Raw genomic sequence first — 288,358 nt, forward strand, 5'->3', positions numbered from 1 at the left:
ATCTTAGAGGACTTTTCCAACCTGAACCATTCTATGATTATGTGAAATAAATAGTAGAATTAAAAAACAGAGGAGTTTTACCTTTGTCAGTCTGAGTCTGTAGGTACTACTTGCAGTAATAAAAGCTGGATTTTTTTTTTTTTTATCAGGGTGATATTTAAATTGGAAGACACCTCTTAAAGTTAACCCTTTTAGAATGCAGTTTTACACATTTGAAGGACTATTAAACCCCACAGAAAACCTCAGAAATCTTCAGGGATTGTTGCCAGTGGGAAAGGCCATGGATGTTCAGCTTCTAGGAACAGGTATTTTCATTGAAAATGCATCTAGACAGATAAAGTTTGGATCAATGTTGCCTTTTATTAGATCACCTGGTAAATTTACTTTGTTTAATGGGGTTGTATATATTTAAATAATTTACAAACTCCACTGTTGCCTGGTGAATCATTGCGAAGTAAGGAGACAAATAACAGCAGTTACTTCTTTCAGAGGAAAAGATATGTAGGAAGAGACTGGTTAAAATCTGACCTTCATAATATTGGTATGGTGTAAGAATAACTTGGTTACTACCAGATGGCAGGACAGGTTAATATTTTTACTTTAAACTCATTAGATTTATGGACAAGTAGTGTATCTTTAGCACTGGGTCTGAATCATCATTGCTTTAATCTTACTTTGTTTGGACTTTGGACAACTATAGGGAAACAACACTACCCAAAATTTGAATAGTACTAGATAGAAAAGTGAGGTTTCAGTTAAAATGAAACCTCATTTCACAGAAAATACCCAGCCTCTTGCAATTTTAATTTTTTTTCATTGTCAAAATACTGAATGTTTTGACAGCACCAAAACAGTCTCAATTAATCTCTGAAAACTATTCTTTCCCCTTCTCTCCTCTCACAGGCAGAAAAATCTCATTTTTTGCTTGCATGGAACCTAGTTCCCTAGCCAGTCCCAGTAGTAAATAAGATTTTTTTACTACTTTTATGTGTACATAAATGACTATTTAAAGGAATGAAGATGGGGGCTGCAGGAATTCTGTGTACTCTGTTTTTTTCAAACCCATTATCCTCCACAGCTACAGCATTTTTCTTCTCTACAGTCTTTATACCTTTTTGCTGCACTGTAAATGTAACAAAAAAAAAAAAATTGAAGGCAAAATTCATTACAACAACAGTTTGGAACTACTGCCAGATTTTTAAAAAACATTGTTTAATTGAAAAGTTTTAAAGTAAAAGCAAGTACATGAATTGTTGAAATTGTCTGTATGAAACATTTACAGTGAAAAACTCCATTGCATAAAGATAGATGCAAGGACATCTTTTTATGCAAAAATGGAAGTATTTATTTGCCTGCAAAGCTGACATCTTGTAAGCATCCCTCTGGAGAACAAACTGGAGCACAGTGCTGCAGAAAAATGCAAACTCTACTTGCTGAAACATTCCTGCATCCACATGAGTGACCTAAGGGAGGGGACGGGAAGCCAAAGGTGGCACTGAGATGTGATGAATTAACCTGCCTCCTCCCATGTGAAGAAGTGTAAATCAAAATCAAAGGGATCTCTATCCCACTGACAATATGGTATGCAAGGTCACATGGCCTAATATTTTAAGAGGATTACAGCTAAATCTCTGCAAACTTTGAAATGGCCCAACCAAGCCTATGAGCTTTTCAATTTAAATGGGTGCACAGCATGACTTCTACAATCAGCTGGAATTTGGCAGGATGAGGTGTAGTGAAGTGGACTCTGAAACAATTCAGTCCTATAGTGATTGGTTTTACAGGGTAACTGTTAATTTGGAGCTATGCAGGAGGTGGAAACAAAGTGGGTCATGGAAGGAGCTAAACACTTAATTTTAAACAAAGTTTGTCCAAAAAGGAAAAATCCTTGAATTTATTATTCATCAAATTAGGAACAGCATTTCTGTAGTTTAGATATATTTCTAGCAGAACTCACAAGCACCAGGGTCTAACTGGAGCATCACAAACCAATTAAACAGCACTTCAATCACTCTCAAAAGCCACAGTTCTCTGATAACATGCAAAGCATACAGGAGAAAGCCCTGCTCTAAACAGTGAAGAACAGCCTTTTACCAAAATGTCTCTATTTGAACCTCAGATGTTATCACATACAAGATGCATGCAGAATAAATCTATTCACCAGATGGGGAAAATTACTAACTGTCCAGCAGAATCTAGCCACCAGCTGGCAGGCAACTACCATCACGGGAACAAGAAGCAATGCCAGAAACCACACACAAAAATAGCCTAGCAACATGCATTAGACCTGAACAACCAGTTATCATTTGTTAAGGACACAGCAGCTCAAAAAAAAAAAAAAAAAAAAACCAAACACAAAAAAAAGCATCTGCTTTGAAAGCAAAGTGTGCAAATTCATGTGCTTGTGTTTAAGTATTGCAAAATGTTTCCACACTAAAAGCAGTGGTAGTATAGCAGCTGGGAAGATACATTCTTCCTAATGCTGATGACTGCCCTTTGGACTTGATTTTCCACATATGGAGAGACACTTGAACATTTGCTTCCCAGAGCAGTGTCCCAGACAAGTACTTTTCAAACATTGAGCCAGTATGGTACCTGCAGTTACCTGGGAATTGAAACTGCTGCTGGTCTACCAGAAAGTTTGGAAGGATTCAAAATTTTAGCATGAGTGCAGAACCCTTCTACATCTTAAGAAAATGTCTGTTTTCTGGGGAAAAAAAAAAAATAAAAAGAGAACATCTTAAATTATTTATTGAAAAGAAGCAGCTGATGAATTCTGGTTAGCTCTGTACCTTTTATCCTTTCATGTGGAAGTGCTGAGATGGAGCCGCAGCATTTCCTTTCCTTTGCCACAGACAATGCTTTTTTTACAGCTCTGTCATGTCCACTTTTGTCCAACCTTCCTGTTGTTTCTACGAAATGAATTCATGAGTTAGCCAAGAGGCCCTTGGGTGAAATGGAAAACTGCAGGAGAGACAGTAAATTTTTCAGGAGAATGTGTAAGGAGTTTTTAACCAACCACAAGAGCTTCTCAGAAGGCCATGTTCAGCATGCATGGACTGATACACTGTCAGTAACCTTTAAGACAACAAAAAAAAAGTGCTGCTTCAAAAGCTGTAGTGTTTTTTTTTTTCCTTTTCAATGTTACTCAGTGCCAGTGTGTTCCCAAAGGCTTCCTCAGAAAAACATGCCAGAGGCAGCAGGACCAAGAAACTTCGGGGTGGGCTCAGTATTCTGCAGCTGCAGGTCATTAGATCAGACTCTCCCGTCTACACCTGAGTGTCCCTGAGAAGTCAAAACAGAACTGTTGAGGGGGGATTAAGTTGAAAAACAAGAACACCAAAAAACACTGAAGAAAACAGCATTTTTAGAAGTCACAGGAAAGTAAGCAACATTCTGCATAATAACCCAGTTTCAAGCACCTATCTGTAGATCTTAATTGGCCCATTCTACTGTTAATTTCACATATGCCCTCTTTGCAGTCAGTATCTTTATAGAACAATTTGCAGGAGACTGCATCTATGTTTAAACCCATATCCATCTAGGCAGGATATGATTATGATTATTTATGATTAGTCCTCCAAGCATTCCCACTTGATCAGCATAAGAACACTGATAAATTAGTCCTCTGCACTCCTGTCCCTAAGTAACCCCCTGCATCCCACTAAAATAATAAACTGTTTTTCCCAAAAACCTTTTATGGGTTATTTTTCTTTTTCTGATGTACTTCTTAGTTTTACAGAACATTCTCAACTATGTTTTCACTTGAAAGAACATTAATATATTTTTATTCTGAGGAATTCTTGGGAAAAAACACCAGTCTGCGGTGCCAGATCAGAGATTTTATCTGTTCCTGTCCCAGATGATCCCCGTGATCATGCCTGTCAATGCTAGAAGTGGCAGCAGGTGCCAGCCCCCTCAAGACTGGAATGGGCAGGAACACTGTGACAATGGGATGCTCCACCGGTTCACATGGACATCCCCTTCTGGGCCCAGGAGATCACCTGGTCCCCTGCTCCAGACATCCTGGTCACAGCTTAGACCCCTGTGGTATGGTCAGAAGAAGAGGTATGGTTTATTTGAGCAGGGCTCAAATCAGTTGCCACCCTGGGCAGCACTGCTCCCAGGATTTGTGCACCTTATTATCCCCTGTCCCAGTTTTAATCCTCCTTTCTCTCACCCTCATACCTCCCTTTGCCTGCCACATCCTCTTCCCAAATAAACAGCAGCCCTTTTTTTCCCATGGGTGCCAGTTTTGCTACACTGATGCCCAAATAAAGTATTACTGATATGGTTATGTAGGTGCTCGTAGTCTTACAGCACCACAGCCAGGAAGGTCTTCAGAAGTCCTCAGCTAAGGTTTATGTGAAGCCTGGCCATTTCTCATGTAACTGCCTCTTAGCCACTTGTGAAATCCAGTCATCCTTCATGGGGCTATATCTAACTTCTGTCAGCTCTTCACAGAGTTATCTGTCACATATAGCAATTTCTGTGCCCAGCAAGATCATAGAGCAGATTCTCATGGAAACTGTCCTAAGACATGGAAAATAAGGAGGTGGTTGATGATGGCCAACATGGCTATGCTAAAGGCAAATAGTACCTGACAAGATTGGTGGCTTTCTATGATGGGGTTAGAGTGCTGACCGATAAGGGGAGAGCAACTAATGTAATCTACCTGGATTTTTGCAAAGCACTGGTCACTGTCCCACATGACACCCAGGTCTCTAAACTGGAGAGTCATAGACTTGACAGATGGATAAAAAATTGATGGAGGGCCACACCTAAGGAGTGGTTCAATGTCCAAATGGAGAACAGTGATGAGTGGTATTCCTCAGGGGTCATTACTCGGACTGATGTTGTTTAACATCTTTGTTGGTGACACGGACAGTGAGATTGAGTGTATCCTCAGCAAGTTTGCTGATGACACCAAGCTGTGTAGTGTGGCCAACACACTGGAGGGAAGGGAGGCCATCCAGAGGGACCTTGACAGGCTGGAGAGGTGGGCCCGTGCAAACTGCATGAAGTTCAATAAGGACAAGTGCAAGGTCCTGCACCTGGGTTGGGGCCATCCCAAGCACAACTCAAGATTAGGTGGAGAACGTATTGAAAACAGCCCTGAGGAGAAGGACTTGGGTGTGTTGGTTGATGAAAAGCCCAACATGAACTGGCAATGTGATCTTTCTGCAGCCCAGAAAGGCAACTATATCCTGGGCTGCAGGAAAGGAAACATGACCAGCAGGTCAAGGGAGGTGACTCCCTCTACTTCTCTCTTATGAGACCCCATCTGGAGTACTGTGTCCAGTTCTGGAGTCATTTGACCAGGTTGTGGATGTCCCCCTCCCTGGAGGTGTACAAGACCAGGTTGGATGGGGCTTTGAGCAACCTGGTCTAGTGGGAGGTGTCCCTGCCTATGCAGGAGAGTTGGAACTAGTTGATCTTTAAAGTCCCTTCCAACCCAAACCATTCTATGATGCTATGTTTCTCATGTCATGTCCCATCCTTTTCTGCTGAACATCCTGCTCAATTGGTTTAAAGGCAGGACAACACTCAGCCAGATTTGTGGACATTTGCCAATAGCCTTAAAAATCATGTGAGGAGACCCAGCATCTGTGTCACTTCTCTTTTCCAAAGTGAAATTTCTTTTTTTGTACAAAAGGTGCTGTAAACTCATGTCCATCACTTCCTGACCAATCCTTCCCCAAAGGCCATTCTGAAGATGTGCTGCAGCACAGGATGGTACATTTGGCAATCTATTTTCAAGCCTGAATATTTTCCCATAGCTAGTGTTTGAGTTTTCTTCTGGCTTCTGATTCATTGCTACTTTTTCCAGGCTGTAACTGAAACGATGCAGTGCACCCTTTGGAAGAGTCACTTTCTGCTAACAAACTTAACAGCAGTAGAATCATAGAAATATTTTGGTTGAAAAAGACCTAAAAGATCATCAAGTCCAACTGTTAACTTAGCATTGCCAAGTCCACCACTAAACCGTGCCCCAAAATACCCATCTACACATTTTTTACGTATCTCCAGGGATGGTGACTCAGACACTGCCCTGGACAGCCTGTTCCAGTGCCCAACAACGCTTTCAGCAAAAAAATGTACTTGATTGTAATGGGACGTGTGAAAATAGGAGACCTTTCAGATCTTGAACATAACATACCTATGCAGTACTTTAGCTGAAGTTTAGCTGCTCAGAGAGATGGGTATGAAATCAAGCTTCATGTTACAAGTAAGCTGCTTGAATAGATACTGAAAATGCAGCCTCTGGTTTTCCCTAACCTTCTGCAATTCCTGGCCCTTGCATCAGCTCTGGTTGTTCATCTCACCTCACAGCAGGCTGTCACGAGAGGGAAAATATGGCAGGAAGCTCTTCAACAGCACAGACAACAACTGACTAATGCAAGGTTATTTTAGGCTGCAGGCTTAATTCATTTTTGACTCAAATCATAGTCAGAGACGCCTCTTTTGAGTAAATGCAATCTGGAATGCTCAGACTCCTGTACCCACACTAAGAGCTGTGTGTGAAGCCAGTGGAGAAGCCGACTGTCCTGGACGTGAAAGACCTCTCTTACCATGTGGAACACTGGGGTGTTACTTCCATATACTCCAGTTCTTCAGGCATTGCTCCTGCTACTAGATAACTTATTTTCTGTGGAAAGTAAATATGACATTATGTTTTCCAGTTTATTTTTCCTTTTCCATAAGAAAGGACAAGAGTTCCACTTTTCTAAAAAACTGGTTTCCTTCCAGATTTCTCTGCATATTTACCTCAAAAATGAAAGCATTAGGCAGGGGGGAAACAAGCACTTTTGAAAGGTCCTGAGATATATATTTGACTTAGAACTATAAATATGTTTGTTGGACAGCACAACACAATAGCATCTGAAAGAAGCCAATATATTTCCCACTTCGAAGAGGCAGAATATTTTATACTAGTCTTACAATATATTGACTTTGCTCCCATTGCCTCCTTTCATGTATAAGTATTTGAAGCCCTTTCCTCTGCTGTGGATGTCCAGATAGTACCTTTATAGAGCAGAATAGTTTTTATTCTGTAAATTTACATGCTATATAAATAATCCTATCTAAAAAAAAATGCAAGAGTGGGAGGAGGGGGGATAAACCCTGCAAAATTAACTTCTCAGGGGTTAAAAGTGCATTATGGGTAGCAAATAGAAAATGCCTGCACTAACCATCAACCAAGTGAGCAGATTTAGCACATCACAGAAATTAATGAGTCTGTATGTAAAAGATGATACCAGTTCTTTTCTCAAAAGTACCTCCTTGCTTGCAACACAGCAAATGCAATTTAACTTCTTGAGGCAACAGAAACTCCTCACTGAAATTTAAAGAGAGGTAAATGCAGATGTCGTTGTCCCTAATGCAAGGAATGCAATAGGACCCTGTGCCCTAAGTTGTGCTACCTTCCCTCAGCTTGACCTCTCTAACCAGGGGGCTCCTAGCTGCACCCCTGCATGTTTTATATACCATGTTCCTAGCAAGATGTCTATTTTCTGAAAAAATTTAATCATTTCATGCTGTAGTTCTCCTTCCACATCCTCCTAGTGTCATTGCTAGGTAAAGTCTTTCTTTAATTAAAAAAATGAAAAACAAAATAAATAAAAAAAAATTAAAATGCTGGGGGAGAAGTCGCAAAGGAAATGAAAAGAGAAAACTGAAAAATATGACAAAGCACAGCCTGGCCTTGTGTCCTGATTCACATGCTGAAGCATCCTCACCTCTTTGAAAGGAACCTGAAGGAAGAGGGCTAGCAGCTTCCAAGGGAACAGTTTCTGTTTGGATGCTCAGCACAGGCTGGGACTTGAGGTAGGTCCTTGACACAAAGCAACTGCATTTCAAGCTGCTTTCCTCTAATCAGGCAGTTAGTCATCATTCTCGGTACAAAGAACCTAAAAAGTGGCAATAAAGATTTATACAGAGAAAATGAGGACAGAAATTAAACACCTACAAAACTGTGATTTGCTGTACTGCTAAACACGCACACTTGTTTCTTGCTTCTTACCTCCCTTGAATGAGACAACTGTCCAGGGAATAAGATAATTTCATCATAATAGTACACTGGTCTTAACTGAGGAGTTACAAGGTCAAGCATTTACCTTAAGAATGATTAGTGGAGAACTTATCTGTATAGAAAAATTTAAGTATGTTTAAGAATTAAGATTTGTTAAAGGATATTCCTCCTCTGCTTTCTCATTCCATTACCTACAGCTCCACTGTAATTCTGCCATGAGAAGACATATTTCTAAGGGTCTTTTTCCACAGGGAATCACTTTCTTTTCCAATGTGGTCTTTTCTCCTCAGTCACTCCCAACCTCTCCTCTCTGTCCCCTAAATGCCTTGCCCTGACTGATTGGCTTCACTCTTCCTGGACAGTGGCTCCCTCAGCTCACACTGCCTTCACACCTTTCCCCATCACCTGGCAGCTTGCACAACTACGCCCTGCTGCTCCATTCACTCAAATGCTTCAAGCTCACAGCTGTCACCTTTCTGGAGAGCAACACCCAACTGCAGCATGCAAAACCATGAAATCCAGGAATTAAACATGATGTTCTGTGGGAGAGTAATTAGAAGGGGACTGCATGTTTATCCAATATAGAACTGATCACAGTAATGTACCATTCCAGCAAGGAGAGGTGATGGCAGAGCTATGCACACCAAACATACTGTCTTGGGGACTGGAGACCCCGCTTGTTAGAAGTCCTACAACTCAATTTAAAGAACAGTTGAGTACCTTTCTTCACCTCTGACAAAGTCTGCTGCTTGTCTGCTAGCTGTCATACTGTCCCTTTCTGCAGGAGCTTTTATACATAGAGCTCATAAAATACAATTCTAATGAGCTCTCTTTGCCTTTATAACGAGATAGATTATGCTATGCTGGAGATATTTTCAGACATGTTCTCAAGGAAAAAATAAATCCAATACTCCAGAGAGAAGCTTCATCTTAAAACTGAAGCTGCATAAAACAGAGCATATATTTTCCCTAAAACTGTATAGGACAGTTCTGCAGCAGAGTTCATTGTGGTAAGTCTTTACCAGTTGATTTTGCCTCCATGATTATGAGAGGGTTTTGCTTAAGATAACAAAAAGCATTAGGCTTTTCCCCTGTCTGTAGTACATAAATGCTTTATGCAGAACATATACCTCTACTGGAGTAGGAAAGTTTGTGAGTCCCCAGTGTACTAGAACCTCACCACCAAAACACAGTCTGTGTGTTTTACAAGCCATGAAGCACATCATGCATTAAAAAGGTGTGATTTTACAAAAAAAAAAAAACAGTGGAGGGATGCTCTTCTACTCATAGCTATGGTGGGTAATTGTACCTGTTTTTAATAACTCCACATTTGGATGATACTCAAGGGGAAAAAAAAAAAAAAAAAGATATTCCAGCATAAACAAGGACAAATGTTTAAGTTTGGAAACCCACACAAACAATAGCACCCACTTCAGCTATATCTTGCATAAAGGGGGAACTCATTCAAAAGTTGGCCAAGAAGCACTTACAAAGCTATTGAGGTTTTTGGAGGAAAGCTACATCAAATCATGCATCTATACATTTCTCCAAGCAACACCATGGGCAAAGCCTGAGCACAGTTGTATTAACTCACCCTCAAAAAAAACAGGAAGAGCATAACTACACACCAGGAGAAGAGGAATAAGAGTATGATGGTTGGATTTGATGATCTTAGAGGTCTTTTCCAACCTTAATGATGCTATGGTTCTATAACTGTTAGACTGTTCCGGGTCAATCAGAAAACCAAAAACCAGAGCAAGGAGCTCTTCTATCAGAGCACTCCCCAAGCAAGGTAATACTTGGAGCTCTTACTCTGTTTTTTGTACGCTTGACAAGTTGGACTGAAGCTATCTGAAAAGGAGTCTGTGACACAGGTGAATCTTAGGAATGTTGACTGACAGCCATGTTTTGGGCTTAGCAACTATTTAGACCTTCAAGGGTTTTGAGAATAATCTTCACAGGTTGAGATTGGGAATAATACTTTTTGTGGCCATGAACCTTTTTTTATTACACCAGTTACATGTTTTTGCCACCTGGCAGCCAGTGGAGAGTGGTTTTCTCAACCCTTGGGGGATCTTAGCTTCATTGTGGCACACATTGTTTCACCACTAGCTCTTGAAAGTCTTGCAGAACACCATAGAGAACCAAAATTCATGGATATTGAGTGAAACATGAGAGAGGGAGTGGAAATATCAGATAAGATATAGTGCTACTGTATTTTTCACCAAGAGTGACACAGTCTTTCTCTCCAGATAACCCAATCTCCACATAAAAAGATGCGTATGGGGCAAACAAGAGTCAGAGCTTGCTCCAGAAGGCAATAAAGAAACAACCATTGTATTTTGTTTTTTTCACCAAATCAAGTTTTAGAAGACTGTTCTGAATCAGTTTATTCACATAAGTGTCTGTTTCCTCACTCAGATTCCAGCCATCTGTGGTACAATTAAATGCATGAAACAAGAGAGCTTTCCCTGGACAATGCTAAATTACCGTCTAATGGAAAAGAAAGTTGCTTTGAAGAAATTCGTAATAAAGGCAAGGCTGTTGATCTACATAGGCAGAAAGACATACCATGCCAAGTTTTATTTATGTATTTTTTTGGGTTTTCACTGTTTTGTCAAGCACCCTGCAGCACAGTTCGGTGATAGCGGGTAGTGTTTGACTGAGTGGGTAAAGGATGTCAAACTGAGTGTACAAGAATGAAAACATTGGCCTCAACTATGGAAGGTCTGGTTGATTTAAAAGCTAATTCAATGATACAAGCCTTCACTCAGCTGGTTTGTTGAAAGTATGCAAGCAGACTTTTTTCTCTTCTTTTTCCTTCCTGTCTTTTGAATGTATGTTGCAGGCTTCGGGCATCTGTTCTCAGGCTTTCTCTTTCTTAACACAGAGAAGAAGCTTCTCACCTGCCTGAAAGATGGAATTAGGACACCACGCCATTCTAATTAGCTGTGAAAGAGTTTTCTTGCTTCCCTTTGGTTCTGGGCATGCCTTTTTTTGTGTCGCTCATGCCTCCTAGACCTCCCTCAGCTACATTGCCTGAGGACACTCACAGCCTGGTACAAGAAGTTGTGAGATATTCAGCATTTGCCTCTGATCAGTGCTGCTCTTCTGTGAGCTGGCTGCTGTGCGGTGAGGAGAATGAACAGGCAGGAGGCAGGGGTGGGAGCTCTGCTTGCTCAGAGGTGGAGCTGATCACCTCCTCATTAGCCTCGTTTCCAGCCCACTGGTCTGCAGAATGACAGTCTGGAGGTCACTTGCTGATGTGCATCTCCAGCTGGACTCGTCATGACACCTAGTTGGGAGCTGGAGCTGTCTCATCCTGTTATAATTGGATCAGCCTTCTGGCTTGTCTGGGCAATGGAGGAGTTCTGTAAAATTTTCATGTATATTTCAATACCATATGTACTTACCTAGTCTCAACTAAAGCGACTGAAGTCCCATAAGAAGAAAGCAAAAGAATAAATACTACAGATCTTGCAGGATAAAAATGGCCTTCTTGAATCAATCTTCCTCTGATGGAAGTGTAATTATGGATTATTTACCAAGGCCCAGTCTCCTACTCAGAGTACAAAAATTGCCAAGGTGCCTGGCGCTAGTAAATTAAATAACACGCAGGGTGATTTGTCATTATTACAGATCATTAGTTCTTTTCATGTTTAAACTTGCCCTTTCCAAAGACAGATTTTTGTGGGTGTGTGGAAGATGCAATATGCTTCAATCAACTGGTATGTTAATCATTGCAGTGGATTGATTCTGCCCTCTCCCAGAAAATGGCATTAAAGGCTTTATAAAGTGACAGCAATAAGAAAGCAAACTGTAAATGGACAAATAAGCCTTTGCCAATAGAGAGAGTGTGAGTTTAGGAACTGTATCAGCAGCCTCAGTGTGAAAGTTACTGCTCTTTCACCTGTTACTGTGACCAACACTGTCCCCATCTTTTATTCTCTTTAAGCCCTCTAAGACCAGAGGTGTCTTAAAGGGAGATATGTGAAACTCCTGGAGGTCTGACACTGGACCAACTTGGAAGTGATGGCATCCTAAAAGCCTTTTCCTTGCAGATGGGAAAGCGTTGTTGTGCTGCCCTCTAATGCTCACAGCCTTGTTTTCACTCGAGGACGGGGAGGTTTAAGGTTAGTGCCGCCGAATAGGCAAAACACTGCTTTTTATCTGCTCTCATCATATAAAATTGGAAAAGCAAGGTTTTATGCTAAATACAAACAGATTTGTTGCTGTTCCCATGCAAGCACACTTGTTATTACACAGTGAAAGAATGAATTACTGAGTGTTTTGGAGCTGGAATCCAAGTTGTGGATATTTCATTTAAAGTGTGCTGTAAGTGAATGGTCCCAAAGTGATGTATTGACAGGCCCTAGGCTGATACTGTCACTGAGAGGTAAAATAAGGCAACTCAGCACAACTGGAAAAGACAGGGGAACTTTTCTTTAATAAAATCGTGCTAGATGTGTTAGGGTCCTGTTCCTTTAAATTTTAGACAGTATAAAATTTATGCTCCCTGGTCTATTATATCTTGCAGAACCATTTCACAGGATCACTTAATCTTTTTCAGGAGCTTTTCTACCTTGAGTTTCTTATTGTTCTCCTTCTGCATCACCTAAAACCCTGTCAGAACTTAAACCCACTATCCTAATCCAAGAATGACCCTCTGAGCTTTGTGCTTTCATATATCCTGATTTGCACATAAATAGATGCCAGCAGATCCCCCTCCTCTTCTTCCTTGCAAAGAGGTGCATAAAACGGGGGGGTGGGCAGGAGCTCCAGTTTAAGGCTCAGCAGCATTCAGCCCCCTTCTATCTTCGAAACTTGACCTTGGAGCCCAAGAGCTATGGCAGCAGCAGTTGCTGCCACAGGTTTACTACCAGGGCAGGGGAAGGAGGAGGAGGAGGAAGAGGAGGGAGGGAAGGAGTGCAAGCAGGGAAACGTGTCTACAGAAACCCAGGGAGAGCCAGGATCTAAACTAGCTTATCAAGCTGCATAAATATTAATTGTATCATTTAAGCTGATATTCTGCCCCATTCGCAGTTTCACTGTAAGAGGTTTCTCTAATAGGGCATGATGTCTCCAAGCGCCTTTTATTAATAATTAAAATGTTGTATCTTGAGTTACCACCCGGTTCATGGAAGATAACACTGCATTGGCAGTGTCAGTCAGGGGAAACCCTAGTGGATAGTGCTGAGGTGAAAGGGTTAGGTATGTAACCTCCTGCCTTTCTCTTCATTATTTACATTTCACTGCTTCCTAAAAGCTGTGAGATCATGCCCTCCTGCTGCCAGGCTCCTGCTTCACACCTCACCAATGTATCATTTGTCAAGCACTTTGAGGCCTACCAATAAGAACCATCATGTATGAGCTGGCCTGAAAAAGAACTTGTCTGCCCAAGAGCTTGTTTGTTAGAATATACCAGTAGGGTTATTAAATGCTAGTACCAACAAATCTTGCCTTGACTGTCCTTGGACTGTCATGGGCAAGCCCTCTCCAGGCATGTAGTAGGAGATGGTTCTGGAAAAAGATAATACACATTAAGTAAAGAAAATAAACATACTGAAATGCCTTTCTGCTGAGGAGGTGCAGGAGACTAATGCAGCACAGTGGTTCTGCAGTGCTTCAGGGAAGAGTGCTGAAGGGCACTAACAAGCCTCAGATGGTGATGGTGGAGGAGTGTCAGTGGCCAGAAAGGTGGAGATATTAAACAATGACTTACGGCTTGTAGCATTTGGGAATGCATGTGTGACCAGCAACAACTCCCCTTCAGGAATCTTAGCCACAGGGAGCAGGAGAAGAGTAGTAATTAAGGGAGAAGATGCAATCAATTCAGATACAAAATATTTTAATTGTGGGTTTGTTCTTTTTTTCCTTTGGAGATGAATTTATATCTGGCAACAGGCATAAAGGTCTGGACAAAGGCAAGTCTGCGGTTGCTGGTTTGCCATGATGATACAGTGCAGGAAATGAATTAGAAATGGCACAGACAGGGCTGAGCCCACACAATACAAAACAGACCCTGGCACAAAAATGTCTAAGGAAATGATGATCCAAGCATTATGGCTAACGTGGTGTAATACATACTGTAACAAGATTGTGTGTTTAGCTCTGGATGTGGTGAAGCTGGAGCAAACAGGACTCGGCTGGAGTGCACCATTAGAGTACATCCAAGCTCAGAGTGATTTTTCTCTGGCCAGCTGGAATGTCCCTGGATCACCCTCTGCTCTGCTTTTGATCTGAAGTAAGCACAGCAACTGAATTTGTGAGCACCTGCAGCTGGATCTGTACTTAGAGGTCTCAGCATTTACATCAGTGTAAGCAAGTCTTACATCTAGTTGTTTTTAAAAGAAATTGTTTCAGAAATCTCTTTTTGTGTTAAGAATGGTGTAAAAGGGTTTAAGAACTGGGCTCACATCATTTGCAAAACAAGGTTTTCCACAATTTTACTTACTATACAGATTTACTTTTCATGTGGAGGGGAAAAAAAAATTACTTACAGGAGTTGAAGTTGCCAACACAGCTTTGAGTGAGCTACCAGATTTTTCCAGACATGGAAAGCTGCTTGTTCTCATCTGCTCTAGCCATAAGATTACATTAATTCTAAAAGGAACCTAGATGCCAGATTTATTAGTCAACAGATGTGGAAGCAGAAAAAGAAGTCCCTAAGAAGCAGATGCTGAGAAGATTGTTTAGAAAAAAGTTTGTTTAGTATGAAAGAGCAGACAGTGCAACAAGGCATTCACATGAATGGAAATGAACCTTTTTATTTTCTTTCTGGTAGCTATTTTAGCACCATTACCTTCTTCATTTTCCTTTTGTGCTCCTTTTGTCATTGTTTTCTAATTTGTGTTCTCAGGATAGCTGGTTCACAGGAGGCTCTTAATCTTTTGGCTAAGTGTTGTAATTGTCTGAAAACAAATTAGATAGCTAAACTGAGGGACAAAAGAATTAAGAGATATGTCTGAGGTCACACGATAGGTTAATGGCTAATCACAGTGTGAATCCAGGAACTTCTGTTATTAGACTTTTGCTACAATCAACTGTGTTGTCTCCTGCAACTCTGGAGTGCTATAATATCACTTGAAAATTAATGTAAGGATTGCATAGGTGAAAATTAAAAATGTAGTGAGGAGAGAAAAATTGAGTTACTTGGAATCAGTAACAAGCATCCAACACTGATCACTTCTTACACAAAGAGACTGGACTCTGCTGAGATAGATTTGATATCCCCACAACAACTAATCATCTCTCAGAAGTGGCAAGTGTCAGTAATAATATCTTACGTGTATGTCATTGAATACCCAGTGAAGACTGTGCTTGGGATAAAATCTTACTTTCTTTGGTGTTCTTGGTGGAATATGCTGACTCTTACTACTCTGCTGGGAATGTTATGTGGGAGAAATTCTGGAAGAAGAGAGAGCACTGCTCTCCTTCACCTGTCTCCTTCCAATTAAATCTCCATGGATTTATGTCTTACTAAAACGGCAGTTACACTTCCTTCTTTTCAGTTCATCTTTGCAGTTAAAAGTCACTACTCCACACATAATAGGCATTGTCTGCAATTGCTTAAATTGGGCATAAACATTTATTGTTTCCCTAGCTAACAAATACAACCTTGCTGTTCATAGGAACGAGGAAAATTCCACTCAAGGTCAAGTGACCTGATGTTTTGAGGCAGCCTCATTACCCACATTAGCACTGTAGAAGATGAGGCAGAACATCTGGTAGTGCCATAAAAATGATAGAAATGTATGCATATTTGCTTTAGCTCTTCATGCCAACATTAAGCCTGCACTCCCATTTTGGGTCAATGTTCTGAAGATCTACTAGAGACTCAGTGTTTAAGGTTTAGCTCAAAAGGTTTCATGGTCTCTGAAATTCCCTACATCTTAAACAAAATCCTGGAGATACTGAAATTGGCATGTCTTGCTGCTTGCCAGCACTATCGGATTTCAGGTTGAGATGGCTTAGACAATCTGATATGCATTTTGTCTCGTGTCTGACACCTGGGAGGTGGCTGTTTATTGGAGACCTCTCAGTATTCCTCTGTCGTCATGTCTACCAATGAAGTTTGCTCAACACAATGAAAATTAGTTACAAAACTGGAAGAAGAGGATGCTTAGCAGCATGACAATTTCTGTGCTCCTTTACTGCACCCTCTCAGGAGTTTCTGGCTCAGTGGCTTTGCAGCATGACTTTCAGACTCTTTGGAATTCATAGGAGCAGCATCTCACCAACCTCTGCAGGAGGAACCCCTCTAGCTAATTCAAGGTGCACAAGCGGAATTTACTCAGCTCCTTGTTTTTTTGCCTGATTCCAACCCCACTAAGAGTAATTCTGGGTTTATTTTGCATCAGTGGGTATGATCACACACTGGCAGCTGGAAGACATTGCTTTCTGGCTTTGCATTCCTCCTGAAGTCTGACACATTTGAGGTGTTGAAGGAGGGAAGTGCAAGATCTGGCTCACCAGCTCCTTGTCATATGGAAAGCTGCTGTTCAGAGTATCTTTAGTACAGAATTTAGAGGAGCTTCCCCTCCCTTTAAGGCAGGGGAGCACTGCAGAAAGGTGGTGCTGGGCTGAAAAGGTGCCTGAAACACATGTACAACATTGTCCATCTACACACTGTGACTGCTTTTTAACCCATTAGCACTCCTGTTCATTTCAGTACAGTGCAAATGTCTCTGTTCAGAATTTGAGAACTCCTACAGGTGCTATGGACCTCAAAAGCTGGACCTTTTGTGACCAAAAGATCCTAGACATCCAGTCCCTTCCAGAAGCTGCAGAATTAAGGAAATGAAAACAGAAATATATCTGCCAAAGGGTTGCTGTGATATTATGCTGTGTTGGTCTGGACCTGTGATGTAGAAGGTAGCCAGGAAAACAGGGAAGAACCTGGTGGGGAAGTGTCAGACTCCTCCATGAAAATGTTCCTCTTCTACTCCTAGCTGTTCCTTCCTGACCCGCATGTGTGGAAGGGGTAGCAACGTTGCACTCCAGTGAAAATATTTCAGCCTCTGTCATCATATTGCTGAGGTCAGGGCTAATAAACACAAGCCCTACACACTGCTGGTGACTGGTTGGAAAATAATGCAGACGAGTGAGTGTGGGAATGACACAGTGATTAACAGTGAGCAATGCTGCCCTTTCCCAGGTGGCCTTAGTGGAGTTCCATGCAGAGATGTGAAACCAAGATAATCTAAACCTGCTACTTCACTCCGTATGCTGTATTGCCTTAGCACACTTCCTCGCCTGTATTTTAAAGTGCTTGCAATTCAGTGTAATTTAAAACCTCATCAGTACTCACTAGAGGTTTGGGATTTAGAATCTCAGTCAATTAAGTCCATGTAGATGAGTAATAGGAGTAAAACTCACAGTTTTCAGCGCAGAAAAAGAAAGAAAAAAGAAGAAAAAAGATTCTACAGCCTAGCTATTCAAAAAGCAATTATATTTTTAGTTACACAGAGAGATATTTTCAGACTTCTAATTGCTCCAAATCTATCTGTTAAAGAGTCATTATATTCAGTTTTAACCCTCTCTGACACCAGGAACTAATGCTGTAATTGAACTGTGTCACCAGTGATCTCAGTTCAAAATAATTTGTAGACTTGCTCTTTTTCATATTTGCTCTAACAGTAGCGCTCATTGCCTACAGGCATGGGGCCAAATTTGCTGCCAGCATATGTGGGTACAACACAACTGAGATTGGTGCTGTTTTGTCCAGTTAGGCCTGTGATGAGTCTGGTCCCACGTGCTACGAGCCTTCATCAACAAATATATTCCCTTTACAGACTGTGTTTTGTTCACCCAACTTCAACCTCTTAAACATGTCGAAACGCAGTAGAATAAAACTCAGTAACATCATGCTTTTGAATTCTCACTATTTGTTTTTATGTCTTAACCCCACTTTGGGGTAATTTCATATCCCCACACATGACTCGGATTTCACGTGCAGACAATAAAGAAAAAAATACACATAAATAGTTGTGGCTGTAGTGTGGTCTTAAAATTGTCATACATTGTTGATATTACTGTGTGTATGTAAAATATCCTGGGACCATCTCCTTCCTCTCCACAGACCTTACTTGAAGAATGAACGACTGAATCAGAACAGTAAGAGTAAAATGACAATAAAGTTACATGCAGTTCTCATAACAAATTAAAGTACAGAGTGTTTCTGACCTATAAAAAAAAGAAATATTAAATTCTAAATGCAGGCCTAGAAAGTGATATTTAACTGTATACAGTATGATAGTTTTCGGCAACCAATAATGTGAGTCCATAGCAATCCTTTAATTAAGATTCTACCCACACTTCTACTTTAAACCCTGTCACAAAAATATGTTCTGTACTATAATTTGGAATACAGATCTTAGCACAGGAATGATTTTCTTGTTTTGTTTTTAGTTTTAGTTCCAAAGAATCAGTCAGCATTTTATAGCAGAGAAAGATAAAGAGCAAACTGGAAGTTTCCAAGCCCTCAGTTATGATCTTAAACAACTCATCTGAGCCCAACAGTAACGCCTGCAAATGCAATAACTTGGTGTCATTCCCATGTCACTAGACAGCTGAGAGCCCAGCATTTAGTCAGCAGATACTCAAAGAGTTTACTTGTGCCAGTGTCTATCAAGCCAGTAGATTCATAACCTGCCTCACTATTCTGAGCACATGTTGACCAGATAGATGTAATTATTGATGGCCTAACTCTGCTTCTGTCCCCCCTTGATGGAGTGTACACTGTTTAGCTGTGTTAGCACATACTGCAAAGCTCTTGTCAGTACAACTTACTTGAGCACAGCCGTGCAACTAACCTTTGCAGGGCCAGAGGTGGCTCACATCCCATTAATGCAAGGGACAGGAGAAGATGGTTTGTGACCATCTATATATGATTGCCTGGACAGTGCCTGAGGAAAAATTGCTTTCTAGGCCAGACTGTGGCCCAGAACCACAGGGAAGTGTTACACTGAGACAAGCAATCCTCATTTCCATTTTTACCCACCTCCTCCTGAAACCAGTCTCCCTAGGGACAGAAAACTGAGCTCATATCTGGGCCAAGAACCTGGCTTAACTAGGTCACCACTGTGGCTGTGCCACCTGCAGTCAGTTCAGCTCCCAGGGGAAGAGCTAAATGCTGTGTGGTGTCAGCCACAGTGTCATACGTGCATGAACACTGCTGGTGAAGGGAACAGCCCTGCTCTCCCCCCGACTCTGGCAGCTGGTGGCTGAGCAGCTCTTTCCTCTCAGTGGAGAGAGCATCAGCACTAGTGGTATGGAGCAGGGAACGATCCTGGGAAAAACTTGGGGTGGGGGGTGGAAAAGAGAGAAACTGGTTAGTTGTAACCTGATTGGGTTCCCATTCTTATTCCCCTCCAGCCACATAAGCACTTTACAGCACCATACACAAGCAAAATCTGATGGCAGCGCAACAGGGGGGTGAGCAGAGCATGGGAGCTGTGGGGAGCGCAGGGTGGCTTGTAACAGCACTGCTGGCTGATGGCAATTTAAGGAGCACAGGGAATCACAGCTTGAAAATTCAGGCACGGCTGTTCAGTGATGACCAGCATCACTCCCCAAGGTGCTCTGCCTGTTTTGAGAACCCAGTTTTTAACTCAGTCTACGATCAATACATAACAGCTTTTGTAATTCTGAGGAAGTAACAGCATTAGAAATTACTAACAACATCCTGAACATTTGAACTAGCTCAAAGTGCATGCACATGCTTCTTTCTTTGAAACTTAAGAGGTTTTATGTCATTATTACCTGGTTTTATCTACATTTATGTCCTTTTTATCATTATATTACTACCAAATCCATTATATGATCTATATTCAGTATTTACTTAGCATAATAAAAACTGATAAAAATAAATGAAAACAGTTTGCAAAAAATTTCCCAAGCCCAAATGGAATTAATAAAGACTTGGTACTCTCAGCTCCTTTCACTTTTGGTAGACATTAGCCTGAGCTTTTCTAAAGCAGTCAGTACCACTTTAGCTTAGCTCCCCAACTCAGAACCCGCCCCCATAAACATCCCTGACCTTTTCATGGCAACTGGAGGGAGGCTGTGTGGCACGCTCCTACCCACACTCTCTACAGAATGCCACAGACCTCCTTTTTCCCCACTTTCCTCCTTCACTCAAGAAGTAGCTTCACTTCAGCAGTACCAAATGCATCCAGATCATCCAGCAGGCAAGATGCTAGTATATATGCCAATTATTCGTATTAGCTGTTGGAGAATAATCATTATCATTACATTTCCAAAATTAGGTTCCACATTAATGTCTTCCTGTGGTGCTCCTTATATTAAACCATAGAGGTTTAATCTGCAACTACAGTTCCTCTTGCCTCTGTGGGATTATTTTATTGCCTTAACTGTTCCTCTAATAGGTGGTATTTTTGACATGTGAAATGATGAGTATGTATTGTAAACCAATTAGGTTTTATTTAAAGAATAATTGTGATAGGCAATGGAAAAAGATCATGAAGCATGGAGAAATGCTTGGATTTCTTGACAGTTCCTGCCTTCAGAAACTGTGCTGTTTAGCCAATCTGCTAAACCATTGGAACAGTTTTATTTTTAGATTATAAGACACCCGTTCTAACATTTTTCCTGCTTTATAGAATTAATTACCATTCTATACACTATTGTACATCCCTTCAGCTTAAATCAGAAGTTGGATTTATACAGTGATTCTTTCAGAAGGAACAAAAGACAAAGAGATGCATGCCCTCAGACTAATTTTATCCTGTGGAAAAGTTAATTTTACTTACCTTCATATTTTAAAGAGTTAATTTCACTTTTGACTGTTTTATTAATAGGCCACTGGAAGCTTATAAACACTTCAAGGCTTTCAAGATTGTGTTTTTGTGAAAAGATTAATTATGCAGTGTTATGGATTATTATGCCCTCTTTTCTACGGTTTCCAGACTTCTTGCTTGTTTTCATGTAGCCCCAACTGTTTAATGAACATTTTTTCCCCTGTTTGTTCTAAAAGAAAGTGTGATTCTTTGTAAAGGAAATATTGCAAATTGAAAATCTGCCACTCACACAGTCAGGTTGTCCTGTGGTGCGTATCATATACAACTGCGAGACACGTTTCTAAAGACTAGTTTAATACTTGTGCAAAACCCCAGACTATCAGCTGCAGAGATTGACAAGCTTAAAGCCAGCTGGGACAGTGGCAGTGATCAAGACTGATTTCCCACGCAATACAGACTATATGTGTTCCCTCACTAATTCTTCCAAAGAAGAGAATTTTTCTTCCTGGAGAGCTGTTCTTCCATGAGAGCTACTTTATCTATGAGACAGCAAAGGGACAGTGTCACCTTTTACCATGCTGCCTCATCTTTGGTGAAAAAAATGTCTGAATGGTTTATTTACAAAAGTAAATCTTAGATTCTTTATGAATCATGTGAACTGGAGCTGAGTAAGTCCTGAAACAGGGATGTCTACAGGAGGGTATCAGTTTCAGTTCTTAATTAATATAGGCAGTGTGTCCCAGCCCTCATAACACAGACGTACCTTTTCTACTGTCTTCCTGAGAATATCACAGTGAGTGACTTTATTCCCAGGAATATTAGTGCTTTTCTCAATACGCAGACACTCAGAGAAATTGCACTTTTAACTTAATTGCAAATTCCCACATCAGAAACCTGATCCAGCAAGCCTACTTTACTCTGCTCAGAGGACACCCACTCATTGCAATGAAATGGTTTTTCAAATGCAGGCAGGAAAAAACTGCTATGCCATGAGTTTTTCACTGACATTGTCTGTCTGTAGGACAGTCTGATGGCCAACTGCATTCAGGAGCCCTGGGGCTGCTTCACTGATGAGGCACCAACAGAAGGATGTGCTGATGATAAGGAATCACATTCTGACCTGCCCTGTCCATCCATGTAGAGAAGCACGGTGAGGAGGAAGAGAAATCTCTTGTTCCCTCAGGGGCTTTTCTTGTTACAGGAGAGCAGCAATCTATATCTTATACAGTAAACAGGCAGACACGGGTGCCCATTCCTCTTGTCCCTAATACAGTAGCAAGTCCAACTGAGCTTGCACAGACAGGAAAATAGATGAGATAGGAAGGCAAAAATTACCCATGTCCTCTCTAGTCTGGCAGTGGGGATGAAGCAGGTTGCTGTGACCTACAGCTTTGCATGCAGTTTGCACAGCCACATGGGACCTTTGTTTCCTTCAGGTACACTGGAAGATGAAATTCTCATCTGCCATAAAAAGTTAGCATGCAAACAAGCCATTTACTTAGTTTCTTGGCTAAAATGTGGTAGCTCTGCCTACCATCACTTCTCTGTTAGGATGTGACATATCAATTAATAATCATGTTTTGACTTTTCTTTGTGCTATCCACCCTTCCTCCTGGGTAATTTGTGCACACTGATGAACTCTACCTTGCATGAAATGCAGGAAACAGTATCAATCCCATGTTGCAGAAGGGAGAGGCAAAGTATGCTGCCCAAAAGAGTGTGGACTTTTACCTACACCTAAACTGTCAGAAGGAGGTACCACAGCTTAGCAAATGCCCAAGGCTATTCACTGCTCTCCCAGCAGAAGCTACCTGCTCCTCCAGGCTACCTCAGCTGCTCGTGACAAAGCTCCTCAACCGATTTCAGCCTAAACAAACGGGCCTTGCTTAAGAGGGTGGTGAGTATATCTCTGCCAACCCAGCTGGATTCAAGCACATTCCTGAAGGCTGCTCAAGCTGGATTGCCTCTGGCAGGGATGGGTAGCTGGGAGACAGGTCCAGGATGGAAAAGTTTTCAGCTGGCACTGCTGCATCTGGAAAAAAAGATGTGTGCTCACATGGTGACTTGCCCAGGGTCAGACTGTGGCATAAACAGACTTACAGTTGCTTTAGTTAATAAGCAGAAGAAAAGGCAGGGGAAAGTTCAATGCAGACATTCGACAGTGTAGTAAAAAGAGATTATATAATAGAAGCAAAGGGGAATAACAGTTTTCTTTGTTAGAATAAAGTCCCTTATTCAATACTAGAAGAAAGCACCTTTTCTCTGATTCTTCACTTTTTGCAACAATGTCTGTACACAAACAACTCCCAGCTTTATGAGGCAGCAACCAAACAAACTTTCTCCAAAACTGTCAGACAGTGATAATTAGAGCTGCTATTGAGGAAACCGGTTTTCAACCACTGCTTGTCAGGGGAGAGCATTATGCAGTACCTTGTGCTCCCTCTGCATCATACAGGCTTTCCATTGCAGTGAATTCACTAAAAATGAAAGTTAAATCACATCAGACAAACACATAATGAGCTTGTGTTGCAATGTTTAATAAGTTCATCAAGTATGTTAATGATACTTATTTACAAGAAAGGAATTTGACTCAAAATCAAGTCAGGAAACAACAAAGACCACTAATAAGAACAGCTTTGCATTGACAAAGTCCAGATGAATATGAGATAATTTGGATATCAGAAAGAGAACAGAGAAGCTGGTAATAGATGGAGCAATGAACAAGAGCTAAATTTTACAGCATACCCAACTACAAAATTCATTCTTACATCAAAACAACTTGTCTATACCGGATATGAGTAGAATTCCGTGAATTAAATTGTCTAAATATGTACCACATTTCCTCTTCCTTTTTAAAAGTGACTTCATACTGTGCAATTGGTATCTGAATCCCAAAGTCTTAGAACATCTGGAATGTCCCAGGCTTTTGGTTAGTTCATTAAAAACTGAGGCAGTTGTGAGGTTAGGGTTTCAAACTTTGTTTCCCCTCTACAAGTTAAAAAAATCTTGTAGTTGTTCAGGTTAAGGATTAAGTTCTTCTGGTAAATTCTCATGTCTTCAAAAATAAAATGACTGGAGGAGAACCATCCCACTATAAAAGTCTCAGCTTTAGATGAGAAATAGCACCCTCTCTTGATCTCCACAAAACTGTGAGACTCATTCAGATGGCTGAAAATAAAAGAAAACCAAAATGCATCCCTGCTGGGACTTAGAGACTTGATTTTTACTGAAGAGATTTTTTTAATGAATAGAAATCTATTTATTTTTGTATTTTCTTTCCTTTTAAGAGGAAAATTATTGGTCCTCTCTATGCTTAGACTTTATAGTTCCTAATTTCAAAAGGCAGGGTCAAAAGAACATTTTGTCTCATTGTAAGTCCCATTGCAAGTCTCATTGTCTCATTGCAAGTATTGCAAGTCTCATTGCAATACCGTGGAAATGAAAAAAAATAAAAGCATCTTTTTCAGTGACATCAGTGTGCTGAGCAGATGAAGAGTGAACCCAGAGCTGCTGCAAGGCATAGTGGCCTCCCTTGTTATTGTCCTGCTGTGCTGCACCTCTACAACTTCAAAAGTTGTTGATTCAAGGTGGCACAATCACAGGGTGCAGCGTCACGCTGTGTGAAGACACTAACTGGGACACTAGCTAGGGTTGGAAGGCTGTATGGCTATGTCAGTCCACAGCATCTATTTCTCTGCATTTAGTGACATATTGATGCAGGCATATTGCTTCCAGTTCTGGTGCTAGCTTGAGCTAAGCCTGAATAAAATGTCTCTGAGCTAAGTCATAGACCTATTATGCTGTGTAACCCCTTCATTTGGGTGCATTAGGTTCGTTTTCTCCCCATGCCCGAATCAACAGTGTGCAATGTTTATTACTGATTAACGCCCATTTGGCTAACCATGGTTGCACTCTCTTTGCTCAAAGGCATGCTCTCTAGGGTCAGCTAGAACTGGGTTTTAAATGTTTATTTAAAGAATCTTCACTCTCTATAAAATTCTTTGCCTTCTCAAATTATTTTAGATTGGTTCTCAAGGGTAGTAATTCAAACTCAGAATTTGGTAACTGTCAACTATTTTGAATTTTTGCATATATGTATATTTTCTTGAAGAAATGCATGCTTTTTCATTTAGTAACCTGGCTTTGTTTTGTCCCATTTGTTGCCCATAAATATCCATTGAGCATCTTGCATGAGTAATTCCCAGAATGTGGGCTGTTCTCAAGCAATGTGGTCTCAGTTGCTTGAGCTTTGCAACTGGTTAACATGGCAGAGCTTGTTTCTTCTCCCTCATCAGAGGGCAGTTTTGTTGCAATCTGAACAGTAAAAAGTAGAAGGGCTCTTTTGATACCCAACATTATATATGCTTGAGTCCTTAACACTCCAAAGGACCAATCTCTTTTTCAAAGTTCACAATTTTTAACAAACTATGAGTGCTGCTTAACATTTTATTTCTGAAATTCAACTTCACCTGTATTAAGGGCTGCAGTAAAAGCTACTAGCCCTTCATCAGGAGGCTAAACATCTCACAGAAGGACAAAAGACAGGGTGAGAGTGCTTGAATGGTTAATAATGTTTTTCTCTAGTAAACTTCATAACCCAGGTGTTAAAACCACTTGGAGCTCTAAATGATGACTCTTGTTAACTCATCACATCTCATAATCACTGGCTTTCAAATGACAGCTTTCTAAAATCCCACCTAAGCCCAGCAGCCAGCAGGATAGATCATCTGGTGTCTCTGAAAGGTTTTGGTTAGGCTGCTTTTGACGGCCAGAATTCAGCATGCCTCAGACCCTGGCAGAAAGGGAGACTGCAAGAGACTGTTGCATAAAAGAGCAGAAGGTTTCCTAGAGCTGCTTCTCTCTTCCTTTGTTTCTTTCCCATTCTCATCTCAAGGGCTACTTTCACTTGGTCTTTCTGACAGTTGCACTTTTGCCTCCCAGTTCCTCTCTCATCAGTTGTTCTGCTTTTTGGAGTAAAACACATAGACTAGGTGGCAAGGAGAAGTTTTTTTGGACTTCAGTGAACATCTTCTTCCTTCAGGGTTAACATCACTGTGCACATTCAGGTTTTCCTGTACTGTCCTTGGCTCCTTTTTTTTTAACTTTGCTACACTGAAAAGCTTAGCCTCAAAGAGCATTTTTCTCTCAGCTCTTGCAGCAGGAAAAAAGCAGCTGTACCATAACTTTGTTTTTTAAATTTCTTCCAACTGTCAGAGAGACTATTTCTTTGACTGACTGTGTCTAGCTAAGAATTAACTGAAAATAATAATAAAGCAGTTTAACACATTGAATGTCTGTGCAAGGCATGCACTTCATCCTGAGTCTTTTCTCCTCTTCATATGCTCCTGTTTAGTTCCTGTTATTGTTCATTCAGCATTTTATAATGACAGGCATATAAACCTTATAAAACTGTGCAGCTGGAGCATTCCTGAATGCAAATTACCTCATACAGGAAATTGTGTAATGCACTCAGTACCTGAAAATAAAGATCCATATAATGAATATTGAGATAGTTTTCTGGATGCAAGTGGAATTACGCTAATTTACAGCAGCTAAGGATTTGCCTATGCAAATGCCTCAAAAAGCAGGTGAAAAACAGCTTGCCCTGTTCATAATTGACATCTTTCTTTGCACCAGTCTTCCCACCTCCCCCAAAATTAGATGTAAATTGCCCCTTTTCCATCAGGACTGAAATACTGGGACTTGGGAGATTTGAACCATACCCGGTTTAGGTATAAGATGGTTTGAAGCGCACAGACGTGTCAATCCAGCACAAAGGTTAAGTTTCTTCAGGGATAGAAAGCTCTGCAGTCCTGTCCCTTGCCTTGAACTGATATGTCCTCCAGATAAAATGCCAGAGAGTTCAGGAGGTAAGGAGCAAATTTAGAAAACTGTAGTGAGGGGAAGACAGGCTTTTTGGCAAGCAGCTGATGCTGCATAGCTGCCGGAGAAAGCAAGTCGATTGAGCTATGATGACAGAAATCGAGTCCTTCTCAGTAAATCCTTTCTCTGCCTGTCCTTCACAAAACATAAAAGGGATTATTGTGTCTCCTGGACAACTAATAAAAGCAGATCTAAAATTAATTAATTTTACAGTGTCCTTTCACAAAGCGAATGAGTTTTGCATGAAAGACCCCCAAACAGTTTCAGGTTTGGCTGCGGCAAATAGACGTAATAAATACCATAGACAGAACAGGTTGAACTAAAGTTTAAATACAGAGATTTTGCTTATACTGAGTATGTGCTTAATTTTCATCAATGCTTTATGAAAAACTCTAGTTGCCTCACATACCATACAAGCCTTAAGGAGGCATTTGTAGCGTTTCTTGTCTATCTGCCTGAAGAGCCATTGAGGTTCTGAATCAATGTGAGGAAGGAATAACAAATAACCCATGCCCTACAACTTGAGTGGCTATTTACACCTCAACAGAAGCAGCCTAAATAAAAATTACACTTTTTGATATTTTTCATTATGCAAATTGTTCTACAAGGGGAATTACCAGCATAGAATGAGATCCAGAGACCCACAGGAAAAGACTTGCACAGTAATTAAATGCTCGCTGAATGAAAGACTACTAGTAATTCACAAGGTGAAGGGCTAAATGTCTTAATTTTGCAGCATGTGGAGGAACACACAGGAACAAGGAAGTCACTTACAGGCATACACAGCTTTCACATAAATTTTTTAAGACGTTGGACAGTCACTTGCAATTAAACAAGTACATGACAGAAGAAGATACCGTTCTACCGCCACACATAAAAACTTTCACACCTTTAATATCATATGCATGGAAGTATCTTCAATTGATAGACATTAATTCCTCTGTACCTATCTGCCCAGAGCATTATCACCCTTGGCTCATTTTGACAATAATAAGAAGCATGTTGTACACAAACTAACACACACAGCACGTTCCATTGCATGGTGGGAAACATGATAGCTGTCAACATAACACCCCCCTATGATGTCCCTTCTCTTGTTTTATTTTCATTACTTTTGTCAAAAAACATTAATTCATCCACAGTGTGAGAAACAGTTTGCATGTAAAGAAAACATCATTAAGTTCAGAAGCTACATCATACTACAGACAACCTGTATCCAAGTAATACCTCATCTATCCCAAAATGTAGTAGAAGACTAATAAGAAAAATACTTCAAAGAAATAGTGCACTTCAAAACCTAATCTTCAGCACTGTGTAAATAATATTCAGTCATGGCATCTCTCACTCTGACCTGAAAAATAACTGCCTGAAGGTTCAGCTGGGCTTGTCTCTTCATTATTCAATGCCATTGTTATTCCTTCCCCAAACAGACTTGAGATAAAAGTGAACTAGAGAAAAAAGAAAAGGAAAAGCCTATGCAATTGTACTCTTGAATGTGTGTCTGGGTTTCTTGGTAACATGACATCAGTGGTGTGATAATGTTGGTTTAGAATTCTTTCAGTGGTCAGTGAGCGAAAAGTACAGAAAGGTCAGGGTAGCACAAAGCTAATATGAGTTCTATCATTATTTTTGTCCTTATTAGCTCCCTAACAGGAAGAAACTGCTACTTCAGACTCAATGAAAAGCAAGAGAGGAGCAAGGCATTTTTCTGAGCTTGTGCTCCCTGCCACATTCATCACTTTGGTTTATTTCAGAAGACTCCTTTAGTTATATGCTACACTAGACACCAAGATACTTCAGCTGGCTTTTGGGACAAACTTTGTATTATATTGTACTGTACCATAGTGTATTGAAAAGTGCATCTATTTCAAGCTTCATGGAGGTCAGCAGAGGAAGAAGATTTGAAGTATGGTAAGAAAAGCATGTCATATTTCAGGGTTCTTCTGCAATCCTGAATCTTTTAACATTTGTGCACAAATTGGCTGTGATAAACAAGATCAGTCACAGGGGGCCCTCACTGGGGTAGGCAGCAAGGCCCATTGAAAGCTCAAACTTATTGTCCCACAGTCTGTGGGGAACTTTGAGGAATATGATGTCAGAAATTTGAATATGGGATTTTTCTCCAGGGTGTCATCAAATTCCTGTTCTGTTTCACTTGACCAAATGGGATCTGCATCAGGGATTTCCTATATTCCTGCCTAATCAGGTGAAAACACAGTGAAGGATGTGACCAGCCAGCTGTAGGGAACAATTTCTGGGCAACAGACAGGAGCACACATTTGCCTTGCTATAAACTGATTCAGCCCAGGATTCATCTCCCATGCTGAGGCCTTACTCCAAAATTCGCTGTGATGGATTATATATGCTATTACCAGAAACGCCTGAGAACATGTCTCTGTGGGCTGCATTTTTCAGCACAAATACAAATATCCTGTGATACAATGGATCTCATGCCTCGTTGAGGCTAGAAGTAAGGGTGATAGCAGCAACATCATGTTTTTTCAGAGGTTTTCATTGAGGGAATGCAAAGAAGGTCAGAAGTGAAAGCTTTATTGGTTATTTTTTGTTTGGTTTGCTGTTGTTGTTTGTTTGGGGTTTTTTTGTGGTTTTATTTTTGTTTGGTTTGGTTTGGCTTTTTTTAGTTGTTGGTTGGTTGGTTTGTATTTTTTCAGTTTTTTTAGTGTTTACTAGAGAAAAAAGGAATAAGCCAGTGAAAATAGATGTCCCATGAGCCCAACTCAATCAGTCACAGAATAGTCCTTCCAGATAGTGGGAAGAACAGGAGGAAATGATCTACCAGCTATTGTGGAGCAATATAGAAGGAGAAAAGAGAGAAAAGAAGCCAAATAGTTGCAAAGAATAGGAATGAATTTGAGGGGAAGGAGGTCTGACTGTAACTTAGCTGAGTAAAAGAGAAAATTTTGATTGACTGGAAGATTAAATGATGTGAAGAAGTTCTCAAGCAGCAACCTTCCACATAAAGGACAGGTTTTGTTTTCTCCTGTTCTTTGTTCTGGGGATACAGCTGGTTCTTCTGTCACCTGTGAAATAATACCACAAGAGAGCAAGCAATGTGACTGAGCAAAAATTTCAAGACATGGTTCCAACAGGAAATAACTACTTTTTTACCTTCTATTCAAAATATGTATTGTCTTTGCTAACAGCAACAACTTCTGGTGTGGCACGTGTGACCAGTTTCCACAAAAGAAGACTGTGCAGTCATCTCTTTTCTTTTTAAGTCCCTGCAATAGGGACTTGTAGAATCCCAGCAGTGAGTTTATGAATGATGCATGAAACAAGATCTCTCTCTGCCTGATGCACAAAGGGAGTATCAGAGAGGGTTGTGAGTTCACTGCTGGGCTGGGCTGCTTGATGCAGTGTTCAGCTTAGACACAGCCAGAAAAGTCCACCAAGAACGCTATTTTCAAAGTAAATACATAAAATCCCGATGAGAAAAAACAAAGACATAATGATATTGAGTGGTTTGGCACAGTGGCTTTTTTCCCCTCCTCCTCCCTCTCCCTTGCTACCATTCGCTTTCTCAAAGCAGCTGCCTTCACAGATTGGACGAGTGTTTTCATCACTCCTTAAATACACTCTTTAGAAAAATATCTTAGTGAGATATGCCTAGTACATGTCCACGGGAGGTCTTTCACTTAAAAACAGTGATCTATGACTTTTTAAATAATGACGTATCTCCTCATATTTTCCACACTGGTAGAGGGATCTAAGAAACATTGGGAGTTATTTCTACAGAGTAAAAATAAGCCTTTCTTTACCCCAGTCCATTTTGCTTTTTCAGATGTAAGACCAAAACAGTGGCTATATAAAGACTCAGTTCATATATGCATATATCTAAAAGATGGGGTTTTCTTAATTGACCACAAAACATAACCCAAAGCCTAGTGAAGCGAAAAGGTCAGAAGGCAACTTTCCACTTCTGCATGAAGATTTTATTTGCACTATTTTATACATCACTTGAAGTTCTAAATTCTAAGTCACAGAAAACTTACCTACAAAATATAGCACAGGAGGTGGAAAATACACCATAAAATAATTTATTTTCTGCTGTATATTTCAGCAATTTTTAGTTACCAAAACCTGTTCCTGGTTAGCAGGCATTTGTAATAGCCTTTAACTGGGTTGCTTGTGCCAATGGAGAGATGTGTACAAGAATCTGTGCACCTGGCAGTCCCAGCAAAGATGATAAATCAGCAGGCAGAATAAATCATCTTCCTACTTGCGTGAAAAAGCCAAACATGGAAATGCATTTTCTTGATGCTGATGCATCCTTAAAAATTCCACATTAATGTAATATGAAAAAAACCCTTTTTATTCCCCACTTCCTGCATCTCCACACTGACAATCCTAAAAATGTAAGTGCTAAAGACTGGCTACCTTCTCCAGTTTTCTGTAAAACTGTAAGGCTGCAGGATTTTTTATCTTTCATTAGATTTACAAAAAAAAAAATATTAAAAAAATATAAGTACAGACTTTAAAGTTCTTTCTCTATGTCTTATAAGAAGCATTAAATCAAAAAGAAAGCTAAAAACAAGTGAGATATATTTGCTCATAGCTTAATCTAATTTTACTAATTGATTAGATCACTTGAGAGGAAAGCATTGACAGAGATGTGACACACATTAGCAAGGAGGGAGTTGACAGATTCTGTGGAACAGGCAGAATAAAGAAACCATTCATGTCCATGAAAATAGGGTTGGATGGCAAGTTGTAATGGCACCTTATGTCATATATTAATTATTTGCCTTTTTAATATCTAGAGGAGTTACAAATTTTAATTCTAGACATTATTTGAAGGGATTTGTAGGTCTCCCTTGAGGTTTGCTTCTGAGAGTTTGGAAAGGCTTTGTGATAGATACTAGAGCTGAAGATTTCTACCCTTTATTCATTATCTGCAAAGTTCTTGCTTCTGCACAATGATTATTCAGTTTCACAATGACAGCACTGGCTGCATAGGATATAAATTTCAAGAAGAATATGTGCAACTTCAAAGTATTTTGATGGGTGTATTTGTGGAGACATTCCAGACTTACACATTACATCAGCTTGGAAGATCCGGGTCCATTATATTAAGTATTAGTGTGTGGTAAGTTTTCATGAGTTTGGTGAGGTTGGTATTTCTTGAGAAGCAGAAATGAAGGTTGTGGAAAGTGGTATTTACATGTGTTATTTCTAAAGACTTAACGCATGATGTCTTTCAGTGCCTGGAGATGCAACAAGTACACAGAGGTTCCACAATCCATTTGGCAGAAACTGAGGGACCATTGCTTAAGCTACACTGTGGACACTCTTCCACCAGTCTTTTAAGGATACTCGTATGTACTTAAGAAGTGAGACTGAGGAACTCTAGGTGGCAAATCAGATATATGGATCAGTTACATCAGTCAGGAATATTTAGAGAGGAAAAAGTGGAAAAAGCCTGTGTTATCTCAGAAGATGAGAACTTTGACACCAACCTTGAAGGGTTAACCTTGAAGGGTTAGCCCTTCAAGGGAGTCTAAGCGAGGGGGTGGGTAGTGAGCTGTTCCCTTTAGATCTGTCAGTAAAAAATGTAGTGTCAGTGTTGTTTAGGGAGCACACCAAAGCCTAACCACTACCTAGAATCCATTCCCTCCTATCCTACTCCTTAACTTCCACAGCTGTTGAATCAGCTGTCAGAGGGTGCATTCCTGTCTGGTCTCTTAGTATCTGTTTGTGGACCTGTGGTCCATGAATCAGTCTCATCCCTTTTTGAACCTATTGAAAATATCTGCCTCTACAGTCTCAGTGGCAACAAATTCCAGGTCATTATTGCTATATAAAAAGTACTTTCATTTATCTGTCTTAAGCTGATCTCCTACTAACATTCTATGAGTGCTCCTTAGTTCAAATATTGCAGGTTTGGTCAGTAACAATTCTGCATTCATCTTATCCACAGCCTCTGTACTTTTGTAAACCTTCATTTATCCATTCATTATGCCCCTGTCCCATTTCTGCTGTACGGTGCAGAATACAATGAGTGTATCTAAAAGTGGTCAGGTAGAGCTGTGGCTGGAAATAAATTACAGTGGCAGATTAAAAATGGTACATTCCTTGCTTTCATATGTCAATGCACAATTATATTTGAAGTGCATCCTTACAATGGGTGCTCGATACCCACCTGTTTTTTTTTTAAGTTTTTCCAGGTAACAGCTGCTCATTCCTTTGGCTTTTGAATGTCTATCATATTTGAAGCACTGAAGCATCACCCGTTTAATTCAGAGGTGTGAGTGCAGACCAAAAGGCAATCTGAGGGCAGGAAACTTGGAGACAACTCCTATACTATAAAGTTCACAGGATGCCCCTCTAAGTTTGCTGTTACTTGCATGGAGAATTAAGAAAAAAGCAAAGCTAGATGCTACACAGCATGGAGGTCGAGGGGCCAAAACCAGTTTCTGGGTATTCAGCATAGAGAGAAGTGAGCTACTACCTTCTGCAACCCAGCATTTAACACATCGGACCCACGATAGCAAACTAGCCAGTTCCCTCCAACCCATGTTGTTATGGGCAAGGAGAAAAGAAAGAAGAAGGTGATGAACAAGAGCACCTGCTGAAATGAAGATAAAACTGGCAAGAACAAATAAGCTTTGACACACAATATAACGTATTATGGTCATCACCAGCTTAATTGGCCATAGTGGCTACATCAGGAATATGCTCCTACATCTGCCTAAGTCTTGCAAGGTTCATTTGCAAAATGCCGTGTATTTGTGTTGTATGGGAGCAATTTGCATTTCAGTTCCCCAAGCATTTTCAGACAGGTAAATGTTAATGAAGCTACTCACATAACAAAATATTAAGAAGATTTAGAGTTTAAAACAAACAAACAAACAAAGCAAACTAACAAGAAAACCCACAAAAAATTAAAGCCTCTTAATCACATTTAAGTGCAAGGCATAGAAAAGTTTAAAGGATGTGATTCTCATCAGGTCTCAGGAAAACTTTACTCATGAGACATTCGAGTGGCTTGCACAGGCCAGCACAACGTATGCTATCTTGGAGTCTGGAGACCTAAACCCTCTTTCTAGATCCATTGTTTCACCTTGGGCAGATCATTTTGCCATTTATCCTGCTGGTAGGGAGGAAAGCTGCACACTAGACTGATCCTGCATCTCAGCACACACAAGCTCTGCAAAGCCCCTCGCTGACAGACACTGAACATACTTCAGCAAGCAAGAAAGAATGAGTGGTTTGGTGCAAGCACACAGAAGCTGGAAGAAAATTGGTACCATCTGATTAGGTCTATTTGCAGATTACTCACCCCTACAGTGGAGCCATTGGTACTTCATTGTAATACAGTTTCAGTGCATAGGAGTAAAAGCACAACAAAATGTTTGGGATCATTCTCCATATTATTAGACTGACCTGCCATCTGCTTCTCTGCCCCTGCCTTTGAGCTGTTGCTCCATACTTAAGCACCCATTCACAAGAGAGTAATGTCTGTCTGGCCCACAGTTAGCACTCTATTGTGTAGGTCTTTATAAACATTGCAGTGTGTTTTCCTAGACATTTTTAAATCTCTCTCCAAACACACCAGTTAGCCTGTGTGGTTTTATTTTGTTTTCTCAAGGAAAACAAGTCTCACATCTTAATGAGACACCTTATTTGCAGAGATGCACACACACACACACACAATATCTTTTTATATATATTTACCTATATATGTACACGTATATAAAAAAGTGTGATGACAGAGAGATGGGATTAATAACAATTTTGGAATTAAATTCTGCAGTAACTCTTATTCTAGAAAGATACTTTTTGGCAATTAATTGTCATTTTTGCTGATAAAACTGTCTGAAGTTTCTCTGCACTGCCCTGACCCAGCTGCTGCCCCACCACAGCAGTTTGCTGTCTCCTTGAGGGAGGCAATGCAATTGTTTCTGGAATATTCAGTCTCAGACCCTTGATACAGTCCAAGGCAAAAAAGAAAACCTCCAGAAAAAAAAAAAAAAAGCAAAAAAAAAAAGCAAAAAAAAAAAAGCATTTTATTTGTCCTTGTTTTTATTTGCTTGTTTGCTCTTTAACTCATATCTCTCTAATCTGGTCCACAAAACGATCTCACAAGCAGATATGCTGGTACATCTAAACTAGTGTGGGAGCAGGCATAAAAGGCTGAAGGGCAGTGGAAGGAGGGCTATTCATTTCTCCACCAAGGAACACATACCATGTCACTAATGCTCACAGCTCTCTACAACAACGAACCAGAAATTCAAGTCTTCTAAACTATTTACTGTTCTTTGGTTCATGTATTTCACTCTCTAAATATTCTAGGTGTGGGTGTATTTTTCAAAAAATGCTTCTCCTTTTTTTTTTTTCCACTAAGGCATACTGACAAGAAGCTATTCATTTCTTCCAAAACAGAGTGTCAGACAGTGCAGTGCAGCTTTCAGCTAAAAAAGATATTTTTTTTTAATGTAACGTCTTTCTTGTCAGTGGAATAAACAACCAGCATGTATTTCCAGCTGGTGCTCAAATCTTCCCCATACATGAGTCAGCCCTTGTACATTATTATATGAGTGCAATTGTTGCTGTTTAAAGTACAAAGAATGTTAGGTATTTCTTTCCTCAATGAAGCTTCTTTTTTTTTTTTTTTTTTTTCTTCCCTGGGATAAATAATTGTGGGTATTTTATTTATAGAAAGCTCAGTACTAAACATGCTCATGCCAGTCTAGCAAAGAGTGTGTGCGCTCAACTTGAGGAATATAATTTCTGTTGCACTCATCAGGGACCCTACTTACCTGCTGAGAGCAAAGCATATGTCTTGCTGGATTACAGCAGGTATGTTCAGAAGCTCCTAAAATTGAGCTGATAGCTAATTGAAGTTACTACCTGCACTTCAGGTACTCCTAAATACCATTGGAGTTCTGGTCTTAAATTCTCCTTGAAATCCTACTAATCCCTTTCTTTCAGTCATGTTTTACAGCAGTTCATACACAACTGCATGCTATTTGTGCTTCTAAAAACATCCTTTTAACAGTTTTAAATTGGTTTCTTTTTCACCTTATGGTGTCTCTATTTTTCTATTACAGAAGCAAACAGGTGCCTCTGTCTGACCTTCCCTGTTCTAGTCAGTATTGGATATATTTCTGCTATCTCATAATTTATTTGTTTGTCTCTGAAGCATTCACTTTTATAATCACCATGCACACAAGCAGACATCTTGCTGTTCCTCTGATTATTTTTTTTTTCTTGTCTTTCTCTGGACCCATTTGCTTTCTAGTGTTACCCTTCTGGAAGTGCTGTGCCCAGAATTATGAACAGTATTGAAGGTGAAGGTACATTCTCAGTTTACATTACAATACATTCTTAGTGCATTTTTTTCTTTCTTAATACAGGCTCTTGTTTATTTAACTTGAACCACAGCTTACATCAGCAGGTGGTTTTTATCATGGAGACTCCAAGGAAGCCTTCTGGTTTTTTTCTGCAGGCCCACCAATTTCGAACTGATTGGCTTACAGGTAGTTCAGTATTTTGCTGTCAAGTTTGCCTCCCTTCAAATTCATTGGCTAACAGCATTTTGTTTTGAGTTTAAATGTTTCCTCAGGCACTTCCCAATCCAAAGGTTCAAACCTGGAGAAACACCACACATTGAATGTATCCTTTCTTCACCTGTTTTCCAGTAGAGGTTAGGTCACTCTCCACACACACAAAGTCAGCTGAGGTGACATTCCGTTTAAAATATAGGTAGGTAACTCCGCTTCCCCTTCCACCCTCTACACGAGGTATGTGTATAAGCAAGAAAAAAAAACAAACCAGAGGTCCTACAGATACAGATCTCCACATCCCCAGGGTGCAATTTCTTGTTGCTGCACCAGCAAGTTTCCCTACCCAGGAGTAAAGTGATCCCTTGTCCAGACACATAGCACAGTCTATATCCTAAAACAGTTTTTCCCTTTTTTTTTTGTTTGCTGTAACAATGCTACTTTGTACTGTTTGCAAGCTTTGCTGTGTCCTTCTTCACACAAACATTGATAAATATGCTGGACCCTTCCTTACTTACTTGCACTTACTTGCTTGAAATCAACCACTCCTCAGGCTGAAAACAAACTGCTTACTATAGCCAGTGCTGCTGACAACTTAGCAGTTTCTAATTAATTATATGACCCTTCTTTCTCATCCCACAACTACATAGCTGTCTTTATGGTCTCCTAAGAGACAGGAAATCTACAGCAGGTGGGAGAGCTCATGTGTCATCCCCTACAAACGAAGGCTGAGTGACTACTTACCCAAGCTCAAGCCTAAATAAGTACCCTAAAATTAGCTGGACATTTGGTGGCAGCAGCTGTATGTAGCAATGCACTGCAAGACATAGAAACAGATGGCACAGCAGAAAGTACAGGTGTAGTGTTTGCTGTCTGACTGGAGGCCTCTTGGCTTCCAACGTCTTTGTAGGGCTTATTGTGGATAAAATGGGATTCCCTTTCTGCCCCTCTTCTTGTTGCTTCTGCCTTCAGCCTTTCTGGAACTTCCCTCTATTCATAGCTTGTCATTCCTACTGCTTCTTTTTGGGTTTTGACTTCTTTCTACTAGAGCCTTCTTTTACCTGTACTCTTGTATTTCTTACCCATCACCATGACACACTTGAAATAGCAGTAAATACAAAGATGTTGTTCCTAGAGAATGTTGACATTTATGAGGGAGGTGTACACAACAGGAGTTACCTCAAAGCAGTCATTGGAAAAAATGTAAAGGTTTACACCAAATGTTGTGCATGAAAGTATGTTCTCCCACAAAAAAATGCCAGAATACATAGGGCAAAGCTCTTTCATTTTTTTACAGAAAAGAAACAGCTGGCCCAGGGGAGACCAGTACAGTTTTGGCAAAGTTCTGAAAAAGTTTCTTTAAAATCAAGTAGTCTTTTTGCAGTTTAGTTGAATTTTAGGGCAATTCAGCTCAAAGAGATTTCCTCAGCACAAGTTCCCAAGCTCTATCATGTAGAGATAGCTCTAGGCCTCGGACACCCACTGACTTTCTGCAGCAGTAGCTTTACACAGCACTTTTTCATGCAGGGAGGGGAATGAAAAGCAGAAAACTGGGCTAATTGAAACTACAATTTTAAGGGCAGATTATGTGTCTCAAGGTGCAAGAGAGTGTGCTATACATCAGCGTAAATGCTTAACGGCCTCCAGGACACATGGAAACAGATCACAGTTTCAAATGCCCCAGGGCAGCAGCTCCATCCCCACAGGATATCACAGAATCACAAGGGTTGGAAGGGACCTCTGAAGATCATCGAGTCCAACCCCCCTGCTGCTGCCAGAACACCCAGGGCAGATGCCAGCACAACCTGCAGGGAGACCAGTGCTAGGTAAGTATTTCAGCCAAAGGCCTGGCACAACTCCACAAAAATGGAGTAAGGCACCGAACACTACCAAAGAGCCGTGGTCTTCCCTCAGCAGGACAAAGACCAGCCCCTTCCTCAGGAAGCACATCAACAGTGCTGCAGCTAAGCCTTCTTTTGGGCCTTCTGCATGTCCACGCTACTGCTGTACAGCTTCCTCTGCTGGTCTTCACAGTTTGTCCCTCTGTACAAATCTTCTCCCTGCCCTCCTGAAGAATCCCTTCACGACATGGTTTTTTTTAAGCCCATCCCAGCTTCTTGCTCGGCTGGCTCTACTGGCCATATGCTCCTTCCACAGGAGCTGCTTCACAGCTCCTTTCTCTACTCTCTTTCTTTGAAGTCTTCCTCTCTGTGAAGAGCAGATGTTACTGGGTCCACTGATGCGGTCCATCCACACTGGTGCAGGGACACTCAAAAACAGCCTGGTGGGAAAATCAGTGAGCAGCAAAGGGCGGCAGAAGAGCATTGCTCCACGCTCCCCCACCTCCTGCACTGCCTATTGCCTCTCTAGGGGGAAGGCTAGGTAAGTTGAGCTGGGGATGGGTGTTTGTAAGTGCTCATATGCGATGGTAAGTTTTTATTTATTGGTAATTAAATAAAATTTCCCCAGGTGAGAATACTTTGCCCAGGACCACCTCGCAATTCACTCTGTCTATGGGACCTCCAGTTTACAAATCCAAGCATAGCTAGACAAAGCCAGGGGATGCATTCTTATCCTCCATGCATTCACTAACCACTTTCAACCCATAATAGCTATGGATGTAAGCCTTGTGCACTTGTAAACTAGATGACAAAGTTGTGTTCACATACTCCTGACAAACATGAGCCACAAAATCCCCAGGCATTCACCAGCCTGCTGAAAATTGTTATGACCTTCACTCTGACATGGGATAGAGTGGCTGGGGGCAGAAAGCAGTTGCTGATCTGTGATTGCTTTTGAGGCAGTGAATCATAGTCATGTTAGCCCAGGACAACAGGGTTGCATATCTTCCAAATCACTGAAAATTTCAATTTCAGTCCATGAGTGGCATTGTATGACCTGGTTTGATAAGAACTTCTGCCTATCTTTCATTTATTGGAAATGACTGAACTGCAACCTTTAGACCCTTTGCAGTCTTTCTTTAGAGTTGCTACAATCGTTTCTTGTTAATTAAAATCTGGACATTAGATGTATATTGCATTCCAGGGTCTTCAGCAAACAAATGTCATGTATGAAGCTGTTTGTAATCCAGCATGGGCATTAGGAACAGCAACAGTGAGGTGTGTTTGGTTTTTGGTTTTTGTTTGGGGCACCAATTTAAAAGTGCTTTCTTTCTGTTTAATTCTGGAGAAAAATTGAGGACTGTTGCTTCAGAGGAGTGTTAGGGGTGACAGGGCTGGCTAATGCTTTAGCATGTACAAAGCAAAAATTTACATCTTTCTCAACTTCTGCCAGAGTGCACGATGAACAGAGAAGAAATATACTTAAATGTATAAGTATAGGCATACCTTAAAGGAATTGGATATCAAGGTATAAATGCTTTCTGTTCCTTAGGAAAAAATATTGTTGCAATCACAGGCTGTAGGAACTAGCAGTTCTTCTGAAGCTTAAAAGAAACTTGCTTTTTGGCTATAAAATATGTATTATTCATTTTGCCCAGGTTAACTTTATTTTTCTTTTAAAGGAGCTTTGACACTTCAAACTGGCACTCTTGAATTTAGTGTAAAACTTTGCAATATTAATCAGATGGTGAGGTGGTTGCGGAAAATAAGAAATATGACCTGTGAAATAGCCTGTTTAAACAGAAGTACAAGCAGGTAGGGTTCAGCTAACTTGCAAGCACTAAACAAGGTGATCAGATATCTTTGCACTGCCTGTCTACAGATACTGCTCAGTTCCAGTGTCACAGTAGTTCTTGAGTAGGTGTTACAAAATTTTATATTCCGATTTCTTTCTTTCTTTTTTCCATCCTTTCCCTAAAAAACTAGATGCAAAATTAGTAGCACTGAGTAAAAATTTCCTGGGGGTAATAATTTGAATACAAAATTGAATTAGGTTTGACCATGTTCTAACCCACTTTGTGTTTGTCTTTCACATGCCTCCAAGCAAGTAAATTTTGCTAACATAAGTACTCAAGAAAACTTTTGAAATTCACAGCAGAGCCAGGGTGTTTTAGGACATTTGATGTTGTTTATGCAGAGCTGACCTTCCAAAATCCTTTCACACATCCTTAGCTCAGAGACCAGGCAATGATTCAGGAAATGTTTTGGCCACACCTTCTGATAATTAGGAGTGCAGATGCAGCCATATTACCAGAGTGGTAATATGTTCACTGCAAAGTTAATTTAGGGGAATTAGCATCAGGAAGGATGAGCAGAAAAAGCAGCCAGGTTGAAAAGCCAGATCAAATTACTGTCTCTACTGGTGATGCGCTTGTATTGCTGTTTCTGGATCATATATCACTGTTTCTTAAGGCTGTGGAGATGCCCCAACTGTTTCCTTCTCAGTGAAATACTGGAGAACTTGCCTGTCTTTTTGGCCAAGTTACTGGAAGTCAATAAACAATTTAGCAGTTTAGAGTTGTCACTGTAGGCGTTTCCCAAAAAGGGCACTTTAGGTGCACCAACAGTATAGTCACAGGGTAGGAAAATACCAGACACTGATTATTTCAGTTGTTGCTCTTCCTTTGTGGTAATAAAGCTGTACATGTCTCAGCTAAACACATCTTGGTTTCCAACCATAACATGGATCTCTGCTTCCCCACAGAGATAACAAGATGGAGCCACTCAGAAAGTTTATGTGGGTGAGTGTAGCTGGTGGTGGTATCTGTGAAGCAACCCAAGGAGAAACACACATTCACTCCTTTTTTTTTTTTTTTTTTCTTCCCAATAGAAATACTGCCCTGAGAAAAATCAAGAGCTTAAAGCTGAATATTGGCTGAAATCCACTTAGAGCTGTGAGCAAATGCGTTGCCTCTCACTGTTCTTTCTACATTCGGGCTACATGAGTAGAAAGGGATTACCTGAAAGATATCCAGCTCTGTCATCCATTTTTATTTGTATCACAGATCTCTGAGGCCATGAACTTTAGCAAACAGCAGAGGTCAAAAGGGTCTCTTTTATATACCAGTTGCACAGAGAATGTACATTAGGATAGGCAAAGGACTTAAGATTTCAAATTATAAGTGAAAGCAGTAACAATGAATGGGTGAAACTATCCACCCAAGCAGCTAAGATGAGGACATCTAGGAAAATACTGAACAAGCCAGGTAGAATATTCCAGTGCACATCAGAGCAAGAGAAAAAAATACTCCAGTGGAGAAAAGCTGAAAACTTGAAGTCACACTGTGCAAGAGAATGGGATTAACATAATTCATTCACCTTTGAACTTGCAGAGAGTGAACCAAATGAATGCTCTAATCAAAATATTAGAAGATTGTTGCACCCATATGAAAACTCTGCACTTGGTCACCATGTGTTCCCAACAGTTGGCAAAAGAAGGCAAGGCATCCAATTGTTTTGTAACAGCCTTGCAAATATCTTTCATATCAATGTTGCAACATCCTGTAGAGGAATCATTTCTGATGGTATTACAGATGGTTTTAAAAGTGAGGTGGGTAAGGCAGTGGTAGCACAAACTAGAGCGGCTGTAATCTCCATAAAATGCGTGGAGGCACACCAGGCAAAGAAAAATCTGTGCATGGCACAGGAACAAATGCAAAGGCTGACATAAAATTGCACTGTAAGCTCTGTTTAAAAAGAAATTGTGTGATAGCAGATCAAGGAAACAAATGCACTCTTGTACTCAAGAAAGAGAAAGAGCTTAGGAAAAAGTCCCCAGTAAATCTCAGAGCTGTGAGCAGCTAACAAAAACCTCACAGATGACAGCTTTGAAGGAAAATAGTTGTACAGGAAAGGCATTGGGCTGAGCCTCAGGAGGTTAGTGTCCCCATTGCTACATTGCTGCACATGGTCTCTGTGACTCTGGCAGGGAAAAGAGATTCAGCAAAGCTTTCCTTTATAAAATAGAGATAATATCTCTCTTCCCTGACATCCTTTGCCTTATCTATTTATGAGGCAAGAACATCTTTGCATTTACTCTCTGTTGAACCTGCCAGGAGTTACTGTAGAAAACAGCATTCCAGGGACACTTTACAGAAGAAAGCATGCACCAAGAGAACCATTCTGGAAACCTGCAGATTCAGAAGGAGAATATGAGGCCATGAATGCCACTTACATGGAGGATGTCTTTCATGGGATGACAGGGAGGCTAAATCCACTTGCTTCCTTTCATGTCAGTGTAGGTACTTTCATGCTCTACGTATTGTCAGCAGGTGAATCTTACAACCAAAATGGGGTGTCTCTAAGTCCATTGGCAAACATCCAACCAAAGGGACCTTTAATGGTCTCTTTGACCCTGCTCTGAGCAGTCTAAAAGACATCCTGAGGTCTGTTCCAGCCCAACGGATTCAGTGGCTGTATTGTTCTATTAAATGCTCAGACTAAAGAATAAACAAAATTAAGATATTAATTCTGTCCAAATCGTGGGCACAATTTAGCTCTGATCTTAGGATATGTCTTTAAACATGCAGAAGGAGCAGGTCCAGCTCCACTCCCAAATATCTTCACCACTCCTGCTCCTAGCCATGCCCTCCCACTACTCACTTTGAGGTGACTCTCATCCTTCTGTAAGTCACACAGCAAGCCACACCAGCCCAATCAGATGTCAAAAAGATCAAATGAGCCATTGCAAAGGAATGAAGAGGGAAAGCTGCTGGATGGGGACAGAGGTGGAGAGGGGAGAGAGAAAGGAGGAGTCAGAAGAAAGGTTACCGTATCTTCCCCCTTTGTCAGTGGTGAAACTTGTACATCAGCTTGGCCATATTGTGAAAACTGAGCTTAATTTGGATCTGCGACTGTTCTCAAAATTGTCCCACTCTTCCCATATCTTGTCAAGTCACTGTGTGATGTGTAAACACAGCAAGCAGGGGCTTTTGGACCTCATCAGAACTCTGAATTCAGGAATTAAGTAGCAGTGACAACATCTTACGCAGCATAGAAAAAAAATTATGCTCTTGTGCACTACATAATGTCATGATGGGACTGTAACATGATGAAGGAGAGGTGGTAAAATGGGAATATTAGAAAAAAACATGCTCTGAGGCACTTGATCCTTTACAACACAGATATAGTATTACGAGCGAGGATGGAAGAGAACCAGAGCTTTACATTCAAGGAAAGGACAGCTCTGTGCCTGTGGGACAGAGCTGCCTCACAGCTTGTCAGGAGCAGAGGCAAACTTCAACAGCAGGGCAGCACAAGACAGATGGGTGAGGCTGTACAGAACAGGCAGGTGTTGACATAGGGGAAGTAAATGCTGTTACCACCCTTACCTCTTCTCTGCCTTCTTCTTGCCAGGCCCAGCTAGCAAAGCCAGCTTGCCTGCCATTGCTTATTGCTCCTCACAAGAGAAGCCTTTGAACCCGCTTGTCCAGCCAGAGATGCCACTGTCACCCAAAAGGGCAATGCTCAGCCCCTTCTGAGTCTTGCTTTGCTGTCCCTTATAGGCTGTTGACGGCTTTATTCCTGCCTGAAGCCAGCCCTGCTACTGAATCAATTCTTATCAAGTAAGAAGAGTAAATCTGAAGAGCAGAGTACACTCCTACTCACACTACAAATTCTCTAAGGCTTTCCAGCATCAGTGTCTATACACAGTCATTAGAATACACACAGGGCTCTTACTTACACAGTTCCTCTCTGATTCATTCTGAAAGGGGCAACATGATGACCATCATGCAGTGCTCCATAACGTCATACTAGAATATCTCTCTCTTCTATGACCTGCCTACTGCAGGCAAACAACTTTGTGTACATACGTGTCTTTGTTCCCAAGGCCTATGCAGTAAAAATACCCCAACCCCAAAATGTACTGTAAGTGCCATAAATGGAAAACAACAACCCTTTGACGCAGGAAAATTATACACTCAGGCAAAAGCCTGGGATAATCTAGACCTGCTGAAATAACGATGAGTGGTACAAAAATATCAGTGATAACGGGGACATGTTCTTCTATGCAGAAGAATGTGTTATGTAGTAATGGCCATATGAGTGAATGGCCCTTAGGGACAGTCAAACTAGAGATGCAAAGGCTCTAAGTATTAAGAAGTGATTGTATTGCAAGGAAACATCTTCCCAGACAGAATAATCCCAGAGCTGCAAGTACACATTTTATATTATAAAGAAAAATTTAATCCCAAATAACTGAAAATTACTCATTCCAAAATAAAAGGAAGGGCTTTTAATCACTGTGTTGGCTTCTAAGTTTGAACTTCCTCACAACTTAGAAGATGTTATGACTGGTTTTCAAACTCGATCTCTTCTGTAGTTGAACAGTTATTGTTAACACTGTGTTAAAGAGACAGAAGTGGTTGGCTCATCCTTGATCTTGAATGGAGGAACACATACAGCTTCTAGGGCCTCCTGGAAATGGAGGAGATGAGGTGTTTACACAGTCTGAAGTGCAGCCTGAAGGAGACTGCATGATTTAGGAACCCTAAGGAAAAGAAGACGAGCTTTGAGAATACCTCTTGGTTATATTTGTCAGTCGTGGGCCTGATATAGCTTAGTACTGGAAAAGGACCATCTTTTGGGGCAGTGAAAGCCAGCTTTGCTAAGGAAAAGCAAATTCAAAACAAACTGAATCGTGTTAGGGCTGTGCATGGGTTGGGTGCACTGATGACTGTGATCATGTCTGGGAACAAAACTGTCTCCATTCTGGTTGCTTTACTGTTTCATACTGCTCTAGTCTATTTCCGTTATTTACCCATCAACCTCTTCTTCTCCTTAGTCTGAATATGTGGGATAATGCTTGGTAGGAATACAACCCTTCTTTTGGTTCTGCAAACATTATTGGTTCCTGAGCTACAAAAGTCTAGTTGTTCCATTTTCTTCACTGTTTCCGAATGCCACCAGTTATTGCTTATACAAAAGCAGAATCCCTTGGGCAGCACCACCGTAGCCTTGCAAAGCTCTAACAGATGAGCTTGGACAAGTTTTGCCACAGGGGTGCAATCCATGCCTCCAGTCGCCCACACATTTCTGCAGCTGTCCACCCTCAAGGCCTCAGAGAACATTTCTGTGCCTCAGTGGCACCCACTTCATAGTCCTACATGTTCATCTGATCCACCAGAGAGGAAGGGTTTGGCTGTTGGTCAGAAGTGGAGCAGCAACACATGACCCTTTCTATTTTGAGGTGAAAGCCTCCAATGGACACACTACAAGAAACAACTGGGTCAGTAATACCTTCAGTGACCGTAAGTGTTTTTTCACCAACTGAGTGAGCTAGATCTGTATGGAGTACAAGGACAGGGCTGCTGCTTGAGAAAGTGATCTCTGCAGAACAGATCTGTGGTTCATTCTTGCCAAGAAAAAGCACTAATGTAACTTTGCAAAGCTTTCCTTCCTAAGGTCAACTCAGATGAGAGTTCAGCAAGCCCAGAGCTGTATTTCTTTTCTCTGGATGAACAGCTACCCTAAATTGTTAGTGAGATGCAATTTAAAAGAACTGGTAATAGATTTGCCAAAGTCTTCTCTGTAGAATCGATATTAGCTTGTACTCATAATAGCATTTCAAACCATTGTTCACTGAAGTCCTGACCATCTGGGCCAGGAAACGGCAATGGGAATTAGCATTTCTCCTCTGCTAGCCCCCAGTACACTACCCTGTGGCTATTACAGCCATCTATTTTGCATTCTAGTTCCCCTGTGATATTAACAATAAACAGTAAACAGTGCACTTGGTAATAACTTCTCCAAAGAAAAAAAAGTACTCAGCAAAAAAGCATAATGTAGACACACTCTGTAGGAGTTTCCAAGATGGTTTGCAGCAGCTACTCAGGCATCAATGCCAAATAAAATTATCTGACTGGTAGAAAAAAGTCCCCAAACAGCTGCCACCAGCAGTAACAGGCCAAGTTAGAAATAATGGAAGGAAGATTTTTTTTTTTTTTCCTGAACATTAGAAGAAATGGGAGCAGAACTACATAGAGTATCTGCACCTTCTAAAGACTCTTGTTGCACATTATTCTTATAGCAATTTACACCATCTGCTGGTACCCTCCATTACTGCATTGCAATATTATGTTACTCTACAACTTCAACAAGATTGTTCCCAGGACTGTGTTTAGAAAAGAGTGGATTGAAGATGTCAGTGTAATGGAAATGGCCAAACTGATGTGAAACCACCAGAACGTGAGGTGAGTTTGCAGAGTGCAGCCTGTATTTTCACCTGGAGAACCACACTAGAGGTTTCAGAAAGTCCTGGCTGGGAACTGGGAAAGGGGCTGCCACCCACAGTAACTTGCTGGAGAATGGTGGAGGGATTTGTTTGATTGCTTGTTATGGGTGAGAGAAACAGTCTACAGGCAGCCAGGGACAAAGTAGCACTTAAATCAGTTTTCAGTCCAGTCCTTTGGATCCTAGCTTATGCCTTCCCATCCTTTTGCTTTATTTCTGCCAGATTTCTTGTCCAAACTCCAGTCCTGCGGTCACTATTTTCAATGTCTTTTTTTTTTCAGATTTTATTTTTTACAGCGATCTTCCTTGTTTTTTTTTTGTTTTTTTTTTTTTTTGTGGTGATCTTGAAGAACAGCTGGCAGCTCCACCTCACAATTCTCCTTGACTATGCACCTGCTAGTAATGCTTTCTTCATCCAGAGATAAGTCCTTTATCCAGTTCTTTGCCATGGATCAGTGCTCACAGGCTAACATTGTCTAATGGTGAATCCGGGGAGTTTTGCAGTCTTTATATAAAACAATATTCCATAAATAATTATATATATATATGAAAATATAATGTAAAACAACATATATAAAAACATATCATGGCAGCTTTGTTCTCCATATCAAACATAGTTTTGATATGTCCATCTGTTTCGGGGCTTTCCTTGACAGCCAAGAAGTTGCATTTCTAACTGCAGGGAAATACATACAAAATGGGCCACTCTGAGGTAAAAAATACATTGAAGACAAGGTGTATTATGTTTCCTTCCAGGTAAATTTACTGCAAGTTTAACTTAAAGTGGGAAATGGGGTTGTTCTAGGTGAATTTCCTTTGAAGTGTATCTTTAGTATGTTGCTTTTATCACACTTTTTGGAGGGGATAGATAATACTTCAATTAAAAAAAAAAGGGGGGGGCTTCTTTTTTAGCAATGAAGACCAGACCTCAGAGACACACTGAAAAAAAAACCCAACAGAAGCAAATGGCAGAAAAGATATTTGAGAGGACAAAATGTCAAAAAATACACCACAATTGCTTGGTTTTGTCACCTTCATTTTCTGCTATCACCACTTCCTTTTTTGTTGAAAAACTGGTAATTGCTTAGGTTCCCGGCAATACTTACTCAGGTTACAGTCTCTGAAGTACAACCGAATTTAAGAACCACAGCTCTGTGCTTCTAACAACAACATAAATAAGCACACTCTTTGTTGGTTGTGCCTTGAATGCGAAGCTTTGCTCAGGAAAAACGGAATTACTCTCTGGGACAAGCCTTGGCTACTGACTGCAGGTGCTGCTGAGCCTGGCATTCGTGTCGGCGCTTTTAGCGCTGCTGGGGACTTACCACCACCTCAGAAATGCATGAAAAGGAACCTCTGAGTAATAAAAAAGGAATTTGAAGATTATTCTTTGGTAAGGGGGTAGCTCTTTGTGGATTCTGTGGATTTGGATGGAATATCCAGCCTCCAGGCTTGAATTTATCTGTTAAAAACTGCGACTTTGAATCATCTGTTTATAGACATTAGGTCTTAAAGTATGTATTTTGTATGAACAGTGTTGGTCTCTTTGTAGTCATTTATATTCAGAAGACCTGCTCTAAGCTTCGTGTAAGATTCGTAAGAGAAGAGTTAAATGCTGTATTTTAATTTAAGGAACAAGTCACGTTTGAGAAACAGCTTTATCTAGAAAGGAATTTTTTTTTTTTTTTTTTTTTTTTTGTAGTTTATCATGTTTCTGTTGTATTCAGGCGAAATGTCACAGATTGGCATCTATAGGAGAGCTATTGTCAGTGACCTTTACACTACCTTGAAAAAAGCAATAGAAAGTTTTCTCTCTGTTTTTTTGTGGGGGTTTTTTTGTGTTTGTTTTTTTTCCCCATTTGCTCGAAGGAAGAAGAGGGGAAACAGCTCTGAACTCTTTCATTGGCAACTAAAACTTCACTTCCTTCTTCTATAATAGTCTTCTTCCAGAGCAGGTAACATTTCTAAGAAAACATGAGAGTAAAATTTTGTCTTTGTAAGCTCAAATATTTTCTATTTTCTTCACGAGACTATGGCTCTTCACACAGGGAAAAATAAACGTGAGTGCTTCGCTGTGCAAAAAAAGGCCAAAAAAATAAAAGAAAAAGAAAAAAGAGACCAGTTTGCACAGCGTTGTAGATTAAACAAGAGAAAATGTTAGGTAATTAAATGCTAATGATTCAAGCTGGGTGCTTATGTTTTGGATTACTTGCCTAATAATGTTAGCATTTAAATGGTCAGCTTTGAAGTTAACAAACAGTCCATTAAGATGCAACCGGGGAGTTGTGGGCTCTTTGGGTGCCATTGTTTCAGTCTGGCTGGCTGCAGACTCAACAAAACAGCAGTGATGGGATTTACATAGCGAAGACTATTTTTGCAATTGCAAGGGCTAGAAGTTTTTTGTTTGTTTTTCTTTTTCTTTTTCTTTTTTTTTCCTTCTAGTGAAAGCACGTATTATTGAGAGCACAGCATGTGGGAAAAGCCTAAAACTACTAATTTCTTCTGAGTTCTGGGATTTCTATTGTCCCTGCTGACTGCTTAAATAAAAATCACTCGGTTCCCAAGCAGTGGCTCTGTACAGTGATCATCCTATGGTAGCTCAAAAATCTTCCAGATTGTTGACTCCCAGGTGGTATTGCTGGGAACTTGCAAGGGTTAATCTAAAAATGCACTCCTGACAGTGAAAGTTACAGGAGCTTCAGTGATGAAAATTGCAACATGTAATGAAAAATCCTCAAAGTAGTGTCTACTTAAAGGACAGAAATAATTAAGAGATAATTGTCAATGGAACAGGATATTCTCCAGGATAATAGGCTCCTACAGATGCAAGGGGAGTACTGCAAAGCCAAAGCATTTATGTAAAAGAAATGGCATAGTGCAGCTCGGGTTCTTTCTTCTTCAAAGAAGCACAACGCTGATCTTGTGACCATGGTCTGTTATTCCGAATCATTGATGTAGACTTAATTGTTTTATCTAATGAAGGTTGATGTGGGAGTTACTCACTGTGCCACTGTAGACCGATTGCATTTTGAGTGCCTCTGAAGAGAAAAGCACTGTGGATTTCAGTGCCTGGATTTCATGAAACGTTTTGTTATCCCTACTGTGGCTGCTGTTCCCTGTACTTACCATGTGGTGTTAAGCAAGGAGAGCTAGTTTTGCATCATCAAAAGGGGAAGCGCTGTGACAGTTTGATGATTCTTGGTGGCAACTGTAAATATTGACATTTTAGGGACTACCACAGTGGGAACTTGATGCAACTCACTAAAGGTAATGGGAGTTTTTTACTGATTTTAAAGTGAATAATTTCAGGCCCTGTTTGGTGCATTAGGAGGAGAGCTGTTCTTAAACTGGCTTTGTTTTCTGATGTCTTCTACAAGATGTATAAATGCAAGAACAGTCTCCTCATAACACTATCTTACTTGTTGGTTTTGATCTTTTACGGTCTGCTAAAGGATTTACTAAAAATGTCACAAAATGCATACTGCTACATCTCAGATCCTAATTGAAGAAACAGGTCATCCAGATGTTTAACAAAAGCTGCATTGTGCCAAAAATGTGAGTGAAATAGATCTTAGCTAGAAACATAAATAAGTTGCACTAAACCAATTTATTTCACTTATTCACTTGCTATTTTCGTTCTTATGATGTAATTTCTGTAATACATTATAGGGAGTTTTTCTCAGAAATGTTAGGCAGAACTTTTATTTATTTATTTGTTTGTTTGTTTGTTTGTTGTCTCCCATTCCATCCAGTGTTAACTTAGGGAAAACACCCTTTAAGGGATATTTCTACATCTAACCACCCACACATGACATGACCAGCAAGATGATGGCTGGTTTAATGCTGCGTGGGCTGTCTGTAGCTGTACAAAAGGGCACAGAATTGCCCCTCAGTGTTTCCTGCAAAGCCTGAATGTAGTAACTTAGCAGGTTGTGGGGGAAAAAAACCCCAAAAAACAACACAGAAAAAAGTGAATCCAAAAGAAAGTAATGACATAGATAAAGGGAGATCAATAGTATGATTAAAGTACCAAGCTCACACTGCATTTTTTTCCATGTGTCTACAGCTGTTAGAGCAAATGTCTGATGATTTTTAACTAGCCCAGTTTTAATTGGGTAGGTGACTGAGAAAGTCATGTGAAGCCTGCCTTTCCTTCTGACTCCATTTTTGTTACAATGATGTTAACAGCATATGATCAGCTCTATGACCTGATGCATCTCTCTTGTTTTAAACTTAACAAAAGCAAGGACAGTCAGCAAAGTACCCTCCTCCTCTGCCAAACCTTTCTAGCTGTCTAGTTCAAATGAATTATCTTCCACAGATATTCCCATCCTGACTGTCAGGTAATTAGCTAGGAGATGACTACAAATCAGAGGTGTTTTTTCAGCTAACGTACATCTCTTCATTACATTTTGATCCTTCTGTCACTGTAATAACAATAAAATTATTTTGAGGTACACAGAAAGTTTTCTATATCTAGCTAATCCCTGTATATGAATTTGGTTATTGGCCTTAGTAAAGATTATGTAAACTGCACCTTGGATTGCTCCTAGAGAGGCTGAAGACCACTTTTTAGTGCATTTTACTTTACTATTTCCTTTTTACCATGTATGATGTTTATGTCTATGTCTGAGAGTTAAGAATGTGTGGATGTTAATTCTGAGCTATTTGGCAAACCTGTTATCTTTACTACAATTTCTCTGGCCTTGTAAGTGGCCATTATATGGATGACACAAGAAATATGGATTACTGCAGTTTTTTCTGTGCTTAAGATTTATTATTATGTGTTACAGCATTTTAGAATGGGAGGCACAATCTGGGGTCTGCCTCCAAGTGCCAAGAAAGGCTGATTACAAAGTACCTCTGTCTGTCTGCCTGCTAAAACCATGTGATGTATTTCATGTTGAGGCTGGAAACAATTGCACTGGCTTCTGTAACCTTTTCTCCTGAGCATACTTCATTCCTGTGCTGGTTTGGTTTGGCGGATTTTTTGCCAGTGGAGGAAGGGCCCCACGGGTGGCTCCTGTGAGCTGAGAAGCTCCCCCAGCACCAAAACGAGCCAAGGAGTCATTAGAGACAGTGGGCACACCCTCTGCAATTAACATGTATATTATTAACAAAGAAGTGCCATAAGAGCAGTTTTTGCCGCTGAGCAAAGAGTAAGCAGAGGAGAAAAAAGAGCTGTGCTGGAGAGGTGAAAGCAGTGCCAGGGTGGAGAACCCGAGGTTGGTGAGGAAGAAGAGGGAAGAAGGTGCCCAAGCAGAAGTTTCCCTGCAACCTATGGAAATATGGCAGGCTGTCCCCCTGCATTCATGGTGTAATGTGGTGGAAAATTCCCTGAAGGTGCCATGAAGGCTCAATGCGGATTTGCTGCTGGTGGACTTGATCATGAAGCTGTGGAAGACTTGTGCCAGGGGAGGTGACTGTTCCTGAAGCAGCCTGTGACTCTGTGGGAAGCCCAGACTGGAGCGGCTTGCTTCTGAGGGACTGTACCTCATGGGAAGGACTCATGAAGGAGAGGTTCATGAAGGACTCTCTGCCATGGGAGGGACCCTGTGGGGAAGCAGGGGAGGACTGTAAGGAATCCTTCTTCCTGAGGAGGAAGGAGTGGCAGGAACCACCAGACTGTGAACTGACCTTAACCCCATCCCCTGTTCCCTTTTGCTGCTTCAGAGGAGGTAAAGAAATTGGGAACAAAGTAACTTGGGCGCAGGAAGAAGGGAGGGGTGGGGGCAACGAATGCAAGTACTGCTCTTTGTGTTGTTTGTGCCCTGTGTGCATTTGATTAATGCTAAATTAAACTATTATTTTTTCCCCAAGCTGAGTCTGTTTTGTCTGTGACCTTAATCAGTGAAGAACCCTCCTTGCCCTTTGTCTCAACCCATGAGCTACTAGTTGGCCTTTGTTCTCCCCATCCCAGTGTGTGTATGTTTGTCAGTTGAGTTAAGTCAGCAGCCACGTGGCTAGTTCTTTGTCGTGTTAGGCCCAAAGCATGACAATTCCCAAGTCTGTACTCCAAAGACCCAACTGCTTTATTTTGCAGCATCTTGAGGACGGGATTGAAGAGTGTTGTGAGGAGCTGCAGACCACCTGGGTATCTGGTTTTGTTAGAACTCTTCCCAGACAGATGATTTTCAATGTACTCCAACCCTGACACGTTTAACCACTGAATGACTAGTGTGCTCCACACAGCCTCTTCTTTGAGTCCTTTCTCATGTTCTGGAACACCAGACTGTAGGAATTTCACAGCTGCTAGGAGGAAGTGATAAAACAACATTCCAAAGAGCAGCCTTCAGGTGGGAAGATATAAGCAGTCTGGGAGGGTGTGGCTGCATGGCATGCAGAAGCTTTTCTTGCTAAATGTGATGTTGAACACACTCTTAGATGTACCTAGCTGATGAAGATGCCACACTATATTTAGAGAATGCATGATGCTTTTCAGAAAAGAGAGCCTATTTTCCTTCCTGTGTCTGAAAGTCCTGTTTTGAGTATGTCCCGGGCTCTTTCCAAGGTTAATCCTTTATTTCTGGCTTTATTTGGCTAGGGGCTAATCAGCACACAGTATCTGAAGGTGCTTCAGAGCTCCCTGTCAACTTACAGACTCTCTGTGCCACTATTTCTGCATGCTGAACTTGGCCACCTGAGCTTGTCACTCTCCATCACCAGTGACAGTGGTCCCTAATTCCTTCCTTGTGGAATTTTAGCAGAGAGGATGGATCCTGCATTGCAAGGCTGAAGTTCATAACCTCCAAGCCAAATAAAAGTCAATCTAGGATAACATGGCTCTACACCAGTCCCATTATTAAGCTGTTCAATATTCATACCATGGAGAATTACTTGCAAATTGGTGAATGCAGAGAACAGTCCACATTTGTCACATATACGTAAACAAACTATTTTCTATGGCAGCTATTGACCATTACCAGCTATAGATAAAAAACTACATACAGCTGTGTCCTCATTTGCCTTACACAAAACAAGGTGCAAAATTATTCATATACAGTCAGAACTTGCAAAAAATGTTGCCCCGAAGACTGCAATAAGCATATTTTTTAAATAAAAAAGGCAGCTTTTAAAATATTCATTTCTGTGTCTTCTGTTTACTCAAGGCAGAAAAATGATACTAAAATTCTCCTAAAGTTTTACAGTTAACCTAAAAAGAAAGCAGTCATAAATCTCTTATCAGAAAACTAGAAGTGCTTCAGTTTTAGACAGTTGCAACCCAAAGAGATGTAAGTATCGACTGTTCGTGCACAAAATACACTTTTGCAAATCAAAATTAACTGCTTTAAAATGTCAATTTGTAGGGTAAGATTTTCAAATGCTGATATCAGCCTAGCTGTATTCTCACTGGAAGCAATACTATGGCTGGCACTGGTGTCAGTGGAAGTGTTTTAGTAGGTCTAACGGCAGGTATAACAGGGTAAGCAGAAGCTCAGGAGCAGAAGACTGGAATTTCCCATCACTCTCCATTTCTGCAGATGACTAACTCCGCAGCACTTTCCACCTGGATGTCACTCAGGGCCTTTGCCTCTTAGTCAAGGTCTCTCCTGGTTTCACCACCATGCTTCCCTTATTCCAACCGTTAGTAGTTTTGCAATGCCTTCCTTCAAATGGATTAGTACCTAAGGTGTTATTTGTTTGGAATCACTAGTTGCTGGAAGTAAATATTTAAGTTTAAAAAAGAAATCTTAAGAGAAGTTTACTTACCAGCTCAGTAAGATGGAGGTAAAACGGGAGAGGCCATGTCCCCACAGAAAAGCTGTGGCCTTTGAAAGACACGTAGTAGTGATGTTAGAGGCACCTGCAATGGAAGAGAGCCCCCCAGTACTGTGTGTGATGGCTGGGTGGGAAACCAGCTGTGCCTGTGACATTAAGGCCCCTCTGCAACTGAACAAAGATATCAAAGGGCTGCATGAGATTTTGCAAATCAGAACTACTTGAAGCAAATTTGTTCTGCTGCTGCCACTCTGGTTTGATTGATATGAACAAGCCTTATCTTCAAAAATATGTATAGCAAACATGAGTATTTCTATAATCACTTCTGATTTCATCTTAGAAAGGAAGACAATTTTGCTTTCTTGCTGTCTCTACTCCTTCTCTCTGGCTCCCTCCACCCTGGAAAAGACTTATGCGTGGTTAAAACTTTTGCTAAATGTGGGAGAAAAAAAAAAGTATCTTCCAAATCTAAATGTCTTCAACAGTGAAGCAGCTGTATAAATCCTTCTTTAAAGGTATGAATTACAACCGTAGAACCACCACTCCAAAATGTCTTACCTATTGACATATTTTTTTGTATATGGTGGCTACGGTTGTCAGCTGCAATTTGTCAAGTTCATAAGAATATTTGATATTGAAGGGAAGGAGCATCTTTTTTCCTCTTAAAATGGGGGGAATCCAGGAAGAGAATGACTGCACTAACCATATACACAGCTAAGCCTATGTTTTCACTTTGACTCACCTGATCTCACCCTTATTCAACAGCACAGATCTTGCAGGCTCTAGAAGGCAGAGCTGCACATTCAAGGATGAAATCGTTATCTCTACCAATCTCAGACCAGATACTGCGGCCGTGCTAGAGGAAGACACTGAGAGTACCAAAAAAAAATCCTCCCCCAAGACACATTGAATATCACTGTGGCTATATAGGGAGTGAATCCCATCCTGCATTTTTTGAATAGGTATTAGACTGATTTTTAGGAGAGCCTGCAAAGATTTTCATTTTAAAAGCTGATTCACACAAAGAAAAAAAACCCTCCAAATATCTGGAGCTAGCTACAAAGCTTTGAGGAAAACAGAACAAGAGACCAATAGCCACAGGAGGACAGAAAAATGCAGCAGATTTGGATGAGGGAAAAATATCCCCTAAAAGGATAACTGTGTTTAGAAATAAGAAAGAATCAAGCAGACAAAGAAATAAAGAGCACTGACTTTAGGTTACGGCCAATTCACATAGGTTGACTGACCTTAATCAATTGCCTGTTGGTGGTCTTTAAATAAAGGTCAGACAAAATTATACATAAATCCATATGGGGATTATTTAAGTGCTTATTTAAGACAGTGGGTTGCCTGTGGGAGGCAGTGCTCAGTGCTAGTTTCACTGTATTTCTAATAGTGCTTAATTAGTCTGTTATTACATTTGGAATTACTCCCTTCTTAGAGACTTTAAAGCTTTTTGTACTTTTCAAAACTCTCTTTCATCCAGACATCTTCACAGAGCTGCAACGGAAACATAAACTTTTGAGTTCAAACTCCATCTCTACGTCTTACCAAGGCTCTCAGGCATCACCAATAAGCTCCCTCCTATGCAAACAATCAATCAAAAATGTCATCCTCTACTCCATTTGTCAATGCTCTTCTTCTACCCCTATCACTGAAGCAGCATGCCATGAGTTCCATGCAGTTGAGAACCTTGTCATTCCAAGATTGATGATGAAATCATGGCTGTTTACCCTTTGACAAGCTTAGTTATCACACACAAGGCAACAAAAATATTTATCTAGAATGGTCTGCTGACCTTCTGTTCCCACAGAAGTTTGATAATTGGAAAACACGTGCAGTAACATAGTCTGTAGTTGCAGAGGCAACAGACATATGTACAGCTTCTGAATGCAACCTACACAGATTAAAAAAACTTTTGGAGCAGGCGTGGCATTGCTGTACATTCTTCTTGTTCCTGTAACAAGCGTCAGTGCTTTAAATCAGGTATACGAGCTTGTGGACAGTTTCCTTGTGGCTGAGAATGCATAGTACCTCTTTGCTAAAATACCTTATCTCCTTACTCATCCAAGATAGAAGCCAAAATCTTCCAAAGGACAGTCCTGTATGTGACTTTAGTACATCCAAAATATTATTGTTTTTTTCCAATCTTGCAACTTAGGCCTGTCCAAGGCTTTGCAGCTGGACCATTTAAAGCCTCTAGATACGGTATGTGAATGTAATGGCCCTGTGAATGTCTCAGGTTGAAAACGCTGTACTCCTTAGAGCAAGCAGCTTATGACCAGTTGTTTTTGAGACCCTAAAGGGACCTGTGAGTAGTGAGAACAGGTCCCTTTCAGACACGTGTTCTCATGTTTTTAGGTGGCCTTTAGCTCAGCACTCTCACCACCTCAGAGCACCTCATCCCTGGCACATGTCACCATCAGTCAGCTCAATGCCACAGGCATGGGATGGGTTGGAAGGCACTACTGAGCTGCTGTTCTCATTGGCAATCTGTCATGATAAAAAGTGGAGGGAAGGATCACTACATGAGAAGGATGGCACTAGCTACAGTTTGGCTGATTGCTGCCCTGCATCCCCTCATGGTGTCCAGTGTTAGGTCGTGTACAGGTTTTGAGCTCACTAAATGAAGCATGTTGTTTCAGACAACTCAGCTTTTTCTCCTGGCAATAAAGTTGTCACTCCCCAAGAAGCTGGCAAATAGCAGGCTAAACTCTTCCTAAATGTGCCAAAGTTCAGCGTGGCTTCAGGGAAGTCTGCGGTACTAAGGAGGAGAAGATATTTTTTTGGAGTATTGGTGTGGAAAGTGAACCTTGGTTTGTGGAGCAGAAGGGCAGATTGACCAGTACTCTATCATGGAGCTGTGAAGAAAAAGTATTTGGACCTACTGAAAGAATTGGATGCTTGGCTTAAGCCAGTGTAACTATTACAGGGTCCAAATAGAACTTTCAGGAAAAAAAATTCTCCAGACCCGAACAATTCACTGCCCATTATCAGTACTGTGAGTTTAAGCCTAATTTTACACAGGGCCTGAAAAGAGACCACTGTTGGGTCCTTGTACAGCTCACTGCAATAAAAATATATAAGGAGCACAGCAACATAAAGACCTACTTTAGGACTGAAACTACTTTGAAAAGTGTCCTTTAAGGCAAAATTGATTTTATAATGTGTGACTACTGCAGGGAACATTTTCCAGTCTTTTTTACAGAGTGTGTGCAAGTTGGTCTCCATCTTTCACAAAATGGTATTTGATATGAACTATTATTAGCTGAAAAAGATAATCTGTTCAGTGAAACGTTCATTTTCTGGTCCTAAATTGTTTCTGCTCCCTAAAAGCAACAATCCTGCAGTAAATCAGAACACAGGCTCTGCTAATGTTATGCTTGATGCACATATTTATCAATCTGATAATTATGCTTAAAATAAGGGAGGGAAACAAGAAAAGGCTGACTGAGGAAGAATTCTGATGAAGTGCTAGAGGCAGACACTGTTCATGTCTGCTAGCACAGAGGTTTACAGGAAAACAGAGAGATAAAATGCAATTTTACATTTTATTCAGTGCTGTTTATTCAGCTCTTTTTCCCTAAGAATCATTACCAATATTCTGTAGTTATTTATGCTTCCATTTCTGATGGAGCTTGGGTTTGGTCAGCAATTTTTTCTAGAATAAAGCATTCCTTCTTTTTTATATCTGCTCACAGATGTTTTAGGATGAGATATTGATTATCCTGTAAATGGACAAGAAGGCAGTTGCTTTTGAACCAGGATCTTGTTTTTCTCATTACAGATCTAAACCACTTGCTGTTTTTTTAAACCTATTCAATGCCCTGGTTCTGTTTCATCAGCTTCCCCTCAGAGTTATGTTTTTTGTGGTTGTTTTTTTTTGGCCTCTCTCAAATCCCTGAGGTAGCAAAATTCGTAGGGTATTTCACTATCCATGCTGCATAGAACTGAGAAAAATAAGGGGTGAGTACATGTTTCTATATATGCTTTTAAAACTTAGTGATGCAGTGATACTGCCACTCAAATATTATTGGTTATACCCTTTTGTGGTGGGTTGACCTTGACTGGTCACCAGGTGCCCACCAACCTGCTCTCTTACTCTGCTTTCTCAACAGATGGGTGAGAAAATAGAACCGGGTAGAGATACAGACAGGGAAATTACTCACCAGTTATTGTCACAGGTAAACCAGACTTGACTTGGGGAAAATGAATTTAATTTATTGCCAATTAAAAATAGAGTAGGATAGTCAGAAACAAAGACAAAACTAAAACACCTTCTCCCACTCCCTCTTTTTCCCAGGCTCAATTTCACTCCTGACTCCTCTCCTAGTGGAGAGGAAGGAAGAAATGGGGAATGTGGATTGCAGTCAGTCTGCAATACTTTGTCTCTGCTGCTCCCATGCTCCAGTGTGAGGTCCTTCCCATGAGCTGTGGTTCTTTTAAAAACTGCTCCAGCTTGGGTGCCTGTGGGCCACAGACCCTGCCAGAAAACTGGGTCCTGCAAGGGCTCCTCTCCATGGGCTGCATCTTCCTTCAGGGCACATTTGCCTGCTCCAGTACAGCCCTCCTTGAGCTGCTGGGGAACAATCTGCTTCACCATGGTCTTCTCCTGGGGCTTCAGGGCAATCTCTGCTCCAGTGTCTGGAGAACCTCCTCTTGCTCCTTCCTCTCTCACCTTGGTGTCTGCAGGGGTGTTTCTCTCACATTTTCTCACTCCTTTCTCACAGCTGCTACACAGCATTTTTCACCCTTTCTTCAACACATAATCACAGAGGAGCCACCGGCATCACTGAGGGGCTCAGCTTTGGGCAGCAGCGTGTCCACCTTGGAGCCAGCTGGAACAGGCTCTGTCCAACACGGGGGCAGCTCCTGGTCTATGATCATTGAGGCTGACCCTGCAGTCTCTCTGCTACCAAAACTATCAAAGACACCTTTGAAAATCTTAGAAGTCTGATTTCCTGTCATTAGCATCAAGATACAGTAAGATGAATTTTAAGAGAAAAGTAGCAGGCTGAGAACAAGAGCCAGTTGATGAGTGTCTTGCTTTCTTCTTAAACCAAGAAGTACTGGCTTCCTGAATAAGTAATTCACAGCCCTACCAGCTTCCTAAAGACCCATTTTTACTGGATGCATCAGATATAGCTGGAAGTCAGTCAGTATGACAAACAAAGAAATCATGGGAGGCAAGAAAAGAGGAGTGAAATATCAGAAGAGTAAATATGTGCCAGAGGTGAACAGAAGTATCCTGTGTTTATTTGTGCAGCTTTGGCCTTTCAAGAACTGGGTGGCTGCAGAACACATATGGCAGTGGTAAATTTCTGAAGTTTCTGAACTGTTCATCATAAACATACTCCTATTTGATTTTAACAGTCAAGTATTTTTGTCTCCCAAGTGCTGCAAACTTTTGCAGTAAAGACCCATATTTTTAAGTTAAAATGTGTGAATGAAAAAAAATCTTTTGGGCTAAAGGGTGAGGTAAGCATTGCTTTTAGCAGAAAAAATACTTGAATTATGAATAAACTTAATATCCAGAAGCTGGTGTTATAATAACCCACAAGTGTTGGATCATAATATCATATAGCATCTAAGTCTTGGGTCACCATCATTCTCTTGCATGGACAGTCATGGTCCCAACTTTTTGCCTTGCAGAAATAAGCATGAATTTCAAGGTCTTGTTTAAAACTGTGTGGCTAGAGGTCATTATTTAGAAAAGTGATGAATGGAATCACAGCAATCTTTAAAAGTATTCTCAAAGGGAGTTTGAGGCATAGCATCTCCTAGACTCAGCACTGCCTAAAATGACACCATTACTGAAGGCATGCCAAAAGGATTTCATGTCACCCACATCAAAGAAAAAAGCATTTTGCATCTTCTGCCTCTTCTGTGAGCTGGACTAACAGTTTGCTATCGCGATATCCTGCCACATACTTCCGGTCAGTGGGAATAAAGCATATTCTGATTCACACATGTAAATAAAGCTGTTCACTGGGGTGCAGTGTGGAGAGCTGCTTCCTCTCCTGGCAAGTGCTATCTAAAAGGCAGCACCCTGCCTTGCCCATCAGTGTGTATAGCTTTACTGCTCTTCCCTTTCCTTTCCTTTCTTTACAGTGGGGCTGTAACTGACTCCCTACCACTTAGCACCTCCTTTCCTTTCCCAAAAGCTGCTGAATAGCTGCTGAATAGCTTCCTGGCTATGGTAGGACCCAGTCTCCCTGCCAGGCTGACACTCATACACCAAATTCTTTGACAGAATATGTCATACACACAACTGTTGGAAGAATTTGAAGAATCTGACCAGCAACAACTGACTGGTTTGGTTAAGCTTTTAAGCTGGGAATTATGGTCCACTACTGTGCTGCTTAGGAGCTCTGGGGCTATGCCACACACAGTGCAAGCCAAAAGAAAGAAAGAAAGTAAAAGGATTCATATCCATTTCCCTTTTGCTTCTTGAGTTCTATTCCAGGCTGAGTTGTCAGTGTAAGACAAAGACCTCTTAGTGAATGTAACACAGTGCAATAGGGATTACTTTGCTCTTTCAGGGAAGGACATATTCTTCTCAAGCAGAGCCATCAGGTGAAAATTCTGTTTTGCCTGGAGTGTTTTGAAGGTCTGTAAAGTACTCTGTGTGTCGGAGTGCCCATGAGAGTCTGGAGGGGCAGCTTACCTTGGGATTGCTGCCTCCATGGGTACCCATCATGCTGGGGCTGGTTACTATGACAGCCCTTCTACATCCTGCATCACTAAAACCACACACTCAGAACTACTAATTGGTTGATACCTGTAAATACAAAGCAAGTGAAATAAATCAAATTCTTAGCTGGTGTAAATTAGCCTAACCTGAATGGTTTCAGTAGTAATGCAAAACTGAATCAAGAGACAGAGGATCTGCCCCAAATATATGAACCATTACATAGTAGAATATATTACAAGAGTGTGTGTATGTTTACATCCATATAACTGGAATACTATTACGGCATTTTATTATAATGTTTTTTAAACTCAACCTCAAAATGGACCAAGTTGATGACATTTGGAGAACACTAGGTTTAAAAAAAAAAAGGAACAGGCAAAGGTTGTAATTAATGCATAAATCTGTAGCTCAGCAATACTGTTTCCTAATTATGGCCAAAAGTCCATGGGGCTCCTGTTCAGAACGGGAAGAGATCTGAGGCTGGGTGACACCAACATGCCTCTGACAAGATAAGCCGTTCAGAGGTGGTGTCATTAAAAATAATGTGTCATTTTCTGACATAAATCAATACAGTACTTTTCCTACCAAAAACTAGAAAAGAGTGTTTTACCTAGAACTTTTCTCATTTCTCTCAGAGCTCTAATAAAAAAACCTGCATGATTCCTCCCAGCTACCAAATTATTCTTGCTTTTAAAACCTTCCTTTTCCCTTTAGCTTCTGGTGATTGACTCTCCCTGTAAACTGCTTTGTAATACCCTGTATGGAGGACAGTATATAAAAATAAATTGCATTGAGTTTGATCCAAACATCATTTGACTCAAAATTACACTGAGATTTTTGGTTGTTTTTTTCCCCCTCCCCTTTTCTAGTTCTGACTGGCAAGCCAAATCATTTCTATTTGCTATCATAAAGGCTAAATAAAAGGGCAAACAACTCATTGCTGTTTCAATAAAATTCATGTTGTTATTTCAAAATGTAGTTCTCCTTTGTCAGTCCCCACCCCCATATACTCATTGATACACACTGCCACTTGGATTACTGATGTGTGTGCTTACCACAGAGTCTGCAGAAATTATACCTCTTTTTGGCAAACCTGATCACTGAAGAAAGGATGACTCCCTTGGAAAATTAGCCTTTATTTCAAACACTGACAACAATGGAAAGACATTGCTTCTTGCTATCTACTGAGGTTATTACCTTCCTTGTAGTAAACCTCAGGACACCCAATTACAGTTAACTCACAGCTTGGAACAAGCAGCCTATAAAGTTTGCTGGAAAGAGCTGCCATATTGTCATTCAAAGTATTTTATACTAAACAGTGCAAGACAGTGACAAAACATCTAATTATCTGATTACGCTGCAAGAATAGTTTCTTACACGTACTGAATTTTGCATACCATCAAAGAATACAGACTCTGTTCATCACTAACTCACATAAACAGAGAAAAGAAAATAAGATAGAACAATGGGTCTCAGCTACTATTGTTTCCAAACAGCAGAGATTTTTTTGCTAGTACTTCAAAATACAAGAACTTTCCAGCAAAGTGTGAATTCTGAGGACATCTAGCTTAGGAACTCAGTTTTCTTTTTTTGGTTCTGACCCTTCATGAGGTGTGTGGTGGCCAGAGACTGACCATCTGCGAGCCAAAACCAGGGCACCACGATGAGAGCTGTTCACCAGCTGTTTGGCAGAGATAGTGCTTCTTGGACTAAAAAGATTTTCTATGAGAAGGCAAGATAAAATACTCTCAGACTTAATATTTCACATTTGCCTGCTTCTAAGACTGTGGGGCCAATACACGAATTTATGTAGTGTGAACGAGGGTTGGGATTAGCAGCTACTTCATAAGAAGGGCTTGTGCATTTGCTTTTTACTCTGGAGAGATCCCATCATAACCATCCAGGAGCCATGGTGGAAACTCAGACCTGGAGAGTTAAAGAAAATGGACACATTTCAGTCTTGTGCCCAGGTTTATCCCACAGCTGCTAACTTGTCTGAGCAACACACCCAGAGACAAAGGCAGAAGAGTATCAGCAAGGAACCTGCAGTATTTTCCCATCAGTTTTTCTTTTTTTGCTGATTAGGCTTGTCATGGCCGGCCTGCCAGACGATTGCACAGACATTACATCTGGTGCTCCATATGCAAAATGGAATGTGGGTAAGGTACTCTAATTTCTTTTACTACAGTTCAGAGCAAGACAGAGGGAGATAAGGAGTTATTTTGATATAACACTTTCTGTGAAGGCAGTTTTTTACAATGCCACTACTGCACAGCAAGTATCTTCACATCAGTCACAGCGCAGTGCTACTTCTTCACAGTCCCAACTGTCACACCACTAAACATAAATTGTGGCCTCAAGGGAGCCCCTTTTTCCAGAAGAGAGAAGCAATTTAGCCTCCGTAACGTATCAGTCTCCAGCTTGTCCTGAAAAGGCTGTCAATTCTGCTGAATTATGTATAAAATCAATGCAAGGTGCTGTCTGCCAGAGATGGGTTGACATTAGCAATTTCGTTTCACTGAGGGGGGTCACAAGTCCCAAATCTTCATGACCACAGAATAAGCGCCCGTTTCTTCTCTGCTTCTCTAGTTCCCAAATTATATCCATTTTGTTACATTTTTAGAATTACAAAAAGGTTTCGTAACAAGATGATGCCATCATGAAATGTCTTTAACATCTCTTTAACTGTCTGCAATGGGCAAATTGATATGCTGTTGTCAGTTGGGCACTACTATAATGTGCCCTTTTCTACTCTAATATTATTATACTTTTTGTCAGAGACTTGCAAACATGGAGTGTTTTTGGGTTTTTTGGGGGGGCAGGTGGGGAATCCCACACAGTATTACATTCAAGTAACAAAACCCAGCACTCTTAAGACTCACAAGGACTTTCAATAGTGGAGAAAAATCTTCCCTGCAATAACGTGCAAATATGCGTAAGTACAGTGTATTAATGTGAGTTGGGAGGGCAAAAAAGCTTGTGATAATCTTCAGAGAAACCTGGTGTTTTATTTGACACTTATTATGAATTCTGTCCTTGTACAATCACCGTCACTGTGCAGGTGTATTGAACTAACAGGGACTGTGGCCCATAGACCTACAATAAATACATACACAGTATATGGCTCGTGACCCAGTACTTTGCTATATGCTTTTTTACTACTGTGTGACTGGAGCAGTGTTGAAATCTAATTTCATGGAGTGATCTTTTCCCTCTCCTGTAGAATGGCAGCTGATCTGATATTCCAGTGGCAGTTACTAAAGGTCTGAGTGTCTAGTGGTGTTTGAGACCATCAACAAATAAAATTGCTATAAAAATTCTCTTCCAAATACTCAGTTCTGAAATACATTTCTGTAAAAGCCCATTTAAACACGGTCACGTGTCATCGCAGCACAGACCAGAGTTCAGCAAACACAGAGCCTTAATGAACACAGTGAGCTGTAATAAACATAAAGTCATTAAAGTATATTTTTCAAAAAGAAGTCAACTGACAATTCGTAACAACTTGTAGTTGTTACACCAGTCTGTTTTCTCAAGAAAATGTATTCATGCTTATATCACTGGTTTTTTAAGGTTGTTTAGCCTCATATACTATCATATATGGCTGCAGGAATATTACAGACATAAATCTTTTCTTTGAGCTGAATGCTGCTTTGAGAGCATCCACAGTGGGAGCATCTTCACTCACTCAGGAGCTTTGTATCTCAACCTGTTTTTAAGGGCTGTATTCTGCCACTCCTACTTATGTTCTATAATTCATTGCTCCAGTAGACATGTTGGCACTGTTGAGTTTCAAAGTGGCAACATTTTTCATGAGATGTTGACGTGATGGACTGCTAAATGGCAAAGGATTGCCTTCCAGTTTCTGAGTGACAAACCTGAAGGCTTGTGCTCAAAATGTTCCTTTGCAGTCCTCACCCCACATGAAAACTTTATTGCCATTTGAGTCTTGCCTTCGAAGAACTACAGGCTGAGTGGCAATGTCCAGAAAATAATTCTTTTGTGAATAAAAGGGTTTGTGATCTATTTCCTTCAGGATACAATCTAGAGCTTTTCACACATTTTCATGGCAAAACTCAACACACAGTGTTCAAAACAATGGTTAGGGCATTCACTCAGCTGATAAAATACCAAAGCACGTTCCCTGTTGCTGAACATAGACTGGAACCTTTTGTACCCCAAACAATAGTTTAGGCCTTTAAGTTTTTTCTCAGGAATAGCAAATATTTAATTAGTTATACAAACAGAGAACATCAAAGCAACTAACATAAAGTTAGAGCTTGGTCTTCGACACTCCGCAGTCAGATCATTTGGGCTCTAGTTAGTGCGAATTCTTGCCACACAAAAAATGGGAAGATCAAAAAACTCAGCAATAGCCCGGAATTCTTCAGTTATGAGACATGACAGCAGAGCATGTCTTTGAAGTTGCCTCTCCCAGTGCATGAGGAGTTTTTAAGTGTTTGGTTTACTTTTTTTTTGGTTGTTTTTCTTGGTTGTTTTCATTCTGCCCAAATGAGAAAAAATAATTTCTCAGAAAGAGGGGACACTGAATATTGCTTCTCAACCAAGTCAGTCTAAAAGATTATTTTTTGTTTATTTCTTGGTTTATCTTAAAATAACCTTGCTGAACAAACCACTCTTTATTAACTTCAAGTCAAAACATACCAGTAAAGTTTCTATGTTTTTAGCATAATTCCCCCTAATCATCCTAGTGCAAAAACTCTGCTTGTTTTTATATCTGCTTTATACAATGCCATCAGTAATGAATGTTCTAGAATTGGAACACAATTTTGATTTTCTGGCCATTACATTTGATTTATGGAGCACAGAGACAGCTGGGTTTTTATAAGCTCGCCCTGCAGTACTGCAGATAACAAATGTAATAATCAAACTTCTGTAACATGGGACACAGAAGGGATGGGCCCACAGATCTATCTATATATACCCAAACCACATCAACAAATTTTATCTTCAGAAGCAGGAGTATAGAAGTAATTTGCACAATGCTACTATTCATTATTCATACCCGAGAAAAACGAGTTGCTCTCAGAACCAGTATTTAGGATCTTTGGGAGGGGGTGAACCACCTGAAGGTGATTCACAAAATTGCATAAAGCCTACCACCATGATGTTTACAAATGCATCAGTGTAAAAAAAAAAAAAAAAAAAAAAAAAAGCCTCTCAAAACAAATGTATTTTAAAACATAGTAATAAATGTAAGCTGTTGTGAATGATGCAAAATCCAGTTGTTTGTTGTTTTTTTTCTGGGTGCCACACAGGAAAATACAAAGTCAGCAATACCGTTCCCCACTAGAAGGAAAAAAATAAAATCAGCCACTTCAAGGAAGAAGAGGTTCAGTTCAGTTCCAGGTGACTGATCAAATGTCTGAAAACAGCAGCAAAAAAGTGGGTTACACACATTGAAAATGGGGAAGGGGAAACCAGAAGCATTCTCTCAGGCTTGCCAAGAGAACTAGGAAAGGAGAATTTGTTAATGCAAACCAAAACGGTTTTAAAAATACATATACTAAGAGTGGGAAATGCAGCAAGCAAGAACAACAATTCATAAACCAGAGAGTATGCCCTTTGTTAATAAGAGACAAATGGTCCTAAATGCTTTCTGAAAATTAGTCTCTCACAAGGTGGGGTCAATAGAAGAGAGACAGAAGCAATGGAAAGATAATAACCATCTCTACCAGGTAGTGGCTCATTGTAAACGTGATAAGGGAATGGTGTGGAGAAATAAAGTGAGACGTGGGTGCCCATAAGCTCCAGGTTTTGGGTTCCAGGGGTCATAGGTGGGTGGCTTTTGAGTGCTCAGGGAAGGGGAGTAAGAGGGCTTCGATGATGCTTAAATCCTCTGAGCACCAGCAGTTCATTACACACACATAGATGCATTCTCTACAGCCAGAGCTACACAGAGAGCAGTTCAGAGAGCACGTGGCCCACCACCTCACCCAGACCGATCTTTCCAAAGAGCTCTACAGGGGTTGCAACTTCACACTCTCACCACATTAATATATGCCCTTCTGTGACAGAAAAATCAAACAACCATACAAATGTGAAATACGATCATAAGTAGCTACTGTATCACTGGCGATTGCTGCATTTTTAGATGTTCGAGAATTCCACAGAGGTTGCAGGGCAAAAATACTTTTTGTGACACTAAGCTTTGAAAAGGAAAAGAAGACTTCTCAGCTATTGCTATGTTGAGAATCCAACCTCAAGACTTCAGCAAAACAACCAAACGAAACTAAGACTGAGCCCTTGGTTCTTTGAAGCTGTAAACAGAAGAATACGTAGAGCCTGATTTGAGATTTGGCACTGTTCAACTATCTAGGTAAATTGAGAGGAAAATCGGGAAATGTCAGTGATGCAATGTACCCCAGCAGGAAAGGCAGCAGCCTGACACCAGGACCTCCAGAGAACAGGCATCTCAAAGTTCTTCGTTACACTGAAAAAGCTGTTTGGTGAGTACAGAAGCAGCAGATTGGCTGGAGAGTGCCCTGCATTGACTGCTCAAAGGTTCCTTAACAAATGGGATGCTCTTTCTCTAGTCATATAATGGAAGGCGCCTTGAGTCACTGGGACGTGCTTAGTTTTTTTACCTTAGCCATTCTTCTCCTCTTCTATTTCCCACCTAGGCTTTGTTGCTAAGGGGAATTTAATTATTGCAGAAAATTCCTTATTATTTCTGTGATATATATGCAATAAAGGGCAATTATGCTATGCTTTAGAGAAACTCCTAGGTAAGATCCTTGCCTACAATAAAAGTAAATCTTATGCAAAGAAAAGGCAATCAAAAAAATAAGGACATCACACAAATCTAGATCTTCTCTGGCTGAATGAGGAAAACTGTATAAAATACAACATTGTGGAGTTGGTATTAAGGCATTTGAGCAACTTTTCTGCATTTTGAGTAATTAATACTGAGTGAGGTAAAAGCAGTGACTTTGCTTTCACATTCCTGATCCTGAAAGGTAAATCTGCCCAAACCATGTTACTGCTGCTAGACGGAAGGTTTCTTAGGAAGGTGGGAGTAGTTGTGTAAGGTAAGAATAGGCAGCAGCTTACCTGAGACATCTTGAATGACTACAGACAGGTTTGAGAAACCCTTTTAGGGACTTGTGTCACACCACCTGTCAGAAGACATTGCTACTTTGGCACCAGAAGAAAATAAGTGGCTACTTATTTTCATTCACAACTGAGAAATACCTTCTGCCTGCAAAACACCACAATGCAGACACAAATATCTTCCATTTAAAGTTATAAACGTTTTATAAATCATGGTCAAGCAAGACAGACTAACTTAGTATAAGGGTAAGAAGTCAGTACTCATTGGCTGCGCTATCAAACTCATTTATGTGGGGGTTTTGTATTCAGAAAGATCACAGTGTGCTTGAGCTTTAGAGTTGTTTTGGTTGGAAAAGACCCTTAAGATCATTAAGTCCAACTATTAACTTAGCACACTGCCAAGTTCACCGCCAAACCATGTCCCTAAGTGCCATATCTATACGTTTCTTAATACCACCAGGGATGGTCACTCTACCACTTCCCTGGGCAGCCTGTTCCAGTGCCTGACAATCCTTTCAGTAAAGAAACTTCTCCTAATATCCAATCTAAACCTCCCCTGTTGCAACGAGTCAATTTCCTCTTGTTCTATTGCTTGGTATTGGGTAGAAGAGACCAACCCCCACCAGGTTACAGCCTCCTTTCAGATAGGTCTAGAGAGCAGTAAGGTCTCCCCTCAGCCTCCTTTTCTCCAGGCTAAACAACCCCAGTTCCCTCAGACAGTCCTTGTCCTTCACCAGCTTCGTTGCCCTTCTCTGGTCTTGCTCCAGCACCTTGATGTTCTTCTTCTAGTGTGGGGTCCAGAACTGAACACAGTACTCAAGGTGCAGCCTCACCAGTGCCAAGTACAGGGGGACAATCACTTCCCTACTCATGCTGGTCACACTACTTCTGATACAAGCCAGGCTGCTGTTGGCCTTCTTGGCCATCTGGGCACACTGCCAGCTCATATTCAGCCAGCTATCGACCAATACTCCCAGGTCCTTTTCTTCTGGGCAGCTTTCCAGGCACTCTTCTCTAAGCCTGTAGCGTCACATGTGGTTGTTGTGATCCAAGAGCAGGACCCAACATTGAGACTTGGCAAATCTCATATCAATCCAGCCTGTCCAGACCCGTCTGCAGAGCTCACCTACCCAGCATGTCAACAGTGCTACAGCACAGTCAAGAGCACATCACCAGGTGAGAACTCAACCATCACTTGGTTCAACAACCTGGAGGGAGCATAAGTATGTTTTAGACAGTTGTGGGATGAGTATTTACACTGTTCACCAGTATTTTGCAATCCCAGAGGAAACACAGGAAGCTAGAACCATCCACATGTAAGGCCTCGTGCATCAATTAGGATGCTTATTCCCCCAAAACACCCTTCTCCTCCTCATCTGTTCAGCCCTTGAAGTTCAGGGCACGTAAACTATGAAGGACTATCATTGAAAGAAAATATAAACTGTAGGAAGGCTGAGATGGGAAAGTTCCTGAGGCCTAATTTCTTGTTGGTGACTTCCCTTGAATACTGCATCTATGAGGCAGAGATAAAATATATTGCTGCCAAATCCCATTTGCAAAACAGGCTGTCAGAATTCCCCAAGACAACTGTAAGGTCTAAAAGTCACGTCATCCTCTTCTTCTCGGTGCAGTCCTCTGATGGGCATATATCATGGGTACAAAACCTGGTTGCACATCTCTAGAGTAAGAACCAACCTGCAGCTTGATGAAAGAGGATCAGTTCAAACATCTTTTATTCTTGTAAAAGCATTTGAGATGCATAAAAATGATTTACCCACAGTTCTGTTCAGTAGACCTAATACTGTCCTAACACTATGTTTGAGAAAGGTCACTACAATTTCAAAGCTGCTGTAGATAGAGCTGGAAGCCTGTTTGATCAAGATAAAGCTCTTACTGCTGTCCGTAAGAGCTGAGTGCTCATATAAGATGTCCTCTGCTCCATTCTAACAGAAAAATGTGCTTTGGTCAAAACTGGCAATCTTCCACAAATCTTTCCCCCTCTCTGTATCTTTTAGCATTTAATTAAATAAAATTAATCTAGCATTTCCAGTTTGTTGTTTCCAAATAACAGTAACAGAATTATCCTTAAAATACATTTTTGCATAAATTATAGAAGACAGAAAATCAATGCGTTAAAAGTGGCCTTTTGCATATTTAAGATGCATTTACAGTTTAAAACCTGCCTTTTATAATAAAGTTTTCCTTACCTAACTATGCATAGCCAGATTTTCATTTTTATGCCCATACAGAAACAGCTTAAAGAAGGTCACTGATAATTTTGACACGACTGAGAAATCAGGGCTTTGTTACAGCATCAAGCTGTAGTTATGATGCATGAGGTAAGTAATAGCCAGGTATGCAGCACTGAAATGCAAGATCTGAGTTTTAGAGGTCTGTTACTTCCTAACTTTCACAGGCATCATCAGCAACGAGGAAGAAAGGAGACATACCCATGAAAAATACAGTGAAGAGGAGATACCTCACATGCAGAATTTAATCCTCTCCAACTCAGATTTCAGGATTTACCTCTGGAAGTCACAGTCAAATTATGTAAATTACAGTTTGAGTGCTGATGAAGCAGTGAAGTGGCACCATGCTGAAGACCGTCACCCACCCAGCCTTCCCAGTGTAGAAGGCTGCTATGCCAGTCCCGGCACCAGGATCCTCTCCCGCTGCTCCAATTCTCTCAATCAACTGCAGAAACGCGGTGTTTTTGCTGAGCTTCACACTGTTCACAATTAAGTTCTTAATGAGTGTAAATGTAGACATTAAGCCTAAGCAAGCTGCAAGTGAAAGGCAGCAGAACTGCTGTCCCTACTATGTTTGCTTTGTTTGCAAATAAATCAGTGTAAGAGGCTGGAAACATGGTTAGTAATAACTAATCTCCTAATGGGCCTTTCTGATAAAGCTCTTTGACCTTGAGCACCTCCTTGAAGGACACCAAAGTTAACAGGAGCTCATCTTTACTTCAGTGAAAGGAAGCCCAGGCAGCAGATGACTGCCAGGATCTGCAATTTATTTTATTTATGCAAACCCCAGCATAATCACACAATCATTAAACTGTCAGTCTAGAAACGAGCCAAAAATGATGCAAGCTCTGTTATTTAGATAATGCGCATTAAACCAAAGAGCCAGCCATCAATGTGGAATTGAAAATTTTGAACTCTCAGAAATGGCACAGAACACTTTACTTTCACTTGGGAACTTGCCTTCCAAATTTGTGCCAAATTCTATATGCAGTTGATTTTCAGTTCAGCAATATCTAATGCTAGAGAACGCACACAAGTCCTCACAAAACTCAAATGTGTTTTGTCTGTTTTTATTTCCTACAGTCAGGGCGGCCCAGGCAGGACCAAAAAATGCCAAAACAAGCACCAGATCCAAAATTAGCATTTTATTCAGAACGTTGGGGTCAGAGGTGTTTCATTCATATTCTGGTACACAATACAGAGGCAAAGCTGTTCTCGGAAGTCTCTCCAGTTTGAAAGCTCCTTCCCCCTTCCCTCCCCACCCCCAAAACATACTGTATATTTACTCGTGCCACCAGTATCAGGCCAACTCCCCTACCCCCTGCTTTTTTTGGTAGAAATTATGTAAAACGTTTGTGCTAAGAACTTTTCTCCCTCCCCAAACAAACAAAAAAAATAATAAAAATAAAAAAAAATATTGAGTACTCTAACTACAGTTCAACAATTGAATCAATGTCACTTGTTTGCAACCTGTTTTGTAAATACTTTATCCATAACGAAAGATATAAACATGCAAAAACCTGAATCCATAGTCCAAATAATACATACACGTGTTCTGAAGTTTCTGCACTTCTCCACAGACTATGCCAGTAAAACATTATGTACACATACCATTTTTTACAGTGAAGTGGGAAAAAATACTAGAAATTAAAAAAAGAAAAAAGAAAAGTGTACATGGATTAAGACCAAAATGTGTCTAACATTCTAGCATAAGAAAAAAAATCAATTCTGCTACAAACTGGTGATATGAAAACTCCCTTTATTTGCAACCAGCTGCATAAGTTTTAGAATTTTAGTGAAAAAAGTCCCCTAACATCTAAAACTAGAAGTAATGTACATTGTTCCACCTCATGGTCTTCTCTCCCAGATAATAAAATTGTTCCATGAGGGTTTTTTTTAATTTTTAATCTCCTTATTTTAATAAAAGCAATGCGATGTAACAAAAGCATGTTGAAGTATATTGTGTTTCACCTTACTCCTCCCCACCCCAACATATTTTGTCTCTTTAATGCATCATTTCATAAATCAGTACCATTAAAGCCTTAAACATAAAACTAATTCCGATCTGAAAAAGGTACAAAAAGGCACATAAAATCCCAGTGCTTCTGTACTGTAAAATTCAAGTGTAACTGAGCTCAATATTTTTTTCCAAACAGCATTGGATCACTGATATTCCACGGAGCCCAAATTGGTTTGCAGCCTAAGCCAAAGCCTTCAGCAAGCACTTGTGCTAGTAGACTACAAAGTTAAAGCCTAGCTTCTGTATGCTTTTGGGGAATATCAGTTGAAATGTTTGTACTTGTCCAAAAACAAAGTTCACTTTGAAGTTCAGTCATCACCTCCACCATACATATCAGCAAGTTTCTTGAAACGTGGGCCCCAGTCATTTAGGTAGTCATAGTCTTGCTCACCACCACTACTTGAGGAGTTAAGAGAGCTCAAGGATCCAGCAGTGGAGCCACTTCCTTCATAGTCAAACACTAAGAGGGAGTCATATGGTGGGGCTGTAGGGTCGTTGTCAGCTGCTTTAAGTCCCTGCAAAAAGGAAAGGGAGAAAAAAAGATAAAGCTCTGTATCTGAGAGAGGCAAAAAACACAACTGGAATATCTATCAGTTGCCACTTGAGAAAACCAAGTTCTTGTTCTTCGGTAATCCAATTCAAGACAGGATTAATGTTTTTGTAAATGCAGCAAGAACTTACTTAAATTCCTTTTAGAATGGTCAGATTTCCAGCATTACAATTCAGGACATTTTGAATGCAGCTGCAATTACAGCTCTAACAAAACCTTAAGAGAACATCATGGCACTAGAACTGATGCTAATAAATGCACAGCTTCAGAGCTGCACAGCTTCAGAGCTACACAGCTCAAAACCTGCAGTATGAGCAATATGGGATTGGTTAAACAGACAGATGGGGAAGGAAAAATAGGCATGTTTGCAAAGATTTACTTCAACAGCCATCTCACATGGCCAATAACACATCCACTGACATTGCCGGCCTGCAGTCCATTTGTGTGTGCCAAAAGCCATAATTAGTTAGTCTTGCAATATTCATGTACCTCTGTAGGCTGTAAGAAAAAGATACAGTATCTTGGCTTAAGCCTTATGAGCTTTGCCATAACCACCCACAAGATTCTGTCTGCTCTTCAGAAAACACATGCACAATGACATCAAAGCTAAATACAAGATCGTAACAATTTCTGTTTTCTCCTTTCAAAGTATGTAAGTTACCAACACACAAACATTGGATCTTTGGTAATTCTAAATTTCTGCTCTCTAGAGCAGAATAACCCTAACTAAAACCAACACAAATTGAACAAAAGCTAAGCAGGGAAAGAACCACATGTATTTCAGAGAAAAGTCTCTTCCCTCCACCCTGTTTTCTTACACAGATGCAAACCTAAGCAGTCAATTTAATTTTAGAATATGAGGATTGCTCTGTGCTTATCCTGGAAAGATTTTCAAGTTGAAAATAAAAGGCTGAAGCCTGAAGTTAAAAAGCCTTCTCGTGTTTTGGATTTTTAACCTTACAGTTTCTTCCATGGGATTAGCAATGCTTTTTCAAGATCTTCGCTTTGAACAGGATCTATTCTGGCAGCCACTGACACCGGATATGTAAGAATGTATCTTCCAGGATTCTATACAGCTAAACTGAGATTTTAAACTCCTCACTTTTAACTGGTGCTATCTGTGCTGGTTTCTATTTTAATTGTATAGATTTATTTAAATAATGGCTTTATTATACTTGCAATTATTTGAAGGATTGAGTGTGTCTCTTGCAAATTATTTAACATACTCTGTTTTTACAAAATACGTTTTAGTCTCGTATCATGTTTAGTCTAAATGTGACATAGTGGAAACGGATGTTGATTTTTCTTCTAGGAATAAGTATTTAGCTAAACCCCTTAATTAAAGCATATAGCATTGATGAGGTAGAACAGAATCCTGGTTCTTAATTACCTATCTAAAATTATTTAGAGGTGTGCAAAATGTACCTAAAATAATTTTGCAAATCAGTGGTGGGAAGGCCCAACATATTTATCAAACTAATGACCTCTAATCAAGAACACATTTCGGACTTCAAATGATCCTTTCATGCAGTACAACAACATTAAGAAGGTTATTAATAGCCTACATTAGAAGCACAATTTTGAACTATCTGATAAGAATAATTGGTGATGCTTGTTATCTTTCTCTTTGGAGTTTTCCATCCTGACGGCCATAATAAGGACAAAAGACTTCAGATTCAGCAAAAGCAATAGCAAATGTTGGAACTTCCCTTAACCAACTTCAAAGCTGGAAATAGTTCTAAGGCTTTCTTTTAATTTCTGCTGCTGAAGCCGAAATGCAACTTAATTTCTTAGGCAGTAACTTCCCTTAAGACTACCTGGGGTGACAAGACACTCATGTTTTTCGAACACAGGTGACAGAGAAGGAGAATAAATACTGTTTGAGCTTAAGGAGTGCTGAGGTATGAATCCCAGGTGTCAGTGTGTAAAAGTAATTTAGAAAGTTGACTTGGAAAAGAAATGCTGTTTTCCGTGCAGTTCTGCCTAGTAACAAGCCAGACAACCATGGGATACTAATTTATTAAAAATCACTGAACAAAGCATTTGCCTATATCACTGCAGAAATTCTAATACCTATCAGCCATCCAAGGCAAGGCAGCAGGCAGCCTCTTTCCATCTGTTTTTCAAATGTGTAAGTTGGATTTTTTTGCACTTCGCTCCTGGTATCATGATAGCTTTTAAAAAGAAAACTGATTTTGAGCTACTGACTTGCAGTATAGTATCTCACTAACAAATTCACTGTTTGAAAGGTTGTGCTTACTGTGTAATCCATTTCATTCAGAGAACGCAGCTACAAGCCATGTTATGGATGTATTGATTAAACTGCACAGCCCCAGTTACACTGACATTTGCACCTATCTTCTGGTTAAAGATTCCTCAGATTTGTAGTCTGAAGACTGAACTTAGTCTTTAGCTCTTCAAATGACAAGCAAGTTTTCTGCTATATTGGTGTGCCAAGTTACCTAATGAAATGGCAAAGAAATACTGTAATTTTTTCAGTTTCCTTATGCTAAGCACATTCTCTGAACCTACCCAGTGGTAGCTGTTCTGTAGCATTTACAAATCTAGAGTTAGTGGATGTCAGCTTTGGCAGTGAAATTTGCTTATGAAATGCCCTTTTGTTTTGGTACTGTCACCTTTTCTGCTTATCATGGCAGCCCTTTTAGTTGGTGGTACCACAGCCTGCTGTATTGGTACAACTGGAAAGGCAACAAATGCCAAAACCTGCTCCTACTGATTTTGCTGCCATGAAGAGATCTCTCAGTTTTTCCCAGATTTGTTCAAGAATCTCAGAGCAGCAGAACTGTTGCATAGTTATTTGGTTTATAGTTTCCTGATCTGAAAACCTAAAGTTTTCACTGGATGCAGAAGCTCATTCAACAACAGAATTGCTGGGGCACACACTTGGGATGATGTGATCTTGTTAGGAAATAGTGAACTAAATCACATTTCCTTGCATCTGCTATACCACCAATGTACAATATACAGTGACAGAAGAGCCATGGCAAGACAAAGGTCACCTTGAAACCTAGGACAGACTGAGCAGCAAATTTCACTTTTTTCCTATCTTTCTCTTTTATATATGTCAAGGCAATTTTCATGAAGAAGGTGATAAGGGGCAGAGGAAGAGAAGCTACAGTGTCTTCACTGAGGAACAACTATAACCTTAAGTTATACTTTCCTTAGTATGCATAGCATTCCCAATTTTTCTCAAATCAAGGGAAAGCAAAACCTTCAAAATCTTGAACATGGAACATTGCAAAATTTAATGCTTTTATTTTCATTAATCTTACTACTTAATCAGATTCAGTAAGCTTTTGATGAGAAGGAAAGGAAGAACAGAGCCCTGCAGGGAAATGCAGAAAAATTGTTTAAATTTGGAACCATTTTTTTACTTGACAAGAGAAAAGAGAAAAATAGCAAGGGACCTTGTTCTGCTTGGAGGTACACTGTATCAATAGCCATTTATTAAGAATGAATTGAGGGTCCTCCATGTCCTCACAGGATGAGACCTTTACTTTGTAATTTAAATTTAATTTACCTCAGACTATGTCTTCTATTGATTAGAAATATATTCTTAGCCACAACCTCTCCACCACAATATAATTTAAGATTTCTAGGGACAGCATAGGTGGTTCCTGAAAACAGGATTAACAAAGCTACTCCAAACAGGCCTAATTTGTACTGTCCTGCATATTCTGACTATTCTAAGTGCTAATTATGCTCCACACTCTGCAGGTTATGTTTTAAAAGGCTGAAAATGGAAAACAAGGTCCACAGAGGATTCTTAATAACACATGACTTATTTCACTGACTTGTTTGTACACTGGACTGGAAGAAAGGGATGCTTTTCCCTTCCCTCCTTAAATTAGAGATTCATCTATCCATTGAAACAGACAAAACAAGAAAGTCCCCGAGGTCATTTAGCTTATGCCTGCAAAACATATTTTGATTATAAGGCACCTCTGGAACCTTTCTATTTTAGAAAGCTCATAGCTCTGTACATGTTATCTTAACTTTGTAAGTATTATAAAAATACTTGAAGTTTTTATCATAGTTGTAACCTGATTTCAAGTGAGAAGTCATTAGAACAATAGAAAATATTCAAAGTTATACATGTTTCATTGAATTAAGTAGCTTTAATACAACTGATGACAGCTAGAAAATAATACACCAGAAGAAACAGAGTAGTGCCAAAAGGAAAGGAGTACAATGACCCTTTAGGTCTTTTTCAATTTTTGTTTTTATGGATCTGTAATACAACAATAGAAAAGAAAATGCCCCATGCTTGCTCAGCGATGGTAGCTAAATCCTCCAGTATCTGAAATCAATGACCTGTAGTTACTTTTTATCAAAAGTTGGGAGTATTTCAGAGGCTAAACACAATACTAGCTATGTGTCAGAGGTGCTGGTGAGCATTCAACAGACTAAATTAATTCCAGCACATAGGCCAGCATCCCAAAGGTTCACACTGATGTCTGGGAATAGGGCCAAGTCCTCTAAGTCCTGGGTTACTTTTGCAGGCAGTTTGGGTCAGTGCTGCCCAAGGAAAAAGTTACAGTATGACTTCAGTTACAGTGGAAGAAAGCTCTTGGCCTAGTGCTGTTAGTGGATGCAAAGAGAAAGGAACTTTGTCCTTTCTTATCTTGCTATTTTGTTTTCATAGCTCAGAGTATCTTCTGTATGAACTGCCCAAAGAAATGTGCTGTTTTACCCAATATATTTCTTTTGTTTACTCCAAGTAAAACTGAGAGGAACTTAGCAATTTGTTTGGGCACAATCTTTCCAGGACTGCAGGAGGAATTCTATGAAGAGAAGTCTGAAAACCTGTGCAGCCTGAATGTTTATGATTTATACGCTGGTAATATGGAAATTTAACTGTAATAGTGAGTACTACTGTGAAAGACTGATTTCCCTTCCCTCCCAGTAGACTCCTCTTTGCCATGGGAAATTCTGACATAGAACACAAATTAAGGCTGAACTGGTTTTGAGAAATAAAATCTCTATTTTGCTCAGACTTCTTGAGTGGCTACTGTCTTCTAGAGAGAGGGTTAGGTGGAATATCCTGTAGTAAAATAATACATTGCTGTGAAATCCTAAGAAATACATACCTTATGAAAAAAGAAGCTAAATATGTAATGCTTGAATCATAGAAACTACCTCACATAGTTCCTTTCAATCAGAGCAAATAATTAACTCTGAGCTAGCTTGCCGATAAGAGAACTGCCATGCTTTAATTTCATATATATTCCAATTTTTTATTTCAGAGTCCATGACATTGCTGACATTCTTTTACAGTGTGAGAAACCTGGGAGAAACTCTCTCTTTTGGTGGATGGCAAGGGGAAGCATAAAGGGAAGTAGTGATCTAAAACCATAGGTGGCAGTAAAAAAATTACTCCATGCTTGTCTATACTGAGACATAAAAATATTTCACATTAAATCAAGACAGCATGTACTGTTTCTGCAGCTCCATGCATACACATTGATGCTATTATCTTCAAGAGTGATAACCTACTGAAAAATAGTATTGCAAGAACAGCTTGCTATGCAATTCAAAAATTGTAGGAGGCTGGACAAACTCTCGCCCCTTTTCTGGCTTTCCAGGAGAATCACACTCATTCCTTGTACTGGCTCTGTAACAGAGCTTGATAGCCGTTTTGAAAGAAATGAGAAAAATCAGAGTATTGAGCATAATGGGTTCCTCCCGACTGCCTGCCAGGTGGATAGTGTCTGGTGACAGCTGTGGGAGAACAGGATGGGAAACTCTGATTGTCTGGGAGGAGATGAGGAAGCACAAGGAAGTTCTTGTGTGCATGCTGCCTTGGTCAACAATGCAGGTCTTTTATTGTCCCATGTCTCCACTATTTTCCAGAAGCCAATTATAACCATAATACTTAGAAGTGCAAGACATTCAAGAATCCTCTTTGTTGAGACATCTCTTTTAATTACAGCTCTTCCCCAAACCTGGAGTTTCTTAAAATACAATGCCTTATGAGAGTATTTGTGTTTCCTGCTAGTCATATCCCCATAGGTTTTCTTACAATTGTATTGGTGTATACCTTAAAAGAGTAAACTGAATTTTCTGCAGCTTGCTAACACAGAAGACTTAAATACATTGGCCTGACTTTTCTTTAAAGCAAACAAGAATAAACAATTTTGCAAAAACACTTCTACAATTGTCCAGCTCTAACTGCCAATGAAGACATGAGAAAATCAGAGAAAATAATTAACTCCTGCTATTTGTCTACAGAATGTAGCTTATTTTTAAGAGGCAAACTTTGGGTTAGTATTTATTTTTCTATAACCACCAAGCACAAGAAACACACTCTACTTTAATTCCACAAAACCAATTGTCACAAACTGATGGCATCATGGGAGGGGGGAGAAGACAGGCTATTCTCCACACCAATGTTTTAAGACTGACCAGTGACAGAAATAATGAAACAAATATTTATTGAAGCATTTCTTTCAGAAGTGTGAGTAATCTGGTATAGTGTGAATCTTACTTACATTTATCTTTATTATATTGAAGAATCAAAGATCATGTAAAGACTTTTAAAGCTCTATGACAAGTATTAACAGCACTTACATAACATTTAATTTAGCTGCCCTGCTCACTAATCGTATTTGATGGAATTCTTTTGGTCTTATTGAAGGTAATGAATTTCCACTATTATCTAGATTCAAAGGGTAATGTGTGAGGAAAATGAAAATGAACTTCTTCCATGATTACATTACTGCAAATTAATAAATTAATTTAGGCTAAACTATAATTTTTTTAGTCTATTTATTACTTGGAACCCATGGAATAATCCTGCTTTGAGATACTGTGGTTGCAGCTGATAACATATTACAAATGTAATTAATATAAACATACAAGAGTTAATGGATATATTTTCCCTTTCTGTTTGAATGAGTTAATTAAATTTGTCTGCACCTTAAAAGAACATATTTACTTCTATTTAGCAAGAACAATTTTAATTGTCTAAGTAAGTTTTAGAAAGTTACTATGTTCAAACATAACAGCTACTCATGCAAAGTGCAATTAACAAAACATAAAAGCTTATCAGATCTTAGGAGGAAACATTTTCTTTCCTTTACCTCATTGATGAAGTCCCCAATGTCTCCAGGATGAGGAGCAGCTGATCTGACTGGATACTGAGGTTCCGCATGGATTGGCCTTTCATCAAGGCGTCTGATTCCAACAGGTTTGATGGCATCTGGTTCCACGGTGTCAGGCTGCTGGAGCTGGCTCAAGTCATAATCCTGCAAAACATGAAACAAAGACAGCAAGTTAGGAGAATTTCAAACTGTATCTGTCAGGGGAACACATAAGGAGAAAAAAGGGAAAATGCAAAGTATTATTTCACCAGAAGTTCTATTTTCAGGATTGTAATGCTTACTGAGACTAAGTCAGTAACACTGTTATTTGCATACCAACAGGATGTTACTGGATTTATACTCCCTGAATTTTGATTCTATTCCACGAGATTTATAGAACTTCTCCTAAGTTTTCCATTGAGAAGCAGGAATTTGAGTATTACTGTTAAAGAGACAAAACACTTTGCCTAGTAATGGTGATTTACTGCATAGAGCAAAGACGCCAAATGCAACTCCTATTTTTCTAAGCAAATAAATGGCAGACATTCTCATTCTGAGAAAAAGGCAAGTGCACTGCTCTGCAGCATTTTATAATACCTTCAAAGAATGAATTTACGACTCCTTGCTGATTTCATGTGGCTTCCATAATATGAAAGCAAAAGGGGGGAAAACATAAGAAGTACAAAGCTCCTCAGATTTGGCCTTAATTCTAAGCACTTTCTAGAGATTATTTGTGGATCTGTTCATTAAGTACTTGATGCCGCAGTTTCAAACTCTGGCAGACTAATGAAGCTAGCATAGCACTATGAATTCAAATAAGCAGCATGTATGTATATAATACTCGGCTGAGGCCACATCTTGAATACTGTGTTCAGTTTTGGGCACTATGGTATAAGGAGGACATGGAGGTGCTGCAGCAGGTACAGAGAAGGGCAAGGAAGCTGATGAAGGGTCTTGAGAATATGTCTTACAAGGAGTAGCTGAGGGAGCTGGGACTATTTAGTTTGGAGGAGGCTGAGGGGAGATCTTACTGCTTTCTACAACTACCTGAAAGGAGGCTGTAGAGAGGCAAGTGCTGGTCTCTTCTGCCAAGTAACAAGCAATAGGACAAGAGGAAATGGCCTCAAATTGTACCAGGGCAAGTTTAGGCTAAATATTAGGAAAAATTTCTTCACAGAAAGGGTTGTCAAGCACTGGAACAGGCTGCCCTGGGGACTGGTGGAGCCACCACCCCTGGACATGTTTAAAAGTCATGTAGATATGGTGCTTATGGATATTGTTTAACAGTGGACTTGGTAGAGTTTGGTTTATGGTTGGACTTGACAATCTTGAAGTCTTTTCCAATGTAGACGATTCTATAATTCTATAAAAATTTTAATTAGGTAAATGTTTATGCATTTGAGATAGGTATGCCAGAATACTATTTGCACAGTGTGATGCACTGCAGCATTGTCATTCACCTCACTGCTGTCATGTCTAGAAGGTAATCATGCTCTAGGATGCCTTTGCACAAGACAACTGGTAAAAATGCAGTACAAAGAACTGGGCTTAAAGGTTTAAACTAAAGCTACACTGTATGCCAGATGCCCTGCCCCACAAAAATAATCTAAGCAGTTGAGAAGTATCCTAAATAAGCTCCTTTATAATCAGTCTCTGTTTTTATAAGAACACTGCTGTTCTTATAAAAATCTTGAGTTATCATCACAACTTGCTGGAAGCTGTCTGTGCAGATAATTACATTTCAATTGGTTCCTAACTGTATCCTAAATAAAAGAATGCAAGCATTTACTTCTGCTGTCACCTCATGGGATGTAGGTCCCTTTTGAGAGTACTACATACTGTGACTCCAAAACCAGACTTTGTCAACTATTGACAGCAGTAAAGGTAGTTTTCCAGGAGAACTGTTAACTGACTACCAAATCCACTACAACTTCTAATTTGCTACTTGGGTCCTCAGCTGACTGCACACAAATACATAGTCAAAAAAGGTGGAACAGCTCCACTGAGATCTGAGAGTGCAGTTTCATATGCTTTAATTAGATTACAAGTTCCTTGGGGCAGAGCTGTAACTTCCACCCTTCGGTTCTTCATGCACCAAACAGAATAATAAGTGATCTCCATGAAGCTGTATGAATTGAGGAGAAGTAAACAGAACAGAACTTTTTATCCTTTCCCTTTTTATTACATAAAATAAATCAAAACAGTGTAGAGACATACTATCAGAAAATCCTATTAAAAAGAGAAGAATTTACTTTTTAAGAATTTATAAATATGTAACACAAGAGTGCTTTTCATACCTACCCAAAAGAAAACACCAACAGAGAGAAATGAAAAATACTGGTTTTTTTATACAAAGCATTTCATTATGGAGGAATTCAAACAGGTAGGGTTAAATGACAACATATTAAAACCAGGAGACCCTCTTAATCTTTTCAGTGTAATAAAGATGCTTTTTCCCCCCACTTGCATATGCATACACTTCTGAGTAGTGGTCATACAGAAATACAATATGAAACAAGACAGTCCAGTATCTTTACATCTAAAGCCATCCTTTTGTACTTAGGTACAATTTGAGAGATCTCCAGGCTCTACAGCTAAAAAGACAGCAAAGATTGCCATCTGCAAGGCAACAAAAGTGCAGAATGTGTCCTTATGTATGTCCTCCCCGTTTGGTTTTCTTTTATAGGGTAATTTATGACACTGCCATCTAGCCTATCAGAGGACATTTATTTTGCAGGCCTATTATTGTCTGGACAGGAAGAGAAGTTCCATTGTGCTTATTACCACAGACTCTCAAATCTCTCCTATCATTAAAATCGATACTAACTGTACATCAGTCAGGTATAGCAAATCATCCACCACCTCCTCAAACTGGCTTACTGCTGTACAAACGCAGCATCATGCAACGACTCCAGCTGTTTCAACATTCCGTTTAAAGTGAACTCTACTCAATTACTGCAAAGCAAAAGAAGGAAAAATATTTTAAAGAGCCAGGCTGTAAGCTGTTTAAGGGCTGCTGAAATTCCATCTCTTCACTCAATGCTGAATTCACCGTTAGAAAAATGGGAGAACTTTTCATGTATTACCTAAAGCTCCTGAACAGACTTTATGGTTAGTCTCAAGCAGAGGTTAAGATGATTGATGGCAAACTACTGCATATCAAAGAGAGAATACGACAAATGGAACAGCCAGTTTGGAGCAACACTATGGGTAATTTTTATTCTTAATTTCAGGAGCACAAGTCAGGAAGTTTTGTCTTTGCTCCAGTATTTTTCCATATAACCTATTGATAATTACAACCTGCAGAGGGCTTAGTGAGGAACGAGATTCTCCACTGGAAATGTACTTCAGCAAAGGTTTTGAGCATCTAACTCGCATGGCTGCCAATTTTTGTCAGAGGTATTTATTTACTTACCTGTGCTGTTTAGCCCTAACCCCAGCAATTTTAAGGGAAGAAAGCTGAATGATCCCTTTTCTTTTCCTTTGTTTATAAAAGGATCTGGAATCACTGGATGAGACAATACAGCTACCTTTTAGATAACTGGTGTTTAAGGAGATGACAATCTTAATCCTTTATCATTATAACTCTCCTGATGTAGCCACAAGCACTTATGTCTCTTTGGCTAGTATCTCTGGCATCACTATTTGCTCTTGCTGAAAAAAGCCCTGACATCTCTACTGAAGCAGAAAAACTTCTGGGGTTTATTTGCTTTTGGTTTCAGAAAGGAAATAAAGTAATGACAGGCTAAAAGGGGCATTTAATCAGAAATTGCATCTTGTGAAATTAAACAAATCTCAAAAAACTCTTGCAAAACCCCACCAGGCCCCTCCCTTCCAAGCTTACTACAAACATTGACCTTATTAGATATTCACTTAGTTCTAGATATCTTTAAGCAAAGACTGAAACCATTATTAGCTCCCCACCTCACATTCCTGAAAGAATGGGATCTCATGAGATCACATTCTTGAAACATGGAACAAATTAACCACTTTACCAGATGTGTAGGCAGAAGGGTCCAAAACCCCATTTCTTTAAGAACACCTACGCAGTAGCTGGAAGCACAGCCCAAGTGTCCCAACTTGAATAGAAGAAACATCCAGAATAGAAAAAAAAGCCATTTTATGTTCTCCCATAATCACTGATTTACAAAGAAAGAAGATAATGCAGCCTTCAGAAACTCTTCCCTTGAGCAACTTCCCTTGTGTAAGGCATCTATCTGTTTAACAGAATTTAAGTAATAATCCCTCATACCGCAGTTATCAGTTATGGTTTTAGGCCACATTTTTTAAAAAGTACCTTGCCTTCTGACTGACAGTTACCAGATTCTACAATCCCTGAAAAAAATCAGGGGATAGGCCAGAAAATAATGTTTCTCAGAACCTTCTAGTTTTATAACATTAGCTTTTTTTCTCCTGGATTAGCTGTTCTGGTTGTGTTTGCATTTTAGAAGATTTACTTAAATTCTTGGCAAGAACTTAAGAAAGTAAAAATTTTTACAGTAATGGGATCTGCTTTATATGAATGCATATTGGAACATTATAAAGCAGAACTGCAAACAACAGAATCAAACTGCAACTTACTAAAACTGTAAATTGCTATGCACAGACAGGACTGACTTTTTTCCGATAGAAAACTCTAAAAATATTGGAATATATTACATCTAAATTGAGCTTTCCACTGCTAAGAAGTTTTCCCTAACACTGATACATCCTAGTACATGCAACCTGACTGACATATTCATTAATGATTTATGAATCTGGCTTCTGTTATCTCAGAGCTCTTAGTATATTTCCTGCCCATTCATTAGACTGTGTTACATACTTTTAGGGATGACTCCTCTTTTTTCCTTTTTTCCTAGAACTAAAGCTTTGGTTTTGCATTAATACAGGCCTGCTCATATGAATAATGTAAAAAAAGCACTACACCTGTTTCTCATTTTCAAAGGATGCAGCCTTTGCAAAGACATATTAAAGTTCAGTTTTATCCCCATACAAGAAATAATAAATTTAATTGTCACCAGATCACTTAATCTGACAGCAAAGCAGCATTGTCAAAAGTCTGCATTTCACCCACCCCTTTTACAGGATGCTGCCTTTAAGTAAACCAAATTTTATTGTTGGCTTAAGAGAACAGAGCAACTTATGACTTGAAGAATCTTTGGATAAAACATACGTTCTGCTTTGCCTTTGTGTTCCAAAGACAATTACTGTCTACTCCCAATAAAGGATTGGGATGGGGAAACCAGGGAAGAAATATTTTATACAGCTGAGTGTTCCCATTTGCCAAGGTCTTTTAAAAACAAAGGAAAACTAATCCTGCTGTATCTTGCCATTCTACCCTCAAAGCCACCAAATATCACCCTAAAAAAACTAGGAGAAATCTGAACATAACATTCTGTAAAATTCTGCAAAAATGTTTTAGGACTCCAACTTGCTCTAAATCTTCCATCTACTGAAATTACGGGACTCCAAAAGAACCAAAGCAGAGATGACTGCCTAGATGTAGCATGCACATGGGAGGCTAGTTAAAAAGCCTGCACTAACAGTTGCTCTTTATTTGCCACTCTCTTTTTGATTACTTTCTGCCATATCGCTTTTCCCATTTATTTTTATTATAAATTAATAATTTTTAAGGTAACCAAGAAGCTAGATTATGTTTTTTAATAATAAAAAGCTGAAAGTTAAACTCCAGCTGCAGATAAAAACCAGTAACAGGTACAGGTTATACATAGGATAAAACACAAAACTGTTTTGTAATGCAATTACAGAAACATTGTTTTTCATATGATGAGATAAAGATTCTCAAAGGAATGACAGTAATTCTTCCACAGGAGCACTGCATGAATCACTCATTAAAACAAAAATAAAATTGAAGTAAATGTCTTAGTAAGCAAAAACACTCCCCCAAATAACTACCTTATTCCTACGGATATCTTAGCAACAATTATTTCATTCATTATAATAAAAAATGCTAAACAGAAAATATGTTCCAATCTTAATGCTATGCAAAATAAAGGTTAGAAAGTGAGGGCAAATTATCTTAATAACACTCACATAGGGTGGTAAAAATGAAATGTAATTAAATGAAATGTAATTAAATGGATTTGTAAGGTTAACTGAGTAGGTAAGCATCATTGTTGTTTACAAATGGAGTTAAGACAAAATCTAGCACACAAGACCAATGTAATCTTAAAATGTAGGCATTCAGAAAGTCACGGCAGTTAAGAAAAAACCAAAAAATTTCAAAGGATCACTCAATTCATTTTTAACAATGACACACAAATTCTGGAACAAAGCTACCCTTTCTATAAAGGAGCAATTTCTGCTTAGAATTTAGATTGTGCACACATAAAAATAAACCGTTTTGGTTTTATTTTTAAAACTATCATCACCTTTAAAATAAATGCAACTATTTTCTTTCTCTATATAAACATGCAATAAAACATGACAAAAAGCAAGCTACTGACTAATGTCTGAACACATTTGTAAGAAAACATAATGTAGGAAGGAATACGCAGAATCCTTAGCAAGAAAAATATTTTAAGTAAATAGAGAAATCATTGTGACAGAAACTTGGGCTGAAGAGATCTAAGGATAAGACTAAAATACAGGTTCAAAATAACTTATCTGCAATACTTTGAAAGCGAACCACCCACCTGGCTTGGGCAACTTTCTTCAATAGGACCACCTGCATGAGCAAATACTACTAAAATTCAGGAAACATTATAGAAATGGGCTCAAAGGAGATAAAGAGGATCATCTTGTGCAATGAGATGTATACAAAAGCAATTAAAAGGAAAAAAAGTGTCACACTTACAAGGTTGACATATGCTGCACATATTCCAGTTGAGCACCACTGCCTCAGTATAAATCACACCAATGGGCTTAGATATGTGATAAAGACAAATTAGTGATGCTTGTGAGTTCTGAACTGCTATGTGTGTGAACTGTGCTGCAGACATGTGCTAAGTGCTTTAACACTCAGCCAACATGAGGTTTTGGTATTTAGAACTGAGAATAGTGTTACAAGTCGAGAGCACATCATGTCAAGGGAAAATATTTGTCATTTTTGTCTCACACCTCCCATTTACTAAACAAGTTCAAGCTCTAGATCATGTGCTTCATTAATAATCCAGACAGCAACTCCCAGCTTCATCATTTGTACCTGAACTAGGCACACCTGTTTCAGAATATAGCAAAAGGCAGTGTGTGTCCCCTGTCCCCAGTTGCTAGGTTAAACATAGAGGTGGAATTAAAAAAAAACCCAAACAAAAAACCAAAGCAAACAAAAAAATTCCATACCACCTTCCCTCTTCCCAAACCACTCCCACTAACTTCTGTGGAATGATGCTGACTCAGAGTCTCTCATGGCCCAGCTCCTGTCAGTCAGGAGGCCAAACTGTTGAAACTAGAAAATATTAAACAAAATCATGAGAATAATCACGGACCTTCTGTCTGGAATACCTCTGCCCTTCTTCTTTCTTTGTCCCAAACTTCTGCTAGTACAATGACCTCTCTCGATACCAGTAAAAAAATGTTCCTGCCTGGAAGAACAGCAGTGCTGTACAGCTTTCAGCGCCATTTTTCAGCCCACATTCCAATAAACTGAAATTTAAGTGAGAAATGTCCAAAACATTGCCTATGTTGACAATGTTCTTCAGGTGTGGAGCAGGCCAACTTCAGTTATGATCCACATTTCAAGAGCTTTTCTGACTTAGTGAATTAAAAGCATTTTTCTCAACTGTTGGGGAGATCACATAGCCCTGTGTACATCGTGCCCGGCTAGAGGAAGACTATGAATCATTCAAGAACCTCAGTTTTCTTTATAAGCATTCAGGTCTGCCAGAGTGAACAAAACAGGCCAAGGTGGCCTCATATGCGATTAACAGGAGACCTTCACGATGGAATAAATTGCTGTTTTATGACAGACTTCAAGTCATAACTCCTTGGAAATGTTAGCAGAAGAGGAAAAAAAAAGAAAACCAAGCAGGAATTCCACCTCATTGTTGACGACAGCTATGACTCAGAAGAACTAGAGGGAAGTTGGAACTCATCAGATTACTTGCAAAAGACGTTATTCTGATAGCATGTACAAAGAGTTTGAAAGGAACATGCTGAACATGCTTCAGGAGTTTCTGGGTTGGCTGTGATGGCTAAGAAAGGCAACTACATAGCTTCCAAATAAATGAATAAACCCTCTTAAACAAATGAACTACTCCACAAGCAAAACCACAAGTTTGAAAGCAGTTTGGTTCAGGATGTAAAGAATCCTAAATCCTGTAACTTATCTTCAAGCTCTACCAGCCGCATTTCAAGTCACCTAAACATCTGCAATAAACAAGAAAAAATGAGGCCACAAAGGGTAAATCTTCAAGTACTCATCAGAAAAGAACTGATTTTAAAAAAATAAGGCTACGTAATTTGTTTGCTATAAATAGAAGTAGGTAATTTTAAAAGGCACAGATTATTAAAATATTTAAAGCTTTTAAAATATTGTTTTCACTGAGATTTACATGAAGCTTTTAGCATTCCCTTCTGTTTTATTGTATGAGATGTACCCTGGGTTGGATGGTTCTGTGTTTCTGATTCACCTTGTGCACTGCCTGCTACCAAAGCTGCCTGTTCAAATCCTGATGGTTTTGAGAAGAATGCACCATAAAAAGTTAATATTGATGTGGAACATTTTACTTTGTCATTTGCTGATAACTTGTGGATGCAAGGTTGACATGAAACAATTTTTCTTGATTTTAATAGAGCATCGGCAGTTTTACCCTATGAGGCCTCGTTCTGAAAATAGATTTTTGATGGCTGTCTCATGCTTTTTTAGAACACTAACTTTGACACTTTAACACTTACTGTAGCTCTTGCAAAAATGCAAAGATCTTTTAAGGCCAGTGTCTTTTGCCCACAATGTTCTGCATGCAGCATTCCTTGCACAGTGTTCTGCTAAGCCACAACTTGCAAAAAATAAGATTAACACCGGTAGGGACCTTGGTGGGATGCTTCAAAAGTTTAGCATTCCAGATTCTTGAATCTCACAGAAAATGCATGCAAAACCAAATAAAACCCAGCCAAATATAATCCTTCCTCTCTCCCCCAGGCACAGAAGGTGAGGTGGGACAAGGAGAGAACTAAGAACAAATTAACCTAGGAACTATTATCATCTAGTTAACCTCAGGGGAAGTTAGATTTTACAATATTTCATACCAAAATAAAGTAAAATAATCTCTGAATGGAAGACAATCACTGAAACGGAAGACAAAACTTGCTTCCATTGATCCACTGCAGATAGAACATTAAATGCCTACGTAAAAAGTCTGTGCTCTCTATTCGGCCATTCTGGACCGGAACAACTCCTAACTTTCATTGTGTGCACTATGCTCCTTCACTGCTGGTGAAAGGCTGAATTTATGGATATTTACATCCTGCTAACATCTACCTCCTGCCGCAGTACCCTGGCTATACCTCTCAGAAAGACAGCAAATTCACTGGAGAGGAGCAATGTACAAGATGGACAGAAGAGAGACTTCAGCATCATTTAAAACTAGTAAGTATTTTACTCTCATTGTATGCTGTTACAAAAATGCCTGAAGTTTCTGATCTGCAGCATGACCTCTCCCAACACTACTCTAGCATCACCTATGACTTTCTACTGAACAGTATATACTTCAAGAACCAACATATACTCTGTCCTGACGGTTGTGTGAACAATAATTAAAAACAAAAACCACTTGAAACACTGCTGAGCAGATCCTCCAGAGCCTTGTGGGTGAACAAGAGCTGGGGACGTGAACTGGAAAATTAATTCTCAAAGGACTGAGTTTTCTTTATGTTTTTAAAGCTTGTAACTCTTTGCAGTAACAGATGCATGAACAGGATGCAATAATTGTACTCGAACTATCTCTCTACAAACAAGTGGAATACATACACAGATTCAAATTAATATCTTCAATTTATTTAGTAACCTAAGTAATTTTCCAAAACTGTGTAAACTGAAGTTTCTTTTGCAAATTGCTTAAAAAGAAAGTTATGCAGAAAAGTCAGGAAGTAGGAACAGTACTTGAGGAAATGCAGTAAGCTTCAAAATTACTAAGGGGAACACAAATTTCACACAAACAAACAAACAAGCAGAAGGAAGGTATAAATGACTGCACCAGTGAAGGGAGACACTTTTCAGATAACTCAAGTGCCAGATGACTGTAACTGGGGATGCATGGAAGAATTACACTTAATTTTTCAAGGCTTTTTACTGAAAAATTTCTTAGGTTCTATTATATGCACTGTTCCCTTTGTAATTATTACACTTTTACCACTAATACTGGGCACAAATCTACTACTTGCCGTGTTCATAAAACACTTAATAAGCCTCCTCTGAAGGAAGGAAATCACACTGCTTTGCAGATTCACTAAGTTGGAAAGAGAAGGGAAAAATAAGCTATTCTTAGCATATACACATCTCTCCTAGTCCTCTGACATTCCAGCAATGGTTCAATCAGAGGTGATATGAGAGTAAATGCATATGGCACCTGCCTGGAAAGGTATCTGAATAAACACAGATGTGCTCTGACAGCTACTTGAAACATAAATACTTTCCAAGCTGAAATCCCAGTAGTGGCCAATCTGTCAATAGCCAACATTACTGTATATCTGGAAAGGCATTCACCCACTACTAAAAAAGGGTCATACTTGGAATAGTCTATATTAGGCACTCAGCAGTGGTAAATCTGTGTAACAGGATCTTAGACAAGGATTGAAGAAGGTTTATAGACCGTAATGTTAATTTTCATTTAAATATAATGATCCTAGTCAGAATATGGCCAGAATGCTGTGACTGCAATTGAACAAGATACTGGTTTCACATCTCATCCAAAAGGCAATCAATTGGTATTTCTGAATTGTTAAAAACAAGATAAGAAAGCCATGTTATGTATCAGATTTTTAAAACATTACTTATTGCCTTTGATAATTAATGCAAAAGTTAGCCATCTATCAAAATGTGTCAATGGCAACAAAATGGATGAAGTGCAGAGTGAAGTACAAATCTACACATGAAAACGATTACTCCTCACCTGATCTTCTTCTCCACCACCTTCTTCATCATATTTCAGAATGTTGTCCCTCACATCATCTTCTGGGTCAATCAAGAGCTGCTTTGCCTGACGCTCTTTATCACGGCGTTTCATCCACACCACGAACATTAAAACTAAAACTACATTGGAAAAAGGGAAGAGACAAAACCGCATCTTGATTCTGAAGTAGTGTCACAGAAAAATTGCACGAATTTAACATCAAGACTTAAAAATTAAAAAAGAAAGTTGACTTTGACTATTCCAGATGAGTTTTTTTGGGTTTTAGTTGTTGTTAGTTTGTTGGGGTTTTTTTAAATAAAAAAATTAATAGAAGGCAACTTAAGAGATTGTTTAAACTCTGGCTCCTATAGGCAGATTGATTTGGAAATAATTAACATATTCAAGGTCGTAAGTCACAAATCCATTCCATATCTGTGAAACAAACTTGTAATGAAAAGAAGAAAGACAAACCTCATAAACCACTGGATTCAGAAAGGAATTTCTCCAGTAGTGGCAAGAATTCTAAAAGGTTGTATTGCTAATACTTTTTTTCTGCTACATCGCAAGAATACAGCAATTTATACAGCTTAAGTAATTACGATGTTTGAACACTGCCAAACTTAGGAGATTTTGGTGTACAGCTCACCAGTCCACAAGAACAGATCATATTGTTGCCTATGTTCAGATTTATGTTTCGAAGTAAAAGGAATCCAGGCTGAGGAAAAAGCAGTGTCATTCAAACCTATATATTTCTGATCTTTAATCCCAACAATTTCAAGTTACACTCGTTTGTTTACAAATTAATGCTGTCAAAGAAAATGGAGTGAGAAACAAAACTGAATAAATGTGAGGAAATTAATTTCTAATACAAAAGGCATGTTTATAATTACAATCACCTTCATGGAAAGAAATCCCAGTATGTCTAGAGTGCCAATATATGAAGAATATCTTTGGTACCTTCAATAAGGATATGTTAATTCAATACCTAGCATCTTAAAGAGTATCCTATACCAGAAAAAAAATTGTACTTTTTTTTTTTCTTTTTCTTAAATTACTCCTTTCCATCATTTTCTATCTTCTGGACTGGTGCATAGTATACTCTGAAGTGGCTAATCCCTTCCTTATGTTCCACCACAATCAGAAATCAATTAATCATAATGTGTAGGAAAGCTAGCATCTAATTTACTACACTGGACAGACACTTAGCCATTTCCCTTACTGAATGCACTTGACACAAAAATATAATACTAGCACAGCTTTATGTAGTACTTGAACACACGTACACATCTCTGTTCCTGCATGGCTGCCTGCCTTATGTGAAAAGCTGTGATATATTATTACTTTTCAAAATAATCAGATAGACTCCTTATGTTAATCTCAAGTACAACAGTAGTAACACCAGAGCACTCCCTAAAGCCACTGTTACCCACTGTGGGTGGTATTAAATCAAACAGTATCAGCAGCACAAGACAGACTAGATGTCTGAGGTCTAATTACATCTTCAACCTGGTCACTCAACTAACATAACAAGTGCTCGTGGGCATAGATGGAAGGGCTCTTTCACACACCCACTGTGTGGACTGACTGCCATGCAAGTGATAGTTATGATCTGTCGTAAAGACTCCTATTGTTTACCATCAAAAAGTTTTCATATTTGTCCAAAACATTAAAATAAGCAGCAACAATTATTGGACTTGAGTCTTACATCACTCTGCTGCCTTTGTCAAGGTACATGGGTCTAAAACATAAGCTGGTATTTGTAAAACAAGAATAAAAGAGTTAGGATTAAGAGATCTGTCTACTCACTGAGCAATATGATGATACAAAGCAGAATTGCAATGATGGCACCAGTGCCCAGCCCTGCTCCAACAATCCGGTCAACATCAGTGCAGTCTCCATTTATATCACATTGGCAAACTTTCACTTTCAGCACTGAAGTGCTAGATGCATGTGGATTTCCGGAATCTGTAATTACTATGGGCACATCGTAGATACCAGCCTCCAGGAACCTGATCCTTAAAGAGAGCTGTGCATGATCACCTGTGTGTGAAAATAAGGCACTTGTTAAAAAGCAATGTACTACTCGTGTGGGTTTAAAACAGTATTGGCAGAAATGGCTCATCTTTGAGCTCTGCATTAACTTATTGTTCCACTCACTACATAACACTCAGGATAATATGATGCTTTGACGTGAACATCCTTTCTTTCTTAAACTTTTTTACTCTTTGGGGAAATTACAGTCATGTGTTTTCGTATCAATATTAACCAAATTGAAGTCCGCTGCAAAATAATAGCGAAGTAAAAGACAGAAAAGCATATGCGATAGTTTCTTTAAAAAGATTAAGATTTCTATGATTTAATTACCACTAATTCGAACAATAGTCCAATTCCTCTTGATACTAGCAGGTGTATCAGGCAGCTCAAAGGCAAAGGGGCCTGCATTAGGATCTATATCAGGGTCTACAGCAGTGATGTTAATTGCATTAGGCTGTAGTGTTTCACAAGTTGTGGCTTCTTTTGGATTCACTTGGGGGGCATTATCATTGATGTCCAGCAGGTATATTTGCAGTGTGCCAGTTCCGCTCATTGGAGGGATTCCTTAAAGAAAAGAAAATGGTGTTGAGCCAGTTTCCATTTGAAAGTTACCTAAATGATTCTATACCAACACTTTTCAATTACCATATCCATGTTACATTCACCCCAGTTTTGGGATTCTGTCTTTATCAAGCCAATCCAGCACCATCACTGCTTGTGCTAACACACAAATTCTGCCAGTCCTCAGAAAAATGCCCCTACTTAGCAAAAATCAGCAGATAACTGCAGATTCACGGATCAGTGACTCAACTACTTTACTGACCAAATGCCTCAGAGAGAACTGGGATAGCTTATCCACTGGAGAATTTTTATGACCTTCAAGATTTACCATCACCTTTTACCACAATTGTGCTATTTAAATTCTTGCTGATACTTACTTTCAGCATGCTACTTCTAGACACTCTTGCTACCCAATGTTGCTAAAGTCACACATTTATGTGAACATGTGCTACTGAATTTTTTCAGTATAATTAGCAATAGTTCTTCTGTCACACACCCCCATAATCTTCCAGTTCCATTTAATTTTTTTCTCCAGACCAGAGACAAAAGGACAGAAATAGTTGATCTAACTTTGTCATACTGTGTCAGTTCACAAAATTTTACTGTTTGTCTTTTCTCCAATGTAAATAGCTCCAATGTTTCAGTTTTCCCCTCAAATGCAAGAACATTCCTAATTGTACCTGTCCATCATTCTGCTATCAGTTACAGGTAGTACAGTGCTCCAGCTAAACTCAAAGGACTCACAACCTGACAATGAAAAAACAATTTTTCCTCTGCACTTATGTAGTCTGAATGTGGAAGAATACAACACCCCTCCCCCAGTATTTTACTCCCTGTAAAGTCTACTGGCAGCACTCACTAAGCCTACTGCACCTCCTGAGCACGTTTCTTCAGCTTTCTGTAAACTTGACTACGGTAACTAAGCCAGAGCCTTTCACCAAACTCACAGATCTGGTTTTTGGCCCGTTTCCTGAGTATCTGGGAAATATACAAAGTTTAGTACCAGCACAGACTTCTGACTGGATGTATTATAACCATATCTTTTTTTATGCCCCAGTAAAACTGAATGCCATTCAACCACAAAGAAGAAAGCTTTTTGAAAATATATACAATATTGATACGAACCATTATCAGAAGCAAGAAAAGTTGCATTATATATATTGTTTTGCACATATATTGACTCTCTGTCCAAAACAGCTGTAGTGGTAATTTGTCCATTGACAGGGTCAATTTTCAGCCAGTTTGCAGGATCTGAAAGTTTTGAGTACCTGTGTATTTGATCACAAGATGTGTTACTTATCTGCCAACATGAGTATCAATAAAAAAGACAATATTAGTATTTTAATTTGTATTCTGAACACATTTTTGGAATTTGGCGACAATATTATACAAACACACATTTATTAAGACTTGTCATTTAAATTCTTGAAAACGTATTAAAAACAGTTCTACATTTAGATTCTTTAAGTGCTTTCTCATGAAAGTTATCACATAATTGGAGTAAATCACACAACTACGGTAAACTATATAAACTCAATTAAAATACTTCATTAAGGATCTCTCTTGCTTTTTCTATACCTAATGGAGCTGTTCCTACTAACTTTTATCATACCAAGAGCACTGAGAGCAGGAGAGGGAGGTAACAACGGATAAAGAGAGTTAAAGTAGCACTAACTTGCATGATTCTAGCATTTTTAGTGGTCGTGGCTTTACTGCATGCTTCTCATCTTAATTAGAAAGAGCAGTGTCTTTCAAAATCATCCTTCTGTCTGATAAATTTGCCCTTTGCATTAATCAAGCACAAGCTATCTTAGGTCATTAAAAATGCATATATCCTTAATGTCTATGATGGTTATGTCCAGAAATGAGGAAAATATCAGGAACAGCTAACCAAAATTAGGTAAAAATACAATTTTTAGAACCTTGATTTTGGAATGAAATTTTGGAGTTTCCTTCACATGAGCTAACAAAGCTATTGGATAAGCTAGGAACCTGACCCCTAACCCAAGGCTAGTCACTGTGCTTAAGCTTGGCAGTCAACTGCCATGTTAAATGAGGTATGTGAAAGCATGCTTTCTCCTCTTCACTTTTCTCATTTAGCATAGACAAATTATGATCATATCTATCAGTACAAGACTTCACAGATGGATAATAACAGCACTTTACATTACTGGAGAATACATGAGAAGAGAACCCTTTAAGACTTGGTCAGCAATCTAACATAGTTTTGCTGCTGTGTTAAAATTATTTGTTAATTTCATAGAATCACAGAATGGTTTGGGTTGGAAGGGGACTTCAAGATCACCTATTCCAACCCCCCTGCCATAGGCAGAGACACCTCCCACTAGACCAGGTTGCTCCAAGCCCCATCAAGTATAGCCTTGAACACTTCCAGGGAGGGGGCATCCACAACTTCTCTGCGCAACATGTTCCAGTGTCTCACCACACTCATAGTGAAGAATTTCTTCCTAATATCTAACATAAATCTGCCCTCTTCCAGTTTAAACTTAAACTGCAGATTATCTTCACACAAATATGGGTCTGCTCTGAATGAATTTGTTGGGATACCATACATACTTTAACAGTGGCGCATAACTTGATTCTACCTTGATGAAGTGAGACTTGGCATTAAAAGATGACTCAGTTTACAAATCTATGTATGCTGATCAGGTCACCTTCTCTACAGCCAAAAATCCCTTTAGAGAGAGTGCTGCACAAAAGCTACAGGAGGTATTGGTATAGCTGTGTGCTATGGTAAATGCACTTATTTCATATGCAGTTTCTTTGTTCCCTACCCACTCTGTAACATGGATATTGCATTCAAACTGTTAAATAACTGCAAAATGTTTCTACAGACCTTAGAGAGGTTTGCTGCATGTAACGATCTGGGTCCTGAGCTGTGAAAGTTGTCAACATGCTACCAGCAAGCAATCCTTCTTCTTGACGTACAAGCTTAGGATTTGGAACAAAATATGGGCTCTCATTCACATCAATGACAGTAATGGACACAGTTGCTGTTGACTGAGGAGGATGCTGAATCCCCTTAGCCAAAGGCACTTGATTTTCCGCAGCGACAGTAAGCACGAACATCCTGTTGGTCTCGAAGTCAATGGGCTGGGAAAAGCAAAGAGCAGAAAGTGTTAACATTTACTCACTATAGTAATGGAAACACAGTAACATGTTTGCTTTAAAGCACATTTTTAAATATTACTTGTACTGCTTTTCTCAAAAATGAGCACAGAGCCCAAAGAGAACACAATCAGTGTAACAGCTCAACATGAGCCTGGGTTGAGGTTTTGCTTAAAAGCAGCAGAGTTTTGAAGACAGAACAGCTAGAAACCATGTCATTCTTAGATTTAACTTACTCCGATACTGCCATTACAGGTAAGTGAGGAAAGAAGCAGTTTCATCAGAAAACGTCAAAAATCCTATCTTTGGGTCATGCAGGCAAGTAACCAGATGTGCCTTCTGAGGAACTCTCCTTGGGAGCAAAACCTGCCTCTCTCTGCTAAGAGGACCAAGATTTACTTCAAACAAGATCATGACCATACACCTAGCCCCATAGATCAGCAATTTCCATGCCCTTAATCTTTCACTAGAAAGACTCCTCATAATCCCAGCTAATTCCACTTCTGGTATACCTACAGTTTCTGTCTTCACAGTCCAGACAGCCTTCAATTTGGGGACTTACTCACTGAGCCAAAAGTTCAACTTTAGGATGAGCAAAAAATGTTGAGGCTAGAGTTCTTTTGTCATGCTTCATAGGGGTGAGGCATTCCCCGAGATGTGATTCACCTCAGTACTGTGCACTGTACTACTCACACTGATTCTAGACTTGAAGGAACCCTGTATCATACAGGGGCATTTGGCAAGTGACATCACGGCCTTAGTGACAAGAAACAATACAATCTTCATTACAGGCTGACAGATCAACTCATTTCACTGCCAATAAAAACTGTAGGCAGGGCTCCACTTCTTCCCAAGTCTGAGTGCTTCAAGGTGTGCTGCTGGCTAGACTGCAGAACTGCCATTTACCCCCTCAGGCTGATCCTCCTATGCTGCTTAAGAGCCTCTGATTTCAGATGGTGTGGCAGGCCTCCTTCTGAATAGGCTTGTCATTTCATTTATAGGAATAAGTTCCTTCTCCAATAAGGCGCCTACATGTTGCTACTCTGTTGTTAAACCAGGTCAGATATAGCAAAACACTGAGACATTACAGCACTAAAAGGTGATAGAACTTGATAAAAATAAATTTGTAAGTGAGCAGAGCTATATCAAACAGGTTAGAGCTCTGGAATCTTAGGTTTGCTTCTCTTCTATAAAGCTTTAGTTTAATCTGTGCATTTTTTAAATTCACTTTTTTACACATTTCTAGTTTGATACCATTCCTAGCTCTGAAAAAGATGCTTACGTGCCTAATTACAAAGCAGAGACATAATTCTTGCTGGAAGACTGCAATAACTATTGCTACCTCTGGGGAAGTGCAGTTATAAAACAGACAGTTTTTAAAAAAAAACCTAGTGTGAATTACCACTATAGCTGTACAAAAATTTTGTCTTTTTCTCACCTAGATACTAAGAACATTAAAAAAAAAAAAAAAAAAAAAAAAAGCTGAAAAGAATTTTAAAAAGTGAATGTTTTAATTTCCAAATGGAAACACTGGTAACTCACACTTAACTTGGTAAGTGGATCAGCCAAAACAAGAACAGGCCAAAACTCAAGAGATGAGACACTTGTCAGTGGGCCACGAGGAAAGGTGGCTACTGCCTGGCGGGGTTAATTATAGAACCACATTGTTATTATCATTTAAAATACGTCACCCCTCAACACAGAGCTGTGTTGGCTAGAGAATGAGATAGACAAGTTATTCCATAAAAGGTATTTAAATGTGGTTTTAAAAATAGCCAGTCTTTAAAAGCATCTTGTAGAAGTAGCCTCCTACTTATCACTTTTTCCTCTCTGATTATGCCTTGACTGCCTGTATCTGTTCTTTAATGGGAACATGTTAAGATAAAACCCACAGACAACAAGCGTGACTAGTAATGGAGGCCAGGAGGTAGGAAGTTATTTCTTTACACTAGCAACAAATAATAAGCAAATACTTTTTCACATACTAATTCCTATCTTTTGGCAAATAAAGCTTCAAAAGCTGTCACCTTCACCAACCTAGCCTGATTTTTGGAGCTGACTGGTTGGAATACTACTGATAGCATAAGCAGGGAAATGCTCCAAGAGGCAGTGGCTTACTTCCACAACACAGACAGCGCCCATCCATTTTACTTCCCAGACTCATGCTGGCCTCCAGAGTTCATATTTCCCCCCCCTTCAGCGTTCTCTCACTTATTCAATCTCTTTTTAATTCTCTGAAGCACAAGCATCTCTTACCTTCACAACAGTCACCAGCCCATCGTTGCTATTGGGATCGGTCAGGATGGTAAACCGACCTGTCGGGTCTCCTCCGGTCATTCGGTACATTGCATTCCACGCAGGCGTGTGAGGCTGATCTTTGTCCGTTACCGTCAGATTTGCTACAATCACATCTACCCTGTTTTCTGGTACTTCCCCATAGAACTGCAAAAACCAAGAAAGGATTTTACCTTGGCTCCAGAAGCATGCAGAAGCCATGCCATGCCAAACATTCAGCAACGTCTGGGAGCACATGTCTTTTCACTGGAGCTCAATTTGCCTAATGAAGTTTACCTGAGACCACCCAGAAAACCGATGGTTTGATTTCTTTGTCAGCTTTTGCCATTTAGTCTAAGCAGAATACCCTACCTAAGGGATATATATTCTGCACATGCTTCAATCCTGCCTGCCAGTAGATTATTTAATAAGTAATAAATATTTACCGTCTGTGAATATAATGAGAAAAGCGGGGAAGGATTATAAATATGCACATATTCAGTTACTCCCACCCTGTACGTACAGTCATGGCGGTGAACTCCGGAGGATTGTCATTGACATCTGTCACAGTGATGACAGCAGCTGCTGTGTTTGAAAGACCATATGTTGGATTTCCTTCCATGTCCGTAGCTTGAATTATTAATGTATATTGTTGTACTTTCTAAAACACAAAATGACATCAACATAAGTTTTATCCAAACTAACATTACTGTAGGACAGCAGATGTTTCCAAAATTGCACTTCGCGAAGTAATGGAGCCTATCATACTGTTTATTCTAGTTAGCATCACCCAAAATGACAGGAGCAAAGTTTCTGCCACAGGAATATTGCATCAAGCTGCATCTGGCTATGTTGAACAACTGCTTGATTTTCTTCAAATATCACTGAGATGAGGCCAGACCGCCTGCTTCCTTCCCTCAAAATCAAACCTACTTTTATACAGTTAATGCTATTATCACAGATACTGTGATAGCAACACTTTTCAAATGGGGAAAAAACCAGGAGAGCACTTCATACTAAAACAGGGCAAGTCCTCAAAAGCATTTCAGAACTGAGCCAAGGGTACTTTGTTAGCCAAACGGCCCCAACTGCCAAGGTTTTGTTTTAGCCGAGCCCAAGTATAAAACCGCTCCTGCAGCTTCTTGCAATCGCTATGGAAACTGGAGATGTCAGGGCTAAGGGGGACGAGCTAAGGGCACTGGGAGCAAGGGGGAGGGACCAACCAGGCAGGTTATCGCCATAAATGTTGAACACCCCGGCCGAAGATGGCGGCCGCCGCCCCCGCTTCTCCCCGCCCCCCCGCCGCCGCGCGTGCCGCCGGTAACGGCCGCCAGTAACGGCCGCCAGGCAGGGCGGGAGCGGGGCCAGGGCGGCCTCAGGCGCAGGCTACGACCGGCGGAGAGCGGGCCGCAAACGGGTGTGGTATGTAAAACAAGCTCGACAAGGGTGTGCTAAAGGAAGTAAAATAAAAAAATAAATAGTGGTGGGTTTTTTGTTTGTTTGTTTGTGTTTTTTTTTTGTGGTGTGTTTTTTTTTTTTTTTTGTGTAGAGTTGGTGAGAAGCTGATTTTTAACTCATGTAAGGGTTTCTACTGCGACATGAAAATACTGTGCCTGATTTTTCCCTTTACCCAGTTCCCCAGTGCAGAGAGAGCTATGTGTTCTCATTCAGCTGCTTCCAAAAGGAACAATGTGCTAACATAAGAAGCACTTCGAAACATCACTTCCATGAATGGTTAACTGCTGCTCTCCCAAAAAAAAAAAAAACAATCCTCCAGGCAAAATAAAAATACTTAAAGTGGATTATTTTTTCCACTCAGTACCTTATTTTCTCCCACTACTTTAAAGACTGGAGTATATGACAGATGACTCCTAATGAAAACTGTTTACAAAAAGGGACTAGGGGTATCAGTATGATAGGTCAGCAAGGGCAATTCCACTGATTATGTCTGTCTTTCTTTCACATTTTGGCCGATCACTATGGCAGAGACTTGATGGTTATGCACTCTTCCAAGCAACAAATACGAACTATTAAAAGAGTTTTTAACAATATGGCTTTAGGAACTTTTATCTCCCACTGAAGATAATCTATGATCATGTCCTCTTTCACAAAGGAATCCTTGCAACACACTCCTAATGTGTTTTACTGCATAATAATCCTTTTTAAAAACCAAGATTAATATTACTGATACAAAAAAATAATATGTATTTTTAATAATGTAAAAATATGTATATGAATTCTAGCTTGGAAATTCTAGCACTGTGACCTTCAAAAGGCTTAAATAAACATCCTGAAGGTTACTTTCATGATACCAACAAGTGAAGCAGTCACGAGGAAATTAATACTTTTACAACTTTCATCCAAGAAAAAAAAGATATACTTATTGTGAAGCAATAAAATCTAGAGCAGTATTGAACTAAATCTTGCAGCCAGATGATTCTACGTTATTGAAGCAGCAGGTGCTTCTGATTCACCTGGGTCTTAACAAATTGATCCCAAGAAGTAAATTTCATTAAGGAAACTCCATTATGATTACATGGAGACTCAAGTACCATACAATCTTCTTTTTCATTCCAAAAGAAGCAGCACCCTATAAACCGCCCCAAAAAGTGCCCCAAAAGACAGCATATATGTGGGGTTTTTTGTTTTTCCCCTTTTCCAGGACTTAAATACAGAAGGATCAACTGCTGGGAATTAAATTTCAGAAATGAACAAGCACACAGCTTTCCAAGCATGGGGAAACTGGGGGTAGTGGGTCTCCTCATTTTACTGTGGGTTGAGAAGCAGCCAGGAATAAGCTATGGAGCACATGTCAGCAGCCTGCACAGAGACTTTGCAGCAACAAACCTGAAAACGTACTGGCAGTTTCAAGAAAGAACACAGACCTCATCAGGTCACATCTTTCCACTTCAACACGGGCCAAATAAAAGAGCACTTCACTGAATTAGCCTCACGTGAGGCAGGAATGTGAGTGTGTAAATTTAAGTACCCTGTCTGACTTCCTCAGCATCTCCAGCAGTAAGGCAGATGTTTTAATGCTGAAGTGAATTCCACAGCAATAGCAGAATAAATGAGAACAGCTGGATTTCATGAAAGAGCATCTTTTTTGACAGCAAGTGAAATATTTCTTCTGCCTTTAGTGGAGTTCCCTACCTAAGCAACCCTCCTCCTGTGCATGTAAGCACAGATAATGCATTGTGCGTGTTTATCTAAAATACTAGCAGATGAGGAATGCTGAAGAACCAATCTTTTTTTTTTTTTTTTAATGTGTACAAGACTTATGCTCCCCTAAATAATGGGTCATATAATTTAATAATTTAAAATTGTGTCTAGTATTTTCTTAGTCTAATTAGAGCTTTACAAAGAAAGTCAAGACATAGAGAAAAGGGTAGAATGGCAGAAATGGGCAGCTCCATGGTTGTCCAGGTTCCTGGACAACAAGGCATTCCTCAGCCCACTGTCAGAAGACCTGCTCAGTACATATCTGTTCATTTTAATTTAATTGACTTCCATAAAATGACTCAGGAAATGAAGGAAGCAGAGCAATGGCTTGGGAAGGAAACCATTTTATCTCGTATTAGTCTAATTTAATATTTGAATGATTTAACATTAATCATTAATATTCAACATGTGCAAGAAATGTTTATAAATACTCATTTGAGTATCAGTACAGTAGATCCATCAGGAAAACTGATGGCAAATGACAAAGCTTTTCAGACTGTTAATGCAAGGGTCTGAGCTCCACAGACAGCACGTTTCTTTCAGTTAAATAACTCTGGTACACCTAGTCAGTAAGTAATAGAACTCAAGAGTTATCACTATGTCCTTCTGAATGTTCACTTGTCAAAGATGACACAGGGATTTTAAAAACAAGGGCAAAGCCACTCATTCATTTAATAGTGCAATACTGTAAAGTTCAGGGTTTTCCTTTCCTCAAATCCATCCTCTGTTACACCAACATGAATAGAATGAATGTTAATAAAACTTTAAAGATTAATTGCAATATCTAACAATCTCTTTAGCTTTTCAAATCTTCTGACTGCTCCTTTCAAACTGAAATACATCAGAATATTAACAGCCAACCCAGAGCATCAGAAAGTGCTTCTGTTCTCCATTTTAAATAAGTATAAGCAAACAGCTAAAAGCTGAACAGCAAATCCAGTTTAAAAAAACCTTCAGATTTAACAAGCTAAAATGAGGTTAGTAAAACAGAAGTTGAAACACTATGTGTTGAAATAAGATTTGTTTGGATTTTATAGTTTGTTTATAAAGTAGCGCTTATCTCTTCTGAAGTTTTCAAGTGGTTTAGAAGCATAGTTAGTCCATGTGACAGATCTGAAGCTGGGAGGGAAATATTTTTATTCCCACCTCACAGATGGGTGAACCAGAGCAGAGGATCTGGAACCTTCCTTCTCTGGTGGTGGGCACAGTGAAGAACTGACTCTAGACAGAAGAGGACTTGCCCAGCATGTAGCAGGTAATTATTGACAGTCAGAATTTTTTTTTACTTTCAAGTTTTTGAATGTGTGTCCAGGCCTTGAGATATCTATGCAGTTTCTAATACTGACTCATTTATTTCTTAGAAATGTGCTTTTCAAATTTTAAAATCAGTAATACTTTTCCTGATTTATTTTAATGAGCAAAATTCAGATCAGGGAATTACTGCAAATGTAGCAAAACAGCACCCAGATTTCAAGTATTTACCATCTCTCTGTCAAGAGCAAGGAAGAGGACTGAGGAAGGACAGAAGCTCTCCTGGAATTTCCAGAATAAATAAAACATAGCCAGCACAATTTTACTTGTACACTTTGCCTATGGGGCTCAGCAAAGAGGAAAGGGCTGGGGCTGAGAAAAATCTCCCATCTCAGCACCCATGCCAAGCCCCTGAGGTCCTTATCTGCATCGCTCTGCTTTAGTATTTACCTGTTCCTTAAAAGCAAACAGGCTTTCGAGACAAGATTCTTTCCACGACACCACGGAACTGAGCGACTACACGTACAGAACATGTGGGTCCAGTTTTTATCCCCATACTAATATCCTCTCTTCCAGGGACAAAGTTCAGACTAGGGATAGCAAGAAGTATTTATAAGCTACTAGCGAAAGTACATGCTTCTCCACAATATTAAGTACAACCCAGCCTATGGGATTAAAACCTGCCATACCTCTCTGTCAAGCCCGGCTGCTACGGTGATAATGTCACCAGTCTCGTTGTTGATTGTAAACATGTTTGGAGAGGGGCTGCTTGGAGTCTGTGACAAGATTCTATATCTCAGCATCCCATTCTGTGCATTGGGATCATCAGCATCAATGGCAGTAACTGTCATCACATAAGTTCCTAGCAGCAGGATAAATAATTGATGTTATATAAACAGTTTACTCAGATTACACAAGATCACTTACACGTTATAGTCAAAGCATGTATTTCTTTTGGTCAACTCTGCACATTCCTTCTCTTATTTAAAACAAACTGGTTAAACACAAGACTTACCAACAGAGTAATTAAAATACATAAAAGGAGATAAAAATACTTTGTGTTTATAAAATATCAGATTTGCTTATAACTGAAGAAGCTCCATAAACAATGAAATCCTACAATTCTGCCATAAATAACATTTCTGTAGCAACAGAGCTCCTCAAGTTTAGATTAAAATGTTATTAATTGGGCCAAAGGAAATATAATTAATTTTCAGAACTGGCGCACATACTGATAGTGATTGAACATCAGTGTAAATAATACTCTTTCAAAGGTCTTTGAGGCGTATGTTCTTTCCATCTGAAAAGCTAAGTCAACACTGCAAAGTGAGAAAATACATTTCTAGTGCTAACCTTTCTAAAAAAATAATTTTCAACTACTGACAAATTAAGAAAGTGGCTTGAGCCATAGGACAAACTTTAGTCTGAACAGATTAGAATTTTAATGAGGTATGAACAACATTTAGGGTTTTCTCAAGAATTCAAATGAAACTGGTTTCAAATCCCAGGATCTACAAATCCTCTGAGATTCAGAACAAGAACTGGATGTGCTGGTATTCTGGAGGTCTGTTATGCCCTGAGTTGTCATCTAAATGAACATCAATGGCTAATGTGAACATAACTGTGAGAACTGTGACACTATCAATAAGACTTTCAAAAACAGGAACCTAGAAGTCATATTCTTGAAGACTTCTCTGGTTTAGTTTATGTATACAATACTTTATTATTTTGGAAATTTATTTTAGTATGCTAAATAGTGAATTAAAAAGAAGATGAAATAATGAGACAGTATCTGGGGATCATGGTCATCACATGACACTTTTGAAAGCATTACAAGGTCAGAAAGCATCCCCTTCATCATCTTCAAAATGTTACTGCATGCCTTTCCCCCCCACACACTTCGAAAGCCCAAGTATTACCTGGCTTTGATCCTTCAGGGACCGTCCCATTCCAAACCTGGTGTAAGAATTCAGGTCTATTGTCATTCATATCTATGACATTAATAACTATGTCAATAGGATTTTCCACCTGGTTTCCATTTACATCCACTGCATGTGCTCTCAGCTGCAAAAATCATTACAAGTATTAGAATTCGCACAACATACAGGCACAAACAGATACAATAATGGTGATAGGAACTTTCAGGCCAGACATTTTTAGCTCAGTATATTTTGTTACCTAACACTGCTCCCTCCTATCAACCATTTGAGTTTTCAGGTTGCTAATGGAACTGCAGTTCAGACTTGTCAACTATTCCAAGTTGCAGACTTAGTACTCTGATTTGCTGAAAATTATTTTGAATCATGCAATTTCAATTAATACTAATGTCTACTGTCATACATAAATCTGGTTTTAATAATAACCATTAGAAAACAGACTCTAGAAATATGCATTTATATTAAACAGATAACAACTTATTAATAATCCACAGGGAATGAACACTGGCATAACTTTTGAACATTGTTTACTGATATTATGGATATTGAATAGGCATAAATGCATAGGAAAAGCACATAGAATAGATTTGTGTTACCTAGAGCACCAAGGTAAGGTTTATGAATTTAATGTCCTGATTGTCAAAAAGGACTGAGTAAACTACCTTTGACAGCCAGGTTTACCTAAATAATCTGAAATTGGACAGAAAAAAAAAAAAAGACACAGTACTTTCTGAAAATGCAAACCTATGTATCTAGGCCAGAACCTGACAACTGCTAGGCAAAAGAGCAACTTTCCTGTAACAGTCTGGGTAAAGCCCATTTTGTATCTATACACATACACTTATCTTCTGGCTACAAACTTTACACGAAAGAAGTAAAAGGGCATTATTAACTCATAACTCTGGAAATGACTCATATAAATGTAAATGCCTAAGTCAGTAAATCTTGAATTGCCAATGCCAAATTCTCAGTAAAAGTCTTACGAAAGCTGGAGCAGTTGTGCTCTTGAGAGCCATTCCCCTCCCTTCCCCCCCAGTTGCCTCCTACTGTGTCCTTTGTTCAGCAGCAGAACATGAGGCAAGAAACGTTTTAATCCACAACATGCTGGAAAATTTCTCTTAAGAGCTAAGTGACTTCTGTAATGATTTCATCGTGGTCTCTCAAAAGCAGAAACAACTTTAGGTCATAGTCTCCCCCCTTCCTACAAACCTTTCTTTTCCACCACTACTGAACTCTATCGTCTACTATGTCAATTTCTTTAGAGCAAAGAATATAATTTTCGTAAGCTGACAGCCCTAATTTACAATTCCATTAAAATGCTTAGATTTGCCCCTGAAAATGAAAATTGGTAGGTTATTCTTCCCATCCATTTCTCAAATCACAGCTGCTGCAATTCTCATACCAGTCACATCCTAATTTAAGTTGATGAATTAAAGCAAACTTTTGAAAAATATACAATACAGTGAAGACTGTGATCAGTGGTCTCTATTTGAAATATAAGCCACAGTATCCATATTTCAATCTTTTAAAATTACTTTATCTAAATACATTTAATCACTGTTTATATATGTTAATGTATTTAAGCTGCTTAAACATAGTAAGAGTTAGCCTTAATCAGTACAGTAAATATGAATATGCTACAAACTCTTCAAATCGTCTATCAAAGAACGCTAAATGCTGGCTGCTCAAGTCAAGTTTTAAGCAGATGTTAATCTTCAACTTGATAATCTGATTTATGGTAAATTAAATTCTTACATGAAAAGAAGCAATCTGTTCCCGGTCTAAAGGCTTTGTCACCGACAGCTGTCCTGAGATGGGGTTGATGATGAAGATGCCTGTTGGAGGTTGGTCAGCTCCTGGGCCTGTCACACTGTATCGTAGCGAGAGGCTTTTATCACGATCAGACCTAATCTGTGGGTAAAAAAAAGATAATGTTTACATTGGGTACAACCAACCAGTGGATGGGACTCTGCTGCTGACACAAGCAGCAGCTACTTTTTATTCCCCCACCTTTAAGCTATAATTTTAAAAGTAATTATTCTGGAAATGGTACAAACTCAGTGAAAAGCTTGAAATTTTCAATTGTACTCTGTCAGAAAGCTGGTCAATGAATTTGCAGGAACCTAAAAACACCCCTGCGTATTTTGCATAATAGGATAAACTGTATTAAACTAAAATAAGTAAGTCTTCTTATCTTCAATAGAATAGCTTATATTCTGGAGAAAAAATGTACTATAATAAAATTACATGAGAAATAAATAGTCTTTTGTCATTGTCCCGCAACCCAGTAGCTTCCCAGACCAAAGCTACAGACTCTCTTCTGCTTCTGGCAGCAGGCCTTTAGAAACTTGCCTTTTTTTGTTTAAAGAATGAACTTCGGTCTCATCTTCTAAGGAAAAAATTGAAGGGCAGTGCATCTGTGAGGAGCAGGTGAATCACCAGCAGGTGTATCAACAAAGCAGAGCAAAACTCTATCCTATCAACTTGGGCAAACACTCTGCCAAGTTCCAACAAATCCTTGTAGAAGTTGATCGTGAACAACCAGGACTGTGGTTGGAAGCTCTCTCCTGTGCTGGGTCTCTGGCAATGGTCATGTCTGTGCTGCAAGATCCTATGAAGCAGCTAAGAGTATTGCTGAACCAGAAGAGATCCTCCTTAACCATTTAAGGAAGTCATCACAACATTTACCAACCAAACCAAGGTCACCTTCCACCAGTACAGGAGTACAAGGACAACTTAAAAAAAACTAATACATGCAGCCCAGCCCAGTATGCACTGAGGCAGCAATATAAACCAGCCCTGAATAACTGTGATAAATGTTTGGTCTATGAGCAAGGCATCCTTCACACAGAATCTCTTCAAGAGCTCTCTGAGGGACACTGAAACCACATTTCTATTAACTTCCTTACCCTAACTAATTCCTGAGGAAAAGGTCCTCTGGAATTTTCTGGTAGGTTGATTGGAGGAATAACCCAGTCTCTCTTCTGCCTCTTCAGAGGGCTGCTGTGCTTGTATTGTTGCCATGGAAATATGATGTCTTCAATTTTCTTTTGGTCCTTTCCCAGGTACAAGACAAAATTAAGCACGTTAGAAGGAGAATGACTAGTAGAAAGTATAAAGTAACTAAGATACAATTACATAATTGACTGAAAGGCTGTCTTTTCTCTGTGTTCATAGAACTGTTTTATTTGCAATATGAAAATAATAAGTAATATTTATAACTGCACTGCCAAATTTTAAGAACTCCTTTTCCTTTTTCCTTATTCCAGTTGGAGAAGAAATGGAATTATAAACCATTTGTAACATGGCACTACTGTGTAAACTATTCTGCACTTTCTAAAAAGTAGTTCATATTTTGCAGAATTTAATAGTATGCCTTTATGTATTTCTCATTATCTAGGACTTCAGGTAATGTGCTACTGTACATTAAATTTAGATCTGAGTGTGCTAAAATATAATTTGAGTTCCAAGAGAAGTTTAATGCGTACTGGTAAGGAATGTCTCAAATATTTATGACCCTATTAAATCCCAAAGAATTAATGCTGTAATTATTTTAAACCTATGTCAGCCATGATGGATGCAGTAGATGACCCACTTTACACACTGGGCATTAATCTCTGCTGGGTGTCAACATTCCCTTCCTATTCCCTTCTGTATCTGCACTCATTTCAACCTTTGGATGCCAGCACACATGTAGCCATGCTAGCTTGCTTAAGGGCAAAGACAGGGTGACAAAAACTTTTTCCCAAATCTTTTAAGAGAAAAACTTAACAGAAAAATAAATCTAATCAGATGTATCACAGAGTAAAAACAGATGCCCAACTGAAGAGCAGATTCCATCATTCTACATTCTGCTGATGCCAACAATACTTGAACTAGATCTTTGGAAGAATAGAGAATGCCCTGGCATAGCTATGCACCTGATCTTTTACTAGATTTTTACAGGCAAAATGATATTTCCTTTGTTAAAACATGCCTTAGAAGATTTAAAACTATCATTGAATAAGCAAACAAAAAACTGTGGATTACACAGCTTTGATTTCCAGTGTCTTGTCAGGAAAAGTATCTTGCATAAGCACATTGTGTATTTGGCATTATGCTTAAATCTTCAGTTTGTATCTATTCCAGGTAAATTAATCTATGGATGAATTTTGTTCTTTATTTGTAAACTAAGCACTTTGTAAGAAACAGCAGGCAGCAAGAAATAGAACAGAGGAAGGTAGCAGACCTAATACTGTTTTCCTAAACAAAATGCATTGTTATTTGTATATTGCTAGGTTTGATTTTTGTTATAGTACGTGGTTTATCCTATGGCAGCTTCCAGCAGAGGGAGACTATCTTCCTTACCAAGTAGTGCTGGAATCATTAATAACTTACAATCTCCATTTGATTATGAAGGGACAAGACAAAGCCAATATTCCCTGCCAGAAATGCTTTCCTACTACTGCTGTAAATTTACAGCACCCATCTAATAAATGTGACCGATGCATTCTAGCACAAATTTATTTATTTTGTGGTTATATTTAACTGCTTGAATAAATACTATAATACTTTCAAGCAATTTAAAATAAAGAAATTACTGTGTCCAACTTAAATTCAGGTATAAATCTCAAACTATACAAACAAAAAGATCAAACATAAATGAATCCTATATACTTAAACAGGCATACCTTTCCATGCCTCAACAAAATAGGCTATAAAAACATTCCTCCTGAGGCTCCAGCTTTGCATGCACTAGTTGTCCATTAATAAAATGCTTCATGGAGAGGTACATGACAGAATCAAATCCTTGTTTTTAGGCTTGTCTGTGGAAATATATTTATACAGGCTGTGTTTAGTTGTTGTTTTACCTTTTCTGAAGCCCGCGGGAAGGCTGGTTCAGGGGTTAGCTGCACTCTCATTTGCCATTCTTCCTGGGTTTCCTTGTCTTGAGCAGACACAATGAACTCTGTGGGCTCTGCTGAAAGTTCAAAGCTTCTTTCTGCATAGACCACACCATCTTCACCTACTCTGAAATCTTCTGGCTCACTGCTTCCAAAGTGTATTTTTTTGTTTCCATCACAGCTTTGAAACCTCACTGTAAAACAGACACAGAAAATGAAGAACAACAAATGAAAAATCAGCCCACTTGAACTCAGTGTAACATAAAATGCATTAAGAACAAATATGCAAAAAAAAACTTGTCACTGCTACTATCACATGCAATTATGAGACTTCTAGGGGTCAGTCCACATAACAGTGTTAATCTTCTGTGTGCTGCTAGGCAGAGGTAAGGCTTTAACCCCAGTTACACTGTTCTCCCAATGATGCTTGCCTCCTCCCCCCCACAAGAAAGCCATTTCCCTCCATGTCCTACGCCACATTTCGGTCATCTCCCAGTGCAAAGGTTGCAGAGATTTGCACCTCAAGCCTCACATAAAAGATCCAGTCAAGTCAATCAAAAACCCTCAACAAATTTAATTACACTGCAACTATAACTGCAAACACAACCATGCTTTCAGTGCTTTCTCTGCCAATGGGAGTAAAGTAGAAAACCCAAAAGTCCATTAAGAGATTCTGTACCCAGCTCAGCCTGTAATTCATCTGTGTCATCTTAAGTAGGTCACTTATGAGCTTTGGGCCTTATTTTCCTCATCCCTTATCTGCAAGACAGGGGCAGCAATAAATACTTAACTCACAGAGAAAACTTAAGTTCAAGACTTAGCTTACAATTAAAAAAAAATAAAAATCCATCTGCTTAGGAGTTACCCATTCCTCCCTCCCGCCTTCCAGTTGTCCTGTCTGAAAGAGGTAGACTGGAACGCGAAGTCAGTAAAACTGGTTGTATAGATAATGATGTGAAGTGAGCAAAACAGAAATAACAGGTTGCTTTCTTTATCCAATCACTTTCACTACCACTTACCTTCTGGGTTACTGCAAATAGCAGTAGGTAAAAAATGGAAGTGTGCTTTTATAACCAATTATTGTTCTTTGATGTTTCCAAAGCATTATGAAGTATTTTGATTGTATGGGCAATAGAAGTGCAAAACATCATTATGAAAGTTGTACTGAAATGCACATAGTGAAGATGAAATGAGGCTTTATGCCTCATTTCAGTTATTGGGCTTTTTATATTGTGTTAAACCATGCACGAACTACTTAGCTTCAAAACCTAAAGGTCCCTTTCTGAAGAAAAATCACTGCTAAATGTCATGCATCATATGCTTCCTTCTGTAACGCACTGTTTCCAGGAAGGTATTGAGAAGAAGAATCGTATCTTTTTGTATCCTTCAAGGACTGAGCTGATGTTCCTATGACATATAAAATTTGTTTCCTAACTGCACCCTTTCCGTTATCTGGATCATCCCATTTGCCCACTCCTGACAGAAAAGACTGTACAAAATACTTCTTTGAAAGGGTTCATCATGTACGAAAATGAGACAAAGGACAGCACTCCTCAAAATAAATTATAAAACATCAAACTTGTTAATACTGATCTTGCTGAGCTAGGCAAAGAAAACAGCTCTTTCCAGATGGCTTGCAGAATTTGAAGGTCTCCCTCCATGAAACATCAGCCTCACCCCAAGGAGAAGCGCAAGCCATGACCCACAAAGCACTGGACCCAGGAAGAACAAATCTGCCTGCATAAAAGGCTGCAGCCTCACTGCTAGGGCTCCTGTGGTCCTCCTTCTGTATGTTGCCTTAGGTCTTCCTTGTTAGCAGTGAGACTGCTTCACTGATACGCTAATCAATACTCAGCCTCTTGTTTAAGTTTTCATAGATATTACTTCCTAGGCAACCCTCATTGCTCCTCAAGTCCATCCTACCTGCTCCACAAAGTACAACTGACTTTCTTTCCTATGGATCTACAGACTACAGGTCTGCAGGATTTGGGGAAGGTAACAGAACTTCTGCTTTGCTGTTCACATAGGAGAAAAACTGGACAGGCAGAAGGTCTTTAACTGCTAGTTAAACCAACTATACCAATGCCCAGAAATCATTACCACAGTCCTAATTCTGTAATTGTGATGATCCAACCTTCAGAGCTGGATATTCTGTTTTCACAGAATCACATAATGTTAGGGGTTGGAAGGGACCTCAAAAGATCATCTACTCCAAACGCCCTGCAACAGCAGAATGCCCAAAGTAGGTTACACAGAAAAATGGCCAGGCAGGTTTTGAATGCCTACAGAGAAGGAGACTCCACGGCCTCTCTGGGCAGCCTGTCCCAGAGTTCTGTCACCCGCACAGTGAAAAAGGTTTTCCTCGTGTTTACGTGGGACCTTCTACGCTCCAACTTGCACCCGTTGCCCCTTGTGCTATCATTGGACATCACATTGTTTAGCACAAAAATAAAGAGGTGTCTGAGAGAAGTTTACTCCAAGTCACTACATCTAATGATTTAAGGACTTAATGACTGAACTACAAACAGCGCTGCTCGTGCTTGGGTTCATTGGCACAGACCACCCATAGCCCAGACATCGAGAAAGCTGGGCCTCCTCCAAGCATCATCTCTGTTCACAAACAAAACTGTCAGTTACAAACAGCTCACATTAGGAGACTAAGGAAAAAAACAAAACAGCCAGCAACATAATCCCAGCCTCTGCTGACCTCTCATCTCAGCTACAGTGCTCTCTAAATCTGCTCTTTAAAAGAGTATCTTGACTGAAAGGACAAAGAACAAGCCAGATTCATCTCTGTCTCTTCTCAGACTTACTCATGAGAAGTAGGGAGTGGGAAAGAGAATGAATATTGAACTAAATTTTGATATTACCATTTTCAAAAAGGTGAAATTTCAAATGAGTAGTACAGTCATTATGGTTCAAAATACTAAGATATCACAACAGTATTTTATGAAACATTATTTCTCAATTATTGCACAGTAACATAACATTCATTTTTTTACATATTAAAATTCATAAAGAGCACTTCTTTTCCCCATCTTCTTACATATAGACTCCAGTAGCCAAAAATATTTCAGAAAAATCACCCTGCTAGCCAATTCATTGATATTCCTCCTCCAGGCGACTGTATATTATGAAATTCAATGAAAATCCCTTTCCTTTGACAGTATCCTAGTAAAAATGTATAAAATTGTCAATGCTTTGTGCAAATTATTCTCCCTTTGCAAGCAGCACACATTAACAAATTAGACTCAAGTATAACCAACCATAATTAAATTACTGTGACAGAGTACAGGTTGTGCAGTAGCTACTCTCCCCCCAGCTGCATGGTTATCAGTCTTGTAAATTCGATTTAGATCACTTTACTTCATTTTTCAGTGTTCAACTGGTATGGACAAAGAGTTATTTCTGACTGTAGGTTTTTAGGCAAAGATTTTTGCAAAAATGAGATGGGAATATTTTTTTTCACTGAGAACGAAGGCTCATTTTACCAGCCACGTTCTTTCTAACCATGACAAGGGAAGGAAGCATGCTTTCCACAACTCATTTTCTGTTGACAGATCCATCATATGGATTGTTTTAATTTTATGAAGGGTTAACCAGATATAGTATACAGCATCTAATAACTTTTTATGCAACAGAAAGAGTAAGCAATTATCTTAATTTGCTGTTTTTTTAAATAAGTCTCCACATAAATGATCAGTTACGAGTATCTCACAATCTGTAACAACTTGCCAATTTTAAAATATTTATCTTTTGAGTATCTTCTGCATCTTCTGTTTAAAAGATTTCCAAGTATATATTTTGAAAGTTCTAGGAAGTATTCAATCATAATCTGAAATACAGCTATTTTGGTTTTAAAGACAATACCTTTGGTTGTATGAGAATGATAATACTCATACCAGCTTTGATGGATGGGAGTACATGCAATTAGTTCACATGCTCAAAACAAGGCAGTGCACAAGGATTTACCAAAAAGGGGTCTTTAAACAAGTAAAATTGTATTTAGTATTGGCATATGATTACTGTTAAATATTAGACCCTAAGAAAAAGATCATTAATATACTCATTTAGGAGTATTTTCTTGTCCTTAAGCCAAGACAAGCATAATCTATTAGAACCCCTGTGACTACAATGTTCTAAAATGAAAATCTGCAGCTCTGTGCTATTAAAGCAATCTTTCAAGTTAACACTCTTGCATGGAAGTAATCACAACGTATGTATACACGTGTAGTGTACAAAATGTTAATAACTAAACATGCAAACTCATTTAAAGTGCACTAGAGAGCTACACCATTCATACTTGGGTTTAACAAGATAAATTATTTATAGTATCTATAAAACACATGTCTAACCTCATGTACCTTACTAGTAGTCTTCAACTACGCAGAATCATTACTCAGACAATAAAAAAACCTTTTTCAGATACCCATGGTTTGCACTCTTTGACAAGGTGTTTCTGCTTTTTTTTTTTTCTTAAACAAACACCACCACAATTACTTGACCCAAGGACTAAGCATAGAAGTATAATAATGGGCTATATTATTAACACCAAGTTTTCATGACAATATTAGTGTACAATATAGACTGTTAATACAGAATTTTCATTATTTGTTTTGCTCCCTGGACAGTTGCATTGAGTTTGCCATCTGGATTTCTGCACTTTGAACATATCCAATTCACTTCTAGGTAACATGCACACACATACAAACAAACAAAAGAGAATTTCCTTCTGTAGACTAACTAGAACAGTATTACTCCTCTCGAATTCTATTCTGAATGCCAAAGTATCACCTTCAAGGCTAAGAATCACTTAGAGGACATTATGGAAATTGCAACAAATTCCAAGTGCTAACAGCATATGTGCTCCAGCAATGCAGTGAAGAGTGTGTATCATAAAATGGAAAACCCAGGTATATTTAATCCACTGAGGATCACTCTGCGGCAGATAAAATAAACAGAATAAGAAAGCAGCTTACTTAAAACTACCTGCTAGACACCACTTTTACCTTTGACAGAATGAGAAATTATATGGAAACAGTCTGCTTGAACTGTCTAGCTATCTGAATACTTAATATCTGAATAGTTAATATCTGAACGCTGCCTTTTCCAAGAACACTCTGTATTTAACAAGTCTTCCTACTTTTCAGAGCGAGAAACTGGAGAAAACTACACTAAAATACATTAAAAATATTCATTACTTTATAAATTAGTCATTTATTCAGACTGATTGCTTCTGTATGTGTAAGGTGATCTGTTAGTCCCACTAACAGTGTGCACATGCTCAAATTTCAGTTCATGGCTTGTTGGAGTGGCATGTGAAATGCCCATGAGACATCCTTTACTACAATTATAGACAGCCTTCAAGAGAAGTGGGGTTTTAACATCATGGTGGATTGTTATAATCACAAAGAACTGAACTGCATTTTAACTTGCCTCTTCCATCACCAGCAGCACTTTTGAAGCGAGTCTTAAATAATGGTTTTAGCTGGTCTAACTTTTTTGATACATGGGTGGTCTACAGCACCCATGGAAACGTCGTTCTCACCTGTAAGCTGAGAGAATTAGCTACAGAAATTGCTGATGCAAAAGATATATGGCATATAATTGGGTTATTTTAGACAATAGCATTTTCCTACCTATATAATTCAATTTGCCATTATATCCTTTAGAGATACTTCAGTACACCAGTGTTGTTTCTAATAGGCTCTTCAGGGTTTTTTTCTAATCTCATTTTCTATTTTAATATTTATGCACTATGGTTTATCCCATACTCCAAAGCAACCAGAAAATTCTCAAAGCGCTACTCCATTTTGAGCCTTTCTAGAGCAACCAACCTATGACACTTTAAAAGAAAGCCTGGCTGTAAAAAGGCAGCTGCTAACCACTTTCTGAAAGGCAAGCCTGCTAATTCAGTAATTGCTTTTGAAAACCTCTGTCTTTGTGCTAAGCCATGCATTCTGCCACCCCAGCCCATGCTGAGCAGAAGCCCACCTGTGTCACTGGGTCACACAAAACCAACTGGAGTTTTGCCACTTAGCAAAGACCAAAAAGGACCATTTGCTTCTAATTCCTATTTTCACTTGACTTCACAAGCTTTATAACCCAGGTCCAAGTGAAAGCTAGGCTGTCAAGCTCACAAGAAGGGAAAAAAAGGCACACCAAAAAGTTACAGCTGAGATAAAACTGCAGATACATTCAAGCTATTTACCAGGTCTTTCAGTGTTTTATGATCTGACTCATAGAAGCTTAGCTTTCCATATTTCCATTCTGTGCTGTTTGCTTAATAATTTGTCTATTCAGTTAGGAAAATAATAATTAAAAGGAAAAGTGATTTGCAAGAGTTATGGTTTAATTCATATTGTACACTGATTTCATTAACTGCAAGTGGTTCCAGGATGATCTGCAGCAGGCATTAGGTAAAACCTCATACTAATATATAACTTTGCTCTGTGGAATTAAGATGCCAAGTGAGTAATCTACTGCAGAAAAGCTATAAAGGTGTATGATATACTGGTAACAATAATTTGTGCTGGTTACTGCAAATGATGGTCATTCAATGCAATTCTCTTTCCTGCCCCAGTCCCCAGACTGCTAGTTCTATACAGACAAATACATTTCCTAAAATAACAGTTTCAAAGCAATCGGGCAGTTTATATGGCTCCACATCAGTGGACAGAGGCCTCCCTTTCTGTGTTTCTGCAGCATGTATTATCAATTCTTAATTTGTACAATTGCATTTTAAGTTTTATTTTCATGTGTTTTGTTGCAGGGTGCAAATGGGAAGTATTAAAGCCAAGCACATACTCTGTCTTAAATGAGAGGACTGCCTCCTCATAAACCCTACTAACTCCCACACTTCATTCTATTTTTAAAGTGTTTTCTTTCACAGGTAGCTATCACCAGACCGTCCGATTCTTGCATTCACAGTGAAAGACTCACAGTTCTTTTATAAAATGCCATCTAGTTTCCCGTTCCCATAATCCTCTTTGTTTACAGAACAAAGTCGTAACAGGCATGCCAGAATGAAAATGGGGATAATGTTCTTTCTATTCGATAGAAATGCCTCTGCAGCTTTTCAGAACGGGAATACCAGCCATCAGCAAACACAGGACTGGTATCTCAAACAGAGTCCAAATTATATCCGATTCACTGATTCTTTTCAGTCCTTGCCTCTACCACTCACTGACACAAAGATCTTCTGCGCTTTGACACCCCTTTTGTCTTTATTTTAGCAAGAAATAAAATGCAAAAAAGAGAATAAGCATCTTCGAGAAGGGGACGTACTTGTTATTTCGACAACTGCATTTGTTTTAAAACACAAAAAGGTTTCTTTCCATTTTCCTCCACTCTGTATTAAGAGAGTTTCACTACAGCTGAGCCTAAAGGCCCCTGCAGAGTTCTGCACCAACTTTTTTTCTAAATTATTCGAGCTGAAAGAAAACTTAGTAATAAATGTCATTTCTCTACTCTGGAGTACACAATGCACCTTTAATACTTTCCCCAAGTATACCATTCTACACAGTAATAAAAAGAAGGATTAAACACTAATCTCTTATACCCATAATGCATCAACTGACTACACCTGCTAAAATCCAATTTAGTAATTAAAAAATATATCTACTGAACAGTCAAACCAAGAGACTAAAGGGAAAGTACTGTCTCTGCAGATAGCTAGCAGAAAATGGTTTCAAAATTCAGGCACTTAACACAAACCTATTTTTACCTCTATTCATTTTTGTGTGACCTTAAGCAGTGGAAGAAACAAATACCTACAATTATGGTGCAGCAATTAAAGGGCAGTTTTATTGTTACCGTAATGACTTAAATATCTAGTAAAAAACGAGATAAGCAGCTTTACCTTTTTGTCTATCTTTAGAAAATGCAAAAAAAAAAAAAAAAAAGTTGGCCTATTCTTTTTTCTTTTCATTAGCAATAAGGAGAGCAGCAAAAGAGAACAGATGCTTTTGTGTCTTCTCTTTGCTAACTGTTCCTGGCCTAAAGTCCTTCTAGGCTTCAGGTTTCATGTTTTTCTTGTAGTACTTCTTTCTTTCTTCTTTATTCCCTCTCCTCCCCTTCTCTCTAGGTGTTCTGTTTTCTAGATTCTTTTAAACTTACTTTATTCCCTGATGCTCCTGTTTTTCCTGCCCCCTCTTTCAACTGTGCTCCTGACAGAGGCTGCCAAAGCATTACTAATTTCAGGCTGACAACCCAGGCTGTAGCTCTGGCTTCAAGCACACCTGGGCAGAAAGTGCTTGTCACTGGAGGGCTGTCTTTTAAAATAAATAAATAAATAAATAAATAAACTAAATAAATAAAAATGCAGGCTCCTGGAGTTCCTATAAAGAGCCAGGACTTGCTGAAATATCAAATGGGCACATATTTTCAAATAAGCTGATTATCTGTTTCACCAATTCAACCAGTCAGCAGTTTTCCACAGAGGCTTAAGCCCCCACACTAAGAGGGGTTTAGGAACAACAGCAGAACATAGGGGAAAAACATGCATGTATCACATTTAGGCTGTAAGTCACTTCTTACCATGAAAAGAAATGCAATGAAACAAAATTAGGCATTTTTCTCATTAGATTATACAAGTGTTTCAGGCAGAAGCAAGTGGTGTATTTGCACTGCAAAAAACAAAAATTCCCAACTCTGACAAAACGGCAGTGATCCTGCCAACACTTCTGCTTCCTGTTTGAAAAAAAAGTCTTTTCACAGATGCGGGAGCATTTAATATTCTGTGTTCTGCTGCAGCCCCTAGGATTATGCCTGTCCTCATGGGAGTCATCCCTCCCATGTAGCTATGGATGCAGCAAGAGGAAAGAAGACTGTTTTCCCTAAAGTTGCTCTTCAACTTCACAATTCAGTGGACATTTCAGTGTGATGACCCCCCACAAACATCAGTGCTGCTTTTACGCTCTCTTTCCTTCCTCTGTCTGGTCTGTCCGACACTGGTGGCTTTTGTCTCTCTGCCACAGGTCATTCCACTGGGTATACTATGGTCTAGTTTTCAAAAGCTGCAAATATTTTTAAAAGGTCCTTAGTCACTCTCAAGTTACCGTGGCAGCCCTGCATGCCACTTGATTCCTAACAGATGAATTGTTATCTCCGGGGGAAACCTGGAGAACTGCCCAGTCAGCAGAGCTGGACATGGACACATGCACACAACTGCACCAGCATCCCCACAGAAAACAGCAGGCACATCCAATCTCAAAGAAGAACCACCCTATGATCCAAGGGTGCTCATTAAGTTAGCAAATAGATATATGGTGAAAAAATACCCTATTTCATTGAACACTGGGCTTTTTTATCAAAAAAGGGCAAGAAACCTACCAGTTGCTGAACCAGGGGGAAGAGCAGAGACAGCCTAGCAGTATTTACACTGATGTGTTACATAGTAATAAAAATAATAAATCCCAGGGATTATACCATCACTGGATCATGTCCAGTAGGCCTCAGACATAAAACTAGTTGCCATGGCAGCTTAATGTTATCTAGTCAGACCTCAGGTTTTTATTGTTATTATAATTATTATGAAACACAGATATCTGACCTTAAAAATCAAAAAAGCACTTGGTGTATTTATTTCACAGCCAGGCCACAGTCATACTTCCCACAACAAAGCACAGGACTCAAAAGCTAGGACAATATGTCTGTCTCATTAAAAGGGAGCACCTGCAGGTGAAAGTAACCTCTAAATGGGTGTTCTCTACCTCAGTGTCTCTCTTTCATAATTTAAAATGGCAATGGTGACACGCTAATTAATCATTAATTAATTAATCATTAAAGAGGGGAAATATCAAGAGAACTGGCAGGAAAACACCTAATTTGATATATTTGAAGGTACCTCTGTCACCTGGGTTTTTCGTTCAGTAGCTTGTTATAGAGCCTGTCATTACCCCTAGATGTAATAAAAAAGTGTTTGTAGATACCTTAAAAATAAATGAAGGATCACTAAATTAGCCATCCTGTTTAAATGAATAAGAAATATACAGGGAATCATTTGACACTGCTGCCCATGGAAGTTGACATAAAACACTGCAACACCATAGTGAAACCTTGAAGTTGTGTTCAGTTCTACACATGACAGAGAAGAGTAATTAGTACATATTTTTCGTATCTTTCCTCTTGACCTAAAATAAACACAATGATCAGAAAAAAAATATAATCCAGTGTTGGACTACATTTTAGACACTGGCATTTAGTGAATGCTCACAGATTATTAATAATTACTCTTCTTGGTTGATTACCTAAACCATATTCTTAATTAGATTAAAATAGTCCATCATTGCAATGTTGTCAGATCTCAATAGCACAAAGGAAAAACAAAAGAGGAAGAGAAGTTTGACTTCTTTGGGTCTGAGCTACAGACTCAGCTCAGACGTCTTTTTAAATTGCTATTTTATTTCATGTAAGGGCCACCTGGCTCTAAGTAAATTAGAGAAACACTAGCTGCAAGCAGAAATAGTAGCATTGCTTCATGTCTGACTGCACTATATAGTGCAAAGTCTTAAAAATGACCCACATGGGGTCACTTGTGTAGAGCTGACACAGTTTAAGTCAAAATTCAAGTGAAGATACTTTCCTTCCAGAATATTTACCATTCTTTGCATCTTGTCTAGGGATTACAAAACTAAAGGGCTCAAATAATCCACTTACATCCAAATTGGCAGTAATAAAATTGACAGGAATAATATAGGTGTTATGCTAGGAGAACACATTGATAAAAACTGTTTTCTTCACAAAACACAGGCAAGCGTGACAGAAGCACAACATGGTACCTGGGTTAATACAGGAAGGAAAAAAAAAAACAATCCTTGGATACAATAAGCAGACAAATGAGAGGAATACAAACAGACTTCATTCGAGAGGCAACTTTCAATACAGACACTGCAAAATTGAGACATACTTTAGGATCCTATGCCAAGACAATGCTGTGCAAATTCATACAATTTATTTCAGGTGGGGACAGAGACAGACCTGGCTGAACAGACTCCTGTTTAACAATCATGATTCAGTCCAGCCACAGAAGAATTGAAAAGAGAAAGAACAGATCTACTGATACATCTGAAGATATGCTTCCTATGATAAATACAGCAATTCAGGTTTTTTTTTTTGTCTAGACTTTCCTGCGGGCCTCATGAGCGCAAAACACAAGACACTTGACATTCAAATTGTGTTAGATTAGATTAATGCCTGAAAATGGCAGGGGTTTGGCTGATTGAACTAGAACTGAAAATTCTACTTTTAGCAAAGCCTAAGGACGGGAGCAGGATATTACCTTTCTGAACCCTTTTGCTGAGTTGAACAGTTACATGAGCTTCAAGACCAAAGATTACAGTTATAAATATCACAATGAAAACCTCACATGTGATAACGGCTCCTAAAGGGAATCATTAGGATTCATGTCTGGATGTGGCAATTAACCTATTACTGTCTGAGTCAAGACTATTTTGTTGAGAAGCAGTGAGATACTGTACTCGATGCAGTCTTGATTTTTCAATTATTAGTCATGACATCCTACATTTCTTAGTAAAGATTATGCAGCATCACTTTCCAAAGGCCCAGACTGCAAAGTGTCTGGGAGTTATTCCTACAATAGTCAGTAAAATGAGACTGATCCCTGACTGAGTCCCCTAGGTATCAGATGAAAATAGTTCAAACTTCTAGCATTTACAGAAATGAAACATGCCACCTGAATAATGGAAGTAATCAGTTGGAACTTGTATAATCAATGCATCACAAAAATGAAACTAAATTTACCTTTAGAAACCCATTTAATGTGTTATTCCAACAGGAAGGCTTTCCTTGCTTTGTTTACCAGAATAGTAATTATTTTGTTTCCAAAAGGAATCTGAGTGGAAAAGCCCCATTGTAATAAACATTTCAGTTTCAATGCCTATTTCAACTGCCATCTGTATTCCTCTCAATTTTCCTCAAATGTCTGAATTCCTCAAAAAGACTCCTGGGGCATTCACTCATGACAATAAATCTCTCTTTTCACTTCCGCTTCTCAAAAACAAAGCCAGTCAGCAAGCCCCACTACACTCACCATGTACTTCAGAGAATACTACCCAGTGAGTCCTACAGTAACGACTGCTGATGCAGTGATCTTTTCCCTTAAGATAAGCATTATCATGAACATCTTGTACAAAGATCACTGAAATGCTGTACTTTGATAGCTAATATAAGCAGATTCATGATCTATCTAGATGATTGTGAAAGCTACTCATGGCAGATTTCTTCCCCTTCCTGGTGCACGATGCTCAGTTCCTGTCCAATAAATCTCAAAAACTTATTATAACCAAGACATGTCTTTGTATATGTGCGAAAATGCTTTTGGTCCATAAATTGAATAGTTTCACCTGCTGAGAAGACAAACATACTGAATTTCTATCGAAAGAAAACTACAGTGTGAAATAGCAACTGGTCACTGGATGTTGGGAGTCTTATGTTCACCAGTGGCAGCTAATTGCTGCATGCAGGTCAGGCCAGTCTCTGTCCTGCAGGCAAGGACTCGAATAAAACTCTGCAACCCTGCTCAGGATCTATTGCACTAGGGTTTAGGCCTGTGTTCTTAAAAAAACAAACAACCACCAAACAAAAACCCAAAACAAACAAAACCCCCCAAATAAACAAACAAAACAAAAAATCCCAAAAACCACACAAAAAACCAACCCAGCCCAACTCTATCACACACGTACACCCTGAAAATCAAGCCAAAAGAAAATCAAGGCTCAATGTTTTCTATTAATTTCAAGTAACTTCAGTGCAGGTGTTCTTCAGTACATCTACTTTCTATTAAAAGTGTGTACACTGTAATTGGAGAATAGACTCATATCCACCACACCCAACCTCATTTGATATTCAAAGTGAGGAAACTAGTTGCTGTGGGAGGAGACTCCCAACAAATACAGCCTGAGAGCCTGCAAACAAAGGTTTGGTAGTTGTCTGAAAGGCACTATTTTGAACTTGTGCCATCACACGCCTTTAGCTTTGTCTGGACAGAGTGCTCAAAGGGACAGTACTGCAGACCTTCCTGCCCAGTGGAGACAGTCCACATGACTGGTGCTTGACACTTTGACTAGGCAATCAGGCAGGTTAGCAAGTAATATAATAAATTCGAGCAGTCATCTCAGCTGAGCACTTTTAGTCCAAAATAACTCTTCTTAAGTTTGGGCAATGCATATACTAAATGAGTTATGTGTTATTTTGATTTGCCTCTTGGGTCTCAGGTCTTGGTATCTAAAGCTCACTTTCCTACAAGGAAGGCATTTCTACAAACTAAGAGTAGCCTCTCCAGCAGCAGCAGGAAGCAGCAAGTGAAATGGAACAGATCTGACCTTACACTAAACATCTGAGCTACATTTTAAAATACTGGCACCGAGACATTATTACTTTGCTTTGATATGCTGCCAAAAGAAAGCAAGGAGCCACTGAAAATTGAAATCCATTTAGAAGTCGCGTCCATTTTCCAATAAACCTTGTAATACTGTGTACATAACTTAAGTATGTTACAAAAGACAACGGACTATGATGTCATAAAATAGTAATATCCATGTGAAGGTCTTAACAGATTCATGCTTAGTAGTGTCATAAATCAGAAAAATTACCAAGGAACATATTACAAGTGATGCCACAAATGAATTACGTACAGTAAAGGGTATGGAAAAAAGGTATTTAGGTAAAATTAACAAGACTTTTGGTTCACAAGCACGCAACACGGCTGCTGTTCTTTATTAGAAGTTAACATTTTGATAAAGGTCACTACAGTGCTTTTTTAAAAAAAAAATATGCAGAGATGTCACTTTTAATGTGCAACTGTTGGCATTCTGCCCATAACTTACCAATTTCAAAAAAATTCGTATAATGAAAATCTACCTGCTTTTTCGTTAACTCCTTTGTTGCTAGATGTCTTCCATACTACAATTCCACTACAATTTTCTTTGAGGACCAAGGAAACAGGGTAACTTGAGACATCTGGTATTTTAGTCACGCAACTGTGATTTATTTGTGGCATTCAGAGGCCCTCAGGATAAAAAAATCACTAAATGCATTCAATCTTTATACAAATCACATTCAACTGTCTCACGTACAGCTGCACAGCTTTGTTTTTAGTTTAGCTTAACCTGATAGATTTCTGCAACATTCACTTGTTTTAGTATTAATTAATCTCCCTTTCCTTAATACTCACTGTCTCCACCATGTCTTTTCTTAACCTGCCTTCTACATGGCACAACCCAAATGTCTGCCTTCACATCTTCCAACTAGATGTCTCCAGGAGGTGTTTGTCATAAAATCTGTCTGTGTTCTTCAGGGCAATACTATTGCTATGCACGTCCTTGTCTCTTACATGCCAGTTAGGTTTTTTCTATTATTCTCCTGAATGGGAAAGATGGGGAAAAAATATAAAAGTCTCAGGTCGAAAGTCAGTATGCTGACACAAAATGGATGAAGAGCAAATGTAACTCATACTATCACAATTCTTAAAGCCATTCTAACAGACCTAAAACTAGAAGACTTCCACAAAAAAGTAAAAAATCAGCAAAAAGGTTGGTAAAGAAAAATTGGGTAGTCATACTGAATAACCAAAAAAATGAAAAAGGAAAACCAAAACATAACTCTCAATACACTGTCCTGAAAACTTGTCACCACTTGAACGACAGAAATATTTGTCTTCTGTAAATGTTTCCTCTGTCAGGAAGGACCGTTCTCTCCTTATAGTCGTATCAGGTCAAAAGCATAGTCAAGCTTGTGGTGCTCATTGTGCTGAAGGCAAAACTGAATGTTTAAGACCAAAAAAAGCTATGTAATTTCTCTAGATAAAAATGGAAAGGATCCATCTTTCCATAAATGCTTGCTCAGTCTGGTAGGAGCTTTTACTTTCAAAATAATCACTAATAATATTTGAGACTTCTTGGCTGTAGTCATCAACTGCAGAAGGCTGAGATGTAGGGTTTTCATATTAATGTAAGAAAGCAGGCTTTGTCCTTTTTTCATCTGAGGCTGAAATACACTTAGAAGGCCTACTCAGCATAAGTATGTAACTTTGAATTAGAGGACTGGCTCATCAAAACTAAATGCAGTTTTGATAGCATTTAATGCTGTATTGTAAAATATTGTTGCTTTCCAAAACTAAATTTACCAAGTTTTCAAAAGGTGTATTTATGTTTCCTGACATGGTACTTCACTTTATTACATTTACTGGACAAATAGCAAAGTCTACATTTATCTTCTGCTCATAAACATCATGCACACGTAGTAATTATTTTATTCTTTTTCACCAGAGATGATAAATGAAAATACAAACAAACAACAAACTTCTTGGGGGCTTCCAACGCATCTACCACAGAACATGAACTAAGGTAAATAAAAACTGTCTAGTAAAGGAAGCAGGGAGTGGGGCATAATGTCTCTCCCTGACCCTATCAATGCTACTTTACTGGGTAACTTCGAGGAACATCCCTCTCCAGTCAAACAGGCGGAGCTTCCCGGCAGAAGAAAAATGGAGGTCGAGAGATGTGAGGTGAGGAGCAGCCACAGTGACCACTGCCATGGCTGAGCCAGGCAGCTTCCCACAGTGCAGGGTGAGCAACCATCTGAGCCTAACCATGAACATTTTCTACTCCTTCTGTGATGGCTACAGACCTGTGTTTCCAGACAAGAGGAACAATCTTGGCATCTCCTCAGACATGGAACTGATGCTTTTACGCACAAACACATGGCTAGAGAACACCACCTAAAAGGACACAGAAATGCTGCAGACCCAGAGTCGCTGCTGCAGGGGCAGCTCTGCCATGCAGGCAGGACAAGGGGTCACACCAGTCAGCAAAGTATCAAGGGCAGCAAATTGTTTAGTAACTGTTTTGTTTACTGTGCAAGTGGCTTTTGACTAGGAGAGGCAGTAATTCCTTCCAGCTTGGCGTGGGCAGTGAAAGCTATAAAAGCGTTTGTACTTGACTAGTATCCAGGGAAATCAGACTGAGTCCTAGGTCTGTTTCTTTATCAAGTTTGCCAAGTGGTATGCTACATGTGACACACTTTTTTTTTTTTTTCTCCTCTCTCCCCCTGCCCCAATTATTCCATATAACACATCCAGAAAGAGTATGAAGCATTCCAGTCCAAAAGCAAAAAGCAGGCAAAGAAATTTCTCCAACATTCAGTATTTAGAAAGCTGCTTTTGCAAAGGTTTACAATTTGAGCAAGAATTTGCCCTCATCTTCGTAAGAAAACGCAATGCCATGCAGATTCCTCATGAGAAAAACCTCTTGCAGGCTAAAGATTTGCACAGTAAGTTGAAGGAAGCAATATATGTCTGAAAAGTAATTTTATTTACAGCTTGGCAGAAGCTAAGTGACAGTGCCTGCTAGCAGGGATTACCAATGATAAAAACAGAAATATGGATTTTTAAAGTTTATTTATGGACCATTATGTAGTTTATGCTGCACTGCTATCACATATTAAATGAGAAATTACAACACAGCTGGTGACAACAGGAACTTTCTGTAATAACCTTGAACAATCATTTTCTCTTTCCCCCTCAACTTTTATCTAGGTAAAAGTGCAATTTTTCTCAAAACTCCCCCAAAAGAAGTCAACTGTAAAATGTTACATTATTTGAAGAATAAGGTGACTTTAGCTAATACTGATCCATTTACAGAAAGGAACAGTCTACCTTTCAAAACAAAAATGTTCTGTCATGAAACACTGAAATAATTAAAAATTTAGCATACTATAAATTGTGATTATTAAATGCAACTACCAACAGTAACTCAGAGAAAAGTGCTTTGTCTTAGGTCATTTTGATAGCACACAGTAGATTAAAACTAATTACAGTTTCAAGGTCTTCATCATTACATAACTCAATGCCCACATCAGACAAGTTACTAAAGACATTACACATGAAACAAATTATTTATGGTGCAACCAAACATCTAAAGGAGGGCAGCCACAATATTAGGGTGAATTTAAGCAAGACCAGAAAAGCCTGAAACAACCAGCCATAGTCTGTTATTGTAGTAACTCCAATCTAATAAACTTTTAAGTTCTTACAAGTCAATATAAAATTCTAAAACCTAAAAAAATGTAATAAGCCTCCCCTCCAACCTCTACACATTATTTACTGCACTGCTCTATTAAAACTGTTGGATGGCATCTACTGGAGATTTAAGTTCATACTGTTTTCAAAAGAAAAACAAACCCAAAGACTGAAAGCATTCAAGTAATCTTGGTATTGTTTTTACTTGCTTTAAACGAGGCAAGAGAGGAAAAAGATAAGACACTTCTACAAAAAAAAGAGAAATGCATGAGTTTTCACTTGTGATTTCATTGGAAAGTTAAACAAAAACCTTTCCTGGATGGGCATCTCAAATTGATGCTTAAAAAGTAAATAAAACATCAACAACCGAATACTAGCTCTTCCAGAGTAAAGTCACTGTGTTTGCAAAGAAAGCGCTAAAAGGAAACAAGGAAATACCAGAAACCTCTCTGTATCACACACTGGTATTGATTTGGCAGAGTTTGGTACGCATGAGAACTGCAAAACTGCGACCTAGGGAAATGAGAAGGAGCTACAACACAGTTCCCGATGCTTGGAATCCTTCCAGGAAACAGAGGATTTGCTCCTGTGGCTTCTCCTAAGATTTCTCGTGGCTAACACAAAAAGAGGGGGGACAAATTAAAAAGTCAAGGCTGACAAAGCATGAAGCATGTCCCGCCTCCCTCACAGCAGATTCCCTTGCCCTTGAGTTAGGCTGCTCTGTAGAGACTCTGATAGAAAACCAGAGGAAGTGGGTCTAAACAGGCAGTGCTAAGGGAATACATGACTGGTCTCAACAACCGCACGCAGGCAAGAGGGTAAATGCTTCTGTCAAGTTAGTTATGGCCCTGGTCATACACATCACGGGTTGCTCTCATTCGTTCCACTGCAGACTACAGCTCCACTACTATTGTCTTATTCCCAGTACTTTCTTTTTGTCTACAGCCAAGTCCTTACTTATCCTTTCAACTGTACCAACATAGTGCTTGCAGAAATCATGTTCTCTTCAAGATACTGGATTCCGACATAGAAATAAATTAATGGTCTACAACACTACTAAATGCATGCCGCATCTTCATGGTCTGAGATGGATTTGGAGGCATACATAGCACAAGAAGATTTGAGAAAAGAGCCTTAATAAAGATTTCCCAACATATATAAATGTTCCTGTTTAGATGTTTATCTATATTTTTTTCAGTACATTGAGGTTGCCAATAGAAAAAAATTGAAACCACTCAGCCTGGATTTTGCCATGTCATAAATGTATTTATTTTTCTTTTGTCTCAGCCGTTTCTGAAAATGACAGTAGGAAAAACAGTTGCTTTACTCCTACAGATGCTGATGCTAACTACCTTGACAAAGCCCACTGCAGGGAAGGACTAGTGTTCTTGACTGCTGCAGCTACAGACAACAAAAAATGACATTAACTATACTTCAGCCAAGAGTCTAGTCTTGGACTCAGCTTCTCCTAGACCACTGTAAGAAACAGAATAACTCTAATTCTCAAAGCCCCTGACCTCATGGGAGACAACATATGCTGCCCTTGAAACTGTATTTCATCACCAGTTTTCTCTAAGCAAGTGGCAGAGAAATACCTTACACAGGAGACATATATGCCACAGTTCTGGGGCAGATGAGCATTAGGAAAGGACTGTGATGTTGCTGTTCAGACAACTCATACCATGAATTATTCCCTCCCCCTGCTTAAAATTCTGCAGATTTGCAAATATGCAAACTGACAACTATATAGAAATGCTGAAACTGTAAGCATTTTGACTGTCTAAACTTAAATTTGAAAACAGTAATCATTTAAGAAGGCAGCACACATGGCCAACAAAGTGCACGCAGAACACAAGATTCAGTACATCTCTATTCAGTGGCAGGAAGGCATCTATTATCAGATGCAGAATGGCCCTGAAATGTAAAGAAAGCCAGCATTGTTGCAGGCATTACTGGGAACATCCTAACTGCTCGTCACAATTATGCAAATAAAGATGAGCTGGGACTACCCCAAAATAGCATATTTAAAACTGATACACCAAAGCTTAATTTTTGCAATAAAACTGCAAGTGCAGCAAGCACACAACGTGCTTAGATATTGCCCATAAAACTCATGGATAAAAAATGGCTAGAGATTGGTCTTCACAGCCCATCCCAGCAAGCTCACTGTAGAGCAGCAGTGAAAGATGCAGTCAGCCTTTTAGCCATGGTTGTCTTGGAGACACCAGAACACACTGTATTGATGACAAAGGAAACAAAAAGCTGGATGCACTTTCTAAGGCTTTTAGCCATCTTTCTTTCATGTGGAGTTTACAGAGGAGGGCCTCCCTGGGATGGGTATGCGGAGAATGCTGGCAGAAGGACCAGCTCATTGAGGAAGAAATCCGCACTTGCTTTAGAGACGGTTTCAGGCAGCCTGGGAGCGCTCTTTATCCCCAGGAATGCGTGACACGGCAGCTCCCGCAAACGAGACACACGTTTGCTCACTTGGAAGGTTTACATCTGCACAAGCAATAAACCCTTCCATCTAAGGATGTGTAAGAGAAATACAGCAAGCGCAGTCTCCTGGTTTGTGCAAGGGCCCTGGAGCTGCCCTGAGGACTCTCTCCTCTTATCATCTGGTCTTCTGCTAGGTTCTTTCCAAACTATAGGCAGAAATCCAGCAATGTACTTTGAGATAACGGCGCCACAGAGTTTCCAGCAGCTAGCAGAGAAACAGCTAGTTCCATTAAGGTTGTAACTATGAGAAGAGCAACTTCTATCTCACTGCACTTGAGATACACACAGAAAAGTATCTCAGTGGAAGCTTATTTCTAAAGAGGCCATGAATAGTGAATCCTTCCTGTTCCAATTACCAAGTAACTCCTGCAACTGTGTAACACGTAACTTCAAAACAAAACTTTGTCAGATCCTGGCTTTGTGAGGAGATAGGCCAAGCATGTAATTTTCCTCCCCTTTAGCCAGCTTGGAGAGAAAGGCTACTGCCACAAAGCAGCACCCTATCTGAACGGACCTCTCCTATGTTGCACTGTAATATGTGTCCCATGTGGAATTTGCAGTACTTCTCATTGGTAATTCAGACCTACATCAGAGGATGCCGTGACGACAGTAACTCCTGGCTTTGGATACATGCTGTCACATGCACCCATTAGTCCCTGAACTAAATGCTAATGCTTACGTCTAGCTGGACACCATTATAACACAAGCTTAAATATGTCTGCTGCAAGGGTTCTGGCTCCCTGCTTCCATATCTAAACCTCTTGTAGGACAGGTGTGATACCGACTGTTACTTGCTAAGAGAGCACAGGGGTTGTAGCTATCTGTCACACAAAAAGGATGGAAGGTCCCACCCTGACACAGGTTGTCTGCTTGCATGCATGTTTATAAATTTCCTGATTTCACGGGCTGCTGACTTTTACATGCCCACTTTCAAATTCCATGAGTACACCAAAAATTGAGCATGATATATCAACATTTAGTATTGACTGACAGTAGGATGGGTGAAGACGAGACGAACAGGGAAAAACTGATAATTTTCCACATCATAACCTCTTCCTCATGCTGCTCCTCTCTTGTCTGTACAGTTGACTGAAAAGGAGGGAAGGAGCAAGGCTATGAAAAGATATGTTAACTCCTTGCTGTCCCAGTCTGTTCTGAAGTGTTATAAAATGGAAGATAATACCTACCTGACAAAGGGATATTGGAATAATTAGCACCACCACCATACACCTTAGAAGATCTCTCAACATATTTATGTAAAATTACACATCTGTAGTAGTTGATTGCTACCATCCCAAAAGTATGACTGGCAATAGAAGAAAATCTGGGCCAAATGACACAAAAAACACTCTACCTGAAGAGATCAACTGCTGCTGGCAGATATACCTATGCAATAAAGCAGCATTAAGATCACCATCTCTCTTAATTTTGGCCCATTTGTCTTGCCACTGAATGCAAAACAGTACATTGTATTAACTGACTGCTAGCAGCTGTGGGGTCTGGTGCCTTTGGAACCTTATTTCTAGCACCAAATGGCTTAGAGATATCCAAGACCAGGCAGAATACCTCTCAGTTGGAGAGCCTGTGATTTCAGCAAGGTCAAAACCGAAAAAAAATCCAGAAATACTGTTCCCCCTGTGAAGAGTACCTCAAATACTACCCGGAACAGCATCTGACTGTACACTTTCCAGGGCTCACTCTGTAGTCCTTGCTTTTCTGCTAAGACTTCGGTATCCTCAAGCAATGTCTTCTTGCAGGGGCATGCCATAAGTAGGACATACAGCTGTCCACATTGTCAACATCTCTTTACACTCACAGTGTGAAGCTTACCTAACTGGTTGATGCTGAAAAATATCTTTTTTGTATTATCTGTAATTTCATGGGCCCATACCTGAAACAAACAAGATCTTCCTAACATCCCAGCTTCTTTTTGGGTACAAGTCAAAAATCCAAGGAATTTGGATTGACCACTTATGTCTGCAGCATCCCAATGACCAGTACTTGGTCATTTTTTCCTGTGTGCAGTCTTTGACTTGTCGATTATCCAGAAGTTGTATAATGCAAATCTGACACTATTGCCTTAAAAAATTCAGCGGCCTAAGTGTAAGTCTGAAAACTGTGCTAGTTTTCCAGACTGGGCTAATCTGATAGAATAAAAAGATCTCTGATGCATCACTTAGAGATTCTTTGATGATCAACCCACTCTTTGTACAGATGACCCATTCCTTCGTGTAGCTACCTTGTATACGCAAAGCATCTGTGACAATACAATCCAGAAGGATTTATAAGAAAAAAAATTATGTTCCCTCAGTCAGTAAAATTAAAACCCCAACTATCCAACAGGAAACACAAGGGCAAGATCCTGCTCCTACAAAGCGGTCCTCTGATAAGGATACAGGTGAATTTTGCGCTCCTGGTATCCCGATTCATGCTGTGAAGTTTATAGGAACTATATAGTCAAGCTGTGCCATCACCCAGACGTTGTTCCGGAGAGTAAAGACCAGGCTCAGAAATACAGGAGTATGTTTTGATGATGATGTATGTGGCAGAACACACTATACAACATTCTTTCTCCATCCACTTCCATTTTTAAAATAAATTCAGTATTATGTGACATTCATATAGCAAACAATAGCATCCATTTTGCTGTGCTGCACTAGAGGCACATTCTAACAGGCAGGCAGAGCAATCAAGAGGAGGAACAAGCTAGAAACTTGCATATATTTTTACCTCACCATAATTTTTCAGTTTTCATGCCCATGCACAGCCTACTTCATTCCTTCAGAGGATACTCTCACATGCTGCTCAGAACTGGGACACGACATGTTTCTACACATCAAATCCACGGCATTTGGTAAAACAATTCCACAATGACCATAATCTACATCCACAGCAAGGAAACTTACAGCTAACCCTCTAATCTTTTCCTAGATCCAATTCAAAAACCTCAAAACTGCACACACAAGTCTCCTCTTGACATCCAGAAAAAACAAAAAGTTCTAAGCCTACTTTTTAGGCAAATTATAATTAAGATCTTCTACAATATCTGTTTATAGCCAGATGCAGTTAAAATGATAACATACTTTTACTGATAGCTGAGTCATTCCATTATATGTATTGCCATACTAGATGTGTATTAACATTACTTCTCCATAGCAAAGCTAGGAAACAGCAAATTAGAGGTTAGTTACTTACAAAGCATTCTCCTCTGCCCCAGCTCAAATTCTAGAGTATTACTGCAGCTCTGTTTACCAGACCTTTTGTAAGAGCCTGTGCGCCATATAGCCAGTGTAAAGGAACTGCCGCATTTCCAAGTTTTGAATGACCCACCTACTTTGTCCTGGTAAAACCAAACCTAAAACCAAGAAAAATCATCATAAAGGTAAAAACTAGAATCTGAAATATTTTCTTCCTTCCTTTTCCCATAGAAGGGAATGAAACTCTGTGCATCTATTAACATTGGACAAGAAGCCTCAGTATGTTTTTTGTGCCAGCAATTATCAGCCAATGGATTAAATTTTCACAAGATCAATGGCCAAAATAAATATTTGCAAACTACCACATTGAAAGTTTTATTACTAAGTAGAACAGGTCTTCTTATTCTTTGCTGCAGAAGCCACTTGCTTCCATTACTCTGTTTGATGGGAATCCTGTTCCTTATTTGGACTTCAGCACTAAGGGCTGCATGGTTTATGGACACAATTCCAAACACAGGTCTGTTTCCAATTTTCCAAAGCCAAACCTTGATCTTAACAAATAAAGTCCAAATTATAGGAACAAAGGGTGAGCAGAGGAATGACATTTGTAATGCAAACATACAGTTTTATACCACACAATCAAGCAGCATATTCTGCAGCCCTAGCTAATACAAATGTCTATGAGGTCATTTGTAGGATATACCTGATTGATTGGAAAGCTAAGTCTGAACCAGTAACATAATTTCTATAATAATAAAAATTCCCTCAGTCAACAGGACTACTTATATGCATTGAACTGGACATATGTATAAAACCTTGTGGAGATGCAGTCCTGGACTGGTAATACATCTCTCTATTCTTATGGTAGCTGAAATACTGAATTTTTACACTCCTGCTGCTAAGATCACTTTCATATCTCAAGCTGGTATTTACATTCATGCTGTTCCTGTCGTGGAAACAGCCAGAGTAAAAAATTTGGTATGAGATGCTAGTAAAAATGTATCTATGACTGATTGCTTTATTTATTTATCTGCTTCCAAAATAGCAAAAAAACCCAAACTTGGAACAAATCTGAGCCAGCGTTTAATACTACACTTTCACATTATTTACTTTAGCTCATTTCCCCGTTACTTTTTAAAATCTATTTATTATATCCCTTCCCCATTTTCTCCAGCTAAATCCCAGAAGCAAAGAATTTGCAAAACAGGCCTGTATTCCTGCTGTGGGATTATGTCACCAAAGCAGAGCGAAGTTCACTAGAACTACATAATGTCAGCTCTGCTATACTCCCACTGATGCTCACAGAGTCTTACTGTACAGGAAAGGAGCAGAGATGGGAAGCTCTAGCATACAGAAAATTTGTGTGGGGAGAAAAGCAAAATAGGAATCCTGGCCATATAATAAATATTACAGATGTTGACTACGTGCACAACAACTTGTTAAGCAGAAGCAACAGGAACACTAGTTCTGTAATCAGTGATCTTCCAATTTGCTTCCAGATATTTTATTAAGTCAGGGGTAAATAATTTCTTAAACTCAATAATGTCACATAAACTATACATTAACAATTAAACATTTTTCCTCTCTAATGCAATATTCATAAAGTCTGTTAAGTTCCTTTTTAGTTAAAGACAGAGCTAATGACATTCCACAGATGAGATCTGGTTGCCTGTAAAGTTGCTAAACAGACTCAGAACCACTTGGATTCTCAGAGGAGAGTCATTCAAGTTTCTGATGGACAGGAATCTTATGTTCAAAATAATTTCAACATTTGACAGTGCAAAACATGTAAGTTATGACTACACTCCTCCATTAGAAAGTCTCTGGTAGAGTCAAAGTTTGCTAGCAACACTGTTGAAAAACTGATTTTTTTAAAAGACTATCTGTAATTGATATTAAAAGCTTAATTTCCATTTTGAGAGCACAACAAAAGAATAAAAAAACAACAATGAATTTAATTTTTCTGTATTAACATGGTTCCAGTCAAAAAATGTTTTCTTCTGATGTTGAGCATTCACGTAAACACTCATGTCTTCAGCTGATCTGCCAAAGAACCAGACTTCCAGAAAGTATATTGCATATCTTTTACCCCATCTTCTATTCAATTTATCAAATAAATATAAACATGTTAAAGATGACAATGATTCGCTGAAGATGGTGGAATTAATTTCAACCAACTGTAGTGGGTCCAAACATCTCACAACCTGGTTAAGACAGGCTGGGCAAACTGCCATCTATAAAGACCTCCCTCTCCACTGGAGAGGCCAGAAGCCCAGGCAACATACACTAGATGCCTAACAATGAAGAACAAGCTTTATATTAAGAAGTACCTTCAATTAAGCCAAGTCTCATAGTTTTAAAAAAATTATGCAAGATTTAGGGCACATAAACATTTTTTTGTTTTAAAATCCCCACAAGTTTATTCTCAGCTGGGCAAGTATTCTTATTTTGCAGCTAAGAAAAGGCAAACAGTCAAAAGAGTTGCCCAAGGCTATTGGGAAACCACCAATAAACTAAGATCCAAGATCGAGGGGTTCTGGATGTACATTTGGGGCACTCCTTCCCCAGCTAACATCACTGTTCTGATACTTCTGAAGTGCTTCCACTGTACTGAGACCTGTGAAATGCCTTAAGTGAGTTTTTGCAGTGTACATTCAAATAATGAACTTTACTGTTATTCAGTTTAATATGTTGGTTCATGATGATAAATGAAACCAGTTCAAGGCACAAGAAAACTCCATGCCCCACTAATACTGTGTATGTTTTTTAAAAGGTGTAATTTTTTAGTTTTTAAAATGGTCTAATCCACCTATGCAAGTACTGCCACTAAGTCAAAGAACAGCCACCTGCAAGGAGGAACAAGAGTGGGTTTGTTTTTTTACAAAAATGATAACCTCTTTATGAAAGAGAAACAGATTTGTTTTTAATAGAATTAACTGGACTGAAACAAGAGTCTGTTTGTAGGTAGTGTGTCTGAACAGGAGTGAGTCAGTACAGATCAGAGGCAGTTTATACATACAGATATCAAGAGGAAAAAGTTACTGAAAAATTTATTTACAGTTCTGAGGTTAAGACTGCCTACAGGTAAATAGTCTAGACAAGAATTTGTATCTGAGGGTGACCAGCTTCTCATAAGTCTGTGATCCGATATAACCCTTCCATAGATGTCTGTGTACTTGCCTCTTGGGGACTTGTACACGAGTCCTGATTTTGAATGGGTACCAGCTGGCCTGGCAACTGCATTTACCACCAGATATGAAATAGCCTTGATGACATACCCAGTGTGGGTCGCAATTAGCACTGCTGCTTGACAAAGAGTAATGACTTCTCTAGTTTGCGCTGCAGTTGACAAGCACAAACAAAAAGCTTCCCACAAATGGTTGAGCGGTACCCAACTGAGCAGGAAAAATCCGGAGGGAAGCTTTAATAGGCCATTGAAGAAAACTGTGATGAGCTAAGTATGAAACAGCAATAGAAATAATAATGGAAGATTGCAAAACAAGGGCATAAGGCCTAATATATGAGAAGATGTGCCAGTTTGGAAGCAGGAAGGAGCTAATGCTGGAGAGGAAACATCACAACACAATTCTGAATCCAGTGATTCAGATAAAAATAACAGGTTCTCATTGTGTTTAGCCTGTGATGCACTTAGCTTCATTACATACAGAGGGATGCTGCCCTGCCATTTCACCATGCTCCTTGTCCTGCTCTCAGATGGCAGCACACTGTGCCACCTCCCACAGCCCTCCCAACAAAGGAGCCCCACAAATCCACACTCAAACCTGCAGTTTGAGCTCCACTTAGGTGGAGATAGACTGTTTGACTGCTTTACCTCCTCCTCCTCTTTCCATAACCTGTAAGATGTATCTCTAAAACTTAAAGTCTTAAGACCTGGACATCATTCCACTAAGCATTGTGGTCAGGCTGGGATGCAACATCGCCCAAAAAGCATTACTATCCTTTGTTGAGGTTCTGCTTTGCTCTTGGTACAACCTCACAGTAGCAGGCAGGCCATGAAGACTAAAGGGCATTAAAGAAAGCTCAGACAAAAGACAGTGTGAAGTTTCCAACTCACATACAGTTATCATGTATGGAAAAAAGTGAATTGTGATTAAAGAGGGAAATAAAGCATAACATAGAAGACAGGCTGTAAACTTTTTTTCTGATTGTCTGAACTGTTGGATATATTTCTTCCCTCTGAGGAGTTAAGACCTTAAATAATCATTTAAGCTACTGAAAACGTACCTTTCTCTCAAAATGCCCAAGCAGCCAACCAAAACAGAAATTTGGACAACTATGAAAATGCACTTCCCAATCAGGACCCATCCAGGCTTAAAAGACTACCAGCTGCTGAATAGTGGCTAATGAAAACACACTATCTGGCACTCCTAGTCTTAGAGAAGCCAGTCTTGGAGGAAGATATATTCTTCTTTAGAGAACGAGGCTTTATTATCTTTGAAAATTTCTGAGATTTCAGTAAGAAATGCACACAGACAGAAGGGAAAAAAATTATCAGCTGGAAGCTGAGCCCTTCAGACAAGCTGGCAGAAGTGATCACATACTTATTCTTAACAAATATCTAACTGCAGAAGTTCCACTGGCTGGAAGGAGTTCTGTCCAAGCTACACATTACAGAGGCATCCCTGCTATTTGTTCTTCAGGATTAAGAAAGAAATAATTTATGTTTGAATACTTCCTCATTTATTCTGTTCATATATTTAATTACTTTTACTCAACCTCTTCAAAAGTCATTATGCCACTGACTAACAGGCGGGAAAGAAACACGTGCCAGGACACACAAATAAGTACCAGGGTGGCTCTTCCACAGCAGATATAAACCTTTTAAATACAGACTTGACTAGGCTCATGTTTTATGAATGTTGGTATATTAGATTAGCATCAGATGATGCAGAAGGGGGGGACATCAGGGACACAGGCTGTTACAGCAAGGCCCCTACGTCTGCTCAGGGATTTGCATCTCACAATATTTATATAGTTCATAAGAGATCTTATTTAATAAGCATTTCACTAAATGGTCTACATGGTAAACTGATTGACCCGAAAGAGTCAGTGCAGAATTCTGTCCTGCATAAAACAAGAATGACATCAGTAGTATCTGTAAGGCTTTTCTCAGCTGGCAGCATTGCAATCAGAAAAAAATTGCTCTTCTTATCTGTAGAAGAAATTCTCACAATCTGGTTACATGAAATACTGAACACTGGTCATGCACAAAAGGTTATTAAAATAAATAACCACTATTTCCTTCTGCATTCAGAAATGACCTTTAGTGATAACAGTTATGCCCTTCCAGCTGCATGGACAAACATGGTTTCTTCCATCCTGTCACTAACAGATTATCACTATGATGATGATTTACAGTGACTACACTTAATGAACAAGATTGCATAGTGAAGAACACGTTTCCCTATCAACTTCCTGAATTAACTGATGAGGCTAAAGTGGGATTTACAAGCCAAGCAGTTTGAGATAAGAACAAAATAATTTACTTTTGTTCAAAGAAATCACTTTATTTTGCTTTTTCTAGGACACCTCAGAACAAGTAAAAGTTTAATAGTTCTACAATACCATAGATGCAAGGAAGCTGCTTTCAGTCACCCTTAGCACTTCCAGTAGCAAACGCACCTACAGGTTAAGTATGTGCCCGAGAGTTTGATTTGCCTCTTGAATATGAAAGTTTTGTGAAACTGTTTCTGTCCTTTTTAGGTTGTTACTTCAAAGGTATTTTTAAGGATTAGAAAATCAGTATCAATTTAAAATAAACCCACAAGTAATTCTTCTGAGCACAGTACATCATACTTTTGCTTTAACAACAGCCCCTTGCCTCCTCCTGCTACACTGGCTTCTGAATGGTGCTAAGCAACCTGCTGTTTTGTTTCTTTATTAATATATCAGTGAAACAGAAAGTCTCTCTATGTATATTCAGTCTAGTTACTCACCAACATACATTATTATCCAAAGAACAGAAAACTGTTCTTAGAGAAACAGCATAAAAAATTACAGAAAGATTTACAAACATGTTTGGCCCTAAATTCACTGAACAGCTGAACAGATAACAACACAGGCACAACATCAAAAAAAATTCACCATGTCCGTCTCCTAGTGAGATAAACCTACCCAATCATTTTGCATTATTTCTCTACAACTAGTTTTTCCTCATTAGATACCCACATTCAAAAATGAATCAAATGCTGCGTTAAGTATTCCTATTTCTTTTAGCCTCTCAAAAACGACTACTCCATTGTCTTGCCTCTAATCATATAGACATTATGCTAATGTGTCACTACTGAATTCAACTCAAGAGAGAGGGACAAAACTACAAAGACTGTTTGGTGCACAAGGCAGAGGCTTGTTAGTGCCACCATTGAACAAAATTATAGTGGAAGAAGGAAGATTGTGCTTACTGTTATTTATTATTAAAGGTGGACAAGAAACATTCCCATGTTCACACTACGAAAAACAATCCTGTCAGCTCTTAATGGAAGTAATGACAAGCAAAACTGAAAACATTTTTTTAGAAATCCTTTGTAGTGGATTAAAACATTTTTTAAATCATATGCTTTATATATGGGTAATTTTGCAAGCAATGGAAACCCTGGCATTTAATGAAGGATTGTTAGCTTGTACTCAAATTATTACCTCTTCTTGAATAGAGATACAGATACATTTATTTCCATAATGCTTCTTAAACAGAATTTTCAGGACAAGGTATGCTAGACAGTATGTAATAGGCACACTATTTTTAGCTTGTACGTGATAAAGAGATGCTAAATACTGTAAGAAGCCCAGGGCTATCTCAGGACCATGAGAAGTCAGGAAACATTTTGGTTGACTCTTTGAACTTTAAAGAACTAAAGGCTAATCTCCTTTTTAAAGGGGAGATTGCTTAAAGCTTTCTGCAGTAGATAAAACCTTTACTAGATGAACTACATCTGCTCATCACATCATTTAGAGTCAGCCACACCAATCATCTTGGAATAAAACACAACATATTTGGGTGAAGGCTAAAAAGTGATTACTCACAGAATCATAGAGTGCCAGGTTGGAAGTGACCTCAAGGATCATCTGGTCAAACCTTCCTAGGTACTACTGTAGTTGATATGAGATGGCTCAGCACCATGAAATTATTATTAATCTGACTTCAGCCCTCGCAGAGGCATACTTCAGTGTGAGCAACTCCAGTTCAGCAGGGGCTTGTGCTCAGCCACCCTTTCCCAGCCCATGCCATCAATTAATTACAATTTCTGCATCCTCCAGTCCTGCAGAATTCCCCTTACCTTCCCTTGTGCTAAGGCACTGAAGACAGTAATTTACGTCTAATTAACGGAACTGAGCCATGACAAGTTTCTTTCTTCTTATACTACTTGAACGCCTGGACACGTTCCTGTGTGATGTACTCTAGGTGATCCTGCTCTATGAGGGAGGTTGGACTAGATGATCTTTTGAGGTCCCTTCCAACGCCTAAGATTCTGTGATTCTCTGTGAATGTCAAATGTCCAAAATAACCAGTGAAACCGGGCTTTGAGTCCTGCTCCCTGTGTTGAATTTCTGCAGCACAAAGCTGTTATTCAGGCCTCCTTGCTTTGCATACAGTCGGAGGGTCAGGGGTTATTCACACTGACAAACTCTTAAGACGGCATACACAGAGCCAACCAGCTTTAGTATTTTAGCTAAGCAGCCATGTTGAAACCATCTCATCCTTCGGGACCTGTAGGTTTTCTCCTCCAGCTTTGAGACGGCATTCCTTTACCACTGGCTGAATTTGACAGCACTCTTTAGGAGGGATCAATTTTCATGCCAGAAGAGATGAAAGGCGGCTGAAAGTTGGAAGGCAGGGGCACAAAGGGCTGCGCATCTGCCCAAAGAAAAGCATGGTAATGCAGTTCTGCTGCTGATCTGAGGATGAACCACCAGGATGTCATGAGATAAATCAAGGCTACTAAAGAAGCCCACTGGAATGAGAACAAAAGCATGCACAAAAATGTAACAAGACTCTGAGCTTCTCACTCCAAGAAAGAGGAAGCTTGCTGATTCAGTGAACCACACCACAATAACATAAAAAAAAGAAAATGCTTAAAGATATTGATCAATCATCCCAAAAGGCACGGCAAGTTCTTCTGAACTATCCAATTTTCATTACTGTGTTTTAAGTTATATAGACAATAGTAATGGTGTATATATTACACACAATACTAATATGTTACTATAAGCAGTAAGATACAAACCATCCTGAGGACTACCACAATCATGGATAGCTTCTTTCTTCCACGTCAGGTACCAGAACTTTGGAAGACGAGTCAAACAGGTCCTTCCATCTGCACAGCATGGATACTCCCACATGTCCACTCAATTATGAATGGATGCATGAAAGAAGAAATTCCTATGCTACTTCATAGACTTGGGCCTCCCTGCTTGATTTTATGAAAATTACAGACTTATGTGGGCTACTAAATGAAAAACAAACAAACAACAACAAACAAAAAACAACTATAATTTTAATCATTCTGTATTGAAGTAATTCTCTCTGTTAGTTGTAACATTAGATTTAACAACTATGTTCCAAACTATTTTTAAAAAGACTACTTTCTTTAATGTTGCACTTTCATGCCTGGTGTCATGTAAATAGTTACCCATCCACCTACTCATTTTTACATGCAGTTCACTGGAAGTGCAAAGTTGTGACAACAAAAAACCTCAGACTAAAGTTACTAATACTGTAATCAAGCTAGCATGGAAATATTAGGAGATCAGACTGGGTGTCAGTACGGTCATCCGTAGCAATCTCTATTTCCATGCATACTATTGTCTCTAACTTTGCACCCACCATCTCAAATAATGTCATGGAGCGAATAACAGCTTGAACAGGCAACAGTACTTAGTTTTCAGTAATTCTGACTTACCTCCCCACTCCCTCTACATCATTCTTTTTTATGCTAACTTGTGCCATTAAGACAAAATTGTGTAATTTTTATACTATTAAATTAATGCAGTATGGTGCATTACATAAACTTTTAGGGTTTCTTTATTACAACAAAGAGAATATATTAAGAACTACATCGCTTTTTTCCCCTCTCACTTGTTGGTCAAAACAACTGACACACATTAAGCTAATAATCCAGCTCCTTGGTAAAAATATTTACAGTGCTTAATAGAAAGAAAAAGTTATTCACTCTCAACTGATTAAATGCACCATTTCTTGAAACTGAATTACACCAAGAGCACTTTTAATTTTACAATCATATGAAGAGAAAAAACAAAGGATGTTTAAAAAAATCATGCCTGTCAAACATTAATTTTGTTAATGTATTATTCTAGTCTTCCTTGTTAATAGCTAATTAAATGTAGTTTTCAAAGAAATTTACCATATAAAGAAAACAATTTAAGTACATTACACTGTATTAAAACTAATCCTCATTTGAAAAGATTCTAGTAATGAACTAAGTTCATAAGTGGAATTGCTTTCATAAGCAATACAAGTTCTCAATCAATTAAAGAATTTGTTAATCAAACATTAATATGCTTAGGAAAATTACTGCAATCTCTTTAAACCCAAGCACAGAAAGCAAGATAGGTAGTTTTCCATATATTATTTTTCTTCATATGAAAATATAGGAAAAAGGACAACATATCATATACCACATAGCATGCGTTTGTCAAGGATCCCTCTTCTTTTAGTCAACCAGTTCTGCTTCTTCAAAACCGAGTCAAATGGATTTGCAAGGGTTGATTATCATCATTTGCACGTAAAATTCATTTTTACTGGAGGAGTACACAGGGCACATAAAAAAAAAATGGGGAGGGCAAATGCTAATAAAAACATACATCAAATATGGAAAACTATTTCCAACACCGCTTTCCCCCAATAATCCAGATGAGCACATAACTAAAGCACAGAAATGCCAATTCACTGATGAGACCAGTTCATTCGCTAGCAGCATAAGGTTCAGACTTTAACATGTACCAAGTTTTCTCAGAAGTTCCCAGAGCACAGTTGCCTGGAAGAGATATTTTTGAAATAATATACACAGCTTTTCTACCCACAAAGCCCGATGCAAGGCTCATCATAGATGACATTAATCTTCCCCTGAAAGAACAAATAAAAAGAACCGACCAACAGAGCTGCACATAATTTTCTACTTCAGTATTTGCAAAGGACTTGAATAATATTGAATTTGGCTTATTTAATATAAATTTTATCCACATCATTTTCTACTCTTCCATGTTAACATTTTTTTAACACGGCTTATGTGAGTAAACTGAATTATAAAGAAAATCTTAGTTGATGGGCAATATATCAATGGGTGACATTTTTGTGCTAAACACTGTGCAAACTTTTATGCTGTAACTAGACCTGAAAGCATCTTACTTTCTCCTCCACTGTGAAAAAACTCAGTGTGAATGCCTTCTTCCTCATGTGAATAGAAGTTTAAGTGTGTATAATAATAATTTACTCCTAAAATTTAGCAGTGGTGGACAATGAAATTTTAATGCTAGACAAATATGCCAGATAGGACTAATTTCTGCAATTTAAGTCTCATATTTGTTTAGTTAATGTGACAAAGTAGTCATTCTTTAATAGCCTGCCTAAACAAAACTTGCAAATCTATGGGAAATTTTATTTCAAGACAGGGATAAACATGGCTGGAACACTGCTAATAAACTAGTGCGTTTTGTTTTGTTAATGTCTCCAAAAGGGAAACCCCCCACTTCTGGCCCTCCCAAATACCAAGTTCTTAATTCTCAGTTATTGGTTCAATTTTGTTAAACTCTATTCTTTACTCGGACATAAAAGCCTTTTTGTTCCTATTCTTAGAGAACGACCAACAGCAACAAGAACCGCAACAAAAATTCAGGCTGGAGAAAACTAATTTTAGGCCTCATCTCTACAAGAGGATCCTTTTAATTGCTTGGCCAGGTTCTTCTTTCCTGCTCATGAACCAATGCAGTAGCACTGATGCCAAGCTTACAAAACATATTGGGTGCAATGTTTTACAGCAGTGCAAAATGTGTGTCTCACTATCACTACATAATTACAAGAGGGTAAGTTTTCCAATGAAACATCCGTGTTTCCCACCCTCTTAAGGTTTTGCCTTTATAAGGCTTATACTTAGGAATCACAAATAATTTCAAGTAGATTTAATTAAGTGTTTGACAAATGCTATCTATCTGGTTAGGTTTGTTGTTTTCTTGGTTTTGTTTTTGTTGTTTTGTGGGGGTTTTTTGGGTGGTGTTTTTTTTTTGGGAAGGAAAGGTAGTTTTTTGTGGGGTGGTTTTTGGTTTGGGTTTTTTTTTGGTGGTATTAGGAGTTTATCTTTGCATAATACAGTTTCAGTAGAAAATGTGCAAATGCTCTGAAAAGCAAAACTGGCTGATGCCTTTTTCCATTTCTAGGAACAGGAAATACACTGCAAGATAATACCTTGCAGCTATTTATATAGTCATAATAGATAAGGAGCCAATATAGACCTAGATATCAGATCCAACTTCAAAATATTGAAATTTTCAGTTCAAGTATGGTTAGACAGAATTTTTACCAGAAGTTCACCATAAAAGTTATTTTAAAATAAATAAAGATATTTTGCCAATATCATCCTCAAATATTGCTTTAAAGGTGCTCATCTCAGGTTTTTATTAAGGATATCACGACGACCACTGAGCCATCCAATTTTCTGTACTCTGCAAAGTGAAAAGTCTGGAAAGATAACACTAAAGGCATTTAAGAATATATTACTTTAATACCTTGGGTTATGGTGAATCCAAGGTTTGTCTTTTTGTTCTTTTTTTTCATTTCAAAGTAATTATAAGAACAGACACAAGCAAAGCCTCTTTTCAGAAAGGCAACATATTGTTCACTTCAGAGCAGAATTCATGTCCCAGCACACATTTCTTTATGAGCACAGGACTCCACTGAGTAATATTTTCACAGTGCTGCAGACCACAGTATAAATCTTGGGTCACAATTAAAGCATCCCATAGGCCCATCACAACAGCCAAAATTTCTCATGCAACCTAGCACAGCGTTAGTACATGCTGCAGGGATAGTTAGGGCAGAAACATCGTTTATGCAACTGAGGCTGAGAAATTTGCTGCATAATACATGGTTCTCTCTGGTGCTCATCTCAGAAGCAAAAACAAGGACTAAAAAAAAAAAAAAAAAAGGAAGAATTTAGTTTTGGTCAAAATTAAGCAAGAATGCAAGAACAGAATGCAATAAAGGACTTCTGAAATAGCATTGTTGTTTTTATAGGAAAATAAAAGTATCAGGATTGCAGGAAGGTCCTTCTCTAGCTTACATTACTATCTGTTTGGGGTTTTTTAAAGCACCTTATAGTGCCAATTTCATTAGGTAAGTGAGCTGTGTTGCTGTTATGTAGTCCAGTTATGTGTACTATAATTTGGTCTTTGCAATGCAGAGAGCAGTCTGAATTTCTGCTGAGGCTTTCCATCCTTAGTTCTTCAGATGCCTGCATATGAAACCACCTCTAGGCTATTACAGCACAGCAAAAGTGATGTTCCCATAACTCATAAAAAAAGGAAAGTAAAACTGTCAGCTTGCAAATACTGAACTTAAACTACAAATGTTCAGAGAAACTTCATTGTTTTATGTGGTCCACCACTTGCCAGGTTTTTTCCCCCCACTTTTTTTTCACTTTCATATAAATTCTCCCCCTATGTATAGCATTTTGCAGGTATGAGCATATACACTCATACAAAAACCAAGGTTTATGAATGAAATAATTTTAAATCTAACCAGTCATCTTCTTGCTATAAGGTATTTACATGTGGTAGTCAATAAAATGCTGATTACTTCCAAAAGGAATTAATCAAGCTGGAGAAAGCCTAGACATGGAAAATGAGTTGTTTACAGAAAAGTATTCCCCATGTAAAGAAAATGGGTGTGCTTGCAAAGTCTTTGTTATCCTGAATACTCTTCATTACTCTCTAATAATTATTTCAGCAATAGTCAGCATCTAACACCCAGACACTTGGCTCCAAGCATAGGAAAAAATACTTCAGATAGAGCTGTGGTATATTATGATCTTCATAAAAAAGCCAACAATTCTTTAATGATTAACACAACATTTAAAATTGTAGCACCAACAGGGTTGTGAAATATCACACCAGTCATTGTAGCTTATCATAGGGACAACTACCTGCCAATGATTATACATTCGAATACATCTCTTTCAATTCACAAGAAAGGCAACAAGATTTAGGAAGAGGAACTGATTTCAGGGAGGAAGTAAAAACTTGTTAAGAACAACCAGAATGACATCTTTTTTTCTTCTCCTCAATCCAAAAGCAAGTTTCCAGAGGAAGAAGAAATGGACAGTCCTCATCTCTTTCCTCAGCACATCCAAGAAGAGTGAGGAAAGCATGCAAGAATGCAGTTGTGGGAATTATTTTTTTTTCCCTTTTGTGGAGGCCTAAAGCATTTTCCACTGAATGTGCACCTCTCCATTGAACAAACTTAAACCTCCTGGTAGCAGGACTTTTTAATACATCTCCAGTAGACCTTCCAAGATACACAAAACACAGACAGAACACATCGTAATTAAATAGCTATCTACATTACAAGCGAGATCTAGAACTGACATAAGGCAGCTGGCTGTAGAGACAAGGAAGTCATGGTTGCTCGATGCATTTCAAATCCTATTATACTTGTTGTTTTACGCTCCCATAAAATGTTTTATAAAAAACTCTGCTATGCTAGAAAAAATATATATAAAAGATTGAGAGATATTACCTATTAGGTAACAATTTTGCAGGGCAATGATCCTTCTATTTGCTTCTGTTTGGAGATCTGTCTTTTCTCACTGGTGCTTACTCGCACCCAGTGGGGGCAATGAAATTCAAAACACATTATTTCTTAAAAGGCTGCTGTTAAATTTGGAAAAGCATGTATTATTTGGGGGAAAGAAAAGATCATTCTTGCTTGCAGTGATCTCTTGCAGACAGCTGCCAGATGGGACAATTCCCCAGACTGATCTGCTTTCCGATTCTGTTTCAGATACCCGGCTTTCCTAAATAATTTTAATTGTCTGACATAAAATGTCTGGCAGTAAGTCATACATATTTCTTCTGTATCTTGCCATAAAAATTCTACTAGTTCTCACTATAGTAAGAGTTTACACATTTGTAACAATCCCCTCCTTTCTGTCAACAGCTCCTTGATCTTTGTTTGAAAAACACCATTCAAACATATGAAGTGACTAAAGGTTACCAGGTCAAGAAAATACAGATATAGAAGAACTACAAACCTATGGCCTCTGTCATAACCAGCGTACGGCTAAGCTGCTGTATTTCTCTAATTATTTATCCACTCCACCAAAATCCCCCTCACATTCATTACATCTACTTGATGCTGAAACTCCCTTTTAAGTCAAGGCGATCATACTAGAGACAGCATTCCATTTCTAAGGACCTACAGGAGAAAAAGAACATGGCATATGGCTACATCATCCAGAAGCCTAGAGGGAGGGTAACTACTGATAAAAGCTCAATCTACTCCATTATCTTCTCTTACTAGTTTTCCAAATCCTTTGTTTGTCCAAGTCTAAGAAAGAGAAGAATAAAGATAAACCAAAGGAAGTTAAGCAACAAACCTAAGAAACAGCCTGTCAAGAGCAATTAATATTGGAAGATTATGGAGCTGAACATTCTGTGTATCTTGGCTAAACAACAAATGAGGGAGTCACGATAATTATCTGCAAAGTATTTGAAGGACACAGAACAGGCAGGAGAAAGAATTCTGTAAAGCTGCATAACCCAAGAGGGTACCATGAGAGCACCAGCCTGCATAGATAAGGACAATGGAAGCAGAGTATCACAAAAAGTCTTGAATAAGAATCACCACATGCTTGTGTTTAAATAAGTAATACTTCCTCTGACTCTCTTAACTTCCAAAACCCTGCACGACCTCTGGAGAAAAACAGAATTTTGTGTGGGAACAGCTCTTAGCAAGCTACCTGACAGCGACCAGTCTATGTCATTCTGCAGAATTTGTGCTCTTCTCTGCAACTTGAGTGTTTTCCCACACTATCTTTGCTGGTACAGCAGGAGTTATAAAACATGGATTTGGAAAGTGCTATCACTGGCCAGATGAGTAAGAGCTGTTTTGTTGTTTTTTTTAAATAAAACCACATACAGCAATAGTAAAATAAGAAAGCCCTTAGAGAATGCTTTTCAAATATGAAAAAAACCCACAAAACCCAAAACAACAAACAACCAAACCTTTCACTAAAAAAACATCAAACCCACAAAACAACAAAACTCCCACCTACATCCCCAGAAGAATTTGGAGGTAATATTCTGACACATCCCAAGGATGGACAACTTACGACATAAAAAGGGGTGAGAGAAATCAGAAGCATATCACTTTTTCCTTTCTCAAGTGTTGAGTAAGATTTGCTAAATCTTAGCCCATATTTTTTTCAGTTACATGAACATCGGAAAAGCATCCATAAAACTGTTTTATGAAACAAGAGAGACAACGCTGAGCAGGGCAAAGACAGAACAGTAAGGCTGCTGAATCTGCATATCCATCCATGTGTCAAACCAGTCTAAGATAGAGCAGATGGCAAAAAGGTTGAAATCCCAACAGTTCATGTTCTTCTATGTAAAAATTTCCTCACATCAGCTTTCTAACAAGCGTCAGTTTTTCTAAACAGTCGTAGGAAAAGAGAAAGTGGTCTTGGCTATGTCTCACTCATGAAAAGCCTATGCACTATTCCACATGACCAAAGAAGACGTCTGCCAAGGTTAAAGGTTAGCAACACTGACACTCCAGGACAGCCATTTACATCTGTTTTTTGAGAGGGTCTGTGGTTCTCAGAATAACTGAACTGGAGATATCAAAAATATCTGGCCATAAGAAAAGTTGTCCTATTTCCCAGGAAAACAAACCAACCAAACAAAAAACAAAAATCAACCCAAACAATCCCAAACAACTAAACAAACAAATGCACCACTGGATACATACTTCATAGAGATGCATGTTCACAAAAGAAAAGGCAAATAATAGCATTACAGCATCTAGAAAGATATTTTCCTGAACAAAGGAATGCATTGATTAAACAATATGCAACAAATGCAAAAATGCCAATACACCTATGAGACCGTTTGTAAAATTATTTTTGGAGGGTGATGGAGTATTTTGACTAAGCACCAGGAGAAAGAAGTTTCTTTCATTTACAAGTGTATAAGTAACATGGCTTCATCAGTATCACTGGGCAAACTTGCCACAACTAGAGAGACAAAAATAAAGGCTTAGCTGAATCCACAATTATTTAAATACTGAAGATAATAGAGAAAAATGCACTTTAAACTTGTATTCCAGATTGAAAACGCAATGCTAGCAATTAGAGGGAACATAATTAAACTTGCACAGTAAGTGTATTTGATGTAAATCTCACTGGTGCACAACACATTGGGAAGTACAATGCCATTTTTACAGACATGCTTTCCAGAACCATGCATTTTAGAGTGAGAACAGAATATAGTATCCTCTGTTGACTTTCTGTTAGTCTGCTGTTTGAAGCCTGTACATTGCATAGCTTTCAATTCAATTTCTATGATGTGTCCCATTCTATGAAATGTTACTATGCTTGTGAGAGCCTCCAATTTTAGAAAAAAAGGCCATTACAATAACTTTTATAAGGCTTCCCTTCAACTTAAGGGGTTGAATTAAAAAAACAACATCCCTTAGGTATGGGATATAGCCTACTAATTGGTAAAGTTTGTTCAAATATTGTAAACAGTTTTCTGGCTACACTGACCTTTGATGTTTCCTGCTTATAGTAATTATCTTTCAGAAGGAGAAACCATTGTTTCTTTGCTCTAAACGCGATACCTGTTCATAGCTGTAAATACAAATAAGGACCCCAAATAATGTCAGATTTATATGGCGGTTTTTCCTAAAAAAATAAAAATATTCTAAGCTCAATTTTTATTTTAACAATGTAATGTAATAATTTTTGTCTATTGCTTTTCTGAGAGGGTGCTGTCCCAAAGGGCACCTCCCACAGCCCTGATGTCAGCTTGCCTAGACTCTTTGTTCTCTCTGATTTTTCTCTGTAACTTAGGCACAGTTTACAGAATTTACACTTCCCTTCTTGGAATCTAATTTTAAATCTTTATTCAATATAGTGTCCCTTGGCTCCACACACCAGATAGCAATTAGATTTTACCGTGTTTGAGAGATGGCACTCAGGCTACCATGTGACTGCTCATTAATTTGACTGCTGCCCCCTATAATAACCAGGCTCTTAAGCAAAAACCACATTATTTTACCTTTCTTTCTACTACTCTAGCAATATTGTTTGCAGTCTCAGTTTGTTTTGGAAAGAACCGCACACAACTCATCTGATTTCCAAATCCTGGAGAGCCTGTCGAGTAAGATGCTGACTTACAGCTTGTCCTTTTAGAAGGTGCCAGGATTACATTTCATCCTTTTACTACTCTCTCTCCTCCTGCAAACTGCTACTCAGTTTTTGTATATTTTGTGCATGAATCTTCTACTACATAATTTATGCAGTCAGCTTAAAAGTACACGGAAGTCATTAGATGAAGCTGAACATTTAGTCTACTCAGAATTACATTATGGAATCCTGAGTAGCATCAGAAATAACATAATCAGAGTTGCAATGGAAAAGGGAAGAAAGCATAGAGTCTTCAGTCAAATAGACCCTTGGTTTCCTAAGCTAACTATGTATTTCAAGTTTCCTCTTTGGAAAATAAATTTTAAAATATAGTAACTGTAATACCACAGATCAAAGCATTCTGGCCATCTCCTTTTTGGATTACTAAGATGCTGCCTTGAAATGATTAACATCTCAAAGAAGCTTTAGCCTATACCCAAGTAATTAATGTAGATGTTGGGGAAAGCATGGTTTGGTGTTAAAATTACCATCACAAAATCCAAACAAACTCTGGTCCAAAATACCTCTTGAATAGTTTTATAAATACAAGCCATTACAGGAATTATAACCTTCTATCTTTTCTCAAGGTAATATACATATGGAAAAATATTTGTAAGAGAAACAAAAAATACTTATTTTTGGTCATTCTGTGCTTTACAGGTGAGCATAAAGAAATTCATTTTAAGAAAATGATCCTTTACTGTTTTAGAAATCATGTTTATTTGTAAGTTTCTAGTTCTTCTATGCATATAAAATTGTGCCACAGACATTTACATATGTACACTGATTAATTTATATTCCCAAAACTGCACACAACCTACAACTTGCTTCTTTAGTCCATGTCCATAAAGAGAAAAGAAACAGAAAATATTATGCAAATTATGAGGCACACTTTCTTGAAAAGGTTAAGCAAAAACTTTATTAATACATTTTCCATTAGCCAGCTTACAAACCAGAAAAGAGGCAAACAATTAACAAATTCTGTAGCTCAACCAAATGAAAACCCTCCCACACTGGACCTTCACAGACTAGTTTTCTGTTAGTATGCTTCCTGTAGCTACTGACAAAATTTATCTTGAAAGAATTCCTTGTTTACAATACAGATATTATTCTTCCATTAATTAAACCAAATTATGTAGCTTAAAAATCCACTAGCCCTGTTTAGGTCAACAGACAAAACACTAACCTGCAATTGTTGGGGAGGGACTGGGGGAGAGGTTAGGAAGTGGGAAATGTGGGGGGGCTTGCAAGCTAGTTAAATAAAAAAAAAATTAAAAATCTAGATTTTCAGTGAGCATGACAAATGGTGAAAAGATAAACAGACCCATTTTCTAACCCTTTAGTCTTGGCATTTGACCAAGAGATTTCTTCCCAGCAAGGAAATAAAACCCTGCAAGCTACTGATTGCTCAAAACAGCTCTAAGTACAAACTTCTTTTGGAGATTTATTCATTCTTAACATATGCCCTCATTAACTTTTTCTTCTAATTGCAATTTAAGCTAGTGGATTATTTATTTTTTAGAACCACAGAATTGTTTTGGTTGAATAAGACCTTTAAGATCATTCCATTCAACTGTTAAATTAGCACATTGCCAAGTCCACCACTAACCCATGTCCCTAAGTACCACTTCTCCATGTCTTTTAAATACCTCCAGGAATGGTGACTCAACCACTTCCCTGGGCAGCCTGTTCCAGTGCCTGATGACCCTTTCATGTATCTTTTTTTCCTAATATCAAATATAAACCTCCCCTGACATAACCTGAGGCCATTTCCTCTTGTTCTATGGCTAGCTACTTGGGAGAACAGACCAACCTCTACCTGGCTACAACCTCCCTTCAGGTATTTGTAGAGCATGAGAAGGTCTCCTTTCAGCCTCCTTTTCTCCAGGCTAAACAACTCCAGTTCCCTCAGCCACTCCTCATAAGACTTGTGCTCTAGAACCTTCACCAGCCTCACTGCCCTTTGGATGTGCTCCAAAGAACGCAGTTCTGAAGGAAGGACAGAGGGGAAGTACTCAGCTACACGGGTCCAAGCTGCTATGACAGAGAGCAGCCAAAATGTAATTGCCTGTGCTTGGGTCTCTGGGTTTCACCATAGAGCTGGTGCCCAATTCTTTCCAGCCCATTAGGACAGTCAGCCTCAGCACCAATGTCAAACCCAGAGCTTCTTGAAATGGGGCTTGCTCTGAGCAGGAAAGTGGTTGGACTCCTGTTTTTCATTTGTGCTCTAAAAAAGTACAGAGTTTATCTAAAAGTTTTTCAGATGTTGGAATATCCTGGTCATCTTGCACACTTTTGTACTAAAATCAATTAGTCATACTTTCTTCCTCCCTCAGCAAGTCACTAACTTAAAATGTAGGCTGACGTCAAAGTCTAATTGCCTTATAGCTGCTACAAAGAAAGTTATAAGGGGGAGTAAATTTCCCCCCCTATTTTTAAGCTGACACCACCTCTCCTCACCCTGTAATTCTGCTTGGAGAATGAACACAGCCCTTAAGAGTACTGCATTTTGTGGAAAGGCTTCTTACAAAGCAAAACCACAAACATTTCAGTAACTTGACAGATTATAGGGTTTATGACAAAATAAGTTAACTTTGGTCTTGCACCACATCCCAAGAGAGCATGAGATAACTGCAGCGTAACTTCTCATTATTCCTGAAGAACCATTTATGCCTCTTTGTTGCGTAACCCGTGCACTTTCATTACAACCACTGGTCTTTCATTACACTGTCAAAAATGCACACCATCTCTTTTTAAGAATAATTTCACTATTCAAGATATCATTGACATACAACTCCTGAAAAAGAACAAAAAAATAATCCCTACTCCACTGTGTGGCTTGTGAAATGATCAATTCTTAGCACACAGATCTCATGTGGGCCTTATGTCCCAACTCCACTTTTTACAGGGCTGTCTACAAGAGAAGGCTCTACAGGAAATGTAGAATTGCAAGGTGATCTAGTTTGAACTAATAGCACTGGAAATAAGTACCTTACACCTAAAAATGTTTTTGGCGTATGCCAGCAATAGATGGTAGCTTTCCATTTCCCATCCTCTGGACTTGCCACAATTTAAGAATATGCACATGGAGACTGTCAGCTGCTAAGTGACAACAGTAATCTGTTCCTGTAGGGGAGTACTGCTCCTGCACTGCTGAAGCAAGGGCACATTCAGCTCTTGAGGTACACACCAAAAAGTGAGGTCTTTCTGGTTTGGGCAGACTGGGGATACTAAGGAAGATGACAATGGCAGGAACAGTGGCAAAAGCAATGCTGGGATCTGTATTTAGGAAAATAGAATGAAAACATGCAGAAGGGCAGGGTTGGATCCTTCTTTCATGGAGATAGAAATATAGTGGGAATGCAGGGAAGAAAAATTTGGGAGTCCTTCAAGTAACTCCAGAGGCTCTTGTTGCATGGCACAAACTTAAGCCAAAGAGGTCAATTTAGCTTATGTGCAACTCCTCTGAAAAAAATGAAGAGTGCAGCAAGATGACTCAAGCAAAGAAGCTTGGGGCTATTTTTGTAACACTGTCATTAGTTCTCACATAGAGAAAACCCTAGAAAAGGTTTTCTAAGGTTTGCCACAAAGGAAAAACAGCTTTTTGAAGGTAATTTACCTAACTAGTAAAAAGGATGAAATGAACTTTATGTGGCATTTCAATGGCCCTGTCCTGTCAGAAGATTACAGGCATCACAAAATATGTGTACTGCACAATGGTTAGACCACAGATTGTGATAATGACAGCCTGCACCACGCAGGGCTTTTCATTGTCAGTGAGCTTTGCAAACAAAAAAAACATCACCATAAAGGTCCTTCCTAACAAAACTTTGCCTGGAAAAACATGAAAGAGCTTTGAACTCCTACCATCTTCATCCTAACTTTCCTTCCTGACCACATGCCTGTTCAGACTTCAGCTGGCAAATAGGTATACCAGCTTGAGTCTCTTCACTCTTGGAGAGTGTGGAAGATGACAGAGACCATCCTGATTTAATGTAATGGCACATTAATTCTCTTGTATATTAATTCTGTATCACACTTGCCTTTGGTTCACACTGGGAAATGGACGATTTGAGCCTTCATCAAAGAAGGAAACATCAAGGCAGGGTCTACAGGATTAGAAGTGTACAGCCTGTATAAGAAGCAACTTGATAAAGCCCATCCCGTCCAAGTCAATTTATTTCAGGAATAACCTGGATCTGTAAAAAAAAAAAAATTAAAACAGAAAACCCTGCACCCACAAAAACATCAACTGTCACCAACTGCTAAAAAATTCAATCCTGCTACCAGAACTGTCACAATTTCCATTTTCTGTTCTTTCGACATCAAAAATAACTGCCAGGGTGCTGTACCTCAGTGTAGTCCTCTCCTCCCCTTAAACATTTTCTTTGGGCCTTTTAAAAACTAGGTTAATTTAGTAGGCAAAGGCTACAGTCAGCTGAGTTGTATGTCAGGTCTAACCACCTAAGGTCCTAAGATTCTTCTTATTATTGCCTGGTAACTTTAAATTACTAGATCTAGATTATTTTTATATAGCCAGAGAAACAAATGGGAACCACAAGACTTGTACCCACCTTGTTATGATTTCCTTTTCCCCCCCACCTTAAGTTTATGTTATTCCTTTTAACAGTGTTTTTGTGTCACCTTTGTACATTTGTCAAACCTTACAGAGTACACCAGTGGAGAAACAACTTCTCCATCTAGAGTGGCAGGATTTAACCCCAATTGTTCCTGTTTTAGGTGTAAAAGATGAAAATAGGAACATGCTCAGCTATTAAAAACAGTTCAAACTATTAAAATAATTAAGCATTTAAATCTGCACTGCTTCTTTTCCTTCATGTCTTAATTTTTGCTTCACTTTGACTGGAAATTTTACTTTTACAATTTACCTTTACTTACTGTATAAAACAGTAACTATCAACTAATAACAAATCTAGCAGAAAGGACAGCCAATACCTGTACGCTGAAGTTTATGGAAAAACCTTGTCACTTGTAGTTTTCTTCTTAATTCATACTCACTACAGGATCCTGAAGGCATGCACTCCCTTTTATTTCGTATCTCCACTCTGGGGCCAGAGACAGTCACTGAACCAAAATAAACCACAGCTGCTTTCTTCTGCTACCATACTGGGAGTCCCGTGGAGATGACCAGAGGTGCCTTCGCCATCTGACCTCTGTGCAGCTGCAGCAGGACAGTGGCTGTACACCCCAGTCCCATTCAATGTGACACCAAGGTGACGGCTAGAGATAAGGGCCATCAACTCACTGCCACACCTCTCATGTCATTTGCTTTAAATAGCTTTGTTATCTGCAGCATTCAAAGAGAAGAAGTCTGATGCATGTGCACTTCCTGCCCTCATTCTGAAATCTCTCTACTCCATTCTTATGAGATTCGCTTGCAGTATTGTGTTCAGTTCTGGAGTGTCCAACATAAGGACATTGAGCCATTGGAGCGAGTCCAGAGGAAGGCCACGAAGATGATTAGAGGGCTGGAGCACCTCTCCTATGAAGAAAGGCTGAGACAGGGTTATTCAGCCTGGAGAGGAAAAGGCTCCTTATAGTGGTCTTCCAGTACCTGAAGGTGCCTACAGGTGCCTACGAGGACATGTAGCAATAGGATAAGGGGGAACAGTTTTAAACCAGAAGAGGGTAGATTTATATCAGATATTATGAAGAAATTCTTCTTCTGTGAGGGTGGTGAGACACTGGCACAGGTTGCCCAGGGAGGCCATGGATGCTCCCTCTCTGGAAGTGTTAAGGGCCAGGCTGGATAGGGCTTTGAGCAACCTGGTCTAGTGGAAGGTGTCCCTTCCCATGGCAGTGGGGTTGGAACTAGATGATCTCTAAGGTCCCTTCTCTAAGGCCCCAAACCATTCTGTGATTCTATCATAGTTTTAAATTTGTCTTTATTTTCCATGACTTATTAAATAAAAAAAAACTGTATTAAAGAACAGCCAATAACTGGTAGTTAAAAAACTTTCCTCCCCAAATGTAACACTAAATTAAGAGAGGCTAAAAACTAGAAGGGAAGAAAAAGTTTAAACCATCATCCTCAGCTTTCTCCATGCTAACAATACTGACAATAAAAACTCAGTGGTTAATAAAATTTGTCTACTTAGAGAAGTTCAACTCTGAGCCTCCGTTGAAGTGAGAGGGATTCCTCCATTTTTCTTACTTGTTTTTCTTTAACAAAGGACTATTTAAAGTCAAACATGTAAAAAGACTTTATGTTAACATTTCTCTACATTGTCTGTTATGCTGCAGTGAGTGAAACCGAGAATTGCTCTGTGAGAAGACTTATTCTTCTAAAGGCTATTTTACTCAGGATACTCTCTGGAAGCTTATTCTACAGCTAGACACTTATTAAATACCAATACTATGTTTGAGATTTGCTGAAATAAACCTTGCTATAACCCACAGTAGTGCAGTGCTGGTTAAGATACAAAACCAATATGGCACATAAACAGTTGTAGGACACAAGCTACTTTGACCAGTAATACACACAAAGCCAAGCAGAACAAGAGAGTATGACAAATTACACCATTTAAAGAGACCGTGTTTTGATTCAGTAAAGGCGACCAAATGACTTCCAACTATTCTCACACTGACTTCGAGCTAGACACTTTTTATCCACATGGTAGTCTCCTGTATGCATGATGATACCCTTTTAAGAGAAAAGGCTGAACCCATGGGAGATGACAAACCAGACTAGATACCAAAAGCTGTTATTACATACTGAGCTGTTGGAAGGCACGAAACAAAAGACAAAGGCTGCACAACACGTTACATACAAGCTAGGTTTTTCCCCCCCCCTTTTTTTTTTTTTTTTAAATGAAAGCCTTTAGCATACAGCACATTTACTGAAATACTGAAAAGTCCATCCACATATCTTAACATTTTTCACAGGCAGTTTTCAGGTGTCACTGCTCTAACCTGTGAACACTGCTCTGCAATTTTTAAATCATTCTTAGCATCCCACACTAGAAATGCTGTTCCTCCGAGTTATTCGAAGTTCTGCTTACAGTCTAAGTCAATGTCACACAGCTTTAGAAGTGTTCCCAAACACCAAACACCACTACTTTTGAAATGTAGGTAGTGAGGAATTAAAGTATAAATACAGACAACACTAATACCTGTGCTGGATTTGGGTGACAGGGTGTGGCAGGGAGAATATTTAATGGTCAGACTCTATCATCTTAAAAGGTTCTTTCCAACCTCAGTGATTCTATGATTCTATGATAATGGCAAGTGGGAAATGAAGAGATTCCTGAAATGTAGTGTGATGTTCCCTGTAGAGTTGCCTGCAGCTCCTACACTAGGATCAGCTGACAAAACATTCTGCTCTTCAGCACTGTATGGCATGATTCATCTTCAGTGTTAACCATTAATTTCTACCAAGTAAAATCCATTTTGAACTTTGAATGTAACTTCTGAGCTGACTGTAAATGATGAAATGTTACTAGTTTCTGCTGCTTCAAGAATGTAAATGAGAAAAAACAAAACAATGCAGCTAACTAGAGCTGAGCCTATCAAAGTTCACTGCCATCCAGGTAATGCATTTATCATTGGGAGAAAACAGATGTCTCTTCATATACATTGAAGTTCAGCAGAATTATAAAAAAAATTACAAAACTTATGTCTAACCAACAGTCTTAACTTGTAATGTATGCAGGAAACTACAGATTTTCACATTTTGCTTCTCCATTAATTTCCCAATTTGTGACTTGGAACAAAAGACAAACCCATGGTGAAATCAATCAAATAATTGGGATTTGTTTCTCAAGTCTGTTTTTCCCTCATGCTCACCTTCTTCTTCCCCCAGAAGTAAGTAAGACTGAGATGCATGATAACTATCAAGAGCTATTTATTGATCCTGCTTAACAGGTGCACAGAAGCAAGTATATAATTTTTTATATTTTTTTTAATGCAATATTCACATTCTGTGCCTTGTACAGCACTCAAAAAACCATGAACACTATGAAGTTTCTCCCATGCTTCAAAATTGCTCTTTTTCCAGTACTGCAGTCTACTTATGAAGTTTTAGACCATGACAAATATTCACCCATGCAAAGCAGTCACTGAATCCAGATGAAGAAATAATTCTGTACTACTTCTGGCTAAATACTGCAGATTTACAATGTTCTCACAAAAGCACAAAATAATTAAAATGTAAAGGAAAAATGCTAAAAAAGAAATGTCTCCTTCAGTAATTTTTTTTGACTCAACAATAAAAGCCACCCTTCCCTCTTTTAAAGTCTGCTTAGGAAATTAAAATTATTGGCAAAGCCACACTGTATTGCACTGAAAGGCCCCCTCTGGCCACAGCTGTCAGCTTTTAATTTTAGAATCAGCATCTGCCCATGGGCATAGAGATAGCTTGTAGCTAATATACTCATTACAAGCCAAGGGCAAAAAAAAATAATCCATTGAAACCAATATGAAATGCTAATGTAACTTTGGATGTTTAGATAATGCAGTTGCACATCAGTATTCCAATTACAAGAACTGATACTATCAAACATCCAATTTTTACTGAAAACCCATGCTAGGAAAACATTTAAGTCATAAGAATAAGCAAGCAACATGACCACCGATTCAGCTTAAAATGCAATCAGCTATCAGAAAACATCTAGCTGAAGAAACACACCTATGCCAGCAGATACATCCTCTTCCTCATCATTCACAAAAGCTCACCAATTATTAGTCTCCAGAGACATCTTTATTCCCATTCATCCCTGAGGAGGAAACCAGCACCACTCCCTGTAACATTCACATAACAAATAAAAGTAACCTGCAAATCTTTTCTGGACTGTAAATACATACACGTGTATTTAAGATCTACAGGTATTTCCAGTTGAGATATTCCAAAAAAGCAAAAAACCTAAATACTAGAAACTTACTAAGTTATTGGTTGATTTTAGACAAGCCAGATTTGCCTTTAATTTCATCTATTCTCAGAAAACCTGGAACTAATGTTCCTTTCTTTTACTATATTTGTACTTATGTAACTCCACCAGTTTTGATTAATTACTTTTATGCTGACCACTAATTTAAGAGAAGTAAATTATGCTATATAAAGATCTTTGGAGTAGATAGTTTAAAAGGTGGTTTTGGTGGGATTTTTGCCCAATGGGAAGCCTTTAAAAAAGCCATGTGAAACAAATCACAATCTTCACCTTAAAAGGAAGCATTTCTATCATTTCCAACTCAAACCTAATCAAACGGATTATTACAAGTCACAAGGAATGTTTCCTCCTTTTTTAACCCCAACTGCCATGGCAGAAACACCTGGAACAAACCTTCACCCTTATCTGAAGAGCAGCAAGCCCTGCCACAACCAGAAGTTACTGCAGAAAACAGCTATAGACAACTTTCTGAAGACCGCCTCAAAAGTCTTTGTGATCAAATGAGGAGCCCTGGGGTTCATCTGCTTTCCCCTCAACAAAACACTACCATCCCCAGCCACCTATCACGCCTCTCTGCTGAGGACGGTGCCGAGCAAGACCCAACAGAAGGGCATGTACATCCTTGTCTTGCTGCTCTAGTTCTGCTCCTGCTGCCTTGCTGTCAGCAGACCTCTATTGCTAAATCACAGGAAGCTTCAACCCTCTGAGGCAAAGCCCAGGCAGGTAGCCTGTGTGATCAGCCTTCCTGCAGGATGGCAGCCTCCAGCAGAGAGCCAGCATGGATGCACAGAAACAGCAGCATCCTCAGCTACAGGAGGCTTCAGCAAAGCTGTTGCTCAAGGGCCTGAGGAGCAAGTGTGCTGCTGAAGCCCCTGGAGCAGACTGGGTAGACTGTCATGTTTTACATGACCCCAGGTGACTAAAGATTTTGAGAGGGTTTGCATGCAAAAGTGGCTTATCACTATGGCACTCAGCTCTACTTGCTTTGTTTTGTCTTACAATTTGCAGTAAGACCTACGACTTTTTCCATCTGAAGAGACTGCTGCTTGTTTAGGGGTTTACTGCTAGATTGTCACAGCAGAGGGAGAGAGACTGGACAGACTGGAGATAAGATTAAAATGCTGCACATAGTTCTCGTATGTCACAGAACAGCTTGAATTAATGGTGCAATATCCATGATTTATACATTCATAAAAAAAAATGTAATCACAGTGAAAAGGTCATCTCATTTGCATACTGGATGCTCAAATCAACCACGCTGGTTCTGCAGATGTAAAATGACAGTAAAGCAATACTGCTGGCCAGTCAGAGATGCAGGATTAAGACCTCTGTAGAGGATGAGGGATATTTACAGACACAGCTAGGATGCACACTTCTGGTCTGACAATTAAAGTGATTTAGGCTGAAGATGTTAACAAAGGAAGTGGTCTTGCAGTCCACGCTCCTATATCCTTCCTCTCCCAGAAGCTGCTATGGCACAGCCATGGGACAAGTTAATTCATCCAGCCGATCCAAAGGAACATTATTCCACTTTCGTTTCCGGGTAAGCCTGCCATTTGATCAGCCTGATGCATTGATTCATACTGAGCCTGCACAACTGCTATATTCAGCGCACAGGAAGCATTTGGACCTCTGGGTGAGGTAAGGAAGAGATGTGGGACTACCCTCTCCAATGGCAATTTACCCTTAGATCACTTTAATTGTAATACACAACTTTGGCCTTAGAAGTGAGAAGGCAAATCTGTTCAAGCTCCTCTAGCACCAGTGAAGAGGCACTGGGTTGTCTTCTCTAAAGTGCAACTCATATCTGGAAAGTAGTACTATTCAGTTCCTCATCAAAATAGCTCTTTCTGCCCCTCAGTCCACCACCCTTTTGTTCTACTACATTTTACAGTACAAAAATAGAGCCCAACTTTGTTTTAGGCACCTCATCCACAGCAACGCAAGTGCCTCGGCAACAGACCTCCCAGTGCAGTGGGTCTGGGAGAGTGAGGCACATGTAGAACAAGTATCAGCAGACCTCATTTTATACCACATCTGTTTTATGTTTGTCTGTCCATTTGGGAGCTGCTCTGCAATTCTTATATGCTCGAAATTGGAGGAATTGTGCTCTTACTGCGAGGGTGATTGCAGCTATGTCCTAAATTTGCCTCCTAATCTTCCCAGCCATTGTCAGTAACTCCACACAACAGCATCTTTAAGTCTTTCAATCATACACAACATCATTATTTTTTTTTTTTTTTAAATCAAGCCACAATACTGCCTGAAACCTGCAACATCCATCTCAGAGGGCTTTGGACACCTGATGACTTAAGTCATGGAACTACTAAAAATTCTGCAGCCTACGGCAAAAACATTTTACAATCTAAAATTTAATTTTCTTATTTGCTATAGTGACAAAAATTTACTTTCAACATTTTGTAGGAGCACCAGTTCAGAAGATGAGAAATACTATGCTCACCTGTACACACAGGAGTTCAGACAGGCAATAAAGAAACCATGTATAAATTAGTACTTAACCTCTCAATCATCAGAACTTAGTGGGTACGTTCTGAAACAACCCAAAACCTCTTGCCTGTCCTTTACTAACTATGATAGACCTGACTGTCCTCTTGGTATCTTCAACATTTTCTAAAGACTTGCCTAATATTACCATTTTGCTCATAAAATTAGCAAAGTTAACAAAGTTTGGAAACAAAATGAGTAATGGTATGAACACAGTTTGCATTTATTGCACAAAGGTGACCTCTTTCCCCTCTCAGTTTATAGCACAGAATTCAATTTATCCTGTGGCAGATCACTGTGTGTCCAGCGAAAATCTTAAAATGAAACACAGAAAGATTCTTGCTAAAGCAGTAATGCAAACAGACTTGAGAACTCCAGCATCAAATAAAAACAAAGACCTCTAAGCAAACAATCCATGTTTTGACCTTCAGTGACATTTTGACAGGATGTATAACCTGCTAAGTTATCTGCATCATAAATACATGTGGCTGACAGACATCATTAAAACACTCGTGTAACAGCATATCAAACTATTTATCTATCCCTACACCTCCTACAAAGCTATGCTTTAGAAGAATGTATTGCAATTAAAAAATACATATAGGGAACTATGTAAAACCTTTACCAGGTTTATATTCACCATATTTTAATTGCTGGCTAATTAAAAACCATCAACTCTGACCCAGAGGAATAAAGACAGACTACCTTCAACAACAATCAGGAAATAAATCAACAACAAAGTATTCCAAAACTCTTTTAGATTTGTTTTTAACTAAAGCGTTTATCATTTATTTCATAGTATTTTCAAAAATAAGTCATCATGAAAATCATGTAGCATCCAGTCCACAGATAACTTAGGAATTTGTATTACAGGATTTTCAGAGTTTGTGGAGGAAACTGAAAAAGATTATTCAGTCCCTATATGAGAGAAAAAAGTATCTTCAAACATAATTTTAATTTTTATCAATTTCAGAAAAATAGATGCCTTCCTCTCCCCCTCAGTGATCCTTACCAGGGAACTGGAGCACCGAGTTCATTACAGCATATTGATCTGCTAAACAAAGGGGCCACATCCATCGATCAGATTCAGCTAAGGCCTGCACTGCTTGCGAGTCCATGCATGGCACACAGCTGTGGACTGCTTGACAAGACAAGCAGCACAATATGTCTTCCTCCCCATGTAGACCCTGGGCAGAACATTCTTCTGTGGTATGCAAAAGAAGTCACACAACCACCTTTGAGCACACAGCAGGCAGTATTCAAAACCAGCTTTTTTCAGGATCTCATTTGGTTACCCTACAAAAAGCTTGGTATCGCATGAAAGCAATCTCAACTTAGAGGAACACAAATGTTCACCGCTTACTTCTTCAGTCTATTATTGATGCCCTGCATGATAAAAGGAGATTCAAAAATGAAGAAGCATCTTCATTTACTTTAGTCGTTTTTTAAGAGGAAAACACCACTCAATACTTTCCTTTCAATTTGAAATCAGCTGAAGATAAAACCCAGAGACTCGAAGACAGTGGCCACCTCAAGCTAGGCTTCATTCCTGCGCTGTGACCTACCCAGCAGACCAGAGCAGCCATGCAAAGCTTTGCTGGGATCACAACACACATTTCTCTCTGGCAAAATTGGGCCCTAAAGCCAGGTGCACCCGTGCTTTTGCAGGCTTTGCTTCCTTTACATAACAAACCCACTGAAGGCTAACAGAATCTTTCATTGTAGTGACTATGGCTTTTTGGGCATTTATTTGCTGTTCAGCATCTGTACGTTACAGAGCATTTGTTGCAGAAATCAGGAGGAGGAAATAACCAACAGATCATTTGCAGTTGTAAAAACTGATGAAATCACCTTCTCTGAGGAGAAAATGATCCATTTTTATAAATAATGACATGGAACACTTAAATATTTAATTTGCACACAAGCATAATGACGAGATTTTATTTAAATGAGACTTGACAGAGTCAGAAGTGCAGACAGTGACAAGCAGCATAAGAAAGAGAGAGTTTCTTTTGTAGTTTGTTTATAAGTTTGTATTTATCAATGTGATATGGGCTTCATTCCAGTTCAGCAGAAAAATGCTGAATCAATTACAGATAGGCAAAAGCAAATCTAACACCTGAGATACAAGACGTACTTTTTGCTTCAAGCTGTTAAAACTCCTGCTTTAGTATCTCAGCTCTGCATAAATGCTCTCCAAGGTTAAAATTTCACTCCATTTCAATGCTTCTCTCTTCTGCAGTCTGGAAAGCACTGCCTTAATGACCTTCTGCAGCTACCCAGATATACACAAACACTCCCTGTCCGCATGTGCTGCCCCAGTTTCCACTGATTTCAGCAGTATTTTTCCTCTTACGTAACAAGTACCACCTTTTCAACCTCAACTCGTTCAAAAGAAACCAAACCAACCAAGGCTCTTTTTCCATAACCTAACCAAGCAGTTATCAGTTAGTGGCTACTGGATGCAGGTAACAGGCTGGATCTGAACCTGTGATCTCCAAGAGACCTACACTCCCCCATCAGCCATCCCCTGAGAACCAAATTAATCAATTTTTTATAAAAGCACAATCATGCACTAAAGCACTGTAAAGGGAAAACTGCGGTTATTTGAACAGAAAAGCACACACTGAATTAGAAAGCCAAAGACTTACACTGACTTAGTATTTATTTGGTTGTAAAAAGCATACTATTTCCTTTGCAGAAAACTGTTAACACAAGTTACTTGGGTTTTGGCTTTGTTTGGGTTTTTCCCCTTGAAGAACTCTAACAATAACCATCACTGAAAGCTAAATCTATGCAAACAATAATTGGATTGAATGAATGCACACTGATAACGATTTAGGGAAGTAAAAAGAACTTTTTGCATAAAAGTTGATGCTGAACAATAAACACCATAGACAGCTGAAGGAAGGAGTATGTGGGGATGATAAAACCACAGTTGACTCACTGATACAGTCACACTTCCATCTGTCAACAAACAATATGCTTACAGAGGATAGTTAGCAATGTATCAGTGTGTCAATGACTGAGATGTTTTACAGATTAGAGAATAAGGAGCTTAAAAGCGCCCTGAAATAATTTTTTTCAAGTATTATCTTTATGTAGCTTTCCCCACAACAGTTCTTATGCACCAACTTTGTTGTACAATTCTCCTTTGTAGAAAAATAAGTTTACAACCTTTTTAAGCTAGGCATTAAGTTGAATTCAAGTTTAAGAACGTGCACTCTTTGAAACAGAAAACCTTACGACACGAACACCAATAACATGCATCCAGTTTCTGGCACAGGGATTGAAAGGTAAATGGCTATACCATACAGGAAATATTTTAATAATGAATGTAAACACAAACCATATCCAGAAAAAGTCAACAAAATAATTTCCACTAACTAAGCTACGAGGCAAATCCTATGCGCACAACCAGCTGACAAAACCCAAAAGAAATTAAGACAGGAAAAACCTCACATACTCAGTATTATGTTACTAATGTTTAAAAACCACTCACTTGGACAATAAAAGGGAATCTTTTTATCCTTGTTTCATGTGCTTGAACCAAAATGTTAACCTAACATAACCAGCAAGCCACCATTAATAAAAGCTCCACGCTGAAAAACAACTAAGAGCTTACCCTCTACCCACACATAATTTTGATACAGGTATGCTAAATGCAGAAACCAAAGTCTGTTTACTTAGATGTTTTGCTTGTATTTGATTGCCAGTTTACTTGTATTTGAATATCAATTTGCAAGCTAATTAGAGAACATTGCTGAGCCCATTACAGAAAAATATTGCTCCACCATTAACTGCAGTGCTATCTCTCTAATTCCTTTAAAGACTGGCTTCAAACACCATTGTCGCCTCCATTCAAAACAATTAGTGTACATTTATGTCACATTTTAAACTGCAGAGAATCAAATTTTTAAACACTAACAGACTGCACCACTATTTTGATAGCTTTTATGTTACAAATTATGCTTTTAGGGATTCATAACTTTCCTATTTAAGAGAACGTTAAGCTGGAACTCACAGAGGGTCTTAAATAATTCCTCTTCTCTACAACCTGAGAGGCTATGTGCCATTAACTTTCAAAACCAAACAAAACCTACTTCTTAAAAGGCAACACAAGGCACAAGAATGAGTTTGCTCCTGCAGGCAAGCAGATAACATCATAGTATTTGCCACTGCTCACAGGTCTGCCAGAAAACGCTAAAGGTGGTAAAAGCAAGGAGGAAAAATTCAATATAGGCCAGTTTCTGAAGCTCTGCGAGTAACTCAGAGGAGGAGCAGACACACCTGAGCCGTGGTGTGCTGTTCCTCTGCCCAGAGCAGGCAGGACTGCAGCAGGGTCAGGGAGGGCAGCTGCAGGAAGTGCTGGGTGCCCTGGTTCTCCGGGATTATTGGCAGCCAGGCTGGAGGGTTAATGGGATTGCTTGCCAGCATCTGCAACCCAGCTAAGAACCACCGCTGCAATTCACTGCTATGCCTGGATGGGGCTGGGATGCAGCAGGCAGCAAGGGATGGGCAAGGAGCTGATCCTCAGCTGCCCAATCCCAGAAAAAAGCAGGAAAAAAGCTCCCGGTTGCACTGCAGGGAGAAAAGGAAAAAAAACCCAAAACAAATAAAAAGCCTATCTAACAGACAATGCAACACAGTGGAGTCTAATTCAGCTATGACCTTCTTTTTTCTCATCACCCTTAACAGACCTCTTTTCTCAGTAACTTACCTCCTTTTCCTCAGCAGGTCCTAGTAAACAAACTGAGCAAGCTGACCCAGCTGAGAACTAGCCCACCACAAAAAGCAGGGCTTGTTTTGTGTCCTTGTTATTTCCCTTAGGATGCATATAGGATGTCTCAAAGTAGATAAGGAAAATGAGGAAATAGGAAGTTACTCCAAGATACTTTCCATACTGCCTTAGGCTGTCTCTGCACTCCTCTTTCAAAAAAATGCCAAGTTACTCTATTTCTTCTAGAGCTTTGGAAATCCTTTTTTTTTGTCGCTGAACTACACCAAGGTCTCAACTCCTCCCCCCATTCCAGCATCTTTCATCAGCTGGATTCTTCTCCTTCTGTCCTTTCCCCAACCTCTGCTTCATTTTCCACTCCAGAGTTTCACCCTGCTCATCCCCCAGCATTATTTTCCTTGCCTTCTGGAGAGACAAATCACTCAGCTGGGGTGTACGGAGAGAAGTGGAAAACCCTGAGTATTGTATTAAATTGGAAAGATTTAAAGAGTACCAAAGGCCAGTTACTCCCTCTTCTACAGCCTAACTAGAAGATAATAACCTTAGTAATTACTCTTCCACTCAAAATCTGGCACCATTCCCTTGCACCTTCCTTTGGTCCCTCCCTATGTACTCAGCTCAGCAGGGCTGACTCTGATGCCTAGGATACACCCTGGAAGTTTCAATGTGAACTCTTCTAAAAGTTATCATTTCAAGATGTAAAAATGCCCACGTTGAGTGTCACAATGAAACCAAAAGCAATGAATCTGCCTCACCACATTCAACCAAAATCAGAGCAGTTCAAACTGTACTTGGATTTGTAGATTGACATGCAAGTCTTCAACACAGCAGTATTTGATTTAATGTAACCATTAAGTGCTTAAACACTACTGGAATTTATCTGTATTTAGTATGGTAATATGTTCTGTAATAAAAGGCATTTTCCTCTAATATCAGTTCAATAGGATGCTCTAATAAATTTGTCTTCTGCGTTGTTAGAAAGATGACAAGTCCACAAAAACGTATCATAATTTTAAGCAAGAATTTGAATAATGTCTCATATTATACTAACACAGATAGTGTCACCTGAATTGTTGCTCCATGTATTGCATGTACTGATCTACCCACATAAAGACAGGGGTTTTTTTTAATACAGCTGTTGCAAGAACACCAACTTTCCTTCTACCACTAAATAAATCTCTCATTCTCAAGGGCATCTTTGTCTGCTAGGGACTCCTTCTGCATAGCTTTGTAACCATCATTCCTCCCAGCCGCTCCTAGAGCATGGGTCAGCCATGGAGAAGGCTCTAAGTATAGCAATTCCAGTAGAAATTATATCCCCTTGGGAATCAAGGCCAGATGGCATAGTTTAAAACTGAGGTAAGGCTACACTAAATGGTGTTAGAAACTAGACCTGGCTTCAGAGGCAGAAGGAAACATCACCTTTGCCACCCCCTGCTGAGCCATGCCCAGGGTTTACTGAGGCAGCTGACAACTCAGCCCTCATAATTCGTATTTATGCACACAAAAAGGACATCACATTTGAGATCTTCATAAGCAACCAACTGAATACAGAAAAAGGGAAAAGTACTAATTAATTCAGTACATTCCAAGTAAACGCACCATAAACAGAAATTACTATCAGAGCTGGACTAATTAACTAAGTAATTTCCACATCCCAGAACACTGCAACAATTCAGGATTTCTATAATTTTTTTATAAGTGTGTTCCTCTTTATCAAGATGCAGTTCTTAAGATTCTACCCTGGAAATAGAAGCAGTATTCCTTTCACAGGGAATAAGGGTAAGCTAAGTTTCTTCTCTAAAAAAAGTGAAGAAAATAGTGCATTTAGGATTTTTTTATTTCCACCTCTAATCCAAATACTCTATAAAACATTTTGTTTAGGACATGTTTACAGGCTTCTTTCAGAATGACTTCTTATCTAGAACTCAAGTCATTATTTCCTTGATACTGTATATACAAATTGATCCAAATACCACAATTCTAGAACAGCTTTACGGTCCACTGAGGGATAATGGAGTTACATTTCTGAAATGTTTGTCCTTTGCATACACTTGAAACATCACTGAATTTTACTATTTGCATTTATTCTCTGTTTATATATATGTAATGTTCTACATGCAGGCCTGCAGTGAGAAAATAACGTTAATCAGTAGCTTAGAATTAAAGACCAAAATCAGGTATCACATACAAATCAGACACAGAACTTTACAGAAACTATAGTTAGAAAAAAAGGACTCACCACTCATATAGATATTTTACCACTGTTCAGCATGGGGAACATATGTTATTTATACACTGGGATATATTCTGCATTTAACTGAGGAGTGGGGAAAAGGAAGTAAGGAAACTACATCTCAAGAAAAGCTGTCTCTTGCTTCAGCAAAAGAAAGCTCTGATTTTTCAAGGGACAAGAATCTGAGAATACATTAAGAACTTGGTACATGAATAGACAACAAGCATCATAAAACAGGCACTGTGCTAGCGTAGTTAAAACAAACAGAAGCAGCTCTACCAATCCAGCATAGTAAGCTCAACACTGACACAGGAGAATTTAGGATACTGTGGGGTACAGAAAGAGGACAAACAGGAAAGCTGTTTGAGAAAATAAGAGGAAAAGGATTAAAAAGGCAGGAGACTGAGAACTGAAATGCAACTGTGACAAAATAAAGCAACAAGACATCACTACGTAATGGCATTAACATTTACTCTGCTTTGCATGAGAGGGGAAAATTAAACCTTCTAAATATTAAGCAGGACTGGAGGGGGGGAAATAAATAAATAAATACATGCATATATTCCCAGTATAAGCTTCTGGACAACAACAAAAAGTCTCACTCCCACTAAGGCTTAGAAGAATAGCTAGAATAGTATTCTGGGTTTAGTTGTTTGGGTTGTGTTTTTGGGGGTTTTATTTCTTGGGTTGTGTTTTTTGGGGTTTTTTGGGGATTTTTTTTTTGGGGGGGTGTTTTATTTGGGGGGGGGTGGACGGAAAAAAGGGTAAGGGAAGAGAATTTCTAACAACAATACATTTGGGAAGAACTGAAATATTTCTTGCCCAGCTTGCCAGCAGCTCATAGAGAGACCCCATCCATCTGACATTCTTTGGCTGTCTGCCTGGAAGGAGCTTGTCAACTTGTCTTTTTGCTTAAGGCAAAGAGACTTCAAACAAAGTAGTTACCATTTTCTTTTTTTTTTTCATAGAGGAAAAAAAAAAAGTCCAATTTTTTTTTGTGTGTGTGGGAAGACTAATTTCCTCATGGAAAATATGATATCACTAAAAATACCTTCCCTAGCTCTACCATTCACTTGCACTAGATTATCAAAGCCGCTGGTGCATACTTCTATAGTAAGAATACAATTGTACAAAAGTTGTTTATAGAAAGGAGTGAGACATAAGCCTTAGACGATATGCTGCTGACTCCAGTTCTATCATGATTATATTTTTTAAAGGAATTTTACTCCTAGCTGATGATCGGCATTTTTATATATTGAATGATAAAATAACACCAGCAGCAAAAAAAGCCAAGTGGCTTCACCTGGGACAGACAGCACCAATGTAACTTCCATCATGAAGGACTGTTGGTTGCCTTCAAATGCCAGGCAACTCCTGAGCATCACATTCCCAGCAACATGTTTCTGAATTGTTTCAGAACAACTAGTGTTTTCAATGATGAACTACAAAGTCAGTCAGTGGGGACACCAAATTCAAGTTCTGTCACCCAGTCCGAAAGCACCAAAAACAAGTATTACTTTCTAAGCATTTCACTGCTAGAAGAGAAAAGGCAGCAGGGACATCACAGCTCTGTTTAAGTACACAAGATCTTTCAGTGAAAGCCTAAGGAGTAGGAGTGCGAGTTTTACCCCAGATAAACTGGCTAACCCTGTTCATGTTACGGTTTCATGAGCACTTGGTACCAGGCACAAAGAGGAGAGAAGGCATAAGCGATGCTTCTTTCAGCAACGCTCTCCGCTAGCTCCAGCTTAAATGGCTCATGAAGCTTCCCTGTTACTCATCCATAATCACCACTTATCTCTCTGATCAACCCCAAAATATTTTTTTTCTTTATCATTGTGCAACTTGAAGAGGTTAGAAATATTTTATAGCTACACAACACTCACAGGATACATTTATGAATCTTGTCAAGACAATGAATTTTTTTAGCAGAAAACTAAGAGCATGTATTTAGTAACAGCACAGACAATATTAAAAGTCTTTGAAAGACAAAACATTAAAACAAATCATCAGAGTAAGAATCTCTAACTTTAAAATATCATTCTGCAAATAACTATTCAAGTAACCCTCCTAGGTGAATGATTTTAGCAGAAATGCATTATTTGTATCTTAAAATTTGCAGGACATATAACAAGGATTAGATCAATAGTCTAAACTTACATATTAAACTGCCACAAGTACTTTTCCTGGGTAAACTACAAAACCATGATAAAACCCACACAAGAAAAGGCATTTAATGTATTAAACATAACTCCTTCTTTAACTTAACCTCTTCTTCACCAAATACTACCTCTTATCTTATTTATAGACACAATTCAGAAGTGCCATGCCTGTAAATTTGTGTTACATACCTACCTCTACTAGGTGATGGATGGTGAGTTGTTGTTTGCGTATGATTTCTTTTCTTTTACTGAATGTTGAAACATTTAGTCCTAAAATACTTTGAAGTATGTTAAATTCTAAAGTATACAGAGGCCCAAAATAACACCACAGTTTTATCAGTAAAATACTTTTAAAGGTGAATAAAGTTTTTTTATATTTTTTTTTCAGAGATTGTTACTTTATTTTTTCCTTCATTTACAGAAATGAAGGTACTAGTAGTTCTGAGCTCACCCAGTTTCTTAGTAAAATCACCATAATTTCCCTGAAGTGACTGATACCAAGTGGAACATCACGTAACACAGTACAGATTTACTCAAAATTAGACCTGTGGTACTTGGCCTACATGCATTTAATGACCTGAGCATACTGCATCTTGACCTCAGACTTGCCAGACTTTGTGCAAGACAAAATATAAGACATAATCTTTGAAGAGTCTCCAAGGCTGTAACAGGTGAAGTCTGTACTGGAGAGCATGGACATTGCTGACACCATGCCAGAAGGCAGCAACAGGACATAGCCTTTCCTGCAGCCTACCTCCTACACAACTCAGTCATGACCTACTAAAGGTGTAGCTTCCAACTTCTGCTGTGCTTTCCCAACTAACTGCATCTCTTGTCTGCAGAGGAGTCCTTCTTCCCCTCATCCTGAATCCAGGGACAGCTATCTTTCTCTTTCCTTCCCTTTACCCACATTCACAAATTTGAGGGTTTTTCACTTTTCCTATTTATGTTATTCTGAATGTTATTGCTCCACCAGTTTTTCACATATTGTGACAACTAAACATGTAGTGGCATCTAAGGCCCCCATGCAGAGGAGATACTAGTAGGCTGACTTATTATCCTAGCCATATGAAAAGACAGAGCCATTATCAGTTAAAAAATTGTCTTATTTTAGTGTAACAGCAACAAGTCCAACCCTTTCCCCAAAACAAGCACCACCGGAATACAGAAATACAAATAGAAACCTCTTCAGAAAACAAAGTATCCTGTAATGCATGGTGGAACTCCACCTCATACTCCAAGGTAAATATTTATTATGATAATACTTTGAAGTCAGATATCCTATGTTATCGTAACAACTGAAGGGCACAGATCAAAAAGTCACGTGGCAAGTCTAACTTTCTTGACGTTTTGGTAAGATGGAAACTGAAAACTCAAGAGAGGCTTGTACCCCACTATGCAAGATAAAAGCAAGTGAACAAGACAGATATTAAAATACTGAAATGGTCATGAAAATTATTGTATCTTGAAGAAGTAACTTGTCAAGGAAGAATCAAGTCAGGTTCAAATTATTCTATAGCTGGCTGAGAGGACCATGAAGCCTCTGTGCTTGTGGTATCAACTCACAAAATCAAGGAAAATGAAAGCTTTCACTTCTAAATCATATAGAAAACCTATAGTTACATGCCTCACTTCTGGATTCATACTTGTATAAGCATGTGGTTAGACAGGGGAAGCAACCAAGATCAGAATCAGGCCCATAGCTACTCCTAAGAAGCAAATGTCATGCAACTATATTTAATTTGCATCATCATCTGAATCTAGATGGTTTAATAACCAGAAAAAAGGCTTTTGACAACAATAGTATTTCAAAATGACAGTGTAATTAAATTTAAGTCAAAGCTATGCAATGACAGACCGTATGTTTATGTGTAACCAGCAAATTATATGCTTTTAAGCATGTCAAAATTTTCAAAAGAATTAACCATTGCAGTAATTCAACTGAAGAAACAGTGGTAAGAAACAGACTCCCCCAAGCTGTTTTTCAACCAGCTGATATGATGTGATACATACTGTATGCCTCATACAGTTTTTCCAGTTCTTACTTCCCTAAAATACTATGAGTTTTAATACCATTCAAGGACAAACCAATAGTCATGCTTCACTCACTTCGGAGAAGCAAGGGAAGGCATTGTGTCAATGCAATGACTAATGAGGAAGGAAGCCACTCTGCCATCCTATGTTACTAGTTCAGGCTCAGTTAAGGCTAGTCAGTCATTATCACCAGATTTGTATGAGCAAGCAGTCCACTGTAGGTCCCAGCTGGCAGAGAGAAAAAAAAGGGGGAGAAATTGCAGAACGTGTCTTGTTTCCACGAAGAGCGAAGAGAACTTCCACAAGGCAGGGTAGATCTCAAAACTGGTGTGATCTCCATTTTAAGATTAACTGATAGCATGGTAAATGAAACCACCAAATGTTTGTTACTGGTTAAGGCGGCACCTTTAGAAAGCACTTGGTCCACTGTACTCCCTGTTCCTGTTCCTGCCCATCTCTCTGGGTTTGTGCCTCACCTACTGAAGGGGCTCTCAGTGCCGATGGCTATTGCAGAAGACTACATTAGAGTAATCTATTAAATCTCATTTGGTGGGAAAGAGAGAAAAATTCTTTCCTCTATTATTTTCTCAACGGGCAGACATTTACCTTAATATCTGAATTTATAAGCCATCTTTTAATAAAAGGAAAGTCTGTGGTGGTAGAATATACTTCCTTGAAACTGAACAGAAAAAGCTTTAATAACTCAAGTTTAAATACACTAAAGCTAATCAATTCATCCTGCTATTCAAGTTTCCATTATGCTTCCCAAAAAGCACAAAACAGGTCTGTAAAAATATAATTAAGGAGAGAGACTAATACATACAGCATGTAAAATCAAGACTGCAGCTTTTACTTCATTTGTTTTGCAGACTCATTAGAATTTTTTTCATTTAAATGTCTTGATCTGTGTAACCATATTTGTATGTGAAAAACAAATTAAATTAGTCCTTATTTAACATGTATTTGAAACCATCTAAATCTCATGTTCTAAGTCAGTTCCACAATGTCCAAATTAGACGGGAAAAAATGTATTACGTTAGCAGTTTAGAAAACAGCCAAATTAATACACAGCTTAAAAAATGTTCTACATCTACAAACTTGTATACTGAAACTAAGCTGGCTGGCAAATCCAGAAGATTCAGAGCATGTGCCTCTGAGTCCTACAGATGATGAAAAATAAGAACACAAGAAGAGCAGCGAACCAAATTCCCAACCTGGATGACCTGCAAGCAGATGTACTGACTGCAGCACATCCCTGGCAGAGGCAAGGGCTGGCACTTGCTGAGCAGGTCACCCTTGGCCCAGACATCATGCCATTCAGGCGGAGGTAGGTGCCAGGATGAGAGCAGTGCACCATCCATGAGGTGGCACCGGCACTGTCCTGGCACAGCTCCTCACAGAGCCCCCAGTCCCGTGGTCACTAAGTAAGGGCTCATGGGCAACTGTGCTCTCCTCTATCTTGCTTTCCATAGGGTTTCCTGATTAGGGAAAAAGTAGTAAGAGCCTTAGTATTCATGTGAGCCTCTGCATTCATGTGAGCACTAGGACTGGGTGTAAATTCAGTACTTCTATGGTAGATGTGAAACAGAAGGGAAATGTTCTTTACCTCCTCATCATCCACACACACATAGGCTCTTAGTATAGACCAGCGGCACATGTATCATCAGTAGCAATAAGAAACGTCAGTGAGAATGCTGTGCTGAGAAAGAGAATTAGTGGATAATCATGGAAAGGTTTGTAACGATCAGTATCTTCAAGTTATGGTCAGAGGTGCATGTGCTACCACTAATGTAAAAAAAATTTTCAAGTCCTCTGACAGTAATCAAAAAACAAAGTGCAGTTGACATTCTCTCCTGCAAGAGTTTGTACCGTATTTGAGGATGAAAATGCTCCATATTGATTTAAGGTTACAACTACAGGAACAAAAAAAATCAAAATGTCCTTTCTAACCATACCATTGAGAAGAGGCTGTCCTCCATGTAGACTCCTTGACACCACTGCACTGTGAACATCTTCAGGAAATCCAGTCTTGCATGACATATCTTCACAGGTTGCCTTTATCGGTGCCTGAAATGCAAGACAAAATTTATGTAATACTCACAACCCTCATTCACCAGAGAAACATTCCAGTTGGCACATACTCCATTTTACTGCTGTCTTGTACAAGCAGCGTCTTTGTTTCTGAACGACTGCAATTAGGACCACGAGGGCAAAGGGTTAATCTTTCTGATAACTGGAACGGAAGGAACAAATCCCACTTGTCTGGTAAGATCTAAATAATACACAATCTTGATTCTTCTGACAACTGAACATTTCCACTAAACCAGTCATCGAGACTGAAGCAGAATCATAAGGGGAACAAAAACATTCCTTCCTCTGGAAATAAATGCTGCACAAAACCCACTGGCAACTTTTTCATAGCCAGATTGAGAGGAACAACTTCAACTGCTGACTTAAAATGCTTTATTTAGAGTATTTCTATGTGAGGCTGCACCAGAACAAGTAAACTAAGATAAAACACTACATTTGCAGTAACTTAGCAGAACTTATATTTGTGTTAGCATTCAAATAGATACCATATAAAGCAAATGTTTCCAGTGCAATCTCCTTCTTTTTCAAAGAGACATTAAGTTAAAAGGAGAGTAGCTCATTATTAAATCTGCACAAAAAGGGAAGTGCCAACCCACTGCAACTGTTTGTTCTCTTATGCTCTTAAGATTTCATAAATGCCTTTTTATTAAGAAACATGATACAACATTTGGAAACTTGTTTGTTCTGTGGTGTTCCACGTTTAGCAGATACTTCTGATCTCTAAGCTCGTTTCCAGTACAGTTTGTTGCCTAGTTGAAAACACCCATCTGATTCTCCGTGGCAAAGGACTGAGATTATTTTCAGCAGATTGTTTTTGTCTCATTTTAGTGCTGCACAAGACAACAGCCCACCTTACACGTGGCTGAGTGACCATACATGGCAAAACCCTTTTCACACTGCACAACGCAGAGAGGCCGGCTCCCACGCCAGCCTGGGCTGAGACACATCCGAGAAATCACAAGAGCCCTCGCACCGTCTCAAACACGCCTACGTGCCAAGTAAAGGCCTATCCATGTGCATACCCAGATGTAGTATATGGTCGTTGACAGCAAGAGCAACTGTGCTGCTATATCGTATCTAAATCTGATCAAGATTTAAATTAGGTATTCTTTTTTACTTTCCCAGATGGGCTTCCATCAAGTAGACTTACTCAAGGCCATGTAAGCATGTCTGCATACACTTGGCAAAGCAAGCACCACAGGAAAAATTAAAAAAGGAATGGAGATAGAGATGATGGTGTTACACCTGTTTCCACACTAACCTCAGGGAAAGAGGGCATCCGAGCAGAGGTGGGACAGGAGCATCTCAAACTAAAAGAGCTTCCTCAGGGAAGTGTGACTGGGCAGAAGTGTAATCTCTCCTCTGACACCCATGGCCAAGCTCAGCATGCAAACCCCTATTAGGGTAACTTTAGCACTAATACAATCAGGCATTTGTAACACATTGCATTGCTCTTAGAGCAACGTGGTCTCTAACTAAGCAGTTCAACACTGACACTAGCAAAAAAAAAAAAAATTAATTAAAAAAATTTGCTACTATCCAGGTAATCACTCACTAAGAGAACTTAAAATTATCAAGTGTCAGGTTAACTTCAACTGTGATATGTATTTAAATGTGACTTGAGTATTACACGGATATCTCACCTTTCTACAATTACTTATGTACTTTATTATGCTTACATGGGGACCCTGAAGAGAAAGCAAACATGAGAAACAGTTAAAGCTACCATGGGAGTTACGTAACCTGCAGAGCTGGAACTTGGATCTGTAGCTTAGCCCCATCAGTCCATTTATACATTGAGTTTTTAAGATAAAAAGATGGTAAATAAAAAATAATTATGATTCTAACTGTCAGTTTCCTGAGCTTTAGAACTCAAATCACAAGTTTGGGAAGGTTTCCGTCATTTGAAAGAACAATAGGAGGACTTGTTTAAATCACTTTACAAAAGGTGACCTCAAAGCAAATGTGATGGAGAAAAAAAAATAAATCCTTTTATGGTACCCTTGAAACAAAAGGTCCTGGGTGGGCAGCTCAGGAGATAGTAGGATTTTTTAAAAGTCTGCACTGATGCGCCTGGGAATCTTTCAGCCTTTCTAACAATCTATATGTACTAAACAGCTCTTATAAACTGAAACAATGCCCACTGAAACAAAGGCTGGGGGATATGAATAGAGAGCCTTCTTTATTCTTTCATTTGCAGCCATCAATTTTATCCGGAAACAAAAGACTGTACTCTGGTCTTCAAAAACAGCCCTTTGTAAAGATTGTTTCAGAATAAAAACACAAGGGAAAGAAGAATTCAAATTTTCAGCAATTCTTAATCACCCTGTGTTAAGCTTTTTGAATTAAGTACAAGTTGTAGCTTCAGACACACTGGGTCATATCAAGTTCAGCTTAAGAATACTGCAAGGCTTCAACCATTTTAACTCTAAGGAAAGGAAGATGCAGAAATATTATCCCCTTATCTGGGGCAAATGGGGAAAGCCAGTGAAAATTATGGGGCACATTATTGTAATTTTTTGTAATTGTAATTTACAGGACTTTATATGATTAGGCCAGTTCCCAAGACTATTTCAAATATTACTTGTACATTCATCTACAGAAGGACACTACTGAAACTATTAACTTGGCTTGCACCTAGATAAACCTACTTATTGGAGTTACAAAGCTTTGAACAAGCCCAACACTTACAAAATTCTCCTCTCAAGTACTAACAGACTTTGCTAAAGCAAAACAGGGTTACTACTGAAAAACTATTCTCTCTCCTCATCCTTTATGGCTTATTTAGTAATTTTAACTACAAAATGAGCGACAAGCATTACCAGCGTCCAGATGCTAAGGAGCTAACACCTAGTCTAATATGGTGTCAGATCAGATTAAATGCAACAGGCAAACTGAAATTATGAAGCAAAATCATGTTAATTAGAAGTCCTTTGTCAAAGTTATTATTCAATCAATTAAAAGAATTGGCCATTTCAATATACTTATGGCAGTTAAGCCCAAAGTTTTCATAGTCTGCTCCTCAGTTACTTTAGTTTTGTATCTAGAAAACTGTGATTTAGTTTCAAGGTTGTATTCCAGCTCTATTTAAAAAAACAAAAACAAAAAACAAAACCAACCCCCTAAAAAGCCCACCCCAAAACCAGCACAAAAAACCACATGTTGACAATCTCAGCTTCATAATTTTAAAGGATTCATGTTTACATCTTTTTCTAAACAACACCAGTAAGAGTCTTCCAGCAACACAGGCCTCAGTTCAGAAAGATTGCAAACTGAAACAGGAATAAAGCCAGACAGGATTGCTCCACTAATATTGACAGTTGTGGACTAATACCTCTTTCCAATTACCACACTTTCTAAGAAACAGCCACATTTATAATGCAATTCTGTAAAAAAACACATCTATTTAAAAATGCAAGGTCACCATTGTAGAAGCAATTAAATATCGCAACACTCATCTCTATATTTACAGAACTGGGCTCTTAAACACACAAACAGGGCTGGTCTTGTTCCCTGCATACACCACTGGAGTTCACTAGTAGTCGTTAATAAAAAAGATGAAAAGTTTCTGTTTTTCCACTGTTTGCATCTGCATGTACTACAACATTCAATTTCTTAATACTGACTCTACCAAAACACAGGGGAAGTTGTTTCTGAAAGACTGCTTTCTTTTCTGCTCAATGTAGCTCACTCCTATAGGAAAATAAGCTGCAGTAGCAAAGCGAGAAATGGAGGGGTATACAGCATCGGAGAAAATATCATACTACTCTGTTATAATTAGTCATAGTAGAGCTGCTAGTTTCGAAGTCCAGCCAATTCACAGGGCACTACTGTGCACAGCTCAAAACACCATCTGACATAATTATATGTATGACAGCACAGAAACAGGGGCTCTCCCTCCATAACAACCAACAATAATTTGCAATTATGACAGTAACATTCAACTTAAACACAGATCACAGAAACATTTGTGACTGTGTTTAAAGACTGGGTGTTTCCTAATTAATTTACAGGCCAAGATGGCATCAAATACTCACAACTCAGGTAACTCTAGGGATCATTCTATGCCTCTTTAGTGTTGTGCACATACATCAGACACAGTGTGATATGCTGTACAAGGTGGCTCTTACTCTACGACAAGCTTCTACTTAGTAGCATAAAGCACACAAAATATACTCTGCAGGATAACAGTCACATCTCTGAAATGCTTTAGATACTAAACTTGAAAACATTTGGCAACTCCTTCTTAATCTCTGACTTGCTGTGAAGAACTGCAACAGTTCATCCCCTCACAGTACTCCAGCAAATGTAGTCAAGTACAATTTATTTTCAACTGTAGATTGCAAGTGGAGAAAAAGTGCCTTTTATTCAAATTCTCTAGAAGCCAAAAGCTTCCAAAGTGGATACCAGGCTATGTTCTCCCAGACGTCATCCAGTTACATTAGAAAAGGCTTTCATTATGCCATCTTCACTTCTGATTAGTGTTCTACATCATGGACCAGGAGATATTACATCAGAATTTCCAGCTTCTTAAACCAACACTTAGAGCTCTGAAACACTTTCCCAAAATAACAGGATATGCAATTTTTATGCTACCCTCTGGTTTAAAACCAGTTGCCTTAAACCATCACTAGTTATCACAGGTTATTGCAGCTTTGCAAACTGGAGACTCTCAAAAACTGTGTTTGTAGCCTCTTCTGTTAACTCCAACTGAGAGACAACAGGGACTCTCCTGAACATAGGGACATTTATTGGCATACCTGACACCACAAAAAGCCACAAACCAGTCTGGACTTTGCCCTTCCTCCAATTAGGAGGACATGGAGTGCTGCATCTTCCAAGACATGCTGTTATCCAGACAAGCCACAGCTACTATGAGAAAAAGATGTTTTAAAGTCGCAATTGTAATATATATATATATAAAAGATGGAATTTCTGTAGTTCTGTCATTTTTTAATATTAAAAACCCCAAATGGGCCCTATGTTTGACTAGACATTCTCATTCTCTAAGAGAGGAAAGTACCTCTCTCCGATTTGATGACAGCTATTGGATTGCTCACATTCAACATCTCTGGATGCCCATGGAAACTGCTGTGAACATGTACAGGAGGACGCTGCTGCATTTTCCCCAACCTTTGGGGGAGGCTCTGCAAGGCTCATCTGGAAGAACTCTTTTGGGGGATCACAAAATTTTAACTATGTCTTCTGCTGCTGGGTGATAATTACATGCTAATTATAAGGAATGGAGGAGTCCCCAGGAGTCTGTTGGTAAAAATATATTTTTAAATATGTCAAGGAGTGCCTAGAGGAGAGGATAAACACACCTTCTAGAAACATGGTATTTAATTAAATACATGAATACTGACTAAAACCAAATAGTTAAGGTGAAACATTGAAAATATGTGGCAGTGATATACCTTCCATCTTGGAAGCTGCTGATCCTGTATCTGTTTTCCTAAGCCACTTAAAACCAAAAAAGCCTAATTGTTCCTCTTTATTCAGACATAGTTCCCTCGACCTTTCAGTGAAAACTGCAGGATCAAATCAAATGATGACTCATGCAGACGTGGTTATATACCTCTCAAGGTAAACAGCAGTATGGCCCAACACCCAGGTGAAAAAGGTCCCTCTCAAATCACACTAGAATGACAAATAAGCTTTGGCAAAATATAAATCTTCCCTAAACTCACCCTGCAACAACATATACCACTTTTTTTCCTTTCAAGTCTCAACTCTCTGCCTGCCAGTATGAACTCGGCCAACCAGCGAGTCCCAGTTCAATGGCAGGTGAGGAGAAATGCCATTATCATTATTATGGCTACTGCAAAAGACATTAAGTATTCCTTCTGCTTTCCTTGCTTTCTATCCCTCATACGTCTCATTGCATCTTATGCACAACTACTGCCACTGGGTTAGCAGATGTACACAGGCTGTTGAGTGAGGACGCTGCAACTTCCTCCTATGCTGTATAAGAAAAAGCAATTTAAAATAAAAATGCCAGGGAACATTAGAGGCTGCATAACCTTTGGGGACCAGACTTGTGTTCTGTAGGTGTACACTGTCTGAAATAAATTAAATTTTCATCCTAATGGGACCGCTGGTGAACTACTGTAACAATTACAAGTTTTCTAAACTTTTTTTCAACCTAAAGAAGCATTTACAAAAACAGTCAGAGACAGAAAGACAATTTAACTCGTGAAGGATCCTCTTACTCAGTCAAGAAAATTCAAAAATTCCTGCTCCTTGCCACATGACCAAAAAAAAAAAAAAAAAAAATCGCTTACACACAACTGTCTGTATTGCGTAAAAATAACTTTACTCACAACTTCCTCAAGTTATTTTTAAAAATACACGTGTACTTCTGTCACAAATAAACTGCCTTGTGTTACAGTGTTCAATTACTAAAAATAAATAAAATAAATCAACAAATAAAATTATTGACATGAAAGAGCCACTGAAACTAATTAAGATGGGATATGACAGGGCTCTTCCAGTTATGTTTCTGGGAGTTCCTCCAATTTCTGGGAGTAGAAAGAAAAACAATAAATGGAAGTTTTTTAATTACACACTCTTGATTAGAGGTAGCTCAAAAATATTACTATTTTGGGCAATATTTTTTAAACTGGTAAAATAAAAACTATAGTCATCTTTCCTGCATATTAAGCTGCATGTCTAGGTAGCAGTACTACCCATAAAGAGAGAGAGCAAGAGAAGACTTTTCTAGAAATCCCATTAACATTTATTGAAAATACATACATTGACAAGAAAATATATACCTTGTTATATCAGCAGCATATGTATTTCTGATCTTGCTACAATATCTGCTCAGATCATCAGAATTTTTTTAATACACAAAAATATCTCCTCATTTGTCAAGCAATGGCTTAAATGCCAAAAATGAACTGTTGACTTAAGCGACATTATACATCCTATAAAAGATGTAAAAAGCAGTTGTAAAAAAAGTCTCTTCACAAAATGTTTCTTAAAATATTGCCTCCAGTTCAATATCCAAAGACATACTTCTATTTATTTTTTTTTTCTTCGGTTCTGCAGTAATTGAATTTTGAGGATGTCAGTGGTATCACTACCACCTAGACCAAACAGGTGAAGATTAGAAAGCCCTCTGCTGCAGTGTCCAGTCACATTTAACTTTTCAGACAGATTCTTTAGAGACAAAGCAAAACCAGAACAGAAAGATCCACATTCAAAAAGGCTGAGCCACTCACATAACTATCGTCACTTGGGGCTTATGAAAAGCATTATAAAATGTGTTCAATTTACTTGGAAAGGACTTAATGATGTTGGAGTCCAAGTCATTTCGGTGCTTATACAATCACATATTTACTACATGACTTAAAACAGACTGATTAAAAGAAAATAATAATCTAAGACACAGATTTATTATGAGAGACAGCCAATGCATCCACAACAGGAGATCTCACCACCACTTCTGCACAAAACCGTGTTAATAAGCTTCCCCCCTGATTCTGCCAGAAACTGCTGCTGGGGGTGTTTACGAGAGGGCTGTAGTTGGCAAGAAATGCCATTGCCAGATTCTCAGCGGAGGCAGCCTAACAGGAGTGTCATTCAGGGTAGTAGCTTTATCACCTGGATACATTTGGTAAGACCTGGAATAAGACCAACACTGCCTGCAGAGAGTAATAACTTACATCCTCTGTCATCATAATTCAAATTCAACCCAATCACCTAGGCATGAAAGGCTCCAAAACTGCTTTATTACTTGTTTCTGATTTAGAAACGGACATTCACAGAGTGATCCAATCACCTTATGCAGTAAAAAAAAAAAAAAAGATTATTCTATTTTTCAGCACTTCATTTCTACTCCCCCTTCCAGTTCATTTCTATCTAACAGCACTTTCATTCCTATAAACTCATGCTACCTTTCCCACTCCCTCTTCAATGCTGTTGTTACCTCAGTTCACAAAACTCAAACTGTTGTTTTGGCCAGAAAAACAAGCCTTGCTCCCTTTATCTTCTCTTCTGTCAGGTTTTTTCACATAAAACTTCCAGACTCAAACTGATGTGTTAATAAGCAAAATGAAGTGCAGTTTTCGTTCTCTCATGTCCCATACGTGTCACGTATTGCCAAACATCTAAAATCCTATTTCCTGAACCTGAATAGTACCCACAGCTCTGCCCAAAAAACCTCCTTCCAGTTACAATCTTTCGAGTATTTCCATAATAACAACTTTCCTGCATCACTGATGAATAACAAAGGGATCAGTAACCCCAGAAAATAAAGGTAGATAGCTCTTGTGCTGCAGAAAGGAAAAACAAAGTAGAGAGGTTCAACATTTGAAAAGAACCTAGCACAGATAACCTTCTACAAACCAACGGTATTAAGTATGATCACAGAGAGGGGAAAAAAGCACTGCATCTAGCTTGTGAGGGTTCTTTGCACTACACAAGGAAGAAGGAGAAAAAAAAGAAAAAAGCTTGTTAAATGAAAGTGCTGTACAGACACAGGTCTATAAATCTGATTTCATACCCAAGTTCCAATTTTGTTACACACTATTAAAAATCAACCCTAACCTGATTTAATGGATACCCAAACAAGGGGGAAATTGGATTCCCCAACCGTAACGTGCCAGTGACACTGAGTGATACCTAAAAGCAATAAGGCTAGTTCCTGTTCTTAACTCATAGCTTGTGCTTTAATTTCAAACATGCCCCGGTTATAAAAAAAAAAAAGAAAGATGAAATAAAAGCTTACTGCAAACTTTGTGCTTTAAAGATTTATTGAGATAGGAATACTAAACAGAACTGAAATAACAAACAACAAACAGCACATAAGGACTTGCAAAAAAAAGGAAAAAAAAAGCTGCATATACAGATCTGCTGAGATACTGGGACATAATGAGGGGGGGGAGGCAAAAAACAAATCCAACCAGTACAAAGAACCAACAAACCACCCAAGACCACGTCAGTCTGGAAGCAGCATATCACAAGCTTCTGAACAGGGTGGCTGCTTTCACAAGAAGACGCTCCAGCCCAGCCGGACACTCCTGTGTCACGCCAGCCGGCCCCGTGTCCTCTTCTCAGGACTCACGGGAAAATCCCCGGCTGCCGCGGAGCAGCGTTTCAGCACCTCGCTCGCCTGGTGCAAGTCATCAGCCCACGAAGAGCGCTTGAGAAAACGGCGGGGAAGGGCTGAGCCGCCCGGGAACGCCGTGAGGGGACGGAGGGGTGTCAGAAACAGGAGGCAGAGGAGACGGCAGGAAGGACGCGCGGGCTGCTCCTGCCCCCCGCTGCGGCGGAGGCGGCGGGGCGGGCGGGGGCAGCGGGTGCGCTGCACCATGGACAGTGGCCGCCGCGCCCCCTTCCCCCCGCCCTGCGCCAGCCGCTGCGGGAGGGCGCCGCGGCCACCCCGGCACCTCAGCCCCCACCGCCCGCCTCGCCTCAACCCGCTCCTCCGGCCCGCCAGAAATGCCCCGACCGTAAATACCATTAAGACGCGATGATCTGCGCCATCTGTCCCCTCAGACTTACCGCCCTCTCCACCCCCGGCGCCGCGCCGGATACAAGCTCAGCCAGCACAAAGCGAGGGGGGCACCACCACCCTCCCCACCTGTCCTCGGCCTCCGCTCGGGGACCCCCTGGCTCTGCGCTCACCCCGGACACCCCACATGGCCGGAGGGGAGCCCAGTCCAAACACCGCCTGGCAGGCAGTGCCCTCGCTGCCCCAACCGGAATCCATTTTGTCCTCTTCCCCCCCCCCCAGCGTCCCGTCAGTCCCATCTCGCCCCAGGCGGCCCCTCGCAGCGGCACAGGCCCGCAGACCCCAACTTTCCTCCGCGGACAGACCCCCGGGGCGGCCAGCCCGGGACCCCGCCCGAGCCGCCCCGGCAAGGCGGCCAAAGGGGAGGCAGCAGCAGGACTTTGATAATAATAAATTAAACACTTCGGAGCCCTTGCCGTCCCAGTGGAAAATCCCGTTAACGGTGGAGGATGGGGAAGCCCAGCGCCCAGGCGGAGGCTGATTAAATTGTTCCCGGGAAAGGATCAGCGGGCACGGGAGCCGGCTGTGGCCGAGGCGCGGCCCACAGCAGACCCCAGCTGTCCGAGGGGCGCGGGGACGGCCCCCTGCCTGGCACCCCCACCCCCTCTTTCTCCATGCGGGGCGGAGTGGGGTGATGCCTGCACCGTCCCTCCTCTCCGCTACTTCGTCCTCTGCGCCTCCGTGGGGCCGAGGTCCCGTCCTGACAGCGGAGCGGACACAGGACAGCAGCCCCACGGCACCTGCTCTCCGAGGAGCGGCGGGGGGTGGGAAGTCCGCGTCCTTTAGGCGGCGCCGCCGCCACTCCTCACGTCCCGGGGACCCCGTTTCAGCCGGCCCCGGGCACAAGCTGCCCTCTCCCAGGAGCGCGGCGCCGGGCAGCCCGCTCGCCCCGAGCAGGTGGCTGCGGGCGAACGGCCACAAGCTACCCCGAAGCCCTCCGGCCGCGGGGGGCAGCGGTGGCTGCCACCTTCCCCTACCTCTGCCCCAAGACCTACACCTCGACGGCGGAACCCCCCTTCCCCCCCGCCTCCGGCTCTCCCGCCTTCCCCGGGCACCGCCGCCCGCAGGGGAACAAAGAGACGCAGCCCGGCCCCGCTCCCCGCCGGCGGTGCTTACCTGCTGCAGGGCCGCCAGCAGCATCAGCGCCAGCGGCGGCAGAATCCGCGGCGGCGCTCCCGCTACCCGGCACATGGAGGCGAGGAGGGGCGGCGGCAGGGCGGCCCCCAGCAGTCCCGAAGCGCGGCTGGAGCCCACGGAGCGGGGCGAGGGGAGCAGCGGGGAGAGTCGGGCAGCTGCAGCTGCCGGGGGCTGCGTACGGCGTCTGCCCCCGCCTGCCGAAGCCGGCTGCCGCGGCGCTGGCTGCCGGCTGCTGCTCTAGCTCATGGGCAGGGATGCAGCGGGGGAAGAGAGGGACGGGGAAAGAGAGAGAGAGAGAGAGAGAGAGAGGGGGGCGGAGGACGGGGTGAAACTCAGCTCTGGGTCAGGCTGCTTTTCTCTCTGACGAGCCCCCTCCGCGGTGTAGAGGGTGGGCAGGGAAGAGGAGGAGGAGGATGGGCGAACAAAAGGCTGGGAGATAAGAAAGAAGTAATCGCTGCTGCTGCTGCGAGGCCGATGCGGCGGCTCCCCTCGGCTGGCTGCCTTCCTAACGCCTGGATCGTGCCCGCCTCGCTCCTCCCGCCGCTGCCCCCCAGCGAGCTCGGGCAGGCGGCTCCTCTCAGCGCCTCAGCACGGGCGCTCCAGCACCGCCGCTGCTCCGGCCCCAGCCCTGCTGCATGCTCGCCCCGCACTTTCTCTCTCCCTCTTTCTTCTCCTCCCTCCCTCTCTCCACCCCTCCCCCTGCACGCAGAACCCTCCGCTGAAGCACAATGATAACAATACCCCAGCAGTCTCTGCCTGCCGCGCGTGTGTCTATGCGCTCGCCCGGTGCCTGCCTGCCCGCCTGCTGCTGGCAGCTCCCCCTCCGCCTCCCGTCGCTCCCTGTCGGCCGCACGGCCAATGGGAACGGCACCGCAAGCACCGGGGCTGCCTGCAAGTAGTGCTGCCCTCCTCGGTCCCCGGAGAGCCGGCGATGGGGGCAGCGCGGCCGGCGCCAACGCCAGTGCGCCCTACAACGCCAGCAGCTACGGTGGGGGGAATAAATCCCAACCCACCAAGTTGGTGTCCTGCAGTTGTTGGGGGGGGGGGGCCGAGGGGAGAACTTGCTGAGGAAGGAGGGAACGTCCCCGCCGCGCTTGGCAAGGGACGGTGGATGGAGCGAGAAGCTGCGGGGGCGCCGGCGGTGCCCGGCCCGGGACCCCCTTGCCCGCCGCACCAGGCTGCTGGCGGCGCGGCAAGTTTCACTCAACTGTTCCTGCTAAACGCATTAGCTTCCCAACGCCCCCCCCCGCCCCATGCCCCAGTTTTTTAACTGCTCGCCCTCTTCTTTCCTCTCTTTATTGTCTTTTTGTTTGCCTTTTTTTTTTTTTTTTTTCCCCCTCCCTCCAAACTACCTGCTGAATTTTATCAGCAAATGTTTTCAAAAGCTTGGCCGGGGCTACAGTCGGCGGATCCAAAAATGTCAGCGCGCGTAACGGAACTGGGGAGTGTTGCTGAGTGAACAGTCACAGAAGCAAGTATCAGTGCTGGGTCATTTGCAGAGCTGGCAAGAATTTTCTCTCGCCCACAGGTCACTGAGCAAAGTTGTTTTGTGTCCATGCATCAGAGCTCCCATCCTGGGACATAATAAGGGGAGGATTTGTAGGCATTGGCCCCTCGACAATCTCATGAAGCGTTGATTCAAAAGGCTACAATATTTATTCTAGAACATCTTACACTTGAACTTGCAAGAAAAAAAACCACTCCGTTTCTGCCTTTTTTTCTTTTTTTCCCCTGCTTTAGAAAATAACGCAAACCGCCATGCTCATGTTTTGAAAGGCAACAGCGGCTCTGCTTTTATATTTTGTGGGTCAAAGGCGGGGTAAGTACATGCTTGTACAACGCTGATTTCATTAACTCGAAATTGAAAATACCAGTCGCTTGCGAGCTGCGATGCGGCCGCTTCCCGGAGTCAGGGCGAGGGAACAAGCGCCCGCAGCGGCGGAAGATGCGCACCCGCCGGTGCCGCGCCGCTCGCCGCCTCCGCGGGGCAGGGCAGGGCCACCTGCTATCATTAAAAGCCAAATGAGACCCACTCGGGGAGAGACAGCCCCAGCTAGAATAACAGGCCCCCGCCCCCCCCCCCCTCTCTTTTTAAAGTTGTAGCCCATGGAATTGTACCGAAGCCAGCAGTTGTGAAGAGAAATAAATTAGGGAGACAATGCCTGGTAATGAGTTTCTGCGTTAAAATTTAGCCGGGGACTGAGGGAAAGTAAGCAAGAAGGGCACAGCTGATGTTTATATACTGTTACAAGGAAGACTTCCCCGGATTTGCACCTGACGGAACATGTGTTCAGGTTCTTTGGTAATTTAATGGCTTTGCTTGGATTTGCTTATTAAATGGTGCCGTTCCCCGAGTAACAGATTTCTATTTGTATTTTCAGGTAGGTAGGTGTAATATTAACATTTACTAATGACTGTGTTTGAGCTTTTATTCACTCTTAGAAGGGCTCTACAAAATGCAGAGCACACAATATAAACAACTCCATAAACCAACTGTCCGATGAGAGTAATTAACCTAGCATCTAAATGAGCCTGCCCCCCTCGTATCCCTCAACCCATCCGTCTCTAAAGGCCTGAAAAAATAAACAGCCCTGCCGCGTATCTGGAAGGTAACCAGATCTGAGCTCTACCTGATGCTTCTTATGGTTCTGCTGCTGCCTTTAAATTTACTTAGCAGAAATATATAGTGATGCTGGCAGAAAAATTACTCTCACCAACGCTGGTTTACTGAATCTTTTAGCCTTGAAGAAGTTTCTGTCAAACAGTTGGCTTCCGTCATTTACACAGTTGTAACCAAAAGTTTCCTCCAGCTCATGGGGTTTCCTAGTTCTGGGTACCATGATAAAGAGAAGCTAAGAGAGTAGGGGTGAGTTATACCTTCTGTAGTATAATCTCTACATCTTTTTATGGCTGAGAGGCATATATTTGGGAAAGCGGAGCAGAAGAGAAGTGAGCAGTGCTTGCAGACAGGGATGACTCCTCAGGGTTTATGCTATTCATCTGTAGCATGAGAGCCCAAGAGGACAGCTCCTTTGTTGTTGTTGTTGTTTTTGTTTAAATTTTTTAGAAATAATCTAGCATTAGGTAGGTGTAGCTGGAAATTCAGAGTTAGAACTGACACTAGCCTGAGATCAACTGTTTAATGTGTATCATGCAAAAGCCAGTGAGTGTTGGCAATTTCTGGCCAAGATTGAAACAAGTGATTTAGTACTCAAAAGTGTTTATCTCATAACTCAGCCACAGATTGCATTTATGAGTGTGTTTTAAGTAGTATGAAAATAACAGACATAAGTTAAATGTTCAACCTAGGAGATCTCAAGGGCTCACAGAAAAACCTTGTTAAAATTCCGTGATTAAGTTGAAGAGAGGATTAGGGTAATTCCCATGTTAGTAATGGAGTTGAGTCTCTCTTTCAACTTGTCCAAATTAATTTTCATTCCTAGGGTTTATAAAATTCTGTAAAAACCCAAATGTTTTCAATTTGGAACATACTAGATTGCTTATGGCTTCAAATATTTGGAAAAAAACCAAACCCACCAGACCTTTTCCCTTGTGGGCCTATTCTTAACTTTAATCTGCCAGGTATGCCACTACTACTCTTCTTAAGTCAAATGATACAAATTAAGCTCTTTACTCACAGATCAGGCCTTTATATGGCAAACATCTATACATAGGATTTCAGCAAACTGAATCACACTGCACATAGGCATACACTGTTTGTATGCCTAAGTAATTACAAGATGGAAGGATAAACGTACTGAGCAAAAGTACTAAGGGCATCGTAGTTCACCCAGTTTCCTTGTATTCTTCACTACATATGAAGAAATAGTTATATTTGTTAAAAAAACCCCAATACTTAATTAATGGGTCTAAGGACATTCAATGCTTATTACTGAACATTACTGCTTATTACTGAGCACAATAGTGGAAAAAACAGCAGTTGTTTCTTTCTATGACATGAAGGCTGCACAGACTATCGGCTCACCAAGATTCCTCAGGATATTATTTTAGCAGAAGAGGACGAAGCACTAAAAAAACCAAAAATGCAACTTTGTAGGAGAGTGACTTTTAACTTAAGCTCTGTGGACCCCTTGAGATCCCAGACTTATTCAGAGTAGTCTGTGTCAGGCAACAGAGAATAAACAAATATGTATGTTCTATATAGTAACTTCATACAGGTAAAATTCCTAGGGATGGCAGATTTTTCTGGACTGTAAGACTGTTGTTGACAACACTTGAAAATTACTGTTTTAGGAAGCAGATCATCATGCATACCAGGCAGAGTGCAGTTTTATGTACATAGTGTCAAGTGGGAAAGAAAAACTGACTGACACATGCCCAAACAGCTTAAATATTTTTAAATTTGGAACAATTAAAATGTTGTTAATGCTACTTTTTCTTTTGTAAAATAAGTATGGCCTTTTGAATTATCTGGTCTGAGTGTTTTTTTCTAAATATGCCTTTTATGTGGATCGCCGATGTGAACTAAAAAAACCTGTAAATTCTAATTGTCCTTTTGTTTAGGAAATATTAAGAAAGAATGGGGGAAAAAAAGCACCAGTCCTAGCAGCAAGTAATATTTACTTGACTGTATCTTGTAATTTGTTACAGAACTTAACAAATTTATCCTCATGGGCTTTTTTTGTGCCTTCATTACTTAACATGAGTACTCCTGCATGTTTCTCCAGCTTGTTTTTTACATTAAGACAGTGCAAGACATGGAAAGGTAACCACAGCTGCAGCATGGGCTGGAGCTGCTAAATGGACTGTTCTGCTAAAACTTCGAAATCAGATGGTTTAGGATGGAGAAATGTTGTATAGAGCAGTTCTGTTTCTGCTTTAGCAACACTCAACAATATCAATCTCTTTCTATCACTATGTATGTGTATATAGAGAGATTATTTGGTGGAGGAGAATTTTTTTGCCTTTTTCTGATAGCTAAATATTATCAGTCACCATAGTTATATTTCTGTTAATTAACTTTTTCAAAGGATTTCTCTATGGAGAAGAAGCTGAATATATGTAATCCAGACGTAATACAATATATTTGCATCTTGTATAATTGGCTTTATGTCTATACCCTCAGTTTGATGATTTGGTAATCAACATAGTCAAGTGTCGTGCATGGTGTTCATTCTTCCAGGAACTTCATTCAGTATCACTGCCCAGCTTTTTGGCCTGAAGAGTTTCTATTGAAAATCAAGACAGAGAAAAAGATCTTCTATTCAGTCAGATATATTTTTTTTAAAAAAATACTCTTTTCCAGAACAAGGCCTTAATCATAAAGGGCTGAAAGGATGATGGCTTATAACAAAGACCTATGATAATTTCTGATCACCACAAAAGAAAATTTTACAGTTCCAAAGAAGTGCTTCATATCAGATAGGCTAGTAGAAAGAGATGGACTTGACTTTTTAAAAAAGTTAGCTCCAGTAAATGAATTTTTCTTATTTTTTTTTTAATTTGGTGATAATTCACTTATTTGAAGCAAAGCCTCCTTTTTCTTTATTTGCTTTCCACTAAAATCAAGTAATAATTTTATTGTCTCAGGATCAGAAGTCTCACTTTTTTCTGATTCATGAAGTCTTCAGAGTCCCAGACTCCCACCTTCGCCATAGCCAGAATTCACTGATATGAATGAACCCATTGACTTATCTGAAAATGTATATATGTAACATCTGCACAAAGACACGTTAGAAATTTCCAGCGGACCAACCATATTACTTCTGACTTCTACGTAATCAAAATTAAGAAACTGGAACCCTAATTGTTTATAGTAAACCAGCATAGATAATAATTTGCTTTAATGAAATTGTAATAATTTACTCTAATTAAATTTAAGAGTTGTCATGTGGATTTTCACTTTTATTATTAAACAGAGTTTTTAACACATATATTTGCTAGATATTTTCTATCCCCAAATCTTATTTTAACTTACTGTAATATTTCCCTTTTTTTATTTAACAAGATTGAATTCTCTGGGCTGGTTGGCTGTTTCAAGCCAAGTGCTATTTGAAAACTTCAGAAAAATCCTTTGTCCTTTTTGAAGAAAGAGATCAAGGAAAATATGTCACTTTATTTTTTATTATGAAATTCTTACTGACATCTCACAGAGGAATTTTACCCCAGGCTCTGGAGCATAGACTTTAACTTTGGGAGGAACATGGTTCTCAGGCTGAGGTTTTACCTTTCTGAATTGCTGTTAAAGGTGACCAAAATCTGGCATTGTTACAGACCTGAAAATTATGTTGTTACAGTTCAGAAGAGTTTCACAGCTGTATCCCCTGACAGGTCTGTCTGCATCTAATATACCTCTTATTCCCCCAACAAATGCTCTGCTGCAAAAACTCTGCAAACAAGCCATCTTCACAGAGTAAGTCAGCATCCTCTATTTGGAGACTGAAGGAGCTGCTCGGGAGTTTGCAGTCCTTTCTGTTGTGTTAAGCACCAGAGAGATGGTAAAGACCATCTGTTTTCATGAGTTTGTTGCTTCCCTTGAAAGGTCTCAACAGCATGGAGGAGGAGCTGGGTCTGACATGTATTGAAGGGTAAGCTGAAGGAAAGTGTTGAGACAATACTTCTCTTGGATGCAACACTGGGAAAAAATATTGTAGTGCTTTATGTTTTCCTTGGTCACAGAACAACAGAAACATATATATGGCTTCCTCCAGTGAAGAAACTGTTGTCGGTATATGCAGCAGTTACACTTAATAGATACCTTCCTTTGTTGTGGATTGTAACAGTGATAATTTTATTTTCCACAGGAAGCATTAAGGTGGAATATAAAATGGCCCAGTATGATAACATAATTGGTATGCTGTTGATACTCCCTTCTGCTTCAAGGAGAGAAAAACGAGTTACAAAAACTGAATTTTAGGTAACAATGTTCCCAAAAATTGTGGATTGAAATAAACATATTACATGGTTTGTTCCAAGGATTCAAGAAGTTGAGACCATTTAGAAAGTTAGGATATTGTGGATTCAAGCATCTGGAAAATTGTTTTTATGGACAAGTAGATTAATAATAGTAGTGCTCTTATTAAAAATGTTCACAATTTGGCTGCAGAAGTTTAGTTCAAGTTAAAATTTTATTCACAGTAGCCATGCAGAAATATTTTACATACTTTTCGAGAAATATGATGATTTATAAAAAATACTGTTTTTTAAATCTTTTTTACATTAGTAGGAGCTCAAAATTACTTTATCTGAAATGACATTTTGGAGATCTTTCTGGTTTGAAGTAATGCACGCCTGAAATATCCCCAAATGCCATCAGAATTTACTTACTGGATCATTAACCTGAACTTTAGGAAGTCTCTAAACATTTATTCACAGGGGAAGAATACTCCTCTTTGGTTACATTAGACCCCTGGCAGCCTGGAGACTTGAGATTTTGTCCTCACAGTGCCAGAAACGTCCTATGAAAAGGCTGATCTCTCTGGTCCTGTCTGTGTCCAAAACAAATCTCTTCAAACACAAAAAAAATCCCTTTTTTCTGTGGCACTATGGTTTGTTGCTGTTAACAGCTTCCCACCTCCTTGTCTCTTCCCAAGAGGTCCCCATCCCCAGAGCTGAGGGGATCACATGCTTGTACCCCTATTCACCTCTTTGCAGTCACCTGCCATGGTTCAAGCAAGGTGAGCTGAACAGCTCAGTGGTGCCTGCAGTGGATTAAAAAACCCCATGGTGACTCTGAGGCCAAGGGGCAGGAGGGTTGTTTGGATTAAGGTGTTAACAACCATCATGGCAAGATGAGCCAGGGCTCCTTTGGCAAAGTTCTAAATCTACGTCATTCCTCCTTATAAACCCCGCTCTGCTGCTTCCGATCTTAGGATCAATAGGAGTTGCTGGGTGCTTGTCAGGTTTGGAAGTCTATCCTTTGTTTCTGTTTGTTGGTTCCTTCTCCCCCCCTGCCAACCCCAAGTCTTGAAAGAAGTATTTAAGAGTTGAAATTAAGGATTTAGGTTTGTGGTGTTTTGTTTGTTTAGGCTTTTTGTTTGTTTGGTCAGTTGGTTGGTTTTTTCAATAGTAGCCCCAAATTGGTTTCTTTGCTAAGGAGCACAATTCAGTATGTGTGCAGATCCTGAAAGTAAGTAAATAAATATTAATTTAGTTCTTTGGCTTTAAAATAAAATCTCTTACTTTTTTTCCACTGCTGATGGATCCCCTTAACTGTTTTTTGGGGTTTTTTTAATATTTTCTGAAGTTAGAAGGGAATGTTTTCTTATTTTATTTTGACTTCATCAAAACACAGTGTTAAAGATACTATGTAGTACTTTTGCTAACAGGGCCAAGAACTTGTGCAAGGCAAGGGAATGTTTTTAAGGCAGTCATGGAAGCTTGATTTGAAGTGACAGACTCCACCACAAGTCTTGTTACAGTTACATTTTCCCAGTTAATATGGTGCTTCTGTGTGAACTCTTTCTTTACAAGTTAGAGACACACTTTTTCCACCTAGGCCTTACTTTGAACCACTTTGGAGAGGGTGCAGTATCAGCTGCTGCTATAACCTGGTCTGTTCAGGGTTCCTGACCTGCTGGCAATAGGAGGGTCCTCAGCATGGGCTAAACACCCAAGTATTCACTTTGTTTTGCAGAAGGATTTTGCATCCAGCACTGAGGTTTGTGCTGCTGCTACCTGGTCTGATGCTACTGTGGTAGTATTTGCATTGCACAGTAGTTATTGCACAGCAAGAACAGCCTTTTTGAGAAAAACAAATAAATATTGAAAGTGCTTATCTGCTCCAGAGGGCTTGTAGTCAGGCATTCTTTGTGCATGCTTGTGATTTACCTTAAAATTGTTAGATTGGAAATGTTATATATCCTGGATTAAATGAACGAAAGTCTGTAGGTTGACCTTTGATGCAATATTGGTTATAAAACATTGCTGCAGTAGTTGCTGTCTGAACTAGATTTTTATTTTTTAAAAAATTCCAATTTTAATTTAAAAAACTACTGATGGAGAGTTTAATGTCAGCTTTACTAAGCTGTTCCAGTGGATGGTTACCTTTCTTTTTAAAAATGTCTGTGTCATGAGTGGGCAGCATTTATCTAATGTGTCTAATTTCCAAGCATTCACTCTTGCTAATTCTTTCAGGACTAAGCTGAAGAGTTCCTTTTCCCGTGTCTCTTCCCTGTATTGGAACTACTGACCAGTTACCTTTGATAAGTCAAAACTTCTCCTCATTACACTAACTAAGTCAAAGTCCTTGAGTATTTCATTAAAACAGACAGTTCCTAATCATTTAATAAATGTTCCAGATCTTCCTTGACCCTCTAACTTTTGACTTGCAGCTTGAAATACTGATGCCAGCACAGCACGCTGTATTGCACCAGCAACTGTAGTAATTTGAAAAACAGAAGGGATCCTTGTACCAGATTTCTACTCAATGCGCTGACAAATCCAGTGATCACATTAGCCCTTTCGTCACACCGTTGCTTTGGTTATCAGTCGACTCCCCAGTCAGAATCACTGTTTCCCAAAATAGTATTCCTTGCGCTGAAACACACCCTGCAGCATTTGTTCCCAAGCATCTGACTTTTCCAGGAAGAACCTTTATTTTCTTTCACGCTGAAGCTTTTGTAAATACATTCTTTGCAGCTCCATTTCTGGCAGTCTTCCACTTCCATCCTACGCTCATCACTTTACATCTCTCTGTATTCTCTCCTCACTCTGCTGTGGAGTTGTCATGACCAGGCTGCCTTTACAAATAAATTCCCTCAGGAAGCCATAAGTACCCCACTTCACTGCTAAGTAATAGGAAGTTTTCATATCCGTTAAAACAGCCCTGAACCCTTTGATTCTGCCCAAACATGTCCTAGTCTTCTGAAGAGAAGCATGTGTAATCCCACCTGGAGATGAGTCAGTAAGTTGTAAACACAAAGAAGATTTTTCAGAAGTTGTGAAGAAATCACTCCAAATCTGGGCCTCGTGTCAATGTCTGAGAAGTGGCAAGAGAGAAGCTGAAGGATGAGGAGACCAGAAGAGTACTGCTGATATTGGATATGCCACAGTTGTGACAAGCTGGAGCATCAAACCAAATAATTATGTGGTATTTAGTTATCCACAAAGCCCACAGCTGGTACGATCCATGGCTGTAGCTTTGCACTATATGCACAAAGTGCCAAGCTTTGGGCTGGCTTGGAGCTTGTCCATGGATATTGCTCTGCCTCACTTCTGCTCCCTCCTGGTGCTGTTACCTCCTTAAGAGTCAGAGCACTGTATAAGCTCTAGAAACTTCAGCCTTAACTGGATGACTGTGCTGAGCAACATTTAAATTTTGGAAAGGGTTCAGTCTTTCACTGGCTTCTGTACATTTTGCATATGAATCCATATAATGACTCAGTCCCCTCAAATCACAGTATTGGCTCTTCTTGAGAAATGGTACGGAAACAAAAATCTGGCAATTACTGCTGCTGCAGGCAGTATTTGGCTGGGTCCTGGCCAAAAGCAAACTCCTGCCTATTGCTTACAAAAGCAGAGGCGAGCCTTTCTCCCTCCCACATCTGTAAAGAGTTCAAAAATTTGGGGGATTTTAGCTGCTTTGTTTTCTTTTGACAGTAACTTTGTGATGCAGGTAAACAGCCATTCAAATTCTTCTTCTTTTCAACTCCAGTAAAGAGGTTGTATGAGTAAATGCAAGGCTGTAAAAGGTATAATATCCCTTCACAGTATGTCCCCAAAAATATCTTATCATTCGTTATGAAGCAAGTGGTATATCTTTTAGGAGGTGCTAATCTAAAAATAATTTCTAAATGTGTTGTTTTTTTCCTGGTATCACATGTCCAAAAAAGCCAACTAATCCTGTATAAGCTAATTTTGGCACGTGTCTTCTTCCTAACTGGTAAAGTATTCCTTAACATGAGGCACATTTCCTTCAATTAGTTCCTGTCAGAACCTTTTAAAAGTTGCATGCTTCTGAGATCAAGTCTCCTGGTCATCATTTCTCCTGCAGAGAACAGGCAAATGGGATTTATATGTTCTCAGATGTTACTTCAATATGGAGTTGGCTACAGCTCACACTCAGAGTTAGGGAATTTGAAGTGTTTGTGACTTCTCCACTTTTCCTCCAAAAATCTAACAAAACAGGATTTTGGAGGAAAAAAACCAACCAAATAGGATGCTTTGCAGAGGAAGGATGCTTATTTTAGAGACAGGTCTAGCATGAAAAGCAGTGATAGAACATTGGCTCATAGCTTCATTACTGCACTCAATTTTTTCTGCTACTGAGATTTTATAACATAAACAGCCAAAATCACATTACAGAGACAATTCATACATGAGTAAAGATTTTTAAGACCTTGCAAACTACTTGCCCTTAAACAGTTACTGCTATTAATTTTGCAGTGTATTTTATAATTATTTATAGGTGTAATAAAAATAACTGAAAACTAAGGTGCAGGGACTTCAAGGAAGACAAACTCTCCTGTGCCTGCTCAGATAGTTAGTATTTCCCTTTACCTTTCCAGCAGGTAGAATGCATCTATAGTTGGGAGTAGGATGAAGAGAAGATCAGGATAAAGAGCACCATTGTGCATTTTTCCAGTTTGCCTATCGGCTGTTGTGAGTAAGGTCCTCCTATACCTCAGGAAAGTCTTGCCTCTGGGGAGCATCCTCAAAAGTAAGAATATCTTTGATGAATGCAGAATGATATTAGCAACCATCTCATTGGTTTTCTTTTTCTTCTGCCTTCTCACCAAAGCCTAACATTGCTGGTTAAACACCCAGCTACTGTGACAGAAGCTTTAAGTGGGAGAAAATAATTTCAAATTTAGCTCAGCCTCTCAAAGGAAGTCAAAAGAAATCCCAAGGTAGAAGAGTAGCTGGAAATGGCTATCCAAAAACTGTGGGGGAGGTGGGAAAGGGGAAAAGGATTATTTTATGTTGATGGCACTGATATTCTGAAGAAGGGTCACGGAGTGCCTGGGATATTTCTATCTTGCTGAAGCATGTGTAAAGGGGCTAGCTCTTCTCCACTGAGAAACAGACAGATCTCCACAGGAGAAGAATAAAAAAAATCTATTTGGAATTACTCTGTTTTTTCTAAGAGAGCCATGAAGTGACAGCTGAGAAGCATATAGTTTCATATGCTAGGACCAAGGAACCAAGTGGGAGCAAAAGGCTCTTGAAGGGATCAAAATTTTTAAAATGAAAGAAAAAATTATGCCAAAGGGTATCTCCAGCAAAAGGCTGAGCAGCATGTCCCCAGGCTCTGCTGCTATCACTGTGGGGAGCACCCTTTCAAGCAATAGCTATAGGACCTTTCAATCACTCAATCAGTCCTTCTTTCCTTCCTCCAGAATAAAACAGTCCTTTCCAGACACCCTTGGGAGAAATTCAGCATTTAACCATAAGCGGTGCAAAAGCATTTTCCATTTTCAGGCTAAGAAAATAAAGCCAAACTATTCTTTCTGCTGCCTGAGGAACCCAAAGAAAGCACCATATGCTGAGGAACTGAAAATAAACCAGATATTCCTTACTGAGGTGTGAAATCTTAACACCATTAATATTCAGATTATCCAGAGAGCAGATTTTCCATTGGGACCCTGCTGGAAATGAACCCTAGTTCTTGGCAACATTGGTGTTTCCACATTAATGTTAGTGAACCTTCCTTAATAATTTATGAGGCCTTGCAGCAACATGAACAAATATCTTGTCCTGAAAATGAAGATTTCATCTTGAAACCGTGCTGAAGGTTAGTCTTGTACATCCCTCTGTGACTCCTAATAGAATCAAGAATGCAACCATACAACACAATTCATAGGCCTCTGTGAGTAGCCAAAGTTACTGATTTGATAAAACAGCACTGCTCTTTCCAGTACCTCTGGTCTTCCCTATGATTCCTCCACTGGGATCTGCTGAAATAGTTACATAAAGACAAGCAAGCAGCAGGTAAGTGAGCTTTCTGATGTCAGTGGGATGTGGAAACAACCGTGCAAATACGTAGGAAAGGAGCCTTTGCAATCTTGACATTCTGCTGCTGTTGTTGGCAGCATCATTGCTCTGGTCCTTGTCAGTGCAGTTGCCTTATCTCAGTATCAGAAGACGACGAGGAAAAGCTGCACCATGTTCTGTAGAATTTTTTTTTCAGCTTGTTACTCCTCTTCATGAGCCAAATGGTGTGACATCCAAAGGTGCACAATGCTGCACAGCAATATTCATCTGCTGTAAAATTCCAGTTGCATAGGCACAGCCTATTTGTATTAGTAAGATTTATATTCACAGCATTAATCAAGATTCCTTCAAGTATCTTGACAGCAGTTCAAAACCAGAATTGGCAAAAGTAATGGATGTCAAAAAAGCAATGATGAGAGTGTTAGTCTGATTCACAGTCTGAAATTCCTGACTTGAGGGACTATCCTACACTTTGAAAAAAAAAAACAACAAAAAAACCCAAACCAACCAACCAACCAACAACAGCAACAAAAAAAAAGAAACCAAACAAAAAACCCAAAACAAACAAAAACCCAAACCAAACCAAAATCGAAACAACAAAAAAACAACAAATGTGGAGGATAGAGGTGTGTGGTAGAATGTCACACCAGGGGACATCCCCAGGTTACAGAGTGGTGCATTTGAAATAAATTTATAACTGATATTGCTAAATTGCTGTGCTTAAACTGGTTCATCTTATGTGCAGACAATTGTAGGTGCAGCCTCAGAAATGTGTATGTGAAGCATTTCTTCCGTTGATCTCACTCATTATTCTTTGTTCAAACCTGTACCAAAAAGTGCTTTAAAGGTACTGAGAAATTCTGTTTTATTGACTGCCATGACTCTCTCCTAGTCCATTCTTGTCTAAACTGAACAAAGCCCTGTAAACACAGAGAAGTACAGAATCAAGATTGAAATTAACCTCAATGCAACTTAGTGAGACCATTTAAGCAATCAGAGTCAGCATGGTTTTGCACCAATGAAGTATTTTTACAAGGCAAAATCCCATTAAATAGAATTATGTCAGTGTTTAGTACAAAATAATGTACATTATCCTAACTGTGAAGTCATACTGGAGTACGGTGCCAATGCACATTAAGAACTCTTTCCACAATCTTAGCAAAAATTTAGATATTGCCAGTGTCAACTGAAGGACAGCATTAGTTTTGTTCATGTCATGCTGGGTCTGAAGAGAACTCCTCATGCAAAATATTGAATATAATATCAATGAAAGATTTTGTTTGTTTCAAAGTAAAAGGGAAGGAAGAATAATAATCCTGCTACCAGGAGGCACTCCACCCAGGTAATGATTCATCTAAATCCAAACTAAAAAAACAAAAAAAAACCAACCTAAAAAAAACCAAGAAAAAAATTAAAGAAAACTTATTGTAAAAATTAAAATAAAACAAACCTATTTACTCTGTGTTACACATAATACTTGATGGAAGAATCAGAAATACAACTCTAGCCAGTTAATACATTCATCTATCTACACAGCCATCATGGGTTTTTTTAGATCTCTAACCATCTAACAGTCAGTTCTGTTATTTTTTATTTGTGGAGAAGCATACAGAGAACATGTGAGGATATCTCCTTAATTCTTACAGAGCAAATGAATCTTAAAATAAGTTCCAAAAGCAGTAAAAACACCCTTTTTGTATCCTTCTGTATTCAAGGCATTACGCAATACGTTTTCAAGTGTCTTGCCAACAATGCGAACATGAAACTGTCAAAACTACTTCTGGAATTACCTTGAAGATAGATAAACTTAAAGCTGGGAAGGCCTCAGAGGCTTGGGTAAAGGAGCCTGCACCTACTTTACCTTGTTGCTTTTACAGCTGAGTTTTTTTCAACTGTTAATTTTCTATTATAAAAACTTTATGTTTCCAGAAGTGTTAAATCAAACATTCTATAAACAAATAATAACATTAAGAAACTTCAGACCATCTAAAAATTAAGCACTGGGGTAACAGTTTTCTTTGACTCCCTGAAGAAGCCTGCTAGGCTTCTGCCTCTTAGGATGAACTGCATAATAAATTCCACCAGGCACTGGAAAAAAAGGAACAGGGAGTATTTTGATGTTATACTAAACGGTCACTAAGTTTGAGTGTTGCTTCTTCTTGGTAAAGCCCAAGAAACATTTGCTGCTAGGAGTGAGTCCTTTGACTTTGATTGTCTTTAAATTTGTCCCAGTCTCAGAATCTGCCATTCCTCTGGCTCTTGCTGTGGGGGATGAACAGTGTGGCCCTCTCCTGTATTGTGTTTTACCTACTCATTTCCTCCTTCCCTTGCCTTCATCCTATATCTCCAAGTTTTGTTCTAATTCCTTTAGTTCCATTGAACTCCATTGATGTTTTCTTTTAGATTCTGAGCAAATGTTGCATGAGGAACTGGCTACTACATTATTGAACAAATGCAACAAAGCTGTTTAGACCTTGACAACTGACTGGTGTTGTAAAGTACTTGCAGGTTGTTGGTTTTTTTTAAATCAATCTAGAAGTGATGTGTTGCTAGATTATAGGCAATCAATTTGTTTAGAAAGGAAGATACAGGAAGTCTAATATTTATTATTCAGTGCACCAGCCACTTACATGTGTGAATTACATAGTCTACTCCTGAAAAGATAAAAGAAAAAAAGAACAATGTGAGGCAGTTTTCAAAGACTAACAATGTTGACAGTATGTGTCCTTTTAACTGAAGACTTTTATTCTTCAGGTCTCTTCAGCAAGAGGATAACTTCTTTAAAATAACAAAGTTAATTGTAGCTTGCACTGAAATGATAAATAAAAGATTTTACTCTCTATGGGAGACTATTTTTCAACTGATAAAAGGGGAGAGATGTCTGACAGAATAATGAGACTAATTGTAAAAACATGCTCAGCTTTGGACATTACGTCCAAAGGCAATGACATGATTACTGTTGACTAAAGAAAATATAAAAGTTCAGTTTGAGGGAAAGCACTGGAAATACTAAAAGAGTAGGCATTTGATTGGCTTTGAGGACTTAATAGACAGTTTAGCTACCTTTCAAATTGATGGCTGAAATATTGAAGGTTACATTTTAAATAGGTTGTCTGGATCTCACAATCTCATCTACTGTGGCCTTTGTTGGAAATCATACAGATAATATATTTGACAACAAGTCTAAGTTTGAGCCAATTGTTTTGGGTACCACCAACTTTGCTTGTCAAACAACATGGGCAGGAAACCCTCAGACAGCTTAATGTGCTGGTTAAAAAGTAAGAGTTAGTCATGTTTCTGAGGATTTTGTTTGAAAGTGAGATCCCTATCACCTTGAAATTAATCTATTTTCAAACAAGGTAAAGGAGTATTTTGCGACATGAACATACAGCTGCCTGCAAAGAAGCATGTGTCCACACATGGAAGCAGAGTAAAGATATTATAAGAAGCTATTTTGAATTTCCTGACCTTCACAGAAATGAAGTTTCAACTTTTATCAGTGCTAGCAGTTTCTCTTCCCGCCCCCCCCGCCCCCCATTTCACAATACAATAAGATTTTATTTTAATGTTGTAGTGTGGGTTGTAAAGTCCCAGAGAACTGAAGTGGCAAGCCTCCAGGATCTCACTGTGCTAAGGGAAGAGATAAATTATCTTTCTTGAAGGAGTGAGGCATTGCTTCATGTTTAAAACCTCTCTGCTGTTAGAAATGAAAAACAAACACTTGGATTTTGCATTGTGGCCTCCCTACAATGTCCATGAAGAGAACTGCATAAATGTCAACTAAAGCAAACCTGCTTATAGGATGGGCTTTAAAATGTGCTTTTCTGGGAGCTTCACCAGCTCAAAAAAAGCACATTTTTGAAAGATGTTTTGGGACAGGTGAATTATTATTCATTACAGCAACTGAACTCTTCTAACTTTTGCTGTTTTAAGCAAATAGGTATCTTAGGAACATTTTAGATTAATATTAATATAACTTCTATTTCTGAAACAAAGGGCATTTGCAACATTTCAAAAATTAATAAAGTATGCTTGGAGAAGCATTGTTTTTATACCAGAAATACAGTTTTATAACAAACATACTGTAACTCTACAGGATTTGTCTGTCTCTCTATCTGTAATAACAGAGTTCTAACAATAAATAAAAACCTAAGTAATATAAGCATCTCTACTTAGAACATTAACTACATCACTAACAGTTCTTGTCATTGTTACATTTTAAATCTTCATTGCCAAATACGCAGCAGACAAAATAAATCATTTTGTGTAACTGCAGAAACCTTTCTCCCCCAGATTCCTTTCTTTTCCCCTCCAAGACTTTTTCATGCTCTTTAAGTAGTAGCAGAACATGTTAACTTCTTTATGCTGCAATTTGCTGATAGGAAGTTTTACTGCACGTCAATATAGGAAAGCTACAAGAAAGTTGCTTGATCTTCTTCCAAGTTTTAAATACCAATTTTAAGCAGCAATAGTCTCATTCACTAATTGGTGTTTATTTCTCACATGCTGCTGTATTTTTCCTTTTTTTATTTTCTCTTTGCTGCAGCTGAGTCTCTTTAATTGCAGCCCATTTTGTCATTCTGCTCAGGTCACTTTTATTTCCCTCTTTCCCCCAACTTTAATATTTGCACAGAAAAATACTGAGGGCTTTGTTATTTTTGGCTTTTGAAAAAAGTAAGCAATCTATTCTAGCTTTGTGTTAAAACTAAGGTTAGGTAGCATTTTAAGTAAGGTGTGGACCAAAAATGCAGAACCTGCTTGGGTAAAATGTTTTTTTCAAGGGGTTTTCTTCACATTTGAGCAATAATTCTCAGTGATGCAAAGGTGAGATCTCAGTAATAAATACAAACATTCCATTATCTTTTCTGTTAACAGGTTAAAAAAACAAAACAAAATAAAACAAAACAACAAAAAAACAACCCACAAAAAACAGAAGGGCAAAACCTCCTTTTTCTTTTCTTTTTTTTTTTTTTCCCTGCTTCCAAAGATGGTAACTTCTTATTCTAGATGTTGTAAACATGAAACAGCCATAGTGTCCTATCCCCACATATTCTTCTCATGCCTTCTCTCCTCTGCAAGTTGCTCCTCTACTTTGAGCCTCCAGCCTTTCCCTCAACTTTGCCTCTTAGGTCAAGAAATAGAAATGGAAAAATTAATTAATTTCCTTTTTCTGTTACCCAGACTCACGGTCTCTTCAGGCATCCTGGGGGCTTTTCTAGAACTGCTTACTTCTTCAGGGGAAATAATAAGCTTCCTTGTAGTTCTAGTGTTACCAAACTGAACTTTTCATTAGCCTGTATGCTCTTTGAGGAAAGAAACCCCCTCCCACTTTTGGCTTCTCTGTGTGTGTCTATGTGTTCAAATGACATCTAGCAAAATGGGGTCTTGATTATAATCCAAATCTAAAAATTGATCACAAGATAATCAAAAGAAACTCATATTCATTAAATGCTCTGTGTTCATTCCCTTTCAAGGCACCTTACTACCTTCATGGTGAAGAATTTCTTCCAGATGTCTAACCTAAATCTCCCCTCTTTCAGTTTAAAACCATCACCCTTTTTCCTATCACTGCTCTCTCTGTGAAAAGTCCCTCCCCAGCTTTCCTGTAGGCCCCCTTCAGGTACTGGAAGGTTGCTATAAGGTCTCCCTGGAGCCTTCTCATCTCCTGGCTGAATAGCCCCAACTCTCTCAGCTTGTCTTCATAGCAGAGGTGCTCCGGCCCTTTGATCATCTTGATGGCCCTTCTCTGGACCCTCTCCAACAGCTCCACGTCCTGCCTGTGTTGAAGGCACTAGAATTGTACATGGTACTCCAGGTGGGGTCTGACCAGAGCAGAATAGAGGAGCAGAATCACCTCCCTGGCCCTGCTGGCCACACTTCTTTTGATGCAGCCCAGGATGAGATTGGCTCTCTGGGCTGTAAGCACACACTGATGGCTCATGTTGAGCTTCTTATCTACTGCCACCCCCAGCTCCTTTTCCTTGGGACTTCTCTCTATCCATTCTTCCCCCACCATGCCTGGGATTTGTGCCAACCCAGGTGCAGGACCTTGCACTTGGCCTTGTTGACCTTTGTGAGCTTGGCACTGGCCCAGCTCTCCAGCCTGTCAAGGTCCCTCTGGATAGCGTCACTTCCCTCTAGGGTGTCAACCACACCACACAGCTTGGTATCATCAGCAAACTTGCTGAGGATACACTCAATCCCACTATCCATGTCTCCAACAAAGATATTGAACAAGCACTAGTCCCAGTACTGGCCCCTGAGGAACACCACTTGTCATTTGCCTCCACTTGGACACTGAACTATTGACCACAACTTTCTGGGTGTGGCCATCCAGCCAATTACTTATCCACTAAGTGGTCCATCTGTCAAATCCATGTCTTGTCAGTTTGGAGATAGGATGTCATGTGGGACAGTGTCAAATGCCTTGCACAAATCCGGGTAGATGACATCGGCTGTTCTACCACTAACCACCATCTCTGTAGCCTTGTTGCCGAAGGCCACCAAATTAGTCAGGCCTTATTTGGCCTTAGTGAAGCCTTGTTGGCTGTCACCAATCAGTTACAGTTCAGTATTAGATAAACCAAATACTAAAATTGTGGGCTGTATATTTCCCCTCCTGCTCTTCTTTATATCCAAGATATATTAATGATGGTAATAAGAGGCTATTAAAATTTCCATGGAAGGTGGAACATAAGTACAACGCAATAATGGTCTTCTTAGCAAAACCTCTTTTGACAAGCTGGTGTTATTAACAGGCTCCTGATGAGTTTAGGGCTTTTTTGTTCTGAGTAATCTGCAAACAAAGAATAAAAATAACTCCTGAGCTAGTGAGGCTAGTTTTAGACTTGCCAGAGGGAATGAAAGTAGGAAGTTATTCTTCATCTTCAAGAATGATGGTGAAGAGAGATTATGTACAGTCTATCCTGGAGACCATCTCTAGCCTGATAAGACTTACAAGAATGATGCTACAGAATATGTTATAGTTGAATTAACTCATTAAGACAAGCAAGAAAAGGAGACTATGTAAGCTGATTAGATGCTGTCCTCTGTATGCTTAAGTTTTAAAAATACCAAAATTCAAAATAGTTAGAGAAAAAACTAGATTTAAGAGAACACTTTTAATTTATCCACTGTTACATAGTACTTGAAACAATAAACATTGACTTATGCTGTTAGAGTTCTGCTAAATACTTACATTATAGTTATTGTTGGAATACTCTGCTGAGGTTTGAATAAAAACAGACAACTTGGAACTGCCAAAGAAAGTTTTATTTTAAAAAGAAGCTGCACATAAATCCATATAAAAAGCTTTCGGTAGCTAAGTGAATAAATACAGGATGATGCTCATAAAGAAGCTTGAAAGCCTCTGCTCCAATTTTATATTACTTTGTTGTAATATCTATGTTAAGTAAGCCACTTAAATCTCAACTCTTTAAGATAAACTCAAGTGTGTGAGATCTTCAGTTTCTCTTCTATCTTCACTGTACATACCTGCTATTTCTGCATGTGTGGATTTTTTTTTTTAATTCCTACTTCCCTCTGTTCCAAGGCTGGAATAGAGGACTGGTTTGCATCATAAAGAAGCCTCAACTCTCTTATAGATAGTAATTTTTCTGCTATCCAGTATGGCTCTACAAAACAAAACACACCAACAGCAAACAAGCAAACAACAAACAAACAAACAAAAGGAGCAAATAACAAACATTGGATTCTTTACATGTAAGGCTGGGGCAGAATGAACAGCAAAGTTATTGTTCTTTCCACTTCCAATATGCTTTCACACAGTCCATAGTGTGATCAGAAGAATTGCTTTCTCTTCAAGCTTCACAACTCTGAAGTTTTTCAAATCAGAAATTAATTTCTAAACTCAGCAGCAGTAAGATTTCCTTTCAAAAATACTAAGTCCAGATATTTTCCTTGACTTGTGAGTTCTTTAATGTTTGAAGTGAATAAGAATTCAGGCTAGATTATTTATTTGCTTACAGAGTTTTTTATCACCATTGCTTCAACGGCTATTTTGCTATTCTGGCTGCTGCTGTGTCATAGACTTCTCTGTGCTGTCTATCCAGTCCCATGCTGTTCAACCAAAATTGCCAAAACCACCTTCACATTTCCCACTAGTAAAACCACAGTATAGAGAAAATGCCACATTGATAGTGTTACTAGAAATAATAATTCCTTATGACTTAATATACTAAAAGGGCAGGTAAGACTATGGCCCTCAAGATGGCAGAGATTATGAAACTCAGCTTTAAAAATTGTTGTGTTTTTTTTTTCATTACTGTTGCTCTCAGACTTTGCCTTCCCTTCATCTTGTACAGAAGAAAACACAAATTGCTCAACAACAAAGTAAAATTAAGGAGAATATATGACTCTTAAATGAGATAAAAGTATACTCAGTCTCAGCAACGTTTGTTAGGAAGCCTGCTTTACTCATGTCTTTTGCATCCTTCCACCCACAGAAGCAACTGTAAAATGTGAATTTTCTATTAGTCTGAGAAAAGAGAACCACAACTGCTAGTGTTTAGAGATAAAGTAGGTGTGCATATTAACTTTTTCTATCTCTTTTATACGGTCCATTTCTATGGTGACATCCCCTGAAATGTACTAATATTACGTAAAGGCAAGAGACTCGAGGAGGTCTGTAATTTGTTCTCAGTGGGAAACATTAAGATGTATGATCTGGAGGGAAGACTGCTGAGGGGATGAAGGCTCTATTTCTTCCCTTACACAACTTCAGCTGTGTGTGTCAACCAATGAAAGGAGCATGGATCCTCTACCAAATAATCTGCTCCTGTGGACTACCCAGTGATGCTGCATGCTGCATACAGCTCTGAAACAGCAGTGATACCACTATCATATCACACCTTTATCTCTCCACCATGAAGGTCTTTGCATTTGCATTCTGAAACACCCACCTGTATTATTTGCATTATTTCAACATGCAACAGCAAGTAGCACTCAGAAAAATGTTTTTGCAATTTCTGCAAAGCATAAAAAGAATGGATTTGAACATTATGGACTGGGTACAAAATAAGCCAGGTTTTCTTTAAGTACCTGATGCAGAAAATCCCAGCATGTTGTTATGGTTGCATGACAAACTGTGCTTTAGATCCTGCTAGGATTTAGCAAGTGACAGGCTTAGTTTCCTTTACTCTTCACAAAAGATGAAGCCTTACAGTCCTGTAGCTCTGTATTCTCGTCTGTGTTAGCATTATGAACCCCGTTTTATCTGGCTCAAGTGAAACCCTTCCTGCTAAAGAGTCTGTGATCAGCACACTGGGTAAAAATTACTCAATTTGAGATATTTATTGATTTATTCAAAGAACACAGGAAAGCAAGAAAAATATAAAAGGCTAGACACATACCCATATTTCCTCTTAACTACATCTTAATCTTTACTTTCAACACTTGTTAAGTCAACTTTCACCCAGTTCTGGTCTGGGAAAAATAAACTAAGCTTCTTCAGTGTGATTTATTGAGTTAGTGGTAACTTTGCAGTGATATAGTCTCAGCCTTAGGACAAGAGGATTAAACTTAGCCACACTTATAGCTGTTCATCACACTGTTTCATCCAGTTAGTGGATGTGCATTTGACTGCCTCTAAATCTTAGAAAAAGTAGGAAGTAGGTTAAGCTTCTCAACTACTGATAACACAGGAAGACATCTGAAGCCATTCCTAGACACCCCGAGCCTGAGTTTTAAATCAGTAAGTAATGTCGTTGGAGTTCCACTGCACAGAATCAGTCCTTTGCAGACTTTTTCTCTTTTAAGTGCTGTGAAATCTGAATTTATTATGCAAAATGGGGAAAAATAAGAAAGGAAAAAAAAAAAAAAAGAAAAAAAGACATATATCTGTGTATGCATTTGGTGTGCAGGAAAACCGCAAGGTAGCATAGGAAGAGAGGGAACGTGCAACGAATAGGCAAGGAATGTGCTCTCAGACCTCCCAGGTCTCCATGTGTTACAGCAAAGACTGGGAGAGGAGAACCTAGATAAGCTGGATGTATGGGACTGTGTGGATACCTCAGTGGTTATTAAGAGAGTTGGTCGCTGTGAGGCTGCTGTTTGTCATCTTTGAACTCATGTCCATATTTGAAGAGTGAGAACAGCATTTTCACTTGGCAGGTGCAATGAGATCTTCAGTATCTCACAACTTGACAGCCAAAGCTGGGGCACAATTACTGCTATCCATTAAGTTGTCTAACACTTAACATGTTAAAACTCTGAAAATTTCACCACTTAGATTCCTTTAATTACTTTAAGTTGATGCGATGCTATTTATGAATTATTAACATGATACTACTTTTGAATGTTAAGATGCTGCTACTTATGAATATGTGCAGTACAATAAAATTTTGTAGTAAGTTTATTACCAGATCAGTGCAGTTTTTAAATTTAATTTTATTTTATTCTGAAGCTAATTTCTTGACCTCTTTTGTTTCACAGCTGAGGGTTAGCAGTAGCCAGAGTTTCCTGTTCTCTCATTTTTCTTTCTGAGCCTCCCAAACATGAATCAGCCTGGTCTAGAGTTGTACCTGAAGCAGTAGGCTGAAAGGCAGGGTATATTAGCATTCTGCTAATTTGCCTCTCCGACTGCTGAGCCAAAACTCACTCACAACTTCCTAGCTTGGAGTGCAGCCAAAATAAATCTATGACGACACTTATCCAAGCAGATACACACTTCAACATTTAATTCCTTTCTATGGACATAATTCTAAAAGCCCTTTCCTCTTCCAGTGTAGGAAGGCACTGTCTTTATACATGGCTTAGCATGAATGTTGCCGATGGCACTGGAAAACTGCAGCCATTTTGAAAGAGAACAATTTGTGTTTTGCTGGGAAAAAAAAAAAGCACCAGCTTCTAATGAAAGTAAGTTTTTGCCTCTGTGTTTTTATTGTTAGTTTAAAGGCTACCCGTGTGCCTACTGTACTGCATCTATTCTGAACAGAGGCAAGGAGGGTGGAATAAGGAGGGGTAAATGTGCTAATATGCGTTTAAACATAGTCCTGCCAAGGAGAGCACATGTGGGGGGTATGGTTCCACAGGGAAGGAGAGGGAGTTGTGAGGAAGCTCAGCATGGACACCTCAGCCACATGGGCTCCTGTGGCACCAAAAAGAGAAATAAAACAGTCCTTTTGTGTGTCCTGGATAGTCTTTCCTCTTAGTAAACATTCTACTGAAGGTGAGGAACCAGATGAATGCTTGAGTTGTAACCTGAGGTTACTGCAAGATTTTGGTGATGATGTCAGCATCAGACATCAGGTTGTGTTCCTCTGCTGTCCACAGACACTGCTTAATTTTGAGAATTAACTCTTAACATTTTTATCTCTAGATATGTGTATGTATATATTTAAAATACATATATATTGTACTTCTAACCTCTATTTTGATTTTATTGTGTATGATGGTTTTGGGCAGAAAAATACAGTGGGGTTGGTCAAACCAATTTTGAACAGGATTTTTGAGTGAACCACTTAGAATCATGAAATCATTCAGGTTGGAAAAGACCTTCAGATCACCAAGTCCAACTGTTAACCCAGCACTGCAAAGTTCACAATTAAACCATGTCCCTAAGCACCACATCTACATGTCTTTTAAGGGAGGGGGATTGCACCATTTCCCTGGGCAGCCTGTTCCAGGGACTGACAGCCCTTTCAGTTAAGAATTTCTTCCTAATGTCCTATCTAAACCTCCCCTGGCAAAACTTGAGGCCATTTCCTCTCGTTCTGTTACTCATAACTTGGGAGAAGAGACTTCTTGTGAAAGATTCTGTTTTAACAAGAGTTTGACAATTTCAGAAATAGCAAGCAAAGGCTCTTTGTCTAGAATCAGTCATTTTTTGAATAAAACAATTTTTCAGTTGCAAGTTTAAGTTAAATAAAATATTTTAAATAAGTTCGTTGGTTGAAATTTACAATGTTGTTGACTTAATTGTTTAAACTGAGCTGGATGGTACTGAATATTCTTGAGATCTCAATTTTTTCCCGATTTGGAGTGGGAAGAGATTACAAAATCTTTACCTTTTTTTTGGTGATGATTAAACTCTTTCCCACATAGTTTTGATTTCTAACAGTATAAGACTATGTTTTAGTATAGATTTCAGATATATGCTGTCAACCTTAACTCAGTTTTATTGTTGGTTTTCATTGCAAATTTCTTAACTGACACAAATACATTAAGACTTAAAAGGAGACCATATTGTAAGCCAGCCACTGATATAGACAAATTGAGGATTAAATTCTATCTCAGCTCCTGTTCTCTCCTTCACCTTCCAGCACTTCATTAAATGAAATGATTAACGTTGATCATATGCAGTTGTAGCAGAAAGTGGTGAGATTTGTAAAGGCCATTATTTCATGGGACAGCTGTCTTCGTAGTCTTGTAGACACCCCTAAAATATTGTGTCTCTTGCATAGACAAGTTTTACCATCATCACAGAATTGCCCTTGTGTCTGAAGGATAGTACTACCACCCATTAGTCATCATTTGAGAGCTTTAGGTGTTTTTGTAGTTACCTTGGCTCCAAGAATTGTCTAGAAGAAAGAGCCTGTGGCCCAGGACAAGGAGTGGAAACTAGGTTAAAAGGGCTCACAATAGGTTACATTATTGAGGATATGTGCTTTAGCTATTTTTTTAATTAGCTTTCCTAAGGGCTGATGATATCCTGTCCAAATAACTTCCTTTAATAAAGTTGCAATGGGACACAAGAGGACGGATGATGATGTTGTTTTCCTCTGGCATGTGATGGAGGGAGGAATCACCATCAGAGATACCCGATCAAATAGTGTTAATGGAAAAGACACTTCACAGATAAAGTTGTGGAGGAACAGGGTATAAGCAAATGCTCCAAAACTCTTAAGTCAGGTTGACACATACTTTCACCAAAGTGCACTCAATCATGACAAAGCACACACCACAAAATATATTCTATTTACCTGCATGATCTTTGCCTTGCTTTGATTATCCTCCGTTTGGCTACACTTCTTTCATGAGATGAGATGATCTGATTGCCATTTCAATAGTTAATGCTAAAGATAAAGCAGAGCTAAATGTTAGCTTAAAATATCAGCTTTATCTCTGCACTTCTATATTTCTCCATCATCATGGTATTTTAAATTCAGCATTTTTTATAGCAGTTTTTGTTTTAAATTACATTCCTTTGCCATTGGAAAAATACCTGCTAACTAAACATGTACATTCTGTGGTATAACACCGTATAACACCATTATTCTTATGCTATGAACAGATAGCAAGGACTAGGTGACTGTATTACCCATTATGAATTGAGAAGGTCACAGTTGCACATAGTTCAGCCATGTCAGAAGGAGGAGTTAATGAAATATGGTTGATCAACAGGAGACAGAGGAAAGGGTTAGAAAATGATGAAATAATCCTAATGCTTTTCAACACAGATAAAACAGTGTAGGGCTGCAGTTATTTGGTGCTAGTGAAGTCCAGTATGGTCCTTTTCCCAATTTAACCTATATGTGGAAGGACATTTCAGAGAGATATTGTCACAAGTGTCTAAGAGGTATGTAATGGCACTGACACCTTTTAATTAGACCTGTGCTTGAGAGCATATCCAAATATACATGTGTAGCAATAGACAGGTTTGTATAAAATACATACATGTATACATATGTACACATATATGTCTGTGTGTGTATTTTTATAGATAGATGTGTAGCACATAACTACCTATACATTTACTGTGGAATATTGTTCTGTTTGCCATAGTAAAAATGACCAGTTTGATCACTCCATGTCACCTCTATATGTATGTCGCTTATTGGGGAAAAAAACCACGTTTTATTATGATCTGAAAGGTGAGTGAGGTATGGTGTGTTCTGATTCATTCGATGTCAGTACAAATGCAACCTGTATTTTAGCCGGAAAATTTTTATTGTAAGTGGATGGAAGATGATGTATGGAACAGAAAGAACATAGTTATTTTTATTTTTCTTTAGGCAGAGGCTGAACAGGGAATATAGACTGTTGGATAAAAAAGCAGTTAAGAAAAGTCTCTTTTGATTTGTAAACTGAGCAGATTTAATCTGGAAATCACCAAGGGAAAATAAATACAGTACATGATAGATGTTATTTTTATAGTGTCATTTTTTTTGACCAGAGTTACACTTTAGCAGTTCTGCTGACATGATAGATGTTCCAGAGGAGCCTTGTGCCTTGCAGAATTTTAACTGCAAACCTTTATACTTAACACATATCTCCTAAGGCAATAAGGCACACGACAGTCAACACTAACATCTTGTAAATCTGCATCAGCCAGAAACAACGGGTCTGTGTCAGTTATGATTGCTGCCCGTTAATGCAATCCTTCATTATTATACCACTTATTATTTTACCACTTATTATTATACCACCTATCTCTAGGTGGTATGACTGCAGTTTGCATTATCCAGTAGATGTAAAATGAAATTATATGCTCATAGACATGTTATTATCGACATTGTATTGTTTCAAAATCATGCAGACTCGAGTGATTACTCCCATATGGAAAAAGAGAACTTGCCACAGTACCTAGAGATTTGCAGGACATGCATTTGCTGCAGTACAGCCACTAGAATAAGGAGAGAGTTTGAGAGGGGATAATTTCTGGAGGAAGAGTAAAGCATAAGAAATTATGGTAGGGAAGTAGAAGAACAGAAAAAGAGGAAAAAAGAAAGTGCAACGTGAATGCTGGCACAAAATCCAACAAAAAGAGGTAAAGGAAAAAAACAGATATCCAGGGGAGTGAATAAGCCTTTAGTTATCCATAAGTGGTCCCACTACCAATTTAGAATTCATTACAAGCATTAGCATGGCAGCCATCAGCATCATTTCTGGAACCTCCCTAAATGCGTTCTTTCATCCCTGTGAAAACCTCCAAAGCATAGCAATACAGTCTGCCTGGCGCAGCGCCAACTTAGAGCTTCTCAGCTGCATAGCAAAAACACAGTTGTACTACCAGAAGGCTTAAAAAGTGGGGCCAGGCCAATGTCCTCTCCTGTCACTGTAATGAGAGAAGAAGGGATCCATGGGGAGGGAGGCTCACTCCTGCAATGGATGAGAGGACAGTCTGTGTTCTTCTGAAGAAACCTTCACCCCAGACCTTCCACTGGCACCTCAGCAGCACGAGCAGCATCAGTAGTCAGGAGGATCTCCAGGGCTTTAGCATAGCAGCCTGTTTTCCTGAAAATCTTTTGTTATCCCAACTGTGCTATGGCTGGATTCCCTCTATTGCCAGCTGAAGAGCAAGAGAGATTGACCAAATCTCCTGATATTTTGAGCATCTCTGGTTTCATAATATCTGATAATGTGTGAATTGGTGTTCTCAGTGATGAGAGCTAAGGAAGCAACAATGGAGATATGCTGAGTAGAGAATGTTTGTTGTCAAATGTGTGCAACTAAAACTTTGCAGAAAGTTGTGCTGATTTTGTACAATTTTAGCTGATAAAGGTTGCAATATTTTAAAGTTTGGTAAATAAGTATTTTCAGTTTTGCCTCAAAAAATTGATTTTAAAATTTAATTTAAAATAGCAATGCAAAATTTGCTAGTAAATAAGAATACCTAAACCAAAGTGAAACAAACCATTTTAAGCTGAACAAAATATTTAATTTTACAAGAAACAACTTTTTTTTTTTTTTTTTTTTTTTTTCCTAAAATCAGCAGTAAATTAGGGAAATTGAAAAAACAAATACATTTAAAAATCCTAAAATGAGAAGTATGTCTCTAGCTTCTCTGAGGACTGCTGCTCTTTGTTGTGTCCTTGGAAGGCATTTGTGCAGTCCTCCAGTAATTGCAACAACATTGTTTCGACATTTTGTTTTTCTAAGGCAGTGGATTCAAGTTGCAGATAACTGAGTATCTCTTTTTTAATCAAATATTGAATTTGCCTGGGACATTCAGAAATTCAAACACATTTATAAAGACAGCCATACCAGTACAGCATCCTTCATGGTGACACTCAGGGTGTCTTCAGGGAAACAACATTCTAACAGCATAATGTTTTCTGAGAAGCATATTGTTTCCCTTGTAAAAAGGAGCAGCCAAGTTTGAAGTTAGCTGGGATAAGCTGGTGTTAGTCTGACGGTCTATCAGGAAGGAATTGGTGCCACATTTTGCAAAAGACATTGATCTCAGATACAATTTTGGTGTAAGAACATATGGCGTCCTAGCACCGAAGCCAAGTTCCAGGCGTTGTAGAATGGTAATCTCTGTTTGAGCGTGCTTCTTGGAAGTTGCCTGAGGGTAAGTAGTGATATAAAAGGACGACACAGTAGATCAGCTATTAAAGGTATAAATAACTGTTTATGTGTAGATATATAATCAGCACTCTGCTGTTTTCTCCCATTTCTCTTTCATAAGTACTTGTTTCTGAAAGAATAGCTTGTTTTGAGGAAGTTTAAATCAGGCTGCTAAACAAATAGAACTGGTTCAGGCTTGTTCTTGCTATGACTTCAGAGATGTCTTGAAAGAACAGCAAATTTTATCCTCTCTGAGATTCCCATTGCTCATGATGAGAAAAGATTCAACTTTTGTCTGAATTCTGAATCTAAACTTATGCATTTCAAGAAGTGTAGTAATGTTGTTACATTTCAACATCTTACATTGCATCACAGAGAGGGTGGTCTAATTTCCCTTTTGAGCTTTTGCTTTCTTGTCCCTGGGTCAGATTTAGATAACTGGATTACTTGTTACTGTGAACATTGAAATGTCTTTTTTCTTGATTATGCTTCCTTCTCTTTCACCTATATCTCCAGATAAACATGAAGAAATCTTTACTGCATGGCATTCACTGCCCCTGGAAGACATGCCTAATTTCAAGGCTCTTTTTGCCTTTTGAGCAAAGTTCTCTGGAGGTTTAATATGAGTAGTCTAAATTATTATTTTCAACTTTTATAATGACACTGTGATATTCAAAATATAGCTTAAAATACCAACTCCTTCCATGTCACCACTTCTGTATCTGTCATGTAACATTCTGTGACAGTGCTGGGTTGAATGAGAAATAATACCGACTTGGCCTTTGTTGGAGTTTCTGTGAAGACATTTTTGCTTTGAAAGTGGGGAAGAAGCTTGCAGCTTACCTGGGTGAGCCTTACCTGCTGGCAGGGAGCAGGTGTTGTAAGAGAAAACATTGGTCTTCCCTTTCTTTATTGCTTTTCACTTAATCTTGTGGAAGCAGAACAGCGTGATTCCAGAACAGTAACACATCAGTCTGGAGAAGCTTTGTTGTTAATTATCATTTATTATACTGAGTGACTGTTGGTAATGTGCTGCACACAACCCAGTTTACACAGGAGAGATGATTCCTCAAAAGCCTTACAAAAATACTGAGCACAGTGTGGCTCCAAAGTAGTAACAAAAGAGGAGAAAGAGGAGAAAGGCCATAAAACTGGTGTGTGGCAGGGTGAGCTTGCAGCACTTGGCAGCTTACATATGAAACTAAGCTCCATTGCCTAAGTCTGTGTCTCAGCAGAAAAGGACCATTAGAAGAACTTGAACAAGATGGTGTCCAAGAGAGCCCTGCATGGACCTGGCATGCATTTTGGCTGCCTAAGCAAACAGAAAGAACATGGACTTTAGTGAAATCAGAAAATATATTATTACATCAAATAAGCCACAAAATGAGAAACTTACGTGAGACTGTTGCTATTGCTGCAACTATTGTTATTGTTATTATTTTTATTTGCCTGAACAGACAGAAATGGCTAGGTACTATGTTTGTGAGGAACAGAGTAGCAAGATTTGGACATTTGTACATTTTTAAGTACCCCAATAGTCTTTTTCTAGGATGGCATTAGTATGTCATTGTGTACTGACAGAGTCTCAGAGGTGCCATGTACTTGTGAGCTCACCAGCACATCATATTTCCAGCTTGGCCGATAAGTCCCACATATATTTTACATCTGTTGTAGAAACTGAAAGCCTTATTTCAAGCCTGGCCTTATTCTTTTTACCTGTTAAATTGCCCCAGTTCAGTGTAGAGGATGTAGATTTTTCGTTATTTTCAATAAAGGAATTTTAGAGGAGTCACATAAAAATTGTATTCCTGCTTGGAAAAAGCTTATAATCTCAGATGTACAAATATCCTACGCAACTAACTAAAGTGGTGGCTAGTACAAGGTATGCAAGCAATATTGAGGGGTTCACTGCCACCAGTCCTGGACTTTGACAGGTCTTTTCTGTGCAGGAAAGCAAGAGGTTATAATTTTGGAGAAAATGAAAGTGCTCATTGAGAGCGTGAGAAGAGAGGCTCATCTGAGAAAAGGAACATAGGGAAGAGGAGAAAGAAAATTTTCCTTGAGAGATGATTCTTTCAGCTAACAGATAGCCTGCTGGTTCAGCAGGCTTTGCTTCAAATGAGGTGGGAAAGAACAAAAAGCTGGAGAGTCCGTCACTATGTCCCAGCTGCTGGTAAGGTAAGGTGCCCTTAGGCAGAGATTTTGAGTAGACTTGGCTAAAATCCAATAGTTTTGTTTTGTGAAAAATCTCAACGTGGTCGACATTGATGCAAGACCTCAGCACATGTGAGATTGAGACTTTTTGATAGTTATCACAGAAGGAGTATGAGGAATCTATTAGCCAGTGAAATAAAACTTTTAGGGGGAAATGACCTGTACAACAATGTGAGGACATGGGTGTGACTCTGTATGTGAGTACATGGTGGGTATGTGTTTGTGTGCATGAGAGTATTGACCATCATGCAGCCACCAGCTCTCAGGTGGGGATTTCTGGTAATGGACCCCTGCTCAGCTCTGCCTCTCCTTCAGCTCATCTCATCAGAACAACAAAACCAACACTACTGACTGCCCTCATCAACAGTACTGTTTGTTACTTGCTGTTACTCACTTGTTATCCAGTGAGGAATTTGTGCCTCTCACAAATGGAGTGGAGGAAAGGTAGAAAAGTAGAGCAATAAAGCAGGGGAGGAAGCAAACTGTCTGTCTTTTCCATTTTTGTGCTGCTTTTCTCCCCAAATCTCTGTGACTGAACCAAGCTCTTTCCCGCACAGGAATCCCATTTTTTCACTTTGAAAATCTGATCAGTCTGCTCATCATTAGATTAAATCAGGATTCCCTGTGCTATGCTTAATATGTTATGTGGGGAATCTAGCAAAGACACTTAAAATCCCTTCTGATTTAAGTTGAAATCCCTCCCTACAATTGACCCTTCCTTTCCTGACAAAATTGTTCTAGATTATTTTTAAATAACCACATTGGCTGTGGACTTGTTTCCCTTGATATGCTGAGGTTTGCCCTCCTCTCCCCACCCTGGAGTGACCTGGAGCTTGCCTGTACTCCTCACCCCTTGAGAGAATTTCTGAAGGACAAAAAAGCTGTCAAGTGACAGGACCAAAGCACAGGGAAGTGCTGCTCCTCCTTGCTCTCCCACCCAGTCCCTAACAAAGAAAACTAATAATGCCCATTTTAGGTAGCCTGCTTCCACAACTCTAGTCTCATTATTTCAGCAAAGCAGTGTAAGCTGCCAGCTGTATCTTTTATACCTCCAGTCACACTTTGCAGAGAAGCTTTTTGCTGCTATTTTAAAAGTGAGCCCCCCCCCCTCCCCCTTTTTTTCACATTGCTTTCCTAGATCCTGACTGAAAGGAGGGTAGGGAGAGCTCTGCATGCAGGGCTGAGGAGGACAGGCAGGGCAGGGGGGGTCAGCAGCAGTAATCCCTTTCTATTACCTGTGTCATTTTCTCACTTCCTTACTAATACCCTGATAATCAGGAGGTTTCTCATTAAGCTTATCCCGGTTCCTTGGTTTAAATGCAAAACCATTTGTTATATCTAGCGGTATCCTGCTGACTGCTATTCTGAATATGAACATTTCTGCTTGGATCCCCAAAGCTTTTCAGCTGTGGAGCCCTTTGGGCAGACATCTCCTGGTTCCCAGAGGGAACTGACAGAAGAAGGATTCTAGGACTGTACAGAATGCCTCAGTAGGGCTGCAGTGCAAGTGCTGCATCCCATCTCCATTAGCACTGTCCCTACTGGCCCCGAGCCAAGTTTAGGCCTTGCTGAACACAAGAAAAATCCAAGTGTTTTTTGGCAGAAATACAAACCACTTGGAGCCCTTTGGCATATGGATGTGAAGTGTTTTACAAGCATCTTTAGAAGGCCGGCACAGCTCTTTGTATCATAAATTTCTGTAGTGTGGACAAGCCTTGAGAAAATACCTAGGAGAGGGATGGGAGGCAACTGACAGCATAACTACTGATTTGGGGAAACAGGAGGCCAGAAATGGAAGGGAGAAGAGAGACTTGTTGATTGTGCAAAATTTTAATGGTGCAGTTTGACCACAAACAGGAAACCAGGGGGAAACTATACGAAAAATATTATTTTTGAGGTTTGTCTTTTTTCCCTACTGACAAGAAAAATAAACCTAGCTAAAATCAGAATAATTGAATTTCATCAAATAAAACATTTAAAACTACTGGAAACCAAGTTTCCCTGAATTTAATTTTGGAATTAGAATTTTTACACTACCCTTATTCTGTTGTTACTTCCATACCACACAGTCTTCGAATCTCCCTTTAATTTGCATGGGCACAAAAAGGGCCTTCTGAAGAGACTATATCATATTTCTGTCTGTAAAAAGTCTGCATCTGCAGCATGCTTATGTTGATACTAGTATTTTCTGCATGAATTTCCACGCTTTTATTTCTCAACTGATGCCTTAAATGCAGACCACAGTTTAATTCCATTTCATCAGAAGCAATGACAAATGTTCTTCGGTGAAACTGAAAGATGATATCAGAATATACTTTGTGTGCAGCACTCTCAAAACTACATCAACAACCTATTTTTCTTAGCCATTTAATGGATGAAGAGGAAGAAAAATCTCTGCATTATAAAAATCTAAAAATGAAGTGACTCTGCTGACTTAAATTCTTGTCTCGGTTTCACTGTTATGAATCTGGAAAGAAAAAAAATGAAGTCATATAACCTTTTTTTGTCTCTCCCATCTTTATCTCTTGGAGACTCACTGGCTGGTTAAGTATCAATAGCTATGGAGCAGGATACATTTGTGAAGCTGCTTTAAGATTAGTGGGTACTTGAGACAATAAAGCAGTGATAGAATGACCCCACCTTAACAAGTTTTATCTTGGCAAGGAACTTATTCCCATCTGCCTTAATGAACATAAAAGTAAAATAAGCAGAAGCTGTCAAGGTCTGGGGAGATGTGGGCATCACTCCTGAGTGTTGGCTAGTGCAGTTGCACAGAGATGGGGAAACTCAGGAAAAGCTTAGATGTCTCTGCTTAGTTCTGATTCTTCTTTTGCATTCAGACCACACAAAACAGATCCCACTACTAGTTGACCCAGAATAGAATTTCAAGCCAAACTAAAGCAAGTGTGCTTGTTGTGCAGGATGTACCCTCAAATATGGGGCATAGAGCACCAACAGCAGTTCTTCCTCCAGGAAATCTCTAGATGCTTTCACATCTCTCTGTAGGGTAAAACCTCCTCTCCCTGTTTGCTGCTATTCCGTCAGTGCATGTGGATGTAAGTTTTGTGGTGAATGAGATACATGATGCTTCCAACTTCTTCTTGCTATGTCCCTTGGGAAGAGGACAGACTAAATCCCTGTGCAGGACTCCACAGCTATTTATTGCTTTCTTATGTCTTGCAAAGAAAATCTTGTCTTCTATAATAGTTAGAAAGCAATCCTGTCATGTTAGTGGTTTATTGAAGGAAACTGTGGGAGGGAAGAGAAATTGAATGAGAAACAAGTATTTAGGAGAACTGGACATTACATGTATTTTCCTAACAAGGCAGTGCAAGGGAAGGCTTTGCAGAAGGTATGGATGTTTCTTCTGAACAAAAGAGACATTGTCCTTCAGTTCTGCATCTGGATGACTGCCAGTGAATCCAGAAAAAGAGGAGAAAAGGCATGGACTGCTGAAACTTAGAACAACCTCCCATAAATTGGAGAGCCATCTGAATAAAGGACCCCAGCAAGAGGAAAAGCAGCACAGTGCACTAGCCGAGCCTCCATCCCCTGCTTCTCCCTCCAATGGCTACTCATAAATACCAGGTTACTCTGGGGGCTGCTTCTCCCAGGGCCACCAGCGTGCTGCTCCTGGGAGTACAGCTTACCCTTTGAAGCCAGAAAGAGCTGAGCTATCTTGCTCAATTTCCCAGCATTTACCAGCATGGCATATTTGGATTACAACTGATTAAGGAGGACTTGCATGAGAGTTTGTCCTCAGGATTGAAAAGGTTGTCAGTCTTCCAGGGGATGGTGGGAGCCCTTGAGCCAGGAAATGTTTGTACTCTAGTTTTGGAAGAAGATGATCATGCATAGCCTTAATTGTAATCACTGTTTAAAAATACAGTGCTAGAAACTTTAGCAAGGTGCAAGAAAAATTTTAAGGCAGTAACTAAAGACAAATCTGTTTGTAACCTAAAGTAACCTAAAGACAAACCTAGGCTGTTCTCTTCAGCTATTCCCAACCTGTGTGTAGGGAGTTCACTGGTATGTAAGTGTAGGAGCACTGAAGTGCAGGATACAGGCTGCAGCTGGTAACGACACAAACCCAGTGTTTTTGATTGCTTTACCTTCAACAAGGAGGATAGGAAACAGTAAGGCTAATGGGACATCCTTCAATGTGGTAAACAGCCAAATGTCAAACATAACTCAAGATTAAAAGTAATTGTCATATATACTCAGTCTTTGTGCTTTGATACAGACCGAGAAGGCGGCAGTTTACTCAATTTGTTACAGTCTATGGATATGCATGTCTCAGAAGTTTGTTGTTTTGAAGCTGTTTTTGAAAAAAAAGAAGCAAAAAAAAGGCAAAGAGATTTAATCCACAGATATTTTAAAAGTGGCTATCACAGAGGCCTAGGAAAATATACTAGTAAGTAGAGGGTAATAATGTTTAAAGTAATAAGATTGGAAGTTAACATGATAATAAAGTTTGGTCAGACAAGTGTGAGGAGTCCTTTTGCTACCTGGCATGAGTATGTACTACTCCCATCTCTACCAAAAGGTTTTCTATACACTCTGAATTGTTCATGTGAGAATATCTGGACTGATACTAGTTTGTCCTTACTCTTTTTTGACATTTTGGTACTCTGACATTTATTACCGATACTCTACTTATTAATAATATTTTAGGTTTTAAAAAAATCATTAATACATAGCAGGTAAAGCCTTGCATAAAATCCCTGTAAGAGTAATATATTAGACTACAAGATCTGACACACAGAAATAAAATAAAGACCTTAGTTTGCTATTATAAAAATGTGGCCAGCTACAATTTACAGCCAAAGCAAAAGAAAAACTGATGCTGAAAATTGGCACATTGAGATATTCTCACTGTTCAAGCCCAATTATCTCCTTGGTAACAAGTTCCTTCATTCATTGCATACTGCATTGTTAGAAGAAACAGTGTAATAGTGCTCTATCAGGGTCTGTACTGCTCCTGCAAATATGGAATATGGAAGCATAAATATGCAACCTGCTAACCGGCTTCTTAGGCTTGCTGGAAAATTAAAATATCCCTGTGAATCCAGATCTGCCAAATGACAGTACTTTTCACTTTTCATGTGCAGCTTTCCTTCTGGATACAAGTCACCACAAGTTAATGGGCTCTAAGTTATTTACCAGCTGGTGAAAGAATAAGTCCACCTGGCCATGTTTTAAAATCCACCTCTCACAAACAGGTTGCAATTTCACCACACCTTATACCCTCATTCAAAGGAATATGCTTTATACATTTCAAGCCTTTACATAAATGGAGAGTACTTTACATGAAGCATGGGTAAAATATACTGAGGTTATTTAAATAATGCCTTAGACTTGATGTATGTTGTTGCAGCTCCATGTACTGAAGGTGTATCTTGATTCTGTTGATTCTTGTGGGATTTTTGTGACTGATACCAGCTTAACTGTAATTAAGATAATGGTTGCTGGGGGTTGAGAGTAGAAGAGGCCATTCACTAAATAATTATCAGATCTAATGTCAAGGAAACTGCTACGTGTGAAAAAGAACAAGGCAGATCTAGGCTATTACAGCCTTCTGTACACTGCTATCTGTTTCGGGCCAAGATCCAAAAGTGTTTAATGGTCTAAAACAGCACCCGGAGATTTCAGCTGGGATAGAAGCCCATTTCTCTTTATTGCACAAGCACATAGGAAAAGATGTTCTGCCACTGAAGACTTTGCAGTCTTGCTAAAACTATAGAGACAAAGGGGATGGGATGAAAAGATGCAGGCAACTGGGACTGCAACATGGCTTGTATATGGCTTTGTTATGGTTTCTCTTTTGAAATTGTGGAAGCAGTGAAAGAGAATACCAGAATATTCACCTCCTGGCTTGTTACTTCTGGGCGTTCAGAGGATCTGAAATATCATATTTTTTTTGTCCAAGGAATAATATTGTAAAGTGCCAGAAGAGTCAGAAGCCAAGAATATAAGAAGAAGGCTGCAGCTCTCATGTGTAGGAGAGAGTATTACCATTGGTAGGAGGAGCTATGCACCTTTTTGGGTTATAACCTGCCAGCCTGTTTACATCCTGCTGCTAAATTATTGGTGGTAACTTGGCATGTTCTGTCAGTTATTACCCTTAGTGTTAATCCTAAGCTTCTCTTGGTAGTAGCAAAAGTGGGAACCTTAGGACAGTCAGCACTGCTGAACAGGAAGTACATAAGAATTCTGCCCTCCTCTGACAAAAAGCAGTGTCTGTGAGAGTGAAGTCTGCTGCTCCTGCCAACGGCAATCCATACAGTGGTGGGTGATTTGCAGGAAAAGATAGAGAGTAGACACATAGTTGTCACAAAATTATCAATTTTTAGGTTGGTTAGTGAAATAGCAAATTGGGAAATGAGGCAACAATGAGGTACTGATTGTATTAGGTTTCACATAATGTCCCAAGGACCAAATATCTGAATATACCAGAGAAAGCAGTGTCCCCAAAGTCAGATGAAATGTCAAAACCAGTACCTATGTACTTCAGAAATTGTGGTGGGATCTAACTGTATCAGCACAATTATCTGTATGTGTACTCATGTCACACAAAGCAGAGATTTCAGTAGGGCTCCTTTCATCTGTATTGCATCACGCAGGTGATTCTTGCTTAAGCCCCACAGTACAGCTGGCCCACATCTGGATTTACACTGGCAAGAAGAGACATTATTTTATATTGGCATCTTCAGAGGAAACTGCCACGATGAGCAATCTGATCTTGGACTCTCTGCCACTTTGGTTATTTCTGTTTTATCATCTGACAAAAGAGAAAAAATGCATGGGCAGTACTGCTAACCCATTCCAAGTTTAACATGAATGGGATTTGCTACAGTTTTTTCATAATCACATGAGGAGTTTCTCACTTAGACATGAGAAAGTATTTTCTCTTTTCACATAGCAAAAAGCTACAGCCTAAGGAATAAATCTAGAAGAGCCTGGGAAAGTTATATCACAACTGAACATTGAAGCAATTTCTTAAAATAATAATAATATAAATATTACGTCTGTAATATCTTGTTTTCTTCACATAGGTCCTGATTCCTGAAATTCTCTGTTTCCGTATTACACATAGAGGAGAAGCATGAAATCAGTATTTATGAAAGAGACTGGAGTGATCATTCAAATACCCCTCCCCATGTACCATTAAGCTTGTAAAGGATGCCAAAAGATGTCCACACACTAACCATTGAAGTCTCAGTTAGATAAGGATCCCTCGATTCTGAAAAGAGGAATGTTTTCATTCCCTGAGGCAATGATAATGCCACTTAAAATGCTGCTATGTTTCTGAGCTTTGAGCTAGCTGATGTCCTCTGTAACTTCAGATGTATTTTAGGATTACTAGTGTTGAATTTGGAAAGAACTTGAGGGTTTTAAAATAAATGTTAACGTCAAAAGAGAATTACAGATATGCGTATTTCAGGGTTCTTTCACACAATTCTGTTACTGAAAGCTAATCAGAAATTAAAGTACTTCCAAAAGGAATTTGAGTAGGGAATAGGGATTTTCCCAGCCCTATCACAAGTTTATGAAATCTGTTTGATGTGTGTTTTTGAGGAGGACAGAGAGCCCTATGTCTAAGTTTTGAAATAATTTAGAGACCCAAGTAGAGCACTGTTAACTTTTTGCATTGACTCTCTTAGTTGAGTTGGATCTCAGCGACTTTTAACCATGGGTGAACCTGTCTCCCACCATTAAACCATGGTAAAATTCTGATTCATAAAAATTCTCCATATCCACAGTGGAATTTACTACATGGGTTGTAAAATCTAGGCAGGTGAAATTTTATATCAGCTCAATTCTATTTGTACAGGTATCTTTTTCATTAGCCTAGCTAAACACTTATGGTTCCTACTAGACCAAAGGCATTAAGGAGTAAGTCCTGATGGGACTGAGGTTATGGTCTGAGGCTGACAAGAATGGAGGTATATCCCTTTATCTGTGAAGCTGCTTCATTCCATGTGGTCTTGTCCTCCTAAATCAGCATTTTTACTGTATGTTACTGCCATTGCTCTGGCATTCCTTTAGTTTCAAGAACAATGATGAACAGCATTGGTGGATAAGGGAAGAGCAAGAGATGTCATCTAACTGGGCTTCTGCAAAGCATTCAACACTGTCCTGCACTACATGCTGGTCTCGGAATTGGAAAAATGTGGATTCAATGGATGGACCACTCAGTGGATAAGGAATTGACAGGATGGTCACCAAGATGTGGTCAACACTTTGATGTCCAAATGAAGACCAGTGACGAGTGGCATTCCTCAGGGGTTGGGACTGATGCTGTTTAACATCTTTGTCAGTGACATGGGCAGTGCAATTGAATGCACCCTCAGCAAGTTTGCTGGTGACACCAAGCTATGTGGTGTGGGTGATGTGCCAGAGAGAAAGGCTACCATCCAGAAACACCTTGACAAGCTTGAGAGGTGGGCCCGTGTGAACTACATGAAATTCAACAAGGCCAAGTGCAAGGCACTGCACATAGTAAGGCCATCCTAATCACAGATACAGGTTGGGTGGAGAATGTATTGACAGCAGCCCTGAGAAAAAGGACTTGGGGATGTTGGGTGATGAAAAGCTCTACAAGCACAGTGTGTGCTTGTGGCCCAGAAATCCAGCTGTATCCTGGGCTGCATCAAAAGAAGCATGGCCAGCATGCCGAGAGAGTTGATTCTCCCTCTCTGCTCTGCTCTCATGAGACCCCACCTGGAGTACTGGATTAAGTTCTGGTGTCCCAACATAAGAAGGACATGGGCCTCATGGAGAAAGTGCAGAGAAGGGCCATGAAGATGATCAGAGGCCTGGAGCATCTCTGCTGTGAAGAGAGGCTAAGAGAGTAGGGACTGTTCAGCCTGTTCTCCCCTGGCTCCAGAGAGACCTTATGGTGGCCTTCCAGTACCTGAAAGGGGCCTACAGGAAAGCTGGGGAGGGACTTTTTACAAGGGCATGTAGTGATAGGACAAGGGTAAATGGTTTTATGCTGAAAGAGGGTAGATTTAGATTAGATATTAGGAAGACATTCTTTTCCGTAACAAGGGTGGGACACTGGCACAGGTTGCCCAGGGATGTTGTGGCTGCCCCCTCCCTGAAAGTGTTCTAGGCCAAGATGGATGGGGTTTTGAGGAACCAGGTCTTGTGGAAGGCATTCCTGCCCATGGCACAGGGGGTTTTCATTAGATGATCTTTAAGGTTACTTCCAGCCCAAATGATTCCATGATTCTAATGGAGTTGCAGTATAGGTCTTAACAGCTAGCAATGTTTTAAACACAACAGTGCTTTATCTAAGTATATCTAGACTTTATAAACTTGCCTTTACTGATCCCTTATTTTTTTCCTATGCAGTTTGTTCTTTGTGCTGGTATGATACGTCCTGGTGGTGAATGGCAGGATTTACCCCAATACAGGCTACATCACTTCAGATTTTTCTCTCCTTTAGAGATTTTTCTGTGTATGATGAATGTTTCTCTGTTTATTTATTTATTTATGAATATGAATTATGAATATAGAAAATTTCTTCGATTGACTTATTTGATGAGGTATCATAAAAGTCAGAGACTGTCCCAAGGCACCTGTTGTGAGAAGGACATGAGAGGAAAAGAAGAGAGACTCAGAGCCAGAAATCTGGCTTTATGAGTTCTATTGCTTATGGAAGAATTGTTGTTGTTGTTGTCATCATTATTATTTTTACTAATCATTCTCTCCTAAGGGCTGGAAATCCAGTACTCTTTAAGTGACAGCCTTTGGTATAACAAGTATATCTTTTTGAAAAAATAAATAAATGTGTTGAGAGAGATTACATCCCCTGAAGCTGGGGATATTTCTTCCAGCATTTCTTCTTCCCAGCTCATTATCTATATGGCTCATTGTCCCAGTGCTGTGTCTCCCATAGAGAGTTAAAAAAGCAATAAACAAATAGATCTCAATTTAGCTGCAAATCCTTTGGGGAGTACATTTGTAAAGCTGGAATTTTTCCATCTTCGAAATTTCCTGATGATTTTCTATATGAATGTTTTTCAGATATAGAAGTCTTTTCATATCAGCTTGACAGGAAGCAGTGCATGCCACACTACTGTAAAGTACCTAGAGTTTTAAATGAGAGATGAACAACCTGGCTTAGCAGGGGATGCAGGAAGAATTGGTTCAGCCCTCAAGCCAAACCTCAAACCAACCCCAAACTAATTTGTGTCTGGCTGAATGTTGTCTTTGAATTTTATTTGTTCTAGGGTTCCCTGGCGGAAGAAGGTAGCAGTGATTTTTGAGCTGCCTCTTATGTTGGGAAGACCAATAACTCATGAGATTTGAAAAGAGCATCTGGTGAAAGCCCAGCAAGGGGTTGAAAAGGATGCATAAAAGACCGAAATAGGGCCCAAGTTCCTCAGGAGTTGTTTACCCTGTCTGCTAAAATGTCTCTTTGGCTGTTTCTCTGAGTCATGCCATGATAATAAGAATACTCTGCACAGTTAGAAGAGGGGTTGGTGAGAGAAAAGATAAAGTAAGGTTGTTCCCTTTGCTCTAAGGCACCCTTAGTGAGTAATACATATGATTCTTCACATTCAATTCCAGCTATCTTCAATAAAAGGATTGTTTATTTGCCACAGGGTAGAAAAACAAAGGTAAACCAAAGAAGAAATAATCAGAAAATAAAAGTTAAGCCGACTGTAAGCACAATAGAAGAGGTTACTTCAGGGATACGTTTGACCCACCTAAATATATTATTGCAAAAAAAGTATTCAAGCTGGGCATGCAAACTGACATCTTAAAACTCAGTTACTGTCTGAAGTTAGGCATCTAAATCTAAATTGTGGGTACCTAAGAAAAGAAAAAGAAAGAGAGAAAGAAAGAGAGTAAAAAGGAAGGAAGGAAGGAAGGAAGGAAGGAAGGAAGGAAGGAAGGAAGGAAGGAAGGAAGGAAGCAAGCAAGCAAGCAAGCAAGCAAGCAAGAAAGAAAGATGAGCAGTGCCTCAGAATATGAGCAGAACTGTGTTTTGCACCTTTACAATTCAAGCTCTCCAGCTGAGATGACCCAACACAACTTAAAAAGCTTAAAAAGCTTCCAGCTCAAGACCTCCTTTGGAAGGGATTCAGTTGCCATAGTTTAGATCCAGCAAACTGTACAGCATTCATACTTCTAGTAGATCTAAGTGGGAAATTAGGGAGGTAAATAAGAGTTAGCAAGACTTTCAGGGACCTAGAATCCATGCTCAGTAATGCAATACATCTCTCCCAGTCAATAAGATGGAAGTTGTTTTTGCTATAACAAAAAAACCCCAAACACATTTATACATTTATACTGTAAAATTGCCTCAGCAGGTACTGTGGAAAGCCACCTGATCTGACCTGTGCATTGTAAACACTTTTCTGTCATTTTTCTCTCGTTATTTCACATTCAGTTTTGGTTTGCTCTCTATTTGTATTGCTTATAACATTAATTATTTGCATTTAATAAAAGCCTCATTCCATTGTATAAATTGGTCCTGCAGGTGTTCCATTAGTGTTTTTTCTCTCAGAATATCTTGGGATAAAATATCCCATTACTATGAAAATGGAAATAACTGTATTCCCAGGCAGGTGAACTGTTGCGTAGCATAACTGCCATGCTACTAAATTTTAACAATAAAATTTTCTTATACAATATAATTTATATCAGAAGTGCAGGGCAGTGCACTGTCACACATGATATATGCTGTGCTTTTTTAAGTTTTAGCAAAATAAATGTAGCTGCATGAGTTGCAAGAGCAGGAACTCCCTTCCCCATGTCTTCCATATGTTCCGAATGAACTGCTGTATTCACATGAGCAAAAGAGAGATGGAAATAGAAACTGAAGCCCAGATCCTTCTCTGGCATAAACTAGTACAGTTACACTGAAGCTAAAGGGCACTGGTTGATGCAAACAAGTGAGGATACGGCCCTTAAAAAATCTTTTATTGTCTTAGCCACTAAAAGGAGAGCATTCCTGCTTTGTAGGGATTCGTATTCTAGAAGATGGAAATGAGTGTGTCCCCTTTTGTTAGCATTGTGCATACATCTTCTGTAAAGGTCATAGTAGAAAATGTAAGAAACCTTAAGTTAGTAATTTTTAAGATCTTTACATGTTTTCACAATATCATTAAGAAAGCTCGGGCTAGAATATTAGCTATAGAAAATGAGGAATCTCCGCTGTCTTTGTCAAAGAGTGGTTGAGTTAAGGACACTGTGCTGAAGCAACAGGGAAACTCTCAGAGAGCTCTGAATATTGTGAACAGCCAGAAGGAGTTTACCAAAGGCAAATTATGCTTGTCTGTCCAGAATGCTTTCTGTGCTCAAATGCTGGGCTCTCCGGCTGCATGGAGAGCCATGGATATTCGCCTCAAATTTAACAAAGCTTTTGGCATACTCCTGTAGAGTACCCACATAGCTTGTGTGGTAGTGGTTAATGACTGGAAGTCTAGTTGGCAACAGTCTGGTGTTCCTGAGAGGCTGACACTGGGACTGACCTTATTTCTCTTCTGCATCAACAGCCTGGGTGATGGGATAGCATGAATGAGCACTCTGCAAGTTTGTGGATGGCACCACTTTGGGCCATGCCGGTGGAGGGAAGGGCTGCTAGGGAAGGATCTCAACAAGCTGGAGGAATGGGCACCTAAAAAGAGTTGTTGACAAATTGGAAAGAGTCTAGAGAAGGGCTGCCAGAACACTGAGAAGACTGGAGAATGTGATATAGAGGGAAAGTAAAAGTTTTTGTGTGTTTGTGTCTAATTGCAGTCTTCCATTACCTGAGGAAGGGTTATGGGAAGCACAGAGCCTGACTCTTCTCTGATTTGCACAAAAAGAGGATGAGACAACAGTGAAAAATTACAGGAAGGGAAATTCTTACTTAAAAATTCTGAAAACAAATGGTGTTGAGACAGGCTCACATGCATGAAGGCGTATTAGTGAGGTCCATCCATAGTTGATGCTGTACATGAGTTCTGATGATGAAAGCTACTTTTCACAGAATCACAAAATATTAAGGGATGGAAGGGATCTCTGAAGATCACTGAGTCCAACCTCCCTGCCAGAGCAGGACCAAAAAACCACACACAACTAGGGCATATCACTCAGAAAGGCATCCAGACAGGTCTTGAAAGTCTCCAGAGAAGGAGACTCCACAACCTCTGTGGGGAGCCTGTTCAAATACTCTGTAACTCTCACAGTAAAGAAGTTCTTCCTCATGTGAAGGTGGAACTTCCTGTGCTCGAGTTTGTGTCCATTGTCCCTCGTCCTGTCACAGGGAGAAGTGAAAAGAGCTTGTCCCTGCCTTCTTGATGCTCATGTATTTATAGATATTAATTAGATCCCCCTGTGTTCTCCTTTCTAGACTGAAAAGCCCCAGGTCTCTTAGTCTTTCCTCGCAAGACAGGTGTACTTTTGGGGAAAAAGATAAAGGTAAGGGAGAGACAGGCAGATAGAAAGAAGGCACAGGGGAAACTACTCCTGAGCCAGCTGGGAAGGAAAGTGATGAGGACCCCCAGAGGAGCATCCTCCCTGCATTTCTCTACTGCCCTGCAGGGTTCCCCCATAGTAATTTTCCCATAGTAACTGTAGTTTCCACCAGCCCTTGCTAAAACTCCTTGTTGGTCATTCCTGCTGAAGAATGTTAGTGCTGGTTGGAGCACACTTTGGGAGAAGGACAAGTGCTGTGCATTGCTTGGTGATTGAGCTTTGTGCATGTGCACTGTTGGTCCCCCAATGTAACCCAAAAGCTGAAGCTAAAGGGAATAGGAGAGAAGGGGTGAAAGAAGGAGTGATTTTCACACCGGCAGAAGTAAATTCCCATGAGTAACCCCTACAACAAAGCTGTTGGTGTTTGCAGGTGCATGAGAGAAACAGCATGAAGAAACAACATGAGAGCAACAAAGGAAAAATACTGTGGCAGAGGGTCTGGAAAACACTGCCCTGGCAGCTTGGGTGAAAGGTTGTAAAGGTGGGCGTGGAAAGGCAATGTACAACATTGCAGGGAAGAAGTGCCATGCAGCAAGGCTTAGGGCAAGAATCTTCACTGAGAGAGTGGTTTGACACTGAAACAGAAGCCCAGAGAGGCTGTGAAATCTCCCTCCTCTGAGACATCCAGAGCTTGACTGGACAAGGTCCTGAGCAACTTGACTAACCCTTGAAAACAGCCTTGTTCTTAGTGAGGGGTTGGACTAGGTCAGGCCCAGAGCTCTCTCCCAGTTTCAGTTTCCTCATGATTCTCTATAAATGGTATTGGATGCCGTCAGCACTGTAAAAGTATTTCAATTGTGGGGACTGAAGGCTTAAAATCTTGTCTGAAAAATCCTGTAAGGGGAGAACACAGAGCTCATGCTCACACTGGACATATTTTGATCTGCACAGGAAGATTATTTTAATTGACATAATTTCTATAGGGACTTAATCTTTTTTACTCTCCTTGAATTGTGACTTATGAAAAATTTAAAAAATGATTCAAGCATGAGCACTAAACACACTGAAGGTTTTGTAGCTATATTTGACTCAATAGTGACTTCAAGGAAAGATATAATAATGAAGCTTTCTTAATGTAATGAAATCTCCTCAATAATTACATTGATAAAAAATAAAAGTGTTTACTGTTGAACTAAATGCCTCCCCAGTATTAAAAATATCACCCATGCATATCAGTTCTTCTGTTTTTGTCCCCAGGCTTTCCAGTTGATATTCTTGGAGAAATAGTCTTTGCCTTGGTTTATAAAAAGGAGCAGGAACAGGTGAGTGAATTTATTTATAATATACATCTTCAGGGAGTTAGATAAATGAAATCTGAATTCTTTCTATTTACTATAAATCAGAGTTCAGATAAATGAGTCCGTGTCTATATTCTAGGTGAATTCAGTCAATCCAAGTTAGGATCAAATTTAAAAACAGCTTCCAGTACAGTGACCAGCCGCTGTGGAACCTAGCCAGCTACATTACAAAACAGTTTCATTAGAGTTACAGTTCCTAGCCAGCAGTTGAGAACTGCAGGGATTCTTTTTATATATCCTAGAAGGGAAAGTTAAAGGGTTATGGGACTGATGTCATTCCTCTATGGGTGAGTGGACTAAAAGATTTGAGCGAGCTGGAAAGCTGAGATGGTGTTTTAGTTCTAGCCTGTTTCAGATGCTGGAGAATTCCTACTCACTGCTTGGTCCAGCCAGCTGTTGAAAAAACTAAATGCATATTTTGGCTATTTAGAGCAAAGTTTTCATCTTGGCAGTGCAGCTTTAAAGCTGTCCCCTTTTATATATATATATATATATATTTGTTTGTTTGTTTATTTTGTTTTGTTTGTTTTTATTTTTTTTGTTACATTTTGTTTCAGCTGATGAGATTCATGGAGCAGTTGAGTGACTGATGGGTTCAGGGCACTCCAAAAATTGTCAGAACCATGCTGTTTTCTGGTGGAGGGAATTATTCTGTGAAAGATACAGAGTGGCAGTGGTGGTTCCTGCAAATAAACACAGGAAATCCAGCCAGACCAAATGATGGGAGATCAAGATTGTGCTTTTCCCATGTTTAGAAGTTAGCCAAGGGGACACTGCTATTCATTCCAGCTGTGTACCTTTGCCTGGGAGAATGGAGAAGGAAGTCATTTAAAGTACAGTTGGAGATCTGTGGGAGGTTCCTTAGGCCTAGAGATACAAGGGTTAGTTCTGTCTACTTCTGAGGTAACTGAGAATACTTCTATTTCCTTTTTCTTTTCCTTATGCTTTGGTTATACTTATCCTATTACTGAACAAATAAAACTTCACGGAAAAGAAAAAAACAAGGGCCTGTAAATGCCTAGTCCTAGATTCAGAGATGGGAAAGTGGTAATAAAGATATCTAGTCTGTGTCTCCTGGTCTGCTGTAAATTAATCTAGAATGGATGGGACTGTTTCACTGGGCAGCAGTTCACAAAATGCAACCTTTAGTCCACCTGCAGTATTCCTGCCACACTGGAAGGGTACCTTGGTATCTGTTGCACTCACTTCATCCCATTTGAGAGTAACACAGAAGTTTCCAGACATTAGGGGACCTGCTGCCAACTGAGTGAGGGTCCGCAGCTGTGAAGTAAACATATCGTATGATGTGAAGTGGGACTATTCAAGTTGAATTAATCCTGTACAGAAGAAGGTTTCTGTTACAAAATTCAGTCAGCCTGAGCATGTTGGTTGGCCCAGTGAACTGCCCAATGGTTTGACATCTTCACCACCAGATATGGCCACCCTCAGACAATGGAAGAGAAAGTTGGAGGGAATATGAGAAGATCAGATGGTTGTTGTCCATCTCCTTGATCTGAAGTTGAATTAACCATCCTTATGTTGAATCCTAGAGGTTTGTAATGACTTTTTAGAGTCATATAATGTGAACTGAGGGTGTTTTCATACCACTGGCTTATCTTTTGCTTGCTGCCAAGTCTGCCATCACCCATGTTCTGCTGCATCTGCTATAGTAAATTTGATGCAGAAATTAAAATGGAGGAACTGCCCAACACATAGTCCTGTTTCCCCCTGCTCTCTTCTTCATTGTGGAGGTCAAGAGAGGACTAGCTAATGTATTTTACTATTAATTTGCCTTTGTAAGATACTGCTCCCTGAGCCTTGAGATAGAAGGGTATATCTTCTGCTAATCCAACTCTCTAGAGGCACTTTAGCAGCTAATCTGGTTGAATCAAATCATTGCTGCTGCATATGATTAATTTTGGGCCAATTTAATTTTTATTAGTCATGGGTTTCAGTCACCTACAGTTGCATGGCTATAATTGCCCTTGAGCACATGGTATTTCTTTGTAAATTTGATTTGAAAATACATTGGGGTAGCCCCACCTCCCCTTCACCTATTTGTGCACTGCTAATCTTATTGCACCTACATTTGCACCCTCTTAAATATAAGTTGGTAAAATAAAACCTTTACAGATTAAATTAGTGAGTCAATTTGCCTTCCTAATTGTGGGATTTCTCAAGTGAATTTAGTGCTTTAGAATGTAGTGCCTATGGCACCCATGAAAGGATTAGTTTATGAAGGCCAGCTCTTAGAAACAGCCCAACAATAGTGCCTTATCCTCAGGATCACTTATCAGTCAATGGGAGTTTGTTCTCAGGAGGGCCAGAGCCAATGGGTAAACTCCTGTTTATGCTAGCCGAGGAACTCCGTCTCAGTGTTTGGATAAATTATCACTTTGTATCCCATCGGAGGTAGAGTAGTATGGGGAGTTTAGAGGAGTCTTCAGCTTTTGCTTGGGAAGCTTTGAGCCAGCTCGCTCCTGCCTGTGCAATGGAATACATTTATTCTCACATGGAGCTGCACTGCCTTATCTTGTGCTTCCTCTTTCCCACCCAGAAATCCCCTCTGGTTGCATCAATGAAGTTAGGGCATTCCCAAGAAGTGCGTGGGTCTTATGGGACCTGGACAACTTGGGACTTCACAATGAAGATGGTAATAATGGCTCTAATGAGCGCCAGCAGAAATAATTATTATTCTACTGTGGACAGTGGAGAGAAGATGCCAACTCACTTTGTGGAGGCAATGGTACCGTTTTTGGCCAGCGTCAGCCAGGGCTGATCTGAAACTAATGACTTGGAAAGGTTCCTGGTACCATTACAGCACCCCCAGGCACCCAGCTGGCTTTTTAGGGACTGGATTTCTGCATCTCACTGTGAACATTAGGTCCTAGATAGCTGTGCTTGATTGGCATGACTCGAAGAACTGCTTCTAGTTTAATGAGTATAGTGTAAGAACAAATGAAGGGAAAGCCACATGATCTCTTCTAATAACATTCTCTCTTTACTGAAATCCCATAGAGATGTAGCAGACATCGGTGGTATTAATATTATGCGACTTAGGTGATGCTAAGAAGCATTTGGGAAAACTTTGACTGACTGGCTCATGCAGTTGCTAATGAGGATATCTCACTTACAGGGATATGGCAGAGTAAAGAGGTTTATTTCTCAGCATGCTCAGTATGCTATTGCTTCAACTCAGAGATGAGAGAAACATTCAAGCAAACAGGAGACATGAGGGGTTGCAAACCTCTGGACTCCCTCAGCCCTGATGACATGAGTCATCTAATGATGTTCTTCTCTCTACCTAATTGTGGTCTACAGACACTGTGATGCTCTGAGCTGCAGGGTGGACTTTTTGCATGGAGGTGAACACTCAGGAGGAACAGCCCAGAGAAAATACAACTAAGAACCACTTTCCTAGGCAGACCTTCATGGGAGACAGATTGTCTCATGGCTTGAGGCACCCAGAGGGGTTCCCTGTGCAAAACACTCCCACTCTCCCCCCACATGAAAATGTAGAAGAACTGCTTATTTTAGAGACATCAAGAGTTTCAGGATATACCTCTGCTTCTGAGGAAGCAACTTGTCAGCCTTGCTACCCTTGAGACTACTGGCTGACATATGCTTCTTCCATTAGCCAGCTACTTCTCTGCAGCTTTTCTGGGAGGAAATAGTTTTACTTTTGTCAAAGCACAGGAAAAGATATTTATTTGTTTGTTTGCATGCTTTCTGGGCTGTGCTTTTTTGCCTCTCACAATGGAGGTGGTTGGAATGTGTGAATTGAGATAACGCGGACAGATTGATCTGCACTAAATGAATGTAATGACAGCTTCTGTGAGAAAACTATTTGGAAAGTCTTTATTTTACAGAAGAACTTCAGCCACAAAATTTTACCAAGGATACAGTAACTTATTATGCTACAGACTCCAATAAGCTTTGAATTCCAAAATAGATAGAGTCACTATGAAAATGTGTGCATGGATTTTTCAGAATTACTCCTAACCTTGGAGTGTACTTGCAAATGTACAGTTCTTTATAATATGTTTACCTTAATACAAATAAATTCACATGTCGTTGTGAGAAGTAATGTGACAGCAGGTTTAGTCCTATTGAAGTTAATGAAGCTCTCCATGGACTACTCAATGTGGTGAAAATTGTTTTCACTCTGGTGTAGTGCTGGATAAAAATAATTGTTCAGCATGTATACTTTTCATTGTACACTTTTCAATATACATTTGTCTTGTACAATTCTCTCAATTGTTTTGAAGAGCGGTGGTAAACAGTCTTTAAGGTTCTATATTTTTCCATCCAAAATAAAAAAAACCCAACAAACCTAACAGAAACATAGCAGTAAACTTCAGGGTTAAAATGTTTTTGCGTTTCTGGTCATGCCCTTTGTGGTATCTTTCAGAAGGAGTGTAAGCATAACTGGAAATCCATAAGTACAGTTTATGTGCATTTTAAATGGGCTGAGCAAACATCCAGTTTAATTGGAAAGAGTCCTGAATGCAAAGACAAGCCTTCCCACACTGTAGAAATCCATATGTTAAAATACTTCCTTTTTTTAGAATTTCATAACTTTATAGCCAAGAGTCGCTAGAAGAAGGTCCCTGTGCTGTCCTGTTTTGAAAATAACAAAATTACAAATTTGTTCTTTGTGCTGCAGCCACCAGTTCCTTGGTATATTTACAAATGCAGAAACATAAAGCTGAATAATCTGCTTCTCTCAAGACTGCACATTAGGCAATTAAGGGGGTATGTTTGCAGGCAGGCACACTGGGCATCAGGCACACAACTATTAACAGTAATAAGAATTGGGCATTTAATTCCCTTCATAGGGATGAAAATGTATCTCTGCTGTTTAATGCAAGCCGGTTAGTATTATGTGATAAACACAGATCAATAGAAAAGGATTTTTAAATTTAGAATGCCGTTCCTCCACCACAGAATTGGCAGCAGAGACTGTTTCCCAGTAATAGAACCAGTTTACCTCTGCTGAGACAGGGGCAAAGTTATCTGAGGAAGTAGAAACAATGTCATTTATTTTAATGAGACTTGTTCTCCAACAAATGCTGTTTCCGCACTCAGGGGAAGGTTCCAGTAATGCTATAAAAACCAAAAAGGAGCCCTATCAAATGCTTGAGTGTGCCTGTGTTTATGTAAGCTCACATCATGGCATGTAGCAGGGCCCTGTGCTCAAGAAGTAGCAAGAGTTATCTAACCAGATATGTCAGGGTTTATTACAATGTCTACCCCTGTTCAGTATTCAGCTTTTTTTTTTTTCTTTTTTTTTTTTTTCAGCTGAGAAAATGATTGTCGCATATCCTTAGGTGATTCATCTGTTTGTTGAACAATAAAAACTCCAGGTTCAAACTTCTCCAGATGGATATTAAAGAACCTGTTGCTTTTAGGATATTACGGCTTCATTATCCTTGGCCCTTTCCTTGGTGTTATGGTATTATGCTATATGTCCTTTTGGCTTGCTAGTCCCAGTCCTAATTGGGGGAAAAAAATCCCCAAAAAATGACTTTGCTGTGGGGTCTGCCAGTGTGAGTCCCGGGAGAAAACCAAGGTAAAATTGGCAAACAAGCTGCATTTACTTTAAGCTTATGTGTCAGCACTCAATGGGAAACTTAATTTATAAACATGAACATTAATTAATTGCAGAAAGAATATTTAGGTCAATCTCTTCACACCAAAACTATTAGACTTCACTAGGAAAAAATGTATTACTACCTAGGAACATATCAGCACTACTTGTTTTAAATTAAGTATTTGTATTTTGATGCTCGTCTACCTAATTCTGAAGATCCAGTGTCTACTTCTAACATTTTTAAAAACCCACAGTGCTTGTATCTGGATATTTTACAAGTATTTTCTTTATCAGGTAATCTCTCAATCTGAGTTAGACAGCTATTTCTTTAAGGGGAATACTCTTCATGATTTTTGCCCCTGCCTGGGCTGTTTCTTTCTTTATGCTAGTGGAAGTGTTACAGTGAAGAAGAGCTTGTTAAAGAAATTATCTGGAAAAAGTATCATGCAGGAAAAGATGGGGGAAGTTTAGAGAATTTAAACATTTGGAAGAAGAAGAAAAATTATGCAATGGTACAGAACCAGTATAAGCATGTGGTGAAAATTTAATGCTCTTTTAGCAGGCATGTTTTTTTGAGCATGCTAGTTGGAGTTTCATTTACAGCAATGAGTTATCATGCCTTGACAGATACAAAGCTGTGGGTTTGTTATAGATTAAATTGTGACATTTTTAACTTTTCTGAAGCAATTTTGAAATGTAAGTTAGAGTAGAAGCCCAGACAATGTTTGTTCCATGAAACTGTAATTTATGAAAAAGGGCTTGATGAGTAAAAGAAGTTATGGACCTTTCATTGAGGGTTAAGCTCTACTCATAAAGAAACTTCATCCTAGGTAAATGGGATTGTCATTCTTTATGATTCAGGAAGAGTGGCCAATGCTTGTAGCAGTGTGAAATGGAACTCGAGCTCAGCAACAAAATCTTTTCTTCCTGTACACAAGCAACAACGTATTCCTGAAACCTCTAAGGAAGAAGCAACTTAAAGTGGAAAAAAAACCCAAACCAAACAAAAAATAACAACAGAAAAGTACAGACTTTTCATGCAAAGTATAGCAAATCACACCTGTTAACACTTGCATTTAATGTAGCAGTCATCTTACTGTAGTCCACAGTAAGGTTTTAATCTGCATAGTATCTTTCTGGACTTCTTTTTTTAGAAGAAACAATCTAAGATAAAGCATAATTGAAGAATTCTGTGGTAAAGATGGCTATCAGTTGCCCTTTCACCTTGTCACTTCTCCATTCTGAGCTTCAACAGAAGGTAAAAATAAAGTATCTTGCTTGCAAAAATGCTACATTATTTGTACTTTTTCATGTTAAACTCTCTTTTATAAAAGAAAGCCTTGCTAAATATTAAGTCACAATTCCACATGCTGACATATTACGAAGCCTTCATATTTTGTTATGGTATAGGTTTTTAAAAGGTCAAGCTATAGTGTTCCGAATGTATATTCTATGGACAAAAGGAGAAAAAACTTATATTAATAACATTTTTTATTAAAAGCATATCTTTATTTGGCAATCTCAACTTGTAAAATTCTCTGAGATAGAATTTAATTCAATGTTAAGCTAAGGTTATAAATGTAGTATTGGCAATTTATGCTGTGTCACCCTTTCCCATGCTTCATAGATAAACCCAGCAAGTACACAATACATAATTCTAAATATGTAGAATAAAATACCAATCTTTTTGAATTCAGTGCAAGGTTTCTCAGAGAAAATACCAAGGCAGTAAAGATGCTACAAGGGGTAAGCAAAACACAATTGTTTAGACATCTATTAAGTGTCAATGGCTTAATGCAGAAGCTACTCCTATTTCCCATAGCAGTGTAAGAGTTTTTTCTATGAGAGGCAGTACTACCAATATGAGGTGTCTGGTCAGGTGTATCAGGGTACACAGTTTGTAGAACATGGACCCTGCTGAAACCACTACTGGCAATGCATCAACTGCTACAACATTACCCAGAGGAATTAAGGAGCCCAAGCTATTGCCCTGAGCAGACACTTTTGTTTGACACCGAGGATCTAGTTGGTATAAGACAGTTAATGCAACAAAACAGAGGGAATTATCCTTCAGAAATAAAGAACTGATCAGATTCTTCAAATGGTCTGAGTCTAAAAAGGAATCTCTTACCCAATCCTGCAAATACTCCTGTCTAATTTTGTAATTCCTCTAAATTAGACTAGCCACATGCTTACTGCTAAGCTCAAATCTGTCTGCAGGATCTAACATGTTAAATCATGTGTCTGATTCCCTGCAACCTATTCTGTAACTCAAAAGCCATCCTGTAGTTTCTACTTATCTACTGACAATTGAAAACAAGTCATGACTGTGTTGCTGATATTTTTGTGACCCAGGAACATTTTACAGAAAATGTGTTTGTACAGAAATCCACCAAACCCAAAAAAGGAGGAGAAATCTGTGTTTTCAGTGAATATTTTGTCTTCTGCAAAAAGCAAAAGCTATAACAGAAACCACTTTTCTCACCACAAAAATACAGTCACCTCTGTATAACTATTTTTGGAAATTCCTTGTTGTATCTGTAATCAACAGACTGTGAAGAGTTTCTTCTTTTGAACACGTTGAACATTAGTAAATACTTTTTTTTAATTTCTTTTGTGAAAACACCAAATTAAGTGTGATTATTTAAGTATGTACTCTATTTGGAAAGCAAGTGGTTTGTGGCATATTGAAGCTAAGAAATAAAGTCAGGTCACACCATGGAGGACTGCCCTGATTGCTTTACAGATAACTGATTTCAACATGAAATGTTAGGCACTCAGTTAATTTTCAGCTTGAATTTTTACTCATGGCTTTGTGACTTAAGTAGCTTTTTCTCCTGTATATGGTTGCACTGTGCTTGGTTTCTATTCAAGTGAGTGGGGAAGGCTCTCTTATGATACTGATGGGGAATCCAAATTAATTCCTTGTAAAATATCTAGCATAGGCAGGCTTACCAGCTACTTCTTTTCTAAGAATTACTGTCTGCATCAAGCTAAAATGACTAGTAACTGAGAAAAACCTCAGACCTTGATTAATTCCAAAGTTAGCCATTGAGCAGCCCATGAGTCAGTGGGTGTTAACATTCCACACTGCCCTTTAATTGACCTCAACATTGGACTTCTGGAACAAACACTGATAAGGGATGAATGACAGTTCAGCCGCTTGCAAGCTCGGAGGTAGGTGACTGAGTCACCCGGACCTTGGCTATCACCTCTACTTGGGTGATGCTGTGGCCTGTGACCTTTATACTGAAGGTGCTTAGCTAAAAGCACAGAGCCTGTCTTTCAGTGTCTGGGTTAGCTTCCAAGTGTAAGTGCTTTTATAAGGATGGGTAGTAGAATCACTCTTTGACAGGTCCAACAGGAAAAAGAGTTAAAAAAGCTAAAACCAACACACAACCAAAACCTAGAAAAATCCTGCTGCTGTTTAAAATAGAAGTTCCACAGAGTGTACTCCATTGCAGAGTCATGAGGTGCCAACGCTTACCCTCTCATAATCAGTTGTTAGCTATCACCTCTCTACTTCACTAGAAACTTCTCACCTTCTTAATCAAATTGTCATAAATAGGTCAGGAATTCTTGCTACCGGTTTTATTCAACAGCACCTCTTTATCTCTTACTTGTCCTAAGTCTTATCCAATTTTCTCTTACTTTTCCATGTACTCTGTCCTCATGACAATCACTTCTGTTTGATTACTGCTACAAGGCCCTGATTGCACTTCTTCACTGATGAGAGAACTCTGGGACTCACGGAAATAAGGTTGTAATCCAAATACTGCCGAAAACATCCTGACAAACAGTGCATTCTGTAGACAAGTTCTGATGCTTTTAGTCACACAGAATATTAATTTACTCCAGGAGGAAAGAGTGAACAGGAATTGGGAAAATGAATCCCAGAATCATTTTTTGTATTACCGAACAGAATTCACAGGTTATAGCCTGCAATAATTTCTTACTCATTTTTACCTCCGGTAAGACAGTGCTTTTTCTTGTGGAAGACTAGAGTTGTATCTCTGTTAATGATTGTGAGATGGTCTGTGACAAGCTTTCTGAGAATTTGATTGCTCTCTGATTCTGCTGTGGTAAGTGAGAATAGCAGGTTAAAAATCTTAGTTTGTTAACAATAGACCATGTTGTTTTGGTTTTCTTATTTCATCATGGCTTGGTTTTCACAGATTTTGTGTATTACAATGACATTTATCTTACACCCTTACTAAACCCAGTGGTTTATAATTGTAGAATTATATGGAATAATTGTGGGATTCCCTGCTCCCCCATGGGAATTCTGCTCTCTTTCCCTACTGACTCAAAGGATATGAGTTTTCTAGTGGGTAATGTACAAGCCTGGGAACAGGGGAGTCCAGCTCTTATTCCCAGCTGTGTCAGTGATTTATTTATGGATTTCTCATTGCCTCAGTTTTGTTAGAACAATATTGTTAAGTTGCCTTTTGATAGGAGTGCTAGAAAAATCCCTGGATTGTTTGCTGCTTCAGTGAAAGATGAGGTTGCTCCATACTCACTGAGGGCAGATTAGTCGTTCAATGAATACTGCAAGCAATAGCTGGAGACATCATGCTTGTACAGAAAGTTACAGCTTGTGTACTGGTGTTCAGCATTGTGCATAAACTGAATACCATTATTGTCCCAGCCCTACTGGGTGCTCTCTTTGTGGGTTAAATGGAAGTATTGGAGGCTGGTGTGGCAATCTGATCACCTGAGTCTATGGAGCTGTGTGCAGCACCTGATCTTGAATCTTTCTTGATTAAATTTCCAATCTGTTTAATCTCTTTCCATTGTTTATATATCCCCCACATACAAGCATACTTATACAAAACCAAACACAAAAACACACGCTTTCTCTTAAGATTGAAAACTTTTCTGTCCTCTTCTCTTAGGCTGATAAAAAACCCTCAAAAAACAAGCAAACAAAACCAACAACTGAAAGAGTCCCAGAAAATGAGGAATAAGGGAAGTTTTAAAATAGCTATTCTCTTCAGCAGGTCAAGAGAGGTGATTCTCCCCCTTTACTTGGCTCTTGTGAGACCCCACCTGGAGTACTGTGTCCAATTCAGGTGCCTCCAACATAAGAAGGACATGGAGCTCATGAAGAAAGTCTAGAGAAGGACCATGAAGATGATCAAAGGGCTGGAGCACCTCTCCTATGAGGACAGGCTGAGACAGTTGGGTCTGTTCAGTCTGGAGAAGAGAAGGCTCTGGGGAGACCTCTTAGTGGTCTTCCAGTACCTGAAGTGGCCTACAGGAAAGCTGGGGTGGGTGATTTTTTACAAGAGCTTGTAGTGAGAGGACAAGGGATAATGGATCAAAACTGGAAGAGGGGAGATTTACGTTAGACATTAGGAGGAAATTCTTAGTGTGAGGGTGGTGAGACACTGGCACGGGTTGCCCAGAGGAGCTATGGATGCCCCCTCCCTAGAAGTGTTCAAGGCCAGGTTGGATGGGGCTCTGAGCAACCTGATCTAGTGGGAGATGTTCTTGCCCAAGCAGGGGTGTTGGAACTAGATGATCTTTTAAGGTCCTTCCAACTCAGACCATTCTTCGATTCTATGATTCATAGATAAATAGTTGTAAGGAATTAGAAATTACAAGATGCATCTGTTTTTATTCATGAGCAATACGGTGAAGCAAATAAGTTCTGGGTTTGGTTTTGGTTTTTTTCCAGCACCCTCTACATATATTATATGCCAAGAGTAGGTGTATGAAGCTTTCTCCTCTGTAGTGAGACTGCTTAGGCATGTAATAATATTAAGATGACTGAGAGAATATATCTCCCAAATGTGTCTGGAAAATGCTTTTAGATTTCTGAATCTTTTAGTCCTATATATATAGATATATTTGATACACAAATGATGTTCATGCATACATATATATATATATATATGTACCCATGCATATATGTTCACACGTATTAACTATAGCCCCTTCAACCCTGCCCCTGTACTCCAAAAAGACTCCAGAGTCCCTTTCACAAGGTATTTTCTCTCACAAAGCATTCACATCTCAAAATGACCAGTTTTAAAGAACATAAGCTAGTCCTCTCACAAGGTGCAATGACATATGTATCAGAGACCAATTAATTGCTCAAGCTAGTAACTTTATCCCCACCCTGCTCCAATGTGCATGTTCACAGCACCAGCCATTGCTTTTGCTGTTCCATCTTTGTTATTTCATTTTTCACTTTCTACCCTGCAGCAGCAGGGTGGCAGCAGCTCTGATTGCAATGACCAATAGACCTGGTTGGCAGGGGGAAATGTAAAAATCCTACGGTCTGGCTAGCTTTGTGGATAATATACTGCAACAATCAGCCTTTTCATGCCCATGACTGTGTCAGCTGAGCCATCCACAGTCCATTTTTTCATTGGTGGTAATTTTTTTCAGTGTCTATGAAATCAGGAATGGGACACAGCATGGTTGGAATTTGGCCAGTATCCTGTTGAGTTAGTAGAATGGAAAGAAAATAAAAAGTACACTGACCCAATTTCTTTGACGAAATACACTGGCCCATAACAGCAAAAACTATGAACATGTTTATTCTTAGAATCATTTTTCAGATGAAGTGACCTAGGACAATACATTACAAAAGGAGCTGGAGATAGAAGACTTCTTATCAGGCTCTCCATTAACTTCAAATGGCTCTTTACATCCCAGGTGCCAAAGATTTGAAAGTAGGCTTAATTTTTTCTTTATGTTTTTTTTTTTCTACCTAATTTCATTTCACTGAAAGTTTCTCTCCACTTTTTTTAACCTGTTTTAATTAAAGGAGGTGTTGTGGGGTTTTTTGTGTTTTTTGTGTGTGTGTGTGTTTTTTGTTTTGTTTTGTGTTGTTTTTTTTTTTATAAGTAGTAAAATCAGTCAGCTTAGTTTTTCCTTATGTAACAATCACCTACTGTTAGGATTTGAGAAGACTGTTCCCTTTGCTCTCTGGTGTGAGCAGAAATGTGTCTGGTTGCATCTGGAAGTGAGGAGAAACATAATAGCACAATCAGTTAGTTTTTCAAATGCAAAGTGGAGGATGCACTTAAAACCTGATAATCATCTAAATTGAACAGCTTGTGCCTACCTTTGGTTCCAGCGAGAAGGAGTGTGCCAAGGGGTCGGTCGGCTGCTCTATTCTTGGATCTATGTCACAGGAAGGACCAAACAAACCCTCTGATCTCAGTCTCAGTTTCCTCATTCATAAAATGGGGACAATAATCTGCCTGCATCTTTGCGGAGGACCTGGATATATCTGAATGCTAAGTGGTAGGACACAATGGGAGCCAAGCAGTATTGTTCTCAAGCAGCATATAGCCAGCAGGGTTGCCAGCATTCAGAGCTTAGGAAACCAGAGTAAATTATCACTCCTCCCTCAAAAAAAACCCCCAAAACAACAAACAAACCAAAACAGAACAAACCAACCAAACCTCAATCCCAAAAACCAAATAAGGTGCTAATTTAGTGCTAATAAACAAAATTTATTTCAGAAATGCTTTGCCAAATAAATGTTCCCTCACCTGCTGGTACTGGCAGAAAAATAGTACCTGCACTATGGTGCACAGCTCCTACTCTAGCACAACACTGTTTTTGCTGTCTTCTTCAGACCTACAACACAAGGTCCCTATCTTATTGCCCTGCTGCTTTTCAGCTTTCCTTTCCAGAGATCTACCCAAAATGCTTAAAAATTGTAGAAAGAATTAGTTACTGGGAGAGGATAAGATAAAAATATAGTTATGTTTGTGAATTTGTATTTGATTTGGACCTGAGCTTATGCTTAATTCAGAGATCATTCAAGTTGATCTCTGTCCTTGTCATTGAAGTGTCCATCACAGGGAGCAGATGGACTCAGACCTGAAGACAGAAGGGAGGGATCAAACACCTGAGTGAGGGCAAGAAGGACATTTTGATCAAATTTGTAGATTTATCTTCCCAGGACAGTTTTCCTTTCCCATTCGACAGCAGGTGAGTGTGAGCCAAGGTGCTTTATGGTACCCTGCTTGTTTTGGCAGAGGAGCGGAGAAGAGCAATCTCTTCAAGGCTCGGGGAGTTCTGTGGACAAAAACCCAGGCTAAGCTGTGCATTGGTATTACTCCAAGGAGCCTGAATGCATGAAAGCAGGAATCCTAAGATCCCAGCAATTTATGGGTTGGATCCTAGCTGTTCTTCAGGTCAAGGCCCCTCCACAGAACAGGCAACATCTGCCTTACAGTACATTCCTATCAGCAGAGGCTGGGTAAGCAGGGCTAGCAGTATGATGGTACAAGGTCTCAGCACTGGTTCCAGGCAAACACAGTTATTTGGTACATTTTTATTTTTGATGAGAGATTTCATTGCATGTGAACCCCCACCTAAAGTCTATTCATCGTAAGAAATGACAGAAATAAAACTAGGTGAAGGAAAGCAGATGGCTGAAACATGTTGTTGAAAAAATCAATAGTCCTACTCCAGATGATTCGATACTTGGGTGTGGACACATTCAGAACTGATGTTTAAATGTCAGCTGGGCCTAATTTGCAGCCTTTCAAAGCTGCCTTTGTGCTTTGGATTCAGTAGGACTGAAGGTCAGGAGTTTTACTAAGCATGCAACTTCAATGACACTTCACAAACATTTGTTTTTACTTGAAAAGATCTTCTTTTATCTTGTTCCACCAGTAGTAGCTAAGGTGGGAGAATATAGAGCAGACATAAGTTCAAAGCTTGGTCAGAAGACAACAGTTGCTTATGTTACCTTGACTGTAAAGCTCACATCATTGATCCTGAAAAACCAGATAGCTGCAAGTCTGAATTTTTCCAGTGTAGAATTATATAGTATCAATAAGTTATTTTTGGGTCCAAATCTGTAAAAATACTGTGGCCAATAAAACTCATCACTGAGTTGGTTGTTTTTGATGTGTGCATATTTTGTAGTAGAAAGAAGACTGTAAGGCTATTTAATAGAAAGTGTTGATAGCACAGAAAGGAAGATGAAAGACATGTATTTTCTTTTTCATTATATATATTTAAATTACCAGAATTTCAGTTAGTAAAATGTGGCAAAACCTCTTTAAAACTAGCAGAAATGTGTGTTTAAGTAATCTGAAGAGTTACGCACCTTAAAAATGCAGTTAAACAAGAGCTATATGACATTGTAAAAAAAAAAATCTCATCAGTTTCAATGCTGATAGAAATAGAGTAGTTTGTTTTTTAACTTAATTTAAAGATATTGTTTCATTATTTTGACATGGTTGCTGAATAATATTTTGCACATAATTAATACAGAAAGAATAATTTGTTTGTCCATTTCACAAACCTGAGCAAAGTACTCCCTTCTTTACATATAGTAGGGACTTCAGGAAGTAGTAATTGAAGTTTAAGCAAAAGGACAATATAAACATGATTTTTCTAGATAAATGAAAAGGGACAGTTTTAAACCCAGTTACTGTAGATGGCGTAGATGTCAGTCAATGTACTGCAGGAAAATTTTGCCAGGCAGTGGTGACATTCGCTATGTGCCTTGCAAAGGAGCAAAATACTGAACAAGACTAGTCAGGATGGGGAAGTCAGGCTTCAGAGCTGTTAATAAGCTACAGCTCCCTTGAAATTAGTAGAACTGGAGGTTGTTCAGAGTTTTTCAAGAGAGTTGCATTCGTTTTCATCTCAGCTATATTACATATTATGAGTGACAGATATGTGGCAACATAGTTTATGGAAATTTTACTCAAAGTTCTGAACAGCAAACATAGAACAATGCTTGTCACATCTCTAAAAGGCTACAAAGGAAAATCCTAAATAGTTAATGGAGGCACCAAAAGGAAACAAAATAGCCAAGCTTCATAAAAAGCAAAAAAAACTACCTACATTTATAGATGTAAAACAAGAAATCTTCAGAACTTTCTGAGTAACAGAGGACAAGAATTATCTCAGAATCCCAGGCAGAAAAAAATAATCTGAAAGGATGTTTTTTGAAGACAATCTCAGACATAGTTGTGTTGAACAGAAGATTCTGTCTGTGAAGAAGAGGCTGGGAGAGACATTTTAGGAAAATACTCCCAGATTGTGTGGCACAGCCAGGATGGTTCGCCCAGAAGATCAGAACAGGACACAATTATTAAATCATGCAGACATGAAGGTCAGCTTGTGCAGCATTCATGTCAACAGGATTGTAGTTAGGAATCAACCAGGCAGGCAATTTTAGAAAAACAGCTTCAAACTCCCTTCTAGCAGGAAAAAAAAGAAAAAAAAAAGAAAAAAAAAAAAAAAAAGAGACCTCAGGAACTAACTCTGTGTCTGGCAAGATCATGAAGAATGGCAAATAGTGCCTGAAAAATCTGGCTGCTTTTACGATGAGGCGATGGGGTCACAGCCTTGGTGGGCAAAGGGAGAGCAACTGATGTAATCTACGTGGATTTATGTAAAGCATTCAACACTGTCCTGCACTACATGCTGGTCTCGGAATTGGAAAAATGTGGATTCAATGGATGGACCACTCAGTGGATAAGGAATTGACAGGATGGTCACCAAGATGTGGTCAACAATTCAATGTCCAAATGAAGACCAGTGACGAGTGGCATTCCTCAGGGGTTGGGACTGATGCTGTTTAACATCTTTGTCAGTGACATGGGCAGTGCAATTGAATGCACCCTCAGCAAGTTTGCTGGTGACACCAAGCTATGTGGTGTGGGTGATGTGCCAGAGGGAAGGGCTACCATCCAGAAACACCTTGAGAGGACTGAGAGGTAGGCCCACGCAAACTACATCATGTACAACAGGTGAACGGTTCTGCACATGGGTAAGGGCAATTCCAAGCACAATTTCAGGTTGGGTGGAGAATGTATTGACAGCAGCCCTGAGAAAAAGGACTTGGGGATGTTGGGTGATGAAAAGCTCTACAAGCACAGTGTGTGCTTGTGGCCCAGAAATCCAGCTGTATCCTGGGCTGCATCAAAAGAAGCATGGCCAGCATGCCGAGAGAGTTGATTCTCCCTCTCTGCTCTGCTCTCATGAGACCCCACCTGGAGTACTGGATTAAGTTCTGGTGTCCCAACATAAGAAGGACATGGGCCTCATGGAGAAAGTGCAGAGAAGGGCCATGAAGATGATCAGAGGCCTGGAGCATCTCTGCTGTGAAGAGAGGCTAAGAGAGTAGGGACTGTTCAGCCTGTTCTCCCCTGGCTCCAGAGAGACCTTATGGTGGCCTTCCAGTACCTGAAAGGGGCCTACAGGAAAGCTGGGGAGGGACTTTTTACAAGGGCATGTAGTGATAGGACAAGGGTAAATGGTTTTATGCTGAAAGAGGGTAGATTTAGATTAGATATTAGGAAGACATTCTTTTCCGTAACAAGGGTGGGACACTGGCACAGGTTGCCCAGGGATGTTGTGGCTGCCCCCTCCCTGGAAGTGTTCTAGGCCAAGCTGGATGGGGTTTTGAGGAACCAGGTCTTGTGGAAGGCATTCCTGCCCATGGCACAGGGGGTTTTCATTAGATGATCTTTAAGGTTATTTCCAACCCTAGCCATTTTATGTTTCTATGATTTAAAAGTTATTGTAAGGTTTGGTAATTGATGTAGTAATGCTAGAGTCAAAGTTGAAGATTCGTCAGTCTCAGGTATCTGTTTAAATTAAAGATGCAGGGATGGAAGCATTCCATGCGATACCCTCCCTGGAAGAAAGCTGCGTCCTTCAAAGATCCTTCTGTGTTGCTGTGGATTCTTCAGTGGGAAAGATGTATTTTATTTAGGAGCCTTCAATATTTGAAAGTAACGATGTACTACAGTTTGTTGTTTTGGCTTTTTTTGTGTTGCTTTTTTTTTTTGTCTGTTTTACAGTTCCTTAGAAAATACAAAGAGTTTTCTTGTCCTCATTTATTCTGTGTGAGAAAAAGAATAATTATATATAGCCCTGAAGAACCAAAATTAAGAAAACAGGAGGAACTTTATGGCCATATGCTCTACTCATACCAGAACTTAGACACGTTCTTCATGAATGTGTCTTTACGAATGAAGTTCTTTATGAACTTCATTCATAAAGATTGGTATGAGTTTCTTGGAATGACATTTTACTTTGCAGAGATTATCAGTGTTTGGCTGGTTGGCCTGTTTGTTGGTTTGCATTAGAGGAGTCTGCTAAAGCATATTGGCTTAAAACAAAAGTCACCTTGCTATCAGTAGCAGTAGCCCCACAAAGAGTGCTTGGATTCACAGGCCTGACTGGCGTTGTGTTCTGCTGTTTTTTAAGGTGTTTGAAAGTTGAAGTTGAACCTGTTCTTAACATCACTAACCACTGACCTGCTTCTTGAACTTATCTATTTGAAACATAACATTCTTCATGATTTCTCCCCAATGTGTTTAAAAACCAGACTCGTTCCCTATACCCATATTCCTTTATTTGTGATTTTTAGTCCATAGCTTTAGGTTTATGACTGTAGAGGCCCCCCATGGCACCGTAGTCTCAGTAATGCTGCTTACTCCATGTGTGCTCTCTGCACTGTTGGTAAAAGGAAGACTTCATCCCGCAGGATTATCTCAGCAGTACCTTCCACAAACACATCTCTTCTTTAAAAGAAGGAAGAATCTACCTTTCCAGCTAGCTCAACTTTGACCAGACAACAAATGCAGCCACAAACTATGTAGCTGATTCAGCTACCCCACCTGACTAAGCTGAAGTGAATGTGGTTTGCAAAGATTTTCTCTTTATCCCTGCGTTTGTCTTTCTTACTTCTCTGGCTGTTTATCTGTGCTTATACCTGGGAAACCTAGGAAACTCTAAGCAGCTATCTCACACCGCAAGCTACATGCCAATCACCTCAGCAGGGATATACTAGTGGTAAAATGAGACTTTGGAGAGTCTAATAAGTAACGTGCAGTGCAGATGATGCATTTCTCTTAATTTTCCGTTTCAGAAGTTCTTATTGTTTCTTCATGTAATACAGTTTTATCTGCTGGTCTTAGCTTATACAACAGCCAAGTGTTTTTACAGCTCAGGGTAGGTGTTTTTCTGCCTTCTTATTAATTTAAAGAAATAAATATCTTGATGAGAGTGACCTTCATTATACCTCAGACCTGATCATTGCTCCCTGTGGGCTCCATTACCTCAGTGAAAGCCATGGACAAAGTTCACTCAATAATTAGAGGAACTGGAGTTGTGGTCTGGGAACCTGACACCCCTGCTGTGCTGAATGCCAGTATACAGATGAGGGATTCAAAAGATGAGAGAGCAAACTAAATTAAGCCTGCCTAAGGTCTGCTTTGTGCATTAACTTGGAAATAAGGTGCAGGCGCAACAAAGAAGCAGTAGTAAATCATTACCAGTCAGGATATGTTCAAACAGGTGGATGTGAGTTCTCACAAGCAATTCAAACCTACAATAACATAAGATTAATACTGCATAATAAAAAGTATTGTTTTGTGTCCACCAACAGGTCTACTACTTATCCAACAAAACTTACTCTATTTTTCTGTGTAACTGGCTGTTTAGAAAAGAGATCATACATAGTAAATTAATATAATATAAAATATGTTTAAATATATATTTGCATACATACATGCGCATCAATATGTATGTGTGCATATATCTAAAATAATTGGTGCATACAGTAAGAGTACTTAAATACAAGGAGAACATATTTCACTGTTAAATTCATGGGCAGTGTTCATGTGTTCAACAGCATTTCCGTTCTACATTACCATCTATGTCTGCCCTGAAGAACTCTCTGAAAGAGCCACCTACAGACAACCTGTCCTAAAGCAACCCAGACATAGAATCAGTGAATCATTTTCATTGGAAAAGATCTTTAAGATCATCAGGTTCAACCCTTAACTTAGCACTGCCAACTCCACCACTAAACCGTGTCCCTGAGCACCACATCTACATGTCTTTTAAATACCTTAAGGGATGGATACTCCACCACTTTTCTGTGTAGCCTGTTTGGGTACTTGGCAACCCTTTAAGTGAATAAGTTTTTCCTAATACCCAATCTAAATCTTCTCTGGGGTACCTGAGGTCATTTCCTCTTGTTCTATTGCTTGTTACCTGGGAGAACAGGTGAACACCACATAAACCAGGTCAGGACCCACGGCAGGGTCTCGTGATACAGTGTGGATATTCACAGTTTGTCCAAGTACCTTCCAGAAAAGCTGCATTAAGCTTGGATATTCTAAAAAACTTAAAGCCATGTGTTGATATAACTGAGTACTGGAGGCCAGATATGAGTGAAGATGCTTTAAATGGGTCTTTGGTAGACTTTGTGCAATGCTGACCTGCTAGTAGGTAACACAGCCCACCTCTAGCTGATGCGCAGTGAATCGTAGTGGTGGGCTTTGTGGCTCCTGCTCAGCAGCCTTCCTTCCTACAAAAGCCAAAGTATGAGGTGAGAGGGTGTCATACCCCAGGGGCTTTCCTGGTGAGAAGCTGAGAGCTTCCCAGGGTGCCCATCCAGACCTCCAGGTCACTCTGGGCCTCCAGAAACCAGCAACTTTCTGCATCTCCCATCTGGAAGCAGCCTAACTTCCTAGCTCCAACATTGCACCGTGACAAACTTTTCTTAATTCCAGAGGTCTCTGAATTTTTGAGTCTTTCACAATATGACAGTCCTGTGGAAACTCTGCTTATGTTTCTGCTTTCTGCCTTTGTGCATGTTAGCATCTTGCTCACCTGCAATCCTCAAACTGGGAAGAGTGGCTGCTTGGGGAGGAGCTCTCACTGCACACCAAAGCATATGAGCCATACAGGGCACTTCTCAAAGTACGATTGAGGTAATTTTATCTTTAAAATGTGTTCTTGAGCATCCCACTTTCCTGGAGAGTATATTAACAACCAAACCCTTGGTTAGATTGCCTTCAATTTCAGTAAAGCATTTGACACCGTCTCCCACAGCATCCTTGTAGATAAGTTGATCAAGTATGGGTTTGATGATCAGGTAGTGAGGTGGATCAAGAACTGGTTGAAAGGAAGAAGTCAGAGAGTTGTAGTCAATGGGGCAGAATCTAGTTGGAGGCCTGAGACTAGTGGAGTCCCTCAGGGGTCGGTACTGGGACCCGTGTTGTTCAATATCTTCATCAACGACCTGGATGAGGGTACAGAATGTACCCTCAGCAAGTTTGCTGATGACACCAAGCTGGGAGGAGTGGCTGACACACCAGAAGGCTGTGCTGCCATTCAGAGAGACTTAGACAGGCTGGAGACTTGGGCGGGGAAAAACCTGATGAAGTTTAACAAGGGCAAGTGTAGAGTTTTGCATTTGGGGAAGAAAAACGTCATGTACCAGTACAGGTTGGGGGCTGACCTGCTGGAGAGCAGTGTGGGTGACAGGGATCTGGGGGTCCTGGTAGACAGGAGGATGACCATGAGCCAGCAATGTGCCCTTGTGGCTAAGAAGGCCAATGGCATCCTGGGGTGTATTAGAAAGGGTGCGGTTAGTAGGTCAAGAGAGGTTCTCCTCCCCCTCTATTCTGCATTGGTGAGGCCGCATCTGGAGTATTGTGTCCAGTTCTGGGCCCCTCAGTTCAAGAAGGACAGGGAAGTGCTTGAAAGAGTCCAGCGCAGAGCCACAAGGATGATTAAGGGAGTGGAACATCTCCCTTATGAGGAAAGGCTGAGGGAGCTGGGTCTCTTTAGTTTGGAGAAAAGGAGACTGAGGAGTGACCTCATCAATGTCTACAAATACGTAAAGGGTGAGTGTCAAGAAGATGGAGTTAAGCTTTTTTCAGTGATGACCAGTGATAGGACAAGGAGTAATGGATACAAATTGGAGCATAGGAGGTTTAAGGTGAATATCAGAAAAATTTTTTTTACTGTGAGAGTGACAGAGCACTGGAACAGGCTGCCCAGAGAGGTTGTGGAGTCTCCTTCGCTGGAGACATTCAAAACCCGCCTGGACGCCTTCCTGTGTGATGTACTCTAGGTGACCCTGCTCTGGCGGGGGTGTTGGACTAGATGATCTTTCGAGGTCCCTTCCAACCCCTATGATTCTATGATTCAAGAAGCAGGTAGGAAGGTGAGGCTTTCATCTCCCCTTTAGCAGCAGTGCCACTGTGCAGAGAAGAATGCCAGACTCCTCCTCCTAAATCTCTAGCTTGTCCTTTCAAATAAAATGTCTGACTGAAGGAAAGCAACCAGCAGAGCCACTCTCAGGTGCCACAGTGGTGGGTGCTGGTCTCCCAGCCTGCCCTTGTCTGCTATGTTATGCTTTGTGAGGAACTGGAGCAGAGCATTATTGGAGCAGGGTGTTACTGTGAAGGCACACAAGGCAGGATGGCAACATTCACTATTTTTAAATGGTGCTATCTAGAGCAATTCCCAGCCCTTCATCTATTCTCTTTCACAATGGCCTTTCTTTTCACCATTATTTATGCCAATTTATTTTTCAAGCAGGAGAAATTCCTCTACCCATGTTGCAATAAGCAACAATGCCAGCAGAAGAGAGAGTGTGGTGGAGAAAAATTATCAATAGAAAAAGAAGGTAGGTGGAGACTCCTAAAACTGTCCTAACCCCCCGCTGCTGCTGAGTGAACAGCTACTGCCAGAGGGTGCCTTTGACTGTTTCCTTCACTACAGCAGATCTCTTCTTGATTCTCCTCCTAGCTCTTTCCATTTTATTTATTTATTTATTTATTTAATGCCATTCCTCAGGATTTCTTCCCTTCCCTGTCATTTTGCCAGTCTCTTTTTGGATCCTCTGCTCACAGATGTGTTTTATGTTACGGTCATCAAGGACACAGGATTATTCCTGCCACTCTGTGACTCCTAGTTTTATTATATCAGCTGAAGGAGTCCTCTTCTGCATTGGTTTCTTTCTGAAGGAGACTACTCCTTTGTTTTTGGCTGTTTGTATGTGGTCTCTGACACACTCAATGCTGTTGGGTGTTTAAGGGCCACCATGTTGGTCCTGTCTGGTCACCAATCTGTCACCATCCTCTACCTCCTCCTGTCTGTGTGGCTGTGGGTGAAGCAAGATAAGCAGAAGATAAGCAGAACGTACAATGTGTTAAGAAGAAATTTATATCATATTTGACAGCCTGTTGATGGCTGCCAAGAATATGACTGGCATCATTTTCTTGGGCCTTTCTCAGATCTCATATGTAAATTTGATATGTGTTCAGGCAAGCATGTATTTCAGAAGAAATCTGAAGAAGAATTTATTCCACATATAGCTGTACTACAAGTATTTACTCTGCTGAATTGAACTCCAGCCATCTTCACAATTTCTCTTTGTTTAAGGTGAGTAATCATGGTGTCATTTTTAATACTGCAACTGTTTACAGGAACTGGAAATTAAAAATCCCAACTGTGAAAATTCAAGACATTTACTCCCATGTTCTTATTTAGGAAAAGAAAGAGAAACCTGATAAAAGTCACCTAGATACTTGTGGGTGGAAATACCCCACCTGTATTATAATATGTGGTTAGGAAGAGGAACACCAGAGACATTTTTTTCTTTTTTATTTAAGACGTGTTACTGAGATATCATCACAATGACCCATTTTGAACTGTGCATCGCGCCCCTCTCTACTTTTATAAAGCACATCTTTACATTGTGGCTTCTTAGTGAAAAATTTTCAAATGTTGCTCTGCAGGCATGTAACACCAGAAATCCAGCTAATTTCTAAATGTATTGTGTGCTTACTCTTGTACAGTGCTCTAAACTTTTAAAAAGGAATTTTTTGAAGGAAGAAAAGGCAGCTTTATGCATCTTTTTAGTTTTGTGAACTCCTTAGTCTAACATATTGTGATATCAAACATATACACATCCTGTATTTGCAGCTTTCCATACTTGTTATACGCTTTGTCTAGGGAAATTTCTATACTCCCTCTCAATTGAAGACAGAATATTTATTTATTTATTTATTTTAAGTAAATACATTATATATTACTGTCCATCATTGCTGGTATAAGTGAAGAAGGCATAAGCTGCTTCACCCCTGTGTGTTCTTCAGAAAACATGAAAACATTAAAAAAAAACAAAAGAAAACCAAACAAAAATCAACCAACAACTTAGAGATTAGAGAATGAAAACCACAAAAATGTGAATTTTGGATTAAAAACAAAACACACAAAAATTATAAAACATTTTCTTGTAATTATGTGGAAATAAAAAAAAAGAACAAAGGCACAGGGCCAAGGGGAAATAGCATCCTGAGCCCCTTTGCTATCGTGTGTCCAGGTAAAAGACCACTTTATTTTCTGGGATGAGGTCGGCTTCATTATTTTATTTCTCAGACTCAGAGATCAACTGTAGAAATATCAGTGTGCTTGACAGAAAGGAGTCAAAAGGTACACAAGGCAGCAGTGTGACAAAGTGGCTTACCGGCTCCTGGACTGAGCTAACATGTCACACAGGGCTGCATGACAATGCATGAAAAGAAAATGCAAGAACTGCAGGGTGAAGGGGACTTTTCACAAGACTGAAGGTCCTGTGCCTCTGAGCTTTTGTAAAAATAGTAAAATTATGAAGAAAAAGACACAGTAGCAGATACTGTTGAAAATTAAAGGAGTGCTCAACTCCAAAGCTATTTCATCAGAAAACAAGATGAGAGAGTGGGTTACACCAAGGGCTAGAAAAGGAAGGGTGAGGAAGGGGGGAGAGGGAAGACAGACAAATGTGTATGACATCTTGCAGTCTTGAGAAGAAACAAAAAAATTATTTGTGCTTCACAGTCAGTCACCAAGACAACAGCAGATTGGATTTAGAGCTGCCTGTAATAATTTATGACTGCTTTGTCTTGGTTGGATTATTGTGTTGCTTTGCCTGCTTCTGTTGGATTCATTAGCATGGCAAGAGCTTCAGCCAGAAAGACAAGGTAGAGAAAGAAAATGGTAATTTAGGGATTTGGGGAAATTTGGATCTACCAAAGGTAATGTAGAAATACCAGTGAAATTTAAAAAGGTTATAACTCTTGTTGTTTTAAACACATTTTGTGCTATGATTTCTTCCCAGTGGTTAAGTGAGAGAAACTCACACAAACTGCAGTGACAATGAAGTCTTGTGTTGCTATAAAAGGACCTTCTGCTTCCTGTATCCACTCCTGATCTCAACCTCCCAAAAAGAAAGCTCAAAAGCATGCCAGGAACCAGCAGGACCCCTTGGCCCTGGCAGCCATCTGGGAGGAGAATCATGGTGATTTTTTTCACCCCTGGAGGGCACAGTGGCAGGCCCAGAGCTCAGAGAGGTGGGAGGTGGTGGAAATACTGAAGCAAGGCTCCTGCAGGAGCTGTGTTTCAGGAGTGTGGTACATTTTTAATACAGGAATGACAGTGATCATGGAGAAGCTGAATACAGGTGCCTGAAAGGATCAGTTCAAGAAGTAACGTAGTGGTGGCACAGGAGAGATGGGCAAGCATCAGACAACATGCTGCACTTAGCACTTAATTTGGTTGTAGGAAGGAAAGATGGAGGCTCGTGGTGTGGGAGGTTGCCCTTTCACAGCAAGCAAACAACTGAGTGACAAAAACCCTGTCAGTCCATTCCTGCTGAGAAACCCACACCTGTTAGAGGCAAAGATGGTAAGTCCCACACACAGGCAAATTGCTCACCATATGGTCTAATTTCCTTTGGAAGCAGTGTGGGACAAAATGCAAAATAAACCATCCTATAGCATGTGAATCAAATGCCATGTTATGCCACTGGACCTGCTAGGTTTGCCTGTTGAAAAGCCAAAGGTTTTACTGGGGATTTGCTGTCCTGCAGACTTCCCTTTCTAGGACATCTCATAGGTGTACTAAAATCTCCAAGCGACACGAGTAAGAGAGGTTAATAATGACAGGGGAAACTCTTTTGCACCTCTGAAATGGATGCTAGAATTCAGCTCCTGAGCACCCAAAAAGGGTGGAGAATATGTTTGTTCTGCTCCACCTATAAACCTACCCAACTTTATCACTGAAAAAAACACACTTGAACCCAGGTATTTAAAAACACATCAAACACCACTGATTGCACCCGCTTCTGCATGCCCAAGTTTTATGGCTTCAGTGAAGTGACAAATGTGAGGAAGGAGCAGTTTGGTATTTGCTGTGTTTTGCACATTGCACTGATTTTATTACCTCTAACATTTTAAGCTGACAAGATAGGAAGCATCCTGTCCAAATGCATACACAGGACCACTTCCACATAGGCGTGTCCGAACCATTGAAGTTAGTGCACATCCCACACAAATGTATTTGTGGAAATAGTTTAGTATTGTAGCCTAACTATTTGGGTTTAACTATCCATTTATATCCCTGTACTTTCCTTAACTTGTAGTTTTCCCTTCCAAAGATATTATGACAGACCTCTCTTTCCCTTTGAGGCTAGGGCCAGCTTAGAATGCTACTTTAGGATTACAATAATAAACTTACAAAAACCATATACACCAAAAATAAATGGCAGCTGTGAGCCATTCATCGTTTTTTCTTTACCTCTTTTTTCTCCCTATAACTATTGAAGTAGCCCTTTATGAACCCCAAATGTTCCTTGCTCTTCTGTGGCAAGCACTTTGTGAATTGTTTATTAGCTTGGAAAATTGTTTCTGTCTCTCAGGGCAGGCAGCAGTAGAAGATTCTGGGACTAGCACTTTGTGAAGAAAGTCCCTTTATACCTTAGGAACCGATGAACTGTTCCAAATGATCCAGTGCTTTGTGAACTATGCTGAACTGAAGACCAGCAAATGCTACCTTCTATCTCTTCTAGTGACTTTAGTGCTGTCTTCATTATCATCTTCTGTTCTCCCTTGCCAATTCACTCAGCAGTTTGCCTCCTGTGCTACATACCAGCTGACAGATGTATCCTTTTCATTTCACATACTCTTAAAGCCTTGGGCACTGCTTTCTGGAGATATTTATACAGCTCTGGGACCTAGTTGCTGGAAAAGTAGTTTGTAATGAATATTTGTTACATGTTCTACAAGATCCCCCACACTCTGCATAGAGTAAAATAAAACAAAACAAAAAAGGTGCTGATACTTTGTATATATTTTGTATATACATAAACATATACAGTAGACTTTGCTATATTCTGACAGTCTTTCAAAGGTTTTCTCCACAACAAAATTAATTACATGAAGAAAAATTTTCATGTATGCCATAGTGACTTCCAAACATATCCATGGCAGGTTTCTTCACTTCCTACAAGCAAAGAGAGTGGGAGAATCTCTTCCTCCTGCACATCCCAAGACATCACTGTGTCCTCATCTCAAACACCAGAAGAGGAAGGACATCTGCAACAAAACACACTGCTGAGTCTTCTCCCTCACAGCAGTCACCAAGAACAGTCAGTCATATGCTCATTTTGCTGCTGTAATTTCTTCTGCTGCTTTTAATCAATATGGGTCAAAATGCTGAACTGGTATAAAGATCACTTATTTTTATTTTGAAATTCTATTTTCTTATGTATGTGTTTTGCTTTCAGAATACCTGATAGGTATATTTGATACCTATCGAATAACCAACTCCTGGCTCTACTGGAAGAAGCTGGCAGAGTTTGAAGGCTCTTTTGCTGAGTATTTTACCCCTGTTGTCTCATATAGGTAATCCATGTAGAAAAATGATAAACACATAATATTTGAAAAGTGCCATAGCAGAACCCTTAAGGTAAAATAACTGATATTTTCTTCAGTTTCTGAGGCAGCATTTTAATAAACATTAGTCATGGCAATTATGGAACATTTTATCAAGGATACATCATTTCCAGCATTATTTCATTTTTTAGTCCATATTAGCATAATAACTTGCATTATTAGTATAATTTAAGACACTTTAAAGACATGGCTGGAGAATAGGAAGCTCAGGCTGGAGAGTGTCTGATTGCCAGTTACTTGTCTTGTTTCCCAGAGCCAATTAACATTTTTCTTCTATTTTTGCCTTTGTTTGACTTATCAAAATAAAAGTGTGCTGCAGACTTTTAGAATCACTTAGGCTTCTTTTTCAGGCTTTAGAGACACATAGCAACACGAAGCACATTCATGCAGATTAAGTGCTCTTTGGAGTATTAGAAACCACTTAATCTGTATAAATATGCTTCAGGTTGCTCAGTTTTTACACCACCTTGAGAAGGAACTGCAGTGGTTCAGAAAAGTGTGTGATGCATTATTTAAAAGGAGATCTATAATCCATGATAAGTTTATCTTCCAAGTGACTATTGTCAGAATCATAGCTTATTGTTTTGTATTTTTATACTTCATTGCACTGTGTTAATGCAAATGACAAAGGGAATTTCCTACTATATACTCTATTACTTTCAAAATTCTGCTTTTATCACTGTTCATTTAGAAGATAAGCATGAGAGATATGTAAATACTGAGCAATTTTACTTTACGAATTCATACAGCAGGAGGGATTTACACTTTTAAACAGAAAAAGGTAAACAGTATTTATTTTCTCATCTAGCTAAATATGTTAGCCCATGCATAAAAAAGCATACCTTTTTTGTTTCCATTGACTTTAATTTTCATTTGCAGTAGAACTGAAAAGAATGAGGTATGAGACAAGACTAAGAGCAGCATATTGGTCTGTTAGAATTTTTGCTTTCAGGGTTTATAGTGTCATTTAGTCTAGTAATTCTTCATAGTATAGTTTGATTATTGCCAAAAATAGGAAGCATGGCTGCATTGCACAGCTTTCCCAGAGGATGTCTTACGTATCCTGAGATAAATTTAAGGTCTATATTTAATATATTTGCAACTGTAACTGTGCTGTATTCTGAAATCCCTTGTTACTGAAATGCTTGCAGCAGCCATTTGTAAGCAGATGGTGACACGGACAAGACAGTGCTCTTCATAAAATGAGTTTTAGCATCAAGAAATAACTATTATGGGGAAAAGCATATACTCTGTGATGATTTAGTAAACACCAATCTTCCCTACTTGTATTTCTGGGGCTCTTGGCCCCCTGAGTTGAAGTGCAGCATCCATTCCAGGTGTGGTGAGTCAGTGCCAGCTGCTGGGGGTGAGTGATGCTGTATCCCTTACCCTTCACTGCTGAGGTCCTCCATTTGCCAAGGATACGCTGCAAGAAGCCAATATGTTGAGGCTCATCACTCCCTGAGGTTCTCCTGCATGGGCAATAATGGCCACAGTGGTTTATATTTGGGCTGCAAAGAAAGACTTTCCCTGCCACAGTGATCATAACCTCACTGTGGCTTGAATAGGAGCTGGCAGGGCTGCCCTGATTCCTGCCCTGGTACCTGTGGCAGAGATGGTGGGAGAAGGGGAATGCTTACTTGTGTGTTAGGGCAGGTGGAAGGCTCCTTTGAAAGACAGTAAATAAGACTTGCAAAGGGCAGAATGTAGCCCATTTGCTGGGTGCAGAGTTGAATTATCTTTCCTTTGCTCCTTTCACATAAAATAACTCAGAACGTGACCTTAGCTGTGAAGGGGTGTCTGCTTTGGGTCATTTCATTGTCCCTGTAACAAAGTTTGCTTGTTTTACAGAGATTTGTAAATTAACTTTTTTTTTTTTTTTGGTAAGATTTCCAAATTTTCTCTCTTGTAAAAATAAATTTAAAAAAATTACAAAGAAGCTTTGTAAATTCTAATCTTTTGTTGTGATAAGCAGTATCCAACTGAGGTAAACCCAATCAATAAGGCTTCTCAAATTATTTCAAAATGTATTTAACAAAAAAGGAGGGATAATTAAGGTAGTTTTCCTAATTTTCATCCAACTTAAGGTGAATGTTGCACTGTTTATGAATTGCACAAGGGATATTAATATTTTTTTCCATGGTAGGCTCAGATTTAGTTCCCTGGGTTATATCCAGTGCAAACACTGAAGTGTTATAGGACCTCTATTTTGGAGAAGTCCTTTGCCAGAATTCTCATTGCTGGAATGGGCTTTAATATTTTTTGCATTGGATTTTACTCTACCATTGGTTGTATCATTCTTCATGTCTGCAAATGTGCTTTATTGTCTGGATCATTTAATTTTGTTAGGCAAACGTGCTTCATTTGTTAATGATAAAATGTTAGCATGGTCTTCAATAATAACTGTTTTTCCTTTCAGAGCAACTGATGCATAAAGTCTAATCTTTTGTAGTGGAAGGAAGATGTTCCCTAAGAATTGATTTAGGGTCTGTCTTTGTCTTACTAATTTTTAATTACATGCAGTCAGACCTGATTAATCTGAATTAATATGCAACACCCCTTTTCAGAACTAAATAAAATCAGATTAACAAGTAAAGGATACATACAAGTATGTGTTAAAAGGTTGGTTAAAAGTGAAATACTTCTTATTCTGAAACATACAGACATTTCTGCCTGAAGAGTTTATGCCTTTTAATTGGCTATGTAGTTTTGCTGTGCTACAGAGCTTTAATTCCTTTTGATTTTCGAGCAAAGCATCTAGGCATCATAATATGGAATAAAATGCCTTTGTAGGACTTTATAACTGAAGCTGGACCTAACAAGATCAGTTCAGCCAATGCCTTTATGAACACAAGTGTGTTTAAAGAGGTGCCATTATGTTGCAATTTCAGAATTCACTTTGATTTTAAAGAGTCGCTAATGCAACCCGATAAGAGCAGCTAGAATGAGGATGAAGCCCCCTCCTCCCCTGCAAAGTCTCCTCATCTCTTGCTTTGTGGCTCTTGCTTCGTGGCTTTTTCTTATTTTCTACTGGCTTAGGTACTTTTTGGAGCACAACACAGCACCTCAGCTAACTAAAATGGTTGTCAATAACCTGGCAAAAGAGTGAATATGGATTTTTTTTTTGCTGGTAGAGCAAAGTAAGTGAGTTTACCTAGGGGTCAGCCAAGCACCGAAGCTGCTGAGATGGAGGGGAGAGGGTACATGTGTAGTGTGGGGGCAGAAGGGGAGTTGAAGGAAGAAAAGGAAGAAGAGGCAAAATCTCCATCTTTCCACTGTGGACCATTTGTTCAGCTCAATTATAGTGTGGGACTGTGCCCTAAGGAGGTCAAAGTCAAGTCTGCTGCTCAGAGATGTGCTTGAGCACCCTGTTTAGCTCACGGGAGCAGCCTCACTAAAGCCAGACAAATTTAAACCTGTGCTTTGAGGGGTAGATTCAACACTCCACCATTAAGATCTGATTAACATGTCTCCTGACTCTGCTCCATAATAGCTCAACCACACACATGCCCCTGCCTTGGTGCGAGCATGCAACTGTCCTGGGTCTTGGCTAATAGCAGCAAACATGCTCTTTTCTGGGCAAAGGCCAGAGGTATGCAGAAACCTCCTTAGATGCAATTGCTTTTTTTAATTGATTGTAGCCTATTGTATTACTACAGAATTATTTCTGTTTCTTAGAACTGCACAGTACTGGAACTCTGCATCTGATCTATATACCTCATCTGAGTCTCTAAAACAGAACACAGCATGTTCCACTGTTAGCATTAAGTTGGAAAGAAACAGTAAAAAGCTTCTCAAATACTATGGGAAAAGCTACTCTAGCAGAATATTGGTTATTTTAATTTGAAATGATAAATACACATCTAGTAGAGGACAATAAAGGCTTTATACTTGACTAACCCATGCCCTATTTATACTGCTTTACTGCCATGATGCATTTCCGTACTGTGTACAATAAAATACAAATTACTCAAATTCGTCAAGAAGGGATTAGTTGGCATGTAATAGGGGATCTGGCTACTATGAGGGCAAGCTGCCAAAAGAAAATAAGAAAGAAGCTTGTGGAAAAGGTGGTGAAAAAATATAAGAGAGTGCAAAAAGCCAGAAACTATAGGAGTAAGTCTATGTGGAAGATAAGTCTAGCTATGTGACTTGGCTGATATCAAAGAATAGCAGAGACATTTTAAGAGTCCCAACATGGAATTATTTCTGTGGGTCATTCATATATTTAATTTTACTTAGGCTTAAACTGAATTGCTTGAGCATATGGGTGGAGATGTTCTATAGTTTTTTGAAAACTGCAGGAACCCAGATGAACGGAAACCACAACCATGCTGGCAGGCTGCTCAGCTCTCTTCAAGCTGAAAGGCACTGCAAATACTTGACTCTCTGATTAGACACTTTGCTTAGCTGGGGCCTAAGTCAGGAAAACTCATTACTCTTCTTCTTTTTATTTTCCTATTTCTTATGACTGTATTCCCCATTCATTTCTTGTATTGCTGTAGACTTTCAACAATGATCACATTATTGGTCAAAGCCAGACTCTTTCCCATCCCCCATCAAAAGAGAACAAACAGAAAGGCTGTACAGTTTCTTAAAAATCTGCTGTTGCACTTATGAACTTTAGCTGTCAGGCACGTAGATGCAATGTTTTTCAGGAGGGAATAAAAATCTGCCCATTTCAGTGCTATTCCGCTTGCCCTTAATTCTCTTCCTTCATCCTGACTAAATAAAAAGATTAATTCCCACACATTCCTGAAGCTCTGCTTGGTTCTAAATTAGATCAAGTTTGGAGTTTTGCTCATTACAGCTCTTCTTCCCTGCTGGCAGAGAGACTGGTGTTTGTCACTTGTCTTCTGTCTGTCCGCCTGTCCTTACAATTCAATTGTAAATCCCACGTGACCATCATTCAACCAAATAACAGACTATTGGGGATTTTTAACATGTTTCTTACTGTAAAATATGTACAAATAATTCACATTACTTCCAGACAAACCCTCATGCTGCTCATAAAGTTTTAGATACATAGAAAATAATGCAGTTGAAAATACCGTGAAGCACAAATTTTAAATGGCTGCTTATCTCATTAGAAGGGCATTTCAGCATTTCAGTGTGCCAGAGTGTCACTTCAGTTTCGTGGGTTCTCCCCTTCTAGAATTCCTGTCTCTCCTTACACAGGCGCAATTCCACGGCAACACTTTCCACCATGGTTTTAATACATATGTATATACATCTCAGATGAATAAAAAGCTATACACAGTATGAATCATCTGTTTCATAAACTTGACTATGCTGTTGTCAGAACTTATAAAAATAATGTGACAGGTACACCTTAGCACAGTGTCTATCCACCTGCAATTGTGAAGACAGTCAACCACGTTCAGTCTTCATCTGCTCAGATGTAAATCTGTCCCCGGAAGTCAGAGAGAATATTGACAGGTAGGAAGTCAAAAGTTTGAGTGATCTGATTTTTCAATAACCAGTAATATATGTTTCCTAGCAGAGGTCTTTGAAAATACCACACCAGTCCCACTTTCCTGTTGATACTGAAGGAGCTCCATGCTGAGTAATTTTGCCGACCACAGCACCAGTGAGACTGACCAATATGATGCCTAGAAGAGTTGCTGCTCTATAAACCTTGCAATCTTTCTAATAGTTTCCTGAAAGTTCATGCAGATTCCTGAGGTGCACTGTGTTCCTAGGCATGGGCACACAGGAGGTATCTTTCCTGCTTGTTATTTTACAAGGTCACCGACAAGCATCACAGAAAGGATTCTTCAGTGATGGCAAATGATGGCAGTAAGTTCCAGTCTTCTTTCATCAAACCCCCCTATCTTAACGCCCTTTTAGGGAATTGCCCTTATGCATGCTTTTTAGAAAGGTGTTAAAATACCAAGACTGGTCAACACAAAGTGGCCAAGCCACAGTACATATTTGCTTACAAAACTAAGCAGTTAGTTCTGTGAACAAGGAGCCAAGACAATTATTTTAGCACTTTGCTATCTCTTTTATTTCCCAGTAAAAGCGCTAAGGTTATTTGAGTGCTCAGTGTGGACACAGGGATTTTGCTTATCAGTAAATCAGTCAGACCATATTTATTTTATCATCCAGAAAAAGTGTAAAAGCAATAATAAAATAACCCCCAGAGCACCTTTGGGATTTCATATAAGGGGTTATTTAAAAGGATGAAGAAGTAAAAATAATGTTGAGTTCAGTTTCAAGTAAAGCTTGTGTGCACTATGAAATTACATGAAATTTTATGTGAATTTGAGTGATAATGTCTATGACCACGTGCTTGCTAATAAGTCCTTCTATATTTGCACAGCTGAGCTGAATTTCACCTAAGAAATCTGGATTTAGGTGAAATTAGCAGATTTTTTTTTTATTGCATAGCATTTAGGAACGGGCACATGACACTGTACTTACATTGCTTTTTCTTCAACTATCAAACTCATTAAAGATATTTAAAGACTGTTTAATAAATGCGTGACATCAAGTCCTTATTTGGGTTTGACTTTAATAATATGTCAGTTCTCGTTTGATTTAGAGCATAGGTTGAAGCCTTTTCAAATGTGGAGATAAATTTCCATAATGCAGATTTGTCTGAAATTCAGATAAGACACAGACAAGTGAAATGCGACATCATGTTTGTACATAGTACATGGCTTTTTCTTCAGTACTGTCACCTGTCAACCCCTACGTCCTAATTACCATGTTCAAAGACATAGGAAAGTTCAGGAAGGAGGAATAATTTTAATTTCCTAAATTTCAATAACCTCAATTCTGCCTAAATATGAGACAGAGAAGCTGTCTGAAAGAGAAAAAAAATATTAATTTAGAATAATACGCAGCTTTAATAAACATTTGGCTAGTAAAGAGATAAAGGTCGACAGGGTATAAGGAGCAAACCTGTGGTGAAATCTACTCAGTCATGCTTCTGTTTCCCTAGTTCAGCACTCAAAGTCCCCTTGCTTCTACTGAAAACCAGCTTGAACAAAACACTAATGAATATACATAGATGTAACAAATCCTGTACTGGCAGAGGAACAGATTTTATGACCTAATAGGTCTTTTCTCTCTCCAAAGGTTATAATTATTTGAAAAATGAATCACTTTCCAATGAAATGTGGGTATCTACTGCTCGAAACAATGTTATTTTGCAGCGATGTGAGTTCATTATACTATGTAAAGCTCACCTACACTTTGATAAAGGTAGAAAATAAACAGACAACCATTTACTATTAACAACGAAGGCCCCGGGGGCATAAATGATTTTTTAAAAAACTACTTTAAACAATTACCCCATTTCTAGGCAACCCAGCCTGCTGCCTGAATAGTTTTGTGTTTTCCATAATCCCACTAAAGTCTTACGCAAACTTACTGAATTTAATTTATTCAGTTTCCTATTTGTTTCCCTGTACTTTCTCAAATTAACCATTATTCTAGTGATGTTGAATTATATAGAACCTTCTGATTAAAGTACTACCAAACACAAGGAACCTTCAATATAGCTGAGGTTTCCACAGGGATCAAACCAGCCTCATTTGCTTCCTCATGCCAAATTAGAGAAACCATGTAACAGTCCTCCCTGCTTTGGCAATCCAAAACATTTTTTAAACAAGAAGGTACTTTGGCACTGCATATAATTCCCAGAAGTAGAAAGAAAAAAAATTCAGAGGGGTATGACTCAACAAACAGCTTTAAAAAAAAGATCTACTTTCATTTCCTGTTTGAATCAGTAACAAAATTATCTATCTATTTGTTTATTTATTTATTACCAGCATCAAATTAGCTCTCTCCAATGTGAGCCAAACTCAGCTGCTGTTCATTTGGTACTGCTTTCCTTTGTGCTTTAGGCTAGGCTATGCAATTAATTTTTACTAAGGTCTGTTGAGTAATTTTACTGAAGCCCACTAATTTTTACCAAAGCCCTCTGGATAATTTTATTCAGGTCTGCTCAGCAGGAAGCTGTTCTGGCTCCAGCTCTGACTGTCCAGCCAAATGCTGGATGGTGCCTTCATATCTGGGAACAGTAGCAGTGTGTTGCAAGGGCTTCTGAAGGGATCAGGGCATGTCAAGGATACAGCGGCAGGAATGTGCCTGTGATCTGGGTGAGATCTGCTCAAACCTGCTTTTATTCCTAATCCATCTGGAATCTTGTTTGAGCTGATGTAGTGTGCATTTTACTAATCTGATATTTTTTATCCTGTGTTGGTGTAATTCCATTAAGATTATGGAATTGTTTTTTATTTATAGTATTGGTAAGGAGGGAAGAAACAGGGCTTGTTTACTCAGGAGTTTTTCTGAAACTTTAGAGCTCACTGTGTGCTATTTGTGACAGTTCATCTGACACCTTTTTTGGATATGATGATCATATTATTTGTGAATGCATTTTGTCTTCCTTTTCCTTAAGAGGTTAAACTGTAGGTATTTCAGTGGCTTGACTTAATGAGGTCTTTCTCAACTTAGTAAACACTGTTTGCTAATTCCTATGTATGAAACAAAATATTAATACAGAAAATAACAGATTTTTTTCTTCCTTTTCATGTGAATAACCTTTTAATGAAATTGTTGAGATGCTGTATATAGCTCTGGAGAATAATAAAGAAATATACATAAAGAAAGAATCCCCTTTATAGCCATATATCTAAAAGCTGTTCTAAAATCCAAGGGAGCTGGAGGTACTTCGGACACAGAAGATAAATCCTTTCCTAAGTGCAAAAACCTCAGAAAATACTTTAATTTTCCAGAACATCTACTTTTGTCTGGAACCACTGCTTGACATACTGAGGTGTGTATTTTCTATACGCCTCCTTAAACAGACTAAGGAATCAGATGATGCAGGCTTTGCTACAGAATGCACACACTCCTTTTTGAGTATCAGGATAAATTGTTTTCAAAACCCCCTACATTACTTAGGAGATGTTATACTCCTAGAACTGTGAAAATCCAGAAATCTCTGTGTAGGAATGCTTTTCTCTTGCCCCCCTCTATATTTTAAGGACCCTGCAATTGATGTTGTCCTCCACCTGTAAATAAGAAGTCCAGAAGAGGCTGGGACTTCTGTTATTTACATACCAGCTGGATCCATAAAGCCATTTAAACACTTATTTCCCATTGATTTTCATGGAGTGCTGGCTCCTAAAAGCTTTTGTGGATCTAGCAAGTCAGATTTTCTTTTCTTTGTGGAGATGAAAGCAATTATATGGCCAAATTCTTTCAAAATCCAAGAATAGTGTTGTCACTCTAGTGTATGCTTTTTGATCAGTACTTGAAAACTTGTCAGTGTATTTTACTGCTGTGCTCAGAAACATAATTACATGCTTTAGAAAGTATAATCAATATTAGCACACTAATGTAGAGAACAATCTCGATCTCTTAATTTGCCTCTTTCCATATTAATACATTTTTCAATATGTTTGGAAACACTAGCAATTAAATACCATCGTGACTTAGTGATGGAAGCGGAATCAGCCTGGGTCAGGTGTTGCAGCTTCTCTTGTGCTCCCTTGGAAAAATAAAACAACCTCAAACGGTGTTTAGCTGGCCCATCAGACTGGTTTTACATCTCCTTTGTGTAGCTGGGGCAGTGCAGAACAGCCAGAGCATGCTGGTGACTCTGATCCATTAATTTTAACTAGACACTGGGTCTGAAGGTTGTTTAATACCTCTGGATTACAGCTTTCTCTGCCTCTTCAGAGACATGATTAATGCAGTTGGCAGTGCTGTGTCTGGATCTACAGTCTTCTGACTAACACTTCTTGTAGCCACTCTAAAACACAGCAATAGAAGCAGCTATCCAACAGGAAAAAAAATGCATCCTATCAACCTTTTATTTCTTTGTGGCACTTCATACATAAATGGCTTCATTTTTAGGGGACAGGATGAGGAGAAATCAGACCCTGTGGGCAATGGTGGAGGAGCAAGTGTGTCCCTTGGGGGCAGATACAACTGTAAATCACTGAAGTAAGCTGCTCTGTTAGCCTCACCCTTACAATACAAGAGCCGGGTGGAAGACCTTGGCATGAAGATCCTCAGCTCCCCTTACAAGGCTCTTTTAAGTATCTTGTAATGTCAAGAGTGTGTCCGGCCCTAATATACCTTTGATTTCATACTTAAGATCAATAGGGCAACCCTAACATAAAAATGAGAAATGCAGAATGCTATTAATCCCAAAAGGTACTACGTTTAATGACACATCACCTAAAATATATTGTCTACTGGTGTCAAAGTTAACACAAAAATAGAACATGCAGGTGGCTCTTTCTGTGAACTAAGTTTTACGTCTAGAGGCATCCTGATTGTTGCTGGAACACAATCAAACTCCGTTCTACCCATAAATATCAGCCTTTGGAATGATCCAGGGCAGGGCCAACTATAAAAAATGCTGTTCGCTATTAACAAACTCAGCGTGCTATCCAGACAAGATTAGGGAACTCTAGGAACTGGCCATGAATACACAATGATATGATTTCAGTAGAGGCAATATATGCTCTAATATTAAGAAGGCACCATGGGATTTAACAACCTATCCTACTTGAAAAGAAAATCAGATTTCAAATGTATTACTCAGGCTAAACTGAAGTCAGCTGGTACCACTAATCATTAATCCACATTACTGAGATCCATTTTGCACCCCAGCGTAAATCTTGAGCTATTAAAACAACAACAAAATAAACAAAAAAACCCACCACCCAACAACAACAACAAATTTAAAAGACCAACCAACCAACCAAAAAAAACCAACAAACTAAAAAAAGACCAGAAAAACCCGAAACAAAAACCCCAACAAAACAAAAAACCCCTCAACCAACCAAAATCCAGCCCATTTTTGCCAGTACTGGTGAGTCATGTAAGACCTCTGCCCCTGCACCAGGCTCAGCCATTTCAAATAACTTAAAAAATATGTGACGGTTCCAATCCTCCCTTATGACTAAAACGTCACATTTACTTTTCAAAATGGATCTTTTGTGTTCATTCTCCTTATCAGCTCCTGCTGCCTGAAAATTATCAGAAGCACCAACCAGAGGGCCTGAGCCAAAACTCTTTAACGCTTCACATTCCAAGCGCCCCAGAGGCTTAGCCCTCACCAGCCTATGGGCACCTCCTCCCGAGGAACCCATAGGCAACACCCACACCCCTCAATAGAGCACTTTGTGTCAGCCCTGCTCCTCCCAACCTCGCCCCTTCCTGCTCGGCAGCTAACGAGAGAGCTTATTGCAGAGTTGGGAGAGATGCGATGCCTGGAGGCAGCTTCTTTGAACTATGCCCGTTTAAACTGGTATTCGCGTTCTTCTGCACTTCATTCGTTGTACTTCTGCATGTCCTGCCTTTCCTTAAAGCTAAAAATACAGGGGCTCACAGCGGTTGTCTGTTGTATGCATTCGTTAAGAAGGTGTGAAGAGGGTGGGTCCACAGTTCCCCTTTATGAGCGCTGTTCAAGGGAAAAAAGGGGAAAATCGATGAGTACAGAAACTAGCATAAAATTAAATCATGTGAAACACACAATCCTGCACTCACTTATGCTCATTTAGCCTGTTAAATGGGCCATTATCGGGCCATAACTTTTCCAAGTGCCTCTGCATAGACCAGCCCTCACAGTGTTATCTCCTTCACACATCTAGGAAAAGTAAAACAGCGAAGAGATTTAAAGTTCATTTGTAACTGGCTTCTGTGAGGAACACTGCACTGTGCGTTTATCAATGTGCCTTTCAGCTTCAGAAGTACAGAAGTGGATGTTTTCCTCTTGCCACTTGCCCCTTGTTAAGAGTACAATTGTCAGCTCCTGTGGACTGTTTGAACAGCTACAGGCTAAAAATTGGAGTAAACCAGAAAATGAAACCACAGTCGTTGAAAACTGTGAAACAGCACAAATCTGCCTGTTCATTTTGGAGACTAAATTTAATTAGGGGACACATTCTGAAGAGATGTATGATTGATCAGCTACCAGTGCACCTTATTTACCTTCCTATGGTGAGAGGCCATGAGGAAGACATACGGAAAAACACTTGAAAAAATGCTAGCAAGAGAAGTAGACAAGCCAGCAGCAGAAAGAAAAAAAAAAAAAAAAAGTAGTTTACTAAGAAGTTACATGTTGGAGGGGCTCTTCATGCACTTCAAGCAACTTTGCTTGTTTGTACAAACTTGCATTGGCTTCTTTAGCCGCAGTCCCATTTCTCTCGCTAGATGTTTGTGTTTCTGTTGTCCTTACCTACCCCAGCTTACCAGCTTTGTCTAGTTTTCTTAGGAAAAGGTGAAATAAAAACCTAAATCAAAAGGAGAGGAGAACTTCTATCAGTACATTAAATGGTTCAGCCAGATTTTCCTCTGGAAAAATAGTAGGGAGTGAATGGGAATGCATAAGTGAGCGTCCATAAACAACAATAAAATGTATGGTGAGAAAGTACACATAAAATAGAACTGACCCATCAGCAGGAAGCCTACAGGTTGCTCCTGCACCACATAAATATCTAGACTGACATCTGAATGCCCAAATATACCTAATATAATTTGCTTCCTTAGCACACTGTGGGCAGTGTTCTTTAAGTTACCCTAATAAATGGTTTTAAGAAAACGCCCTCATGTTTTCTATTGATATGCAAAATAATTCAATAGAGAAAAAACAAGCATGAATAAGTTTAGGCTTTTAAATTGTGACTTTCTTTGCAAATTAAAATCTGGGCCAAGAGTCAGCTAAATGCAATAAACACAATTCCTGGAAAAAAACCCAACCAAAATCTAACAACACTGAAATAAAAAGAACAATACAGAAGACAGTGATATAAAATATTATTGTTATTTAATGGCATAGCTGGCTCCACAAGGGACCCATCAACATCACAGCTGAACACCTTCACTGCACCAATTGATGAGCTGCTTCTCAAAACATCCCGTCAGGTTGGTATTGCTGATTTTGTCCCACAAATTAAGTTTAAATTTATAAGGGAGCACAAGAAGGTCCATTTTGCCTTTGTTTCTTATCTGCATCAAAAATCCTTTTAAAGTGTGAATAAGGAGAGAAAAAAGAAGCAGAAAAAGCAGACTATAACTAAAACCTCTAAACCCTGTCAAAGGTGAGAAATAGTTCAGGAGGCAAAAGTGTCCAGGGTAAAAAGAAAGCCTTGCTGTGATTACTTTCTTCACAGAGATGAAAAGGACCACGCTGGGGCACTTAAGCCTCTTAGTTGCTCTGGGCAAATATCTTGCTCCATAATTGTGCTCTGTTGCAGGGTTAAGGCAGACTTCAGTCCTCTTAGCCTTGATTTCCAGCCCGTGGTGAAGCTGCAAGCATGCTTGTATTTATCTGCTTTGAACTTGGTACCCTACACACGTAGTTTCACTGTAACCAAAGGCTATCTTCAGTTATTGCTGATGTGGTCCTTCCTTTACTCCTTCTGTGGTCTTCCTTTTGTGGTGGGATTTTGGCAGAACAGTCCTAGCTTGGCATTAGCTGCTGTGGGAGCCCATGCTGTGCATGGGACCCGCCTTTGCTAATGAAAGGGCTGTACTCATGGAAGAGTAATGTTCCGTAGGGGGTCAGACTAGATGATCTCCAGAGGTCCCTTACAACCTCTACCATTCTGTGATTCCTGTTGTGGCATCAGCTGCAGCTTTCTAAGCCCTTGCTCTCCTGTGCTGGCATCTTGGGACCTCTTCTGTGGGTTACAGAGGGCTCGTGTAATTTAGTCTCTGATTGCTCAGGGACCAAGTATCTACTACAGAGCAGACAGTGTGGAGGACTGGGCTCAATGATGCCAGTCTACTCCTCCACGCTACCCTTGAAGAAATATAGAAAATCATATCCTTTACATATAAAGAATCGTTCTCACTCTTATCAAGGTTAATGGTGAAGCTGCAATTTATTTAAGTGGAAACAAGATCAGGTCCCGAGTGGCTGGAATTAGAGCTTGGAGCAGGAAAAGACATTGAAAATTAAGAAGGTGGTTGTGGTTACATGGGTATTTTTCCATTGTCGTGCTGGTTATAAAAGCCCTGAAGCCACATGTTCTTGCCCTCTTTGTTACTCTGACCCCGGAGCTTGTACATAGAACTGAAGTACTTTTCTGGGTGGAAAACAAGCAGTTTTGGTGGGGGTTAATTTTCAGATGGATGAGATCCCTCATGTAGTCCATTCTGTGCTCCCACATAAGCTATGCAGAGACAACAGGGAGAGTGTCAGGGAGCAGGGACAAGTGGCCAGGGAGGTTGGGAGTTGCTTAAACTACTTTTAAGATGATCTCACTTTTCTTTACTTTCTTCCTGTTTTTTTCCTGTTCCCATTTCCAAGCATCAAAAGTAAGAAGCAAATGATGTTTCATCTCTTCTTGCAATTGCTGGTTGCTGACCCTTGTGTCTTTCAGAAGCAGTGTCTATCTGGTAGTGCTGAGGGCAGGTTCAGGTAGATGAGGTGGCAAAACTCTTACCCCAGCTGGAAGTCAGAAAGTTCGCTCATGCTCTTACAAGTATTCAGACATTGTGTGCACTGGATACTTGTGTGGATTACAGTCACTTAACAACTCACAGTTTATCACTTGAAGTACAATAGCTGAAACGTGCGTGTCCTCAGGCAAATATAAAATCAGATGGCTTACTGAAGTCTGTCTTGTAGAAAGCTGAACTAGGGCAAATTGCCTCAAATTTCCTGGGGCAGATCACTGTGCTGATGTGTGGTGACCTGACTCTATATCTGAGCCTTTAGTCCAATAGGAAGCACATGAATTTTTTAAAGGATCTACTCCTAAATATTAAGGCATTACTCTATATGTCATCAAACATTGCAGTATGATATTCTCTCTGGGAAGCAATAAGCTGTTTGTAACTTATGCTGCCTTACCATTTATTTGCCTTCCAGTTTTTCTCCTTTTCCTCAAAACCATCCTTCTTAACCTTCTTTTAAAAGTGCCATTACTTCTACTGGTCTATTGCCAGCTGCCATTGTTGCTGTTAGTCCCTCCTCCCAGCTCCCCTGACTCAGCATTTCCTGAAACCGCACTTGGCAGGAAACACACTTTTAGAGGAACCAACTGTAATTTAGACAAAAAGACCATTAGCTGCACTCAGCAGCAATGGCAAGACTGCTTTTGTGCTGCTGTGTTAAAGCAGACTGTGGCCAGGAAGAAATAAATTATTTATGTTTACTAGGTTTTGGATAGACAACTTTTCAAAACTTACCCTGCTTCTTTTGCAGTATTTTGGTGAAATAGTCAGATGTGAGATCCTGCTCCATGGCACCAAGCAGTTGATGTTTAACAGGGCCTCGGCCACAAACCCACAGATGTTTCTGTGGACATTTCAAAGGAATGTGATGTTTTCTAAACTGGGAAGACCATAGCATGTGGCAACCAATATCATCATGGTCTTTGATTCTGGTTCCTTCTCCCTGGAGGCTGGATTCCCTCTGGAATTGCCTATTTTCCTCTTCAGAACAGACTTATTGGTTTCTTCATGGCCAACTAGCCACATGCTCCATTTGTATCTGCTCTTTTGGGTGTCAAACAGAGGAGAAGAATAGGAGCATTTATGGGCAACATATTAACTTCTTGTCAAAAGGGATATATTTCTATTAAAAGAGCAGAACTCTTTCCTGAGACAGTCAAGGTCTTTTGGAGTTGTCAAGGTAGATACTCTTTTAAAATATATGGCTTCTGACAATGCAAACAGAAGTTTTCAGTGGGAACAGAGCAGTCAAAAACACTATTCAGCCTTTATTTTAGTCGGAGTGTACAGTGTTAAGGACAGGTCAAGGATAATGAGCTGTGATTGTAAGAGTCATGTACTAGAGAAAGATGTAGTGATGTGTCATTTCAATCAAGGGAGAGCAAGTCAGAATGGTATTTGTCTTCTGCCTTGTCGGGGAGAAATCTGTCTCCTCCTGTAGCACTGTCATCGCCCTGCAGCAGGTTATCTGTTTAGCTCGCATGTTCTGCTCTCCTTTCTGGGCCTCTTGAGAAGAGGAAGGGCCCAGTGTAGCTTTTGATCTGCTGCAAAGCCCGGCTGCAAACCAGCAGACTGGGCATTGCAACGTGATGAAATAAAAGCCATAAGCAATTAAACAGAATATTCATGACAGTGATTGAAGATTACTTTATTTCTTGCTGCATTTTTTTAAAAAATGTCCTTTCTGTATACTCATAATGTACATGACAAATGACTACACAGTTGTGGGGGAAATACATAATGCTCTCTGTTTCTGATTCAAGGTTGATCACCAGATTATAAAAGCGTAGTTATTTAGGGTTATTCCCAACACGGACCTGCTAACTTCTTTGTTATTGGTGTTATTTGGGCAATTGTGCTAAAGAATGCTATATTTGCGAAGAGAGTAACTTCTGTGTATCTGAACTCATGCATGCCTACATGGATGGATGTATCTATGTATAAGTAATATTTTAAGTGTCTGTCTGACAAGTAAATGAGTATGGAATTAGCATGAGCAAATATAAATGAATACACTTTTTGGCATGAACAACAGATTGTTTTGTTGGAAAATTTGAACCAAGTGACTAGATAAATTCTGAGAAAGGTTTAGGGTATTTTATTTTATTTTCCACTAAAGAAGAAGGAAGCACCAGCAAGTGCAGCACAAATACACCCAAAACCCCAATGCAACAAGTCAGAATAACTTGATTTCAGTGGAAAATGTCATCTATCTGGTGTCCCTCAGGGGTCCTTACTGGAAGCACTGTTATTTAATATCTTCATCGGAGACATAGATAGTGGGATTGAGTTAACTTGCACTGTCAGCAAGTTAACAGATGACACCAAGCTGAGGGATGGGATGCCATCCAGAAGGACCTGGATAAGCTTGTGAAGTGGGTCTGTGTGAACCTTATGAGGTGCAAAAGGCCAAATACAAGGTCTTGCACCTGGGTCAGAGCAATCCCTGGTATCAATACAGGCTGGGAGATGAAGGGATTGAGAGCAGCCCAGTAGGGAAGGACTCGAGGATATTGATAGACGAAAAGCTGAACATGAGCTGGCCATGTGCGCTCACAGCTCAGAAAGCCAACTGTATCTATCTACCCCATCTGAGTACTACATCCACCTCTGGAGCCTCCAGCAAAGGAAAGACATGGACCTGTTGGAGCGAGTCCAGAGGAGGGCCAAAAAAATGATCAAAGGGATGCAACTTTTCAGGGCTGCTAACTAACCTGTTCATGATATATGCTCCCTTACCAAGTGAAACCCCAGTTATTTTAAAAAAGCAGAACTTAACGCAGTATGGACAATCAACAGATCTGATTACAAATTTAATGGCCTGATTCACCCCTGCTCTGCTTCAATTTTGGAGCAGCAAGAATCCAATGTTTTTTGTCTCCTCACCCAGACACAATCTGGACTGGCACAGTAAAGAGCAAGTTTCTGGGAGCTTAAGCTTGTTCTGCTTTATTCATTTCTATGTTTTTGAGAGCAGCTGTCTTTGAGATTGGTCATGTTTTCTAAATGCATGACCACAGTGATCATAAGAGCTTGGTGAATTGATTAACCCTACTTGGTTGAGTCCTACTTTGACACCATTTTGAAAGAATTAGTTCAGGAGCACAGATCTAGATGTCCTCTACCATGTATTCCTCAGATATAGGGTGAACTTTGTAAGCATTTTATTCTTGCTTTGGGCAAGAAATATAGAAATGTGCAGTATAGACCACTAAAACCAGCAGATGAAACCTAATTGAGATTTCTTATTCCAGGTCCTGAACTTTATAATGGTTCATCTAACTGTACCCAGCTTCACTTGCAAGGAATAAATGTCTTGCCCTGGCTTGACTGTTAAGTGATATTTTGAGGGAGCCAAAAGCGGTTAGGTATTATCTGTGAACAGCATTTTCCTAATGAGAAATCCTGGTGAAGAAGATTATATTTTAGTCATAGCATCAGATATTTCAGAAAGGAGATGAAGTTTATGAGATCTCCAATGCAAAGAGATCTAAAGGCAGTACATTTGGCTGAGAATAAAAACAACCTGTGAAAATTATCCTTTCATTGCATCTGCTTAGCTATTAGTAATGATTTCTTTTGTATAAATATGATGAAAACTCTCCTCTCCTTGTCTCTTTCCTTTTTTTTTTTTTTTTTTAGGGTTTTGTTTTCCAGATAAATCATTAAGTTGATTCTTGATAACCCAAGGAAAAAATAGAGGCAATAGTTCAAGCCCTTTTGCGTGTGTTTAGAAAAATCTGATACAACTTTACCATTAAAACTCTTAATTTTCTATCTAAATACAAATAAATATTATATGATGTATAACTGGTAAATCTCCATAGCACCTAAATGGACTGCTTCTGGAAACTGTATGGTTTGAGCACAGCATATCCTGGCAATTGTAGCATGATTAGATCCAAAGGAAAGGGAAGAATTTCCTGTGACATTTCAAAGCTTCTTATAGATCAGTACCTTCACCTATACAGAGAAATATGTTACTACAGGACCATGGATTTCTATTTAAAAGGTTGATAAAGGTTTTTCTTTCCTGAAAATAATGATGAAATGAAACACTGTCATTTAAAAGCTTTTAAAAACAGGCTCCTTATCTTCTCCCATTCCTCAGCAGTGCCTGGCTTAAGGAAGTGAAGAGGATGTGCATGATTAGCTAATGTCAGATGATGTCTTAAATGACACTGTGTAGAGATTAAGACGCTTGGATTTTTCTAATTGTGTATTTTAGAGCTATATAAAGGTGCTAAAAAGGCAGCTCTGGAGATTGGAGTCTCCTCTTTATCCAGCAGTGGACAGAAGACAGGATCATTCAGTCTTTGCTTCATTACAGCTATTCTTAATCTGTCTCCTATGGCTGTCATTCAGTTCCCAATCAGCCGAAGTTTACAGTAAGGATTTCTCGGGACACTTTAAAAATTAGATTAAAAGTGGAAGACCGCTAATATCTTTTACCCAGGACATCCACTATCTGTGGTTTTTCTTACTTGAATCCATGGTCTAGCAATCTAGAGGTGGAGACTCATTTTCTGCTCATCAACTACATCAAATTTAACTAAATTGTTTATCTGCTTTCTAGCTGAAAATATACCTTATAACATGCAAAGCCTCTAAGGCAGATTTTGGTGTGAAAGTGTATTTGAGAAGAGACTGGAAACAATTTCCAGAAGTGAAGAAGCTGATTTACATTTAAACAGACTCTTTCTTCAGAAAGGAAGTTTACCTGGGGTAAACTGCTGGGTGGGAATGTCCTTTGAGACAATATTAATTGTACCTTGGTTCAAAGAACCCTTTGAAATTCCTGTAATGCAATTATGCTAACTTAGAGGAAGTTAAAGGATTGTGTATTGGCAAAAATGCAGTTAGAATCCCAGTTGAAGTCCTGTGTCAGAAGTGCTATTGATGGTAACATTGACACCTGCCTCTGATAACTTCAAAGTCTCTGCTCTCTGTATGAACATAAGTTCACTGAGCTCAGCTAGCAAAAGGACAAACCAAGACAGAGACACCAGCCCAGACCTTCAAGAAGTGTAAATGGAGCTATGCCACTTAACAACAGCAGATCAAAACTGAGCTCACTGCTTTTAACATAGAGGATACAATGACTGCACTCTACCAAATGAAGCCCAAGATCTGTAGACCTACAGCTGTTAATCATAGACAGAAAGTGATCTCTGTGACTGTCGGCTTTCTCCATGCTGGTGGAAAAAATAAAATTGCTCTGTGTGAGTTTCTGAGAGAGGACTGAGTGTAAAAGGCACCTTCCACATTGGTTTCTGAAGATACTGAGGTTTTAAGTGTTCCTGATATCTTCTGGGTGTGAGTTCCACCCTTGCAGGGACTGTGTTCAGACAGAGTGATGGCAGGTTTTTCATCTGTCCCACAGAGTGCTTCAGGAATAGTGAATGAAGTCTGAACCCAGAACTTAACCTTTGGGTTACTCTCTATCGCTCAGGACTTTTAAAGTTGCTGTTTAACAAAAATGCTTGTGTATTTTGAGTCTGCTTTCCTAATGTCTCTTTAAACAAAAATATGGTACTTTATCTAGTTGCTACCCTGTTCTGCGCACTTCTGTGAAGTGAAAATCTAAAGCTGAAGAAGCCCAAGCATCTCCTAAGATAATGCTCCCTGTTTGGATTTGGCTATGTGTGTGGAATAAGAGTGATTTAGCAGAAGTCCAAAGAATGGGAATATTAAAAAAGTCTTTATTAACCTCTGTAGGGGATTCCAGATTTTAAAAATAAGGTGGGAAAAGGATAGATTTTTCTGTCCAAAGCATTTTGAACTATTTGGTTCAAAGTTTGCCCTGTCACAGGGGCTCCTGCCTTTGGGTTCCTGTCCCTTGGTTTCCTTCTCTGTGCACCAACCAAAACACACAATGATTCCCACCACAGTCACAAGTCTGTTTTCTTTTTTGAGAAAATCAGGGAGTGGGAAAGGTGCAGAGCAGTCTGTGTCTTCCCCAGTTTGTAGATCCCATGCAGGTGAGTCACACAATCCCTACCATTCTGTGGTTCTGTGTGATTCTGTGAACAAGATCTAGGAACCACAGAGCTTTTTTGGCTTCTTTAGCAGACAAGTAGTAAGCCCAAGCCCTCAAATGTTATGGGAGTCAGATCCTCACTTTCCAGTTTCAACCTCTTATTGCTAATCTCCTTAGTATTGTATTCTGTCCACAACATAGCTAAGAGTAAGAGTTGTGGATGTCTCATTAGAAAAAAATGGTGGATTTAAGAATTTAGAATTTTAAAAGAGAAAATGCCCACCATGGTCACACAGCCCTGTGTACATACTGTGGAAATGCTTTTGATCTGTTGTTCAAAAGAATTCTCAGTGAAAAACCATGGTGAAGACGAGAAAAAACACCCCAAATGCAGTTATAGTAAAAGTAAAAAATATGGAGTCACAGAGTCCAGATGACAAAAAATAGATTAACTTTTCATGCAGTGCACTGCGGTTAATCCTTATGCTCACAGTATACTTTATTTAGGATCACTGCAGAATTCCTCCTCTGATTTTTCTCCCTGAAATTAGCTTGTAGTGCTAGGCTTCAGACTTCACAGGATCCTAAAGGTATTTGATTTAATTTGTATCTATGAGTTTTTTCTTTGTTTGTTTCTTTTAATCAATGTTGGTTTTCTCTTGCTTTGACTACCACCAAATACTTTGATTTTCTTTCTGGTACATCATCAGTTATTACTATCTCAACTGTTCTCCACTGAATTCAGGTTCCCTAAAATTTCAAATACAGCAACTGAATTTGAGAATGAGTGACATTAAATGAAACTGCTGGATTAAGCTATTTCAGAACCAGAATGTGCATATATATTTTTTCTATGACGTTTATAATGGTAATTCCAAGCATCTTGCTAATTCTTTAGTATTTTCTGAGAATTTTCAAGTCATCATTTTTAGGTATACTTATTATTTTAAAGATTATGTGAATATTCTAAAATTGTAAAATATGAGAATGATGTGTTAAGGTAGGGATTTTTGGTAAAGATTAGAAATGCACTGTTTCATAATGTGTTCAAAGTTAAGCTGGAGCACGTAAAAGTATTTGGATATTGAATATTTGAAGATTAACATGATCAATGCCTATTGCAAGACAAAATAGAATAGCATATTCCACAACTTGAAGCTAACTTATCCATTTGCATTTACTTTCATATTTATCACTTTTCTACATGCAATTACATTAATATTTTTAGATACTTTATGGCTTGACATTTTGTTTCCAACTGTAGACAAGCAACTATGTCTTCAGCTGGGTCTCTGCCAGCTAAAAATATGGTCCCGGATAAGGACATGCAACATACAACCTCCACATTAGTATTAGTGACTCCCAGAAATAGATTGCTATGTTGAAATAATTGAACTCTAATGAGTTCTGTAGCTCATCTGTTATTAAGCTACATCCTAGCTTGTATGTACATAATCCTATCAAACTGGACAGCCTACATAGAAGAAGGGTTAACAGCTGCTTCCTTTAGAGAACTGTGGTCTGGTAAAACATTGCAGCTCCTAGTAATTTAGGAGCATAGGGTACAAGTGATAAAGGAGCTTCTGCGTCACATAGCCAGTTCCCCACACCATGGTGCTTTTCATGGACAATGACGTCATGCAATTCCTTTTATAAACTAAGTTCCAGCTTAAAATTGACAATTTGCTTGATGCTTGCACTATCAGTAGGCTGCTCCAGATTCTCACTCCTCCAAAGTTATAAAACTTTATCATCACTGAGTCACGGCTTTGTCTTCAACACTGCACCAACGTGTCTAGCATTGCAATGGAAGTGGGTTGACCTCTTCCCAAAGCAACACAGTAGAGGCTCCCTGTGCAGATGAATGAAAACCTTCTCGTTCTTGCTAGAGCAGAGCGAACACAAAAAAGCTTCTGGTCGCTGCCAGATAATCTCTCTAATCCAACTGTTGGATCTCACTCTGCATGAGATGAATCAGATCTTTGATGGCAAATAAAAGCCTTGTCTGCATTGGGGTGATTGATGATATCCTTTCAAAAAAAAAAAAACACAACAAAACACAACAGAGGGATATTTAATTCTTTTGCATACCAAACTCTGGCTATGAGAACAGCATTCTAGGTACTTTATTGTTTCAGAGTTCAAAGACTGTAGAAGATGTGGCTGCCTTGCAGAAAGTAGATTTAGAAAAGGGAAGGTTAAGATTAAAAGTATCTTTCTCCCTACTTTACTCTTTACATTAGATTTGCAAGTGCCACTCAGGTAAGTTATAAAATTCTAGGACACATTGTAGCCACAATTAATTACTTGTAGCCGTTTTCATCTCTCTGTGCCTCTATTTAAACCGTTACTTCTGAAATGGGTAATCCTGTATTTGTCGTGTCAATATTGGTGAATCACTATTGCCAATATTTTTGTGCTCTGCACACAGAGAGTAACACGTCTGGTGAGCAGAAGATGCACTTGAGAATACTTCAGCAGTGGCAGTCAAAGGTTTTCACCAACACTGTTTCCCTGAGGACTGAAAATTCAGCAGTAGCTGACTTGTGGGGTTCCAAAAAGTCTATTTTATTCTGAGTCTAGGGTGTGAGAACTCTTGCTTTTAAACAACTGTGCCACATAGTTGGACTAAGAGATGTTTTAAAAGCAGCATTTACTTATCTGGATTCCTTGGATTTCTCTGCCACTGTTTATAATGGGATAATCTAATGCTCAAAAAAATGTGAAAAAGCCTTTTGCAGAAAGCAGTAAAAAGACATTTTATGTTCCTCTTTACTGATTACTTTTGTGTGATGCTAGGAAACAATTATTTTAAGTGGATTACTTCCAAAGAATAACTTAATTTGATAATAAAACAAATACTGCTTTCCCATTTATTGATGAATCAAGCAAGGTAATTGGATTTATTACTTCTGAATCTATGAGTAATCCTATTTCCAAATCACATATGTGTTTCCTCCTCTGCTTTTATGTTCATCAGGAGATGACACTTATTTATTCATTCTCTTTCTGGCAGTAATTCTCTATTTTGAATCAGGACAGCAATGGTCTTATACACTCATTCTGAGCTCAAAATAGAGCTAATTTATACTTACGCAATATACATCCTAGCTGGATAAAAGTGAGCTTCAGTCATTCTGAGTAGCTAAAAATACTAGTTAATTAAAACATACCTCACATTAATATCAGTAACATGCAAGGTAACAGTGGGATAGATATAACAATGTTATGATGCTATTTTGCACTACTTCATAGCATGGGCCTGGAAGCTGAGAGGTCCCCGGAACACATATTCCAGCCTGGTATTTAGGAGATGTCTTTCATGGACATATACACCTAATCTGGGGAGTGGCCACGCTAAGCATTACTGACTCTTCTCCTCCCTCTGCTTTTCAGCTTGATGCTGCAAATCTGCCATGCTGAATCTTTAGAAGATTATAGATGATTTAAGACATAATAAAACCACAGAAGATTTTTCAGCTGGATGAATTAGTAAAATATTCAGTTTTAGTAGTAATTAATCTTGTAGCACTTTATACCCCTAGAGCATCTTTTACCTGGAGATCTCACAACATTAGGTAAACTTCTTAGACTGTGCTTAACTATTTAAGTTTTTTTACAGGCCTAGACTGCACCTACAGTTTCCTACCAATGTAGCTATACCCATTCATACCAACAAATTTCTGAAGTGGAAATGTGGCTCACATTAGCAAACAGTTCCTCTTTTGGTACAGAGTAAAATCTGTTCCTCTAGGAACTATGTGTGTATACTCTGGTTTAAAGTGTGATTTATTTTCATACCTCTGTTCAGCTCAGTAATAATAACAGAACATTTATAAGCAGATCAAATAATGAACTGACAGTACTAAGGAAAATAATTCAAACTTGGATTATTTTCTTGCATAAATGGCAAAGGACCCTTGTGCTCAAAATACATTATTTTATTGGTGGATCAGCATATATCCTTTGTCCTATTGACAACAATGCAAATCCAGTACATTCCCCAGCTTTATCACCTTCACTCTCTGCATCAGTATTGTCCTCTTGCCTCATAAAGCGTTGCTTGAAAACAGACTGCCAGAGCTGAAAGTACACATCTGTAGAGCTTGAACTGAATAGCCAGCTTCTGTTGTTTGGAACAGTAACAAAATTACATCTGCTGAAAATCACAGAGTTCTGCCAGTGTTCCTGGTTTTACTGTGAATCTGATATTTAGACATTTTTTCCTGGTCTGCCAGTGTCAGCCGTGTTCTTTAATGGTGCTCAGCAGTGAATGATAGTGATTCACTTGGGAGTTTCCAGGGTTCCCAGCCCCGTTGTGGTTTACAGTTGAAAAAATTCAATCCAGCTTCCTCATTTGTAGATGCCATTTGGAGTCAGTGCTGCACTTTCATAATTTTTTTCTTCAAATAGTAACAGAATGTGGTGTTTGGACTGAAGTTACATTCTTGGGTAGAATAGAAAAGGGGAGAAGGGGAGGTGTTATTTGTTAGGGAAAGCATGCCACAGGCTTTGTGGTACAGTGGGAAATTTTGCTCCTGCTGAATCTACTCAGAGACCCAAATCCCACATCCACATTGCCCTAATTCCCACCACATTTTCGTTTGTGCCTCCTTCCACATAATGATAGAAAAAGCCAGATCTTCTGGACTAATCTAATATACCCAGTCTCTTCTGTCTCTCCCAGTTGCTCCCAGAAAGGGAGGGACTAATTCTGGCCATTACCGAGCATCCTGGGGCCTTTTCACATCACTTCCAACGCATTCCTCGCCTCCTTTCACCCAGGAAGAATCTGCAGCATTTGTGTTCTGTCTCAGGTCACTCGTCTCACAGCTATGTGCCAGGTCAGTGCTAGTGAGCTGTCTTGCATGGCAGAGCTTTGTTATACAGGCTGATGGGTCAAGTTTCACATGTTCAAAAGGACTCAGTGTAAAGGCAAAGAGAAGCAGCATACACTTCAGTGCCAGTAATGCATAAACTAGCACATCAACTACACAGCATGAATATCTTTATCCAGCTGTGTTTATATATTATTTTCATTAATTATGGGTGTTGCTGAAACTTGACACAAACAATGACTTTTTTTTTTCTGTTGCCTTTTTATTAATCTATTGTTCTTCCAAAGAATAATACGCTCCCACCAACACCATTAATTGGCTCAACTGATACACCACCTTTTAAAATAAATCTCAGAATGCAGCCATACAACCTACTGCTGGATCATCACTTATGAAAGAAGATACCTTCTTCTTCTGTCCACTATGAATTAAAATAAAATTGCTTATAATCTATCTTTTAAAGCCCTGTAGTCATATTTATTCCTGGCATCACAGCACAGGAAAAAACATAATTGCACCATGGAGGAACTTAGTCTCATGAATTTAGCTGTACTTTGAAAGCTTTTTGATGAATGTGTTGTATTTTGTTTATAATTTCTTCTTTTGTTTTGCTTTTTTAATACCAAGGCTGTTTGGGGGCTGTATTAATAACATGAACTTTGCAACACTGACTGCAGCAGAACCCTAATAAAGCTAGTGACATTTTAGGCTTTGTCAAAGATTATAAACTGTATACAACCAGCAAAAAATATTTTTTTCTGAGAGATACACATTTTAGAGATCTGAAGTACTTGTGCATTTGTTGACTACAGGGAAGCTGTTTGAATTCAGACAAATGCATTTCACACAATTCATTTCAGGGCTGATTCATTTTATCTTTGTGTCTCTTGTGCCAAGTGGGAACATTAGGCCTCTTTAAAAAATGATGGGGGATAATAAATGCTCCAGGCATTTGTTTTGCTGAAATGAAGTAATGGCACAGAAACATATGGTGAAATATATTTTTAATTACTTTTCAACAATGTTAAATGTTTTTTTCCTTATTTTCATATTTAATGTTCTTGATCAAGCTTGCTAAATAGGCAGCTCTTATGGAACACACCATTTTGTGCAATAACACATGACTAATTTTATGGGCATTATTATATATCACTGTGTATCAGCAACATATTAGCTGTAGAAGTTGTTTATGATATTTAGTGACATCCAAGGAAGCTGGGATTGGTGAGGGGGTGTGTGTACTGTTTTGTTCCCATTTTATTTTTTCCTCTGAACCCGCACCTTTTGACATCTTTAGTTTTCTTATATTTTTGTTTATGCATGTAAAGCAGGAAATATGCTGCTCTTCTGATAGTCTAAACAAAAGGAAAGCCACCTGGGATGGAGAGGAGACACTAGCCTCCCTTTTAACAACTCAACTTCTAAATCACCCTTCTATCACCAGCCTTCATCTTCCTCCCTGTAACACAGACTCCACACTAAAGCAAAGCAAAGACAAAGGACACCTGTTCCCAGCCCTGCTAAAGAGAGAAAAGCTGCTGGTGACTAAAAGCCAAAGCCGAGCTGGGTGTATTATGGCTATGGAAGCTGGCTAGGCTGCAGATACACCTGCACAAGGGAAATACGAGCCTGTTGTACAATGCCAGCAAACAAGTACTAAAAAGTAACATACAGCACAAGAGGATTGCAGGGGGAGATCAGAACACAATTATTGCCACTCATCTGCGCATATGTATAATCTTGTTGGAATGTGCACAAGTGTTCCTTCAATAAAAATTATTTTTAAAAAAAAGGTAAAAAAACCCCTGGTAATTTGCTGTCAACACTTACAGCAGGTGACCACACTCTCCCCTCACTTGTTACAGAGCTCTCGCAAATTTTTCTCTTCCTGACAACATCATGGTCATCATCAGTGTGAGCAAAGCGGTGCTTCTTCTAGCATGCCCTGGAGATCAACAGACCCAGGTTATTTCAGACCAGTGAGTCCTTTCTAGAGCTGAGAGCTCCTCACAGAGACTGCTCTGCAATGGTCACCTGTTTCAGCTTAGTGGCTTTTCCTCTTGCAGCCATGGCAGTATGGCAGAAAGGAGATGGGATGGCTCTCTAGCACGTCCAGCACTTCCTTTCCCACTGCTAGTGATTCAGAGGATTAAAGCAGCAGGATATAAAGCAACAGATGGGGATTTCATTCATTCTCTCTGCTTTGAAAACAGCTTCTAAGAAATACATTGTTATTATTATGACCTCCAGCACAATGAATGCAGATTCTAGTTTGAGATGGGAGGAGGATGTCTCTGGGCCCAGGGAAGTGGTTACCACCATGGAGAGAAATCACTCTGGTGATGTTTTATCCATGTTATCCAAGCAAAAGCAAAAGCAAAACAGTTTCTAACAAAGGTGAGTAAATCAAAGACATACAAGATACTCCTGTTTCTCTCTGTCTCTTCCCCTTCTCCTGGGGGTCCAGTGTAAAGGAGCAGAAGCTGGATGCATTGGCAGTATGAGAGGTGAAAACCAAGTATGGCTCCCATAGAGAGGTGCTGGCCTTTCAGGCCTGTCCCTGGTACTGAGAAAAGCTCAACAAATAAACCAAAAAGAGAAGCAAAAAGCTGCTGTGGGAAAAGGAAGGCCATGGCAACCGGTGACTTGGCTCCCATGCCACTTGAAGCTGCAGAGGGGGAACTGGTCTAAGACCACTCATAGGAGTTTAGGGACACTCTCTGGGAAGACCTTGAAACCTTGCAATACCTAAAGGGGAATTGTAAGAAAGACTGGGGACAGACCTGCTGCTTGGTCCCAGGCCATAGGAACAAAAGTTCAGGTTGTTGCAGACACTGACCTATCATCAGTGAAGGAAGAGTTGGTGTGTCAACTATTACAGAAGCCTGAACTGTACAAATCAATGGGCCTGGGTGCCATCCACCCTACGGTGTTGAGAGAGCTGGCTGATGTCATTGCAAAGCCACTCTCCATAATCTTTGAGAAGTTCTGGAGATCAGGAGATGTTCCTCAGGACTGGAGGAAATCTAATGTCACCCCCATCTATAAAAAAGGTCCAGAGGAGGACCCAGATAATTATAGACCCATTAGTCTCACTTCAGCCCCTGGGAAAGTCATGGAGCAAATCCTCCTGGGGACAGTCACAAGTCAATTGAAGCACTTGATTGGGAAAAGCCAACATGGATTTACCAGAGGTAAATTGCTCTTGACAAACCTAATCACCTTCTACTACAAAGTAACCAGCTTGGTTGATGCAGGGTGAGCGGTGAACATCGTCTACCTGGACTTCTCCAAGGCTTTTGATATGGTGCCCCACAGCCTCCACCTAGATAAACTGACTAGTTGCGGCCTTGACAAATGGTCTGTGTGGTCAGTGGGGAACTGGCTGACAGACCATACCCAGAGGGTGACAGTAAATAGTTCCCCCTCAAACTGGCAACCGGTCACAAGTGGGGTCCCCTGGGGATCAATACTGGGCCCAGTGCTGTTTAACATCTTAATAAGTGACCTGGATGTTGGGATCAGGAGCACTCTGATGAAGTTTGCTGATGACACCAAGAAGAGTGGAGAGGTTGACACTCCAGAAGGGAGAGCCACCATCCAGGATGACCTGGATAGACTGGAGGAGTGGGCTAGCAGGAACCTTATGAAGTTCAATGGGGAGAAGTGTAAGGTCTTGCACCTCGGAACTCATAACCCAGGAGTGCAGTTCAGACTGAGATCCATCTGGCTGGAGAGCAGCCCTGTGGAAGGGGACCTGGGGGTCAAAAGGAGTGAACAGTGTGCTGCAGTAGCAAAGAAAGCCAATAGGATGCTGGGCTGCATCAACAAGAGCATCACAAGCAGAGATAAAGTAGTCATCATCCTGCTCTACTTGGCACTTGTCAGACCACACCTGGAATTCAGTTTTAGTCTCCACTGTACAAAAAGGATGCAGACAGGCTGGAGAGGGTCCAGAGAAGAGCCACAAGGATGATCAGAGGACTGGAGGACCTGCCATATGAGGAGAGGCTGAGAAAACTGGGTTTGTTCAGCCTTCAGAAGACTTAGGGGAGACTTCATTACAATGTTCCATTACTTAAAGAGTGGCTACAAAGAAGATGGAGATTCCTTGTTTACAAGGAGTCACACAGAAAATACAAGGGGTAATGGGCACAAGTTGATTCTGGGGAGATTCCGATTGAACACAAAAGGTAAATTTTTCACCATGAGGACAATCAAACATTGGAATAGTCTCCCAAGGGAAGTGTTAGA

At 39.5% G+C, this 288,358-nt stretch overlaps 1 protein-coding gene across 1 annotated transcript; it reads right to left on the reverse strand.

Moving 5' to 3' along the window:
• Window positions 1-71,199: 71,199 nt before the first annotated feature.
• On the reverse strand, window positions 71,200-185,691 carry CDH2 (cadherin 2). Its single transcript, XM_051611738.1, has 16 exons — window positions 185,583-185,691; window positions 174,811-174,922; window positions 110,070-110,296; window positions 108,129-108,275; window positions 106,975-107,130; window positions 105,202-105,346; window positions 103,972-104,144; window positions 99,333-99,470; window positions 98,792-98,977; window positions 96,264-96,520; window positions 94,532-94,674; window positions 93,176-93,409; window positions 92,618-92,851; window positions 90,812-90,951; window positions 79,743-79,907; window positions 71,200-72,604 (listed from the first exon to the last, which is right to left on the reverse strand). Exons 1-16 carry the CDS (start codon window positions 185,655-185,657, stop codon window positions 72,398-72,400), a joined length of 2,739 nt encoding a protein of 912 aa, XP_051467698.1. The 5' UTR covers window positions 185,658-185,691; the 3' UTR covers window positions 71,200-72,397.
• Window positions 185,692-288,358: the final 102,667 nt, after the last annotated feature.

The sequence above is a fragment of the Apus apus genome, chromosome 2, assembly GCF_020740795.1.
Source record: "Apus apus isolate bApuApu2 chromosome 2, bApuApu2.pri.cur, whole genome shotgun sequence".
Lineage (NCBI taxonomy): Eukaryota > Metazoa > Chordata > Aves > Apodiformes > Apodidae > Apus > Apus apus.

Bases quoted from the DNA above. Each gene is read 5' to 3' on its own strand.
- CDH2 (XM_051611738.1), bottom strand. From the start codon at position 185,657: ATGTGCCGGGTAGCGGGAGCGCCGCCGCGGATTCTGCCGCCGCTGGCG. The intron at 108,276-110,069 runs GTAAAACAACAA...TACCTGGGAAAG, and splicing joins TCCCGCGGGCTTCAGAAAAG to GACCAAAAGAAAATTGAAGA. The intron at 104,145-105,201 runs GTAATACTTGGG...TCCTGCTGCTAG, and splicing joins CCCTGAAGGATCAAAGCCAG to GAACTTATGTGATGACAGTT.